The sequence below is a fragment of the Aptenodytes patagonicus genome, chromosome 1, assembly GCF_965638725.1.
Source record: "Aptenodytes patagonicus chromosome 1, bAptPat1.pri.cur, whole genome shotgun sequence".
In the NCBI taxonomy this organism is placed as follows: Eukaryota; Metazoa; Chordata; class Aves; order Sphenisciformes; family Spheniscidae; genus Aptenodytes; species Aptenodytes patagonicus.
The window spans coordinates 55,526,714-55,815,071 of NC_134949.1; the positions used below are offsets into that span (position 1 = coordinate 55,526,714).

Here is a 288,358-nt window from a genome sequence, read left to right on the forward strand (position 1 = left end):
CAGGTTATCACAGCCTGGTATCAGAGGTGGAAAGAGGATGTACAAAAGGACACATCTAATTGCTCTGGGAGAGCAGCCTCACAGCTCAAGCAAACACCGCTTTCTGGGCATGTGTCATCTTGCAGTCAAACAAGGCCTACCTTCACTAGAAAATGTTTAACACTATCACTAGCAAAGCAAATGCGCTAATGTAAACAATATCAGTGTTGGCTAGATCAACTACACAGCACACGGCTGCACTGAGCTGGGCAGAGCACCTTTGCCATGCCTGGGCTGCTGAGTTCATCCACACTTATGAATGGGCTACAGCAGGCAGTTCCCCTGGGCAGGGCTCAAGTAAGAAAATCTGCACAGCAGCCCTTCAGTCAGGCACTAAAACAAGGATTGTGCAGTAACTTTTTGGTACTTCTGGGACAGACGTTTTCCTCCACATTGTTAATTAGAGAATATATCTGCAAAGAATAGGTATCATCTCACAGAATAATCTTTTGCTGATTGCATCTCCTGAGCTCAGACATATCCAAATGCATACATAGTGCTGAGTACACGGCTGATTACGGAATAAAGAGCAGCATTCAGATAGCTGGTGCAAGGAACACTATGCGGTAATAAGCAGCCAGTCTTTGGGAGGTTTGGATGGTTCAGGGTGTTTTCAATATATGGATGTGCAATCTTTCTTTTACATTTTTTAGCAGGATATTATTGCATACAGCCCTATATAGTACATTGCACAATCACACAATAATTTAAGCAAAGTGAATTACAGCTTTTGTTGCTGGAACAATGCAAAAGATAAAAAGAGGAATATAAATATGCACGCATACATGTATATAAAGGAGCCACAAGATATTTAAAAAAAAAAGAAGTTGGTGGTTTGAAGCCATAGTGGGGAAAAAATAAAAAATCCAGCCATACCCATTCAAAATTACAGGTAGAATTTTTAGATAAGGAGAAATTAATTATACAAGCTGGAACTGGGCCAGGACACTGTCCTTTTCTATACTACACAACGTTATCATGTTTGAACATGCTTGTAGCTAATTGAGTCAGGGGGCACAATGCTGAGCACAACTCTCCTCTGAGAGCAGGAGCAAGCCAGCACAGCCCCCTCCAGGTCACTCTGGTCCTATTGTCATGGGACATCATGCTTTTGAATGCAATTTTTCTAGGGCCCTGCTGACCACTAAATCAGTCAAGATCCAGTCTCTGACTGAACACAACCATACTCAAGCACAAGGCACCGCTGTCCTTTATGCTCTTGCAGACCTTTGTGTTAATGTTACACCATCTGAGAAGATGGCTCACCAGGATTTAGATATGGAAAACACCCCTGTGCAGCTGACACTGCTGAGCAATGCACAGGGACCTGTAAGCCCTCTACTTGTACAGTGCTTTATTTATATCTCATGTGGTAGAAAATGGGGGAAAGGGAGGGGAAACACAACATCACAGCTGTCTGCCAAGCCTCATTCAGCTTTTTCAGTCCTGACTCAAAGCAATGAGTACTTCTTACACCAACTGATCTTCCTGCAGAATCCTAGTTTCCCTCTCCTATTAAGACTTTATCCTATGCAAGGCACCACAGCAATGACTTTTGCTTTACAGTCCTCTAATAAGCCATCCTAATTTGAGAATAATGAAGACTGAAGGGTTCACATCCCACAGGCCAGTCAAGGAAGAGGGCAGCCCAGGATAGTAGAGGTTGGGGAGGACACTAATATGTTTTCATTGCTTGCTAAACTTTTGCTTGTTCTCCTGGGACAGAAAGGGGCCCTCTTGCTCCGTGAATTTCACTGGCGGCACAGGATTGAGTGGTTTTATTCCCCCGCATCCCGCACAGGAGAACGTGACATCTGGCACGGGACCTTTACTGGAGCAACCAGATTTCTGCATACCTTGGGGTTAATGTTGAAAAGATCTGAGTAGATAGCGCATATGGAGGGCAACGCACCCAGTCACACTGAGAGAAGCAGTCGGGAAACCTGCCCAGTCCTGGTGGGTTGAGTCCATTTGCCAGTGTTTTCTGAGGTGCACCCCCTAAGAGGTGGTGCACCGAGCAGGGGAGAGCTGGTCCCCAAGGCAGGTGCAGGAGCAAAGCCCTTTCTCAGCTACAGCTGCACTGACAGTGCTGCGGGGAGTGCCAGGGATTAGATCCTGAAAGATGGCAGAGTGTCTGTGTTTTGGGAGAGATGTGCAGGGATCTCCTTGCTGTATTGAAGGCAATGTCAGCCACTGCACTCAGAAGTACCTTTGATTCCAGCTACATTTTTTCCCCAAACACACACATTATTTTCTTACTTCTTTTGCTGCTTATTGATCTGCCATTGAGTACAGGCTGCCAAGAGATGCCTCAGACAGTAGAGCTCATTACACTTCATTCTGCTCCCATTTTACATCACTCAGCCCTCCCCTCCTCTGTGCCTGACATTTTCGGCTACCCCGCAGCAGAGAACTTGGCCCAGAAGGGAATCCCAATCCCACCTCTGTCCTCAGGGCCTGGCACTCAGTGCAACTCACCTGTAAGGGAGGCATTTATTCCCACATCACCCCTGCCATCTTAACTTAAACACAAACAGTAGGCTTTGGTTGACCTACCCTTAGCTGTCTTCCAGTGAAGATGTCCATGGGTCCAGACTCCCAGCAGAGACCTGCCCAGGCAATGAGTTTGATGGGAGATTTGTCTGAGCCAAAAGAGTTATCTATTTGGAGATGATGTAAATCCTTCTCTAGACTCCATTGACTGGACTGAGTCTAGATGCCAATTGGTTTCAGTGAAAACCTAAGCATATAGCTGAGATTTCAACCCCTAAAGCTTAGGTGAGCCCCTACACATGCACAGATGTGCATGCTCACACACACACACACGTACACACACACCAGTGCCAATCATCTGGGCAATTATCAAGATAAATGGTCATCCAACGGCAGTTGTGCCCCAGACACTGTCTTTAGGCCAGCACAGATTATGTTTGAGAAATGCCTCCTGCTGTGCCATGACCAAGGAAAGATGCTTGGAGATGTCCCCTGTTAGACACCTAATGTTAGGGAGGTGCATCCCCACTTACATGGCAAGGGTAGCAGACCCTGGATGGACCAGTGAATAGCTCTTTTCTATCACTGTCTTCCTGTGCTGTGTTTAAAAGCTTTTCTGTAAGCCTTGGCTCTTCAAAGACCCAAAGGGGTCAGTAAGTGCTGATAACATCAGAATAAACTTATACTTGTCAAACTTGAGTATCATAAGGCTAGTGATAATGTGGTTATTCCCCCCCATATTTTTACCCATTTTTTCATAGCTAGTCCTGGGCCACCAGATTCTGGCTGAGGTGAAAGTAAAAAGAAAAAAAATCTACAGAGGAAAACTAATCAATTTCTTTCCAGTTCCAGCCCATTGTTGTGCATCTGGGAGATTCAGAGAGAGAACCTGATTTTTCGGTTGCTATCTCATTCGCTGATAGCATCTCCAGACTTCTTAAAAATCATTTGCTTCAGCTAAAGCACTGTCAGTTGAGCCATTTGAAAAGTTCTGGTTGGATTTTATTTCACTGAAATTTACAGAAATAAAATCCTCCTGAGAAATATTTTTCTACTGTTTGAATATTTTTTTCAATCTCTTTTGATGATTATCTTTGCTTTTCACTCACATACTCCATTTAGTTTCCTGTTTGGATTGATTTTACTCTATTAGCAATTTTTAAGTGCGCAGCTTGGCCAAAAGATGAATATTTTCAAACCTGAAACTAAATAGGCAGATATTTGTTTTTTCAAAACAGAACTTGTCAATTAACACTTTCAGTAACAAAAAAAGGAGAAAATGCTACAAACAGTATTGAAGAGGTGGAAAATCTTCCTGTTTGAAAAGGTAAAAGCATGAAACTCCTTGAAACTTTCAAACTGTCCACATTTCCCCTGCACCTCCAGCTAAGACTTAGTTCTGGCTAGCAAGTGAAATCTAGTGAAATACCCCCCTTTCTTTGGCAGATAAACCTAGGGCAAGAGCTAAAGTTTGAATGACCTATACAATATTTCAGCTATGTGTTGGAAGTTAGCCAGTTTTGATGACAGTGTCCTGCATTTGAGTGGGAATTAATGCAACTCTGTCCCAGACCTGAAAAAGAGATTTTTGTTTTCTTAACAAAAAATATCAAGTTCTGTTGGAATTGGCCCAAAACTATCACATTTCATTTTTGCACTAAGCCACTGTCAAAAGAAAAATTTGATTCCCCATCAAAATGGTGCTGTTTTGAACTCAGAAATACAAGGGTGAGCACCTCTGCCTTAGTAGCTAAAGCACATGGGTTGAGACTGAAAAACAAAACCCCAATATTCACCTTTTTTTTTTTTTTGCCTTCTGGTATCACAAAGATCAATATTGCACTGGTGGATTTTGAGGATGGGAAGAACCACTGTCACAAGACCATCCTCACGAGCAGCTGAGTCATTTCACTGCAGCAAGCCCAGTGACTTACCGCTGATAAGAGCACAGGGCAGGTACCGCAAGGGAGGCAGAGCAGTGACAGTGGAGGCCTGGAGCTGAGGCCCCCCGCTGCTCCCCTCAGAAAGGCGCTCAGTTGGGTCTTAGATAATGTCCCACTTCCTTTGGTGATGGACAGCAGTGCTGACATTACCCACTGTCTCTCCAGCTTCATATCAAAACTGAGTATTGAGCCTTTCAGTCTCTCCTGTGCTATTATTGACTTACTTTTCACAGTTAGTACTTAACATCTATTTTTAGGATTCTCAATAAGCACGTATTTATGTGTTTATGTATATATAATCCTCTTTACCTTTACATCTACTAGCCAGAGATTTTCTTTCCCTGGCTCATAATTTTGCTCCCCTTATCAATTATCTGCATTTACTGATGTTTAATTTCTGTCAGCTGTTACGAGCTTCCCTGGCTGAACACTGCTTTTCCTGTTCTGAATCTGGCTTCCTGCATCTGAGTGTTTCTGCTGTGTTCCACCCTTTTAATTGCACCCCACAGGTAGTCTAGCATCCTCTGACTAGCTCAGCTAGTCCATTTTCTTTATTTTTAGCTACCTTAAAAATAGCTGACTGCCCTCTCACCATTAAAGGTGACCCACTGCTCTGTGTTTCCAAAACCTGCCACTTCTTAGCACTTCCTTATAAATAACCTCTTTGGCCTTTACTGTTGGTTGGACCAGGGTAACCTCTGCAAAGATCCACTCTTACTTCTTCCCCCAACTTCCCTGTAGTCTTGGGGGTCATGATTAATGGTTGGTGCCAAGATGAACTGACATCATTGGAGAATTCCCTACCATCTTTGCCACCCTGTCCTCCTCTATAGCCCCAACCTGGGCTTTGTTTTATGAAGACAATGTGCCAATGTCTCGTCACTTGCTGGCCTGACAGGAGGGGTTCAGGAGAGCTCCAGAATCCTACAGGTTGTTTAGCAGTGTTAGCAGCAGCTTCATGGTGGCCTTCAGCATGCAGCCCCCAGCCAGTTTCCAGGCGGTGTAAAGGGAGATTCAACCCATGGAGACAGTCTCCCGTCCATGCCTCTGCCTCAACATGTGTTTGTGCTTCTTGAGTGTGAAAGGTGTTAGAAGCTATTCCTTCACCCACTCTCACCAGGTAACCCCAAGACACCAGGCTCAACACACAGCTACTAGTGAACGCCAGGGGGAGAGCCCCACTCAAATGACATTGTATTCCTAATTTCAACTCATACCAATTTCAGGCTTTTAAAACATCACAGATACTGCAAAATTCCAAGGCATTCTCCAAGTTAAGAACAAAATTAACAAAGACAACCAAGAAAATGTTCTGATTATGGGTTCTGATTTTTTTTTAACCCTGATATTCTGTGGTAGGTTTCTTTATTTTTGAATATAAAGTGACAGAAATAATTTGTTGTTAGAAAAGAGAAAGTATTTTTGACTATTTACAGGTTTTGTACATCACAAAGATTTTCATGGGTTTTGTTGATTTTTCTTCTTTTTTTTTTTTTTTTTTTTCCTCCACATCCTTTAAACAATGCTGAACTGGAAATCTCAACAGTTCACAAAAACCCTCTTTCCCAAAAAACAAACCCCAATGAGAAACAAGAGAAATCAAAGGGGAAAAAAATCAACTCCTTTCATAGTTCTCCAGGAAATCCATTTGCTTAAATATATATATTTATATATTTATATATATTATTTTTTTCAAGTTCGAACACCAAAATTCAAGAGAGAAAGGAAAAAAACAAAACAAGTGTCTTCCCCGCCCCCCTCCAGAATCTGTTGATCCCTGCTTGTCCAAAATCAGAAAGAGTTATTTACAGAAAGAAGAACCAGAGGGGGGGTGAGGGTGTAGGGAAGAGGAGGATGAGGTGGTGACTGGTAGAGGAAAGATAGTAGGATTAGGGCCTCGGAGAGATGAGGCAAGCCTGAGTTCGACCGCGCTTTCCCTTAGGAAGACGCTACACTGGGGAAGTATCCACAGTGTCCCCTTGCCCCCATGTTCAGTGCAAGGGTGCTGTCTTTCTGGGTCCCCGTCTCAGCCCCACACCAGGTGCTTGGTGGTCATCGCTGCCCTTCTCCCCGCACCCTCCACTGGTACTTCCCATGGCAGCTAGCCAGCCCTGAACATCCCCACCCAAAGGTACTATGGAGAGCAGAGTGGAACCCCTCGAGGGTTTCCGCTATACCCAGCTGAGCCCCTTCATGAGGATCAGTGCCAAGGTAACCAGGCCATGACTGGCAGCAATGTTTGCTGGCCCTTTCCCTCCCACTGGCTCCTTTTGCTGCTCACCCATTTCACTCCAAGCCTGAAGTCACTGAGCACGCACCTGAACTGCGTGTTCACAGGAGCCTGACCCCAGGGCCACAGCACTACATGAAACTCATCCTGTTGCCAGCTATCCTTGGCATCCTCTTCTTCTGTTTCATGACTGTGGGGTATCGGCAAGTAACAGGTGCTAAGGAAAGACTTCTCTACAGAAAATCCACCTTTGATCCCTGTTCCTCCTTCCCTCCCTGCCATATCCTGACTCCAACTGCAACCTGCTGGAAAAGCTGTGCCAGACAAGTCAAATATTGCATTACATAAGATTAAGTTTATGTTGCAGATGTGAGCCTGCAATTTACACGATTTGTGTGTATTATAATGTATTAATCAGGAAACACTATGTAAATGTGTGTAAATGCAAACCACGATCTTAAATCAGTTTTGCATAATACAAGTAAACAAATTAATCTCCCAATGCACTTGTAAATGTTAATAAAAACTTGACATTAACCAGTAAGTTTAGATAATGTTACTGGATGAGAAAACAGTGTTGTATGTCACATGTGCCCTTGAAATGCAAATGAGTAAAATTTACATGTCCAAGACATACATGTTCTTGAGAACTCAAATTGCTGTTTGCTGCAAGTCATGTAAGCACTACTTTTTTAGTTAGCAATTTCTTTTTAAAATACTGCCTCCTCCTGGAGAGAGTAAACCATCCAAAATTAAATGTAAGGAACCCTTGAATATTTGAAGAGTGGCAGTGATTTTGTAATTTAAAGGGGTACTGGCAAGACAGACCTAAAATTTTGGAGCAATTATGAGGCTGGAACTTGAACTAAGCTGAACTGTAACCCTAGGAATACTGGTTTTATCATCCTAGCCTTTTGAAGACAAAAGGAAGCTAGGTCAGCTTCTGTCCTGTTGCATGTTTGTTTGCACTTCAAAGCATCCTGCAAGGTTTGGAAGCAAAGCCCAAGAAGAAGCTGGCTAGGAAGTTCAGTCACTATTCAAACAGACCAGGATGTCTTGGACAAACTTCATCAAGAGATGCCAAGTTGGATGAACACTTTGCATGGTACAAAGAGATTCTTGATGAAGCCTCTCTGATGTGACAGCCTGAGGTGTTACTGCACACTAGTGGAACTGAAAAAGGACATTATTTTATGTACAATGTTTTGACAGCCTCCCTGTAAAAGGTGAAAGTTTGTAGCAGCCTGACAAAAGCAGCAGAGGGATGTTCAAGACTACTTATGAGGAGTAGACTAAGACCTTGATGTGCAAGTTTCCAAGGAAGGGAAATGACTTGTATTTTGAATCCTAGTAGAACCTCCATGATCAGCTCAGAGAAGTCAGGTCAGGGTGACAGCTGAGGCTGAGCCCCATGCGCTGCATCCTGAGCCTGTACAGCCCAGCACCTCTCTGGATCAGGCCCATACATGCACTTCCTCATGCTACCTGTAAAAGTAGAGCTAATTAAAAATGCACGGAGAAAACTACCACAATTTGTGGTTCAGGTTCTCTTTGTCCAAGGCTGGGATGAGGTGCAGCATCCTCAAGGTTCTGCCCAATGGAAGAAGTGAAATGAAGCTGGAAAACCAGAGTACTGTCGGAATAGCAAGATTTCTCACCAAACTCACCTGAAGCAGAAGCTGATTGCCCTGGGCATGGCTTTGCATATAGCTGTCATCCCTTCATGACCTCCAGAGGGGTAAGAGAAAGAAGAAGAAGACATCCTGCCAGGTACTGATGTGGTGATAGGCAAGTCTGGGGTCTGGTGGCCTGCTCCTGTACGGATCAGACTCGCCTCCTCACTGTTCCCCTGCCTGTGTAGGAAATTCTCATGCCCTTACGGGGTGGGGGGAGCTCAACTGGGTGATGTTTGCACAGTGCTGCAAAGAGGGGAGTGTTTCTTTCTCAAATCTCAAAAAAATAACAAGCTGAGACCCTGACTGGCCCTTCAAGTTGAAGTCCCAACATCCCAAACCATGTGTTGCAGCACAAGCTTCCTGCACTGCTTCTGACCACATCCCAGAGAGATTCCTGCACTGCTTTCTCTGAACAGCAACCATGAACACAATATTTTTGTGCATGAAAATGGCAGATGTCCTTTTCCTCTGCCCCTTGGCTTTACCACAGTTCATACAACAAGCTGCATCAAGTCACCTAGCTTATCATATGTCTGGATGCCTCAATTATTTCCCCTATAAAGTGTGCGTCTCATTTAATCTCAAGAAAATTAGATGCAAATGCATGCAAGATTTCAGGATATTTGCATAATATATGTAAACTATGACAGGTGTCAATTTACTTGTTAATGTAAATGCTAATATTAATGTATTTCACTTTAGCATCAAAATTGCTAACTCTTTGAAGTAAGGACTATGGCAGTGCGAAGCATCAAATGGACAAATCTTGTTTGAAAACAGGACCTAAATGGTTTTGATCAATTTTATGTCAGGGTTTCACCCTGCTGGCAAAGGATTTCACTTTACTTGCTGCTTCCCAGATTAATGACTAATACTAACACTGTCCAACTCCGCAGCGATAGTGGCATTGTTAGGAGAGATGGAGTCATTTTGACCAACACAAAATTACCCCTGAAGCCACCAGTCACTGCTTGTATTCAATGTGCATCCCCAAGCGTACCTTTCTGATGAAATCCTGCCCAATGTGCTACCTGCCTTGCCCTCTGTGGCAGGTGCTATCGAAGAGGGAGCTCCTGCACCCTCTGAAGGTAGCTTCACATCCTCAGCTTGACCCAGGGCATCCTCCAGGAGTAGTTGCTAGCTGAGATGACTGTCACAATATTTGAGGCTCAGGAGAGTTGAACTAGTTTACCTCACTATTAAATACTCCAGGCCCTTCATAAAGAGATTTTTAAAAAGAATAAATATTCTTAGCTTTTGTAGTGGAAATTTCTAAAAGCACCTGAGCAACTAAGCACTATTGGTTTTCAATGAGATGGGTTTTTTTTTAATAAATGTCTCAGGTGCTTTTAAAAATCCTTCCCTACTTTATGCAAACATGGCACAAGCATTAACTAATTATTTCTTCCCAATACTCAGTGCTGCTGGCCCCCAGGCACCCCCAGCTATCCAGGATGTATAGTAGGGTGACTTGAACAGAGCCATGCAAGCATCAAGTGCCTGAGACTCTGGACTCATGGCTCATCCCTTGAGACCAAGGTGGCAGAGAAAGTGGTCCTGCCCTTTGTAGCTATTCCTTCAGCAAAAGGATGTAGAAACACACCCAGAGCTTGCATCTGGGCACCAGCCAAAGATCTGTCTTATTCTACCACTGCAAAACAATACTCTACACAGAGAGACAATAGCCTGAGTTTCAAGTGAGGGAAGAACCTTCCCTTTCCCCTTTTTCAGGAAATTTTCCCTTGGGGAAATAGACAAGGAGAAAACCACCCCCTTCTTTTCTGCTTAGAGGCCAGTCTACATACCAATCTTGAAAGAGTGGCGAGTGCATGGTGTAAGTCACTTAGCATTCCAGTATGTGTCCCTTCTGCTAACAGTGCAGCAGCAACCCCCAGCTGAAGGACGATCGCTTACCCAAAGCTTAACCTTGCGGCTGGCAGGCCTCAGTGTCTTGCCTCCTCAGCGAGGATAACTAATCAGAGAGCCACAGAGACAGGTCCAAAACGTCATGCTTCTCCAATTTTAATCTAACGCCTCAGATAAAGCAGCCATGAAGCCCTTACTCTCTGCATATAAAGAAGGGGAAGGTCAGCAGGGACAGCAAACCAGGCTGCCACTGCATCACAGAGAGCGCCCTGAAGCAGCTTGGCGAGGAAGGAGAACATCTGAACAGTTAGTCCCTAAGCAATATGAAGCTGCAAAGCTAGGAGAAGTGGCTGGTTCATTACAACTAGCTCTCTTTGGTCCCAAATGGGATGTTTTCACCTGTAACTTAACACAGCAAGGTTCAGCTCCCAGAGCTGTAAAAGGGGCATCTGTGTGCAGAAAAGGGCCACCAGAGCCAGTGGAAGTGCCTTTATCATTTGGAAAAGCCCCTACATGTGGGAAGCCAAAGAGGAGCCCTGAAATTGTTTGCTCTAAGAAATGAAGAACATCAGCTAATATCCCCCAGGTATGGGATATGCATCTTTGCAGATGCCTTTTCTGTAACTACAATTCTAGTCCCTTGTTCAAATGTCAAAAAGCCACATTGAATAGCTCTTCTTCACTGACAGAATCTTGGCTTCCTGATGGACCATGCAAATCATCTGTGAGGGCAAACAAACCCAGCAGTGCTCACGTTAACAAAGACACAGAGATGTTTCAAGGAGAGCATCTAGGGCTCGTGCTCAAAAGCTCCAAACTCCTGTCCTTGCTGTACATGTGTACTGGAAGGACTTCTGCCCTCCCTCTGGCCTGGTTGAATGTCTACCTCAAAAGACCTGAGATCTGAGCAGTGAGGTGCAGAGACAAGGTAGGCAAAATGCAAGCTGTTTCACTTCATCATTAGGCCCTCTCGGTCTAAGGGAAGAGATGAGCTTGCCGCTTAACTCCAGGGAAGGGAAGGTGAGCGAATGCAGAGGCTAGAGTAGAAGAATGGCCCCTGGCTGAACTTCCAGCTAGCATAACGCATGGCCAAAGCCCTGGTTCCAGGCTCTGAGACATTATGCTTGGAAATCTGAATTTTCAGAGCATTTGCCAAGTTTCTGCTTTAGCTCTGTTCCCCTCTACTTCGAGAGAGTTACTTTCAAAATGTATTCCACCCAGACCCATATTTCCAAGCCATGTTTTTCCTCCTCCTAACACCCTGTGCAGCAAAGTTATCTGTTCTTCTCCACTATACTCATTCCTCTGCAGACATTTCCTGAAGACAGGCAAAGCCCCCAGAGCTGAGGTTTTCATTGTGACTTTTCCTTGCCTGCTGCCGGAGGCAGCACTTGTGCTGTCAGGTCAGCAGCCTGGGCTCTGATGTGCACCATGCACTTTCAGCACTGAAGCTGAGGTCCCTGCAGGTGCTCAGTCCCTTGCCCTTTCCCTTGCCTCATATCCTCCATGGGGCATCCTCTGCCCAGGGAAGAGAAAGAGAGATCACCCCTCAGATGGAGGAGACAAGAAGATCTGGGGGTCATAAAGTCACAGTGCTGCTCTCGCTCCATGCCACATTCTCTAGCTGGTGAGCACACACCATGCACCAGCACAGCATTACATGGTCACTCACACATCACCTTCTCCCTGATTCCCCTTTTCCTACCCTTTTCTGCTACCACTGCCTTGATCCCTGACTCTGCTAAGGGGACATGTATAAATAAGAGGCTGCTGGTAGAGCACCAGTCACAGGGTGATTGTCCAGGCTAAAGATAAGAGGCTCTTTGTGATTCTCCTTATTGTCTTTGAGGGAGCAAATGCCAGCCAATAACACAAACACAGAGCTAGTCCACAATGGTCACAGATATAAGATACCATATTCTTTGTAAGGAGGGCAACTGGAATATCCAATTCACAGGAGGAAAGTAAGGTAAGCAATACCCCTAAGCTGTGTGTAATGACTTCTCAGCCCTCGTGGTTCATTGAAGGACATGGAACAGTGCTAGCTTCCTCCCGTAAGGGAGCAAGAGCCCCTCTTCTTAACATGAAAGGACAGGAGGCCACAGAGTCATACTGTTCCTCACAGCAAGACAATCTTGCTGGCAAGATTTAATGGCGAGAGGACGGGACTAGGAGACAGAACAAGTGAGAAAAAGGGTAATTAGCCAGATACTCACTGGAGGAACAACCTAGATTTATAACTAATAATAACAAAAGCTTCACAAGGCAGAGGAAAGTCACTCTCTTCTTCCCTGTACGAGTCAAAAAGCAAAACCAGATAGTGCATGGGATAGGGATTGGCAACAGGCAGAGACAGGCTAACTGAGACCTAGATAAGCCAAGAAGTTGCTTCAGGATTTGGTCTCTCTTATGCTAAAAGGATTCTCCCTCTCTTTCCTCCACCAAGAGGTAATGTTTCCATGGATCCTCTTTCACACCTGTATCCGGGGCTCAGAATTCAAGAACCCACCAGTCAAGCTGGTCTGCACCACCACTCCCTCCAGGTCCTCCCTGTCCACTCCACCCAAGTCTATTTGACTTGAGCAGAAGACAAGATTTTGACCCAGGGTTCTTTTTCTGCACACTGCCAGAGGAGTAGTCTAGGCTGACCTTGAGTCTTTACTGATTTTCATTCTTCTCAGTCAGTGCTGAACCCATATTTTAAGCTACATGGTGTGTTACCTGCCTCCTCCCTTTCAGCCTACGATGTAGAAGACGCTCAGACAGCAAGGACAGGAGCAACAGAGAAGGTCCCCTGCTAGCTGATGGGGCAGTGTTTTAATGACTGCGTGGGAGATGAGAGCATGAGGAAGGGAAGATGAAATTCGTATGCAGGAGGTCTGATTCACTCAGGCACAAGTAATATTTTCAAGACAGAATGGCCAGAGCAACCTACCAACTTCCTTGGCACAGTCCGGAAACCAGCATATCCTGTCCTCTGACAATTCAAAGGAGCGACACTTTGACCCACAACAGGGTGGGATGGGTGCTACCACCTCCTCAAAGGCAATCTAGTGCTCCAGCACCTAGCGTCAGAGCCCCCAAAGGATGCAAAGAGCACTGATACCCCACGTCCTTCAGGGGTGCAGGGAATTGCCACCATCATTTCTAAAAGGGACAGGAGTGCTGAGTCAACATACTGTTTTGTCTGGAATTGGGAGAGGCAGTCCACTTCCTTTAAGATATCTGTAATTTTTTTTTTTTTTTAAAGGAATGAAGAGTGATGCCAATATATCCTGCAAAAGGACACTACCTTGTTCCTTTACCCAGGAGGAAATGTGAAGAGACCCTGGTTTAATTCCTGTGCCTCACATAACAAAAAACAGAACTTTGTCAGCCCTTCATTAATGTCTTACCTCCTTCACACCTGCCTCCCCAGAACCACAACCTCAACTACTCAAAAGTCATAAATCAAGAAGAAAAAATTAATCATCACTGTTAACGCTCAAAAGCAATTCATAGCCATTTTCAACTTGCCTTTTGTTTTTTGAGTCTTTGGGATTCGTTCTGTTCTTATTTTCAAGATTTTCTCCATAGCAATCAGACATAAAAATATATTTTCATATAAAATATGAGTTGTGGGTTTTTCTTTTTTTTTTTTACATAATCACAAGACTCCAGTTACCAAGATTGAAGAAAAACATCAGGTATTGTGAAATTCACAGTAAAAGCCATGGCAGTAGCATCCTTCTCTCATACACCACTGCTTCTCTCTCCCTTCTTTTCCCTCAACAACTAAACAAAAACACCCTCTGCACAGCTTTTATTCTTGATCATTTTATTTTGGTGGTTTTCATGCTACATAAAAATTAGTTTTTATATCAAAAAATTATTCACAATATTTCCAAAATAGTTCAAGGTTTTTTTTTTCTTTTTTGTGTTTTTTAAATATTTTTAACGTATTTTTATTTCTTTTTTTTTTTTTACTGCAGCTAGGGTTACAAAACATCCCATTTCCTCTCACCACCACCAATTTGCTGTCAGTTCCCTTTTACATTTGCATATGTAAAAAAAAAAAAGAAAGAAAAAGAACAAAACCTTTTTATCATTTACTTGAGAAATAAAAAGTTATTTGGCACTCATGTCTCTGTGGCTCTGATTTTCACCAGTGTAGTAGTGGCTGGAGGTGGGCACGTGTGTGTGTGTGTGCGCGCGTGCGTGCATGCGCACACGCATGTGCGTGCATAAAGGGGATGAAGAGGAGGCAAAATTTAGGCAAAGATGGTCTCAGAAGTGGATAGGATATATCTGCTGTGTGCAACAGCCTGATGGGTGGCCAGGTTCACCACAAGATACCAACAGCTCAAGAGAAGAGGAGGTAGCAGTGTTGGGCAGTAGAAGACTTAGACTAGAGGTGAGTATTTCTTTTTCTTTTGGTTGATAGACTGAGCTCATCAAACGTGCTCTCCAAAGTAAATGTACATTAGTTAGAAAGCAAATACAGCTGAAGCTGACCTGTGCCAGCTCTAGAGACGCTACCTGCCCCAACCCTAGTAGACAAAACAGTCCTCCACTACTGCTCTCAGCCACTTCCAAGTGCAAAGGATGAAGATGCTGGGCTTTCCCTTAGGTGTCATGACACTGAGAGCTGGCCAGATACCCATGCACCACTTTTTAACTCCTACTTCATGGTCTGTGAGAGTCTGCTCAGCCTTGAATGACGTTGTCCGAGTCAAGGGTCAGCTCTACCCACTTGCAAATAGCTCAGGAGAGGCGAGGCTGAACCCCTCTGGCCCGTTTAGGGTCATTCATTTGTTCCTGTTGCAGACCTACGTGCCCCGCTCCTGCTCCTGCATGGGAAGGGCTGTGCAGGTGTCAGTGAGCTATCTTCCCCTGCCTGCCCTCCAGCCTGACCCACGACCCGCACAAGCCAGAGGATGATCTCCTGTGGATGCTCGTTCCCTTTGGGTCAGGCCCCTCAGCAGGCACAGGGCCCTTGTCCCAGGAATGGCCGTGGAAACTGCCAAAAAGGGCCTTTCTCCCTCCTCACTCAGGCAATCCCGCATGGCTTCAGGAGGGCAGGACCCGGGAGTCAGACACCCTCCCTGCCTGGTACCCGCCTCGCAGCATCCTTTGGGGCAATGGCCAAAGCTTGCTGGAGAAACATTTTTTTTTTTTTAAGGGGAAAAAGAGAAAAAGAAAAAAAGGAAGGAAAAGAGAGGGAGTACCAAAAAAAAAAAAACCCCAACCCCAAAGACCACCTGTGCAACGGTTAAATAGCTTGCCTTCTGTGACTCTGCAGGGAAGTCAGTGAAAAGCTACTTCCCGAAAGGCTGCTGCCTCCTCTATATACCAGCACTCACCTCCAATTACAGATGGTGCTTTGGTCACTGGCAAAGAGACGTTTCAAGATAGCCCTGCCATTCAGGAAAAACACGTACAAAGGAAAGACCCCAAACACAGCTGAACCATACAAACAGTAACTGCACAGAACTGAGGTCTCGGAAAGTTGTATTGCTGAAAACACCTCCCTGCTCCCACTGAAAGGACTGCATAAACAAACAAACAAATGAACAAAAGAAATCAACAGCTAATCAACAAACTTTTTTTTTCCCCCACATTAGAAATTTTGAAAATGCAAAGCTAAAAAGAGCAGTTTGCTGCATTTCTGACCACATGTGAGAGAGAGCCTGCTCCAAAGAGAAGAAAAGCAACCAGATAGGCAAAGAGGCCTCCAAAGCTAGCAGCTTTCTGTGCTAACCTCCACACTAACCGCTGTCTAGTGGGAAGGTCATTTCCTACAGCACCTCTTGAAGGCTCCAGCTTGCTAGGAGCTTTTAGGTGTATAGCATGTTGATAATAGTAATAATACTTAAAATACACACACGTGTACACGCACTCACACACATATATCTTCTCTTCCGTAAAAGACAAGCCTGGCAGAGTACAGGATACTTTTTGATGGAGAGGAAAGAGCTGCTGAACATGGAAGAAAGCAGAGGAGGAGGATGGATGTGGTCTGATAGAAGGAGTCACTGGAGGCCACAGATTAGTCTGTTAAATTTTGTATATATTATAATAAAAAGAAACCATCAAAGAGGCCCAGTGACACCAGCACTAAAGGGCTGGTTAAGCAGACTTAAGATAGTGTAGATGATGAGGGCCCTAGCCCCTAAGTGTTGCTCCTTCCTTATCTGACTAGTGATGGCATCTCTTCATCAGGTCCTGATTGTCTTTTCTGGCTGCTGACAGAGGACGGCAGTGTCTTGTTCAGCAGTTTGGACAGATAAAGTGCTGTGCTGGTTGGCACTGTAGGGCCCTCCCAGCAGGTCATCCTCTCTGGTGCTAGTGGTGTAGCGATCTCTCCTGGAAATGAATGGGATGGAGAATAGCTGCAGAAAGTTCACTCCCTCCCACCCTCCCTATTTACTGTCCCCTCTGAAGAAACTGAACCCCTCCAGAGCTTGGGATTTGCAAGCTCCCTACTCAGCTCCAAGCAGCAATGGTGAGATTCTTCAAAATAGCGGGAATAGGCGATCAATACACCACAGCTCAGCTTTTGCCTGTGTCTCTCTGACACAGGAGCAAGAAAGGACAGGCTAGTGCTTGCTTGCAAGTGGAATTTCAGTGCTTGCATTGCCCTAGGAGGCAGCAAAAAGAATAGCAAGGGAGCCTCTTGTTTCGGTCGCAGGACAGATTGACCAGACCTCTCCCAAAAGACCTTACCGGTCAGTGATTGTCTTTCTGCTCCACCTACCAGTTAAGGCCAAAGTAGGTAATGAGTGTGGCACAATAGTTTGAAAATGTGGCACAGCGGATTCAGCACAGAAGTGAATGAACACATGGAATGGTTTCTGGTGCTGTATTCAAACCATCTCCAGGAGGAGTCTGTGTCCTAGCCTTGTCACTGACTCAGAGCTAGTCCCCCAAACTCCAAACAAAGCAGCCGCGCCAGGGCCTACCAGGTAAGCAAGAGCGACAACAGGGTTGCCAAGGTACCTACGGGTACTCATTACCTGGCTTTAGCAGCATACGGCTTCAAACACTTTTCTCTCAGCTCAAACACATGCATACAAACACCTAAGCACACATACAGACTGTGGCACCACACATACAAATGTGCGCAGGCTGCATAAATACACATACCAATATGAACCCACCCCTGCCCCCCCACAAGTAGACACATGCAAGAAATACAGACAAGTAGCAACAGGCATGCAACATACACATGGTGATCCCAAGCAGAGGGCACCCCTCTAAGCTATGTTCAAGCACAGTGAGTTCCTGGGAGATGAATCCTGGCAAAATGCATTGCAGGAAGAGGCCCGCACAAGCAAGAGAATCCACAAAAGGCATTCCAGGCATCTAAACCCCTAAGTAACTGTTCCAAAAGCTCCTTGAATTTCACAGGAGTTTAGCTGCCTGTGCCGATGGATCTGGTTCCAAGGCCTGGAAGGAAAGCAGAGGGAGAAAGCACAAAACTTTCATCTTATTCCCTTGACTGATTTTTGCCTGTTCAGGGGCAGGTGTAATCTTTCTCCAGCTGACATGGGACTTAGCAGCCAGTGCCCATGGGCCTAGATAGAAGCCTCGTGATAGATGCATTCTCTCTGGACGCCTTGCAAATGTTGCAGGTGTGTCATGCTTATGGCACATTGAATAAGCAAAGGAAACACAGCAAGGGGCCTGGTGATGCTCAGAAAGGTAACTCTCTATTTCGGCCAAAAGCTAATCTATAGGATGTACTCCCAAGGATATGCCTGCCATACAGACACACATTGGTGGGGTAGCACCAAATGGGCCAGCGGTTTCCAACTTTACTTATGTTTAGAGTTCTGCCAGGAGTCACTTAAATGCACAAACATACGTTTCCTCCCAGACTGACAGGTATTTGCAGCCATGTATTCACAAGTGCACAGGCCACTGTGGACCATGCTGGGACAGCCATGCCAAGGCCATAGCAAGGGTACATGAGAGGGATGTCTACCCTGCTCATGCCTTTGAGCAGAGCTCCATTCCCATGTGGCTGTAGTGGTTTCTCCCACCCAGAAATCAGAGATGCAGGCCTGCAATGGCAGGTTGAGCAAGAGTTAGCCGCAGCTGGGAGAAGACTGCTGTTCTGGATAACCTCTGGTCATGCTGACCCTTTCCATTGCTCCCTGCACTGCCCATATGCTTTCATACAGTACAACTCAAACCCTCAGAGACTGTGGCACATGGCAACACACATGCACACACGGAGAGGCTGACTGGCCCTTTCTCAGACTGTGACCAGCAGACCCAGGTGTCTTCAGGGATGAGCAGCCAGTGCCATGGCTGCAGAGGGTGGTGGGTTGATGTACGTTCATTAAGGAACAATGCAAGTTGTCCAAAAGGGAAGGAGGGAGTTCTCTTGGCATCTGCCTAGAGCCCCTACCAGTTTCGCATTGGCTCTGTCTCTGCTTATTCACCACGTCACACCCTGTCACTCTCTTCCCTTACTGGCATGACACTAGACCACAAACCCTAGGCAGCTAGTGCCAAGCAGCAGCTCATATTGACTTGTCAGACAGAAAGGGACCAAATACTACCAGACATTCACTCTCAGGTTTGCAACACAGCAGAACATCATGTAGGTGTTTACAAGCCAATGGCCTCTGGGCAATAAAGGAAGGTAGCCCTGTGCTTCTAAAAGATAGCATACTTCTCTCCAGCAGCCTTGCTTTATTCATATAGAGTAAAAGCAAAGAAACCCTACGGACCCTGATGTGGGTCAACCTGGAGTGGATAAAAACTGTATCTGCCCCTGCTCTAAATTCACCAGTCAGCCACGAAGGACGGAAATTATGTTCTTTCTCTTGGCTTTCTCAGAAAAGACAATTTCACTGCTTCCTTGCACTGGCTAATTTGCCAGACTGACCATTTCTTATTTCTTGAATGGGCAAGAGCAGAACACCACCTCAGTGAAAGTGAGAGAGAAGTCAAAAATAGCTACCAAATATCTAAAAAGCTGGTCAGGGCTAGAATTTTCCAGGAGAGGAGAAGTAGAGGCCTGCCCTTCACTCATCTTCTGCACAGCATTGCACAGTCTGATGAAGACAACAGAGCAACAAGACAGTAATAAGAGGAGCAGAATGGGCAAACAGCCAGCATAAGTCATTCTGAGGGAAGAGGCGTAGAGATGAAATTGAAGAATCAGTGTGAGTAAGATGAGAAATAAGTAGATAAGAGGCCAGAGAGATGAGGCAGTAAACTGCTGGAGAGATCAAAACACCTGAAAATGAGGTTCTGCTTAGAGGAAGGACAGAGAGAGTCTAAAGGAGAGGAAGCAAAGTGGACAAGAATGGCACAGAGGGTCTGAGACCACGCCACCTCCCCTCCCACTGGTACCGGGAAGGCCACAAAAAGAGGAAGATGGAAGAGTTGGTCAGGAGATGAAGGCCCAGAGAGAGATCCCTGTAATCCACAGTAACAAACGTACTCTGCTGATGTCCCAGGGAGAAGACAATGGGGACCAGGGAAGAGAAAGCAATCAAAGAGCAAAGCACATAGAGAAGGAAACAGCCCTGTGCCTCACACAAACAGTCCCTAGCAATCAACACGGCTTTTATTACAGGAAATTATTAACACCCTCTGCTACCCACCACCCCTCACCAATCCCAAACCTCCCCTGTTTGGGGACCCTTTCTTGGCACACACATATAACATCCAGATAAACTTTCCGAACCAGCAAAAGCAACCACTGAAACAACTTCAAACACCACAGACCAATAAAACCACAATTTAGAAGTTAACTTTCCCAACCCCCCCATGCCATTATTTAATAAGGAAATACTGTACAGATATAAAACCCACCCTTTTCCCAACCTGAATATAATTGCTTGAGTTAGTTTCTGTACATATATACACACATATTTACACAGTAATGCTGCAGTCAAGAAAGCAGATGATGTAAAAGTCACAAAGTGAATACATAAATCAAATAACTACCAGCAGAACATTAGGAAAGGTCACGTTATGCCTACTTGGCAAAAATGCATTGTGGGACAGAGTCATTAAGCATTCTGCAATGTACCGTGCATGTGTCTGTGTGTGTGTGCGCATACAGGCACGCAAGCCTCACAGCTTCCTGCTGTGTCAGGTTTGTTCATGTGTGTTTCACTTCCCCAGTATGTCTCATAAGTGTGCGCATGCCCAGAGGAACCCCTGTCCCACAGCGTGGAATTTTTTTCTGACCTGTTGGAGTGTATACCGGTGCTTGCTGTGAACCTTTAATGGCAGGAGGCCAGCAGGTTAAGAGATCTGTAACTACTAACATATCACAGAGATTGTCCTTTACCTCAGCACCCAGGGGACTGTACCCTTGGCGTCGGCACACATGAGTCCTGCTCTCTGCGATACGGTTTCACTGGCTTTTTCTATACACAAGCAGATTCATGCTATATCAGTTTTGTTGTCAGCAATGACAGAAGGGTGCCAGAATTCACTCAAATGGCATGGCTAGGAGAGGAATTTGGGAATGCTCAAGAGATGAAGAAAGAACTCAAAGCCAATTGCAAAGTGGTTTTTGTTGTTGTCGTTGTTGCCGTTCTAATGGCAGACACCCAGGTCTGCCTGCAGTCAGCCCCAGGGAGGTCCAGAGAGCCCGTGATGAAGATGAAGCAATAGTATTCGTATTGCCAGTGAGACAGTCAGCGCCCCAGTTTGCCTTTGAGGGGGGAGGAGGGAGGGAGGGAGCCACAGGGAAGTGTAGGTGGGTGAATGCAGCGAGGGTCTATGGCTTGGAAATCTATTTGGCTGCAAATTGAAAATAAGCCCTTGTGGGGACAACAATCGGGTCCCACTAGTTACTATCTCAATGTGCCCTGCAGCATCCAGCAGCATGGAGGTGTGTTCCAGGTGGACACGCCAGGTGTGTTCAGCAGCAGAAAAGCACTTATGGGAAAGAGTGGGTGCAGACGGGGATCGTGGCTTGGAGCCCGTCCCCATTTGTTGCCAGCAATCCAGTTCCTTTCTCACACACGGCTCCCAGGGGCTCCTGTGGTGAGCCGGGCATATGCCACGGAGAGGCAGCATAATTGGACCCTACCCTTTGCCAGCTTGGATTGAGCAAGAAGGGTGAAGTGTAATTCCTTAGAGCAATGGTGCAGAGAGTCAGCACAAAGTCCCTTCATCAACACTCCTCATCTTTATCCCCTCCCCTTTTTCTTTTCTTTGTGGCAATCAAAAATATGTGGGGAAGTGCAACCTCCCACCCTTCTCCATGGGAAGGGCTCATCAAAGGTTGCTTGACTGGAGTGGAGGATGTGTGAAAGGCCTAAGTCTGATCATTGGCTGTGTTCCCAGGCTTGCTTCCATCTGTTGATAAGCAATGGAGGTGGGAGGATATGCCACATTTGATAGAAAGCTCTAAAGCAAAGACTTGCCTATAAAGATCCCTGAGGTATCTCTGATCACTCTAACCTGTCACCACCATCATATTCATTCTCTGTCTCCCCCTCTCTCTTTTGTTGGCAATGAGGAACAGCCCTGACTTGAAGGTATAAAGGGGCTTTATTCAAGATGGATGCTAGTGTCTTCTTGGAGTGAAGAGCTCAATGTCAGCATGCATTGCTGAAAACGTCGGAAGCAGAGGCCCATCCTGGCAACTCTTAACTCCTCCACCAAATCCTTCAGGACATCACAAAGGAACCTTCCTCCCGCCATGTGCTGGAAATTGAAATATCAATTCCCTACAGGCAAAGTTCATACTTGCATATTGCTGAGCATTTTGAACCCACTGGGGTTCTCACCTGGAGAGTTCTGATGACACATGCTGGATTTCAGAGAGAACAGGATGGGTTTTTGCTGAGGAGGTGGGGCCGGTGTGCTTCATTGTCTCAACTGACAACAAGTCCTGACTGCAGCTTTTCTTTCCTACTTATGATGTGACACGGCAAGTTCTGATATTGCCCTCACTGGGAGGCGTGATGGGAGACAGAGAACTACCACACCAGCCTGTGCTGTGTTGCGCTACAGTAAAAAGCTGGTGTGAATACTCCAAGAAGGTTTATGATGGGGAGATCCATGGCTGCAAGTTCTACCTGCCAGCTGCTTTTCACTGTGCATGGCACATTTCTGGTTTTTTTTTATATTTCCTCCGCCTCCTTCATACACATCCTCCTTCAGCTGGGTACATACACTCCAGTACAACTTCAGAAGAACATGGCTCATGAAAATACCTCTCAGAGAGCCATGCCTGGGGCTAGAGTGAGGAGGCAAATGCCAGAAACATTGCCAAAGGTGCCTAATCTTTCCCAGGAGGCTGGCTGCAAATATACAGTAGAGGTCACCAAACTGTAGAGGACACAATGGTTTTTGCTCAGTATTCTTGTGTGCAGAAACTTTCAGAGAGGGGAAATGTTCCCAGCCACTGCCCCAGAAAATACTGGTGTTTCTACAGGAGAGGAAAATGGGAAGGGAGGGGATGTGGAGTTTTGTCAGGCTCTGGTATGAAATCCCATTCTTTTCTGGACAGGTAATAAACAGCACATGGGTGGTTTTCTAGTATAGACAACACCTGCTGCTAATATTACCTGATTGATTCACTTGAATACTTAGAATGAAAATACACCAAATCTAAAATTCTAAATATATAATCAGAGTTTAATAACATCATCGATTTATTTTCTGGATTATGAATTACACCCTCCCCCCTCCCAATCCCCCCCCTTCATCTCTGTCCCAAAACTTGTTGACCTGTCAGAACTAAAATAAACAAAGCAACCAGAAAAGATCGCTTATAGGAGAAAGGATTAACCTGATGGACACGTGGCCTAATCTATTATGGGAGAAGGCAAAATACCAGGCTCCTGTGGTTAGACCAGTGGTTCAGTCCGGAATTTTCAGTTCTTCTTTTCTGGTTGCCCTAGAGCATTCATTTGAGTGGTTTGTGGCACAGTTAATATTTGCAGAGCACTCAGAGTGTTAACAGTGCTACAACAGTATCAACACTAGATAATGATTTTGGCAAACTATCATTTGCCGATCAGTGGAACAAGGGACAGACCAGTTCGGAGAAAATACGAACCAACTTTCACCCCGGAACACAAAAATCAGAACCTTTAAGAAGAGATTTGAAAAAAGTTCCATTAACTTCTTTTTGGTTTGTTTTCGGCTTAATTTCCCTGCAGAGCCACCCTCCAGGTTTTCTTGTTCCAGGTGGGGAGGGACGGAAAAGTACCAAGATAACCGCCAAAGAGATTAGCTGCCCTTGCCAGCTGTCAAGCTCCCCCCCAAGCCCTTAGGAAATACCAGAAATTATCACAAGCTTTCCCAGGTCCAAGATTTCTAAACCAAAGTAGCATTGGAGAAGTCTCATAATGTCAAAGTGATGGTCCAACCTGAGCGGCCAACTTGATGGTTCACCCCACCACTATCAAGACAGCGTAGTGCCTTGAGGCCCAAACTCCACAGAGAGATGCTGGTACAGAGAGTTTATATGCAAAAAGGAATTAGGGGTGTTCCCATCAAAACATGAAACCCTGCTGGCAAAGCTTGAAGTGACGTTCCGGCGTCTTCCATTCATGAAGATAAAGGTGACAGGGCGATACTGGGGGCCTCGGGGGAGCACAACACACATGGGTTTCTCTCTCTTTCTCTCTCTCTCTTTTTTTTTTTCCTCATTCATACGGCCTCGACCCGCGTAAACCGCTTCCAAAAACGCAGCCTGAAAAGTCGTAAAAAACAAACAGAACGGAAACAAACTTCCCCTCCCTCCCACCCCACGACCTGAATATTCACGAGAAGAGAAACACCAATTTATACAAAAACGCAATAAAAAAGAAATATTTACAAATGAAAGGAACGCCTTCTCGGTGGCCACTGTCAGAGGCTTCTGACAAGCTGCCGTGTGTTCTGGATTGCAGATCGCTCTGTTAATTTGTTTGGTTTCTTTTTTTTTGTTTCTTTTCCTTTTTGTCCTTGTAATGAGAGAAGAGGGAAAGAATAAGAAGTTCCCTTACAAAGACTCTCCCCCCCTTCCCTCCTTAATTTCCTCAGTGAAATATAAGAAAATATTCCCCTCACCAACCCTGCCCACCCTCTCCTCACACTCTTTGACTTTACAGGCAAATCCCACCCTCCTCCCGCCCCAGCTTTAAAAAATAAATAAAATAAATAGGTAAATAAATAAAAGGCCTTCTGTTGGCTTAAAAAGAGAAAGATAAGATAAAATCAACCAGGGTGCGGTGAGGAATGTGAGAGAGGTGGCTTTCAGCTCCAAGAAATGTGGCTCATAAAGACAGGGCTGCCATCTCCTTTCAGAGTCAGTCCCCAGCAGTGTCCCCATGCCCTCAGCACAGGGCTCTCTCAACCCTTCCCCTGGTGAGCCACGGTCATCGAGACACTGGGACAGACCCAGGATAAGCAGGAGAGGCTTTGCCATATCTCTCAGGACAGGAGAGGTCGGTCCACACCCTCACCTCAGGAGAAAGAAGACATATGAAAGGGGAGTTCAGCTTCTCACTCCTACCATTGCTCCCTTTCCTTTAGTTTAACTTGCATCTAAAATGATACAATGGAAAGAAAAAAACACTCTTATCGATACTAGGTGCACCAGGAAAGCTGTCACTACAACTGCAGGGATGGGAAACCCTAGGCTATTCCAGCTTTGCACCTGTGCTAGTATCTCTCTCTCTCGCACACAGAGGCACACGTACATGTACACACACATCTCAGCCTTGCACGTCTTGTCTTCAGCCCTTGGCACAAGTTTCTGTGCTCTCTGGCATTTATTCAAGCACACCCCATCCCAGGAAGACAAGCCGTGTACTTCCCCTGTACATTCAATAGTAAATATACATATGTATTTCCAATGGGTGCACACACCCTCCTCCCATTTCCACATGTGCAAGGAGGCATTGAAACAGTCCACCAGCACTACCGCCACCACACACACCCTTTCATGGCATTTTTTTTTTCTCTCCAGCACCACGCCAGCATTGGCAGAGGGCACCCTATTCTTTTTGTTCCAACCTGCTGGCCAGGGGTAGGGAGGGCAGAAGGATGAAAACCCTTTTTTCCTTGCCCTCCTCACTGAAAGGATGTGCCAAAACAGGCTTGTTGTACCCTGAAGTGACACTGACAAAACTCCCCACCTTTCCCTACTCTTTAGCTCTGTTCCACTGTGTTTGTTATCCGGACACCTTATAGGATCGTGGGTTTATTTTGCTTTCTCCACAGACATTTCAAGTATAAAGTTATTGTATATACTCACGTATAGGCTAACCCATACTATACACTGCTCCCACCCTTGAAGTATGTCACAACTAGTGAGCAATTCACAGCTAATGAACCGACCCTGCGCCCCTCCCCCCAAACTCCTCTCCTTTCAGTGCAAACCAGCATTGTCTATCAGAGATCCCAGCAGCCTCCCTGACTCCAGGGTTGCTTTCCCAAACTCAGACCCCACTTCCTTTCCATCTCTCCCACTGCTCTGCCACAGATTCAACGGCTGTAATAGCCATAGTGAAACCACTAGCCAGACCTGCAGACAAGCCTTCTCTTCCTCCCCCCACACCCCCCAGCAGACAATTCAAAATTTTAGCGTAAAATTTCTCAGCATGTACGCAAATATATATATATTTCAGCCCTAAACCCCCATAGTCTTCACAAAATAATGTAACGAGAACCTCAGTATAGCTAACATATAAGTGCATCATCAGGTTAGTCGTGTTATTCCCCCTTCACTTTCTCCACATCTTCAAACACTGCTCTTTTCTAGGCAGTTTTAGGAAGAGTTGCTTGAGCAAGCGTATTTTCCTGCATGTCCATTACACTGCTTCTGCTGTCTCCTGCCACACACACGTGTGTGTGCACATGCCTTTCTCTGCCAGGAGCCAGCAAAAGTGAAACGCTAGAGTCACTGCCGCTCCCCCTCAGCCCACCCCTTCCCTGCCTTTTTCTCCGCTTCCTGAAATCACGAGCGAGGATATCCAACTCCGACGTCACTGTAAAGTGCAATGGCCAGGAATGGAGGAGAATGGGAGGAGCGAGAACATGGAAAAAGAGATAAAAGGGGAGGGGTAGGAAAGAGGAGGAGGAAGAGGGGAAACCAAAGAGGTGGCACTTGTCACCAGTGCTGCACTACTCAGAACTCCAGTATCCCACAAACTAAGGATGACCCAGGAGAGTAGCCAGTGGGATTGATCCCACCCCACCCTCCCAGGCTCCACATACACCCCCAGTCCCTCCCCGCGCTCTTCTCCTCTCACTCAAACATCAGACTCAATACTGGAGAGTTTCTCATAAACATGCCCGTTGCTGGAGCCATTGAAAGCCCTGGGGTTTTTGTTGTTAGGCACACAGGGGTTGGACTGGTTCCCTATACAGATGTCCTTCTGGAAACGGGCTGGCACAGCCCCATGAAGGGCTGAGACCACCGGCTTGTTGGTGGTGACGATGGCTCGGAAGTCTGGCCTGGCTTTGGGCCCTCCTGCCACCACAGGCTGCCTGAAGAAATAAGATTTGCTGCCGTGGAGCAAGCATTGGTCATCCCCAAAAGTGGGGATGAAAGGGTTTTGGGTGACCCGGTCGGGGTAGAGCGACTTGCTGAGCATGTAGCCCCCGCTGCTGCCGGGGTTGTTGTGGTGGTGGTAGCTGGTGGCGGGCACTGAGGACTTGTTGTTGGCAAAGGTGGTCTCACTGGCTGGCATCTCAAACATGTGGGCGTAGGGGCTCCCCTCCAAAAAGCGGCCCTTGTCCTTGAGGCTGACGCTGCGGGGGGCCAGGGCCGAGTCATCCTTCTGCAGGTCCACAAAGGTGTCGTAGGAGTGCTGCCGGCGGAGCTTGTTGCGGTTCTTCTTCTGCACCTTGGAGGCAGAATTGGAAGGGCTCTGGGGATATTTGGAGGAGGAGGTGGCGCTGGTGGCCACGGGCACAGGGGCAGGCGGCTGGTCCAGCTCTTGGAGAGAGTTGTCCTCACTGATGTCGTACAGGTTGCCCGCTTTCTTGCAGGCCTCGCAGCGGATGCAGGCCTGGCGGGTGGAGTTCTGCCCCACCACTGATGGCGTGTAGTTGTGCAGCTTAGAAGGGCAACCGCGGCAGAAATTAGCCCCGGGCCGGTCCTCCCAGTCTAGGTTGGTCAGGTTCTTCTCCCATGGCGCCGGGACCCCGCTCACAACGCCATGCTTGTGCTCGTTGCCCCCGCCAAACTCGCCTGAGCCGTGCTTGTGGTGGGCCCTGTTGGTGCAGGATCCACCCCCTCCTCCTCCCGTGTCGCGCTTAAACTCATCTCCCCGCTCTTTGTAGATATCCGTCAGGTCCACGTGTTCCCAGTGCGGTGAGTTCTCCTTGGCCCGAAACTGGTCCAGGTAGAAGTCCCGTAGTCCTTCCTTGTCCCTGAAGTAGCGCTTGTGGTCAGGCGAGCGGGGCGGGCGCCGGCGGTAGGCCAGCTCTATCTCGTCAAACTCCCGCCGGGACTTGGCGGAGGCCGGGCGCTTCTTCAGGCTGTCCTTGTACTGCTGCTTCCGCCGCTTGGCTGCGTTGCCCTCGATATTGCCGTAGGTGACCGTGTGAGTGGAAATGTCAGAGACATCTGAGCGGATCAGGTCGTCATGGGCCCCGCTGCCCCCATAGCGGTCACTCTTGAAGGAGAACTTGCCATAAAGGTCACCCAGCTGGCTGTGCTTGGCAGGAGGTAACCCCAGGTCCAAGGGCTTCTTCCCGATGGACCGCGACTGGGCATTGAAGGGCGGGTTGTCACAGTCATAGAGCCCGTCGATGGAGCTGGTACTGCCAATGCTGTGGGGGCGGTGGTGGTGGTGGTAGTGGTCCTGATACACATTGCTGTCCTTCAGCTGGAGGTTGCCAAAGGTCCTTTCCACCTCACTAATATAGTCACTAAAGAGGTTCTCCTCGCAGGGGGGGTTGTTGTAGGACTTGCAGTCTGAGTGGGTGAAGCTGCGGCGGTGCTCGGAGATATCGTAGACCGATGACTCGCGGCGGATAAAGTCCAGGGCACTCTGCGGTGAGCCATTGACCCCTGACAGGTTGGCCATGTTCTTGGCTGTCCGAAGCAGGCGGAGGATGTTGGAATGGGTGTTGTTCATAGTCGCCGTGGGGGAGTTCATTGCTGACTGGCGTTCCTCGATGGCCACGCCATGGATGCAACTGTAGATACCCTGAAATGAGAGAAAGCAGGAAGGTGAGTGGTCCTGCAAAGAATACACCAGAGGGGACCTGGACTGGGACGCACCCTATGCAGCAGCAGCATGTTCCTGTAGGACAGCAAGGCCTGTCAGCCTTCCATCATGAAGCACAATCAAATCAAATTAAATCAGACCTACTCTACCAACTCTTGCTGTTCTGCCTCTTTTTCTTGCCCCTAACATTTTTTCCTTCCCCTCCATTCCTCTTCCTCTGGTTTGCTTCATGTCATATCTGTAGGATGCAGGAATACCTGCTTGCATCTGTAAGAGTTACTCAAATCTAGTAGGCGTAACACGGAATTGCAAATGGGGAAAATAATATCCTTGGGAATAAAACCATCAAGACAAATGATTCTGTGTGGATGAGAGGAAGAAAGTCTGTTTTGGCCCTTGAAATTCATCTGGACATCAGTGAATCAATGAGACAGAAGCTATCTTAAAAAGGGAACAGCTTCATTTGTCATAAACTTAGCTACATTAATCACCAGTACAGATTAGAAAAGGAAACAGAAAGAGCAGGACTGCCAAATAGGTATCTAGGTCTTTTGCATCTGGTTGAGTGAGGTACAGTAGAATTTTTAATTGCATTCTGTTAAATTTAACAGTGATAACAGGCTCCAAATTGACATCCCTGAAAGCGAAAGTCCTCTATTCAACCTCAAATCGGGCAGCAGAAGTGCCTGATTCCTTCGCATTCCCCACTAGCTCATTTCATGCATGACACAGACTGTTTGCAAGGGCTACCCACCCCTAGGAGCAGAAGAAAAGGGGCTCATTTATTCCCTGGTCTGCCAAATGGCACCTTCTGATTAACGTAAATTGTGAAATGGACACCATCACATCATGTTACCATGGTTTCTCAGCAGCTAGCAGATGATTAACTCTTTTCAGACTTTTCACCAACCTGGCCCAGGTCTAACAGATAACCCCAAAATGAAAGAATCTGTACTTAGCTAAGGATCACCAAACACAATCCCCCATCTCATCTCTAGACTAAACCAAGTTAGAAACTAACAATATAGAAGAGAGGCTGTGCCCCTGCATTCAAAAGGCTTTGTCATTTTTCCTCAACAATATGTATGTAGCAATTATATACTCCTTGCACAATCAAAGTTAATTCTGTTACATTGGGCACTGAAGTCAAAAAAGCTGAGATTTGACCTCACTTCAGAATGGATCAGGAGAAGGGGCCAGTGGCTTGAAAGAAGAAATAAAAGCTCCAAATGGGACACTGCTAGCTACACTAATAGCAGAAAGATGACTCAGAAATTACTAGAATCTGCTTTAAATGCAAATATTAAACCCTAAGACAGATTTGCATAAAGCAATTGCTAGGTTCATGTAGTCATCCTTTCTGGAAGGATTTCTGCATGGTTTAGGGCATGGCTTTTGCTTAGGGACCTCTCACTGTCCATGATAACACACTTCTAGTTAACATAAGGTCAGCTGAACAGCTGTAATATAAAGGACAATGAAAAACTCCTGAATTTCTAATCAAGTTATCCACCATTACTTGACTTATTATCCCCAAATTTGGCCTCCTCACAACTCACTTCGGAGGAGCAGACAGTTACAGTTAACTTCTTTTTATGCTGCATTTTCATTTCCATGTGAAATTTCCATTTCTATGACCATAATCCAGCAAAGGACCAGAGATGTTGCAGAAAAACATTAGATGCTCTTGCAACATTAACGGTGAAAAGACGCCAGCCTTTATCCTGCAGACCACCACGCTATGCCACCTGTGTGTTAGACTGTCTTGGTGGATTTCTCCATCTCCAGTACCTAGGACTGTCTGAATAAATCTTCTGTTCCTCCCCACTAGCTAATGACACTCACCCTGCTGATGGAGAAGACCACACCGGGCTTGCCAGAGCAGACGCCCATGAAGCAGTGGCGGAATTGCCAGTAGAAGAGATGCTCACAGATGAAGGTGATCAGACTGAGGGCCATGGCTGCTCCCAGCATGTAGAAGACACCTGCCATGTTATCTATATCCAGCTGGCTGCTCATAACCTCGTTCTTCTCATTGTGACAAATGCCAGTGAGCCACAGCGCTTCCAGCTCCTCCATCTCCCCTAGAAAGACAGAGAGAAGGAAAGAAACAGGTTAGCCAGCCCTGCAATGGCTAAAGAGCTCAAGCTGGGGCAAACTGAAAGCAAGAAGCTGATCTAAGGTCATTTCCAGTGCCCATGCTTTTTTCCCACATCTATTACATCCATGAAATATCCTGACTGCCCTTCTGATATGGGCAGGTGGAATTTGTGACAGGGAAGGCAACAGAATTTTTCCACAGCCAGATATTAGCCACAAAAAGCTGTACCACAGGGCACAGCTACCACACTTTGCCAAATGTCTACAGTGAGATCCTGAAAAAGTTGTTGTCGTGGTTTAACCTCAGTCAGCAACTGAGCACCACGCAGCTGCTCGCTCACCGCCCCCCCCCACCCCCGTGGGATGGGGGAGAGAATTGGAAGAGTAGAAGTGAGAAAACTTGTGGGTTGAGATAAAAACAGTTTAATAATTGAAATAAAATAATAACAACAATAATAATAATAATGTAATAATAATAATATACAAAGCAAGTGATGCACAATGCAATTGCTCACCACCCGCCGACCGATGCCCAGCCAGTCCCCGAGCAGCGGTCCCCCCGGCCAGCTTTCCCCAGTTTATGTACTGAGCATGACGTCACATGGTATGGAATGTCCCTTTGGCCAGTTTGGGTCAGCTGTCCTGGCTGTGCCCCCTCCCAGCTTCTTGTGCACCTCCAGCCTTCTCAGTCGGTAGAGCATGGGAAGCTGAAAAGTCCTTGACTAGTGTAAGCGCTACTTAGCAACAACTAAAACATCGGTGTGTTATCAACATTATTCTCATACTAAATCCAAAAGACAGCACTGTACCAGCTACTAGGAAGAAAACTAACTCTATCCCTGCCGAAACCAGGACAGTTGTCCACCAGATGACTGAAGACCTGGCCTCACAAACTTCCACTTTCATATTAGGTCAATGAAGGGAAAAATCAGTGACTGATACTGGTAGATAAAAGTGAGTCACTTCTAAATGAAAACATTGTACTTTTCCAGCTCAAAATTCGAAATGTTGATTTTTTTAAATCAAAATGTCTGATTTTGAATTTGTTTCCATCATATCCATAGCTCATTAAAACTAGGTGCAATGTTCCCAAAAATATTTGTGTATTTTTACCTGTTTTTCTTCCCTTCAATTTTGTCCAAATTCAACACTTCCAAGCCCTTTGACCAATCAAAAATATTACTAATTTATATCAGCTAGGAACAAATGTTCTGTAGTCTAATTTCATACCCCACTTACTCCCATTATGGTATTTTCATGAGGGGAGAGAGAGAAATAAACACTCATACACATACTGAGACATTCAGAAACAAACTAATTTTGCAGGTTGGCAATTCTTTTCATGCTGTTAGAAAATTTAGTTTTTCACATTTTCAACCTCAGTCCAGTGACAGGGGGAAAAAATCCGTATATTTATGTGGTGCCATAGCACAGTCTTCAAAGCTTTATGAAGAACTTATGTCTTTTTCTGAAATAATACATATTAGGCTGTTCAGGAGACAGAACACCCTATCCGTCAGGTGGCCAATTTTCTGCTGAAGTATATCAGAGCTTTGTTCTTTCCATATTTATTATACCATATGTTATTTTCAGATTTCAGAAAAAAAGAAATACTTATAAATAAAATAACCTGTGAATTTTAGTTATTCAAAGAAAGGACACAGCAAGATGTAACATGGAATGGAAAGGGAAAGCCAGGAAAATATTTTCTAAGAAGGAATTCCTCATCCCACGAATAATTTTTTTTAATAATAGCAATTTCTCTGTAAAGGATGAGATGAACTAGGTAACTAGTTCTGATTAAAAACTCGCTCCAGAATATGCTTCTGAGTCTCAAGTCCTTCCTTGGTTTTTTTTTAAGTTTTGGAAAATCTGAGTTAACTCTTTCATCCAGAAATATTTATCCTTTAATTTTGTAAACTCTGCATGGCTTGACCCTGTCTTGAACTATAAAGCATGGGATGACCACGGAAACTCCAGTATAATTAGTGGGTTTGGTCATGGCAAAACTTCAAAGGTAGTGAAAAGTTCACAACAGAAGTCTTGTTTTTACAAGACATTCTTCACACCAGATATTTTTCAAACGTACATCTGAGCTGGTTCTATGAAACCTTTAGTGCTTTTGACATCGCTTTTGATGATACTGCTACCCTGCATCAGTAACATAAAACAAGTGACATCCTCACATTTTTGGTGCAATGGCTCTAACCTAACCCTTGTTAATAAGTTCTTGTTCTCAATGCAAATCTGAAGCACCAGAGCTAGGAACTTCTATTTCTTACATGCAAGACTTAGTATTTCTTAGGAAAACTCCAACTCCTCTTTTTCTTGTCACTTACCATCTCCAAAAAGCTGTAGAATGGCAAGATCAACCTGGCGCTTCCAGCCTGAGTCCTTTTGGATGGCAATGCCATAGCCGGTGGAGGCAAACACTTTCCCACTCCCAATCGTCACCAGCTTGCAGCCTTCATCTCTGCCAGCCATGTAGTTTAGCACTGCTGCATCATAAATGAAAGCGTCCAACTTCCTGCACAGGTGCAAGAAACAAGAGCGGTATAGTACAGAAAAGATAGAATCTGTATGAGTTCAAAGGTGTTCTCAGGTAATTAAGGCAGAAACGAACCTCTTTCAGATAGACTACAATAGGCTGCATCTTCACCTTCATCAGAGTTAACTAAAATCTGAGCCTAGAACCTGTTTATAGGTGAAGCTAGATTATAAATAAGGACTGTCTATTTCTTCCTGACTCTTAGATAATCATCATTTCTGATCTGAAAGAAAATTTGGAATACAAACATACTGCAAGATAAAGATGAATGAAGAGCAAGTCAAGGGGATCTATAGTCCTAAGAATAGCTTATATTTCTGTACTGCCTTTCATCTCAAAGGAATCTAAAATGCTTTATAAAATGTATCAATATTAGATAGCAAAGTAGGGGCTGGAGTAAGGAAAATATTATCTCCGATTCAAACTGATGGCATGACTTAGCTGAGCAAAATGTAATTTTTTCAAATTAAATATAGTCAGGGCATCATGTTTAACTCCTCTATTACTGTGAAAAGCACTACTGGATCTTTACCAGTGTCAAGTGGCCATGATAGCAGCTTCATGGTTTACCATGCTGAGTAGCTCTTTGGTAAAGAGTGCTTAGCTGAAAACCACATGAAAAATTGTTTCAACACAAAGAAATCCCCATTATGGGCTGCGATGGGTAGGGATGGGTAGACAGCACAACAGACTGATGAAAGCCTTCCTCTCACTGCAACAAATTGATCTGGGTGTGGGGGCAGTCTCAGGGGGCTCCATCTTCCACATAACCAAAGACAGCCGATGAGTAAATCCTCCCACTAGACCTGAAATGAAGCACTTTCCGATAAAAGACCAAAGACCTTCCACCTTGCACATTCTCACACCCACGCTATCTTTTCGATCCACCTCCTGCACATATATTTCCAGTATGGTGATTATCTCAGTTCAGCTGCGTATCTGTGAGGAAGTCTGTCCAAGGGTGGATATGAAGCCAGGATGACATCTACTGCAAGTGATGAGCTCTATTTCATCCATATATTTCCAGGACAGAGCACATTTATTTCCTGGATGATGACTATCCTGGCAAATGTACCTTCCCAGGATGGCATCCAACAATGGTACAATCATTTATAATGGGCCGTGTGCCTGTGAACCTGGCAAACAGGTTTAGGAATATTCAGTCAATCTAGTAATTAAATTGGCTGAACATCTTTATTCGTGCTTTGGAATGAACTTTCTCATAAGAGTGCAACACGGGTGTAAGCAAGAATGGTTTTTTTCACTGGGGCTGGGCTCTGACAACCAGAATGGTCAGGTCTGGGAGGACGTCTTTAATTATAAAGGACAAAGGCTTGCAAAATGGGGTTTTAAGCTAGCTCCTTTACAGATTCACTGTTATTAAAATAGGATGAGCTGTTCAAACATACTTTTTGCTAATTATTTTTCCCACATTTCCCAAATTACCCAAGGAAATGCTCCCATTTTATATACTTCCTTATTAGTCAAACAACATTTTCTTCAGCCCTTGATACTAAAATATTCCAGAGAGAAGGGCTACTTCCAAAATATTTGCTTCAAGCACAGCTTCCATTACGCTATATTAGCTAGTGATACACTGGGGTGGGATTAGTCTGACAAGGATTGTTTCAGCTTCCTGATGAACATAATCTTTTATACACAGAAGGAGGGAAAACAAAGGAATTTCCAGATGACAATATAAATGCTCTGAAAAAAACTTTGTCCACAGAGGTCTGTGAGCTTTTCCTGTGTACACATAAGGACCCATCAGCATGAAACATCTTGACAAAGCAAGGTCTTCAGGACTAATATACACAAGGCTAACATACACAAGGGTACAGAAGATCCTCTTTTTTTTTTTTTTTCCAAATAGTCTTATAAACACAGCAAAACCAGAAGCTCTTACACAGATGTCAATAGAAAAACCTGGATAAGAGAATCACAAAATTATTCTTCTGTGTTGTGTGTGGTCTTGCTATACTTTTACTTATGGAATGATAATGGAGGCTTATTTTCCAAATCCCACAAAAAAAATTCCAGAGAAGCATGCAAGGAAGTCAGGTTTCTGTGGTGAGTAAGCATGGAAGAAGAAAGCCTCACCCAGTCTTCAGCGAGAACAGTGCATCATCCACCCCCCTCTGATTGAACTTCACCATGTAGCTGTGCATTTCAGGGTAGTTGTTGCGAATGTTCCTTTCTGTGCTGCCATTGGGAACCGTCCCGAAGCGGAAAGGGGGCGAAAAGTCATTGGGTTTCTGGAACTGGAGAGACAGAAAAAGAATATTTCTCACAATCTTTCAGCAAGAAGCAGTCATCTGAATGGGAGAACACACTCTCCTCAGGAGGTAGTTCTGATTTTATTTTACTATCAGGTGGAAAACATTATCAAAAAGATATTATATTTCACTGTTTTCAAACACAAACATCTCCTGTTAGTGCCTAAGAACCAAGAAGTGAATCTGAGCAAGCTGGTCTTTTTGTCCACTCTGGATTAAGTGCATAACATAGACAGTGATCAAAGATTAAAAGGAGGTTAGACAAAAGAAGGTTAGATAAAAGGAAAAAGGAAAGGGAAAAGGTTACAGCGGCTTTAGAACACAGTCAAGGAAAGATTTTCAGTAAAATCTATGTGCATTTTATCCACAGTGTCATTTATTTTCTAAGTATCTTTTTCAGCTCTGTAGATGCCTTTGCACTTCCTGATTCTGACTGAAGTAGAAAAGTAATTAATGAGGAGAGATGCCTCTCAGAACATCTCACACCCACTTCACCAAACGAATGATCAGCTTTCAAAATTTTGGGCAAATGTCCCAAATGAAATGCTATTAGTGGTTGCAACTCACTAGTAACATTTGATGCCCAGAACCAAGCTGGCAGAATACTCCAAACCTTTTGCTTCTCCCAAGAAATACATTCATCATAACATTCCCCTACGGCTGCAAGGCTGTGAGATTTTATATGCCACTTGCTTAACTCAAGTCATAATCAATGCTCTCTGGGGTTTTATGAGCAGTAAAATTCAGACTGTCAATTATCAAGACTGCTTAAAACCCCTAGAACCAGCAGACGGGAAGGAGCACAGAATTGTAAGCCAGGAACTGAATAAGCAGTAAAGAAAAACATGCAAAGGTGGGTTAGATGGAGGGAAGCCCCCTATTCTCTTGATATATCAAGCAGTAGCTTGCCTGGTGCTAATTCTTGACTCCCAGCTGTGACTGTATATTTGGATGATCCTGAGAAGCAAGCTAAGAACATGTTAACGGTCAGACCAAACCCATTTAACAGCAACAGTTCACCTGGTACATGAATATATGCAGTCATGTACTGCCACCTTCTATAGTGGAAATGTGGCTACAGTCTATAGCTATAGCTTAAAAAACATGCAGATGAACCTTGTTCTTGAGTTCTGCTCAAAGCCAGTTTGGAACCTGGTCAACTCAGCTGAGGAGGCCAAAGCCACTAAAGCAGCGTATCTCATTCACAACATCTCAGCAATAAGGCCAACCAGGAGCTGTGTCTGTGGGTAAGTGAACGCACCATTCACATCACCTGTTTCTGTGTACCAGTCAACTCATCTGGCTGTGCAAGGGAATAATCTCTCCAGTTTGGAAGATAAGATGGGCTGGCTTATATGTGCACACATGAGCGTGTGAGAGAGAACACACGTCCTACTACTTTAAGCCAATAGAAGACATCAGGGCTGTTTTCTGAAACACAGGTTGGCACATCACCAAAAAAAGAGGTTTCACACAGCATAAAACAGGCAGTAATGTGGCTCTTAGAACCTTGTCACACCCCCTAGGGATGAAGACAAACTCATAGCTATCAAAACCTGTAATGAAAGCAAACTTTGATGGGAGAAAAATCACTGCAGCGTGCTAAAATTATTCTTTTTTACCAAGCTGATTATAGCAGCTGCTTAGGGGACCCATCACAAGAAGGGCATTGCCATACCAGGCACAAAGGAACACAGTGTTTCCCCTGACATGCTAAAACAGGAGTTTGCAAAGCGGGCAGCTTGCTTCCCCAGAGACTGCGGAACCCAGCCTAGAGGGCAGATGGGGCACCCCCCATCCCCATAGAGCCCTCCAACAGAGTCAAGTCAGCAGGGCAAGCAGCAGGCAGGCCCGAACAACATTGGTGAGACCTCAGCTTCAGCATGCCCTTTGAGAGCCTCTCTCTGGGCCCAAAGAGTGTTAAGACAAAAAGAGGTCCCATCCAATGTCCATTTTATACCTCCACCCTCCATTCCCAGTGATACAATCTCTAGTTTTGTCTGCTTCCATCCCTGTGTCTATGAACTGGAGTAAGAAGGATTATAGAGTCAGGCAGGGCTGTGGTAAGAGAAACGATCCCACCACTGAACTATCCTTTGTCCCCCCTGTGTTCCAGGGCCCATCTTAGCAGCCAGAGGTGAAAGGCTCCATATTTAATTTTTAACCTCCTGGGCAATCGGTATATAAACTAAAACATTCCTCTTGAAGGAAATGACTGTTTTTGGCAACTGGAAAAGCATGTTTCTAGAGAAGGAAGCCAGGCTGATGGCTTCTACAAAACCACATACTGTGCATTCACTCACCATCCCTTACCCCCTGCTCATTCTTCAGTCAGAACACATCTGCAAATGCAAATTATTCTCCACACACCCACATGCACACACACTTCAACCATAGCCTGGTGGACGACAAGAGAGGAAACAGTCTGAAACAATCCATATGGGACTCACACCAGAGAACTTTAGTAGGTGGGCACAGCTCAGTCCAGGGATGGAGGGATCTCCAAGGAGCTCTCCAGAGCCAAAAACTGCTGCATCTTTCTGAGCTCACTTCTGCCCCACACAGCTCATACTGAAGGAGCAAGAAGACATACAAACCTTCCTAGAAAACACATAGGACAGATGGGGAAGGAGTGTGTCCTCTCCTGGCAACACAGTGGAGGAACTTGTGTGGAGGAACTGGAGAAGATCCATAAGGAGGAAAGTCAATTGACACTGTTGTCAAAGAGTTCAGTAAGGAAAGCCACTTGTTTGGCTTCTCCCAAGGGCTTGGGAGAGTGGGCCTGGATCAGAAGTGTCAGCCCCATGGAAGCAGGGCACTTTGGCAGGCTGGTCTAGAAGGAGTCTGAGAGACATGAGACAGGAGCTGAGACACGATGCAGGGGCCATTACATGGAGGCAGCCTGTGCAGAGGTAATCTCAATGCCTCAGTAAATATCGACAAAGGAATTAACAGCAGATATTGACAGAAAGGGTCAGAATTTAGATTAATGAGAGAGAGCTCTCCCATCATTTAATGTAAATGTTTCTCCTGCCAGAGCCCTAAGTCACAACTACTCTACCGCAGGCATTTGCAAAGAGGAGCCCTGTGAGGCTCTGGCAAAAAAATGTGGTGATAACAGGGGAGGGGAAGATAAGAAACTGCACCGGTTGCTGAGCAAACCCAGCTGCAGAGAGTCACAGGGAGCGGCAAACAGGGCTGTACAAGGTCGGCACTTGTAGGACCCCCCCTCACACTTCCCTACAGCAGGAGCCTTGTCCCACTGCCCACAGCTCTACCTGCCTCGAGGGATGACTGCCTGGGAGGGAACCTGCAGGGCTCGGCTGCAGCCCTGCACCCAAAGAGCCCTGGGCGGAGGCGTACCCCGCCTGCAGCCTCCCGCTCACTCACCATGGGGCCTCGGTCGCGAGATGCTCCCCTTGTACCCAAGGTGATGTGATACGCTCTTGCCCATGAGAGAAATCCCTTACGGAGCGGGCTTCACATGAAATGTGGGTGGGAGGTGGATGCTAGAGATGGGGGTGGGAAGCAGACACCAATCATAGAATCATAGAATCATTAAGGCTGGAAAAGACCTCTAAGATCATCGAGTCCAACCGTCAACCCAACACCACCATGCCTACTAAACCATGTCCCTGAGCACCTCATCTACTCGTCTTTTAAATACTTCCAGGGATGGTGACTCAACCACTTCCCTGGGCAGCCTGTTCCAATGTTTCACCACTCTTCCAGTAAAGAAATTTCTCCTTACGTCCAATCTAAACCTCCCCTGGTGCAACTTGAGGCCATTTCCTCTCGTCCTATCGCTTGTTACTGGGGAGAAGAGACCAACACCCACCTCGCTACAACCTCCTTTCAGGTAGTTGTAGAGAGCGATGAGGTCTCCCCTCAGCCTCCTTTTCTCCAGGCTAAACAAGCCCAGTTCCCTCAGCCGCTCCTCATAAGACTTGTTCTCCAGACCCCTCACCAGCCTCGTTGCCCTTCTCTGGACACGCTCCAGCACCTCAACGTCCTTCTTGTAGTGGGGGGCCCAAAACTGAACACAGTATTCAAGGTGTGGCCTCACCAGTGCTGAGTACAGGGGCACGATCACTTCCCTACTCCTGCTGGCCACACTACTTCTGATACAGAAATACATACCAAGTACACCTGAAGGGCTGGGGTGGCTTTGGGACATGAGATGCCTGTGCTCAGAGCCCAGTGGCTGTCCACCTCTTCAATCCCTCACTCCACAAATTGAAATCAAGAAGCATTAAGTCCAAATAAGACCACAGCTTTGGGAAAGTAACCTCTCAGAGTCAGAGAGCAGAAATCTTCCTGCTCTGGAGAGCGATAAACACACAGGCTGGGGGCTATTAGCACATTCAGAGTGGAGAGCCCCTTTCCTGCTCCCCCCCGCAACTCGCCATGAGAGCTGTCGGCAGCAGCAGCGAGAACGGGTTTAAGTGACTTGTCTGGCAGAGCTGTTTCATTAGCAATTTGGAGCCGTGCAGTGCAGAAAGCAGCATTGTTCTCAGATGTTTGAATATCAATCTGCATAATGAAACAGGTGATAGGCGCTCTTCCTATTCAGGCAGCCACGATTGGAGCGGATTCAGGGATGAGGGGAAGGGGTTATTTCTAATTGGCCACAATTAATTTGATGAGAATTTTTTTTTCAATATATTGTCTATCACCAAATGGTTCCTACAGAAAAGCGCATCTGCACTTATTTATCTGCCTGATGTAGGCCCTGTTTACACTGTAAAGTGTTTGCCAATAGCATTGAAAGCAGTTTCCCAAACTCAGCAAGCTCTCACAACAAAAGGCTTTTTTATCAGTCGATCTACTTTTACATTGCTTTAAAAAAAAAAAATCCCCTGCTGGATAACATAATGAGCTGGCAAAACTTGGTGTGAGTGTGCGTGCGTGTACATGTGTAGTACCTTACCTTTACACAGCTTCTCTGGGAGAGCTCCTTTCACTTTGTAAGGCCCAGACCCTCAGTTTAAATTTTCTACCACAGCTCTGACCTGCCAAAATAAGGTCCTCAGGTTCAGTTCCTCTGTTAGCTGCAAGTCCAAAAGAGCTTGAGCCCATGTTAGATACTCTAGGTTCAGTTCATTTGCCCAAGAGTTAAGTGCCAAGTTGAGATGCCCCAGGGAATTTCACCCTGGGAGCAGGTCTCTCACAGCCCCTGTGTCAGATTTGCCAGCCACCTGATGGTATTTTGGATACTCTGGTGCACCTAAATTGGCTCTAAACATCTACATTTGCACAACTGAATCTAGCCACTGGATCATTTGGCCCTCAGGACATCTTCTCCCACCAAAAGTACAGGGAGCCAGCTGCTGTGGGTAGCAGACAGCCCAAAGTGCCCACCACTCTCTTGAACTTGCCCATCAGGGCATCAGTCACAACCTTTTGTGCAGGCACCTATAAGCAGCACTCTGCTTGCTCTTTTGGCAGCCGTACAACAAGCAGATATCTGTTGTGGCACAGGCCAAATATCTCTAAAAAAGATGGCATTTATTAGTGAGCTGCAACGTAAGATTTAATGACATCAGGCTAGAAAAGCAAAGTCCGTGCTCGAGTGCATAATTTTAGCACAACTTCTCTGCATTGCCCAAACATCCTTGATTGTCTCCTCTTGCTCTTGTTCAGCTGCATGTCACTGCAGTCAGCTTGCACCTTTCCTCATTGCCTGAGAATCCAGTCAGGCTGTTTGCGCAGGAGCTTCATGCAGAACTTGTTAAAAATTAAAGGGTGGGTCAGTGGTTTTCAGGTCTAACTCCGAGGTAGCTTTATGCCTACATTTAAGTCTTGATAGACTACACATGTTAACAGCAACATGTCTTGCCCTAGCTGCCTTGCTTCTGTATCCTCTGTTTCAGCCAGGAAATGAACTCCTTCACAGCTAATGGATGACTCTCAAAGAGAGGAGGCGTGTCCTTTTCATACCCCCAAAATATGTCATTTTTGTCCCCCAAGCTGCACCATGAACAATACCACAGAATCACAAACCTGGATCTGGCCCTGAGAAGATGTCTGCTCTGCCCCTCTCTCTCCGGTGGGTCTCTCCTAAACATCACCATTCTTTACAGCTCTTCATTCAGCCTGCTGTGGAAGATGGCTGGTGCTAGAGACTCCCTCATTCCCTGGACAACCCACACCAGGGCTTTACTATTAGAAAGTTCTTCCAAGTGTCTAAACTAAAGCCTTCCTGCTGCAATCCAACTGCAGTATTTTCTGTTATCTTCACCATGGGCAGGGAAATCAGAATAGTCTCTTCTCTGAAGATGCATTTTATGTTTTTGAAGACCGTTGAGCTGTTTCTTCGCCATGTTCTTGCATTGGGGCTAAAGAGGCCCAGTTTCCTCAGTCTTTCTTTGCAAGCTGTATTATCTAGACCTCCAACCATTCTTGCTGCTGTCCTTTGGCTGTATCCAGTAAGTCTTTCCTTGACTTGCCTTTGGTTGGTGGACATGCTCTCCACCTCCACTGTACCAAGAACAATCTGATCATGACCCCAAGATGCTGAGAGAACATTAAACTAAAAAAGCTCGCAGCAAGATAATAAAAGCATTGCTAGTGAGAGTTAATGCTCGTTATTACTCTCCTCAGTGCCTCTCTATGTTATATCCTTTTCCCTCTGTCCTTTAGTCTTGTCATCTGCAGCTTGCAAGTTCTTCAAAGCTGTAACTCTGTCCTGATTTGCATTCAGGTGGTGACCAGTTTGTTTCTGGAACGTCAATCATCGCTGCCCGAACCATCTTCAGGGCTTTTACTGTATTCTTTTCTTTATCCAGCTTGATCATGCACATAGGCACATCCACACAACTGTGCCCCATCACCTGTCCTGGTAGAGGAAGTGCTCTACAGATTCCCAGCGTGGAGCCTGCTCTGTTGGTATGTTGGTGCAGGGCACTTTTACATTGCTGCAATAGCATCCCAGCTAGGAATGTGCCAGCCCAACAACGTAGGGAGAAAATCATACTGCAATCCTAAATCATAGCACTGGTACAATAATCTGTGAGGAGAGCAGACTAAAGAGACTGTGCTGCTCATTCCTCTGTTACTCATGAATCTCTTGTACAGATACTTCTCAAGCTTCATTCCTAAAGCATCCCTCTCCCCTCTGCACAGTCACCTAGCTTTGACATTACAGACATTTTTTACTCCCAAGGTGGAACTCACAGCCATTTCCAAGTGACTACAAGTTTTCAGATCCGCCTTTTACCCTAGCTCTGATTTCCTCTCTTCTTCTGCATTCCCTCACAGATATCATCCTCCACCTCCTCAGCAGCGGTTGGGACTCCTCACAGCTCAGAATCCAGTCACCACATCAACTCTTCCTGATTGTTGGACCCAGTCGCAGAAATCAGCCCTAAGATTGCAGTGGCAAAAACCCAGTTTCTTGTCTTCACCAGTCAAACAACACATGCCTTGATTTATAAACAACAGCAACCAAAAAAAAAAGGAATTAACAGCATCAAATTCAATATAAGTCAGTTTTGGGAGGGCATAAAAATACCTTGTGCTCCCTCAGACTTTGACTTTGTGGTTTATCTTATTATTCAATACCCGGTGATGTTTCAAATTCTCTGGTCTTGCTTTGCATAGTGCTTTCACCCATGAATTCCTCTAGATAAGTCTGAGAAAGGAGTTATCAGTTAGTGCAGCTGACTGCAGCAAAGTTGGCAAAGAATTAGATTAAAGTCACTTTTAAAGGAAGATGTAGGGTGGGTCAGACCCACAAACAAGAAGAAAAGTATCTATGAATGTCTGGTGGTGAAACAGGGACACGTGTGGGTCAAGGAAGGGAACAGAGCAACCTAGGGACAATGCAGAGGTGAGGGGGGGCAGGTGAAAGCAAAAGAAAGGAGTTCAAATATAGCAACTTTAAAAATAGTTGTCCTTGTAAAATAACTGAGATGAAAGCAGAGATCCAATTGGTGGAAGAAGCCGCCATCACATGCAGTTATTGCCAGAGCAATGCACACAGTAGGATTGTGCAGCCTCTTTGCAAGCTGGATTGCTATGTGCAGACCTGCTCTGTGCCGCTTCTGCACAGAGCAGAAGACTGCAAACCTTGGGCAGCGCAGTGTCACCCCAAACAGATGGCATTTCAGGGGTCCCACATCTTCCATAGCCAGACCTACATGCGCATGCTGGGACCACACTGCCTTTCTGCTGACCCAGGCGTTACGGATACACCAGGCCTGTGGGGCCATTCCAGAATCAGACCATCACATGTGGACAGAGTCCACCCACCACCAACAAACCAGGTGTCTTCTGGGTCTGTCAAGTGTGTGAGCACTATGCAGACTTTGTGCAGCTTCTCCACCCAAAAGGTAACACTAAGGCTTTAAAACTTCCTCAGGACACATTTGGCAGGCTAGAGGCTTCAAGTCAGTCACACTGTTAGGTGTCCCTCAAGCTTGACCAGAGAACAACATCTGTAGTGGAATCACTGAGCTTCACCAGTGAGAGACGAGTGAGTAGTAGCTTCACCAGTCAGAGGCTCCTTGCACAGCCCTAATATTAGTAGGTGTGGTTCAGACGAGCACAGTCTGTGCTGTGTGTTGCAATTAAGTGGGCTATGGGATCTTAGGTACAGTACACTTAACTTTCGCTTGCATGCATGTAGAGGATGGAGATCATCTGTTTATCCCAGCATCAAATCATGCCATGTATTCCATTCTTGGAAGTCAGCTTCCTTGGAAGCTAAACACAATGGGGCAAAAGGCACCTACTGAATAATCCCAGGCAAGCACAAAACAGATAGTGAGGCAGAAAGATGCTGGTTAGTACACTCAATTAGTCAATATCATTAGAAGTGTAGATGTTCATTCAGAGGGAGAAAATTAACTGATGAAAAAGTCCTTGAGAGGAGCGGTGGCAGGTAAGTACAGAGGAGTTTGAAATCTGCTTTGTTTGCACATGAGACAGCTGGTTAACAAATTATGAAACACTGAGAAATTCAGGGGATGTAGTTTGGTGGGAGAGCAATTCCATTTTTCATCCATTTTTCACTAAGAAAGGCAGATCGGAGCTTCCTATCTTCTGAGCACTAATAGCCAACCTGCTTCAGCACTTTGTATATGGGTACCAACCACTGAGCAGTAGGGTGAAACCCTGCACAAGTCTGGCAAACCTCCCAAAGACTTCACTGGGGCCAGAATTTTCATCCAAGTAATTAGAAAAGCCTAGTCATCACATTAATGCAATTTCTTAAGCACCTCTGTAGGCAGGGAGGCAAAGCAAAAAGCAGGGCACTCGAGGCAGGGCAGCTGGGGCATCCCAGCACCATCCCAGAGGTGTGAGAGAATGCCTTCCTTTAGACTTCCACAGAAAGCTGCCTCCCATCTGCAAGCAGATGACAGCAGAGGAATGAAAACTGTATCACTCCCTTGTGACTCCTGGGGCACTGGAGCAGGTACACCTGATGCAAGCAAGCCTGCTGGGCCACCAAGACTCAGTGGAAGTTTGACCTTGAATAGCCAAATGCCTGGGAGAAGCAGGGCTCCTTTCCACCAGGTGAAGTCAAAATGCCTGGGAAGATACAACCTGCCAAATATTTATCAAGTATATGTATGTACATATAACTTCAAAGATCATGGTCACTAGCCATAAGCAATGAAAGGGGGGGGGCTGTTGTATGTTTTTTTAATCCTGTAGATCTCATCCTCCCATCCCCTCCCCACCAGTAATTCAGCCCTGATCATTCAGATGAAGGAGGCCAGCTCTCATCATTCAGGCTGCCAAATCCTGGTGGCAGGGCCATTGTCTTTTATTTGACTGCAGAGTGCCAAGTACATTTGTGGCACTGTATAAATAATAAATAAAAATATTCATTGCTTCCCTCTCCGCTGACATATACTGACGCGAGAAGCAGGACAATCCTTTGCTCCCTCGCTCCCTCCTCCCCTTACATAACTCTCCGAAGATGGCTTTTTCCAGACTGCCAAAAAATTAGCACAGAAGCGACCAAATTTGCCCAGAGCCTCCAAAGGGTTAGGTCCAAGAGCCAGTTAAAAGGAAGATGAAAAGGAAGAGTCAGTGGTGGCTGAGGCCTGGGAAAGGCCAGGACAGCATGGTGGGGGGAATGCAAAAGCTGCAAGCTAAGGACCATGCCGTGGCCCCATTGCCAACATCCCTTATCCAGCAACTCCCACCCGTGCCACCAGCAAAGCTCAAGGGGTTGCGTTTCTCCCTTTCCAGCAAGGATGAATTAAGCCTATGGTCTGACTCTGAGTATCCCCTCCCCTTGTATCTTACCTGCTTAAGTTCCCAACTAAACTGCATTTTAACTGGCACTAATCCTGAAGAGTCCCATTACAAGTTTTTACTGCCATTAAATCCCTCCAGATCAACAGAAAAGAGAGAATCCTGAGAGACTGAGTCAAGGCTAAAGCATATCGCAGCCTCCTCACCACTCTGCACTACTCAGCGCTGAGCTTAAAAAAAGAGGGAGAATGACAAAGAAAATAGGACTGAAGTGGGGGGAGAAAAAGCATGCTTGAAAACCTACTGCCTTTAAACATTTATAGCTATAATACTACTGAATCACTTTTTAGCACACAGGCACAGAGGTTTATTCCAAGGATCTCAGAAAGCTTAAAAATTGTGCCAATCCAAAGGGTGCAGAATGACTAAATCTACGATAAATGTACCCATCTACAACTGTAAAAAATTATCTGAGATCATATTTATGTACACAGTAAATGTAAGTCAGCAGTTAGAAAGATCTATTACTAACATACGATACGCTGTAGCTATTTTAATAGCTATTTATTAATATGAAGACTTTAGCATAATACGTAATTACACAGATATATACTGCACTATATAGTATTTGTAAATAGTTCATACTATAGTAACTGATGATTTACAAAGAGGTGCAGAGATATCATCAGAATTTAAGGCATAAAATTTCAGACTATCAGAGCTCTGAGTTTTCCACACTTCACTATGAACCAATGTTTGTTATATTAAGCACTAGTCAGTACCACTAACGTTATATATAAAGGTCATATTTAAGCAAAAGACTGAACACAGTTCAACTTATTTACAGGAAGATGTCCCCCCCAGAGAAGCACTGTGGAAAGAAATTCAACTCTACCCCATGACATAAGGTTTGGGGGTTTGGGACTTCTTTATTTTTTTGTGTTTTGGTCAAGTAAGGTGCATCGGACTCTACACATTTTAAAAAAGGTTCTGATTTATCACAAGAGGACAGAGTTGGAAGTGGCATGGTCTTACTTCTGTCTAGCTAACTCATATCTCCACAAAGGTCTCCTGACAATAAAAATCATACTGATGTTGAAAGGACTGCATATTTTCTGCATTTGGACACCGCCACATAAAACTTTCTTTGTATCGTGCAGAAATGTGTGAAAGTACCACAAATGTCTGTTGACAGTAAATGCGCAATCCCCTGGAAGATTTGTACTGCCTCCAACCCATCCGGTTAGACAATCTTCCCCTTAAAGACCTTACAAGGTACAAGACTGACCCCCACTTTTGGTCCCCTTGGAAAATTTCTAGCTGACAGATATACCCACTCTGCGTTTTTCCTAGACTTCTCCAGAACAGGTATTTGTTGTACAAAAGCTGCAAGCTCAGAAAAGCATTTAACTTCAATCATGTGAATAATAGCCCATTGACTTTAATGTTGCCACTCATAAGCGCAAAGTTAAGCACATGCTTAAGTGTTCTGCATATCTGGGATCCTTGTATAATTTAGATTTAATGTGCCACAGAGTACAATGTAGGAAATAATTCATTTTTCAGTTTCATGGCCAAGCATCTATTACTGCAGAAATACAGCAGATCCTTTTTTGCAGGTTTTTCAGTGAGACTTTTGCTTTGTATCAACCTGAAATGTTTCATTCACCTCATAATAAAGTGTTGTTTTGTCTTCCCATTATCTCCTTCTGTCCCTTTCCTTTGTTATAGAAAAATATCTTTATTTTCCTTTTTTTTTTAAATGTAGGTCAATTTTATGAGTACTACCTTTAGAAAATGACAAGTCAAAAATACATGTCAGAAATATCAAAGTATTTTGTTTCAACTACACTAAAATGAGCTACTTTGGCAAATATCAGTTTCCCTCTGCCTTCTTACGCTCTCCCCAGATTTTTTTTCAGTAAAAACATTGGCCAGTTTTAACTCCAAAACTGTTTTTTTTTTAAAAAAGCATATCTATTGAAAAAAATAGCTGACCTATGCTGCACAGAAACAGGCTCTTTGTCTCAACATTTCATTAACATCTTAAAAAGCAAATAAGTCAAATATGTGTGAAATTTCAGCAATCTATATTAATTTGCAGGCATGCAGAAATCCATTTCTCTCCCTTTTATGTCAATTACAAAATTACCATTTTGATACTTTATTAGCTTCTTTGGCATTTCCAACTAATTTATAGGCATGGATACTATTTTTATTATTATTATTAACCTACTGCATTCTAAATTATTTTATTTAAATGCCCTGTTGGTTGTCCACATTTGCTTTTATTCTATTACTACTGTATATGAATGGAAATTACATATAGCTATTAGATTATTTCACACATTAGTTCATTTTATATAATCTTTCCTGTATTTATTGCCTTCGTTAGACTGAAATACCGCAGGCACTTGTTTCTCTAATGTGTCTGAAGCTCTCCCGTTATTGGAAATTGGGTTATATCTCCTGATTACAGTCAGATGAAATCCAGACCCGGGAGCTGACTGCAGTATTCTGCGACAGGCCATCTTACCAGCAGGGCTTTCGCAGGGGGTCAGGGCCATAGCAGCCCCCCACATGGACCCCAGACGGATGCAGCCCAGCGGCACATGCAAGGATGCTCTGGCTGGGCTCGCCGGCACTGCTGCCGAGGGGCAAAGCTCCGGCCGAGGAGCTGACCTGGCCAGCACGGCTCTACACTTGCCAGGACCACATCCAGCCGCTCCACTGCATGAGATGGACCGGCGGAGGCAGCGAGCGCTGGTTTGGCATCTATGCAGGAAGAGCGGTTCGGCACACCACAAGCACAGGGAGCTGGAACGGAGATGCTGTCAGAGCAGCTCTTTGCCTGCAGGACTCACGAGGCCAGTGCTGCTCTCAGGGAGGAGCGGGTTCCTCCTCCCTCAAACTGCCCGCGGCTGCACCGGCATTAGGAGCCACAGCTTGACATATGATTTAGCAGCTGCAAGGGTTAACATGGGGGAATTAACAGCCATTGTGAGGTGGGTTCCTGGGTCAGCTCTGGCACCAGTTTTGGGCCAGCTGAGCACAAAGGGGTGGCATTCAGCAGGGTGAGCATCACCTGGACCAGAAAGAGAGCGGCAGATGTCACTAAGCTCAGTACAGGGAGCCTCCAGCCACGCTCAGTCCAACGTACTACCCTGGCACAGAGGTATCTGCTCCAGCCCAGCTCAGACGGGCCTGCTCAAGCATCCACACAGCACAGCAGGGACATGACGTTAGTCACTGTCTTGCATGTCATTAGGAAGTAAATGCTGGGGCACAGCCAAGACACCATCCAAGTCTTTAGACAGCTGGAGCATTTCGGCCCACTTTTCTGGGGAAGCGGCAGGTCGGCAGCCATAGGCACCTCTCAGAGTGGCTCTTCCCAGGCAAGGCCCAAGGAAGAGGGTCCAAGGGGACCCTCAGGGTGGCTGTTGCAGGGTATAGCCAGCCTGACCTTGACAAGCATTCCTCAGCCAGGCACAGTAATGAATTTTGTGAGTGCATGTGGCATTTTGGCTGCTGTACAGTGCCAGTGGGACACCTTCCCCAGGTACTGTCATGCTACAAAATCATTTGCAAGCAGATCTGGGTCTAGGCAAGTAGAAACAATATCCCTTAAAATAACTAGCCCTTTGCCTGTTGGCTTGGATTACATCCTCTGCTGACTCCTTGTGCTGGACACAGCTGCCCTTGCTAGCTGATGTAGCAGGCCAGGAGGTTCATCTCCCTCACTTCTGCTGTGGACACCAGATCACACACTGGAGATAAAAGAGACCAGAAGCTACAGTTGTTCCTCTTGGCCACCTGGCATTGGTCAGTGACTGCCTCCTTTGAAAGTCTGAACCAGCTAATTTAAGGAGGCAGGAAAAGACACCTCCATCTCCCCTGCACGTGGCTGCACCCTGCATCCTGGCCAAGCAGTGCATTGAGGGGGTTAGCAAATTACAAGCAGTATGCGGGCTTTGGAAGAGGGAAAAGAGGAAATTCAGAAGAATGAATTCCTCCCAAACCAGGGCATCTTGAAGCAGTGTGACAGATGCCTGGATGGCTTCTCTCAAATTCTGCAGGGCCCTCTGCATGTCCAGAGAGTGGAAAACTGAGTGGAAAACCATAAGCCCAGTAGATCAAGCTCATTCACTCACATCTTTCGCATGGACATATTTCCACCTGTATTCTCCAGAGGCAGCAGTTGGCCTTCAGTTTTTACTAGCCAATTTTCATCTGATTCCAGATGCTCTGGTAGATCGTAATTTTATCCAAATGTTGCACTTGCACTAGCAGCTGTGTTTGAGGCATACCACAACAATCTGAATATGTACTGTGGCCTTTCTCTTCCCCAAGGAACAAAGCACATATGCTTTAGAATAGCAAAAGCAAATACAGGTAACATAGGCAAAGAAAAGTAGAGGAAAATGACCTCAATCCAATACACCCAGGAGGCCCTACAGTGAAATCAACTAAAATACGCCCAGAGACCTGTATCCAAAGGCTCTGTGAAGCTCCAGGAGTTACCGCTTTCAACTGATATTTCATGCACGTATCTCTGCAGGTATGAAGAATATCTTGAAAAACATGAGAATGAAAGCGTGGGTCTCTCCATGAGCCTAGGCACAGCCTGAAACAATAGATCACAGGTATGAACTATCCCATTTAGCTCAAACAGTTGAAAATCTAATGATGACAAACTAATGTTAACGCTGATAGGGCTGGCTGATTTTGAACAGTGCCTTTCAGCGTGAGGGAGTCCACAGCTTCTAAGGAGTCTCCGCAACAACCTCCACCTGGCAGAAAAGCATCCTGCCCCCCCACCCCCTCCTCAACACAGCACACTGCAAATGTGGAGACAGCATGAAACAAATTGAGGTTGAAATTAAAACAAATAACAGGAGCACTTCTGCACGGATTGTATTATTATGTGCCATATTTCATTCCAGGAAAAAACAACAAAAGGAAAAAAAAAAACTCTTAAAAGTTAATCCACCACAGAATTTCCAGCCTGCTGCACAGGACACTGTATAGACAGGGGGTCTGGCCACAATTAATTTCTAGACTGTCATGGGGGACACAAGAGACAGTAACTATAACCAGTCTAGCAGTAACAAACCGACACTTCCAGTCCTCTTGCCGCTATCCCTGGTAGCAGTGTGTGCAACCTATTGCTATTTGGTTGCCCTACAATGGCATGACCCCTTAAACAGCCCCAGTGACTGAGTAACAAATTCAGCATGGGCAATCGAGCCTCACAACACTCAATTCCTTGTGAGTAACCTCGCCACAAAGCAAAAAAAAAAACAGTGTGCAAAGCTTCAGACCCTCATAAACCAAACAGTGCTACCCTGCATGCACGAGCAGTCTCCTCAAAATCCTCAGTGTGCAGAGCCCAGCAAAAGCAAATGCTCTGCGAGGACAAAATGCAGTGCATGTAAACAAGGCAGCGAAACACACTCTGAACAGGAAACCATTTCTTGTGCTAAGCTTCCAAAGGCCTCAAAAAAATGACAGTATAACTTCAAATGCAAGCAATAGTAAATAATCAAAGCCACACTGATTTACCCCCATGGGCAGAACTTGTCCCCAGAATAAACTAACAGATCCTATTTGCTAGCCTAATGGCCAGCATTCCCGCACAGACAAATTATTTCAACCTGAAAAAAACAGGTTACAGCCATTACACACATCATCTCCAAAGCTCCATTAATTCATTTCTTGCTGACAATCAAGGCGTGGTTTGGGATCATGCAAGCAAGCACAGTTCAGTTCTGTTTCTAATTCATTCCTGAAGTGCTTAAAACATGTAAAAATGCAACTGAATACCAACGAAGAACAGTTGTGCTATTTAAACTAGGGACTAAAGCTATGATGTGACTCTGAAAAAACTGAACTCTTTCCCAGTAAAAGCAAAGAAAAAAGGGTAGAGCAGCCTCTTCTGTGGAAAAGGCTGCTTTGGGGGTTTGGGTGGATCCATTACCTTTTTGTCGCTCAAGCCAGACACCTGGTCCACGTATTCCTCTTGGATCATGAAGGCAGCCAGGTTGGCAGTGTAGCTGGCCAGAAATATGACAGCGAAGAAGGCCCACACCGACACCATGATCTTGCTAGTGGTACCCTTGGGATTCTGCACTGGCACAGAGTTGTTGAACACCAGCCCCCACAGCAACCAGATAGCTTTGCCAATGGTGAAAGAGGGACCTCCTGGCTCTAGAGTGATTGAGAAACATGATTCCACAGTGAGCATCTCAGAGTAAGTGGTCTGCATTCTATTCATATACACATCTTGACTTCAGAGTTAAGAGCAGTATCTATTCACACATGAAATGAATGTCCGCAGCTGTGCTCCCCTATGTTCATGACACCATGTCTCAGAAAAGTGCGACCCTGAAGAATTACTTTTTTAAAACATCCTCAGGCTTCCATATTTATTCTGTCTCAAAGATTTCCGCTGAAGCCTTATACAAGGCCTTTTTTTGTATCTGATTGGAGTATCTAAAAGCCCAAACGTTCCATTTTGGTTCAAGTGTTGTCACCAGAAACAGAGTTTGCTCAGAAAAACTCTATCCTCTTTGCTAGATACTCAGCAATGATGTTGTCCTTGAACTTCCAGTATACGCCTGTGCAGAACACGGCCTTCACTGTACTTGTACAGGTGCAAGGAAGAGCACCATCTGAAATAACAGGTCTCTACAAATACCTCTGCAAGAGGGTTTCATTACCCAGCCTGTTGAAGACACACAAGCCAGAGAAGAACACAGCTCCCTCTCCCATGTTCTGTGTCTAAGGTACATAACAGTGACATATACTCTGGTCTATTGCAGGAAAATCAGCAGCTCTGCCCCAGACAGTTCAGAAGCAGATCCAGTGTTTTAAGAGCTGCTATTTTCCCTATTCACTTTTCAGCGTGGAGGCTCAGTTATACCCCAAAAGCCATGTGTGCTCATGAAGCACTAGGCCTGAAAACTTGTGAAATCCTGCCGGTCTCCCAGCAGCCTCAGATCCCCAGCATATGCTGGTTCCATTAGCGGGAACCCAAACCAAAATTTGCTCAACTTGAGCACAAGAGGAGCTGTCAGGGAGACTGCAGATGCAATTACTCCAAGGATCCTGCTTCAGACACTGAGAAGACCCTCTTAGGATGAGAGCCCTCTGGCACAGTTCAAGGGTCTGTCACTTTTCCAGTAGTGCCAACCTGGCTCTGCAACCTTTTGGATTAGCATCCCATGTTTTATCTCCTCCCTTGGGTAGGCTGACTGGTGCCTAGTCCTGCTGCCTCTGGTTAAGGTTAGCTCCAGCAGAGGGACAAAAGGGAAGAAAGTTTTGACACTCCAAACCCCTAAGCAGGGAATAGCATAGATCATCTGAAAGCACTGTGTTACTCTAAATACAACTGAAAGGTGCAAGGGCCTCATTTTGCACCCTGAGAACTGCACACCAAATTCAAAGCAGAATCATCACCTGGCAAAACTGGAGCATCTAGATGTCAGGGAGACAAAGTTGCTGTAAGAAACATGGTTTGGCAGTCCTTGTCTTTTTACATGCTGGATTGGTAGCGTTATATCCCTCCCTACCTAATGAGCCCTAAGACACACAGGTGTAAGGCCTGCAAATCATCAGTGGGAACTGTAAGGTGTAAGAAAATCTTGAGAATTTCCCTCCTAAAGCCTTTCTCTCTCCACTGATCACTCTATGTGCTTTCACAGTTACTTTGTCAGCCACAAACCAAGGCAGCAATGGGAGCCTCCGATCCAAACCAGGGACACGGAATCCTTCTGAGCTCTCCAACTTTGAATGCCCCAACAACAACCGAACATCATTTAGGGGTTAGATCAGGACATGCCCACCTGACCCTGGAGAGAAAATCTTGGTGTCCGTAAAGAGAAAATGCAGGTGTGGGAGGCAGGGGTATACTGTCATAGACTAGTTTGAATGCAGTCAAAGTAACATTAGACAGAGTGTTCATTACCAAACAAGCACTGCAGTCTCTGCAGCTGATTTCTAGACCTTCAAGTTACAACTGTCAGGCATAATATCTGCCTGATCATGCAGTACTGTTCATAATTGCTCAGAAATATTGATACTTGCAGCTGCAGTTCAGCTAACTTAATAACTGCATGACTGCACACCTGTACTAAGAACTGCTTCCAGTCCCACATCTGTATTAATATGTCTCAGGAGACTCACAGGTTTAACGGTATTTACTTGTGTCCACAGATCCATGTGGTTATAATCAGTTGCCATAAAGGCCCTCCATAGCTCCATGTTAAGAGAGAAGTTCTCCACTTCCCCATATATGTGGTTCTGCCTGCATTCTCATTTACACTTTTTTTTTTCACTCCTCTCTAATTTGATGGCATAAATTCACTCAAATCACTAGACTGAGTAGCAAATGAGTGCATTTTCCAGTAACTGTCTCTCTCCCACTGTTCTGAGTGGACCAATAAACCCAGAAAGGTTTGAAGGGCTAATTCATTGGGGGGTGAAGATTATGGAGATGACAGAAGGCTCAACCTGCTAACTTCATGCCAATAAGGCAAAAAAGGCTGTCTCTTAAGCTGTCTGTCCATCCTCTCTTTAACTCATCAGGCTGTCTTCTGAAGATCAGAACCACAGAGATAGGTCACTCACTTGTTCCCATCTTTCCTGCTGCCCTTGCAAAATAATCCATCACCCACTCCCAGGAAAATGAGCTTCCCACTTTCTCAGTTGATCTTAGCAAGCCAGAGAGCCAAGTAGGGGAGGGACATGCCCAGGTGACAGATGTGGAGTCTGGAGGACATAGCACTATGCTGGGAGGCTGGCAGAGCAGCTTGCTCTCCAGGGAGACGTAGCACTGAAGGATGGATTGAAAGCACTGAGCCCTCTGATTGCCTCAGAGAGGGCAGCACCATAGGCACTGCCAGCACCAGCTACTAGGACCTGTTTCCCCTCAATGAGAAATGAGCTGAAGCTGGTGCGTGCTTTAGAGATGAAAGGCGACACAGCTCCGTCTCCTGAGCCAAGCAAATTATCCATTATACACATCTGCTCTCTTCAGAGCCTTTTTTCCACCTCCATCCCTGCCCTCTTTAGTCCGAATGCACAGCTCAGAGCGGGCTAGATCCATATTATGTTCAAGGCAAAGGAAACGCCCTGACAAAGGAGCCGGGATTGGAAGTGAGAGAGGATCATAGCAAGGAGGGACTCCCCTTACCTCTGCCATCAGCAAGGCACCGATTATAGCCCACAGGGCTGAAGTACTCAAAGACGAAGACAGCCACCGCAGAGATGATAAGCAGCATCACAAACATCATCACCCATACGTCAGCACTGAAAGGCTCTGGAAAGGAAGAGAAAACCATGGTGAAAGACCTGATACACCACCTCACCCCTCTCTCACCTCCTTTGCTCTCCAGAGCACCCCAGTGAGAGTGTGGGGCAAACTGGGCTGCGGAAAAACAGAAGGTACAACAAAGCCTTCGACCCGAGTCTGAAAAACTTCTTGAACTGGGAGAAGTGAAGTTTCTGTCTCCGTAATGACTGCATTCCTTCTTACTGTTACATTTGTGACACATGGCTCCATCTGGAACTACAAGCAGCCATTGTGGCATGCATTGATAAAATAAAATGCATCGATAAAAGATTGTTCCCAGGAAGTCCTCCAGCACCATCTGGAGAGAGTGGGGAAAATCAAGCAGAACTGGCAGAGTTTCAGACAAGCATCCAACTTTCAAGATGCTATTGAGCCAAAGAGCATCTCCAAATTTCTGAGGTTCAGCCATAATAATAGTAGGTTTTCAGCTATTCCATTCCTGTAGCAATGGGAACACTGGCTCATTCTAGAAACGTTAGTGTTCATATTCTGCAAGTGTTTGATCTCTGCCAGGTTTTCTCCTTCTCCGAGCCTGAACAGATAAAGATGGGACTGAACCAGATCAAATAAACTTAGAACTTTGCTCCAGACTATAGCCAATATTGCAACCTCAGTTAAATTGCAATTTAAAATTTTGGAGTTAACTATCGTTGCTTTTACATACCCCAGCAATATTGGTGGGCTTGGCTAAAGGCAAAAACTCCTGAAGAGTGAATAGTCATGAAGCTCCTACTTAAAAGAGGTTTGGAAAAATTTCTTTACCCATATAAAGTTATTTCTGTTTGTAATGTTCTCAGGTTGCTGGCAGAGAGCAGACAGTAATTATATAACTCATATACTGTGTTTGCTGCATTATAAGCATTTTATAAAGCCAAATAGTAGATAGTAGGAAGGCATGGATGTCTTGGGGAAATGCAGTAACATTTCTGCATTCTCTGATCATCCTCCACCACCAAAGGACATTAGAAATCACTTTATTGGAAGACACAGTGTCAGCACAGAACTGATGGCTCAGCTCTTCTTGAAAAGCTCTATTAGATCTCCAACTTCTACCAGTTGCTTTGACAAGGGAGGGTCAAGTTAATACCTTTTTTACAAATAAAGTCTCTTAAAGTGCAACAATTTATTGCTAGTTGTTATCACTAAGTACTATGGCATACTAGCTATAAGGTTTGAATCAATTTTCTTCTGGTTTACACTCCTTGAACATGCTATTAGTTGAGTCACTGGGAAACCACATGCTGCAGAGTAGGTGACCACTCTGAGTGAGCCCATTCTTTGCTGGGATTAGGCATACAACTGCTGAGAAATGCCTTGGAACTCCTAGGCAGTACCTGTTTGCATTTGCCTGGATTTTGCTTGCTTGGGATTTAGAACTAAAACATCACAGTTTATTTTTATAGACCTGTCCCACAGGTACTCCCAAAAAGGGACTTTCAGGCTAAGAATCACAAGCAACCTTCACCTAATTTTCAATGAACACGGGGTGAAGTTTTAATTTTAGATTAAAATGATACCTAAGAAGGCAGAAGGTGAGACAGTTCCATTGCTACGTGACACCATGACGCTGATTCCCGTCTCAATGAAGGGCACAGAGAAATCCACCACTTCTGAACGCTCCTCATTAATGGTGAGGGATCCCACAGCCATATAGGCCCGTTTAGTGACGACCTGGAGGAAGGAAAGGAAGAGATCACATACAGAGCCGAGGCACCTCTCAAGCACCACAACCAAGCCCCTTCTCACCTTCCTGCCTTTCCACACAGTCCTTTTACTCCTGTAATCCCCTTCCCTATATTGTTTCTATCATCTCTCCTTTCTAATCTTTCATCAGGACACCTTCTTCTTTCAGGAAATCTATAGACATTAATCTTACCCTCAAAGCCGGTATGTGTATAAAAAATAAATCCGCAGAGGTCTTAGGATAAACATATCAGCCACTGAGAAAACATCTTATCTCATTTTTCTGTCCTTGCTTTCTCCTCCCTCTAACACTGCAAAGTCTTATTTCATTCTTTATGCACCTTATATACAATCTAAGCGTAATCTAGGTTGCAGCCTCTCTGGTGCATGGATATCACCCTCTTTCTTTGACTGTGAAGGCCAAATTTGTGACACTATAGAGAATAATAAGTAATCGTCAAACAGGAAAGGTAGTCATGGTCAGAGTGTCAGAGCAGATTAATTCACCCAGTGCCCAGAAAGGATCCAGGCCAATCATTTCTATAGAGTCACCTCTGTCCCTTCCCCAGAAGGGGATCCAATAATGATGGGAGACCAGACCTGACCCATGTCACCCAGCCCAGGGGTGAAGCCCACCATGCCCTCCCTTTGCTGCTGACCTCTCCAATCATTCCATTCCACGTCCCATTGATCTTTTTCCCATGCTTGCCGTTAGTCACCAAGTAGAGGTCATAGGTGAACTTGACAGACTTTGAAATTTTCTTGAGGATGTCAATGCAGAACCCCTTGCAACATTTCTTCATGTAATCTGGCTCCTCATCGGTTTTGTTCCTGAACCGTCACAACAATAATGGGTTAAAAGACTGGGGAAAACTCCCTTAATTCCCTTCTGTTTTCAGTATGCACTCCCCCTCCCACATGTGGAAAATTTCACTTGTGCTATCTGTGCTGGAGGGTGAAGGGACACACTATGATGATTTGCCCAGTGGGGCCAGTCATGAATGGACACAGGCCAGGCTGGGCAAACAGAGGTGACTTTTCTAAAAAGGATTATCAGGGTATGACGTATTGGCCCAACAGACTCTCTACATTCTGCTGAGAAGGGAGACCCCAATAGGAGGAGAAAAACCCAGGGTGCATACTCGGTCACTATGCGTTTTTGGCAAGGGACCGTGTTCCTCATGCAGGTGCCACTTAGGGGGTCCACATTCTCCACAATGACAAACGGTGCCTCTTCCAAGGTCACGATACTCAGGTGATCATCCTCACGTTCCTCAGAGTCGGGATACAGCTCAAAGCGGGGCCACACGTAATACTTCATCTGCAACTTTTTTTCCTTCCATTTCCCCACCTGTGGAGACACAAACCACAAAAGATAGGCTTCTAGCTGCCCCATCCCTCTACATCAACCATAGCTCCTGCAGGCCTGGACAGGAGAACAACTCTGGAGTACCCAAGCTCACAGCTCATGTAAGATGAGGACATTTCTGGGGAGAAGGCTCTGAGTAAGTGGGTTCAAACCAGGGGAAAGTGGAGAACAAGAAAGATGTCTGGGTTGTCTCATCTCTCTGATGGTCTCACCCTCTGGGACAGTGAGTGGATGACCGGGGGGATACCATCACCATGGTCAAACAGACATGATGTCTTTCAACCTTCTCAGCTAAACAACAGCAACAGGGCTTGTTGTCTCCTGAAATGTTGAGTTCCGCCTACTAGCCACAATAAAAATGGGGGGTTTTCCTGCTAAAAAAGATAAGTATATAAAAATGCTGAAATAAAATGTCATTTTGAAACAGAGAAATTTAAATACTTCACTTGAAAAAGTCAAAACAGCACTTCTTTATTTTTTTCAGAATTTTTTCTTCATTTGTTTTCAGTGAAATTCACCAAATAAATAGATTCATTTTAAGCAAAGTTGATTTTGTCCAGAAATAACAACTTCTTCTGGAAAAAGGTTGCCCATTCCCAGTCAGGACTGAGTTCTTCCAAGAGATAGGCAACTGAAGAGGGAGACGTTCTGCATTTTCAGGAGTGTCTAAACAGGATAAGAACATAGACAGAGATGCTTGCTAACAGTAGTGCTCATTATCCCCTGCTAAGGGCTTACTGAAATAGCTGCTTTTGTCCTTTCACAGTGACTTGGTTACATACCTTAGCCGGAAACAAGGAATTGCTGTGTTTCTGACACAGGAAAAATAAAACCAAAGAGCATCTATGATTTTTTAATCTTGCTATTTTTCCATAAGGATATATTGCAATTTTATATCTTTTCATTTTCCTTTTCTTAAGCGAACAGAGATCATATCTTCAGCGGTCAGAAAAGGGGGGTGGAACTCAGTTGCCTTATACCTACTGCCACAAGTAAGAGTTGTTTTGAAGCCATTCCAGTCCCTGAAGAGACGATACGTGTAGCACACCCACTGCCCATGGTAGACCATTCCTTGCAAAAATTCCAGGAAAAGAAAAAACCTGAACATCAACTACGCTTTCAACTATCAAAGTCTCGCCTTTGTTCTCAATTCTCCGCATCACAGTTGACACTAATTAGCACCTTGGCTGGCAGCTGAAGCTGAGAGGGCAAGAAACTCACTGGGCTTTAGAAGGAACTTTCCTGCACGATCCTCAAAGAAAGCCCTACAGGACAGGGCTGAGACACGTTGACTTGATGGCAGAGGCAGTGTGCGTGTGTGGGAAGCTTGCACGACTGCTCTTAGCGGTGTACCTGCTTGGTGGGTAAACAGAAAAGCTTCATTCCACTGCAATCCAACACCACCTCCCACCACCCCCAAATTTCAGTCATTTATTTATTTAAATGACAGGATGGGAGGGAGAAGCACTTATTAGAGGCTCATTAGGTGTCAGCGGTTATTCTGTGAAACTCAAAGCCCAGCTGGGGTTTGGCATTTGAGAGCAGCTAGAATTCACATAAAATGCTTGTCACCTTGAAAACAAACAAACAACCGCTTCATCTGACCATGAAAGAAAAATCCACTCTAGGGGCTTGTGGAGGGAGAAGAAAGGCAGAAGAAATCACCCAGAGACAGCAGCCTCCCCATCCATCCTAGCAGCATGAGCCCAGAACCCCAGTGAGGGCAAGGCAGTAGGTTTTGTAAGAAGGGGGGGAAGTGGCCAGGCAGCTGGTCTTACCTTCCCAAGGGCCCTTATGACCAGCAGTTGGCAAAAAATGCCAAGGAGAGCTTGCCTCTAATGTTCCCTCTACCTCTGGAGTCATGCTGCTCAGACCAGCAAGCAGGGTACACAGCTATTTTTCTTCTTTTTCTCTCTCTTTTTTTTTTTTTTTTTGTTACTTGAGTGGGCAAAGGGGAGTTGTTTTAATTTTTAAATACACTTTGAGCAGCAGGTGAAAGCTGGCAGACTGGGAGCCTCAGGAACTGGTAGTCCCTTTTGTTCACAAAAGACAGGTAGTGATGTCTAGGGCAGCAGATGGTCTGTACTCATGCTAATATCTAAGCCTGGATGTGGAGAGCGCATTTCTGAGGGAATAAAGGGCATATACTCACACGCTCACCCAGGGTCTGCTCAGCCCTGGACTTCCCAGTCACTGACCAAGCAGGTCAATTTATCATCATCTGAGCCAGAGATTTCTGCAGTGCAACTTTAGCCCTCAAGTAACTGAGCCCAAATCCCCAAAACCAGTTCAGTGAAGCCACCAGACAAGCAGAATGCACACACGGGGCTCAGTAGGGACCAGTGATTAAGATGCTGCACAGAACAGCCCAGACTTCAGCTCAGTAACATTAACTTATCATAGAAATAAGTGGTTGATGAAAGAGACATCTTGCAGTATCTCAGCAGCACTTAGATATCAACAGTAACAGGCATGATATAAACCCCTAAGTGATAAATTAGATCAGATAGACAAACCCAACTCGTAATTACCCAGAAGTTCTCTGGGACGGAAAGGGGAGCTCATAAGGCTGTGTGCCAGGCACGTTTCACAGTGTTGTACTACACAGAAAACTTTATGAAATTAGGATAACAATGACAGTCTTGCCACAGCCTCCTGCATGCTGAAGCACCTAATCCTAACCTGCAAATACAGTAGTTCACATCCTTTCCTTGTTATCCCAATAAAATCATTCTAAATTGTCCAAAAAGGAGGAAAAACAGGATGTAAGGGAATGTTCTGACCTAAATTTTCCAATTAACTATGGAGTGTCTCAACAATACATGCAAATATTATGTTTCACTGCTAACCTGAACAATCAGGCATGCCATATACCTGCAGACATGTACAGATATGAATAAGCCAAGTCAGAAAAGCTTTGTGAATTAAGAGGGGGCAGACTTCTTTACATGCTCATGCATGCAAGGGTGAAATGTGTATGCATGTAGTTGGAAGAGCGGGCTTAAGCAACATGTGGGCAAGGACAGTAAGGATAATAAGAAACACCACATGTGCAGAGGATGGAGACAATGCAAGAGAAAGAAAATACAAATGTGCATCATATGCTAGATAATCTGCCATGAGAGGGAAGGAGCAATTCACTGTGGGGACAGAGGTTAGCCTCAACAGAATTAAATGTCACAGATTTGTCCAGGTAATGATGCCTACGCTTAAAGAATATAACCTGCCAAGCTGTGCAGAGCAGAGCAAGGCACTTCTGAAGTCTCAGGGTATTTGGTATTAACAGCTTGTGAACTGTTATTACTTAGGTTTTGCTCAGTGCTTGCCTCAGCAAAAAGAGGAAAAATAAACCATCCCAGGCATCCTACATATTTGTCACCCTGCAGTTTCAAGATCCACTGGGCATTCTCCAATCACAGTCTAGTCATCCAAACTACCACCAGGAGCCCTGGAACGTCACAGAATCAGCAAAAGTAAGGATGCTAGGGATCTTTAAAACCCGCTTTCTAATCATATTCTCCAATCCCTAGGTATGTTCCTGTATGCCAGGGCAGGGCTCCTAAGAGCCAGAATTTCACCTTATCTTCCCCTTGCTCTGTCTGTACTACATCTGACCTTATCAAGAAAGGAAAGCCACTTTGGTTTGGGGATGAATTTGGAGGTGTTGAGGGAGGGGAGCAGCTAACTTTTACTTTAAATATAAGATCCTACTCTGGATAACAAGCTGTTTGGAAGTAGAAGACCAGTACATTTGCAAAGAAAGAAAGTGAGAGCTGTTGTAGAACAAAAAGTCAATCATATATGCTATTGGTTTGCCTAAGTATATAAGCTATCCCATGCAGACAAAAGTTAAGATTGCCTATGCAAGGGGAAAATAAGTGAGAGCCTTCCAAAAGCCTTCCAGCAGGCTGGCAAATTGCCTTAACCGCGGTATAATGCAGCCAGAATAAAAGTGTTCTGCAGAATGTTAATGCGCATCTTTAATGAAAAGTGTATCATATTAGTTCCCTGAAACTAATTCTTAACAGAGGCTTTTCTCTCCTCCTAAGGGAAGCTAAGGCTTGTAACAGCCATTTGTGGCAGATGTTTGTCTAACCTGTCCTTACGCTGACAAAGAGCCCACGGTCTCCGTGGGCAGTCTATTCCAGTGCTTAAATATCCTTCCCATTAAAAAGGGTTTTTTTCCTGATGTATAACCTAAATCTTCTTGCTGCAATTTATACCAGAAGAGTATATTTCCTTATTCTTCTACATGTGCTCTTTTCAGTGTTATCAGGTCAGTAAGTTATTTATAACACAGAGGATCTGGTAGTCTCATTCAGTGGATATCTTATCTCATTGGCAAAAGCAACCACCTGTTCAAATGACCAGCACCCAGTCTCACCATTTACAAAATCCTTACCCAGATGGGTAGTACGGACAAGTACAAGCTACTCCCATGAACTTCCAAAATTGTTCTAGCCAGGGCAAAGCCAATCTCTGAGCTCCTCCTAGTATGCCAAGGCAGGACTTCAAAACACAAGAGCATCTGGAGAAACCTCTAACTAATGTCAACAGATGGAAAAACAAAACCTCCTAGAAATTTGGCTTTCAAGGACTAGGCAGCAGAATACAATTCTGGATAAAACCAGAAATGTTCAGATATGTTTTTTAGGCAAGATGCTCAGAGGCATTGCATTTGTATTTGGGGCGAAGGTTCAAGGGAAAGCCTGAACCTTCAAGCACTTGTTCTTCAACAGGCTGCAGGAGAACTATGTCTGGGCAAAATGTTTTGATAGTTTTTATTTCATTCAGGCTCCCATTTGCACCATGCCTTGCACCACTCTCTTTTCATTTAAAATCTCTCACTTCCTGCCACTCCTGGTATAGAAGAAATACAAAATGAACAAAAGGGATTTGGTTTCATTTACAGAATAAAAGAAAGACCATTCCAAACTCACTTAGAACTTGTACTGCTTTCTGCATTTCCCCAAAAGTTCAATGTTTCCTCCCTTATTATGTTTTTTTTTCCAGGAGCTGAGGGGTTTGTTCGTTCCAGTGAGGAAGCACTAAGGCAACAACACAGAGCATGGTTTAGAAGGCAGAAATTCCCTGTTCCACCAAGGACCTTTGGAACCTGATCTGCACCCTTGTGCCTCCATTCCACATTGTGTAAAATGGAGATAATGGTGTGTTTTCACGTCTGGGGTTCACTGGGTAGATAAATACAGAAAAGGTCATGAGGCTCACAAATAGTATGCAAACAAGGAGACACACACACACACTTGTCTAGAGCTAGATGAGGGAACACATTCAGCATGTATCTGTAAATGGTGTAAATGTGAAAACTTCCTGCCTTTTATTTTTGCTGTCACATAGTTAACTGGAAAAAGCTTATGTAACTTTTACACCTGATTTTAAAACATGGAAAACGGAAGATCAAATATAGAAAAGGTAAATGTAGGATGTTGGGCAGCGGGCAGAAAAGAGTAGCGTTATTGGTAATACAGCTGATGGAAAAGCATACCTAACCCCTCTGGGAAGCAGGGAGAGTCCAAGGACAAATAAAAGTCTTGTCAGTACAATTCATACAGATCCTGAATGAGGACATGGGAAAACCAGAACAAGTGGGCAGGACCTGAAAAGGGCTACTGTAGGAATAACAGAAACACCATAGAAATAGCAAGTATAACTGGGACACTGCCAATGGAAGTATGGACTGCTCAGGGTACATAAAAGTAAAGGTAAACCTGGGGGATGCTGTTGTAACCTTAATGCTGCAGTAGACTGTGAAGAAATAAATCATGCATAAAAAGTGGAATCATTTGGGATTGAGACAGTTTTTGGAAGGCTGGTGCAAGATATTCCACCAGGTCTGAACTACAGAAATCTACTGTAGCTCCACAGGCTTGGCTTTCAGTCTGGGTAGAGATGTCATTACTGTTATTAAAGAGAAATTCTATCAGGAACTAAGTCATTATGGGAGACTTTAGCTTCGTAGAGATAAGGTGAAGAACAAATGCAAATTTTAACAGCAGCACCCTGATGTCTTTTTCTCTTGATCTGATAGTTGACACATTTCTTCACCCCAAAATTACTCAACAGGCAATAGGTCATGCTGTTTTACACTTGGTTTGGGCAAAGCAGCGAGGAACCTTACAGAAAAGCTAGTTATCAGCAATAACCTTGGATTGAGCGATTAGGGGAACAGAGAGCCTGCCTTAAAGGAGGAGATTAAAAAGCTTGTTTAACCTAGATAAATGAAAGCCAAGAGGGGATATGACTTCTCTGTATAAATAAAGGGTGGACAGATACACAAGGGAGGAAGAAAAGGGGGGGTTAAGCAAAAAAACATCGTTGGTACAAGAACAACTGGTTGTGAGGAAATTTGCCTTGAAAATAAGATGGATTTTAACCATCAGTGGAGGGAAGGTCTGGAACAGCTGCCCGAAAGGAGCTGTGAAAACAACTAAAATGGGGTCGAGAAGAAGCACAACTGGTTTGTATAGGGCTATACGATGTTGCTGCCCAGAGCAGCAGGGATGGGACCAGATGAGCTTTTCCAGTCCAGGGGCCTTAAGTAAGCAGAAGCAAGAGGAGGAATTCCTCTGTGGAAAAGAGGAATTCTGCAGAATTTCAGTCTGCAGATGTCAAAACTCAGTCTTAATCATTATATCTCTGTCCCCCAACTAAACCACATGAACACAAAGACTCTTGTTATTGATATAGCCACCTCCTGTGCCCATACTTCCCTCATTCAGCAGCGAAACCTTCTTCAGTGCCCTGAGAATGGAACATTCCTCTTAGCCTCCACCCAAGCTGGTTAAGTCATGACTCACACTTACAATGCTGACATCACAGGCATTACCAAATGTATAATTCCTGTGATGCCACAGGTCTGTATCCTCACATAGGCTGGTCTACAGCAGGTGGAGAAGAGATGCCACAGAGAGCAAAAATCTCCTGTTTACAGACACTTAAGGTGATTAATTAGCCACATCAGCCAAAGCAGACAAGAAATGGTTGTGAATGCTCCACATGCAAAATTAATTAACACAGAAACAACACTCCTTCCTGAACCTCAAGTTCACCTTCCACAACCACCTGGGGAAGGCTGCTTTCTTCACTGCACCTGCAGAAGCAGGAATTGCTTCTAATAGCCTTTCAATTAAACATGTAGGCTGCAGGCGATGGTGGAATTTTCTTCCCTCTATATTTATACAGCACCTATCATATGCCAGAGAGAGGTTCTGCTTAGAATACAGACACAGTTAAGTACTAGCTCTTGCCTTACAACTCATTCTGGGAATAAAAGCTCTTTGCAGAAACACAGTCCCCCAGCTCACTGAGGTCTGGCATTTACACAGCTCTTGCCATTTTTGCCGAAACATTTCTTTCCGGGTGCATTTATATGCTTTTTGCAGTTGCTAAGGTCCTGTCCCCTGCCATGATTAGCCTGAGAAGGTTAATGAGATATGCTTTGAGCACTTCTGACTTCTGCAAATTCAGTGAACCATGGAGCTCCACTGGTGTCACAGAAAGGTCAGGGCTGTGAAAATGCCAAAGTGTTTGCCTTGGTAAATCATTCCTCCAAACCAGAAAGTACCAAGAGAGCACTACAGGTATAAAACCAGCCAGGATCACCTGATAGCTCCCTCTGGGAGATGGTGTTGTTCTTGGCGGTAGTGTTAACTTGGTAGCCCAGGAAGTGGTTCATCCAGGCAAGGCTGGCTCATGCAGGAGCAGCAAGTTTTCCAGGGGGACACATTTGTTCAAATGCCTCAGTGCTACCTGATGTACACATAACCATGATTTATGAAAATGCAGACTGCAATCAACACAGGAATAATTAGGAGACATGAGGGGAGAGGCTTGAGGAAGCTGTTCATGGTAGTGGGGACTGTGATCTGAGTAGGCTGGAGCACGTAACTCAGGAAAGCCACAGCTTCTAGGCGGGGCAAATCAGGTGTTAGGATTTTGGAAGAATTAGAAAAAAATTTGTATCTTAACAAATGCTGCAGACCAACTGTACCATGCAACATAACCCACCTCCAGCTAACAGGCAGTGACAGCACCTGACTTAGACTCCTACTTCAATAATGTTGCATCCTTAGAGCCATCATGCCCTTCTGAAATGACTGTGTGTGAGGAGAGGGGAGCTTGATACAATGTTCTAAACTCCAGCAACATCAGTCTATACTGATGCTGGTCTGGGAAATAAAATCTAAAGCCAGGGAGCTTATACTGCCTCTATTCTTGCTCATCTAAGGTGAAAGGAGGTTTCACCTTGAGCATCTCTACTGTTCTCTGCAGAACCATGAGGCAGGGGAAAATGTAGCAGGGATACTGGTAAGATTGCATGTTTTGTGTCACAGGGGGTTCGGGAGTCACAAAGGTTTAAAGAAAAATGTATTTTTATGTGCATGTATAGACATCTAAATGCTTTATGAAAGCATTTCGCAGTCTCTAGGAGTGCATCCGCATTGTGCAGGTATGTGTGTCTGCATCCAGTACGTGTATAAAGGCATATAATGCCCTATCTAATGATTTTTCCCCTTGGTTTTCCCTGTTGAGTGCTGGGCTTGGATTTGCATTTTGCTGAGCTTTCATTTCTTCCACTCAGGCTTTTTTTCCCCCTAAAACATGTTACACAGAGGGAGGGATGGGCTTGCCAATTCACACCACAGTCCGAGAGATGGTTTAGCGCTTCTGCTGGTAAGTGGGCCCTGCACAGTGGTGTACAAAACCCCGATGTGTGTTCCCCTGTGCAATGACACCTACTCTTTACACAGAGCGAATCTCTCTCCCAGCATCTCTTGGGACCTGAGGCTGAAGGAATGTTTAAAAATGCAGATCCAGAGGAAGGCCAAAAATGTCTCCTTGTGCTAAGAAAAGCTAAATGTTGAAGCAGGCCCCAGCAGGGGTAGGAAAGGAGGCAACACGAAGAGAGAGGGGGTGGGTTGCCTAAACCTCACTGTTTTCTGAGCTGTGCAAGCAAGACTGAAGGCGCAGCTTTGAAAAGCATCTCCAAGAATATCAGAGAGATCCTTTAACTTTCACCGGGGGATGTCACAGCGGGTGAAACACCTCCCCATCCTGAATACACCAGCCAGAGCCCCTGCCCTCCACACAGCAGCCCCGCATTGCCCCTTTGCAGGGATGTACACCCACCAAGAGAGGCACAGGCAGGCACGGCCATATGCATGCCTCTCTGCAGAGACGCAGCATGCTCAGCTCTTCTCTCGCTGGTGAAAAGGGGAGGAACATGCCTCCTCCGGAGGAATTACTGCACATGTTGGGAGCAAGATTTCACAGAAGGCAGTTACAGAGCTGCATGCCCCTATTCCTTTCCTCTCCCACCACTGAGAGCTCTGGGCAGGTGATTGCAAATGCTGTCCCCGCCTGCTGCACACCCTTTGTCCAGATCCTGGCCCTGGATTCACACTGGCATAGCCACAGCCAGCCCCACCACCTCCACACCTTCAGGGTGCATGTCTGCATGCCCCCCCAGCCTGGCACATGGTGGGGGGCCTCAAGCACTGCACCAGAGCCATCCCAAGAGGTAGCCAACCGAGACACTGCTCCAAATTGTCACTGGATCTGAGTAGAAACACCAGCTCTGCTCTGTATCCTGGTTCTCTGCCAGGTCTCTTCACTTGGCTTTGCAAAGGGGACAGATGGGAAGCAAAGCTCTGGGATAGGGGCAACCAGGGACACCCTTGCTGCTTTCCCTCTACCCTGTGTTTGGTTAAGGGGGCTGCTCTCTGGCATCCTTGCACCTTTTCTTATCCACAGTCTCCCTTGCCTGTCTCTATGGAGAAGGCATGGAGATAACCTCATGCCCTGACTCAGTTCTTCCCTTCCTCCTTCTTTCTTTTATTCACTCAGGTGCTCCTCAATAAACACAGGGGATGGGGGTGGGGGGAAGCAGAGGCAGCAGACAGCCCCCACCTCACCTTTGTGAGGAGAAGGAGACAGTGGTTCCTCATGCCCTGGCTCATCAGCACCCCACCTCTCACCCACCCACGGTCCTGCCCCCACCGCCACTGGTGTGCACCTATGGACATGATCCCCACTGCACAGATCTGTCTCCTCACCGCTGCCTCCATCATGTCTTCAGTCTGCTGCCCTGCTGCGCCCATGCCAGGACCGGCCGCAGGAGTGAGACCAGTGCAAGCGGTGGAGAAACCCACAGGGATGGAGGAGTAACTCATGGTGTGATTTCCCCCCCATCTCAGCTCTCACTGACTTAGAGCTGGGCTGGTTTGTCCCCATCCCAACAGTGCCCGAATGATAGCCTCACCTCTGTCCTGAAATGAAGTGCTGTCCCAAACCACAGCAGTGTCAGTGCGGTGCGTCTCTGCCAGCAGTGAGCATTACCGGGGTACTTCTGTCCATGCTGCTGCAGACCAACCCGGCATACAGAAGAGGCTGCCAAGGCCAGCCGGGGGCTCCCAGGAGCTGGTGTGGGCTGTACTCCCCAGCTGGAGACTCCTGCCTTAGGAGCTCATGTTCAACTGCTCTGGTGGATGACAGCTCCAGAAAGAAAGCCCACGAGCTGCAGGACCCCCACCTGACCCACTGCTACAGCCAAGCACTGGGCTTTGTTTGAAAACCATGGCACTCTGCCGTGTTTGGGCAGATCATTAGACAAGACCTGCCAGCTCTACGTACACCCTACAGAGAAGACTCGACCCTTGGATGGAGCCCACCAGCGGGACAGCTGGTTCACTGCACATGTGTGCATTACTGCCACGCTGGCTGGAGCCGGAGAGCACTCTGTGAGCGGCAAGGAGCGGTTCTGCCAAAGATTTTGCTCCTTTCCTGCCCCATACACAGGTGCAGACACACACACACGCACACACACAGGTACCCCCAGCAGCAGTTATCCTAAGCTGATCTGGGCTTGGAGTCCAGGCAGAACTGCCAAAGGCCCAGCTGAGGCCATCTGGGCTGCAAGTCATCTCTGTGCAAAAGGAGTACAATCAGACCAGAATATGGATAGACAGAGGGGTAACCTTGAAATCAGCAATTTGGGAAGGAGAGAGGAAGCTATGTATTTGCCAACCCCAGCTAGCAAAGAAGGGTTAAGCCAAGGACTGCTTTCTTGGGAGCATGGCCTTAGGGAGATAAAATCCTCCCCTTCTCTCAGCCCTGATGGACCTCAGGCGCACCTATTTTTCAAAGATTTGTCTGTCATTTTGTGCCCAAACATGTCAACACAAAGCAGATCTTGTGCCATTCCCTTTCTGCAGCCTAAAAGTAGGAGAACAGGCATGACAGAGGAAGTTTTGGAAACATAAGATGAAGCTAAGGCTCTCAGCAGGTTGCAAAAGTTCTTTTGTGGCACATCTAAGTCCACACGTGGAATTACTTCTTGCAGTCTGGAATTAGCTGGATGACTTCGTGTGTGTATTTAAATGTGTGTGTACTGTGTAGTTACCTCTATTATAAGGGGAGTTAGTAGTAAGCCTGTAATTAGGTTCTCTGACACTTTCCATTACAAGAGTCTTCAGGCTGGTTCCCCGAGAAAAGCCAACATCTCCATGTTTTGCAACAGGCATTTGAAAGTCAGCAGGGAAAAAACCCTGAGGCTAAGGACATGATTTTTACTTTGGCCCATCAAATTTCATTCACTCTTAACTGCATTATAAACTGTAAAATAATCATCATTTCTTTTCTGTCACTTTCTTGCAGAAATCCTGGCAGACAGCCCAAATGGCATCTGAGCATAAACGTTTTAAGAGCTAAGCCCATCAACCCAGTAAATCAGTGGGGACATCCCCACAAGTACCACGGCCAGTACAAGGAACACCTCAGCTTTAGCAGAGCAAAGCAAAGGCAAAAGCCCGATCAGGCTGCCTACAAAATGTGGACAAACCATCCAGGTTCTCCTCTATCTTTTAAATGCGCCCCACTGTGAAAAGGTCACTTGCACTCCACCATTTAGGATGCAGAAGAAAGGCAAACCAGTTTGAGCTGTCATTACTGTCTGTGGAACAAGTACAGGTTAGTCACTGGGTTGAGCAATCAGACTCAGTGCTGAAGGCTCAGCATGCATGAGAATGAACAATACATTTCTACAGAAAAGATTTTGGGTTTTCCCCTCAAAAACAAAACAAAACACACACAGAAAAAAAAACATAAAGCAAACTACACTAAAGGAACTTTATTTAGGTTGAAATATTAGGAAATGGCAGGTTTATGGTTTCTTTTTCAGCCTTCCTTCCATCCCACTTGTGTGTGGACATTTTGATTCAAGTTTTAATTAATGAGTGCATGCAACTGTCTCCATGGGGTCCTTGCCTCAATCCTTGTACTGCAAAGAAACTTGGAGGAGCAGAATTAAGGTGGCCTGGGAAACAAGACTGGCATTTCCTAGCTTGACTTCACAAGCTAAAAATGAAATCACTGTTCTTTTATTTTCTGTATGTAATTGCTTATACAGCTTGAATGTGCACGAGCTCTTACAAAACCAATAAATGGGCCAAGAAGGTATCAGTGAAGATGGAGAAAGAGCTATCCATGAATCACCAAGCACTGGCAGAGGAGACAGGAATAAAGAAATGGCGATGGACAGCAAACCAATCAACCAATGTAGAGATTATGCAACCCCATTTTATGACGAAAGAAGCAGTACTGACCTTGCCAAGGGGTTGAACAGGGCAAAGAAAGTAGAAGCCAAATTGGAAGGGAGCACTGGAGAGACGTGGAAGAGGGTGAAGCTGGCAGGTCCCTCATGGTCGTGGTGCCCAGAAGGTGAGACGAAAGGAAGGCACTAATCAGGTAGATTATGCTGCAGGCAGGTTTCTCACATTGCAGCAATATGCTTGTAACAGGCTAAGGGAGAGAGAGGGCTGGTCTGCATGGGAGGTATGGACAGGACCAAGCTGGCCTGGTCTGTGTAACCTTAGAGTAGAAGCACGGGGGTGGGGGTAGATGGCATGGGGACACCAAGCCAGTTATGGTCCAGATGCCATCTAGCCACGTCAGCCCAGCAGGGCTAAGCTGAGAGCTGAGGCAGCTTGCCAGGCTCACACAGCTGCCTTGCACCACGCAGTGCTGCTGAGTCCCTGTGTCGCTGCTCTGCACAGCATGGATTTACCATCACAAGCCTATGCCAGCACAGGCAACGTATAGCCGGGTTTCACAGGGCAAACTTGCCTTAAGCGGCTGCAGCAGCTGTGCAGAGCGCAGATGCTTTCTTCCCAAATGCCCAAGAGTGAAGGGACCCAAGTGCTGGCTGTAATCTTGTCCTGTGCTTATTCTGTGACCTTAAGCAAGCCACTGAAGCTTTCTGAAGCTCAGTTTTCCCCTCTATAAAAGGCTCTTAATAATCCATCCCACGTTGCAAAGGGGATGAACAGGGACGTAACAGCTGAGAGCAATGACAAAAGTCAGTAGAGTAAGGAGATGCCTCAGCTCATCCACCCCAGAGGAAACTGTGCAGCTCAGGGCTGCACCTACAACACTCTCACACCCCACATCAGAGGAAGGAGCTTTGCCATAGAAGGGTGCCGGTTACTGCAGAGCGGCCATGCGCTCCGGCAGTCAGCAGTGGAAATCATGCTGATTAATGACAGAGCGGCAGTACAGCAGGTCAGGCATGTGGATCGACAGCTGTAAAAGGAACAGCGGGATTTTATACGGTACTCGCTAAGAACTAGTTTGGGATCAGGAGATTAACTAAAGCTCGAGAGCACATTCTTGGGTTCTCTCCAGCTGCTCTGGAAGCTGAAGTGGCACAAGTGACCAGGCAGCTGTCTTTCCTGGCTCTCTGAAGATATCTTTCCTGGAAGAGGGAGCACAGCGACACTTGAGCTGGCACAGCAGTGCTCAGCCTTGCCCCTGTCAGCCTCTAGGAAGCAAGTCCATCTCACTTCCCATGCTCAACGTAAGGCTCAACCAGCTAATGCCCTGGGCCACAGCTCTCCCTCGTGGCTCTGAAGCAGCCTCTCTGCCACCCCAAGACCCCATGCAGCAGGTCACCTCACACAGAGGTGAGATGTGGGTGGGAGGGAGACTGCAACCTCCTCAGAGGGCAGGATCACTTCTGCTGTCCTGCCCTCCTCGGAGCCCTCCTCCAAGGATGCTCCCCAGCTGCAGCCGAGAGCTGTGGCTCACCAACACGGTGCTGTCTTGCACAAAGAAATGGAGGGAGCCTCCAAGACCTGGGCAGGAGAAACAGCCTTGGAGACGGACCAGCTGATCAGCATTCCTCAGTGACGAGACAGGCACTGTGGTGGGGTGGCCTGCCAGGTGCAGAGCAGCCCCACGGCCAGCCCAAGGCACGTACAAGTGCAAATTTGCCTCAGTGCCAACTTTAGCCCTGCCTTCTTTTCTGCTGTGCCAAGAATATCCAGTAAGCCAGGCCTTACCCCTCTTACGACAGAAAAGATCATGCTTACGACTGAACATTTATCCCTTCCAGTCTGCTGATTATTTCACCAGGCAACCTTAACGTTCCACTAATATCAGTCTTTGTGGAGCTAAATATATACACTAAGCACATATACAAATACATATAAATACGTCTCTATCTAGCAGAGAATCCAATTAAGTGAATATGTTACGCCTAAGCAATTAATGAATTCAATAAGCTGAGCTGCCTCTTGCATATGATTAAAGTTCAAGCAATATCAGTCACAACAGCAAAAAGATTCCAGATTTTTCTACATGCTATCTACAAAGGATTGTTAACACTTAAATCAATGGGCAAATTCAAGTGTGTTTGCAAACCTCGGGAAACTCATCTTCCCAATGACATATAGTCTGTCCTTCAACTCATCATAGCCTGTTCTTGCATGCAGCATCTCAGACCATTCCTGCCTTCTTATATATCTTTCTGCAGCATTTTCTGGATGGCAGGTGTATAAAAATGCTGGTGTCCAATGGGTCAAAAGAAAGCAAATTCCATGACTGAACAGAGCTGGCTCTCTAATCACTTGACGGGTGCAAATGCTTTCTTTCTCTTTCTGTACAGTTGCCAACTTTTTGTTTGTGTTTTTGTGTGTGTAAGTGTGTGTTTGTGTGCACACATGTGCGTGGGTTCTTTTGTACGTTAATCTTTTTCCAGGACAAGGCGTTTTTGTGCAGTTTCTGCCTCTCAGCAATAGACAATGTCGAGCCCTCTAAGGACTGTTCATTCCCTCCTTCTTTCACAATACCCCTCCTCTGCATTCATAAGACATTCCCCAGGGGCAAGTTCTACATAAATAAATATTTAAGTAGCCACTAAACCACAGAAGATGCAGAAAAGCATGTGAGGGACTTGGCTGCAGCATTCAGGGCACAGAGGGGAAAGAACAGAGGCATGGCTTGGAGGGTTGGGAGAAGACAAATGATGATGAGAGTTTGAACTGGAAACACAACCATCCCCTTCTCTTCTCTGAAACAGCCAGCACAGCAGGCCGGTTTTCACCCTGAGACCAGAGCTGATATAATACAGGTCTGTGTTAGTACAGCTGCAAAAATCCAAAACGCAAGAATGTGCCTTATTGGGAATCTAAAGAGCCTTTAACTGAGACACCAAAGACACAGCTAAATAACTGTACTTCTAATGCTGAGTCTTTTTTATTTTAGCTGCTCCGTTGTTCTCCTAGTTTGTTCTCACACTCCAGGAAGAGGCCTCGAATGCCCAGGAGCAGGTTGGAGGCTACTTTCTGGGGACCGGTTGGGTCTGTTGCAGACAGAGGCCAGGCCTGAGCCCCAGTCCTGGTTGCTCCTTTGCCCCCCAAGCTGGGTACCAAGAGGGATAGCTGGCCACCCTCCAAAACCCTGCAGCCACTCGCCCACCCTCACCCCTGCTATGCGGCTTGGCAGAGGCCGTTATTGTATCGACAGCTCCTTCCAGGCTCACCAGCTTGTGGATTCTATACCTGTGCAGAATTATTTGTGTCTATGCCCACAGCACTACAGATTTCACAAGTCTCTATGAGATATAAAAGCATAAAGCTTGGATCTTTTCTAGACTACTTGAGAAACACTGGTTTGAAAGTGGGTATTATAGGGAATAGGGTATAAAATTGGCCACTTATGTCACCCATGTATGATAGTAGTTTGAGGGGTAATAGCCATATAAAACATGCCATACCCCAGGAAACCACACACTATTTGTATGCTTCCCAATGTATCCAGAAGAGCTAAAAAGCCCTCAGAAAATCCAGTCAAGAGCCAGTTTCTTGCAGAGCTGTGGGAGCACACTCTGGCATACACACAGAACCCACAGTGGGCACTGGCAGACTTGAAGGACCACTTGTATGGTCAGAGTAGGACATTTTTTGTGCACTGACATGCAGCTGTCAGAGGGTGACGCTTCAGAGAGATTTGGAGATCTTTCCTTCAGGAGTATGTCCCAGATTTTTCACTTCCCCAGAGAGCTGAAAAGGTCAAGGAAGGCCCCCTTTCGGGTTCACTAGCTTTATTTTCTCCTCTAGGTACAAAGATGCTGGCTACTATTCGAGTTGCGGTAGGAAGCAAGCCATCAACGAGAGCTTTGGGTCCAAAGTGAATGCAACCAGGCAAAGCCACTTCTTCCCTCTGTTTCAGCAATTTCTGCAGGTTTTCTTCTGCCTCAGCAGGGTGTTTTTATCATCATTTTACTGTGCTCCACATCAGTGTCCTTTGGGGAAGGGAGACACTTTGGGGAAAAAGCTTCTTATTGATAATGAGGAAATAACTTACCCACTTTGTACATAGACATCAAAAAACCCAGCCTTTGCACATATGCAAACAAGTGTGCTCAACAGGAATGAGAGAGAGGATGGTTTACTAGCTGAACTCTGTGCAATGAGTATAAAGAAATGTACCTCCTCCCCTAGGCAGCTTTCTTGCATTACAGGGAGAAGCGCCCCATCCTCAGAAATTTGAAGAGTGAGAAGAGCGAGCAGTATCCACCAGAGCAGTAGATGGAGGTGCCCTGTCAGTGTGGTGTGTACCACTGAACATGAGAGACAGGCCCATTCCTTCCATCCATTTCCACTTCTCTGTAAGCGGAGTGGAAAATGAAAACACCCTTCCCACAAATAGTCATCCAGATGTCAAAGCATAACTGCATTTGCACAGTTTGGATCCCTTGGGATTTTCACCCCACACAGCCATCACAGCTGATGATTCCCCAAAGTGGCTGCTGCATTGTCGGGCTCCTTGCAGTTTGCTTTCTCTGTGGCATCAAGCCCTTTCCACCCATCACCTTCTCCCTGTCTGTGACTACCACTGCCTGTCAGCACTGCAGTAAATATGTGTAGGTTTCCGGGTCTCTCATTTCTCACTTTACAGAACTCTCTATCCTAAAAACACAGACTTTCCCATCAGAGCAGACACTAATACAGAGAACAAACAGCAATTTTTGACAGGCTCACCTGCTCCACTCACTATGCATGAAATTATCTGCATCTAAGAAGTTTTTTCTGCTTCCTGCAGGAGGTTATTGCACTTCTGCAACTGTGACGTTGTAAAGCTGCTGTCATAGGTGCCCATGATCTTATAGGTAAAGAAAAAGTCAGGTCTCATATGAGACCTGGACAAGATATCTCCAAAAAACAGAAGTCCAATGACATATAGGAAGCAGCGCAGTGGGACTGAGTGAAGGAGAGCTCTGTGCTCCAACTCCACGGTGCAGGAAAGCAAACCATGCTGCTGGACAGACTGGCTTTATGGAGGGGAACGCAGCCAGGGTCCTGACTCCACTTTGTCGTCAACAATGCAGGTCTGAGATATGCGATTAGGATCCAGGTCTGTTGACCTTCACAGACTATCATGGTCCTGCTCTGTCCCTTACTCTTTTCACTTTGGCCGTGACAAACGCCTCTCAGCCCTCCACCCCCTGCACACCCATTCAAAAGGCTGTTTAAGAGATCATTTGCCTAGATATAATTTTTCCCCTTTCTTTTCAGTCTTCCTTTGCCTCCCTTCTCAGCTGCATCAAGTGCCTCTTTTCCAAGCCACTTGATACCTCTAATCCCTCAGTCAGTATCAAGATGTGAACGCCGACCTGCTCCACTTTCTTCAGTAGCATTTCAGAGACCCATGTAGCTTTCTTCAATTTTGGTCTTCTTCTTGAGGGAGGTCCCACGAATACCAGTGAAGTTATATAATTGCATTTCTTCATATCCTGCCCTAAGTCTCTCTTTTGCCCAGATAGCTGCAGGTAATTTACAACAGTCAGGCTGCTGATATGCTAAGCTTATAGTCCACAAAATTTACAAATACTCATCCATTTTCCCCTCGTATTCCCCTAGCAGATCAATGCAAAAATGTTCACTGCCATCAGTGGATAAAATATGCCACCTCTTTACAGACTCTCCCTAAAGTATGCACAGCAAGGATATTTACTACTGTTCTTAACTTGCCTGTGTTCCCTGTGCATTGACCCTCTCATCTTTCTACATGACCATGTTTTCTCAGCTGATACTTACACAGTAAGTGGTTAGTGGCTATGGCCATCATCTCGGTCTCTCTGTGCAGCTCCCAGCGCAATGGGGCACTGGTTAATGGCAGGCCTTTTCAGAAACTACAGTAATACAAATAATCAAAATAACCATAAGCTTGTTCTGCACAGTTCATGAATCAAACTAACCAGGGCTGCTTTTCTGCAAGACAGAGAATGACAGCCATATTGCAACCTGAGTGCTATTCATTACGGTCTTTGTCTCTCTAATTACCCCTCCATTTTCACCTGTTTCCTAAACTGCCGGTTAGAATGGCTTTGCACTGAGGAACAGCTGCTGCATCTCATCCCAAGGAGGTACGGCTGCATCTCTACAGAGGGCAAACTGATCTCTGCGAGCAGAGCTCATTCACAGAGAGCTCAGGGACCCCCTAGGCTAAGAGAAAATAGGAGATCTGCAGTGTCACAGATTTGCCTCTGCCTTACCATCGCAAGAGATGTGCAAAGTCTGTCCTGGATTTATACAAGTCATTTATATATATTTAGTCGCAAATGAAAAAATGGCAGAAACTCAAGAAACGGATTTCTATTTTCTTCCATTCATACCTCAAAAGCCTCTTTCCCAATCCCTCCTTCCCCCTGTCCCAGCACAAAACACACCCTTTAAGACACTATCTGCTCACTCCATGCATTTGACAGACTCTGATTAAACTCCCAGATAATAACCTTGCAAGGCAGCGCCAAACTTGCAGCAGTACAGGGTGTTCTCATCATTGGCTCCCAAAAATAGTTTCTTGCCAATAAGAGTCAATCAGTTCAGGATTTGCCAACCTGCACTTCTACTGTCCCCGTCTCCATCCCAGGGGCTGCTGACATGACTTGTCCCCTCCAGAAGGGCTGTGAGGCTCTAAATACAGCTAAGAGTTGTGTATTGGTTGCTGAAAATACCTCAGGTTTGTAATATTAATGTAAACCAGGCTTCCACAGGTCCTCCCTGTCTCCACTCCCTGGTATAAGGGAGATATGGGAGTCCTGGACTGCAATAGCTGTGAGTCACCATTTGTGGGCTTTGGCCTACAACATCTTCCACAACCTCCAAAGACCTGGTGGCAATGATCATCCTGGGATAGCTATTTTAGCTTTGTCTCAACACCACCTGCTGCAAGGACTCAGCACAACTGGCTGCAAAGAGGGAGCAGAGGGTGGGGAACATGCAGCTTAAGGGAGTGTGTGATTGCAGACAAGCAGATCTAAAGGAATTTGGAAGACAACAGGGAGGAGAAAAGAAGGTCCCATGACAGAAGCAAACAGAAAAGGGGGCTCTTAATATGCAAGGGTAGAGTGCAGCACTGTCAGCAAGCCAAATCAAGCCCAAGAATGGGTCATTTTCGGGACAGAAACCACTCCATTATGCCTTAGTACTGTTCATTTTGATATCTACTTTGCAAAAATTTACTGCTGACGTCAAGCAGTGAACCTACTTTGAAGTCAACAGAATTGCAGCCACTTATGCCAGAGGTGAATTTGGCTCCCAAAGGACTTTACTATGCAATGATTTAGATAATGACCCTTCAGAGCTTATGTTGGGGCCATAGCGTGACAGTGGGAGAAAAAGGGCCAAAAAAGGCTGCAACAGAATAGCCATCTGTTATACTCAAGTCTAGAGCTCAGCTAACCCAGGACGGCATATAATAAGGGCAAGAAATGCTGGAAGTTAATGAGCACCCCTGGAGGAAATCTTACCCCCATCAGTATGAAACAGTACAGATGTGTTAATACAGGCGCCTTCGTGCAAACTGCATCCCAGAATATTTTGCAAAGTTAAATACAAGACAGCAAATGGCATGAGGCATAAAGAATAGCTGGTGCACTGAGCAATCAAGAGGCAGTACAAATGCCCATATAATTTTGCCTTTTAAAAGCAACTGCATAAAAGCTCATTCATCCATAAAAATGCTGCATTTCTGTTTTCTGCCTTCCTAGGAGCTTTCTTGCCTGCCCCCTTCATCGCCAAATACAGACTTCAGATCTTCTCAAAAGAGTAATAACAAACACGTGTCCTTCCATGCCCAAATATTGCCTCCACATTTCAAGGCTGTTTTATATAGCCCCTAAGTATTACCAGACAGGGCTAGTCAAAGAGTTCACAGGGCCTCAGACTCATAATATATTTCAAAAGTACTGCACATGACAACAGGCTATGAATATACCCAACAAAAAAATGTGGATGTCAAGGCATTATGTGGTGAATACATTTGGAATTTGAAAATTAGGAACGAATGGGATACAGTTTCAGGTATGGAAGGATAAATTTGTTTCCCAGTTCCTTTGAGGAGGCAGAATCTGGCACTCTGGCATCCAATGAAATCTAGACATCATTTTAAACACCATGAGATTCAGCCTTCAAACTCTCTTCAGCCATGATGTCTGCAAGAATTGCCAGCCCAGCTTAAAACAGCTAGTCAGACAGCAAGTTACAAGCACCATTCATTATGCTATAATACAGGTATTTGGCTTCCTCATTGCCCTCAAGATCTCCCACTCTCTCCATATGCATGTTTAGTTTATCTATTTGTAATGTGCAACATCTCCTTTAAACACTTCGAGAGACTGACCTCTGGAAGGTGTTTCTGCGGTGCCTAATACAAGACACCGTAATACTAATGTGGAAGATGAGAGAGCTGAGATCTGGAAGTCCAAGGGAATTAAAGTAGCCCAGATGGAAGAGGATGGAAGACATGTACAAGAAGTCCAGAAGAGTGGAAGTTGGGGCAGTATCACAGACAGACAAGCTAAATCACTGTGGATGTACAGTGGTGATAGATAGGCAGATAGATAAACAGACAGATATATACATACAGAAGATGCAGATGAAAGAAAAAGGCAAGGTCAGTGATAAGACCAAGTAAGGCAATAAAGAACAAAACCTGGCTTAAAGAAAGAAATGGAAGAGATAATATGAAGCCTTTATCCCTCTTCCAGAGTTACAGACGCTGTGCAGAAAATGACCCGCCATCCTTTCACCCTCACTTTGAAGACCTCGGCTGGTATGCAGCACACATTGTGAGTGGCTCTAACAACTCTTGGGCCCAAGCGGCCTCTTGGCCTAGGTGCGCCCACTTGTTCCAAGTGGGAGAGGTTCCTCATGAGCCTTGCTCACTTGCCCTGTTCCCCCTTCTTTCCTGTGACAGCTTCCAGTGCCATTGTGTTGACCATGGTCCAAAGGAACTGTTCAAACAGACAGGAACCACCTGAATTTCCAACCACAAAAACCTCATCATAGAAACATTTCCTCCATCACGGACCAGGTAAGAGCGCTGACACCGTCACTAATACTGTCACTTAGTGCTGTCAAAGGGATTGCTGCAAATGGGGAAGCTCTGAGATTCAGATTTCATTGCCTGTTGTCCAGTATCTCCCCACTCTCTCCCCAGTCCCTTCAATTTACAACTAAACAATCCCAATTCATTAAATCACTGCTTGTATGTCTTATTTTCTACGCCGCTGATTATTCTCACTGCTTCCCCCAGACTTGTTCCAATTTGTCCAGATCTTTCTTGAAGTGCTATCCACAGAACTGCACAGAGTTTTTCAGCCTTACCATCACCCAGCAGAGCACAGAGATTACATCATGCGCCTTGCAGGCTAAACTCCTATTTATACATCCAAGCACAGCATTTGCCTCTTTCTCAACAACACACGATCATGTTCAGCTTGTGATCCTCTTTTATCCTTCCCCCAATCCTTCTCTGCAAAACTGTGATCTAGTTGATCTTTCTCTGCACTGTATTTATATAGTCCATTATTCCTGCCAAGGTACAATAGTTTGCGCTTGTCTCTATTGAATTACATCCCACTTTTTCAGAGCGTATCTCCAATTTGCCAAGATCATTATGAATTCTAACCCTGTTCTCCAACAAATTCACAGTCCCCCCAGCTTGCTGTCATCTTCAAATTTGATATGCAAATTCTCCATCTATCGCCAAGGCTGTTAAAGAAAACATTGAACTGAACTGAGTGCAGGACAGACCCTCACAGAATCCCAGTCCATGCTCCCTTTCTTATTCATTTTGCATGCATTTGTTATTAGCTCTCCTCGAGACCATGCTCCTCTAGATTGCTAACAAAGTGTGATGAGAGAGATGGTAAAAACCTTACTGGAGTCAAAGCAGATGACACCTTCAGTTTCACCTCTATCCACAGTGCTTGTTACCCTGTCACAGAAAGAGATTAGATTGGTCTGGCCTGACTTGTTCTCAACAAATTCTGGTGGATTTTTACACATCTCCCTGCTATTGTTCAGGTGCTGACAAGGAGTTTGGTTGATAATTAATTTCATATTTTTTTCTGAGGATCAGGGTGAAGCAACAGTGATTCCATAAATCTGCAATTCCCAAGCTCCTTTCCCCTCTGCCCGTGACCCCCGGCCCCCCCCGCCCCCCAGGCCCTGCTCTTTTTTAAAGACAGGCATTCATGTTTCTCCAGTATCTGGCAGATACTACCTGGGTCACAGGTACAGGTCCAATGCAGTGCGCTCACAGAACACCCTTTCTGTAAATTTCCTTTGTAAAAAGGGGCACGTTGGGTATGTAATGTGTTGCTGCAACAGGAGAAAGGAGGTGGTTACCTTGTCTTGGGAAACACTCACCCTTGCCCTTGCGCAAGTCTCCCTTGTCACGTTGACAGCAGAATAGAGACTGGTATTAACATGCACCAGACCTCCTGTCCCACAGTCCTGGCCTGTGGCACATCCTGCCATTTCAGCCCTTGACAGCAATAAACAGTTCAGCCTTAGACCCCACCTGTGGCACCTCAACTATTTTAGTGCTTCCTCCCACTCCACACTTAGTTTTGTCAATGTGCCTGTGTCCAGCTCAGCAGCATCCCCAGCTACTTAGGCCTGCTTACTCTATCCCACCTGTGTGCTCAGCAGGGACTGATGTTAATTAAGCTGATGACCTGCACCTTCCCTGACATGACAGTTCTCACCCACTCTTCCTCCTCCTCCTTCTCCAGCTCCTCTGAGACATTTCAACCCTGACTTCCCGCTCCCTCCTGCACCCACAGCTGTGTCAGTGCATCTTCCATGCCAATGAAGAGCAGTTAATCCCAGGCAGGCAACGAGTTGTGCAGTGTTTCAGGATGATAATCTGGGCCATGGAAACCCAGGAGCTGACCTAAGGCCTGCTGCACTTGTTTCACTTGTAGCAAAGGACAGGCTAGACAGCAGTGGTCAGGAAGCAACCCGCTGTAGGAAGGAGGAGTCTGAACTGTGCTCTGGTGTACCACGTAGAAGTCAACAGCCATGTGCTGGGAGCAGGCACAAGCTCTAGACTTGGAAGCAGTCAAGCAGCTGAGACCATCAGAGGAAGGAAGTTCCTCTGTAAGTACTGATAGAACAATTAACTGGTATCCTGGGGAAATGGTGCTGTTCCAGGGATGAGCTCTGATGGGCAAAATAGCATTTTCATGTACTAAATACCATGTGCACTCCTCAGTGCAGACAAGGACCCAGGTGCTCATCAATTATTGAGGTTGCTTGAAAAGGCATTTAGGAGAGTGCACAAGAGGCCAGTCTGCAGCTCTACCTCAGTCCCAGCTGGGCTGCTCTTAGAAACCCAGCCAGTGAGAAGGGAAAAGAAAGGGGGGGGGGGGAAGTAAATAGCGATGGAGAGAAAGAGAAAAGGGAAGAATCTAGTAGAGCCTTCCCCTTGCCAAAGGAAATCATGCACGGTACAGGAAAGGCCTCCTTGCTGCCTTGTAGTATCATTCCTGTAGTATCACCGCCTTCCTTCCTACTTTCTGGGATGAAAACAGCATCTCCTTTTTTCCTCAGGATGCAGCCCACACCCTCTGAGGCCAGCTCCTAGACTGCAGATAAGACCTTGGATTGGAGTCAGGTCAAGGCAAGAACACACTGTCATCCCAGCAGCACTGTTACCACATCCCAACCACTCTACTGCCCCAGACCTCAATGGACTTTACAGCTTTCTTAAGAGCTGCCATGTTTACCTAGTTCAATGGACTATGAAACATCCTAGGCTCTTCTGTGACAACTCGAATTTAGGGAAAAAGACAGCTCTTACCCCAAATCAGCTGCCAACATTCAAACTCCCACCATCAACACACATCTTCACATGGATCTGCAATGGAAGACTGTCTCCTGAACAGAACAAGCCCATGCATTCGCTGCCATTCACCATGTGTGTTGGCCATAGCCAGCATTTAATCTTCATTATTGCTCTGGAAACGAAGCACAACTCTCCAGAAAGTCAAATGTCTAGGTGCAGCTCTCTCAGGAGATCCACAGCTGATGTGCATTCAAAATGAGAAAATGAGAAGAAATCTCAAGGAACAGCTGCAATCTCAAGGAACATTCACTCACAATCACTCAGAACTTTTCTATTTGTGATCTAGATTTCCTCAGATGTAAAAAGTCACTTATGCCATTGAACAACCATGAAGCTAAAATTTGACTAACCATAGAATTATCCTAGCACTAAAAAGTGTGTCTTTTTATTAAAAAGAGGTAGGTTTTTTCTTCACAATAATATAACTTGAAAAATACTTAGTAAGGTCAAATTCTAAGTGCTTTTTTGTTTGAGATTTTTGTTATAATTTTGAGCTTTTGAAGAAACTTTGGGTCAACCACATACCAAAATAAGAGTATTTTGGATTATCATGATCCCTAAAAGGCAGAGCTTTCTAAACTACAAGCTTGTGGAGGACTAGATAGAAGATGTCTGGAGAGTCAAACTGCTTATAATCCAGGAAAGAAAGAAAGTCAGTCTTATTTTTTTAATCCAGAGCCTTTAAAAAGTAGCTAAAGTTTCTTTTTTTCATTAGTGTCTTTCATTTAGGGTCATACGTACACACCTGTGGGACCTAGGAAATACTTTTCCACACACTGGAGCATCAGGTTATGGAACTTGCTGTCATAGTGCCACAGTGGGGGACATGGTTTGATGCCAATGAGAAAAATCCTGAGAAAATTCCCAGGATCAGGAACCATTCCCAAAGTTGCAATGGCAATGATTAAAAAGAAGCAAAGACAAAGAAGCTTGGAGTTAATGGGAGTGGTAAAAACTCTTGTGATACGGGTTATAAATCAAGACTGAAAGAAGTGAAGGTGGCGTTAGGCAGTGCACACACATGCATAGAGAAAGAGGCACTGCTCCACACACGCTGCAAGGACCAGTGTCTCTAACTCACACATAGAAATACATGCAGGACGAGTACACTTCCACATGTACCCTGTTAAGCAGAAGTACCCATATGCACATCTTCAGCTTTCTGCAGACACCAAATACTACTCACCTGTCCCCCCTCACAGAATAACATGCAAAGCTTTGTCTGCCCTGCAGGTACCTCACTGAAGTGTGCATCTCCTGGAAACACTGGGGAAACGGGTCTAGATTCTCACCCAGTACCAACCACTGCCTGTTCACAGCCACCTTGACGTTTGTTTCTGGGATCACATTTGGTGTACTGGGTGCAGCAGCAGGCAAAAGCCAGAGGCTAGCCTGGATGGTGAGAAGTGTCGAGTAGGACACAAGATTGCTGCATTGGACCTTCACACCTGGCATTTTGGCTGCCTGAGATCTTTGGCCATTGAACAGAAGTCCCAGACAGCAGCCAAAACAAGACGGTAAAGAGGATGGAAAAAAACATCACCCCAAAACTAAAAACTTGCGCTATTTTCCCTAAAGACATAATACTGATGGGGAGGCTAGCCCATATAATTATGTTTAAGCCATTCCGCAAGTAAATCTGCCTCTGCTGACTGTCCTGGCCTAAGGGAAACTCTGAAAGAACAGAACTTTCAACACAAAATTCTGCCAGAAAAGTGCTTGTCTCTAGCACAAAGTTTTCTTTCTTTTCCTGGGCCTCAGGGGACCACACACTCAAAATATCCCAGGGACCAGGCCTTGTCCTCTGAGTCCAAATCACTGGACACTTAAATAACTCCACCAGCATTTTTAACTGTTCTCAGCATCTGTGGAGGAGCCTGGAATGACAGCCTGGAGATCAAATTCACTTTGCTCTCCAGAGAGCATAAGCAAAAGCAGTCCTACGTTGTTACTGAGAAAATGGGACATTATGTCTTGAACCGCTCTGAAGTCTCCCACAACATTTACTGCCAATATTAAAACACAATGAACTCATAACCTGCTGTGGAGATGCTACACTCCTAGCCATGGACAGAAAAGCCTGTAGCATAGAGCAGAGGTTTCTTAGCAGCTGCAGAAAAACAACACTATTTCTGATCACCAGTGAAAGCCCCCTGATCTGTGTTCACCATGAAGTTAAGTGGCAGAGACACTGGACTGAAGGACATCTTTATGATTCAACATGTTCTTTCAAAAAGTACTTCTATCACCCCTTTCTCCTGCCACAGTTTAATTTCAGCTGCCATTTCTCCAAGTGCCTCTTTCTCAGCAGCCAGGAAAGCTGGCTTCTGGGCCCTGTGTGAAGGGGAGGGAAGGGAAATTGTCACAAGGACAGCTCCACCTCTCCTCCCTCAGCTTCTCATGGGGAGTTTGTGCACAGTTTAAAGGTGAAGGAGGAGTGAATTGGTCTATACCACATGCCACCCATCACGGATTGCAGGGGTACTACCAGAAGGACCTAGAGCAATCGAGCATCACCTTTGCAGAGGCAGCTGCACCTTACAATGTTGTATTAAATACTGCTGCCGTAAAACACGTAATAAGCAAAGGACACTTGCCCAAAGCCACAAGTCAGAAGATCATTGATACTCAGCATGGCGTCAGGACAGAGAATTACAAAATGTCAAGACTTTCCTTTTCTTAAGTAAGTAAATTTGCTGGGAATGGGGGTACGGAGGAAATTTTCATTCTTGAACAATAAATCTTGAACTGATTTATCCCAGAAATATGCCCCTTTGTAAACTATATTGTCAAAAGACCGAGGATGGAAATCAAAGTTAATAAAATTTTGTCTCCTTCAGGTGGATTTAGAAAAGGGATCATCAAAGAAAGTTTTAGTGAACTGCATTGAAACAGTTTAGGGATTTAGTCTGGATGTGGCAAACTGCAAGAGGTAAGGGACATCGTTGTGAGCTTTGGTCTGAACTCTCCTTCCATAGCTATGGCTACACAACTGCAAGTATCTCCAGATGACCGTGGTATAAACAGGAAGGAAATGTTGTCTCCACAACACAAAGCACGCCTTTCAACAACAAGTGCTGATAAAAGCAGTCTGTGTAGATCAGTCCATCCACAAGCCAGAAGGTTTCTCTTTCTGTAGCACACCAGCAGAAAGATGAAACTTGACCTCATGCACTGCTGTAGCACAAGGGCTTGAAGAGCTCCCTAGGCTGCTGTGCTGCTCCTCCCTTATCAATCAAGTCCCATTTCCTGGGACTTCTCCTGGAACAAGCTGTCCACAAACCATCAGTCATCTTGCTAAGGAAAGTAGAAGCATTGTCCTAACACAGATGAAGGCCACTTTTTCTGATTGATCCCCCCTCTTTTGACTCCTTGATTAACAAAGGAGTCAACAAATCCCTCCACTTCAACCTGTCACTTTGTACATTCCACATTTCACTGTTTCCTACCTCCCTGCATCCCCTCCAGTCGAAGTGTGTCTCCCCTGTTCACTGCCCTGCCCCCCATTCCTTAGCATCTCTGGTGCTCACTGTGTGTAAGAGAGAGATCCTGTGAGAACACTTTCTCCAGAAGAGAAGCCAGAGAAAGAAGGACAAATAGTTTATTAGCCAACAAGGAGGCTCCAGGCACCACAGACGTAAGATTTGCCAAACCTCATAAGATCATTGGTTTTATTTATTTCCCATTCCAAATTGTGTATTATTTCAATCTCTCCAAGTGCAATAGCAATAAAATTGAAAAACATCCATGGAAACACTTCCAATTAACACAAGGTCAGAAAATGACATTAGAGACCTCCAGAGCCCATAAAGAAGAAATAGACCCAACACTTCCCTATACTACCATTCTCCTCAGAAACAGCCTCAGCAAACAGTCAGGCAGTGCAACTTGTCTTAAAGGTCAGCAGCCTTCGTCTGCATTTTACCAAGGGCATGGAAGAAAGTATCAGTATCTAGCACCCTGTGCCAAGATCACACCACTGGTAAGCTACATGTACAAATCTACAGATTTTTAGCTCAATTAACCTAGCTAATTTCAATCCAGGCTGAAGCATAAAGCTACAAAATACTCAGGATGCAAAGTCACAGAGAGCTCTGGAGAACAAATTCAGTACCTTCAGCTGCACCAGAAACACAAAAGAAGGTAGGCCCACCACTAAAAAAGAGATGTACTGTAGGGTCAGTGCATGAGCATTATTCAAGAAATGGCTTAACCTCACTATGATTTCAGCACAAGCTCCCGTACAGTGCTCTGTGGCACCCAGTAGCAAGAGAGAGAATGACTGCAGCAAGAAGGGCACAAAACACAACAAGTAAAATCAAAACAAAGATGTTTTGAAACAGCTAGGCTCCTATTTCTTGTCCACATGTCCAACACAAAATAGATGGGACACCCTGCTACCTGGAGGTCAGCCATCCAGGCTCCTTTCATAGGCAAATTGGAACATTGTCTAGTGCTTTTCTGAGCCCTTGTGGCCTCTTCCAGCCAAGCCTCAGCCTCCAAAACTACCAAAAAGATGCCACTCACACTCACATGGAGGTCTTATCCCCCAGACCAAGAGTCCTTGTGTAGATAAGCAATTACCTCAAACTACCCTGTAGCTGAAGGGAGCAGAACAGAGGTGTTAATAGAAGGTGTGTGTCTGACTCAGCAACTGAATCCTGGTTATTACAACCTTCACAGCTTCCATGTTCCCAAACCTAGGCTGAAACACGTGAAGAAAAGCAGAGGTCTTCAGATCTGCTTCTGCACAGGCAACTCAGCAACCACCTTCCCCTGCAATGAAGCCCTCTGGAAGGCAGGCAGATAAAGGGAGAGCTCACCTACTTTGAAAGATAGCTGTTTGCAGTATCTCTTAGAGTTGCTCACAGAAGGCTGGTAACCTGTCTCCTCCTCTTTCTACAGAGGTCAGGGTGATGTCAGAAAATTCTTGAAGCCAGTTCCAGCTTCCAGTGCTGTCAAGATTATGCTGCAGGTAGATAGTTGACTATCTTGGCAGTATTCGGTTCACTGCTCTGCAAAGTGCTGCAGAAATGGATGACCAGTAACAGCAAAACTTTAAGCAGAAATAACCTTGGTTTCATCTCTCCCCCAAAATACAAGTTTGTAATCAAGGATGCAGTCAATCTGCTTTCAACACAGATCTCATGAGAGTTATTTATTTTAACCCTTCCCCTTGCAGTCCCTCCTCCCTTTTCTTGGCTATCTTCATGTTCTGGCTTTGCTGAGCTTTGCACCACTATCCTGTCCAGCACTGTCTGGAGGGACAGTGTTGGGAGAGCACAAAAATACTTCCTGGGCATGCACACCTCACATGAAAAACCAGGCAAGGACTGCCATCCCAATCCACCAGAGGACAAAGATGGTGCTCGGGCCCCAGAAGGAGGGGCTGGGTCAGGAACTGCAATACCAATTTTACAATATCAGTGTAATTCAGAATAATCTGGTTTGCAATAACAGAGCAGCTTCTGGAGTAAGGAAGTGGGAGAGGGAGAGGGTGCAAGGCAGCAAGGAAAAGACACAAGCTTTTGCATGAGACTATAGAGGATGCTGTCTAGGTGGCCTGTGAGAGAGGCCTTTCAAGAACAGAACACCTCTTTTTTGCTTTAATTTTTAGAAACCATCTTGCAAAGTTGTGATATTGTCCAAATAATTATCATTCATTCTTATACCCCATTCCAATAATTTCTATGTTTTTTGTGCCACATAGCTGTGCCCATGCTTACCACACCCTTCATAAGCCCTCAATAGGGAAAGAGATCGCAGCTTCAGATTTGTCCAGGACCTCGACCTTGAACTGGTATCCATCCCTAGCTGTTTCCTCAGAGATCAACATTTGGTTATTCCCTCAGGATCTTGCACAACTTTGCATTTATCATTGCAGAACCTTTTGGAGCAGAGAGAGATGGTAATTTCCTCTGAAGGAGGTACACTGGCTAAGAGTATGTTCTTTTTTTAATACCAGAATCATCTGGTTCGTGTTTCTGGCTTCCTGAAACACACAGAAATATCCATTTGAATATAAATGAGAAGAGGTCCCTGACATTGCTTCTTTTGCTGAAAATTTCAAAATAGTATTCAAAAATTTGAGAACAAAAAAAATAAAATCAATTTGTACCTGTTTGTAGCAATAAAAGACTCTGGAGAGTCTCTTTTCAAACTTCTCAGCCTTCTCACAAAAAGTTGGAGCATCTCAAGGAAAACAAGCACCTCATATGAATGAAATACTATTTTTCCACCAAAAAAACCTTTCAGAGTATTTTCTGCAAGTTAACTCAAAACAAGTTGCTTTTGGGCAGTCACTCAAATAGATATGTTTGTATATCTAGGCCTCTTTCCCAAGGACTACACTTAAGTATTCTAACACATCAGCATCAACAGCTCTTCAGATTGCATATCACTGAGACAAGCCCTGATGAGCATGATAGACAAATGAGTCTTAAACAGTGCTTCTTCCAGGATAACAGTCACACTTTCATAATACGGGTATCTTCATTATATCCCTTTTGGTGCATTTCTCTAAATGAAATGATACTAAGAGCTTGCCTTCAGGGGACAATTTACCAGTAGAAGCTATACCAATTGACAAGTCCTCAGCTTGAAGTCTCTTGCTGATCTTCCATCATCCCTTTAGAAAAATGCCTTTCACTTCAGCCCTGCACAGATGTAATTGTCTTGGAGATGGCAACTGAGGTGGGACACAGCACCCAGCACAAGGGCAGAAAGGTAGCATGCAACATCTCAGGGGCTTCATCTTCACCTTGCATCCTTGTCTATCCACTGCGACCCTGGCTGCACTGCAGGCCAAATCAAACAGCAATCCCCCATAACATCCTTCTCCTGCTGTTGGGCTCTACAGAAAGGTTCAATAGTCCCCAAGGCTCTCTCTCCAGGGTCCCTCCACCCTGATGCTAGAATCGACATCTAATGTCCCCAAATCCTATTTTTGCCCACTGCTCCCCAGTTCTGCCCTCCATGGTTCTCACTGTGCCCCTTCACATGTGCCACTTAGTCTCTGAGGGCTTCTCCTAAACCATGTTCTGACCTCCACATGGGTCCTCCTACTTGGCCCTTGAGCTTCTTCTTAAGGCCCCCCTGCGGTGCTCTAAGGGAATGTGCTCACTTCCTGGGAGACAGGTCATCACTGCAGCTGGCTCTGTGCTGTCAGGAGGAGTCTTGGCTGTGGACACACACAGCCTACACAGGACCTCTGGACTGCAGTGCCAACAGAGCGAAACACTCCTGAAGCAGAGAGGAGACCTTGCTGGGATCCAGGCTTGTCCTCACTTGAGCCTGCTGAGGTTGGTCTTTGCAGGCTCCCTCTGTATCAGAGGAAGCAAAGGTGCTTTTGAGCAGGGGTCTGACTTTTAGCCACTCTGAATTGCCTCCTGGAGCAGTCAGTCTCGCCACCAGTCACAGGTCCAACATTATAAATTTCACCTCCCTTTCCCCTGTGGTCCCAAGCTCTGAGCCTGCTCAGCAGAAGTGGGGCCAAGCAGCACCCCAGCTGCCAGTGAGGCTTTGTGCTAAGCTCCCCCTGTCCCGTGAGTCTGTACTCAGAGGTCCTGCCTTTTTCAGCTTCCCTCATCATTCTCCACATCCTCCTTCTCCTCCCATAGCCAATGCACAAAAAAGGCAAAGGTCCCCCTTTCTGGAGCAGGACATGAAAACATCTAATCCTCCACTCACATTTCCTTCATTTCAGATCCTAACTGAAATCACAGGGGACTTTTCTTCTCCCTTACCTACCCCTCTCACTGCCCTCCGTCAGAACTATTCAGCTCTCTGAAGCATTACCAGATACACTATGTAGGAAAGACATGGCAGAAGAAATTAAATAGTATTGTTAGGTATCTATAATTACCCCAAGTCATTTTTTCCACAGTGCAGCAATTTCAAATCTCTCACAGCACTCTCTTTGGAAACCAGATGTTGACTATGTCAGCTGTGTGCTAAGAATGCATTTTCATGAGTTGCGTTTCTTGGAGTTTGCAAAGCGATGGTGGTGGCGGAGGGGGATGCTCCTGGAAAATTCCACCCGCGCAGGCACAGGGCGGGCAGCACAGAGCCCCACTGGGCTCCTCAGGGTGCAGGGGGCTACTCAACCCCCTCCCTCTGTCATGGCACAAACTGGGCCCCCTCCCCTCAAGCAGAAGGCAAGGGAAATTTCTTCCACTCATAGGAGGGCAGACAGGGCAGCTGGGGGGAGAGTGTATGTGGAAGAGGGAGGATTTCCCCCGGGGGTGCTGTGCTGCTCGCTCTCCAGAGCAACACACAGACAGACATGGAACAATGAAAATAAAAAATTTGGTGGATGTCTCTCCGGTCAGTTCCTCTCTACCTCCCTCCCATTTGGTCTTTCCTGTCCCATAGTCAACAGCCACAGCAACCAGGCTCCCAGCATGTTCATCAGACAACTGTTTTGCACCTTCTAAAAGAACCCACTGATCCCTGATATTCAATCTAAATGCACTTTTGCTCTACCTCCTGCCTCCCCATTACTCTTTAATTACACTCACTTGGATTGTCCTAAAGAAGTCCTTCCTTTCCTTATTGATTATTCCCTTCAAACACTTGCAGAAAATTATCATACTCCCTATCTGGCAAAAATATATACTTGGGAAAAATCTATCCTCAGCAACCAGGCAAGGGTCCAGTAAGACAGAGGCTACCCAGAGAAAGCAGGTTTTAACTACAGTTCAAGTAACATTGAACAGTAAACCCTGGGAATACTTCAGAGTGTTTATTTGAGACAGGGGACTTCTTAATGGAGAAAGTCCTTAGTGCAGATTTCACTAGACTGTACTCTTTTAATCTTTATTTGTAAGACAGTGTCTCCATTAGTCCCAGGCTGGAGCAAGGTGTCTGGGCAATGAGCAGGAAAATATATACACACACAGGACTTATTCTGGGACCAAACACAGGAGACAGAGCACGGATGAGAACAACTGTTCAAATACAGACACACACAGCTCTCTATAGGTCTGTTCCGCAGCCATCCTGAAAGCCGAGACCTCAAATAGCAGCCATCTGTAAGAAAAGGGACAAGGCATGAAGCTGGTGGAAACTACAAATGCAGTCTGATCTATACACAGGAGAAGCAGCTGTCCACAGATAGCCCCTGTCAGAGGCAGAAAAGCTACAGAAATGAGATGCTGCCATAATCCCAGCAGTCTTTACAAAGCAAACATAATTAAATGCAGCGATACAAAGAACTCTGGCCTCAGTGAAAATGAGCACACATCTAAGAAGGAAAGCAAATAGCTCCCACTTCTAAAAAAGAACAAAAGTAAAGCACTGGCCTGAAAGAAGTGACCTGAGCAATCCTGAATTTTTAAAACACCCAGATGATGCTTGGAGCAAACAGTTAAACTTGGCATGCAGGAGCTGATCTCAGGCAGCAGACTGCAGAAGAAGGGACTTTTTCCATTACTCCCAGATCTTTCAGCTTGGATGGTGAGACTGTTGTATGACACTGCTTAGACTGGGAAACTTGCAGCACGCCTCTGCTGTCCAGTGCTGCACCCAATGTGAGTTGAGTTACCAACAAACACTATTTCTTCTCAAAAACCACAGGATTACATAATACCAGGGTGGATCTACTGGGAGAGCAAAAGGATCTGCAGCACCTATTAGGATTAACATTGCAGTGTGCACCCTGTGTTATGTGGTGGGTGGCAAGCTGCCCTGCTGCATAGTTTCCCCAGTCTCCTAAGGGCTGGCCCTGCATGCTCCAACACTGAACAAAATGGTCTTCTGATTAAGCTGCACAAAAAATGATTTTTCAAAGCAAGGTCTTAACAATACAGAAAAAAAAAAATTAAAGGTGTTGCTTCAGTCTAAACCCAGCTTTGTTTGCTTTTTTGAATTTTCCACTAATCAGACTTGTCCATTCAACACACACACAAAAACCATGTTCTTTATCAGACATGATTAATAAAAGTGATGGAAGTCTGGATCCAAACAAACATCTGCAAAGACACTTTGAGTACTCACTGGCAAAGGAGTTTCAATTAAAAAATAAATAAATAAATAAATAAATAAATAAATCCCAGTCCCAAGGGCTAGACCCCTCTCCTGAGAGGTGACGGAGACCGCAGTTTAAACCTCCATTCTGAGTCAGGCAGAAGGGATTTGAAAGCAGTTTTGCCATTGCTAGGAGTCTGTCCTCACCGTCTGGCTAACGAGGCTCTGGGATCTGGGGGAAGATGCTGCCATTTCCTCCTCCACGTCACCTCTGTGAATGGTATCTAAAGGCTTTTGCAAGTCTACATGAAAACACTGAAATGTCAGGTTTCATTTACAGCAATAAAACTTCCAAAATAAATCCTCCATATCTGACCAAAATTAATGAATATTTTTGTTGATCCCAAACTATGTGTTTTCACAGACTTGTTTGTTCCTCCCACCATATATCTGAGGCTTGGCCATTATCATCTGGAAAGGAAAGGACACAGGCCTTATAACTCCTCGTCTTTAATGATCCATGTCATTGTCCCCAAAAACAGACTTTGGGGACAAAATTGGCCAGAGTCCAATTAAAAATTCCTTGCCTCCTTCCGTTTGAGAGTCCTCTTTCTTACCCTACATGGCTGTGCAGTGCTGTTTTGCATCATTAAACAGCCTAACCCCATTCCACCACACAAGCGGCTGAACGTTACTCATAGTGAAATGTTGCCTGTATGTTAATTTTGCAAAGTGCTCAGGATCCTTCTCGAAGGAAGGAACAATAGAAATGTAAGTCATTACTATGTACAGGAACCGAGGAAATAAACCTAAGGGAAACAAGCACCAGAAACTGTCACACAAAATGCAGACCAAGTCGAAAGCTTAAACAGGAACAAGAAAAAGGCTGTCAAACAATCTTCCAGGCTTGGCATGGTGGGAGACATTGCAGAATGCAGCTAGCCCAGCAGAAGGAAATTAAATAAGCCTAGCAAACTGCTGACTCAGCAGAAGACAGCACAACCCCCAGCACATTTTAGAAATAAACCCAGGTCAGTAAATGCCAGAGCCTTTCACAAGGAAGAAAGGCCAAAGGATAGTGACAGGAACTCAGACACCACTACGAGGCAATGAAAGAGTGAGTGCCGGGATCTAACGTTACCAAAGGCAGTCTGAAAAAATTACAGACTCAGGGAAAACACAGTTCAGGCAGAGGGAAAACAAACGACGCTGAACATATTGTATGCTCAAATCAATGACACTAAACGCATGCCAGAGTTCATGAGCAGCGAGAGTAACTCAAGCACACAGTAGCTCCAGTGATAACCACAGTTTTAACACCGAGATACCTTCGAAAAGCAGCAAAGTTAACACATAACAGCGCAGAAAAAACCACAGGGGAAAAGACTGTCCTGGCCTAGTAAAAAATACTGCCAAGATGCAGGTCAGCATCAAGCCAAGTCAACCACACACAATCAGGATTCAAACCCAAAGCAAGGAGCGTGTGAGAACCGAGCACAGAAACACTGGCCAGAACCAACACCAGAGGAAAGAAACCAAGCCAAAGACACAACAAACAAGCTATTGCTTACTGAACAGAAGTCTAAGCAATTTCATATTAAGAAAAATTTATTTCAAATGCATTCAGAAGCAATGTGGCCACACTTCTACTCCAGGAAAAGCAAACTGCCAAAACCCTAGCAAAAAAAAATGGGGGAGAGGAGGAGGAACAGAAAGAAAAACAAAACCAAAAGAAAAAGGCAGAAGAAAGAAAAACATAGGGTCCTATGAATATGCAGTGAGGGCACAGCAGCATCTCCCTTCTCTCAGGCCCCATGGAAGGAAGACAGAGCCTCCAGTTAACAACATTCAGGAAATGTAAAAATAGAAAAAGCAAAGGATTCACAGGCCAAACAAAGACATCATCGACATGAGACAGAGTCTTGAGCAAATGCAACCAAACAGATGAAAACACACCCTCAGGCACCGGGGGCACATTCACTCACTGTGAGCCTCCTTCAGCAGAAGCTATGCTAGCACTTTCTCCAGACTCAGTTTGGTTGGCTGCTTCCTCTCTGCCCTCATGTCTTCACAAATTTCAAATCTTAAAGTTGCCAAAATTCCCATGCTTTCCTCAGCTGTATTTTCGTTGCATTGTCTGGCCACCAAAAGCAACAGGAAATAAACTGCCTCTTCCAATGGCACTAGGGCAACCTGTGTGGTTTCTGGCTGCTACAGACTCCCTGAAGTGATTTCCAGTACGTGGCTGAGGACAAAGCAGGGGAAAGTGAAGTTTGCTGTGCTGTGTATCCGTCCAGTGTTGTAGGACACACAACCCGCCCATGTCACTCCTGAGCGGAGTACAGCTGGAGCAATTACTGTTGGGCTGATAGTCAGTTCACTCGTAAATGGATTTTGGGGAAAAAGTCATTCTTGTGCTTAGATTGAAATTATAGAAGAGTTTTGGCCTGAAGAGAGGGCAAGGGAGGGAATTCTTAGAATGTCAGCATATATCACTTAGACTTTTCACAATGACATGCTTTGCTTAAAAATTTCAATGCATAAAATGAAAGCTTTAGAAAATTTCATTTTCACGTGACATTTTTCTGTCAAAACTGGTCTATGTTACAAAATGTTTTTACTATGTTTAAATGACCTGATTTTTTTTTTTTTTTTCAGGTCAGAAAAACATTTTGTGTGGACTCAAAAAGAAATATGAATTTGTTTTCATTCACCAAAAAATACAAAACAACAGCTATGTTTCTTTCTTTCATTTCTAACCAAATCAAACCTCCCTTCCTGTTTTTTTGAGGATGTTGCGGACTGATCAGGGATGATAGGATGGATCCTTGATACTGCATTGTGATAGGAATATTTAATTACTGTACCCATGCTTGAAAGCTCATCTTCCCGCAGCAGCTCAGCTATTACCTGAATTAAGATATGGAGGTTTATTGTCAACATGCTGGGATAACACACTCCTACAATCAATTGAATGCTCACGATGAAAGGGACACAGATACCAGCAGCATCTGACATGCCACGGAAACCTCCAAGCTGGTGGCAAGCAGGAGGGTTTTTGACAACAAGCAATGTGGCTCTGGCACTCGTGCACCAGCCCTGCACTGAGAGGTGGTGCTGCATCACAAGACGTAGCCTTACCACAGGTTTTTTTGGTTCTCTGTAAAGTTAGGATTATCCCCTCGGATGTTAAGATGACTGGAAATTTTCCAGCAGCACTGGGTATTTTTGAGTTGTTGCATCTTCTCAGCCGCAGCTCTCCAAGCATGCAAAATCACCTTTACTGCTTTTTCCCATCTGCCCTTCACACTCTCAATGAGGCCCCCATAAGCCTGCACAAAGCTGGTTATAATTCTCCACTGCCTATCAAAGCCTTCACAAGAGTTAGGCAGTTGGTGTGTAAAGCCTGCTGCCTACCATGCTGACTAATGTTGTCTGATTGTTCCCTTGTACTCCCCCGTTGGTCCATCTGTACCCATCTGCTGCCTTTTGTCTTCTAATTAAAGTGTAACCACTTTGGGGTAGGAGCCACCTTTCTGGTTAGCATTCACACAGCTCCCTGCAAAGCAGAGTCCCAAGTCCATAACTGGGTGCTGGGGACAGCAATGATGACGCGCGAGAGGTGACTGCATGTAGATGCGGCAAGGGGGAACAGTGACCCCCCTCGCTGTGTGGCATGGGCAAGTCAGCTGGAAGAAAGCCCCAGACTAGAGCTCTCATCCAGAACGCAACCAAGGCAAGAGCAGTCTTCTCCCGTGGCTGGATGGCTTTACCACATTAGTACACTGGGCACAGTCCTCAGGGTTGCCCTGTCTAAGGAGTCAGGTTGGGAACCCCAGTAAAGGTCAGATGGCTACTATCACCCTCATCAGCTACACCATCACGGAAATGGTAGGAGGCATTCTAACTACGGCCTGGGCTTAATAAAGATCTCCAGATTTTCCAATATCTGATTTGCATTAGAGGACAACGTCTCTCCAAGAAGCTGTCATTGTTTCAGTGTAAGAATTCCCTCTGGTAGCCAAGGAGTAGGGCCTGGTGGAGAAGAGCCAGAATATTTTTCTGCAGGCTCATGAATCATACAAATACACTCCAAAATTCAAGCAAACAAAGTCAGGAACTGCTTCAGCAAGAGGCAAAGAGAGCAAACAACTTACACTGACATAATATCCAGTGCTTAGGAGGAGAGACCCAGCTAGTGTCCTCTTTGGTCAAAGAGATGGACTAGCTCATTATTGCAGGATGCAGTAATCTAATCCTATGGTCTGATACAATCAGTCAGCAAAGATACTATTTGATCAGCATGTCCACAAGATTTACGTAGGAGGCTTTTTCAGAAAGATTGTTCCATTTATCACCTGATAAGGAAAGCTTTGTGCGGCACTTGCATCTGCCCTTCTTCTTAGGAGTCAGCGTAAGATTAACATGGCCATAACTAGCCAAAAATACATACAGTTAAATCCTGTACAACTGTGAGAAGCCAGGCCAAATCCTGACAGTGGGTGCAGCATAGGTGCACAAATAAAGCCATCTGGTTGTCTGATTGAATCAGGGTCATCAACAGAGCCATCAGATGTGACCTAGATCAGGTATCTAAGGGACACTCACTTGGGAGTGGGGTATCCATAAAATATGTATTCTTTGATGCAAGTCTGCTGTCTAATGAGAAGCAAGGGACTCAGGAAATTACGGTCTCTTAGAGAAATGTCCAGAAAGAACACCTTACAAATAAGGGGGGACATGCATTTACAGACTCCCATTCTAATTTCAGCCATATGTGCTTAAATTCAGAACAGTTCATCTGCCCTAAGTGAAGCTATATCCTCCTAAAAACTGGTTCTATGGGAACAAAATCAGTCACTAACTCTGAGTAGGTTTAAACAAACTCCTATGCCATTTCTCCTCAGGGACAATGAGTCATAAATCCCCATGTACACAGGGAAATTAGCAAAACAAGACTGATTGGCAACAACAATCCAATCTTGTCTCACCATAAAAGGAGTCGGTGGGATAAAAAACATTTCCTCTCCGAAGTCCCTGGACATGCTGTCAAGGTGCCAAAACTCCACATACAGAGCAGAACCTGACCAAAGGCAGTAACTTCTACCCCAGGGAGGCAAGCACACCTGTGCATGCATGTGCAAGTGATCAGAAAGGTTTGCTCAGGTGGGCACCAGACAACACAAGGAGGAAACTGTCTCAAACAATCTAGTCATCTTTCCAAAGGCAGGGGAGGGCCTTCAGAGAAGATGCTTGGATTTGTACAGCCGCAGTTTTCACCTCACAATCCTACATTCTTGTTCCTCTCTTATTTTTAAAGAGCCTTCTTCAGAAAATGAAATTAAAAAATCTAAATCCTTCCTTCTGCTAGGCAATGTAACAGGTACATGATTCATATTGGTTCTTCAGGGAGCGGCCAGTACGACACAGACCCTTACTAAAAGCCAAGAATACTGATCAGATTTTCAGTCCTCTTCCCCCCTCCCCTGTTATTTCTGCCACTGGGACACTGAAGCACACAAAGAAATGACAGTGAATATTTCTTTTAATGCACAGAAAGACTTGAGACCAGGCCTGAAGGCTGCATCATCATCAAAAGCTACAGCCTCTTCAGCATCTCTGTGGGGTTCATCAGCCCTCCAAAGCTGCAGACTGCAGGAGGTGACAAGTGCCTCCATAAGGGCTTTTGTTTGCAGCCATCCACAATAGCCTTCATGCGCCAACTGCCTGCTCATACAGAAGGTACATGGTAGAAGCTTGCAGAAATTATGTCCTCACTGGACGAGGCTTGAAGTTTTTGCTGATCAGCTTGTCCATAACCCAGTTTTTCTTTCCTATCAAATAAGTGGTCTCTTGTGAGACACTGTCCAGGTTCATCTTGTTCATCTAATCACAGAAATGTAGGCTGGCAGAGAACCACAAGAGATCACTTACTGCATCCACCAGCACTGAGGCAGGACAAGATAGATTTAGACCCCATGCTGCTGGATATTTTTCCATGTGTCCTCCAGCAAATGAGCCTCACCAGCAAATGAGCCTCACCATGTCTCACCATGCTAACAATTAGACAGATCCCTACATATCTAACTGAAATATTTCTGCTTGAAAATTTAGCAAGATGTCTTCTTTCTGCTTACTGTGGACATGAAAAGCAACTGACCATAATGTCCTTTTTTCGACAATGTTTTAAATGGCCAAAGACTTATCTTGTTCCCCTTACTCTTTTTTTAGATAGAACAAACCTTATTTTTCCATTTTTATTTTCTAAATCCTTCTTTCCTTTCTGTAGCTCCCTCTCACATCCCGAAGGAACCCTTCCCAAGCATGGATGGGCATAACACTGCTCTGTCCCAAGCAGGGGACAGGGAACTCACCTTATGTGGACTACAATCCAGGCTGAACATATCTCTGGAAAGCCCATGTGGCAGCAAGTAGTGGGACCATTTTTCACCCTATTGAAGCATTAGGAAGCACTGGAAGTCTACAGTCACTGAGGCAGCTGACAGCATGTCACAGCAAATGGCCCCATTTCCAGGCAGCACTAATGTGTGCAACAGTGTAGGGGAACACGCTAAGAGCAGCCTGTCCGTGAATTTGCAATCATGGCCACACCGACGGCTAGAGGAAACAGAACAGATGCTGCTAATTGATTTTCAAAAGTTCAGAAGTCAAACACTGATAATTATAGGAGCAGCGGGCAAGCATCTTATCTGCTGAGGGGGGTGAGGGTTGATAGGGGCAGAGAATTAGCACATGCAGCAGGGAGAATGAATCTTTCAGCGTAAGTTTCCCGTCTGTCCTCCTCCAAGATGGCTTGTAGTGGCACCCTGACCAAACCCATCACCTGGGGCTTTGCTTGTCCAGCCAGGAGTAGGAGTTATTGGAGGGTGCATGGTAAGAGATGCCCCAGGGAGCCTGCAAATCAAAAGGCTCTGTGGGGTGGCACAAGAGGTTGCTGTCATGAGCCACATGGAAAGGTGCTCTGAATCCCCAGTGACACACCTAAGGGAAAAGGCAGAGAAGCATCAGCAAAAGGGAGAGGCTGAGAACAACCTAGTGATAGAAGTGATGCAAAACTCACTAGAAATTAAAGTAGAGAAAGAATCCCAAAGAGGGCCTCAGAGATAATAAAATCCTCAGGTTTGCTGGGGGAAAGTGAGGCAGCAGGCAGGAGGAGCTGGGAGCTAATGGGACAGGACTGCTGTGCCCTGCCTCAGCAGAGAAGGTGGATGTGAGCAAGAGCTGGACAGCAGCACTTGCCAGCTCTCATGAAGGGATCATGAACACAGAAATGTCCTCATCATATATGGGATTATAGAAAAGCAGAGGAGAAAGGCAACCAGTAAAGTAAAGAAAAAGCCTGGGTGAAAACTCTTCCCACACAAAACATCACAACCCACAGACAGAAAACCTAGTGTAGTACCGAGCTTCTGGCTTACCTTGCCCCCCTCACCTTCTGGCCCCAGCTCATTGCTGCACTGAGGCAGGGCCCTTCAGGGGGCATAAGGGTGGACCTCCTTCACCACCTCCATCTGCATACCTGCCCCTCTATGATAAATACAACAGGGGCATCTAGGCACCAAAAACACACCTAGACTGTCTGGCCAGTGAAGCAAAGAGCTCTACTAACTAGCTAATTAAAAGGTAGTGAGGGAAGGCATGCAGCATTCTGCCCCTAAGGAGCAGAGAACAGAGAAGTGAATGACATGCAGCACATTTGCTTATCACAAGAGGAATTATTACTCATGGCTACAAGAGCAGAAGAGCTCAGGCTATGCCTCTTTCCAGAAAGTGGTTGCTCTACGTGTTCCTTCATGATTGTCAGTCCTACAAGGCTTCAGTCTGTCTGAAGGATGCAGGAGGAGATTTATCATCATTAGAGTCTGGGGACAGCTGTAGCTCTTCTGGAAAATGAATTCCTGTTCTGAAATAACTGGTGAGATTTTGAAGATATTTCTTCCCAAATTGGGATGAAAATCAAAATCTCAAAAAAATTCACAGACCTGAAATCCCGAAACAGTTCAGTCACTGTCTGCACCTTTGCTGCTCAGAAAATGGAAGGCTTCGCACCTGTTTTAAAACATTTCTTTTTATATATATATACCCCATGAGACGTACTCCTCACAATCTATTTGCCATCTTTCAAAAATCAACTGCACCAAGCTGTACAGAGCAGCAAACTGTGTCACTAAATCCAGAGGAGACTAATAAAAATGGTCAGGAGACTAGAAAACATGACCTACCAGGAGAGACTGAACAAATTCTTGTTTAATCTACAGCAGAGATGACTGGGAGACAACATGATAGAAGCCTTCAAACATACATAGGGAAGATAAAAAGAGGAAGAGAATAAACAATTCTCTGTGTCCAATAGGCAGATGCCAAGTAGTAATGGGCTTAAACTGCAGTCAGGGAAATCTAGGTTAGACATTAGAAAAACTTTCCAGGATAAGGAGAAAGAAGACATGGAAGAGATTGCCTCAGGATTTCATGGAGTTTCTAGCATCAAAGGACTCCCAGAACAGGTGAGACAAACATCTGTCAGGAATAATTTCAGCCTAGTTGATCCCTCCCTTGGGCATAGGGAGGGACTAAATGACCTCTTGATATTCCTTTCAGGCACAGCATCTGATTATGGATAAAAGTGTGCAGCAATGTAATTAAAGACTTAGCTATAGTGAACACACACAAGTGGACTGAATCAGTGTTTCCCATGCAGCCTTTCATCTCTCGTCTCCTACTGCCTGAGTGTTTGACTTGGAAACTCTTCTGTGCTTTGCGCAGTTTCTTCTATATATTGCCTGGAAGTTGCCAGGACAAAGCACCTTGCTAATTTAGCAAAAATTTGTGAGAGTTTGGATGATTTTACACTGCAAAGCAATGCACTTACAAAGGTATTGGGATTGTGTGCTAATAATATATGAATAATTTATGGATTGTATTGTGGCATTGCCTGGGAGCTGCTGTTAAGGGCCAGCACTCTGCTTTGCCTGACTCTCTGCAAACACGGAACAAAATGATGATCTTTGCCACAAAGAGCTCTGTTTCACCCTTATATTTTAATGTTTGCATTTCCACTGAATGGAGAAAATTAAGAAAAAGAGTATGAGGTTCCAGGTATGAAAGGTATTTGTCTGTGATCAGAGCATGGTGGAGATGACTTCTGCATTTTCCAGGAAGAACCTGTCAGTGTAAAATTCAAAGAGCTCAGAGTTTGATTATAATAATCTGATCTTCCCACTAAGCGAGACACCCACTTCGAGGTAAAACATTTGTGTTCAGGAAGCATTATGGGCTTTTCATACCACTAATATCATAGTTCATCATAGCTTCATTTCAATCCAGCCCCAGCGCCTATGAAATGAAGAACTGTTCTGGTTTAATGGATGCCAAGAGGTCCCCACAGACAGCAAGGCTCAGGCAGGTCCCAGGTCTAACCCCAAAACTCCAGCTCACCAGCATCCCTTCCACTAATTGTCTGGTTCATCTGAGAGACCACGGATATGCTCTCAGAGACTGAACGAACCCTCTTTCCACTAATGGAAGCCCCTGAGCCCTCACTGAGGGTGTAACAGGGTAATGTGTGTGAGAAGCAGGATAAAAACAGGACTGCGTTTAGCTGTGCCTCCCCAGAGCCTGCAGAGCATGCCTGCAACAGATTCCCCACAGCTGGCCCTGCTAATAATCCCTAGCAGGATTCATGCTGCTACTGCCTCGTTTTCCTGCTCTGACAATTGAGTTTTCCTCTGTGAGAACAAATTTGGTGCCAGCTAGGAACAAATTCTCCTGGACTTTGCCTGGTGGACTTTAGTGAAGCTGTGTGATGGACAGAGCTTGACGTGAGGTCTCTGCAGCCCGATCCTTGCCTGCTCACCCCGTGAGCAGCCAGCCTGCCTCCAAACACATCTAAGGGTTGTCCACACGTGCTGATGCCATGACATACATTTTCTCATGCTCCTGTCCCACTGAGACCTCTGCTGACTCTCCCAGACCATCTGGTCTGCACAGTGCCAAGAGCATGAGGTAGACGGGTCTTCCTGGAAACCAGGCACAAGCTAGGGCCTTTCACCCTCCTCCCAAACTCCTGCAACTACTGAGACCTTAGGGCCTGCCAGGCACTAATGCAATGGCTTTTCTGCCACCTTCAAAAATTGTTCCTCCAGCCCTCTTCTGAATGCACTTCTCCAGACAGCCCCCTATTTCATTCTCATTTCCCCATGAATTTCTTCCTGGCTTTGGCCACGCAGGCCACCTGCAAGTCCATGTAGGGAACAAGCAGCCAAGGAGAGAAGGCTTTCTCTGCCTGGTGGGGCAAAGGGACATTTTTCTAAGCCATACACATGATCACATCCAGATCGAGCTCTGCTTCATATCCATTGAGTGCTCTGCTGAATTCTCCTCGCTTTTGCTCTGACTTCTCACCCCCATCACTTTTTTATATCTTATTTTCGCAGCCCTCAAACTACCCCCTCTACTTCAATTCAAACCCTTTGGGAGTGCTTGTTCTGAGCCTGGACCACTGACATTTATGTGGGAGGTGAAATGAACCAAAGCTTTGCACTAACACAGAAATCCACACCATTTCTAAAACGGTGCTTTGGGTTACATGCAAATTATTCAGAAATATGCAAATTTGGATCTTTGAACAACTTGATGTGATCTCACATATACATCTTACTTAATGTACCATCCCATTGCAAATGACAGTGGCCAGATATATCAAACACAGTTAACACTGGCATATATTACTAACTGTGGCTGTAGCTCAATCACAGTCATTTAGCATACAGAACTTCACTGCCTCCAAGCCATGCAGAGAAATATTTTCTGTCTCTGTCATTGAAACCCATGGCACAGAAGAGGTCTCTTCTCTGAAAGGCAGGTAAACTTATGTTCAGAGGTTACAGAAAGGGAGCTGATGAATTTTTTATGCATGCTGATGGAAGAATGTAATGGCATCCTGCATGGAGAAGACAGCAGCCTGGATATTGGAGATACCAGTGGTCCAGGATGCAAGGAGGAGATTGCTAGCCCTTGATAAGAAGTACAGAAAGGTGGGGGGGATTATTCGCCTGGAGCCTTCCCCCATCCTCCTTCTCCCTGACACAGTTTGAGAATTACCAAACATGTCCTACCCTCTCCCACTTCCTCTCCTTGGTCAGAAGGATGATCACCAGCTTGGGATGCATCTGGTATCCGTCCTCACTGAATGACAAATTCCTGCCTTCAAAGGTGACATTGATCAGGTACCTGCAGGAGAGAAAAAAGAGCAAGGAGAACGTTAACACTTTCAGGAACCAAACCTGAAACGAGAACCTGCCCCCCCGCCCTGTAGCTTACACCAGGATGGTAGGAGCACAGTGCAAACAGTGTTATGAAGCTGGGGACAGCAAAGGAAAATCTAAGAGGAAAGGGGTGGGAGAAGCATGACAATTACTCCAGGAACTTGGACAATCAGGCAAGGCAAGGCAATTGCCCCCATTTTGTGACTGGGATAGGGAAGCGATGTCCCACGTTGGCTCTCAATGAATTCCTGAAAGTACAACTAAGAGTCACGTGCACACATGTGTTCCCATGGTCCTTGATTTCCCCTTACCCCAAAGGGCAGAGGGATCCATAGCAATTATCTGTGTAAACATGCTCCACAGCCTATACTTTGCTCACTTTCCAAAGGGGGTTTCACATTTCAATTGAGGACAGCAATAGCCTACAGGTGAAGCAGTGGAGACAGCCTCTTCCCAGCCCAAACATCAAGGCAATGATAAGGGAAGCTGCAGGGAGCAGAGGAAGGAGCAGCACACCTGCGAGAAGATCCATCCCTATCAGAGCCAGCACGCCTCGCAGGGCCCAAAGCAATCCTCTGAAGCAGCTTAGGAATAGGGACAGTGGATGTTGAGATAGTCCAGTGAAAGTCCTTTTCCCTAGGGACAGAGCCATGCCTTATATCCAGCAAGATCAAACTAAAGGGTGATCAGCCCCGCAAATCCCTGCAGCCAACATTAATGATTCTCTTTGTCTGGAAAGGCCCCGTCACTTCTGCACAAGGCACTCCCCTTTGGGGCATCTCCTGTCAGCTGTACAAATGGACTATTAAACAGTCCGGGCTTCAATCTTATTTATCCTAAGGCCTCTTCACTCAGCTCTGGCAGTGGGAAAGACCTTTAAGTGGACCAAGATTACAGCTACACTCATTTTGAGGCCTTGCTGCATCGTGAAAGCATGTTAAAGTAGTGTTGCTGTAAATGAGAATCAAGTCTATTGTTTTCTTAACTGTCATGCCATCCAGAATGACACTGTGGGGAAGAGGAGGAGGCAAATACACATTTCACAGTTCAGTGGCTTATATGACATCTCCGTGGCACTCTGACAGTTTCCCCTGTTCATATATTTCACTTCAATTCACAATCCTGTTGCATGAAGTAGATTTTGCCTTTATACACCTGCTCGGGCACCAGTAGCATCATGTCACTGTGAGAGGCTGAGGTGACCAAGCTGCCTGCGGGGCTAGCCCCAGGACTCTGCCCTCCCGTGCTTTGCCCAGTTCTATAAATTACACAAGCAACATTTCCATTACAGATGTGAGAGATTCTTCTGCTGTATTACACCATGACACCAGGAAACATTTCCTGATATTCGGCTTCAGTTTGTCCCTTCTGAACTCAATTTGAACCAATTTCAAGAAAAAAAAGAAAAAAAAAAATCTGTTCTTTCAGTGGATTCACACTTTCCCACTATCTGCACACAGAGAACTCCCTGCTAATTTAATGAAAGCACTGGTAACAGGGAAACTTCTTCAAACAAATAAAAAAGCAGGTCATGATTTTAGCTTCTTCCTTTTCACAAACTTTTTTGTCCTAACTCCATTAATCAACCAAACTCATCCACTAATTTCCCATTACAAAGTGCAATCAGCAATTATGTTCACTTCTAAAGGAAATTCCATACTTGCTCCATGTTGTGACCTTTAGGGGACATGCACAGCATAGGAAACACAGCCATAAGGGAGCCCAGCGTGAAACATTTGCAACAGGACAATTTTCAAAGGCAGACTATTGGTTACTTTCCAAAGCCAGACCCATTCAGCACCCAAACACTAAGAGAACCCCAAAACATCAGCCGCGTGGAAAATCTTAGCCATGCAATTGTTTGCAGTGGTGTAAAAGATCCCATGTCAGGACCACACATGCTCTTTTTCTGGCGTTTCTTTCCCAGCTGTTTGCATTGCTCTGGTACTGAGGAATGCCAGGCACAGACCATCGCCAGGTACGTGCAGCCTACCAGACCTATGTAAGGTTCTGGTGGTGGGAAAGACTTTCCAGTGGACCAAGATTACAGTTGTACCCATTTCATGACTTCTCTGCACTGGCCATCAGAGTCAAGACAAAGCAAGGCTCCAAGAAGATGAGGATGCTGTTAGCCTGATGGGAGTTGCAGCTTTATATGTCAGTAGTTAGAAAGCACTGCCAATACCTAATTAAACAAACAGCAGTATTAAACAGTTCTCAGCCCTCTTTCCCCTCCCACATGAGAATTATGCCACTATGGGAATCTCCCTTGCACAGCCTGACAAGAAGAGTTCACAGAAATCAGCAACAGATATGACACAAGAAGGTGCCATTTCTGTTCATTTTCCGCCAGAAAGATTAGAACCACTAATAATAATCAAAGAGGGATCATCAGCGACTCCAATCCTTGGAGCTGCCTTGAGATTTACACTTAAAGCGGCACTAAAATCCCTCGCTTCGCACCTTAATGACTGAAATTAGTCTCCAAATTTGTCACAATAACTCTTCAGAGGGTTTTCTCTCGAACCCATTAGCAACATGTTTACCAAAGTTTGCAGGAGGAGTGCAGAAGCAGCAGCTGCCCCCCAGCTTTCCCTGCACTACTGCGGCTTGCTGGATACCGTTGCCTACACAGGGATGCAGGGCAAAAGTGGCACCCTGGGCGCTGTGGGGCTTGCTCAGGCGTGCTGGGCAAGGGGACACCTGCATGACAAAGCGTCAGGTCTTGAAGGACTCCCTGGCAGGCCAAGTCAGCAGCCTGCTGCAAGGCAGCCACACTTGAGTGGCTCTTCCCTCCATCACTACTGCAGCGAGAGTCATCCCCTTTGGCAGCAGCGCTGCCCTGGTACACCAGCACTACTGCTGCCTGCTCTGGCCAGGGGGATTTGTTTCCTTCCTACAGCCTACACACGCTCCAGTCCCCAAACAGGCAACCAGGGGGCTGGGAGACTCTCTGGCATGTCTGCACTGAGCCACCAGCTGCAACAGGGGCACAACAGGGCAGCAGGCTGTGCATGCAGGTGAGGTAACCCAAGATGAAACTGTGCCTGCAAAGGGCTCAATCCATGATTCCCTGGATGTTTTGGACTCCAAGATGGAGAGAGAAAGAGAAAGGGGGCTGGGGCAGACACAGGCAATTTAATTTAATTTGCTAGAAACACCTTTCAGCAAAGAATTTTGCTTATGTGGGCATTTCTGGAGCTGCTCGGTGCAAGCACAGAAGGGTCAAGCCCTTCCCCAGCCCAGTGGAGATGCAGCAGCCGCAATGCCCAAGCTCAGCCACGTGGGAGCAAAACACACACGACACTGTGGAAACAGGCTAACATTGTGAGCCCCGTGGTACGGACAAGGAGGCAGGAACAAAGAAGGAAGTGACATGACCTTGGGCACAAAGCAAGTCAGACTTGGGGGGACCCGACTCCCCATCCTGTGCTCTGACCATTAGGTAACATCAACCGCCCTAGATGTGAGGCTGACAGCCCTGCAAGCTAATGGAGAGTGTTTCCAGGCCTGGTTGGCATAGGAAATAGAGCATTAAAACCACATCAGATGGCCAATTTAGGACCAGCAGAGAGATGATGACATTTTAAATGGTTTCAGCTAGTGATGGGGAAAGCCTGGAGAGGCAAATGTGGCAGGCAGAGGGGACTTGGGGGGAGACAGGGAAGGCGTTAACCAAATTTATCTCTGCCCCAGAGACAGCTCTGAAGGAGGTGCATTTGAAATCAGCACTAACCACTCCTACTTCTGCCTCCAGTGCCTTGCTGGGAATCAGCTCCTCCTGAAGCTGCTGACTGGGTAGGCAAATTTGGACAATGCCCCGGTTCAGTCCATCTCACTCCCTGCCTCACATGTGTGCACACACACACACACACTCCCCTGCACCCTGTCAGTGCTTGTTACTCTCCAATGTGACAAGCGGTCTGTCTGAAATAGTGTGATTATCCTAACATCGACTGCTTCCCTGAATAAGATAGGCCATATAAATAAAACAGCCTCTCCACCATCAGCACTGGGGAGTCCTCTCAGCAGTCCAGCGCACAAGGGAAAAACAGGGTGTTAGGTGGAGGGTGGGGAAGGAAAGGCTATGGGGTACCTCAACCGGAGAGGATTTGCAAGGTAAAAGGCAAGCGGAGTTCGATGCAGAATAAGGGGATGGGGATGCAGACTACCATCAAACTCTTTGGAAATTCACTGTAGCATGAAATACTGAGGCCGGTGCAGCAGCATAACAGCAGTGAGGTGAAGGCAGTGCAAGGCCTTTACCCCGCAGAATCTGCATAGTGAAATAGCCTTTTTCTTTCCCCTAGAGACAGCATTAAAACCCCACCAGCCAGAGGTACCAGGGACAGGCGTAGCTGCCTGCCCAGACCCACTTCATGCCCAGGAGAGAGCAAAGACGAGCGTGTTACTGCATCTCAGCACAAGTGCCCACAGCTCCAAATCACGTTCTCTTGCCCAGCCCCAGGAAGATCTGCCCAGCCTGGGCTGATGCAAACAGCCTTCGCAGAGTGCATCAGTCCTGCCCTGCAGCAGGTCCTGCCTGCCCCACACGCCTGCTCCTGGATGAGGATGGACAGACAGAAACGTGGGTGGACTCAAAGGACAGGGAAAAGTGAGTTTAGGACCAGTGTATTTATCTACAAATGGGAATTCTGACCTTCAAGTGGCAAGTGATTGACAAATGAAGGTTTAACCAGCACTAACTATGCTGTTAATAGCTTCTGCTCTCATCTGAGAGACTGAAATAGTATAGATTTTTTTAATGAGAAAACTGCAGCTGATCCCTTCGACTTCTGATTTAAACCTCCATTCTCCAAACCCATGGGAAGCTTAAAATAATACAGATATTTTTTCTCCATACCATTGCTTGACATTTCCATGGCTGCCTCTGCCTCAGAGGACAGCCTATACATGCACAACAGCCATCCAGACCCAGCTGCGAGTGCACGAGGTCTCTCGAGATAAGGCAGTCTCCATGAGATATCAAACCCCATTCCTCACCCCCAAAAAGGTGAGAACGGGCTCCGCCTGGGCCTTTCATCAAACTTCCCCATGGCTGGTACTGACCCTGGCTGAGCCTTTCAGAGGCTTTCCCATCCCTCACTGCTCTGCGCTGCCCCAGCCTCCTGCGCTGCCTCCTGCTGCTGCGGTGCCAGTGGCTTGTGGAGTTGTGAAAGGCAGGCACATCTGGCTGTGTCTGTGTAACATCTGTCCAGTGTCATGTACAATTTACAGTGAGAGGATTCCACGCAAAGGGCACAAGTGCAGCTGATTTTACTTAACAAGGGGCACGGACTCTGTTCTTTCTGCTATCATGAAGAACAAAAACAAAACAAGATAAGAAAAAAATAGAAGCAACAATTGACTAGGAAAATTAAACCTTAAAGGAACAGTATCTCGCTCTTCTTCATTTGCTCCTTTCTCTCTCACTGTCAGTGTTACCACTGAATCTGGGGAGATGCACTGCAAGAAAGAAAGCAAGTGTTGAAAAGAGACCAACAAAATTCCAAATTGTGCAGGCATCCTGCACCAGAAAATCTGTCCAGGCTACAGCCATTTTATACTACTGGGAACCAGCCTGACCAGCAGGCTTAGATAAACGCATAGAGCTCAAGATTGTTTTCATTAAGCAAGGAGGTTAGGAGAGCATCTAGATTAGGAAATATCCCTCAGGCTACAAGATAACAGAGATATAAGAGATTAATTTGGTTTCTCCCTGCTGTCCACACCTTTTTAAAAGACAAGAGGGCAGATACTGGGCTGGAATAAATCAGTGATATTCAGCTATCATCTACGGATGATACTGTTTGATCTGCTGAGATTCTGGCCCCTCACCTCTAGGAAGATGAATTTTCTTGGTGTTTGATCCTGACCTGTGAAATACCCATTTCTGGTGGAAGACAAATTTCTACTGATCTGTCCTTGCTGTTTCTCCATCATATTCAGCAAAGTTGTTTTGAAAACAATGTACATGTGTGCTGAGACTTCCAAGTGACAGCTCCTATATACAGTGGAAGGATGAATCTTTTCCATCACTCCCTCTCTTAATCATAAAAAAATGGTACTTCCACTTTATTCCCCATTTCTTCTATTTATCTACCATGAATTTATCATTTCAGAAAGACTCATGAGCTGACAGTTCCTGGGGACTGAGGATATATCTATCCTTAGAGTACGTAGGGAGCCAGAGCAATGGCAGGGCCACTTCCCTACATTCATTGCTTGATCCTAATGAGACGGGACCATTCCTGAGAACGAGAAGTGAAGCTCACTTTCCACAGCCTGTGCAGTCCCCACCCTCCCTCCCGAAAATGTAAAAGGAAACTCAAGCACCGCAGCACAGGGTTTTGCAGCACGGACAGATGTCTGTCAGGAAGCGGACAGAGAGGGGACTCGTTGCACAGGGTCACCGAATTACCCCTTGACAGGGAACATGGGGTCAGCTCCAACCTGGGGCAGAAATGACAGTAATGACACCTAGGTGAAAGGCTGCTCAGTGAGTTTCAGAGTTTCCACAATAACTTTTTCTTCCATGTACCTAATACCATCTAGGACCTGATCTTCCCTTTGCTCTTGGTCCTATGCAGTCTTTGCCTTTGACAGAAAGGGGGAAAGAGGTGCTACCATTCATGACCAGTGGCATTTTACACTCCCTTTGCCAGGCTGCCGCTCACAGTACCGAAGCCAGACTGTGAGAGCTAGGTCACTTGTAGGAAACGTAGGTATAAATTTGGATGAGGTGACCTGTTTATGGGAAAAAGAGACAGATAAATATTCATTTTGCCCCATCTGCTGTCGGTCACAGCAATATCTTGAAAACCCAACCAAAGCCAAACTCTTCTCACACACATCCTGACTGACCTATTTTCACAAATGCCAGAGCCAGGAAAAATTACCTATCAAAACCACTTTTTAAAAGGGAAAGGGGGATAAGAACTTGGCAACAACATTTTCTCATGAGGAGGTCAACATTTTGTCAGAAAGAAAGAGAGCCATAAGATCTGAAAACTGTAATGACATTGGACAGAAAATGAAGCTTCTGGCATTGTCATGCTCCCGTACAGTCTGGTCTGTTGCATGACACCTCCTGCCCTTTCTTTTATGGACAAAAGCCCCAGTTAAAATACATCTGTAATGTGCCACCCCAAGAGTTCTACACAAGGAACAGCATCACCTCAACAGGGGAAGGGATATCACTGGAGATTTAGTCTGTGCAATTTTCATGAAGGAGAAACAGGAATATAAAATTCCCATGCTCCTAACCACAAGAGACAGCAAATAGGATTTCCGTGTCAAAATATTCCATTTTAAACTCAAAATATTTGATTTACAACTTTTCTTCCAAAATTATATTTTTTGCTGGGAAATTGACACAGCCCTAACTAGCTTGAGAATATACCTCTACACCTTCTGGCCTCACTGGAGATAAAACAGAAACAAGGAAAAGTGTTTTAAGAGCATAGTCTGGTTAAAGCTGGAAATATCTATAAATCTCATAGGAAATCAGTCTATTCTCAGAAAGTATTTTTTTATCCAAAAAGCTTTGATAAAAACAAATATACTTCTGAACTGACTCACCAAACCTTTAAGTAAAAGAAAATAACTAATAGAAAAAAAGCTTTAAGGTCAAAATTGTTACAGTGACTGGTTAAAATAAAAACTAAATGTTCAGTCCAAAATTGGATCAAGCTGCAAAGCTTTACTGAGTTAATAAATCCCTGACAATTACTTTTTTAAAGTATTATTTTTTATTTCTACGTTTTTCCATCCTTTCTTATTCATTAGGAAAAGATAACACATCACTTTTCTCCAAAGTAAAACTAGTCTTCAAGGTATTTCTCCCACTTGAAAGGACTAAAAATCTGCTTACATGGGTTAGTAAAAGCACAGAAAATTACATTTGTCAGAACAGCTGACAATGGGTCATAATTATGCCTTGGCACCCACCTAACAGGTCACTGATGGAAGCCATACCACTAGAAACAGGCAAATACTGAAAGGTTAAGCGATGTCCTTCAGATCTGTTTATCCATCTTAGGGCACAGTCATACAAACATTGATAGGACAAGCAGTCACAGAACAGAAGTCAGATGAGGCTCTTCATACTGATTTTTCACCCAGGATGATGTTTTTCAAGCTCTGTCAACTGTCCCCATACAGTGAATTTAATCCCACTGACAACAGCCTTACTTTTCTTAATCATTTTTGCACATCCCTTAGAAATCTCCCATGGACCCACACGGCTGGAGACCACAGCTTAAAACAACTGGTTGAGTAGATGTGCATGTCAACAGCCCCTTTGGTCTTCTGAAGGTGGCTGGTGTGCTGTGAGTCAACCATCAGGACATCCTGGTATTTAGCCAGAGCTCATTCCAGTTTCTGTCCTGGGACTCAAGACCAGCAAACAGGTGAGCACAGCAATTTTCCTCTAGAGCTTTCAGGAATTTCTTGCTTGCAGAAAACCACTCAAATCTGCCAGAGAAGTCCCTCTCACAGCTGCCAGAAGCCAGACAAGGCTAAACTAGCTGGAGAGATTGAAATAAATCCCTTTGCTACATTCTCTGAAACAGCAGACTAACTTAACTTTTTCAATGCACCAAGAAACCCCAAGTGATTTGGGGGTTATTCAACGTCTATTAAGTGTTGAAAGCATGCACGCATTTGCAAGGGCAGCAAATTCACAGTGCTCACACAAGCAGAGCCATTGCCTGCAAGGAGACTCGGTCCAAAAAGTGTGACTGGATTTTCCTGGGTCTGTAGCGGTTCGGCCAAGATGGCACCCTATCACTTTCTTCTCTTCCCTATCGCATCTCCATGGGGAGATCAAGTAAAACAAACAAACAAATAATCACTCCCATCGGTAACTGTGTGGGGGTCTGGAGGCTGCTCCTCCTTTGCCAGAGGAGCTGCTCTCTCTCTGCGCTGCTGCTCCCTCTCCCTTCTCCCTTTTTCTCTCCCTCCGTGGGTTGATGTTTCCATGGAAACGTGTTTTTTAGTGCCGCTGAAATTACAGTGCATTTAAAGCATTAACCCTTCCTTGGGCTGAGGAAGGTCTCAGAACAATTAGGGTTCTTTTTTTTTTTTTTTTTTGTTCCCCCTCCCCTTTAAACTTTCTTGTGATTTTTTTCCTTGCAGCATTAGGAAAACCTCGTTCTTCCCGAGAAGACCTCCCAGCTAGCATTTGTCTGTCAAGGGGCACAGGATGCATCACCAGTGGGGTAGTGTCTAATTTAAGATTTCTTTTTCTTTTTTTTTTCTGCATGAAACCATTAACGCATTTCTTTCCACACTACATGCAAACAGGGAAAATGTTGCAGCAGCAAAGAAAGTGAAGAGTGAGATAGAAAGAGAAGCAAGCAAGCCACAAGCTGGCACATGTGGAGAACACAGCTTCAGTTAATACCAGAGCTTGTAGCCCCACACTGAGCAGCAGCTTCTTCATTGCAAAGTGCCATAATCGCAGACCTCACCACTCCTCCTTGAGCCTGCCTCCTCTTCCTCATCATGTCTGTAATTAGCCACCCTTGTCTTCACTTGTAGTTAGCACTCCAAACACTACTGTAACACTTGCTGCAATCAGTACCCTCCTCACCACCAGCACCCTTCCCTGTGCCACTGCTTCTCCACCCAAACTACCATCTCTGCCATCCTTCCCGTTGGCTTTCTATTGCCAGCCATCATCTTCATCAGCACTTCCAATGCAGCCATTGCTGGGGCACTGCTGCCTTCATCACTGCCAGCTCAACCACACAACCACTGGCATTTTCTGTGCTCCCACTATGGGCCAACAAGGCTCTGAAAGCCAAGATGTCCCCATCCAGGTGCTCCCTGGACCCCACGTCCCAACTCAAAAATTACTCTGCAAATCCTCAGCCCCCAGCCTTTGCTTATCCCCACCCCAGTCACAGTCATAACCCCGCTGTGCTCTTCTTCCACTGACATCATCCCTTTTTCAAACACTGGGAAAATATAAAAGGGAGATAAATACCAAGAATCTCCTTCCAGTCTTTCGCCTGGGTCCCTACATTCAGGCATGCCTCCTTTCTGCCCCTAAGTCCCATGACTCAACAGCTTGCAAACCCCTTTCATTACCTCCACCTGCGTAGCAAGGGTCCATATTCCCCTGCACCATCTATTTTGGGTTTCCCAACACACACTGAATGCTTCAAGCATATCTCACCGTTCTCAACTCTTGCCCCAAAAGTCAGAGCGTGAAGCCTCCTGCTTTGAGCTGGGTGCATATGTAGTGCCGTGAGGATGGATCAGTGTGGGAGGAAGATGCTATTCTGAAATGAATGATAAATATGGATAATAAACTCAACCTAAGTCTTTTCTGCCTGTCTCTAGTGGGTTCCCAATATGGGAGATAGAAATATCATGGGTACATTTTGAACGCGGCTGGGAACACTGCCAAAGTCCTACTCAGAGTTCACACATTTACATCACTTATATCACATCCGACTTGTGCCTTGTATTATTAACTTTGTAGAGTGTTTTGTGATGTAGTTTGTAGTCCCAGCTCTGTTAAATAAAGTTACACGCCCTCTCTCTCTTCTTTTTGGTAAAAGAGAGAGCGATGTCTGGGGCTACACAAGGTCTTGCTAAGCCGAAGGAGGGCGACTGTGTCTGCTGATAGGGTCAGTGCACTCCTACGTTCTCACACAGTGCTCTGGAAAACCTTTTGGGATCCATCCCTGGGGCCTGAAACGTGCAAAAAGAAAGGAAATATTTGCCTTCTGGTCAACAGTTCAACTCCTAGCCCAGATCGGTAGTGACTGAAGATTTTTTTCTCCGCTGCTGCAGGTTCAGGAGCCCCCGTGAAACATACAGATGGGGGTCCACCTGACAGGTGCCCAACATGGCACTGCAACTACTCAGGCTTCTTCCTCAGCAGTGTCGGGAAAGAGGTTGAAGACAGAAGGAGACAAATAACCCAGGGCATGGGATGGAAGAAATTACGTTCATCTAGAACAGAGTAAAGGTATATCGACAAGGAAAGAGGTAGAGCATTGCTGACAGATCAGGCTTTTGGCTTTCTGTAGGACAGACCACAGTCTGTGGCAGCTGAAAATCCACCACCTTCCAGGAATTCATGCAAAAGAAGAGGAGCTACAATGACCCAGCACTGTGACTTTATGGTTTTGTAAATCGATATTTTTTCCAACAGCCTGAAAAGACTCCAGGTTATATTCTTCATCACTTACTCCACATGCCCAATTTAGACTCTGCGACTATTACTGCATCTGAGGCCAGGCGAGCAGCAAGTGACTCAGATGCCTGGTACACACAGACAATGGGGAGAGGTAACCACAATGCGTAGGCTAGGTGTCTGCAGCGGGCCGCCTGAATGTAGTTGTCTATACAAAAAAGAAACAAAACGTGCATCCTTAATGTTTCCTGAACAAGAAAAGAGAGAGAAAGAGTCAACTGCACCCTGTGTTGCTGCATCTCCAGCGAAGTAAATGTGCCATTTTACTCTAGAGCTGCATTTGATCTTGAATTACTCCTCTGCTTCTTCTCCAGGAAAAGGTCAGTTTAAAGAAGCCTCAGGTGTGATGCTAACATCGTGTCCAATAAAAGACTCTCAGGAGGTCTGTACAATAAGTACAATAAGAAATAAGGTCCAAATTTGGGATATATTATCTGATTCCTTTCCCTTCTCCCTCCTGAACAGTCAGAATGGGAAATCTCCCAAGAATATTTCTTTGCTCAGGAGACTTCCAGGACTCCTTGGACCTAGAAATACTGTGAATAAGGTTTTCCAACATGCATCTGAGGATCCCAGGCCACAGTGCCCACTGTGGGAAGCCTGAACACAGTACAGATGGAAACAGCAAGTGTGCTGGGAGTGAGACCAGAACATTTACATGGAGAGTGCAGCAAAGGGTCAATTCCCACATCTATTACCATACCACAGGTCCCTCCAGTTCAACCAGCTCTGCTACTCAGAGCAGCAAAGCTATCAGAGTACCCCAGTGCTTCTCAGAGATATCTAGGTGAGTTTATTTAATTTGAGCAGAAACTTAACTGATTTCACTTTTAATTGGTGTTTAAGCTAACAAACTAAAACATAACCCACAAACCTCACACACAGGCCCTGACAGTGTGGACATATACCCTGAGAGCTTGGGAATTAGCATGAGGATGAGGTGGGATAATGTGGGCTCTAGTTCTGGTCTCATTCACTACCTTTGGCTGCATCATTTCCACAACTCTTGCTGTACACATATTGTGGCAGCGTATGAGTTGTCTGCACCCTTTTCTGTTGGCAGCAGTCACTATGATCACTTCAGAAAAAGCAGCCTCCAGAGGAGGCATCCTTCAGAAATCTCTCACTCCTTCTTTTTCTCCAACATGTCTTAGGCTCTTAAACGTCATTGATTCAGACTCCAGACTCCAAACAACACGGTCCCTTCAAAAAAACAGTCATAACCTCCAGTGTCACGTAAGCACTTCTCAAAGCCATAACCCTGCCGGGGTTCCCATCAGCTGGAGCTCCCCTCTGCAGCTTCCCACCACCCTTGCTCCAGGAGAACCTACGAGTCCGAGACAGAGACTTCCCTCTTGCCCAGGGACAAGGTTTCGAAGAGGCAGATGGAGCCTCCCCTACCCACACATTAAACTGAAAAGCAAACTTTTAACACCAAAAAAAAAAAAACAAACCACGATGGGTGTGGGGGGGTCTGAAATTCTGTAGATTATGACTTTTCCATGGCAACAGGCTTGAGAAACAGGAGGGCTGGGAAGGGGGGCGAGGAGAGGGAGAGGGAGAGGGAGGGAAAGGAAGGCAGAGTGCCGAGGAGGGAGTGAGCAGCACTGGTACATTGCCATGGAAACCCTCTTGCATCGGCAACCAACTGCCAAAGTCAGTCAGGAACCCAGAAATGGGCTTGGAGGGGGGCCCAGGAGGGGCTGGGGGGTGGGAGCCATCACCTGGCCAGCCCCAAGGGTACCCCATCCCCGCGAACCCCAGCCCTGCTCCTCTCCTCCTTCCCCACCAGCCATGACACTCCTGATACCCTCACCTCCACCAGACAGAGCCAAATTTGGCCCAGCTGAAGAGTGGGAGGAAATACGGATCGGCAAATGAAACAACCGGGGCAGGCAGGAAGGATCGAGGCAGAGAGGGATAATTTTTCTGATAGCCGTTGGTTTGCTTTCCACCTTTCTGGATCAATTTGGACCACGCAGATGTATTTGTTTTCACACCCCAGATGGCTGTAGAAAGAGGATGTCACTCCTAATCACTGAAATCGAGATGGAAATGTTGCTTCCCTGCAAACTTAGCTACTGAGGCAAGAAGAAGGGCTATGTCTGACTAAAAGTTGCCGGGTCCACATTTGCACAGGGCCACGTCCCTTTTGACTGTGTCTATCCCACTCAGTAGAGCAAATGTCCCAATCTATCTCTAGGACATGACAGATGCCACCACGTTGCGGCCAAGTGAAAAATTACAGGAAATTCTGCTAATGGAAATGAAGCACACTGTGAAAATGAGTTAATACTCCCTTCTAACCGTCTTCTGCAACACTTAGAGGGCAGGCAGCTCGGTGAAAGGAATGATCAGCCATTCACACCCCTTTGCACGCTGTATTTCATCAGAAGCTTTTTGCTGCCATACGAAGCAGTCAAAGACAGATTTTGGAGAAAGAACTTAAAAAGGGCTGGCAACTTCTGTGAACCCTTGCTAGTATTTATAGTTGTACCCCTAGGATGGTAAGGGATGGATGAGTCGTTTCAGGCTGCAGACGGCTGCAGACGGCAGGAAGGAATTGACTCCTACTCCAACCACACAACTGGCTAAGCAAATTGTGGAGGAAGATTCCCTTCTCCTGAAGCATCTGTTATCACCCATCTGATTGCACAATGAATCAGTAGTATGAGGACAGGCTGCTGTGAGGGTGGGGGAAGAGGGAGACAAAGATTGCAAATCAGACAGTTATAAAGCAAGGAGATGCCAGTTTCCACTTTGCCACAGGAAAGGACATGGACCAAACAGAAAGGGTCTGGTTTGTATACTTTTAAGCTATGTGTTTGGATTACTACTGACAGTATAGCACCAATGAAGTAGCTTAACTTTTAATGCCCCAGTAGCTTGGCTTTTGGGATCCCAAAGTGCTCTGCACTCGGACCATTCATCTCTCTAAATCACCTGCACTGATGAAATAAAGCAGACAGCCTGCACTGAAATGCTACAGCAGAAGAAAAATCCTTACCCCTGTGCTCCATGCACAGAGCCCAACCACAGCTCTGCTGGACCACCAAGTGATTCATCTGCACTGCTCTGCTTATTACTGAGATTGGAGCCCAAGCGCAGATGAGCAGACCAGTTCTAAGATACTCTCACCACTAGTCATGCTACCTGCGATAAAGGGAATGAGCATGGACGGTGGCAGAATTTTTCCCAACTTTCCTGATGAAGGAAGAGCAGCTGACTGACTCTTCTGAGCTCCGTAACTTCCTACTTGTCTGATACAAAGCTACCACAATGATGCCTTCATGAGCTCAGCATCAGGATGAAAATTGTCAATATTGGCCCAGGCTCCTACCTGGACTGTTGGTGGGACCCGAAACCAGTATGCATTTTGGAGGAAGAAAAAGGAAATTATAATAATGACCTGTTATGGACTTAAGTAGTAAACTGGTCAATGTGAAAAAGAGTCAGCACGGGATTAGTTTTTTCACATGGACTGAGCTTGGGCAGCAACCAATAAATCAAGTCCAACTCAGTGATGATTTCCAAATCTATATTGAGAAGATCCTGGTAAGCCTGTTCAGTTGGGACCAGCTTCAAACAGGTGAGCTCACAAGGGTTGTTCCTATTCAGGCTGGGCCCATTTAAAAGCTTGAAAGTAAGGTGATGGGTGTCGTTCTGTAGATCGATATGAGGGATGATACTGGGGCAATGTAGTAGGCCCATATGAGTTCAAGTTTGGGTCATAGCTAGCTGTGAGATGTGGTCTGATTCGGAGCCTGGACAAGGTACCATGCCCTATGGGCAGGAGAAAGCTGTGAGGGCTCCCCCTCTGCCCTAATTCTGACCCACTAGCTGAGACAACACTGTGATCCCTACCCAAGGGACACAAGTTCCCTTCTCCAGCAAAGCTGCATCTTCAACTTCATCAAAGATGAGGGCAGTACCCAGAGGACACTGCTCTCCTGAGAGGACATTCTCAGCCCGAAGCACTTCACTGTGCATACAACAACTAACCACGCACCAACAGAAGGAGCCAATCCCAAATATTTTCTTCCTGACCTCACCATCACAATTACTCTTCAGGAGTACTCTGCAACACAGGATGCAAGAGTCAAAAGGGGAAAGAACAAATTCTTGTGGCCCAAAGTCTGGTTCCAGAGACCTTCTACTTCTGAGCTCAGTGGGGGCTCCCAGCCAGCCCACCCCCAGTTATTTACTGGTCAGAGACAGTACCAAACAGGAGTCTGCCCCTGGAAGCTGGACTCCTATGGGCTACTTTGTGCCTGGCACTGAAGTTTTCTTATCCCTGTATCCCCTGTGCCTGCATCTGCCTTCACAGAAATTGATAGGCTATTAAATATGGACTTGTATCACTTAGAAGAGCATTACTGGCCCATCTGTGAAATTGCTCTCTGTCTCTTGAAGGCGTGCACAAGAGACATTCTCTTCCCCCCCTCCTCATCTTCCATTGACGGATCGGGTCTGTCAGCTTGTCAGCTCTCATTGGGCACTGTTTGACATCAGTCCACATCGGGGCAGTGAAAATCTGTTTGCAGTCAGCTCTTCCAATAGCTCCTGAGGAAGAGGGGAGGCTGACCCACTCCAAACTATGCTGCCTCAGCTGGCTACAAAACAGCCATGGATGATAGTGGTGTTAGAAAACAGCTTGAGCCAGGGTGGCGACGCTACATATTTCTTTAGGGTCTGTTGGGCAGGGCAGGGGGAAGGCTGAGAGCTGAGATGGGGACCTCGTGGCTCCTGGATCCCATGCACAGACATTGCCACCAAGACCAGTAGCTGGTGACTGAAGAAGAGGAAGTTTGCATGGTGGAGGTTGTGCAGGGATGCAGCTTGGTGGCCCTGGAATAATGTTCTGAGCATCCCTGGCCTCTCAAGTTGCAAATGTCATCTGTCAATCCCAGGCTCAGTCCTTCCAGAGCAGTTCTGACAGGGGTAGCTGAGAAGGGACATTAGAGGCTAGCTAGGCCTGCAGTGCCTCCAGAGGATCAATTGCCATGGTACATCAAGTAGCCAGTCATTCAAAATAGGGTTTCTTGGCCCTGCTTTCTTAATGTCTAAAAAAATTACATTGTTTGATATCCCTGAAAATCCTTCTCAGAGTCTTTATAGAAAGCCAGCATCAAGGCTATTGTGGCTATCACAGTGTCTTGGAAGGAAAATATTAAATGATTAGGAACATTGAAGTTGCCATCATGACCCCTCCTCTCCAATTCATTTTATTCTGACATGGGAAAAACCATGCGAGAATAGCTGGGTTTCTAGGAAGGAGCTGAGGTGCTATGATGGGCAGTTCAGAGACTAAGACGACCGAGTGCAGCCCGCAGAGATTCTCAAAGGGAACCATTCTGACAGGGAAAGAGGGAACTATGCTGAAAAATTCACATATGGGTCCAGTTTCAGCCTTGCAGTTCCAATTCCAGCTGCAAGCCCTCATTTAGCAAACACTCACTCTGAAAACGTAAAGACTTTGACCCCATTTGGCATTGCAGCCCTTGATTGGCAAAGCACTTCTACAGATGAGCTCTTCAAATTGTAATTTTGTGCTCTCCTGCAAAGTAAGATTTGTTTAGGCCATGAAAGGAGAAACACTTGATTGGATTTCTGTGCCTAGACAAGATTCCAGATTTCCGTGCCTAGACAACAAGATTCCAGATACTGTCCAGTCCCACCACTCTATGCATGGTGAGAAAAGCAAATAAAAACACACCTCAGGACGAAAATATCACTACAGCAAACAAGATTTTTAGAGTTATAGAGAAATTCAGGTTAGAAAGGACCTCTGGAGTCAACCTGGTACAGCCCTCCGCTCAAAGGAGGGCCAGCTTAGGTAATTTTTTCACATCCATTTTCCAATGAAATAGCCAAACATCGAACTATGATCATTAACTTACTTGTCACCTATTGTTTCATGTCACAGTCACCCATTCTTACACACCTGCACAACACACACACACAGAGTTTTTTAGCCCCACCTTCAAACAAGTGTGAATAGAAGCAATAGGTCTTTCCATTTACTCTAACAAATAGCATAATAAAAAACAACTAAACAAACAAAAACACTAAATCACCCTGCAGTCAGGTATGATGTGTAAAGAATAGGAAGGAGGCTGGACCAAGAAAGGAACAAGTGAAGGGCAAAAAATAGAAAAGTGAAGGGCAAACACTTTGGGGTGTTTGGATGGAGAGGCAGAGTGTTGTGGCAAGGGGAACTTCTGGATCTCTTTTAGCAGTAGTAAGAAACATTAAAAACCTCACAAGCAAGGTTTAGTTTTTGTGAGTTTCTAGCCCAGCACTTCAGAGCCAAGGCGTATGGATGGTTGAGCTAAGTAGCAATGTTTTAGATACTGAAGGGAGCCTCCTTGCTTTTGGAGTCTCCTTCCCACAGAGCCTCAGTGGGTGCCAGCTGCCCGTTGGGGTCCCTGCCCACAGTATCTGCTCTCCCACCACTTCAGTCAGGAGTTACCCTAGGTGTAGGCAGAGGGACCCATGGCAGAAATGGCTCAGATGCACAGTAATAAGGGTGAAAGCAAGCTGATGATGACATTGGAGAGGGAGCTGCAGCTCCCTTCCTTGCACCAGGACACACAGTAGAAAACAAAGAGGGATGAGAGTCCCAAAGTGAGCGGTGAGCATATGGACAGGCTGAGTCACTTAAAGATGAGCCTGTTCTCCACCTCGCAGCCCTGCCCTGTGCATCAGTTTCATCATTATCCATGACAATGGTGGCAGAGGATTCCCACCCTGGAACAGAGGGTGCATCTGCAACTCCCTCCCATCACTACCCAAATGAACTTCTTCCTGTCTCTGCAGAATTGATGCATGAGCCTTTATTGCTCCGATCAAGGCCTGTGTAATAGCTGGGGCTAGTCCTATTCAGAAAGCTGGCTAATCCATTCTGGTATCTTTTTAAGCTATTTGCCATAATATTCCCTTACAGCAGCTATTTCCATACTTTAATTAGACACTGTATTTTTAAGTCTTCTTCTTTTAGCCTTTTCCCTTTCACGCATTTTACATTTGCTGTATCTTAACCCCAGGAAATACTATTTGTTCTTAGACTATTGAAGAAGGTATGGGAGGTTCAAGCAAGGAAGTCTCAAGAAATTAGTACTGAGATGGAAGAAATACAAGCAAACTCTCTCAAAGATAAAGGTGGAGGCGGCTGAAGGACTGGGAAATACATGTGAAAGAAATGCCTTGAGAGCACCCTGCAAAAGGCATCATCATGGGGTGGGGGGGAAATAGGTGAGAGAAAGGATGCATCTCTTGCTGCGTGCTCTGGTCAGTGCCACTTGACAGGGAGACATTTTCCCACTGTGAAGTCTACTTCACAGAGGTGTATCCTTGCCAATTCCCTTTAATAACAGGGCTCTCTTACCCATGAATTTTTGGGAGGTTCTTCTAGAATCATCAGTATGGCAGCTGACTACCTGAAGGAACTTACTATAAACCACAAACCTGGAGAGTTTGCTTTCTACTCCTACCTCCCAGTCATTGATGATGATGTTGAATAAAAGGGGGTGGGGTGGGAGAGGGCTGTAAGCCCCCATGCACAATGCAGGGTACCCCAGCTCTGACTGGATCTTCAGGGGTGTGCAGCAAGCCTGAAGAGGCAGCTTGCTATTTTGGACGAGAGCTTCAGGCAACAGTAAGCCCTGCAGCAAAGGGCTCGGCACTCACTTGGGACTAAAAACAGAGCACTTCTTATTAAGGAGGCTGATGTAAAGCCCAGAGCAGGGAGGCGGGGGGATGATGCGCGAAGGGAGGACATGTGATATTCATTCAGTAAAAGAAAACCAACAGCTAAAGAATGCGCAAGGTTAATATCAGCTGCTTTTCCTGCCTTAGAGCCTCTTGGTGCTTTGAAGCCCAGTTGTCTGGGGTGTTTTCTTCACATACACACACACACCAGAAACATGCACCACGCACCCCATCAGTCTCAGCCTCCCACAGTTGGAAAGAGGAGCAGATATCCAAACCATAGACTAAAGAGAAGAGCTCTGCAGGAAGGAGTGCTTAACTCAGGGCAGGACTGGTCCTAGCCCAGAAATCATCACCCCCTTCAGCTCCAGGGCTGGGGGCAGCTTTCCTGATGCCAGCCATCTCCACCCCCCGAGCAAGCACGCAGACACTCACTGCAAACTGGAGAGGAGCCACAGTCTCTGTGGGAAGCACATGCAGGGTGGGAACACCCACATCTTCCCCTTATCCATCTCTCTTCGTTACTCCCCCTCTAACCTTCCAGCTTTCCCATTCTCTCTCGGTGCTAGAGGCTCTACCACTACAACCACCTCAGTGATTCAAGAGGCTGAGGGTGGCACAGCCTCTAGCTCCCATGCTCCAGAACAGCAAGCTCACCCATGGCAAGGGTGAAAAGGAGAACCCTCTCCAGGTCAGGACAGCTGCTAATCCCCAGCCTCCACCCTGTGTAGCTCTGGGTCTGGTCGCTGCTGGTCCTTTGGCTCCAGCATGCATGCTCAGAGCTATCCCCACTGCTCTCTGTCTGGTTTATACCCCGGTTTCCAGATGCTTCTCATCATAAATTGGTCCTGCTCTGCCTTCCCCTCTCCCCAAGGCACAGTGCAGCTTCTTTGCACGGTGGTACCTGGCCCAGAATCCAGGATCACTGCTAACCACATTTGAAAGGGAGAATCAATGGGGGTAACAAGAAAGTCCATTTTAGCTTCAAGTGACAGCCAGGGAGAGCTAACGAAGACAAAGCAGCAACGGTGGCAAAGTAAGACAGATGGACAGACAAGGAAGATGGCACAAAATTTATATTTTCTATTACCCAGATGTAAATGGATTTGTTGCCCTGCAGCAATTTACAATAGCTGGAAACTGGTCCACAAAGCCCCGGAGGGAATTAGGATGCTGTAGAGTCCCAGAGAGCTGAAAAGGTGGATTCAGTGCTGATCTATTGCTCACTAGGAGTCCTTCTAGATTCACAGCCCAATCAAGATACTGGTCTCAGTATTTTCTTCACACCATGACCAGAAGGACAGAAGAAATCTGCTCCACTGACCACCTTCCTCCCCCCACCTGACTTAGCCACATGCATAACGAGCTAATAATTCAGTCATGCATATTCACCACACTCTCACTGCAGCCCACATGCTCACCCACCTGCTGCTAGAATAGGCCCCCCCCCCCCCCATTGCCAGAGTCGGTCAGGCATGTTTCTTCTCCCACTCACACAGTCCCACTCAGCTCCATCCACACCGCGACTCTGTCTGCCTTTAACAATTATCTCCAGCTCCGGGAAGGAGCACTGAAGATTTGCATCCCAGCCTTCCCTCTAACTGCTCATTCGTTGCATCACAGAACATGCCCTGAGCTGGAATGAAATTTTGCCCTTTGCATATTTTTACTTATTTACACTTGCTGCCCATGCTGGTTGCCTAAGGGATGGGAAGGAAGCAGGAGGGTATTAACAAGCTCCTTAACGTGATACCTCTTAGAAATAGAATAGCTGTGGCTATCTGCATCACTATCTTTTGCCTGAGTGAAAATCAGGCAATGGACCCATTCAGGACTCCAGTCCTGGCTAGTTTTCTATGCCCACGTGGTGCTATATGGCACACCAGGAACTGGGGCTCAGCTGCTGGCCCTTCATTTCTAAAAGCTAGTGCTCACACACTAGGCCCAAGTTTTACAAGGTGTGAGATGGAAAGTGGCTTCAGACACTCTTCAAAGCTCAAGAGAAGGTGATGCTCTTGTGGAGACAGAGCCTTTTACAATTCACGTCCATTCTTCCACATCATTATTCACAGGCCTTCGGATGCACGTCCTCTGCTCTCTCCACTGCCTTTCTCAAGTCAGTCACCAAGATCTTCCTTTCCCCTCCAAAGAGCCCACTAGTTAAACGCAGTAGTTAAAGCACAGGAACCTCAAGTCCTAAATGCCTGACTGTTCAGATAAGGATGTCAACCAAGGTCTCCCTGGGAAGGACCCCTAAATTTGAAGTTGTCACATATACTGATAGAAGAATTTCTCTAAATCCATTCTTCTGAAGTAATTTTATATCATAGAAAATACTTAGATCTTCTTTGAAGCCTCAGTCTGTGGTATACAAGCAGAGTACCCTCACAGTGGGGTATAGTGCCAGCCCCAGCCTGGCTAAGGATAGATGTAACCGTACTGATAATGAAATACTTGTGCCACCCCTACAGTGGTTGCTCCTTGAGGTCACAGAAGTACCAAGTAGGATTTCTTCCCTAATCCAAGCATTTGTGTGCATAAATGATACCAGTCAGTGTGACCAAATCAATCTTTTCTCCCACAAGCTCTTCCATCCTTCTCCACTGGTATGTAGCCCAGGCCACTCAGGAATGTGAGGGGGAAAAAAAAAAAGCTCCAACTGTTTTTCCCTGGATGCTGGTTCATGACTGTCATGCTGAGGAACCAGAGCTACATCCTTTTATTTATGCCAGCTCACTGAGTTCCTCTCTTCACTGCTAAAGCCATAGAGCCAGATTTTATGTAGCTATGCAGATAAACTGCCATGACTCCACTTAGTTTTCCTCTGCTGCCCAGTTCTTCTGCGGCACTCAGTCTTCCTCATTTTGGACACTCTGGTGTTACAGATTTATACCACGATAATTAAGGGTAGAGCCTGAGTTTGTCTCCACTAAGGCAGGTTTGCTGTAAAAGTGTACAGGGAATTGTACTTCACGGGGCAAATAGATTCTGTGTCCCTAAAGGATCCCACCTGAGACAGAAACTGTGCTTCCAATTCATCTGATTGCTATAGTTAAATGTTCATACCACTCCATTACACACATCTTAATTAATCCGCTGATTGTTCCCATACTCTCCCAGATTAGGATACCCTCTCCTAGAAGACATTAGCTTATTAACCCCAGTCACTCCTCCTAAAGTAGTCCCAGAACAGAACATTGCCTACCCACTAAATGCCAAGGTATTCATAATGTTCTGATTTACAAGAGGCATTGCAAAATCTCTCAGAAGTATTTGAGTGGAGGAATAACACACAGGCTCTTTCAGAAGCATCATTAAAACCAGACAAACCTTTCAATCCATTTAGCAAAGTGCCTGAAGGTTGCCTTTTCAGAGAGGGGAAGCAGAAGTAAATACAGCACGCTGAAATTGAATGCATGCAGTGCCACAGGCACCAGCCCTCTTGCACATCATTTGAGATGCTGATGTTTTTTCCTGTTTCCTCTTTTTCTTCAGTCTATACTCAGTACATTTCAGGCTCGTGTGAGGAGGCATCATAATAGCCCTGGCAATTTTTATTTATCCCTGAGAAAGGTATAAAGTGGGCAGCAGCTGGGGAAGTTCCCTCCGCTGTCTGCTGAATGCCAGCCGGAAAGGATCACTTACCTGCCAGGAGAAGGCAGCTCATAATTCAGTCCCACTCAAGCGCCTGCTCTTTCTGCTGCGGATGACTCACGGGAACTATCTGAGAAGGGGACTGGCTTAGGAGAGGGATAATGTCAGCTCTGAACCGGATTGAGATACCTTGTTCACCTCACAAGTCCCACCACATTGCTATTAGTAGGCAGGAACAGTCAATGCTAGTGGTGAGGTTCAAGGCTGTGCTATCCATTCCCCAGAGCCACAGAGCTTCTGTTTCCGAAATCCTCTCCCAGACCAGATAATGCCTGTCCCAGAGTCCACAGAAGTGATGCTTTCCACTGGGCTTTCTCCAAGGAGCAGCCAAGGGAGGATGCATCAAGCATCAGAAGATGCTTGGCTGTTGAAACAAATTGCCAAATCTTTCTCAGCATCTTGACCCCATCCCCTCTTCCAGTCTCCCACACTGTGTAGCACATAGCCAGAGCTCTCAGCTGGAGCCTGTAACCTCACTGTGCCACTGATCTCCTATAAATTTTGTACAAAAAGTGAGGAAAAAACATAACTCCAGCATTGTTTTCTTCTCGTCGAGGCTTCCCATGTTTGGGACGATTCATGAGCTGCATGGGTTAATGCGCTTTGGTGAAGGCAGGACTGCAAAATACAGCCCCACAGCTGAACACCCATGGCTGAAGCAAGGAGGGAGGGAGAGGAGGAGGAGAAAGAGAAAGACGGCCTGTGGGGGATTGGATTTTTTCCACTCTTTCGCTTGTTTGTTCTAACTGCTTGGCTGGTTGGTTTTAGTTCCACACTGGGGACTGGCACCGATTTTCTTTCATTGTGTGACATGCATTTTTAAATGAGTATTAAAGGTGCTGAAAGCCTGGGGTAGGCACTTTTTTTTTTTTTAAGAAACCTTGTTTTTAATTCAAACTGAAATGAAACAAATAATTTCTCTGCTTGCTGACTGAGCCCCAGGTTTAAGCCCCTACAAGAACATGTTCAGCCAGTGAGCAGACCTTCCTTGACCTCCTAAAAATGCTCCAGGAAGCCCACAGACAGAGATGAAATCTGCATTGCTGGGGCTGGTACCACTGTCTCTTCAGGCTGCCCTCTACTTCCTACCATAAAGCCTTCCTTATAGATTCCTCTAGCCAAATTTTATCTTTCAGATTGACATTTCCATATCAGATGCTTATCCCAGGTTTGATATTTGAGGAAAACTGAAGAAAAAGTGGTCCATCCATTTCCAAAAACAGGCTAGAGGAAAGAAGCTATTTTACCAATGTTAAGAAAAAAACAGTGAGCTTTTTAAAAAGCTCCAGCAAGTTCTCTGCTTTCAAGGGACTTAAATTTTGATGAGAGGGGAAAGAAAAGGTTCCTTTCATGTCACATGCTGATTTTTGCCATACTTGTGAAAACCTAGACAGGTCATAAGCCTTTGGAAAAACTGCAATTTACACTTGCTCAACAGAGACTTCATAGAGCTTAAAAAAAAAAAAACAAAAAAAAAAAAAAAAAACTTTTCTAAAATCCTCTCCTCACTGGGCCTTCTGTAGTCTAAGGGACTTTCTCTACACATGAGCTCAAGGAAGGTCTACCTCTGGACTGGAGAAGCAAGAGAAGGAGGACTGCACCTCTTGGGTTTGCTTCTCCCCTGATCCTGCCAGCTCCCCGCACACAGGGATCGCTGGAAGAGGAGGCTGGCTAATTCCAAAGTAGTGGGAAAGAGCCAGGAAGGTAATAAGGACACATTGACTTGGGACACTGGGAGAAGTATGGGGCTGAAATGCTGCATGGGAGAAGAAAACTGGGAGGTGTGACACCTGGACCATTTGGGCAAAGAGACTGGGACTTGCTGGGACTGAAAGGAGGGGAAGACAGATGGGACAAGGAACCAGAATGTGAGATAAGTGGAAATGGATGAAAACAAGGAGCACAGAGTCTAGAAGTGGAAGTTGGATTTTTCTAGATCCAGGGTCTAGAGCTTAGATAAGACATCTGTTAGGCAGATCCTAGCTTTGCTAGGTAAGAACCGGACTGGGACAAGGAGCCAGAAGGGCAGAATAGACAAGGCAAGGTGGAGAAGACAAGACAAAAGAGATTAGTGGTGGAGAGAAAAGCTGAAAAGTCTGTGGTTTCTAAACCATGCACTTTGTATAATGAATAAGCACAGACCTTGGCAAAGTCAAGCACTGCCAAATGGGGAAACATCAGCATTACAGTTGTTCAAGCAACCTGAATGGCAGCCCTTTTTGCATAGCCACTATGAATCAGTACTGAATGACATAACCAATGACAATTTTTCTTGCAGGACCACTGTCTCATTCAGTGCACCAGGTGGACTGAACTGGGAATTATACTTAGCTGTTTGGCAAGTGGGCGGTAATCAAGGGAGAGGCAGAGAATGGCTGGGATAAGCAAGACAATCACATGGCTAAGCCAACTGAAAGCTGTACTGCAAGGCTGGATTCGTCCTTACCTCTGCACAAGGGTCATGGTGATGCCAGTAAAATCTCTTAAACCAGATTCTTTGCAAGCAGTCACTAAATCTGTGCGCCTCATTTTCTGGATGCTTGACAAAAGCTGAACAAACCTTCTGTCTCCCTTTTTGGTGTGTTGGCAATTCCAAACAAAAATAAGTACTGTATTGAGAGTCCCATTTTGGCAAATCAGTAAAGTATAAAGTTTTGATTTTGTTCAAACAAAACATATAGTTCAGCCCACCCTCTTTTGAACCTGAACATTTTCAAACATCTTTTTTCGAATAAAAGGAAGAGATGTATTGAAATGATAAACTAATCTGAACAAGAAATTAAATGTTTCTTCTAAAATATATCGAAAGAAATAAATCAAATTAAATTAAAAAAGGGAAACAGTTTGGAGACTGTTTTGTTTTTCTCCTGGGTTCAAGATGATTTCTGCAAAACAAACAATTAAACAGGATAAAAACAAACAGCCTATATGACTTGCATGTCACCAAATCTCCATTTTTGCATTAAAAAATCAATGAAAAATGGTGTCAAGTCCTACTTAAGATTTGGCGGAGGGCAATTCGAGGAATTGCTGAGTTGAAGTCAAAGAGAAATTTGCTTTGAACACAGAAAGCATTCTGTAATGATCAGTACTTCGAATAATGAGATTCTAGGTGTCTCAGATGGGCCATGAAAAATTAATAGACATTTTTGACCTTAATCTTGCTGCACTTCAGTTCTCCGCCTATACAATGGATTTACATAAAGCAGCTTGCCCTCTCATGTCACAGGAGTAGGGTGAAAATCCATGAACTTCATGATGTACTGTGATACTTCCCTAAGGTGTGACACAGATAACACCTTGAGAGGAAGAATCATCTCTTCTCAGCAGCCTGTGAAAGCAGGCACAATACAAAGCTTATGGCTACACATTAAACAAGGTGAAGAAAACAAAACACCGAATCACTGCTCAGTCAAGAAACGTCACCCATCCTGCATATGGAAGCATGCAGGGGTCCTGTGTTGAAAGATAGTATGCAGTCTTGAAACCACTGCTCTATAGTGCATAGACACAAGAGTGCCAAATAAAGACTGCAGCCTTAATTCTGGCATTTTCTTCCGTTTGAAGTGCTTGCCTTTGCAACCTAAATAATATTCATCTGACACAGTTGTATGTACGTAATGTATGAAAGGCTCTCAGCTCGGGGGCCTTGGACTTCACAGAACATTGCAGCAGTCCCCCTGAGTTTTCCTCCCCGGTTATTTTGCTTCCAGCTCATACCAGTTTTGCAGCACTGTATTAGAGCCTGTCTTTTCCTGTCTCCCTCCTTTACCACATGCCCTTCCTCAGACCTGCTTTCTCACCTCCAGCCACCCACCCAGCCAGCTGCCCTGCGCTGACTTTCATTGCTGCATTGTTAATTATTTGCTTGGGCAATCATGATCGTAGAACTCCAAGCACAGACAGAGGTCTCGCTACGTTAGATATAAAGCAGCAAATACAATAGTTAGAGTTTTCATATTTTCAGGGCAGAATTGCAATAGTGTGAGCATTGCCTTTCCGCATCATTCCCGGATCTGGTCCATGCTGCAGAAGTCCCTGCCTCCATCGCTTGCTCCTTTGCGACCCTCCACCCAGTAACTGTACTGGTGGGAGGCAGAAAGAAAATCCTTGACTCATCACACCTGTCTCCACTTGCAGTTCTCAGGCTCCTTCTAGCACTAGATTTCCTAACATTTTCACTGCTATCCAGCTTCTGTGCCCTTGTAGTCTTTACCTATATCTCTTTAGCTGAACAGAAGCTGAACCATCCCCTACTTCTCACCTGAAGAAGACAAAAACTCTGGAAACTCCTGCTGGGGTAAAATCCCCTTCAGAGAACTTCTGGTATGGTTTTGTTCATCCTACAGAATGTGCCCAAAGCCTTATTTAAAGGCAAGGCAGGCCACATGTTTGAATCAAATGAAACAAAGGCACCATATTAGGGTGGGAGCAGGGATTGGTGTTTAAAAAAATTCTATGCACAGGGAAAAATAATTTGGAAATTGCCAAAAAGGAACTACTTTAAAAAAAAAAAAGTTTAGGGCTTCTTTAATTTTGAACTTTTTTTTTCTACTAAGAATATGTTTCAGAAGTTGAAAAGATCAAAACAATACAAAAGGACCAACCCAGTACAAAACATGGATAATCCTCTTCTCCCTGGCATCATGACACCAGTCAGTGCAAAATTCCTCCTTCACTGACATCCCTTATCCTGTCCTGCTGTAAATTACTTTCCTCCTCCTTTTTCTTATTCCCTCTCTCCCTTCCTCCCTCTCTCCTGGCTCTCTCCTCTGGCTCTCCCTGGTGAACAGTGAGCCGCAAGAAGCATTCCTGGGCTAGAAATTAACATATTAATGAAGAAAGAGCCTTGAAGAAGGGTTGAGAGATGGGGAGAAAACAGAACGATGAGGCAGGCAGAACAAAATAACAAAGGGAGGATATAATGAAGAAGGGACACAGAGCCAAAGCACAAAGGGAGAAAAAAACGCCTTTCTCAGGAACTTGTGCTACTTCAAACACTTCCATGGGAAGAAAAGATGAAAGAGAGGAAAGAAAGGGGGTGGGGAAAATGGGGTGATTCTTCTGTTTTAAACCAAGATTTAATATTTCTATAGAAAATAATCACCTATTGAGGGAAGGATGAGAAAGTCAGAGGATGGGAGCAAGGGAAGGACACAGAGACACACAAACGAGATATGACTGGTAACAAGAGCAGTGGGTTCATCCCTGGCTGTTTGCAAATCACCATGAGCATGGAGGCATGGATATGTCAGTGCAATCTTAGGGCTTTCCCTATGGGTTATTACCTCCCCTGCAACACTCCTATTCTCTCCTTCCACAATGTACTCCTGCAAGCCTGCCCCAAAATTATGTTGAAAAAGGAGAAAATGTCAATTAGCAAAGACTACTGTTGATCTGGCAAGCTCACAAGAGTCGCACTCCCAACCGCTCTCAGCACTCTCTTAGGCAAACAGTGGGAAACCCATTAGGATCAGTGGGTTGAGGACGAAGTCAAAAAATTGCTAGTTCAAACATCTAAGCACTTGTTCAATCATCTGTTCCTCTACTTGACTACCTACCATTTACATTCTTGGTTAGATGCACTGCAGAAGAACATATTCTGAATACTGCAGAAGAATATATTCTAAATTTGCTTTTGCACCCACTGGCCAGAACAAGCCCACCACTCCCATGCCTGCTAACAAGACAAGAGGGCAAAAAAAGGATTCCTGGCCTGAAGAAGGAACATAAAGAAACAGAATCTTTAGCAGTGAAATACACAGCAGACATTGCAAAACCAAGAGACGTAAGGACTTGACTAGGAAAACAAGCTTTTTGGTATAGGTCTACAGCCACAAAGGTGTGAGCTGTTACCAGAGAGCCGTTCCTGTAAAACAGACCTCCCTCAGTTTATCACCATCTTTCACAGTCCTACCAGCATGTGCCACCACGGAAGAACTTGTTCCACAGCTTCCTGGTGGTACCAAACTGGTTCCTTAGCACCTCACCAGAGCACTGCTATACTGAGAGTACCCTCAACATGCTGAGGGCTGAGGGCTCATGGTCTTCTGCAGCACCCTCCTGGAGGCATAACGATTAAGTAAATAGCCACAAGCACAACAGCGGTTGTCCCCTTGACCAGCCCCACATCTCCTTTCTTCTATAATGGTGAGGGGAGAAGAACCAAGGACCGTTTCTCACTCAGCCATCTCCAAATGAGACCCCTAGATGCTACCACACAGCTTTCTTTTCTGAGGCTTAAAAAAACTTCCAGCAGGAGCCTCTGTCACAAATATGATAAATTTATATGACTGCTTTCCCTTGACTTCTCAGGTGACAACAAAAGGCGGGCATTCACTGGCATAGGAGTCCCCACTGCCTGGCTTCAGCAGAATGGCCACGGCCAAGCTCACAGCATCCGCGCAGCTCTCTGGCTTTCAGCGCTGCTGCTCTGACCTGTGGCAACTGAAAAGGTAAGCTACGAACCACACAGAGGAATAAAGGTCAGTGCCACCCACAGCCCTCCCACTTGGGTAACCAGCTGTGTGCCGAGCTTGGCTGTAGCCTGCATGCCCTTCACAGCGAGTACCATGAAACCAAGCCCAGTGGTGCTTTATATTTCCCCAAGTGCTCCTCCTTCTGCACCGCATCCCCACACTCCTTTGCTGCCTTTCTGTCAGTGCCCTTCTCTGGGGACCTGCTTCCACGCTGCCGACTGATGGCTGCGACGAAGGTTTCACAGCTGCCGCAGTTGAGCACCGAGATGTAGGATCCCTTCTCCAGGCTTTGTGAGGATGCAGAAGTGGGTAGCAAAAAGGGAGGCAACCAGCAAGAGCGCAAACCAGCCTGATCCCCAATGGAAGGTGGTGGATGCCTCTCACCTGAGAAGCTCTCCACTGCCTTGTGGCTAATCCTACCCCTGAATGACTACACACCCTCCATACCGGCTTACATGGTACTTCCAGTGCCACCCACTGTTGGGAGCACCATGCTCTTCTCATTTGGCTCCCTCGCTCTGCCAAACTTTCTTGTTAAGCAATTTCATGGAACTATAATAAACTATCCCAAATCAATTTCACAGCATTGCTAAGCTTGTGCCTTCATCAATTCAAACTTGAGCTTTCCATGAAAAATTGCTTGGAGAAAAAAAATACAAATCAGTAAATTAAGTAAACTTCTCACTCCAGCCAGTCAAACTGTGGCCTTTCCCAGAACTAGCATCTTTCCACTGCCACCAGAGAAACTGTGACTTGGCACCATCTCCAAGGTACTTGTTTCATCTGACCAGTAGTCTCACACTGGCAAAAAGCAAGACCTCCTCCTCCTCACAGCTACATTAAAACCAAAATAGATCTGCAAGTAGAGCTCCGCCAGTATCTTAACTACATGCCTGCAAGGAAAGAGAAGGAAAAGGAAACTGAGATGAGGGCAGCAGAACATGCAGAACCCTGGTAGATCAGTTCTGCTGCACCTTCTGGATCTGGGCAAGTCAAATGCCGGAAAGCCCAGCATCCCACGCTCCCCCCCCAGAACAGCTATTTGACATGAATACATACTAGGCATTCTGAAGAGCAGTTGCTAGATGTTCAGATTTATTCAGAGGCTGTAAGTGTCTGTACTTTGCACCTCAAAGTCTTCACAGTACCTCGGTGATGCTGGAGAGCATTTCGTCATGGCTTAAGCACCAGTTCTTCTAAGCTCTCACTATGCCACACGCCACCACTCAGATGCAGAAGGGCAGCGTCAGCATCTTTGAGAAGAGGGTGGAAAGCATTTCTTGCAGCAGTCTGTGTTTGAGGTACCTCATGTCACTCACAGGGCTTAATCTGCTAGTGACTCATTATTTTAAAGGGGAAGAAAGCGACAAAAACCATCCTTTTGGAGGGACCATCTTTTATTTATAGCATCTATTACCTATGTGGCTGCATCCTCCCAGAGCTTCATTGCAGTCGACCCTTTTGCTCCCCATCCAGTTCTGGTTATCACTTGTCTATACCCAGCGGCAGGTACACAGCAGCCTTGTTGGATGTCTCCCTCTGCCCAGGGCTGAGTTTCCAGGGGAAATAAGCAGATAATCAGTGTAGACTCTAGGTACACCTGCCCAAAAGATGTCACGGTCTGGTGATGAAGGAGGTCTCTGAAAGCAGGTATCATCTGCTGGTGAAGTCTGCACGCTGGAAAAGCTGCCAACCTCTTTCCTGAAACCACTTCTGGAACTGCTGGCTGCCTGCTTCACACAGGCACACAAGAGGCATGTGTGGCACTGCTGCAAAATCTCTCGCACTTATTAAACAGCCCCAATGTCTTGGCAAAAATCCACCTCTAGCAATTTCATTCTGCCAGCTAAAATTCCTCGTGCAGCTCCAGTGAGGTGCGGTATTCATCTCCGCTTCATACTATGTGCTTCGTACTTCGTACTATGTGCTTCGTACTTCGTACTATGTTAAACAGTTGCTCTATTTCACCCCAGAGATGGCTGAATTTTAGCGGTGAATTAAGCCATCCCTTTCTACTTTGCAAAGTGCTTTGAAATTGCAGATAAAAGATACTACAGCCTGTCATAAATAAATGTAAGATGCTGACACTGCTACTGGAGGTAGCCATCTTGCTGAAAAATGATTTCATTTGTGACACTAATAATACAGGGAAGAACGCTGGGCAAGACACTGAAAACTCATTTCCATCTCGTTTTAATACAGCTTCAAAAACCAGAAAAAAAAGTCAGTGTCGAGTCAGCATTTGTGGGTTTTTAACCACTGTCAGGCCACAGAGATTCATGGGTTTTCAGTCCAGTGTGGCAGCTCTCTTCCACCCTGGCCACGCCATCAGTGAACTCTTCATCCACTTACCTGCCGTCTTGCCAGAGACCAACCCTAAGTTCACAAAATCTGTTTTTCAAGCATTTCTCATGGTGCGTTACTGCAGAGGGGAGCTTTAATCACCTTACAATCTTTACTCAGTCAAGACAGGTGCGGAGACCTGGTCAGTGTGATATAGCAAGCTCAGAAATCTCTCCACAGGGGTGGAAAAGAGCTTTCTTTGTAAGAAGCTGGCAGCATTCAGTCTGACTGATCATTTCAAGGGCACTATGGTTAGATTTTAATATTCATTTTATATTAAGGTGCTTGCAGGCTTGAGTAGGGACATTTTTGTTACTTAAATCAGGAGAGAATACGCTGCGGGAAAGATAGAGCAGGTAGTGGACTGGACAAGCTGACAGGTCTCTGCCATTTCTATTTTCTTTGCTACTATTTCACTCACATTTAAGCATTTTAAATATCACATTTCTAGATTATCTTTCATTCAAATACTTCAAGAAATATAGTGCACAGTGCATGTACAATACAAAAAAAAAATTACACTAAGGTAACATATACCACCTTCAAATGTTCATATTTAATTCAAGATCAAATTTTCTAACCTTAACAAAGCAGGAATCCCTTGTCTAACACTGCAAACTGATTTTTGAAGTTTGAAGCGAAGCTAGCTTTGAGTTATTTCTCCATACCAACAGAAACCCCACTGCTGGATAATTATTTGAAAGCAGAACAAATGCATTCATTTCACACTCTCATAATTCAAAATTGGATGAATAGGGGTTTTTTGCTCAGAGTTTTCTAAAATGTTCACCTTTGGACTGAGAATGAAGATCAAATTTGCAACATGAAACAAAACGTACTTTAAAAATTATAGCTACTTGAAAACAGACCAGTGGAGAGGTCTGTGAGCTGCAGAGGGAGGTCTGGATTCTGCACAGGTAACAGGTGTTCAAAGCCACAGTTCGGTTTGGTCCCTTTGAGATAAGTATTCAGCTGCCCCACAGATATGCAGATCCACATTTTCCCAAAATTTGGATGCAAGACTCGAGTTCACCCTTAAAGCAATGATTTTGAGAGGAATTTCATGAGCAGTATCTAGTCAGGAGTGTTCTAAGCCTCGATTCAGCAAAGCACTTAACCGTGAGCTTAGCTTGAAACGTGCACGATTTCTTAGATGAAGCATATACAGCAAAGACTGCTGAACAGCAGGTGCCTCTGGAGGGGAACAGACCAGCTGTTTAACAGGGCTCAGCTCCATCACAAAGGGTGTAGGACAGAAAGGGGAAAAGAATATCCCATTGAAAGTTAAACCACAGGAATGTTGTTAAGACTGCAGAATGTAACAAATAAATCTCGTCCTGAACATGACAGGGTTAATGCCTCAACTGTCTGACAAGAAAGGCCATCTGATTTTTTTGTTTGTTTGTTTTCATGAATTTCTGTCAACGGTGAACACTGTCACGGTCCCATGTGTTGTTCCGTCCCCCCCCCCCCCCGGGGACGGAGCCACTAGGCGGCTAGCTCGGCTGGTGTCTTGTCAAACCACAAGCCCAAATTACATCAAAGAGAAGAGAAAGCTGCGCCAGAGTTGCACAGGGAGCCATAGCAACGCAGCAGTTCCTATTTTTAAAAACTTGAAAGATAGTAAGAACATTAAGTCTGAGGGGAGGGATAAAAAAACAACCCACGTTTCTATCAGAAAGAAAAAAAAATGCAGGTGTTCCTTACAGGCTCTAGTGATGAAACCGCATATGGCTAACCATTGATTTGCAGATGTGCAAGTCAGAAAATATCCACAGCCCCATCAAGACAGCCCCTGAAGGAAAGAGACTATTTCCCACCTTCCCTTCGCTGATCTGCTAAAGCAAGTTTTCAAATTCCCTGGGGCACTTTAAAACCCACAGGACCGCAACTGCATTTTGTGACTGGGGGAAGATGCCACTGTAGCTGACACTAAATGTAGCCAGAGCTGGGTTTGCGGTTTCACACCGCTTCCTTCAGCTCCACCACAGAGGAAGGATTTTGATTCTCTTTTCATGAAAAGCGGAGAGAGCCTGAATGCACAAGTCAAAGCATATTGTCACCAGCAAGTGAAGTTGCCACGGTATTAGCACTAATTGGACTTGGCTGCGGAGCAGGAGATGTCTCCGAGGGCTGGAAGCAGAACATGGACATTTTCCCATCTGGAAACTGATGGCGCATACCAAAATTCATTCCCAGCTGGTGGATTTTGGAGGCCTTTATGAAAGGGTCTATCCTCTAATCAAAAGATAACCCTTGCCAAAAACCCATCACTTCACTTGAACCCTCCCATCCTATTTTAATTGCAAAGAGGATGAAAAATCCAGCTGTCCACACAGAACAAGTGCCTCCTCGCCCCGTCAGACAAAGCCCTGCTCTGCAGGACCGAGGCATCCTGTGGCGCCTGCTGAGGAACAAACATTTTTGCTGTCTCCCCATCACATACTCCCTTTGAGAAGCCAGGGGTCTGCAGTATCCTACCGGCGTGCCAAGTTGGTTTGATGTTAGACCTTCCCCTGCAAGACAGCCGTGCCTCTCACTGCCCAAGCAGCACTGCTTAAGGGCTGGGCAAAGCAAGAAGGACAGCCAGGCACAGACCATGCCCTTCTGCATCAGGCACCTTTAGCAGCCCATCCGTATGGGGGAGGCTTGGGTCAAGAGCATGTTACAAAGCTGCCCTCCACATCCCCCTTCAAGGGACAGAAAAAAAACGAGTGAGAGGAAGCCAACACTGTCCCTGAGGTGTGGTGGCACATGGATAAATGCTCCTCCCACCAACTGCTCACCTCCTGGGCGAGCGGTGTGACTAACCCAGGGTAACAAACCCCGTGCCTTTCACCAGCACTGAACCATCACGACAGGGAGCAAGGCACGTAGGGCAAATGAAATGCAACAGGAAATGTAAGGCAGGGAGGGGAAAAAAAGAAAGTGATGGCAGTATGCAAGCAGCAGAGAGTGAGGTGAGGTACAACAAGGGATGCGGGGAGGCAAAGAGACCCCGACAGAGGCGGGAGGCGCGGGTCAGTCCCAGCCTCCAGCTGCTGCTGGAGCGGTGACAGGAGCAAGCAGATTTCAGCAGCAGGGATCTCTAATCCATCAGCAGCACTCATGCCACGTGCTGCCAGCTAGCACCAGCCCGACGGCAGCCGGACACACCAACCAGCAGGAACATAATGAGCTGCTAACAAGACATTGGCTTAAAGGCTCCGAAAGGTCAAAAGTTACATATGCTCACTCACCCTCCAAGTTTCCGAAAAGGGCAATTTCTGCATCTGTGGGAACATGCCATTTATACCTTCTCTCCCCTCCTCCCTGGAGTTAAGAAGCAAGTCCCAGCACCGTGCCTCCCACCGCTGGAGCAGTGCTGGTTTTAAGGGCTGGAGCAGGGCTCCCCAGCCAGCTGCCAAGCAGGTAGATGTGGCCCCACCGAAGCCAGTGAGACCTCAGTGCCGGCCAGTGCTCCTGTCTCTTAGCACGAGGTTAACTCCACAGTCCTACCAATGGAGAAAGGGCAACACAAATGGTCCTTTCTCCATTCCTGCTCTCAACTCCCTTGCTGCGCTATGTGAAGGTGTGTGGCTCACTTGGATGGGAGACAACACAGAGTGGCTCCATGGTAGTACCTGCAAATGACATATGATGATCCCTGTGTCCAACGTGGCAGGCGATAGCTGCCGTGACTGGAGAGGAAAGGGCAGGAGGGTGGTTTGGGAGAGGCCCGGAAAACAAGGGGAGGTGTTGCCTGGGCAGTGTTCTTGGCACTGACCTGGGGAAAGTAGGTCCAGGATGCTATGGGCATGGTGCTGCTCCCAGGTATCAGGGTGGCACAACACACTGAAAGGGCACTGCACCTTTCCAGGGATACGTATAGCCCCTATGACCTTGAGTCTCCAGGGAACCAATATATTTGTACAATCCTATTGCAAGTACTTTCTCTGCTCACTGACTCCCTGTTCAGCTGTCTAAGCCCCAGCAATTCCTAGTTTCCACTAGGGGAATGTGGTGGCCATGTGAGAACACAGCTTGCCCTGGGTGTTCCAGGGAAAACAGTTTCCAACCATTCATCAAGGGCTCTTTTGCATTTCTTAACTGATTGGCATGGAAATCTCCAGATGAAAGTTAGTATTTCCCTCAAAGTGGAAGTATCATGTCCAAATAATGAACCGAGCTAGTTTGCCAGCTGTTTTCATATTTGAGGAATCCGAAGTGCAGAATTGAACCTGCCTTTGTTCCCCTCTTAATGTATTTCTTTGCAAAGGCAGTATAATTCCACATTTGTATTTTCATTCCAAAGCAAATGCTTCACTGCACTTTTTATTAAAATGAAATCTGGTGTGTGCAGCCTGGTGTTAAATGAGAGACTATTAAAGCCAATCAGTGGAGAACTCATTAGTAACCCTACAACAACAAACTAGTAGTTATGGCCCAGCATTCACAAGCAGCCATGACAACCAGTTGGAATAACCCAGGTCTCATTGAAGGCTATAATAAAAACACAGCTTATGTAGCCCAACGACTGTGAATATCCATACAAAACAGCTGAGCTTCTATTCCTCAAATATGTGCCAGAAATCATATTCTTTTCTCATGACTCATCCCTGAATTCCACTCCCAAGAATGCTCCTGTCATTTAGTTATTTCTTCCCATTTCTAAAATGTAATGAGAAGCACCAATCCTGAGCTCAAGGAAATCTGTCCCATCAATTAAAATAACGAAATAAGCAGAAGGCTGTCTATAAACACATCCACCTCTGCCCACTCCCTCCTCAGCAGCCACGGTGAAGGGAGAATAGATGAGCTTTGCAGAATGCCTAGAAGGTTAGCAACTATCCTTGGAAGGGCCAGGAGGGAAGAACCCCACATCTGAGCATCTCTCCAGAGGAAAACCCTGTTAGAAAATCCTTCCCAACCTCTGTAATCTTCTCATCCAGTAGAAGGGAGCAGAGAGCACAGTGGTTTGCTGGATGCCCAGGAGAAAACCGGCCATTGAGATAACTATAAACTTGGTAGACTGGAATATTGCAACCAGATTTCTTTCTGGGACAATGAAGGAATAAATGAACAGGTAATTATTACAAACAAAACAAAGAATTAAAGAATGTAATTGAGCTGAAAAACAGCATTTGGATATTTGGACTCCAAATGATCACCTAAGCCTATTATCAGCATAAATTGAGATAAATCCATCAATAGAGGAAAACTTCCTCAAGAATCATTCAAAAAGAAAACTAACAATTCTTGTAGAACAAACCTTTCTTAAAGTATCATTTTCCTACTAGTTAGTGGAGTTACCTCACCAGAGGGCTCATTTCTAGGACAAAATCTGCAATGTTCAATGGTCATGATCATACTTCTGCAGTTCCAGCATAACATAAAGGAGAATCAGTTTCAAGACAGACAAGAAACAGTTGCTATGAGACCATTATTAATACAAGAAGATGCAGACCAAACACCTACATTGGCAAGAAATGGCATTTAGATAACAGTCCATCTTGTTTCTTTTTGTGCTTGCAGCCATACTTCAAACAAAACTTTGTTTGCACAAGCACTTGCAAAAATGAACAAGAGTGTCAACGTAAGAAGGGGAAAAGACATACAGAAACTGAGCTTTCTTTCTAAAACTGAGCAACATTCAGTTCATTTCCTCCTTACTCCCTTATATACCCAGATCAACCACCGAGACCACACTGAGCAAGAACATTTGATTCAGAACTACTGCACTTTCAGAAAGGAAAAAAAAAAGTAAGAAATGGTCAGAGTTCAAAGGCAGATCTTGGGAAATGACTAATTCACAGTCTTAGTGTATAATGTGCCCCAGCTGAACTAAATTACACATTTTTTAGTTGGATGTGTCACTCTCCGAAGAATAAAATGGGAAAATTCCTTTATCGCACTGCCTCCCAGCTATGGATTTGAAGCAAATTGGACCACTTTGGATTAGCTTCAAGAGTTTCTGAAACACCATCTACATGGTGATGTATTATCTGAGGTCACACACACTTTGCAGTCTCCCCAGACATCAAGCCCACATACATACACTTCTCTATTCTATGTAGGCATGCGGAGGGGGAACTGTAACTTACAGATGGCTGAATATAGTATTGCCAGGTCTGGGGCAGGACTAAAATTAGTTTTCCAGAACCTTCAGTCCAGTCCAAAGAGAGCCAGACCGTGTCCCAGACTTGCAGGTATTGCTCCTGCCTGCTGTGCACAATGCACAAGTGCTGTGGGATCTTAGTAGGTGGAAGGGGTTAGGGAAGGTATGAAGCAGCCAGGTCCGCAGAATCTGTAATACCCCAGATAGACAAAGCATTTCAGGAGAGATTTAAAGACCTCAGATGGACAAAGTATATCAGGAGAGGTTTAAAGTTTAACACATAGTAAATTCCAGAGAGTTCAATGGGACTTGAAGGTATGAACACAGATTACAGCCATTAATCTCTGTGGGCTTTGGTTCACTGAAGTGAACTCATATCTTCATGTCTGCTTCTTTCCACTTCTTCTCCCTCTCCTCTACCTTTCCTCCTGCCCAGACTCCAGGCTGTGAGGCTGAGCTTGAAGCTATCACATTTCTATTGAAACTTTGGATTTGTAAAAGCAATGGCTTATTTTGGACACCACTAGCTTTTATACATCAAAAGGTGCCCAAAAGTAGTTTCACTTAAACAGAAAACCAAGCACCCAACTCACTGAAGTCTCACTTTTTAACCACCTCACTCAGAAGTACAGACAGGATGGAAACATTTGGGGGGGTCAGAACCCCAGACTGGCAGAGCACAGGCCAGCGCTGTGTGAGGCAAAGTGAATACTTGTGCTTGCGGTCGCAGAAGCAAGTGCAACACAGTGTAATTATTTCTGAGCTAGCTCAGGTGCCTGCAGCAATCTAGGCAGTGGCAGAACGGAGCTTGGCATGGACTAATTGACTCTGCTTCTCAGCGAGACTGATGTTGGTACCCAAACTAAGCTGGGTATATCTACATGTATCTGCAGTCATTCCTGTGAATACTGTACCCAAAGCAGACAAGGGAGAAGGAACAGCATGATTTGGGCCATGAAGGTGAAAAGAAAGCTAATATCTTCAAAAGTGAAGTGACAAGAACTGCTTCCATGTGGGGTGCCCAGGCTTCAGGGCGTATCTACACTGCACAACAGTACTGTCATATCTAGAAACTCAAGAGTCTCTGACCTGGCAACTTCTATACAATGCAAAGAAGTGCTATGCAGAGAGATTACGTCAGGTCCTCAAAGCAGCGTAGCTATATGGGTATGATGTTATGCACAGGCTAATACAGTGTCAACAGAACTAATTAGCAGAAGGTCTGTGCAGAACACTACATCACATAGCAGGGGACAATGTTTTGTTTTCTAGATAACTGCTGAAAAGACACAATACAGCTCCCCCCCCAAAATCCCTGTTCATTTGGAAAGGTAGAACAGCAGCCTGCCTTGGTGCTACTTCTGATAACTTTGTATATATCAAATATCTTTTCCCCACTTAAGCATTCCAAGGATGACTCAAAAGAGCAGCAGAAAACACTCCTTACCCCTAAGTCTAGCTAGGAAGGAAACTGATAAAAGCTTTGGGCACCTTTGGTGGTTCCAAGGCTTGCAGACACCAAAAAGCCAGTATGAGGAAGATGAAGTAAAGGCAATAAGACCTGGTAATAAGTCAATGGATCATAGAGACAAAGAACAAATAGCAGATAGCATTATGGACAATATAATGGGTCAAAGAATAGACTTTTCTTTCAGTGCCCGACTTTCAGGCAAAGCAAAATCTGCTTTCTTGTCCACCAGTCCCTCTATCTGCCTAGTACAGTTGACAGTGAGGGGTCACAGCATGCAAACCAATCCCTCACATTTACACTGTTCCATGATTCATCATGACAAATGAACAAAGATGTTGAGCTCTGTGTGGCCACCCCTCCTGATGGCTACTGCCTGGATTCCCCTTGTCCTACCACAAAGGGACCAACCTGTCCAAGGATTTTATATGTAAAACATTGGAGAATGACAGCTGAGCAGGTCAGGGGGCATCTGGCTAATTGCAGATACCACCTCCCCCAGCTATTCCTGTGTCTAATTATCTGGGTTGCTTAGAGACACACTGAAACTCCAGCTGGGACAAAAAGGGAGATCTAGGAATCAGAGTGCTGTTCTAGAGGTTGTTCCACCACAGGCTTCCTCTATGACCTTAAACAGGCATCTTAGCACTGTTTCTTAAGAAAATCTGAATCTGGATCAAAAGAAGATGTTTACTCAAATAGGTTTTCCCTATTTTTAAATGCCTTTTTCCATCTAGAAAAACTTGCCATTCTGATGGAGGTGCCTAGGCTCTCTGCATAATGTGCACAAGAGAGAATGGGACCCAAAACACCCAGCAGACAATGGCCAACAAGGTGCCAATGAGCAGGGTGATAGCACAAGTCCTCCTCTTTGAGGTAAACTGGACCTTTAAGACACCCAAGGGCTTTAAAGGCTTCCAGTATAAAGCAGGAGCTGAGCAGAGTTGTTGACTCTAACTCTTTTTGCAGCTCTAGATCTCCAGATCTCACTGCACTTCATTCTCTCCTGTAATTCAGGGCTAACGGACAGCAGAAGGATACTTGGTCCTCACACAACAGGTGCCATGAAACTATTCCAGGTGGGTTACACAACCATCACCTATAAAGGACACCCGTTCACATACTGCTGGTTCCTGGAACAGAACCTGGAGCCTTCTAGATTTCAATACAAACATCCCCACTGCTTGCAGCAAGAACCCACCTGAGAGTTACAGACCCATTCATGCAAAGACACTCCAAGAAGTTCAGCACTGTTATAAAAGCAAAATAGTGTGCATCAAGGGGCATGCTCAAATTTTTGCACTATGCCTTCATTGTTCCTTTTCCTCATGCTGGCTTGCCCCCTGTGTTGTATGGAGGCTTTCTAAGGGGGTGACAGTAGTGACACTCATGACACACAGCAACGCAGGTCCCACCATCAGCACGCTTCACTTTGCCCGGGTTCTAGCCAACACCGCCTGCTGCCCGGAAGCACCATGTGCCCTAGCAGAATTATTCTGGTCTCAGAGGTTCTCTCTGACCCCTCTTTTGTAAGGCTGGCTCAGCCCCTTCCCTTACCTGTTGAGCATGTTGGACTGGTAAATCCTTTTCTCCTGGGTGTTGTAACAGCTGCTCTTGGGCTCAGGGATGAAGCTGTGTTCAGACAGCATATCAGAAGCAGCCGTAGTGATTATGGCTATTCCATCCCTCACTCTGGCAGGAAGACCGTAGTCCCATTCATCATATGAGACAGAGATGAGCCCGGTGGGGAACTCGGATGGCACTGTGTCTGTATCCCCTGCCACCAGGCTGGGCACAATCCACGTGTAACCATAGCCTGTCAGACCCACAGAGTTGGCCACCTCAAAAATGTAGGTGGCCTCTTCCTTTGTGCAGTAGAGGAGGATAACAGGGCTTTGGAGCTTCTTGAGCTGGTTCTGGATCTTTGAGTCCCCATCGTCCAGGGACATGTCCAACAGGAGGACCTCCTCCAGTTCCCAACCCACAAAGCTGTGCTCAATGGTACTGCGGATCTTGTTCACAAAGTCCTGGTAACCAGGGAAGTAAGTAGTGACAATGGAGAAGATGTACCAGTCATATTCTTCCATGATGTTGAGCATGACAGAGGCTTGCTGTTCTATTGATGGGCCAAACTGGAAGAACATGGATGACTCATCCTAGAATAGGAAGTCAAAGAGAGGAAGAGAGAGAAAAAGAAAATAAGAATAGGTCAAAGGAAATAAACAGCATTCCTAGTCAACCCATTGAGCATGGACGGGGAGGCACACAGTCAGAATCTTACACTTCATGTCTTGGTCAGAGCTTAAGGATTTTTAACTTTTAAAAATTTAAAATTTAAGTGAAGCAAGTGGGAAGGAAGTAAAAGCCTTTTTATGACCAGCTGTCCTTACTTTATTTTTAAAGGCAGGTTGCCGAAATTACTTAAAGGTTTCAAATGTTAGGCATGATTCTAACAGACAGGGAACAAGTGGTACACAAGTGAGGACAGAAAAAGCAAATATGTACAAAATATTCCATGGCTGTAGAAATTAAAAGCTTTAATCCCGGGATTATAATAACCTTATATGTAGTATAAACAGGATACACAGCAGCTTTGATACTGATTTAGTTTGGGACAGTCACTCTAGCTTGAGTATCCAGACTGAAGTACAACTAGAGTAGGCAAAACCGTTGGACACAAATAGCTCTGAGAACCTCCACTGCAAGCTCCTCTCAAAGCAAGCAGTAGCACAGAGTGCTACAACTGTGAAGGCTCAGTCTCAGAACAACATAAAACATATTAAAGTGGAAAAAATAAAATTCTAAACTATCATGGGTTTTGTTTATACCATGTTTTAGAGAAATGTCAGCTCAATATTTCTTTTGGTATTGCTTTCATATCCTTCTACCATACCAAGTTCATCTTTGCAAGAATCAGAACTTGTACCATTTTATAACCTCCAAGACTCCAAGGGAGTTTTGTATAGATCTCAGCTCTCCAATGGCATAGTGTAAGCCTTTTTCGTCCTGGGATTTCACAAGATACCAGGCTTTCAGTTTGTGACAGATCCAGTAAAATCCAAATCCCTGCTTTTGCCCAATTCATGATAGAAAGGAATGGAAAAAGCATTTGCCAATATGCTCTCTTATGGATTGATCTTCTGTCTTTTAAAATCAACTGCAAACTCCCAGTGACTTCTGCAGAGTAGGATTAGATCACAAACAAACAAACAAAAAAAAGGCAGAATTAAATGATATCTCTCTGCAGAGATTCCCATTACAATAAGAAAGTTCTCCAAATCCAATCACCAATTTTAGGACTGAGATAGCAGCCCCACCTTCTTTCAATAAGCCAGAAGAGCTGAACCAGAGATCCAAAAGGAGGTAGTCAGGAGTTTTAGACCTGGGGAAACTCACTGTGCAAATGCCTCAAGACATTACCTCAAGATATTCACATTTAGAACAGCTCTCTACCAAATTCATTCTCCTACAGCCTGGCAGGCAAAGCTGTTTTTCAGCAGAGATGCCAGTTAATCATCCATCCATCCATCCATCCATCCATCCATCCATCCCTTCTTTAGTCATGGTTTTGACTACCTATAGCCATTTTCTCTATTGGCAAAATATGCCATAGCTCAGCAACTCCAGAAAAAAAAGCTCTGATCCTGCATCCAGCCTTAAGCTGTTTGTTTCTCTTTTCTGAACTCCCTATGGGTCACATCCTATACAAAAGAGTCCTTGCTCCCAGATCCCCATGCCTCTTCTATGAGGTTTGGTGATTAAACTCTGTTCACTTCCTCCACACAGCTCACCACCCACTTATGAAAGTACTCTTAGGGCTGCTCTTTGCTCACTGGAAAAATAAATGCACACAAAAAGAAAAAGGAAAAGAAGACAGCAACAAATTGGAGACAAAAAACACAGGAGCAGCAACTGAGCCTCTCAATCTGTGGCAAATAGCTCATACTTTCTATCACTGGAATTCACCCTCTTCTCCCAGAACTGTGCTCAGGAAAATAACTTACTCTTCCAATAAAAAGATACTTTTTATCTTTGAAGCTTACGGAGAAAATCAGGAAAGCCAGAGGAAAGATTAAACTATTGCCACAGCATCTGCCAGAGTTTGAAGAAAGCCTGAACAAGCATCTCCAATACCCTTTATTGCACTGTGCCTTTGAAAGCCACTTGTAGCAAATTGAATGCTAGAGTGCGAAGACTCAGCCTTATTGTAACATGAAAAGGCAAGACAGCTACATTGATTACTAGTATTTATTTTTATATTAACTTCAACAAAAGCTTTTCTATACTTATGCATAAGAACCTCTGAATTGACTGTGAATTTCCACAGTTTCTAGCAGATAGTCTAAGATCTGAAGGACCTGGCTATTGAATTATGAGAACATTTGACACACAGTGTCTTGAAGTCTTGTCTGAAAAAATACTGGGTGCTTTCCTCACCTGTCAGTGACAAGTAGGGGATGGGAGATGGTAAATCCACTAGTATTTCAAGGCTGCATACACACACACATGCAGGAGTTAGTAGGCATGATAGCGAGGTCAGAGAGGTACTGCCCTCCCGTGACTTTAAATAGGGTCAGATGCTCCAGCTAAAGTGCCCACTGACAGTTCGTTCCACACCGGTGCACAGCCCAACTGTTGAAGGGAATTCAACCCCAAAGACTCAGGGAGAAAATTCGGGGCTCCTCACTAACCAGAGTGTATCAGAACATCAAAAATCAACAAACCAAATAGATAGCTTTACCGCAACCCAGCTAAACAATTCCTCTCCACCGAGAAATGTAAGCACCCCTCCTTAAATCAAACAGCACAGACCACTTGGCTATGCATGTAATAATTGCTCTTGAGCAACTGCTTGCATTTTTATTATAGAAGCAGCAAGAAGAGGCAACTTCTATTCAAAATGAGAGCATTAAGGAGGTGCAAGCTAGTCCAGCTTTTGGCTTGCCAAGATGTCTCTTGGCATTTGACCACCCCAATACTTGGGCTAGCCAAATTTTCTTCATTCCCTAACCAACTCAGCACTCAAAAAAGAGAGGGGTGAGGAAGGAAGAACAGACAACAGTGTAGAAGAAAGTGTCCCTCTCATAATAAATCAGGAGAATTGCTGATAGAGCTGGACAGGAATCTCAGTAAGTGCCTTTTGGGGGACAAAAAGCAAACTAAGAAAAAGGCCTGAGAGCCACAATTTCCTTCCTCTCCGTATTTTTGAACACACCTGATGGTAAGTCAGGGAGAAAGAGAAGGAGATGAACTGACAGAGAACCACAGGGCTATCAGAGCAGGAATTTGACCTCACTGTGGTGTTGCAGTGAAAGCTTTTAAACTAGAGGCAGATCTAAGGAGGTTTTACCATTTTTACACACATATACCCCACAGAATCATTATTGCTTTATTACAGTCTAAAACCAAAAAGGAATATTTTACCCCTCTGGACATTAAAGGTTTTTACAGAACACTACAAGCTCCTATTTTTCTCCTGTAGAAATTTCACACTCTCCACCTCCCTTTTTCACCTTGGAACAGCAGAAACATGGTTCAGCATTGCCACTGGGAGACAGATTTAAGTTTGGGATAGGGATAAGTTGGGTTCAAAGTAGAAGTCCCTTACATTGTACATCATCCACGTGAAATACAATACAAAAGCTTGTCTTTCTCCTGCAGCCCTTTCACCTGCAAGCCCAGGATCCCCATAGCTAACTGCTGCAAGAGACAACAAGATGCTGCAGGGTGTCCCTCACCCAGTCTGAAAGAGTAGAGGCTCCATTACAGGATCTCAATGCCTCCAGAGATCCTAGTACTCCCCCGCTGTCACCCTGCAAGGTCAGGGATCTGTAGTTTGCAGAGCTGAGCTGGAGGTGGAGCTGATCAATTGACACAGCACCACTCCCCAGCTGACAGATGGCTTCCCACAGAAAATCTGCTCTGAGTTTATGGCTGCTGGGACAAGCATTGCCTCCCCCTCCTGCACATTTAACCCCTCAGATAAGGAGGATGGATTGCACATGGTGAAGGTGCAAAAGCACTCACCATGAAGCCTCCTCTTGGAGACTGTGGCTGGCAAGTTCCTAGGTGGATGGAAGGGCGTTTGCGGAGGTGGCACAAGGTTTAGAGAGCGACCAAGTGTCATTGCCACCAATTCTAAATTGCCCAGTGCCTTCTGTCCCTCAAGGGCAGGCCCATGCAGATACTGCATGAAGGCCATGTCTGAGCCCCCCCACCCAGGATGCAGGCCCTTGGCAAGGCTGCAGGTGACTCCCTGAGGAGCCCTCCTGCAGCTGCACCAGTTGAAACCAATCACTGCCATTTAACAAACCATTTAACTCAGATGTGGCAGGAGAGGTCCCTGGGGTGCTTTTCTCACAAGTTCCTTCCTAACAGCCTCTCTGCATTCCCCAGGCAACCAAAAACAATTATTGCCTTACAAACAACATCTTACTATCCAGAGCAAAACTGCTTCTCAGCATGGGGCAGACTCGAGAACATACCTAAAGCAGAGGAACGCACGATCCCCAAAAATGGTTGCAGTGGGCCAGTCATCTTGAAGAACTAGAGAGCCTTCCACTGAGCCATAGTATAACTGCTGACTTGAAAAGTGAGATCAGTAGGTTATATTTCCTCCATGCAACCTACCTGAATGCAATCTGGTTCTGTGCACCATCCTCCCGTTGCTGGGCCCTGAACAGATTTTTGCTACTGGTAGCAAGTTCCTTTAGCTCCAGTCCAAGTGCCAGACCCCACAAGGACCAGATGTGTCAAGTTATGCACAAGGAATTTGAGTGAGGAACAAGTCAAGAGCATATGTTTACTTCTCAGATTTGGAGAAATAAACCATGTTTTTGCAAAATACCCTAGGTTGCTATCTCTGCACAGGTGCAGGAGAAATACAATTTGTGCTGCTCTGGGAGTAGCCCCTTTTTATTAGGCTTTTGGGAACATCAGTATATCTAACCCCATTTGCTGCTGCATTAAGCTTCATGTGCAGCCATAATTTAACAACTGGGGTCTGCCCTTCCCTTTCTTTCCAGTTTGCAAAGGGGATCCTCTAAGATCCTAACGACTCAAGCCACTATCACTTTCCAAAGCCCTCTTCTCATTTTCTTGATTTAGAAGAAAAGCTGTTCGTGTGTCTTCAGTACAGTCTTGATTTGCAAAATTCCTCTGTGACCTACAGACAAATCACACTGGGCTGCCTCTTGTTTAGACTTCAGCCCTGCCTACCACACATTTTGTGGAGGCAAAAAGGAGTGAGCAAGCACCAAATAACTTCTGGGAAAACACAGACCTTAATTTCCCTACCTATGCATTTCTTTTCTTCAAAATTGAGACACCATTGTGTACCTATTTGTCACAGTCCTGGTGGGATACCTGATTCACTGGGAGTTTTATTGTTCGTGATGGAAAATGCCACAACAGTTCAAAGTCTTATAATTAAATTTTCTATATTTCTGAGTCCCGTTTGTTATAACAGATCTGACAGGAAATCAGGATCTTTGTTGCTTAAGTGTTCATTTACTCCTGTTTATTCTTACCACAAATGCATCACTGCCTCAGGCTAGCCTGCAGTCAGGATCTTCCACCTGTTTGTTTTTTCTCCCCACATTTAATTTTTTTATTTAGTTTTCAACGACTCAATACAAGAAAACTCTGGTTTTAATATTACATGCTGCATCATCCTGTACGAGTCCTTTCCTTGAGTGCTTGCAGTAGGGACTATGAGAACATGGTGACACTACAGCCCTAGCACAACGTCCCTGTCGTGGGACTGGCATCTAGAACAGCATCTCTGCATCTCTCACAAACATACATGCTCACATTTCCACAAATACACATATTCACAGCAAAACCTACTTGAAGTAAGGTTGGAGCATGTTGGACTGTGTCATTTCTTAATGACTCTCTGCCTAGTTGATACTATTTAGTAGGATTTCAAAACTTTCTTGTCTTACTGGAACAGGTTCCCTGGGTTATTGCTGATTTTGGCTTGCACAGCAGATGGAGCAGATGACCTCCTGCAATCCTTTCCCAGTGCTCTGATTCACTGATGAGTAGATCTTTCTTGGTGAAAATCCTGAGAGTTGCTCTGGGAACGTGCCGTCAGTGGGAAGTTCAAATTCATTAGATGCAGAAATGTGGTTTACATAACCATGTAATTTATCAGTTCCGTCCCTTGTTCTCATAATAACTACTGAACGCACTGGCTGTATTTGACAGAAGGATACATAGCTCAGAGGTGATGGTTACAGAGAAGTGATTACAGAAATTGGTGGATGAGTGAAAGGGAGAGAACCTGGTTTGGTGTCCCCACTGATGGAAAGGCAGGCAGGATATACTGTGACAAATTAGGGCAGGGCTGTAAGAGTCCTCTCTTACAGGAGAGCGTGTTGCTGTCCTTCTGGTCCCTGCTAGGCAGGGCATACAAGTGGCCAGGAAAGAAGGTCTGTGGCAAATAGGAGAATGGCTGTTGACTCTCTAAGTCTTCTCTGGAAGCCACAATCCCTAGTGACTACTGAGAATAATTGTGATAAGGAATCTAGAGTTGCTAGTGTAGCTCGGCTTTGTTACCCTGGTAAACGGTAACAAATGTACCAACATTCACATGTATAATGACATTAACTATACACATAAGTATCATCATGTACACAGATCCCAGTCATGGCTTGGACATTCATCTCTCTGTAGCAGTGGAAACAGATCTGCTGCAGAGCCCTAGCCCAGGGGCAACTGTGCAAGTGCTCCAGCACCAAGGAGTTCCTGAGAGCTGCAATAAAAAGGTCTCTGATTAAAGATGACTCAAAGGCTGAAAACAGCTAAGTGATTTCCACTTTCCACTTAAGGGTCTACAGAAGTCATTCATTCTAAGCATTTTGCAACAGAGGAAACGCAATATACCCTAGATTCTGTAATCTTGATCTTGGGATTGTTTCACTCCATAGCACATGCAGTTAATAAAAAAGATGAAAAAGAGTCAAACACACCAGGGCCATTGTCTGACGTATACAATTCAGAGAAAAACCCCAAAAGTTGTTCAGCTAAGGAGAGGGTGCACCATTTATGAATTTTATACACAATCACTGGTCAGAGCAGGCTAGTATGTGATGGTATGCAATACCAGCTTCTCAGAGCATCACATATGGATGCCAGCACTTTTCCACAGAGGGGAAATAGCAGTTAGCAAGCTGCCAGGATAAACAGTTTTCACACCAGGCTTGTTGCATTTCCATTTTCACCTCCGTATGCCTGTGTTTCCTTGTTTGATAAGGTTACATGGATGGATTAAACCACTGGTCACTCTGGGTAGATTCTGCCCACCAGGTGCCATGTTATACCATGCTGGCAATCTGGACAGCCCAGGCCTAGCTCCCCTGTCCCAGCTCAGACAAGCCCACTAGGATGGCTTAATATCCTGACATTGACAGCCCAAAACAGTTAGAGGAAAGTCAGACTGCTCCATTACTCATCCATCCAATTACATCATGGTGTTTGCCTGGGGATTCTTTTCTGGCTCTCTTACCCTCCAGACTAGGGACTGAATTTTGACTGTAAGCTGAATGGGATGTCATTGGTATAGCCATATTAATCAACAGCAGCCATAAAACTATCCGGCACTCTTTAAAAAAGTCCAGTCACAGTATTTGGCAAGATGTCATTGAATAAATTTCTCAAATCAACTATCCAGGGTGAAATACTATTTCTTTTTATCAATTCTAAATTAACTGCTCTTCCATTTCATCAAGTATGCCTTTGGTCTCTTATTATGAGCAAACCTTATTATGAGCTGAACCTCCAAAGGTTCACAGAGTCTATTTAGACAAGCCCTGGAAGTTCAGCATTGCATCCAATGCCCTCTGAGCCTCTCAGGACCTGAAGATCTCCCCTCACTGTGGCCCAGCTGTGGACAGGCAAGAGTGTGTCTGTGAGGGCCTCTATTCCCCTTCTGTCTCATGAAGTAGTGATACCCCCTTTCGCTCAAATTCTGCATTGCTTATTTAAGCATTAACCTTCTGCGGGCAAGGCTGTTAGTTCCTCTACGTCCTAACACGTGGCACCTGCAGTCCTGGTGATGCCAAAGTCTACTCAGCCTTTATGGACAGAGTGAAGTTGGCTGTGCCCATGCTCTGAGCTGGCCAGACCACAGCCAAAGCAAAGTAGCCAACTTAAGGTAATGTTGTGCCAGGACTTAGTCTTTTCTTAGAGGCTGGCCTTATTAACGAGTTTAGATCATTTTCAACGCATTGATATAGCTTACATACCCTTTGGATCAGAGCTGCCTTACCTCAGAGTGCAAGTGAGCAAGCAGCTGAAGGCAAAGCCTGTGTAGATGTGTCCACTTTCCTTAAGGCAAGGAGCAGTAAAAGGCTTCAGCCTCATCCAGTTTCCCAGCAGTAAATAGGCAACGCTCTTACTCGAAAAAAAACTAAAATAACCCACAGAAAAAACCCACTTAAAATGGGAGAACTCTCTAGCAAGGGGACAAAACCAAGAGCTGAGATCTGACTAGATTACAGAGGCTCCACATTTCCCACTGCCCTGTACCTGGCTGCCTCTTCTCTAAGAGGGTCATAATTGATGCTCTGAGTACGAAAAGAAAAGGTCAGGCCCCCACCGCTTTGGTCCCAGTTCAGCAGCGGAGTTTCCCTGGCAACCACGCACACGTAATACAGCCCTGGCCGTAAGCTCCTTACAGCCGGTGCTGGCAGCCAGCAGGGACGGCTCCGCATCGCTCCCCGCATCCCATCACTCCCCGCAGCGCCGCACAGGGTACGGCACGGCCCGCCGGTGTCGGGGCTGGGCATCGCTACCTTCACCCCAAAGAGGGACTCATCCCCCGGCAGCCTGCTGGGACTGCAGAGATGCTGGAGAAGAGGAGGGAGGGCTGACGGACCACCTGCCTGGACCTCTTGTGCCAGATAACTAGGGGCAGGCAGGAGTCAAGTCAAGATTTCCCTCACCCTGCCCACCCAGGCCTCCTTCTCCAGGGCTGGTTTCTGACTGCCTCCTTGGCACTGTTTTGCTCTGTGGTGTGAAGGGAAGGTGTGGAGCATATGTGCTGCTGTCTTTGCTTCCCTGCGTTCACGCACCGCTCTTACCTGGGGATTCAGTCCCACAAATACAGCCAGGTTTATTTGGTTAGCCCAGGTCACTGGCTTCCTGCCGTGAGGTGGACCCAAAATTCAGAAAGAAGTGATCCTACCATTTCTCCTCCTGAGCTTGGGAGTAAGCATTCAGCCATTTCATACTCACAGCTTTCTGAGACTGAGGATCCACGCTACCCTTCACTGCACCCTCCAAATCAGATCCTATCACTTTGGAAAGGAGGTGCTGCTTGCTCAGAGTACACCTCCTCCCTGCCCTGAGCTCTCCCAAACCTGACTCACCCCAGCTCACTCCAACCTGTGTTTTACAGCATGGGCTGGGACAGGAGCAATGTCGAACCCTCGCTGTGCACCAGGTGAGAAGGCAGCTCCGTGTGGTGCGTTTTAAGAGGTGTTTTTCCACCTTCCTTATGCTGCCATGATAGTACAAAAGAGCCCAGGTGTAAAATGAAGAAACAGTACCCTGGTCCACTTCTGCTTGGACATGCTGCTGGCAAGCAGCTGTTTCATTAGCACATAATGTGTATGCCTGCACCAGGCAACAGGAGGCACAGAAATCGTGAGCTGGCCCTAAGGCATCCATGCATTAGCACTGTATGCAAACTCCAGCTCAGGTCCAGTAGAGCTGCCATGTCAGGAGAGTGAACCAGTTCAAATCCTGGCCTGCACTGCCATGGTGACACTCCTTCTGATTTCAGATCTAGCTGGGGACTCTCTAAGCCTAAGGAGAAGAACCGGAGGTGGATTCCTGAACCATTGGACCTGGACTCTGGATTCAGCCCCTGCTTTGGAAAGCAACTGTATCACCGTGTTACGAGAGTCCTTGGCTGGAACACGTAATAAGGATTTCAATATGCGGCCTCATTTGTCATGCTTGAAGGCCTGATCCCCATCAGAGCTGGCTTTGGCCATAGCTAGTTACCTCTCGTGCTCCAGGATGGATGAAAGCATGGTAGCGCCTACCTTCCCTCTACCCAGCTCTCCTTCCTAATCAACCAGTGAGCAGTGCCTCTGTCAGGAAGCTGCTGTCATGCCTGTCTTGCTCATCTAATTGATTCACAAAGTTTTAAACGATTATTGATTCTCCTCTTCCCCACTGTGGAGACTGAGACCAATAAAGCACATGGAGTTATTTACACAGATATTAGAAAGGAAAGAAGCTCCCTCCTCAAATATTCTTCTTGAGCTCCCATCTATTAAGTCTCAGAAACTCAATAGGAAGTTTCCTACAGCTTTACAGACAAAAACACAAACATATGAAGTCCCCTGCATGCACATATGCCCATCCAAACATTTGCAGGATGTTCTGCCAAATCCACACCTGCTGAATTATTGCTTCCTATTATTTTGTATTGGGATCATAGCTCTTTAGTTCCTTTTCTTTGCCCTGATGATTAACAGCCATTTGCCATACCCCTTGCTGCTATGAGACTGAAGCAGAAATTGTGTCAAACCCCCTATTCAAGGAAAAGCCATTTCTGAACTCCAATGAACTGGAAGTTGTTCTTGGTAAAAGACTGGACCATAGGAGACTTGCAGGGCTAGAGTTTGCAATCTCCCCACAGTTCCAGAAACAATTCACATTCATGATTGCTACAGTGACTGGTGCTGTAAGGACCATTATATCCATCTCCACGATCTACACACATGAACATTTACATTCCTCAGGGTTTGATGAAGAGGATTTGGGAGAGGGAATCAGTCCATCTGACTTTGCAATAAAGGTGCTATGAGGTTCAGTTCTGTACTTCTTTTTGCTTAGGCTATGAAAGTCAATGAGCCCATCTCTAGTCAGCTTAACTTTGTGCCAGAGCACACATAATTGAATTCACTGTTTTTTCTGTACTTACCCGCACATTAATAGAAGGTGCCATCTATATATTCAATATGCCCTTGATATAACTTAAAAGCAGCAGCATAATAAATAAGATGCTCTTTTTGTACTTGAATTCAAATTTTTCTATCTATATTAGGCTTTGTACTTTTTTAAACAAAAAACAAGTCTGGGACTGAACTGCCATATCTTTTTCAAGATCATACACACAAATGAGGCACTGAGATTTCTGTCGAGGATTGCACAGCAGAGAAAGGGATTGATGGAGCAGCAAAAGAATTTGCCTCTACTGGCCGTTAATAATAAAAGTAACAAAAGCATCTGAGAGAATAAAAGCCAGGGTGAACCATGTAAGGTATAGAAATAGCTCTTTGACTGACTCAAAGGCAAAGCTGATGCATCTTGTTTTCCTCCATCTCCCGTTGTCTGTCCTCTTTCTTAACCACACACTCCAGCACGACGGGGGAGTGGGAAGTAGATGGAAGCATCAGCAGGAGCTACAGCAAGCCAGAGAGAAACGAGCTATTCAGTCTGAACATTGCCTGGCCACGGCCCATGACAAAGATGAACAAATAAGAATATCAGAGGGGAAAGAAAAAGCCATGTCCAGGACTGCATCTCCTGCAAGGGAAGAGCCGTTGGCTGTGATGCTTTGTCTTTCCCTTCCACTTTGTATCACTCTGTCTCATTATTTCTTGTCTTCTTGTACACAGCTGCCTCGAGGTTCTTCAGTGCATGCAGGTGTATATATATATACACACATGCAGGATGGCTCAAAATAGGCAAATTGCCTCATCTCCAGTATGCCAGTTCCACTCCAACTCAGGCTGGCAGCACCTGAAATGGATTAGCATCTGACAATGATCCCTGCGAAATAAGGTGATGGTGCAGTCCAGCCTACTGAAGATTAGTGTCTACATCACCACGTATGCATTCAGAGCTATTAGGCCTCTGGTTAGTGCTCTCAAAGAGAAGCCAAGGATTACAATGGCTGCTTCACTACACAGCCCTGGCCACAGCCCAGAGGAAGAGAGCTTGCATGCCTTCAAATTGTGGGTGAAAGCATTGGAGACATGGTTTTAACAGACTTTATTCTTCCTGACAAAGCACAGTCCTTCAGGACTCATCTTTCATGGAGGCAAGCAGTCATCTAATTAATATACACCAAGATGATCTGGGTTAAAAAAAAAAAAAAAAACAAACCAAAACTATCTTTCCTTTAAGCAGGTCAGAAGAAGCAATACTTGTGGGAAGGCAATAGCCACAGAAAGGTTTATTGGCAGGGTGCAGCTAAGCAATTCTGGAAGCTGAGACAAAGTCATCGCTCTGGTCATATAGCTTCAGGATACTTTTTTTGGCTAGTAGGAAGAAGTGCCTCTTCCCCTTTTCATGTAAAACCTCTGAATATCTGCCTCCTGAAAAGTACTGAGCTGAAAAACCTTTCCTTCAAGTCTGGTGGCTAGTGCAAGAAGCTCGACCTTTTCATTAGCTCAGTGGATGCAGGATGTGTACCTTCCTACACTATGCATCCGTCTGCACTGCGTAGGAGCCTGCAGCAGTCGCTGTGCACCCTTTATCTCAGAGGATGTTCTCCTCTTCTCTGTGCTACGAGTAGAAGAAACAGAGTTTAAGAACTATGTACGTTCATCACCTTGGCATCAGTGCTATTCAAGGCATGCAGCCTTGCAGAGTGGGCATGCTTGGTGAATGAAGCACACTGCGTGGGAGATACCAACCCAGTGCTCTACAGCTCATCTGGTGTCCAGCTGCTCTTGTTATGTTACCTAGTAATTTCTAAGGGCTGATAGTAGATCTTTTTCTCCTTTCACTCATCAGGCTAACTGCACTAACTTCAAAGTCACACCACACTCTCTAGGTGGAAGTGAGAACGTGGTCAGGCTCCTTGCGCATTCAGCAGTAGGCTATGGACACAACCTCTCTATTCATCAGTGGGAAAACACAGCCTTTACAGATATACCTCACTGGCCTTCCTTCCCATGGAATCTCTCTTTATAATGTAGCTCTACGATATCCAAGGGAGGAAAAAGTATGCAATATTTTTACATATTTGCATGTTTTAAAATGTACATACTCCATCCATACATAAAGGGCTGAGGATCGTAAATCCTCTTTTTTACAGGGAGCTTTCTGACGGCCACGAGTTCCCCTTCAGCTGTCTGCTGGGGGGGGACTTTGCACAGCCCATTGATAATTCCCCTATTTCATTGCTATGCAACAAGCAAATTGTTGGGTCCCCAGAAGATTTTCACTTCGCTCCATAAGCACCAGCATGTCTGTTTCAGCAAAGATTAATCATACAAGCCCTCCCGGCCTTGGACTCAACCCTTCCCAGGGCTCCCCTAAACAAGGCAGTTTACTTCCTTACACATGGTCAATTGTGTGTCTTGGACTTCGACGAAGGAAGCCCTCAGTCCTCTGGGCACACTGACAGCAACGTTTTAACAGCGTACAGTGATGCTGGCCAATGGTTTACAGTCTAAATTAAAGATGAACAGCATTTCAGATAGAAGCTGCAGGAGGACTTAAGCAAGCTGGTCATAATCCCTCCTGCTGGGATGTGGTCAGTAGACATAAACTGGTCCCGTTCCTGGTGAGTCTTGGTGGGGGATTTTTCAGGACTGTAAGGGAGCAACACTTTCCATCCTACAGCTTGCACCAAACCACCTCCTCAGAGCTAAACAGCAACTTGCAGTCTTTATGGTCTCAGAAGGGAGATTACTGCCTCTTGAAGTGCCAAGAGCTTTTGCTACAGCTTCTAGGTTTTCCCTGAAGTGCTCCCCTCCAGGTATTGAATGGGCTAGGTATTACAACTGAAAAGATTTTCATTTAGCAAATTTTTCTTCTCAGCTGATGTACTCAATGCAGAGGAAATACAATAGATGAGATCTCTTTGCTCACCCATATCTGCATAAGCTTGTTTTAAGCACATTGTATGATTGCTTCAACTTCCTAACAACAGCCTCCTCACATCTCCAGGCCTCTCAAAACCATGCCTGGATTGTGTAATGCCACAGCCTCACGTCAGAGATGCCAGAGTTAACCTGGACAACCTAGTAGCCCACAAGGCACAGAACACCTTGCAGAAGTATTGGCATTGGCTTGGATCACTGAAGCTGAAGAGTGGCTTCAGTACAGTCCCTGAGCTAAATTTGTGATGACATGATTGTACCACCCCTGGAGCTAGCCTGCTGGGTGCTACCTAAAGGTCTACAAACCGTGCCATGCAGCTATGACCTTCCCAAGACTCACTCCCTTCCTGCAGTACCTGGGCACCCCAGTATCTCAGGGTGCTTCCTACCGCTGCTGCCATGGCAGACTTACCCTTGCTGCCTGCTCCTTGGGCTCCCTTTGCCCCCACCGCCTCAGCAGAGGTTGTTCTCCACTCCCCAGGGCACAGGGAATATCTTAAACCTTTTCTCTCAGGCCCACCTCGGACCCTTCTCCTGCACCCCCCAGCCCCACAGTGTTCCTCCGCATCAGCTCCCCTCCCACCCGCTGGGCACGGGGTGGCCATGACCGTGTGGCTGGGACTGGGGCAGCAGGAGGTGAGACCAAAAGGACAGGAGACGTGGATTCACGTCCACATAGAAGCGCATCCCGATTAAGGATCCAGCTTTGTTTCCATGGCAACATGCAGAGCCGCGGCAGCACGGTCCCTTCCTGCGCGGCGGTGGCGGCCGCGCTCTGCACCGCTAAATCCTCCTGCCGCTCCCAGCCGCTGCCGGGGCCTGCCGGCAGTGAACCCTTACGCGCTCTCCAAAGCCTGGCAGACCTCCTGCTCGTGGTGTGCCGTCCAGAAACAGGCAAATAAGGATGCGCCGACTAATAGCAGTAACAGAAATAACAGCACCCATCGCAACTGAGCTGTAAACCCCTTAGAACAGCATTACAGAGAAACGCGTTTTCTTTCCTGGAAGCTGGCAATGATAATCAACGGAGTGCAGTTCAGGGAATTAAAAGATGATATTTTTTCCTACGCGCAGGTAGCTTCTTAGCACCCAGCCAAGCAGCCAGCACTCCCCTGGATCTACTGCCAAAGCCAACCCCACCTTTCAGGATAGGTTGTCCCACACAGCCCACCTTCCCGTGGGACCGTACTAATACTCCTCCCAAATAAGGATAAGCCCAGGCTGTTCAGCCGCTCCGCTCAGCCCCTGCGGTAGGGAGGTGAAACACAAGAGGACAGCCGAAACACCGGGTCTGGGAGCTCGCACCTTTCTTAGCACCTCTCCAGGGAGAGGCACATTAGACATGGCCAGATGTTTCTTCAGGCCTTCTGCAGTCAGAAAATCTGCTTGCCAGCTTAGAACTGAATCACAAGCAGGACTGAAGTGATCATGATTTCTTGGCCATTTCTACTACATGTCTTAAGGGTTGTCTGCTGAGGAACGATTGGGAAAATTAATCCAAATTAACTGAAGTTGTGAGTTTAGCATGAATTCATTAAATCACATTAGCCTTGAATGGACACAGTTCTTCCAAATTAAAGCAACCCTTAGAAGAAAATTGAACTAAACTGAATTAAGGTCCTTTTAATTCTGAAGAACAGAGTGCCTACATGGGGTTTGATGTAATTAAGGAACAGCAGTCTGGAAGGGATGTCCCAGCCCCGGTCTCCCAGACAGCCTCTCCATATAAGTCTTTTCAGGAACCTACCATGCTCTCACTGAAGAGGGGTTAGGTTTCTTGCTTTCCCTATGCAGTTTGAAAGTTGGGGCAGAACCTCGCTGTACCGATGACTTTCTGCCAAAGCCTGTTCCTGGGCAGTTAATACCTAGTTGCTGTCTACCTTGAAGAGCTCTCTTACTGCCCGGGTATTTTCACCTCACTCTTGTTTTAATGGAGGACAGCCTTTTATATTCTTTCAGCCTGCATTTTGCCAGGTTAGATAAGCTACACTGCCTTAGTCTCCTCTTGTAAAACATGTTCTCCGCTCTCTCTACCAACTAGATACTTTTCTAACTCCGTTTTGCTTTAATTGGGATAACTGGAATTATACGCAGAATTGTACACAGAGGAAATTACAGTAGAGCCTTTTACAATGATACTGATACTTCCCTGCCTTGGCAGGAAATATCCTGCCTGGCACCTAGGAACATAATTGCCTTTTATGCTGATGTCTCATATCAAAGGCTCAGTCATCACATCAGTAAATAATACTCCCACTTTTTTTCTTTTTCATTTGCTTCTAACTGATGATAATCCCATTGTTTTTAGGATCAATTAGTAGGAGTAACAAGGAATCTTCCCATACAGGCCAGCAGACTGTGCAAAGTCACCCAGACCAGCTAGAAGAAACAGAAATATGTTAGTGCTGCACCCTCCAAACAATTTCTGCTGCTCAAGTCCTTCAGATATAGTGTGGGTTCTACCACATGGCTCCAAACCAGGCACTGTAGACCTGTCTATCTGCATGTCCCTGGACTTCACACCGGTGCATTTCACCCTCTTTCTATACTGTAGTCCTCAAGACTGTCCAGTTCTTCCTGCTTGTTCCCTATCCCACTCTGTGTTGATCACCCTACTCCCAGGTGTGCACAAATGTCCTCATGAACATGATCCCTCACACTCCTACACCATAAGCCAGAGACAGACATTTGGAAACATTTACAATTCTGTGGTTTAGAAAGTTTCAGATTAGCCACACTACACTGCATCTCATTTCTGATGTGGGAGGAGGGAGCGAGGGAGACAGGTTAGACATGGATAACTAATGGAAGTGAGACAATCGGGTCTCCCATTCAGACAAGCACTACCCATTGCAGGACACAAGCACATTTACAGTGAGCGTCACACAAATACAGCCAGCTAAAAAAGAAGAAAACAGTCTTCATAAAATATATGTCCAAGCTGGGGACTATATTACTACAGGAAATCATTGTACTGAGCAGCAGAAAGAGGCAAAGAGGTAAATTATTAGGTTCTGATTCAACACGCCATTATCGCCATTCAAGATGCCATTTACCAAGGACCAGGTTACTTCGCTGTAAAATTAGACTTTTGTCCTGGTAATTGAGGCCCTTTAAAAATACTCATTCACATATTTTATGCAAAATTGCTTAGACCTGGCTTGTCTGTGTTTGTTTGCTGTCAATGCTCCTGTATAGCAGTTTTATCTGCATATTCATGTATGGAAATGTGCAAAAACTTGCAGAAGTGTACATCTTCCATGTTCATATGCAAGTATTCAAGCCAGAAGTGCTTGTGTACTCATTCAACAAGGGAATAGAAACAATACCAAATAGATCTCTCTGACCAACCATAATTAAGTAATGCAGCCTGTATCAATCCATAGAGTAAATATTTTCCAAGAAGTTCACTGAATAAATTCAAATAAATTTGAGGAAATTATGATCTGCACAATTGATATTCCATGAGCAGAAAAAGAAGCTAAATTCACTGAATAAATTATGTGTTGTGAATTAGTCCCCCAGCTCTAGCAATTACTATGGCTGGATTATTAAAATGGATGGATAATTTAGCATCAATAGTACTATTTTTTGTTCTGGGTACTCAGATAATAATACTTAGGTTTTCTATAGCACTGCTCAAAATAAATTGACAGTGTCCCCTTTTTTTTCCACAGAGGAGGAAAATAAAGTAGAGAAACAACCTTCCTGGTGTCGGTGTGGACCAAACTTCCCGGTATGTACCAATTCAGCAGACTGGAGGAAATACAACCCACGTCCCTGAACAGCCAGCTAGATCCTCCCTCCAACAACAGCACAAGAACTAGTTAGGATGTGATCCCTCATGCACATCCCTCGTCCGTCTGTACGAGAAGATGGCTGCATTTGGGATGCAGGAAGAGTAGGGATCCTATTAACCTAAAGCAACAGGCAATAGTTAGTGTTTGAAAGTGTCTCACCACATTTAATGGGCTAGTGAGCACTAGATTTGCCCTTTTAGAACAGGTCCTTTGGGAAAATCCATTATTAATTGTGATCTCCTCTGTAGTGTCACCAAACTATGACGTTCAGCAAACCATACTCCAGTCTGAGGAGTAAATTAGTTATTTGGAGAGCTAGAAATGAGATTGAAATCAGCCTATTGCCATAAAACAATATGGGAAGTAATCTGCAGGATCTTTGCCTAGCTCCCTATTGATCCTTCTGAAACACCTCCTTCAGCATGACATGCACAACTGCTAACCTGTTGCAGGAAGGCGAGGGGTGGAGGAGGTCTGAGCTGCCCACTGCCTCCCAGGGGGGCTTTGCTGGAGCAGGGGCAAGAGGCTGGCCCAAACCAGGGGAAATGGGAGGGCGGCTGCAGGGCAGCCTTCCCTCGTGCTGTACCTGGGATGGCAGCTAAGAAAAGAATTTTGTGCTGCAAAAATCATCAGTTTGGCACCTTGCACCAACCTCAGAGCTATTCTGGTTAAAAGAAACAAGGTAATTTCCTGATTATTTCACTCAAAAGAAAATCCTGAGCCCTCCGGCCCTCACGTAAAGCCATGGGTTAGTGCTTGTCCATTCCTCCCTTCCCCAGGTGCTGTGCTGCTGCCACACGCGAGATTAACAAGGAGGTTATATTTAAACTTCCAAGAGGAGCTGCTGTGCGATTATCGGTCTATTTAAAAATCCTCCGGGCAGCTGCAGTACATAATAACAAGTCAGCGGGAGGGAGAGAGGGGAAGGAGGAGAGGGAAAGGAGGGGGTTCGGGAACGTCACAGATTGTCTCCGAAAAATTGATTGCCAGAAGATGGCAGGGGGTGCAGTCAAGTTAAAGATGCCCCCCACGGGGAGTGAAAGGGAGAGGGGGGACGTGCGAGAGAGGTGCCAGCACCAAAGGAGCACGCTGACACGGAGGGATTGGAGAGGCCGATGTGGAAAGCTGCCAGACCTGAAACCTCACTGCCTCAGGCGAGGACGTCATTCCCTTAAACCCACTCCACTAGCTCCGGAGGGCTCTGCCACACGCCACTGGGTGCCTGTCCAGGCTTCCTCAGATCACAGGCGTTTGAATGAGTAAATAGCTATTATTAGACTGTCCTCTCCAGCCTGCCCACACACACACACCTCACCCTTAGGCCAGCGCAAAACTACCCCCAAGAAAACACCCCCACCCAGGGCTTTACTCAGTCCTAAACTTCACTATATCCCTTGGGAATCTGTTCTCCTGTCTAAATTGTGACTAAAGAAGAAGGGTTTCCTCACGAGACCGGAGCAGGGACCCAGCTCTTCCTGCCTCACCATAAATCACATTTTCTGGGTTTTTTCCCAACCCTCTCACCAGCTGCCTCCACCATCCTCTGTCACCAGGGAAGGGACAAGATGGGCTGAGGCCCCCTAGGTGCTCACTGACAAACATTCTCAGCTCACTGTGACATCAGAGCTCAGTGACATCATGTCTGGCGAGGTCTCGCAGGCGGCCCTAGGGCAGGTGAGGCAGCAGCAGCACTGGCTGGGCAGATGGCGGAGAGCCGGGTGCCAGCACTGCAGGAGGCTGTGCTGGAGGTACCAGCTCTGGCTGAGCTGAGGAACAGGGTCCTCAGCACTCCACAACACTGAAGGATGAAGGCTAATTCATTTTTAATTGCAGGAGTGAAACCTTTCAGCCACAGGTGTGTTTCAGATAAGTCCCACCCCATCACACAGGCTCTCATCTAATGATTTCCTTTTGGTGGTGTTATAGCCTCCTGCCTGCCTGCCCTCTCCTAAACAGTCAAATTTCCATGTCCTTTCAAAGACTTGCTGCAATCCAGCCAAGATGACTGCATTTCAGTGCTGACTGGAGCCTTTGCGATGCAGTCTATAAAACACTTTGGGAGCTTTCCAGAGGAAAGATGCTCGAGAAACATCAGTCATAGCAGTCCACACACCTTCTCTGATACTGTCCTTTGTGACCCTTTCCTACTCCTCTCTTCTGTCTACCCCATCCTCCCATCCCTACACAAGCATTTTCAGTACTGGAGAGTGGTGCTACCAGGCAGGGAAGGAGTGTCTCTCCAGAATGAGATTTGCCTCAATTTCCATCAGCAACAGAGAAGAGAGGAAAAAAATGTCCAAATTAAGCTGCTTGATTACTGAAATTAATCTTGTCACTTAGCATCCCTGTTCCACAGAACTGGGCCTTTGATTAGCCTCCTTGTTTCAGACTATTACAAGCAGACGTTTATTAAGCAGAAGGCAATTCCTCCGCAGGGGGAGAGGGGCAGCTGATTCCCAAGGGAAGGCTGCTCTCAGGATAAGAGGTGGCCCCAGCTTCGCCCACATCCCTGGCAAGCAAGGGGGTGCCACTCTGACAACACAGCCAGGGCCCCCCAAGGATTCTCCAAGATCCTCCCCCCAACATATGACTAAGGCCCATCCTGTTGTTACTGTCATAGGCTTGGTATTTATAAGGCTGACAGCTCTTGCAGCAAGTTATCGCTTATTATTACCGTCATCCTCACAGCCCTCAAAGGTTGTGAGGTGCTATGTCCCCACTGTCTGTCTCTCTCTGAGCATTAAGGAAACGCAGCCGGATGGGGAGCACTCCCCAAGGTGACTGGTGGACCAGAGGACCTGCATATGGGACCTTCGGCACCCGCACTTCCCTCCCCGCTTCCTCTCCAGCTCTGCACAGCATCACAAACTGCACGGCTGTGACTTTGCACGTCCATGCCATCACAGGCAGCTATGTGCTTTTCCACTCCATAGGGCACACGCTCAGAAACCGGTGCCTCACCATAGGCATGGACTGCACTCACTGACCCGTTGCGGTGTGCCATACTTGCTGGCATGTGGTGGTGGTGGGATGCCCCAGGGATGCTCTCGCAGCACCCAGGGAATTTCAAAGCCCACCTTCGCTTAGGAGGTGCCATCCAGGAGCTCCAGAGCCCAAAACTGGCACTGCTGGTACAAAAGTAGGACAAAAGAGGGTAGAAGGTTGCCTCCTATGGCTTCTTCTGACTCTGGCCCCCCCAGCCAAAGGGTGCTTTGACATGGTTACTGGCATAGGGACATATTCACCACCATCCCAGGCAAATCACAGGCAAATTTTAAGTAGGCTAAACTGGTTGCTGGGTTTCAAGCTACACTGGTCAAAGTCAGCCAGCACTGAGAGGTTGTAAAATCAAAGATCGACCTTTACACTATCTTCCTTTTCCTTCCTATGCAAGGGATGTTTTTGGTACTGCAGGCCTAATGCTCCCAGTATTACTACTAAAACAACTGTATTCCAATCTCTGTGTGCTACCACATCACAGTGCCAGTGCTCCATCCTGCAGGAGAAATGCAGATCAGAGGGAACATGAGGGTGAGGCCTGTATAAGCTTTAAGTACAACTTCTTACAGGCTGTTGATCTGGAAGCTGGCAAAATTTGGCAGTTTTCTAACCACTTTCATCGGAGGGCCTCAAACTACTTTCCAAACATTAACTAAGTTTCACAGTAGCCCAAATACTCTAAGTACTTGCTTGCACTCACAGGTGAAGTCAAACTTTCCCAGTCTATGGGGCGGTATCATTATCATTTCTGTTCTACAGATGGGGAAATTGAGGCATGGGGAACCCAAGTGATTCAGAGGTCATGCAGATGAGCCAAGAGCAGAAGAGAGCTCTTCTTGCTTTGGGTCTTCCTTAGGCCTCTGCATCCCCACTCTTCGCAATACAATCACTCAGCTTCCAGACTGCATTCAGCAGCCCACATATAACAGCAGATCAAATATCCTAGAGCTGATCAAACTTATTTGAACCTCTAAAACTATTCTGAGGGGCCAAGATGGAGGCAGGGACACAGGTGTGTAACAAGCTCTAATTTTAGCTGATTTGGGCTTGCTCGTCCTTTCCTCCCCCAGGGTGGCAGGCAGGGCATACAGGCTGAATGAGAAACCGTGCTTTTATGAGGCACCTACAGTTTTGGTGCGGTTTTGTTTGTGGGTTTGTTGTTTCTTGGGTACCAGGGCTGCATGAAGCATTGAAATTCCACCCTGAGCAGCAGTGAGCGGCAGAACCTGGTTTCCATAGCACTGCCATGGAAACCGCACTCTGCGAATCTGTGCCTTCGGGCCCCTCTGCGGCTGAAACATCTCTCTGCTCCTCCCCAGCACCCACCTCCACACTACAAGCCCCCAGAACTCCTTGTATGCCTCGGATGATTAAAGGGTGCGGTACATAGGAAAAGCAGGACCCTGTTTAGCTCCTCCCTGGATCATAACGTGTAAAAGTGTCCTTTGAAGAAAAATACTAATAGCATACTTCCTTCTCCCCCCCGCCCCTTCCATACATAAAGTAGAAAAACCTACAGTTAAAATTCCTCAACTTGAAATTGCACAAGTAAAATTTTGCCTGGTAATATATTAAGGTGCAAACCCAATAATCTCATGCAATGGGTTCTTTTATCTCCCTTTGTCTGCCTGGAACACCAGCTTCCAAAAGTGAAGGATTTAACTAACTGTTAGAATGTAGAACAGGATCCCCTTAATCTTCTCTTCTGGTTTTGATTTTCTTTTTTGCTTCCCATCCCATGGCTCATACTAAAAAAAACCTCATGGCAAGGGCTCCATAAAATGGAGGGAGAAGTCAGACAATGGGTGTGTGCAAGATCTGTATTATTTCCTCCCTGCATCCACTGACTGCTTGGGGAAATGCACGCTACAATGCATGTGGAGCTGGCATTTTAACATCTCAAAAAGATACAGCCAATGAGCATTAGCAAGCCATCTCCACTGGCTGGGAGGCCACGGGTCCGCCCAGCAGCTTGATAGGTCAGTCCATAACAGCCTTTGTCATCATGAGGAGTTTGAGTTGTAGTGCTTAGACCCTCTACCCCAGAAACGGGACAGGAAAATGAAGGTCTAAATTTCAGAGGGACAGCGCCAGAGAAGCAAGCGAGAGTCAAGACCTAACTGGCAGGGAGAAAAAAGCAAAAGCTGTTTCTTACGACCCTCCACCATGGGTCTTGAGGGAAGAACCATATCCAGAGTGAGAGAGAAATCTAGTCTCTCTGCTTTACCAACACCCTGGTCTCTGGTACGATTATGGAAAAGGATATTGTGTTACCAGGATAGGCCAGAAAATTTTGTTCCAAGTGGGTTGGAAATCACCCACAGCCAATGATACAGAGCTGCTTTATGTACTGTCAAAAATGGCAGCTCTCATCTGACATGCATAGAGCAAAGTGAGCCCCTGGATGGGAGAGGGACCAGTTCTAACTGGCTTAGGTCAGAGTCCATCAAGGGCACAGACCCTCACTTCTTCCTTTCTCAAGCAAGTGTCAGAATAACAGCAATCAACAAATATCAACATAATACCAAATTTTGCATATTTATAACCTGTCTACTGCCTACTCAAACAAGCACATTGCGTTAGTCTCTGAGGTGACCTGCTGTCACATGAACCAGCTCTTCTCCATGTGCGGAGCAGTGTTGAGTCTGACAGTCACGTCGTGACCAGGGCCACATCTCTCTCACCTGATGTGGCTGTAACTCATCTGAAGCCTTGCTGAGCAAAATGACTGATTCGTTCCACTCCCTTATGGAGCATGAAGAAGATCACCTGTCTTCCATAATATGTGTCCACCTGACCTGACAGCCTCCTACAACAACAGAGTATTTTCCTGTGTCGCCAGGCCCACTTCTAGCTTCTCTTCTCTAACGTGTATGTGCATAATATCATTTCATGAAGAAAGGAAGCTTCTCAGATGCCAAATGCTTTGAGCTTTTTGTTTTGCCTTACTTGTCCCTTCATATAACTAATGACAAATCCCAAGTGACTTTGACCCCAGTTCTGGACTCCAGTTTTCTGTTGAACAAAAAGCCTGCAGGAGGCAACTCTCACTCCATTGATGCCATGCTGTGATTTAGAAGAGCTTAATACAGATGAAACTATAACCCCTATCCTTTTCACTGTGTTCTTTATTATTTTAATGAGGTTTTCAACCCATCTGTTAAATCACGGATGAAGAAAACCAGCAGTTACATGTCAAAATCCATGCAAACTACTTAAAATTCATGCCTACTAAACTGGCCTATCATCAGATGTTACTAAGTCAGGTGTGCTGTGTCTGGAAAAACAAATTTGGTATGCATGTTCACCTACTTAGCTGGAGTGTCTTCTAATAAGGCTAACTCAAGGAAGAGAGAATAATAGCTTAGGACAAGTACATACTGAATTGTTTTATTTTTGTGTTGTTTTTTTTTTTTTCCAGGCAGCAAGAAAAGATCAGTGGCTACTTTGCTGCAAGGGGCCATTTTTCCTTTTACCACTAACTCTTTCACTTGATATGGCCTACATTTTGGTATGTGTGTGAAAAGCTTTGACAGCCTCTTCAACATCACTGCTCTTCTAAGCTCAGGATAAAGCCTGTTTGGCCCCTCTCAAGTTTCTTTTAAATCCCTAAATTACCTTCATATAATCTTCAGTCTCTCATCTCGTATTCACTGGACATCTTTGCACAGAAGTGCTGTCAAGACCAGGGCTGCTGAAACTAAATGAGCCACTGATTTTTCTTACAAAGATCATGGTACTTTTTCCTTGTCTGTGGGGCAGTATTGGTGATACTGTGATCTACCTGCATTAATAAATCTTCAAAGTATGTCATTTACACTACATTGGTACTGGTTCCTCACAAAGCTTCTCAGATCATCTGATAATAGCTTTATGGAGTTTTAATGCAGCTCAGAATCTCTACTATCTAAACATTCATGCCCCTGATATCAGAATTCCTCCCCGTGCAGTAGCAGGAACTGATCTATTTTTAAACATTTATTTACTCTTTTAGATCCTACGTGTCCAGCTTTACACACTTCATCACCTGATGATTTCCAGAGGAATAAACTCTTTGATTTACTCTAATCTCCACTTACAACCAAAAGGGAATTTTCTAGGGTCATGAATCACGGGCTGACTTGACTCCTACCACTCTACTCTATAGCCAGGCAGCTTCCCTCACCCCAGGAAAATATCCTCAAATGGTACCTTGAGGAGACCTCGGCTTAGCTGATTTTGAACCTTACAATGATAGTATTACAGATCATTCCTTCTCAAGTTTGTTGGGCTTTTAGCCATACTTTTAATTCAGCCACTTCCCTGCAAAAGACCAACTCACCCCCATACATCCTGAATTTCCCTACTTTATCACTTCCTTCCATTAGTTTTTCCTTCAAGGCTAATGTCACTTTTTCTGGCATTGGACTAACACAATCCTATGCAATTTCACTTCAAGAAGTATCCCACTTGCTTTGACGTTGACAACAAAATCATCTGCTATTGCAAAACTGTCCTTTGCAGCTACAAAGAGCTGCCCAGTTTTAATGATGATGTTGGCATCTTCTTTAACTATATTGGGAATGCATTTGCAAAGTAAAGCACAGCACTGCAGTTCTTACACCCTTTTCTCAAATGTCGGCACTGTGTTGGTTATTGATGTTTGCTGCAACATCAGTAGTTCCCTGTGTCATTCTTGGTGGACACTGACTTTGAAGCAGGAAGGTGGCCAGAACACTTTTTGCAGATTTCTCCTTTTGCAGCATATCAGATTCCTCACCAAATCCAGGCTCTCTCTGGACTCATTGATTCCTCCTCTCGGGAAATTCAGAGTACTCTTCCGAGGTTTACCATGGAAAATCTTGTGCTCATGTTCTCTCTCCGGTCACCCTCGCTCAGTTTTGTCCCCTCCTACCACCATCCAGCCTTTTATCAGGGACTGGTTTAACCTCTCAGAAGTGCCAGATGGGGTCTTCATCCTTTCCACTTTCACAAGCCCTCTCGAGTTTTTTGTGTTCTTTTTAATACTCTGGTTCAAAACCACAGGTTGAATTTGCACTGACTGCAGGATCACTCCATTTATATGCTCCCATTCCAAACGAAACCTCATATGGCCGAAATTCCCTGAGAACAGCCCATACTCCCAGCTACCCACGCTTTTCATTTTGCTTGCAGGTTTAGCGTCGGTTACCGTGAAAGTGTTCCCTTGCATCACCTGCAATTCCAGAGAGACTCAGCTCTGGCACAGCTTTTGTCTGCTCTGTTCTTCTACTCAGCATGTTTTCTTAGCTCATTTTACTCCTGGTGCCATGTGCTTTCCAGCAGTCGGTCAGAGCCAAGGAGCCAGCTTCATTCAGCATCCATTCACAGGCTTCTCCACAGGACTAAGGGGAGCATCCCTGTAACGCAACAGCTGGCTACAGCTGGCTCCTGCCAAAGCATCTTAAAGTTGCATGTCCCCACAATCCCTGGAGAATGTGTCCTCTGTGCAAGGGCTTGCTCAGGCAGCTCAGAAATGACTAGTCTAAAGCCACTCAAAATGAAGCACACATTACAAATTAACATTACCCTTATGTGCGGGATTTGCCCACGCACAGCCTGTTTTGGAATACATTTCTGGTGATGGCCGAGCCTTTCTTGGAAAGGCCTGTTGATCACTCCATTTTCCAAGGGCTTCTGGTCATGCAGAAACACAAGCAGATGCTATTGGTGAGTGATTGGCCATCCTCATTACAAACTTTGGAAGCAGATTCAGTCACCCATGCACAGCTGCAGAACAGACTCCATTTAACAGGCACGTCTGGCTCAGTTATTTTATGAGCCATGCCCCTCACAGAGCTGTCATTTCTGCACCCCCATATTCCCTGGATATTATCCATAGCAATGTAGTTTGGACTGACATTGCTTTGCAGGATGACCAAGAAGATCCGCAAAGGTCACCCTGCTCACAGTCACACAATGCGTCAAATTGCAGATAAGTCCAATTGCAGAAGGTAAAATTATAAGCATCCTGGACAATCACCACACAGAGTCCAAGCAAAGCACCTCTCCTACCCACCGTGCTACTCATCAGGACTTGGAGAGAAGAACACAGACCTACATGGGAAAAGGATATAACTCTTTCATAGGTGTGGTTTAAATATACTAGGCCCAGGCAGCAGCATGTTGTAGCAAAGTCAAAAAGCATCCTTTTTTTATCTAGACTGTCCCAAAGATATATTTGCAGACACAAGTATGCAGACATCTTGGACCCACACAAGCTCCCACTGAACACAGCAGAATAAAATGTTACACAAGACATCAGCACTGAGCACAGCCTCTCTCCGACATACCATGCGCGTGTCCTCAGAATGGAAATCTCTTGCTTCTCTGCCCATCCTGCCCCCCCATCCCATCTGCCTTCCCCAGATCTCTGACAGCTTCAGCTCAATGCCCCCTCACTGCTCCTAGCAAACACAGCCTCTGTCTCCCCAGTATCGCTGCCACAGACTGTATCGTCCTGCACTTACAAATCCCCACTGCCACATCTCCTCCACTCTCTCCCCCCTACAAGCCCCACAGGCCACCACTGCCCCTCAGAAGAAGGGATATGGGTCCTCAGACCAAAGGGGGGACTCCCAGCAGAGAAAGAACCACCAGGAGAACCATATTTAGTAATTTTCTGCCACTCTCCTCTACCCCCCATGCTTTCTGTAGGTAGCCAGCTCTTCCCCTTTGCCCCATTCCACCCTATACCCTGCACCGAAATATGTCCTCAGGATGGGGAAGCATCTGTGCAGTGGGTGGTGATGGGAGAGGTGAGGCCGAAAAGGCTGCAGACTACCAGGATTGAGAGAGAGTTTCGATAGCGATGGGCCCTGCGTGTTTTGGGCTTCTGCTGATGAGAAAGGCACCAGAGCAGCTTGAGGGGCATTCCAGCAGTGGATTTTGTCTGAAGGGGCACATGCGGGTAATTGCACTGCATTTCTTGAGCTGGCAAGAAAACAAATTGCTGTTTTGCTTGTAGTCGGAGGACAAAAAGTTCTCCCATTATCATGTACGAAAAGTCAAATATTTGACTTTATAATAATTTAATAATTTACAAAAGAGAAATACCTGAAAAACTCCATTTTGGGACATCACAAAAAGATATTTTTTTTTTTTAGCCTGTCATCTACTCAGCTGGCAGGCGAGGGATCTGGAAGAGCCGCACGGCCTCTCTGCAGACCAACCAACCTGCCTCATTTCCATCTACAGCTGTGACAGGCCTGACACGTTCCCAGGGGACTTCTCAATACTGTAGAAACAACATTTTCCAGCAGAAAATTGTTCCACTGGAAAACCTTTCAGGCAGCTCTACTATACATTTAGAAACGTTTCTTTTATACCAGTATGCTGAGCATATATTCATACACTATTTACATTCTATAATCTTAAGTGCCTGTCCCCAAAGAAAGAACAAAGTAGAATATGCCCCTTAAAATGCAGATTGCAGTTAAAATGACAAATGATCAGCATGAGCTTTTGCAAAAGGAACTCGTAAGTGGACGCCAATTTTCATTCTTTCCCTTCATCTCCATCCAAAGGCTCTGGTTGCCTCCTCGGTTTTGGTTAGCAGCATTTAGCTGCTTTGGGCTCTGATCCCACTACTGACTGCATAGCAGTTTCTGCCATGCCTGTAAAGAGCCTCACTGGAGTCCATGAGGATCTGCCAAGGAGCTGGAGACACACGCGTTTTATCAGCACGCAGAATCCAAGTATGCCATCACTGTACGTTTTCTGTCGCACAGAAGTGTGTTGATATTGCACACGCGTACTGGATTGCAGTCTCAACTTCATCTTTTTTTGAAAGCTCTCCTCATCCCCACGAGCTCTCTCTTGTGGGACTTCATGGCTGGGAAAATTAAATTTTGTTTCCTTCAAATGCTACGTGTCTGTTTTTCCTGGAGGCGGCTACAATTCTTTCTCTGTGATCTGAAATTGCAGCAATAATTATATTTCCTATTTTGTTCACTGTAGTTGACTGTTTTGGCAGTCATCCTGTAGCAGTAATCCACACATAAAGAGTCATCTTGCATTTTTCAATCCAATTTAAATGGAATTGTTTCTCAAGGAAAGTAAGGGGGTGAAAATGTTCCCCTCTGGCAAAAACTTCAAGTACTTGGGTATTACGTGCAAGAATTTTACCTACCTGTCTTATTCATCATTGCATTTTACAAGCACTGATTTAAATTCTTTGCACTTCTAGGGAGGCCTGAGAGTTTCTTCATGTTGCTTTTCCCTCAGTCCTCCCTCAATTCTCCCAGCCACTCAGAGAGAGAACTTCAGTTCCCTCTTTCCAGATGATGCTCAGAGCACCAAGTGCTTTTGTTTTGTTCTTGTTTTGTTCTGGGGCTATTTGTTTGTTCTAGACCAGGGGAAAGGATGCAGTGGAAATTAAGGCAGGGATGCAGTAGGAGGCAAGGGAATAATTATTCATTCTCGCCATCAGCTCATTCTCTTTGTTTCATTTACACAAGTTGCCCCAAAGTTTTCCTTCTAATTATTTTCACTGAAATACCCAGAAGCCTTTAATAATGGCATTTACATGTATAATGTAGCATTATTAATGTTAAACAAAGCCTTTGAAATCCCCTCCATTCTGCAAGCCCCATACCCTTTCAGAACAAATTATTTTCACAGTAACCTCTCCCAGACACACGCACCCCCCACCGCTATTTTGTTAAGTCCAGATACTTTTTCCTGTTCCCCATTCATTTTCAATCTTAATATTCTCTAAGTCATGAAGATACAAGAGCAGCACAACAATGAAGATGCTGGGGCCAGAAACAGTTAGGGTCAGGGCAGACATAAAATAAGGTGACTAGAAATTCAGCCTTTAAATCCTGCACATTCCAACTGCTGAAGCTATCTCTGCATTCCAGACAGGGCAAGCACCTGAAATAACGGCATTACAAGAAAGACAAGCTTCAGGATATCTCAGGAACAACTAGAAGCAGAAAGTACTGAAAGTTTAGGAAACAGAATTGGTGTTTGGGAAGCATCCCACCTCCACATCCCAGCACATCTAAGTTTTCATCTTTCCAGCTTGCACCACCAAAACCTGCTCATCACCTGAGGAAGCTTCAGGCACATCTGTTGCAATTACAGGAAGTCTTAGGAGCTTTGCTCTGCTCTTTTTAATTGTTGTTTTAATTGGCTTTTCCCTCTCCCAGGCATGCAATGATTCAGGTGTCAGTTGTTTCTACAAGACCTCTGCTGCATCCCCCCCGTGACCCAGCTGCTGCTCTGCTCAGCAAACCAAGCTCGCTCCAAGCCATGCCCCACGCCTTGCTCTCTGCTAGCAGGGGCCTGCTCAAACGTCCCCGTACAGCTGGGCAGGCAGCACTGGTGTGCCACAGGCAGGAGGCTGATGGTAACATCAGGACACTTCTACAGCAGCTATTCAGCACGTTGCAGCTTCCCAGGGATACAGGATCCGCTCCTGGGTCAGAGAGTGCTAAACACTCGCCTGCTTAGTGTCGCAGCCCAAAAGCTTGCAGTGTGCTTGCTAGAGGGACACAGCAAAGGGACAAAAACCTAATAGATCAGTGTCAATATAAACTGAAAACGCAGGGAAAAAAAGAGTCACAAAGAGTTTTTGTACCATAAGGGCAATTCTAGAAAGTTTCTGCACCTCAGACTCATGTATCACTTCTGGGCCATCTTAACGCCACTTCATGGCATCACAGAAACACTGGCAGGATGGGGCCTTGAAGGCTCCCCTCACAATGAGACCATCACCAACATTAGATCCGATCAGCTGTGGCTGACCTCGGGGCCCTTGTTCCAGCACTGCACTACCCTCTTACTGAAAAATTTTTTCCTGATGTCCAAGGAGCGACTATGGCCTCTCATTACACTGTCTGGCACTACCAAGAACAGTTTGGCTCCATCGTCTTTGTAACTGCCCTTCAGTGATGGGCACCTACACCTCTTAACCCACATCTCAGAGGGCAGAGCCAAAAACAATCCCTTAGGACAGCACAGGGCATGTTGTATCTGTGTCAGGGCCAGCTCAGTTAGACACTGCAAGTAATACTCACGGTCTACAGATCTTCCTTGTTTCCACTGGAGAGTCTCTGTTGAATTCCTCTCCCAAAGGGATGCAGAAGAGGCAAAAAAGGTATGAGGATGGATGACACAACGGGAAAGGTCTTCCTGAGAATCAACTAAATAAATTACAGTTCTTCTGCAGAAAAGTGACAGCTAGGGGGGAATATGGTAAGGACTTCTAAGATCAGGGGCTGGATAGGGAAGGTGAAGAGGGAATAACTGTTAGTTACTTTTTTCCAGTAAAAGAATGAGGGGATATCAAACAAGAATGCCGAGTGGCAAGTTTCCAACAAAGAAGAACTTTGTCACCCCATGAGCAGTTAAGTGGTGAAACTCCTTGTCTCTTGGATGCTAAAAACGTGCATGGGTTCACAAATGCCAGGAATTTGCATGTGGGTAAGTGTATGGAAGAAAAACCTATCCAGAGCTACTAAATACAAAGATATACTGACTAGCTTAGAAACTCCCAAGCCATAACTCATGGGATACTTGGAGAATATTCTAAGGAAGTATCACTAATTGATCCTCTATCAGTTGGTGTTGGATGCAGAATACTGGGCTAAATCAGCTTTTGATCTAAACCAGTTCACACATCATTACAAAAAGGTTTCTAAATCAACATTTACTGGACAACTTTAAGTCTGCTGGGACAGTATAGCAAAGTCCCTACCACTATGGGTCAAACCAATTTACAAGTCCGCCTACCTCTTTTTATTTGAACGCTGCATCATTAAACAGAATCAAGACTTGGCTTCCTGGAGAAAAGGAGTGTGCCTGATCACCCCATCAGTCCAGTGGGACATTACTGCCGTCCCCCGGCAGCCAAAGGTGCAGAGCACCTGGGATTGAGCCCAAGGACTTCAGCCATGGCACATCACTCTGCTACGCTCTTCACTTCACAGCCAACTGCCCCCAGCTCCAGAGCATCTTTTATGAAAAACAGCAACGCCATACCATGGCCAGGACAGAACAGGCTTTGAGGCCAATCATCTTCTCAACCGAAATTTACACCTTCATCTCCACTCCAAATATTCACAATCCGTTATTTTGCCCTCCCCTGATTTTCTGCCCTCTACTATACATGAAAGTCCCAAAATATACCACAAGGTTAAAAACTGTTCTTGGGGTAGTAGCCCATTTGGCCAGGGGAAGAATGAGGAAGAAAACCTCACCACATGACATCACCTTTTCATTTCTGCCCTGATGGGTAGAAAACATTGGACCGTACTGCTCTGCCACCCATCACCTCACACTGTCGTGATGACACTCCTCTGGGACAGCGGATCTGCTCCCAGCCGCTGACATTACTCAGCCACCCAGACCTGCCCACTACGGGCATGCCTCCATTTCTGCGAGTTTCTAGTGCTGCCTGTGCCAACTCCTTTCTCTTCCTACTCCCTTGGGTCAGAGGCATAGCCCAGGGAAGACAGTTTGGCTGGGGGTATCCCTGTGTCAGACTAATCCCAGCTGCCACAGAGGCCCTGGGAGTCTGTTGGCAGCCAGAATAAACTGAGGTGGGTCTGACTCACGCCAAATCCCAAGCCAGCAAGGGGAATATACAGGTGCAGAAGTGCTGTAAAGCCACTTGTCTGCTTCAGCGCACTGACACGTACCAGGCACAGCTCAGCGTATCCAGGGGAAAAGGCCCAGCAGCACAACGCCCCAAAGAGACACAGGACTTCTATGGTCTCGCTGCAGGTGCCTGCCCCATAGAGGATGGGACCTTGGGGAGCCAAGGCTGTCTGACAGATTTGTGCATGCCAGCACATTTATGTTCACCCCAGGTTTATTCCACTAGCTTTTCTAGTCCTAAGATATATTTTAAGCTAAGCAGCTCTCACCCCGGCACCCAGCTCCAGACAGCCCTGGCAGCACCCAGGCAGAGATGAGGAAATGGTGTACCGAGCAGGGAATAAGCACGCCACAGTCACACACCGCCGTCCCCCGCTAACCTCACCACCTTTACACCTCTCCTACCCCTCCTCGCCCTGATCCTGCAGTGGATTCGTTGAGGAGCGCAAAGTTGGTCCTTGAAGAGCTAGCACACACAAAGCTGGCACGGGCTTCAGAGGAATTAATTCAGACGGGCAAAGTCTGATCGCTTTCAAGGAGCATGCAAGAGAGGAGGCAACGCTCAGCACTTCAGACATCAAGGGAGAGTAAGAGAAAAAGAGATGAGAGAAAACCTCGCATAGAAAAGGCAGCAGGAAAAATGTCCTGATTTGGAGAGACAGGCCTCATTGCCATGGCAACCCAGAATCGTTCCAGAGCAGCCAGATCCGACTTTGTGTGTGGTGTTAAACGATTCAACCATTAAGGGAAAATACTAAGGGAAAAAAATAATGGGGCTGTGGAAGGGAAAGTATTTGGCAACAAAGAGTTTTCCTCTGGAGGTACTCGGGCAACTAAAGTGAACCTTTTGAGTCTTAAGTTGTATTTTTTTCCCCATCTTTAGGTGCAGACACATTTTTGTGCATTTGCTTCATTTCTGGAGAATGTCTGGAGAATGAGTCACTCCTTCCTCACTGCACTGCCTTCCCTCCCCAGCCTGGTGCTCACCAGCAGTGGGGCCAGATCCTGCCTCCTGGGCAACAGGGGGAGAAAAGGCAACTGGAGCCCCCGTTCCTTTCTTTAAAGCCCCCTATGAAGACCTCCCAGGGCAAGGAAGAAACTGGGAACACATGGCAAACCACATGGGGACAGTGCAGGGTGGCAGCATGTCACCAAGGAGGTGGCAACACAATACAGGGTGACAGTAGCCACCAGCAGCTGCAGCCTCTGGTCCATAGTCTTGAGAAGGCACAAATAGGATGTTTGCATGAGGGCTGAGGGCTGCTGAGCACATCTGGCCATGGGGTAAGTGAGAGAAGCAGCGGGAGAGATATGCTCACTAGAAGTCACACAATGCACATATTGCTGGCTGAGAGAGGAAGATGCATCCCTGCAGTCATTAATTAATTATCTGATCTCACCCTGAGACCTTTCTGCCTGCCTTAGTCTATGAATTACTCTGAACATCATGTCAAACCTCCTCTTCCTACACCCACGCCTCCTTCTACCCTCACTCTTGGGGTACCCTAAGCCCTTCCCCCGCAATGCTGCCTCTTGTCAAACACCCCCATTCAGCAGGTCTCCTCACCCTTTTCTTACCCCTGGCACAGTTCTGCCACCTTTTCTCAGCCCCCACAAGAAGTCCCACCCATTCTGCAGGGGCTACCCCTCAAAGGGTGCTAGCACATGGAGGTGGACCAGTACGAAGAATAATAAGGCCAGGTGAGCAGCAAGGAAGGAATATCAGAATACGACTTTATCCTCTGGACTTTCCCTCCTCGTAACTGAAGAAACAAATCCTAGGGGATGAGTTCCCAGAGGACCATCCCCTACAGATTCCGAAGTGCAAAGAGGCAAATTGATTGTCACAAAAAGATCCCTGTCACCTCGTGTCTAACCTGCTCGTGTCAGTTCATTTCCCTACCCAATTTATTCATCAAACGGCAGCAAAATGTTTGGCCAAAAGGATTCCTTGATAGCAGGGATGCATGCAGCGTGGAAGAGGACAGGACATGCTTCTGCACGGGCATGGTTACACAGAGACACAGCCACACGTCTTCCACATGCTGTTACCTGTTCCCATACAAAACCACTTCTCCCTTGCCACAGAAACCCAAACATGCCAAGCAAGAAAATCCTTTTCCTAGTATTGCAGTCTAGACTAGACCAGGAGAGGAGGAAATGGAAAAACTAAACTCACTCCTCTACTACCAAACAAAAAAGTCATCAGTGTATGATTCAAGAAATTTGTGTATTTTATAGCAGCAGCATGGCAGGAGCTGCTGGCTGGCTACTGGCACTCTGGAAGCACGAAATGCTTCCCCACAGCTTGTATTGTATATTACTGAGTATTATTACAGGCAAGTCTCAAGACATAGAGCAACACACTGCTGGACCAGTACAGTGACGAGTGAGCGACACTGTCGGACAGAAATGTGGCCCTAAGCACAGCAGGAGACAAGTACCACTCGCAAGCTCTGTTTCTCCTCCCAGTGGTCAGTATCACAGCATGTTTTTGCCAGCCCATTTTGCCTCTGGTAAGAAAGCTGCCATCCACGGCTTCAGTTTATAACAATTAAGCAGATGAAACTTAAAATCCACATGTGCACATAAAATCTTCCAAGGGAGCTCAGGCAAGGGCAGAGGGATCAGACAGAGAGAACGGCTGGGACAAGCCCTGGTGAAGATGAGCCCCATGGCCTCATGCCAGGACATGGAGACAGTGAAGGTTAACGGCAGCATGGCTCATTGAGGGAGAATGGACCATGGGCACAAGGAATGGCGCAGCCCAGTGAGGTCTCCAGCCATTCCCTAAATGAAGCTGTTTCACCATCTGCAGGCAAGCACACTTTGGCATTAAACATTTTGCATGAAGGCCTAATTAATGGAGCACAAAGTGACTTATTAAATCTAAATTAAGGAACAAACTGACTAGCAAAAAAAATTATATCTCTGACCAGGTAATGGCTGTATGAAACATTTGGATGTGCCCAAAGCCCAGCAAAACTCACCTGGCAGATTCCAAATAAGCAAAAGTTTACCAAAAGATAATCCGAGTCTTTCAAAACAAAAGAGAGGAGGCCACGTGAGTTTGGGGAGTCCGTCAGATGACCAAAACTAGCAGAAATAGAAGGCTCGCTCGTTCATCCTCTGTCCAGTTCCTCCCTATCTCCTTCCACCTCAGCAGTGCTGTCTCCTGCAGGCATGCACATACTCCAAAACTTTGTCAGTCCCATTATAAATGATTTTGATGTTCAGACTGCAACTGCAGGAGATTAGCCCATAGAGCCAAGGGGGACTCGCTGCTCAGAGACATGTCCAAAGTTTGCTGTGCACTTCCCTGCCCCGCATTTCATCTCATTACGCCTTTCAGACCTTCCCGTCTGTCCCCTTCCCAGGGGTTCAGCCCTTTCAGCACACCCCCTTCTCTAGATCAAGGCATACATACTCCCTTATTTTCACCTTCAGGCTGGCTCCTCCTCATCCCACCCAAGGCACCCGCTGGTTAGAGCATGTCCTGGTCTCCTTCAGTGCCACTTGAGGAACCCAAACCACCACAGTTTTGCTGTAGCCTTGCCACAAGGCTAAGAATAAGGCTAGACGGAAAGCTCAGCCAGCCCAAAGGCAGAAAAAAGTGGGGCACAAAACAGATGCCTGCTTGTCAGTTATGAAGAAAACCAAGGTGCAATTCACATTTTAAGTGCAATTTTTAAGTCTCTGCATTGAAAATATAGTTAAAGGCATGTGCCCTCCTCTTGCACAGAAGATACTAACGGAATAATCCAATTACTGCTGCTGTCATCAGGCTAATTTCTTTTCTCAAAAGGTCTGGTTTTGGATAGAAATATTAAAATCTCCAAGCCTTGTGCCATGTTCTCCTTCAAAAGCTAACCAATAGGAGCACACGACACTGAGCAAGTGCCTGTTCATGACTATGTCTCATTTGCTGCTGCGATCCAAGCCACTACAGTGCAGTAGCGTGAGTCACAGAGCGCACACATGTGCGCTGAGCACAAGTGTGAACTGAATGTCCAACCCTGAGAGACAGCGCCGCTCGCATTACATGCTCGTCTATGCGAATCACAGAGCAGGACCGCACTGGGGTGAATCAGAGTGAGTCACCATGGGAGCACATGGCAGGGAGGGCGAGCACGCTGCAAGCGTGTTTGGGACATGCTGTGCATGGGTCACTTGTGCAGAAATCACAGCTCCCGAGACACTCTGACGCAGGTCTTTGCCCGCCTTCTGTGTGCATTTTTAGCTTGTTTTCTTTAGGAAACGAAGCTCTTGCAAACCTGGTGTGTGTGTGTGTTTGTGCGTACATGAGTCAGGCTTCCCAGTAACTCTTGAACCTGCTGGCCAATTTCTACCTGATTTGACAAAGGGGCAGAGGACTCAAGGAGAATTAAATTCTTACAGTGCGTACAAAATACAGCCCGCAACAGCATGCAGTCCCAAAGCCTTTGTCTGGCCCCACAGCAGTCTGTATGATTCACCCGCTCACAGTCAAAGGCTCACTGGGCAATCAAATAAACTTCATCCTGACCTGGCAGCATGCCTGTAGTGGGCAGCCCCTGTACACACAGCCCCCAGAACACCACAGTACATCTCTCTTTTGCCCAGCCAGCAGGTATAAAAGATACAGCAGAAACTGGGAGAAAAGCAATAGGAGACCTGGGGGAAATGGGATTATTGTAGGGAGGAGGTGTAGCCAGCTCCTGAAAAATTGAAGCTGCTATGGGCACACCCACTTACTTGGACTGGACATCTTCTAGTTGAAATAGGGCGGTGGGTGGAAAAATTAGATCCTTTTAATAACCCCAGTCCTCACCACTGCGGGAAGGATGAGTTCAGCTCTTCTGAAATCTCTTCACCCAGCTCAGGTTCTCTCCTGTGTGGACTCTCTGGTGTCTACTAAGGGCTGAGCTCACATTACAATTCTAGTATATAATTCAGTTAAAGAGTCAATTAACCATGAGATGAGAATCCACTGAAAACAGGATTCATTCATTCGGGAGCTGACAAAATTACTTGTTCCATCGCCCTTCCACGCACTCTGTCTTCTCAACAAGCTGTTCCAATGTCAGGTCATAAAATTCACTTTCAAGTGTGCCAGATTGGAGGGGGGGGGGAAGGAAAAAAGAAAAGCCTCTAGTGTGGATTTGCAAAAGCAATGAGGGACTCTGGGTGTCCATTCAGAGATACAACATGAAAGGCCCAACTTTCAGAAGGTGGAGATGCCCAGCATTTTTTCAAATTTGGGCTGCCTTAACCTGTCTCATGTTGGATGTCAGAAAAAAAAAAGGCACCTACAGTCACTGTTCACAGTCAAAACACTTTAGCCTACTTCTTCAATTGCCATCGCTTCCTGGGAGGTGGGCAGAGCCCATCCATTTACAAGGTGTCCTGCGCCTGGCAGCTTGGCAGGCAGTGCCACATGGAAAAGGCACTCCACTCCACCAGCCCTGATGCCACCTGTTCCCAACCCTCCTGCCACCCACCCAGCTCTGCCGTGCCGAGGAACAAGCTGAGCCTGGCCCACAGCCCGGGCCATGAAGGAGCCCAAATGGAGCCAGGCAACTTGGAGGTATGGAAGGCAGGCACTTCTGAGAGATGCTCTCTCCATACACCGTTATCTGACAAATGCACCATTATCCAACAAGAGCCTCTCTCTCCACTTCCCGAGTGACTGTATCATTTGTTAAGAATCCATTGACCCCTCCTTTTTATCTACAGTACCTTCAGAACAGGATCGTCTTCCTTACGTTTCTCCTGAGCTCACTAGGTGGTTTGTGGGGTTTTCTTTAACTGTCTCTAATAGATAACTAAAAGGTACCGGTAACCATCGGCTCAGTGCGTCCCCTGAAAGAAAGCGTGTACTCTCCTCTCTCAACCTCCTTCAATACTGCACCAGCAATGGGAGACTCCCTGCTCCCCACAAGCTTTCATGAACTGGAAGTGATGGAAACACTGTATTTCCAATGGGGGAAGTCTCAGCAAGAGGAGGCCATCCCCTTCAGAGGGAAAACTCATTTATTTCAAGAGGGTCAGAGCTCCATGCGGCCACTTGCAAGGAAGAACATTTCTGGGGATAGCAATTTTACCTCGCACTCAGCCCCATGCAGGGCATGTGAACCCTATGATTTGGTAGGCTTAAATAGAAGTTAAGACAATAAACCCCTCCCAGATCTCTGACCTTCGATAAATGTGAAGAGCTGGTTAATGCAACACACCGAACATTGAAACTTCAGCTCAAGTAGGTTTGTGTTGGAGGGAGCCCCCATCAGCTGGGAGCCATGAACCCTCACCACACATCCTCACGGGCAGCTCTTCCCCAGCTGAGGTGGCACTTCACGTTGCCCCTGGCCAGGTCCTCACAGGCTCAGCAGCCTCGTCCCTTAGCCCGGGGGGAGTAACCAGCAATGTGCAAGGCTGTCACAAACCTTTCCCCAAGCTTCTCCTCCCCTTACCCACTTGTCCGTGACGTGGTATAGACAACGCTAGATTGTGTTCGGCTGCAGTGAGAGGATCACCAGCTTGACAAGCTGGTGATGCAGAGAACAGTATTAACTGAGTAATTAAATAATTTCTGTAATTACTCTCACACAGCTATAAATAATGTAAGCCCACACATTCTCTCTGGAAGCCACAATAGTGAGAGAAGAGAGTGTGAGGGATGCAAATGAAAAAGGAAAAATAATAATAATAATAAAAACACAACATTTATACAGAACACTGCATTTTCAAAGCACAGCACAAACAATAATTAAGAAATGGGTAGAATGACAGACAGGAGAGGGTGAGAGGAAGGGAAGTGGGAGAAGTGAGAGGAGGGGAAGGGGGGCAGGCATGGGGCAAGATTTGAGACCCAGCAAGGCTGGCAGCCAGGTGGACACGCTACCCAGCCCCATAGCAGTGCCACACCATGTGGCTCTTCAGCCCACACCTCCGTACTGCTGCAGCAAGCCGGGGGGTAAGGACGCAGCTCTGCCTCTGCAGAAAACAAGCAGCAAAGCGAGTGCCCGAGCAGGAGCCAGGACAAAGCACAACACTGCACGAGCACACACCTGGAGGAGCCGGCAGCTCCATCACAGAGCATCCTCCTAACAGCTTTTGTCTGTCCTCTCCAGTGCAGAGGCTTGGCAGTGGCCATGCTGGCCCCGAGCCAGGCAGCTGGCAGCCAGTGAGGGCTGCAGGGGGCTCGCCCCTCCTCCCAGGAGCTTTTCCCTGTCCCCACCAAGCCTGAGGCCCCAGTACAGGGCATGCTGGCTAAGGGGGTACATGGCTGAACCAGTCCCAGGCACGCTTTGGGAGATCTGCTGGCCTTTCCCCAGGGGACGGCACTGATGCCAGTGTCCCCGTCCCCCCCGGCAAGGAGCCATTTCTGACTCCCTTCGTGGCTCAGTGCAGAGCAGGGAGGGGGGCAGCGCTCACAGGGAAAGCATCACTGCCCAATCCCACTGCCCTGTGCCCTGCCTCAGCCCAGGCCCACTCTCCTCACCCAGTTTCCACCTGACAGCTTTCTACCCCCGTTTCACACCCCATGTCCTGTTTGCACAGTGGTTCTGCCACCCCCCACTCACCAGCTCTTGCTCCCGTGGCAAGACAGGCAGCATCACCTGGGCAGGCACATCTCCTCCTCTTTCCTCTCTTTCTCTGCCTTTTCCTATTCCCCATCTCCTGCTTCCCACCTTTTTCCAGCCTCCCTCCCCCTCTCCTTCTTTCAGGATCTCTTCCAGATGCTCCTCCTCTGCATTGACTCATCACACCCTCCGTGCCCCCACACCTCACCCATGCTCCAGCCCAGATCCCCTGCTGCACAGTGCATTTCTCCCAGTTGGATGCCACTGGGAGCCCATAGAAGAGCCCTGGCCCCAGCATGGCCTGTGCAGCCCCCAGGTCCAAGTGCAGTTTTGAAGCACAGCTTACAAGGACAAGATCTCTTTGAGAGATACGTGGCAAACTTCTAAAAAGACTCTGCTGTATATATGTAGTTTCTCATGTTTATAACAAGGCCAAACTTGGGGCAACCTATGCAGTGGTAGCAAAAGCACATTTCTGGTTAATAGTCCTCCCCTGCAAGACACCCTCTCCAGACCTGGGCCCTTGCTCTGAGGACCACTGGTGGTCAAGCAGAACCTTCAGAGGAAAATGTGCCAGTACGTGCAACACGGGTAAATCATGTATCTTCCTGTGCCACATTTTCAGAGAGCGCTGTTTTATTTTCCAAATAAAGAGTGAAATAAATCAATCAGCTTGAGGCATACACCTGGCATAGGAAACTTTGCTCAAACAGTCATAGTCTGGCAAAGTTACAGGAAACCCCCAAGAGGACCTTATAATGGGGAATGCTGGGCAAGCTTACAATAGACAGTACTATCAGCCCTGCATACAATAAGCTCTCCTGCATGCCGCAGCTATTCAACCACTTCTAATGGGGGTTACAGCTTCTCCTCCTGGAGTCCAGATTTTCATATCAAGCATTGTATTTACTTCAGCTAGAAAAATCCATTAATTACTCCCTAGCAATTAGGTAGCTTTTGCCTTTTGTAGAGCTCAAAAGTACTTTACAAAAACATTGTTACGGTGGTCTTGCAAAGGGCAAACTGCTGCAGACAGAAGTTGAGCAACTGTCTTAAAGTCATGTTTTAGAGCAGAGCTGCAATGAGGACTCTGGTCTACCAGACCTGCTTGATTCTGCTGGCACCCTGTAGATCAGTCCTCCTCACTGTGTGTGCCTGCCTTTACTGCTTTTTTCATGCCTACCTTTAGACTCTCTGTCTCCTTCATTCCTTCTTTCCCCTTTCCTCTGAAACATATGTTTATTGTTATTATCAGGAACCTCATAAATACACAGCTAGAAGCTATTGCCAAAGCACAGAGAAAAATTGCCTTGACAGAGTCTTTAGGGTATTTTTTTTCCAGTCACTCTCAGAACTTACTTCAATCAAACCCTCTCTTCCCCCCCCCCCCCCCGCCTTTTTTTTGTCCACAATCCTAGATTCAGGAGAAGTTTTCCTGTCTCTCATCTTGTTTATCCCCTTTCTCCTCCACTCTAGCTATATAACACATTCTCCAGTGTTTAGTTCAGTCCTGCCTGAAAACAGCTGAAGCAACGTGGTTTCCACGCTCTTCCCTAAGGAGACTTGAGCACATCTTAATAAAACTCAGTGTCTGAACTTTTTTCTTAATACACATAGATATCATTTAATTTTATCATTTAACATATCATAATTTATCATTTAATATCTTTTCTCAACTTCATCCTGTTGCTCCTACTTCTACTTCTGGCAGCTACACCAAGCATTATTTTCTCTAATCTTAGTCTACCTCTATCCACTGCGTATATAAATCATACCCTGACTCATTGTTCAGCCAATCTAAAATACGCATGTACAGCTGTTTCAGTCTTTGTTCATATATCAGTTCCTCCAGACCCTTAAAAGAGTCACAGACTACAATTATATCTTTTCCTGTACCCTGTTTTTTTCCAGCCTGTGTATATGTAATTCCCTTAACTTCCTTCTGTGCTGGTTTTGGCTGGGGTAGAGCTAATTTTCTTCACAGTAGCTAGTATGGGGCTGTGTTTTGGATTTGTGCTGAAAACAGTGTTGATAATACAGGGATGTTTTCGTTACTGCTGAGCAGTGCTCACACAGAGTCAAGGCCTTTTCTGCCTCTCACGCCACCCCACCAGCGAGTAGGCTGGGGGGGGCACATGAAGTTGGGAGGGAACACAGCTGGGACAGCTGACCCCAGCTAGCCAAAGGGATATTCCATACCATATGTCGTCATGCTCAGCATATAAAGCTGGGGGAAGAAGAAGGAAGGGGGGGACGTTCCTTGGATGGGGGGGGGGGAGGGGGAACACGACAACACACACGTTCACTGGGACGGAGTGATGGCATTTGTCTTCCCAAGTAACCGTTACACGTGATGGAGCCCTGCTTTCCTGGAGATGGCTGAACACCTGCCTGCCGATGGGAAGTAGGGAATGAATTCCTTGTTTTGCTTTGCTTGCATGCATGCGCGGCTTTTGCTTTAGCTATTAAACTGCCTTTCTGTCAACCCATGAGTTTTCTCACATTTACCCTTCCAATTCTCTCCCCTGTCCCACCGGCGGGGAATGGGTGAGCAGCCGTGTGGTGCTTAGTTGCCAGCTGGGGTTAAACCACGATACCTTCATAATCCATCCCCTCCAAACTTGGTTAATGAGGCACATAAAAGGCAAAGAGAATAAGAGATTCCCTGGAAAGAATTGTTTCTCTCTGTCCCGCGGTTACTGGGGAATAACACGCGGATTTAAAGCAGCAGCATCGGGCAATTTCACACTCCACGTTTTCAATTTCATTTTGAGGCCAGTTTAGGGTAGAGACAAATTTGAGTGTAATTAATTTAGATTTTGTGAGACAAGTAACCGCTTGGGGTTGTAATAAAGGACTGCCTGCTACAGAATGAAGAAACTAATCTCCTTGTCCGGCTGGGGATGGCACAAATTGATTTAATACTTTTGTGTTGGGTTTTTTGTTTTGAAGAAAGGGGTTATAATAATGATTATAAATAACTATGGGTCAGATCTCATCAAGCTCCCAGATTTTCTTTAGATAAGTGCTCGCAGATTTGGAGATCTACCTAAACATCATCAGTGTGAAACTGAAGGTTAGAATCTAGCAAGAACGAACTTTTTCGCAAAAGCCCCATTACTTGCCAGGTCCAAGCTGGGTGGAAATCAACCTTTTCCTCACATAATTTCAACACTTCTATTTCCAATGGCAACACCACATTTAAACATTAGTAGGAAAGAGGTTAATTCAGCTTCTCTTTCCCTCAGGTAGGTTGCAGGGGTTGCTTTCAGAGCTAGGCAAGGAAAGGTCGTCTGTCACTCAAAAGAAAACTTCACTATAACAGAAGAAAACTAATACTCAGTACTCCTGGAATAAGAATTCTATGACCCAAAATAAAGCAGTTTATAAATAGCTACAAAAGGCTGATGTAAAGGAATGAGACTTCAATTTCACTCGGCATTTGTTGTCTGGGACAACTTCTGCTGAGGGAAGGCATCCACACCTCCGTATAGCCTGCTGCTTCTTCCGCATCCTACCCCTGCCCCAGCACTGCCACTGCATAAAAGCACCCCGGGGCACCTTGGCAGGGTGTGAGCCTCACCAGGGTCCCTCCAGGTTTTCCCCAACCCTGTGACACTCAAGCAAAGATGGTGCCTTCAGGCGTCTAAGGCTCTGCATTTCCAAGGCTCAGGGCAGATGTGAAGTTCATCCAGTAGAAATTATTAGGGGGGGAAAAGTGATGGGGATATTTCAAGGAAAGTTACATTTCCATAAGATTTTTTTTTTTTTTTTTTAAAAAAAGGTGAGTTCTTGTTGCCTTTTTTTTTTTTGACGAGGGGGGGAGGGGGAATCAAACTCTCTTTTTTTCTTGAAAACAATAAACACAAAAAAGTGAAGGCCTTGAAATGGAGTTCCTCCCAAGCAAATGGGAGATAAAGTAGAGGGAAATGTTAAAAATTTAAAAAGCAGACTATTTTAATAGGATATTTAATAAAAGAAACCATTCTTTGAAAAGTCTTTTTTTTCATTGAAATAGTATTGACAAGAGTACTTGAGCTCTTGTTCAGAAAATGAGAGCCAAAGTTGAAGGATTTAATGGCCCTGGGGAGAGGTTAAAGCTCTTAAAAGGTCATTTCCAGGTTTCCCAGTATCTGAGTGATTTTAAGTGCTGTAATTTATTTGTAAAGTAATAAAAATTGTTCTAGGGAAATTCTCAGATGTTAATTAAACTCCACAGAAATACGCTACCTATATTCCCTTCCTTTATACGAAAAAATCTAATTTTGTATGGACAGATTAGACACAGATGTAAACATAAATTACGGCTCCACCTGGCCTGTTATTACACGTGTATACTCAAGGGAAAAACAACATTGGCATACAATAGTGGCTTTTATTCTCTATATCTCTGTGACCTACCTTTCTTCTCCCTCCCCAACTTTTGCAGCAGACTTGTAGTTTGAGGACACCTGATATTTAGTTCATCGTTTGTGAGCTACACAGAGCTTTTGTTTGGCAGCAAAAAGGAAACTAAGTATGAAAAGCAAAAGCGTATTAATCATGTCCTCAATAAAATTATTAAAAGCTTGAAGGGAAACTGCTGGGGGTTTTTTATTTTATCTTTTAAAATCAAACTCATCTTTGCTGATCACTAGATTAGTCTAAGAAACATTTAAACTATTACTATCACCAAATGCAGTTTCAGAGAAATGAAAATGCTTTGTAAAGTTACATGAACTGCATATAATTTTGCTTTGGAGGGAAAAAAGGGGATAGAAATCTACTAACAACATTGAAACATACTCTTTCAACGTTTGCAGATCAAAATGTGTCTTTTTTTTTCCCCCTTCTAAGCAGCATTTTGTTTGGAATTTATTTCACTTCAGTTCATCAATTCCATTCAAAGGGAACTTTTTTTTTTTGTTTTTTTTAACTGAATTTCCTTCACACAAGGGCTCTAAAAATTTCAGATGTCATCCCTAATGGAAATGAAACAAATTTACATCCAAAAAAATGAGGTTTGCATTCCCCATGCATCTCTATTATTTAACCTTTGGAAACCTGAGAGTGAAAGTGCTTTCCTTTTAATTACAGATGTTCTGCTTTTAGCAGCACTGTCCCAGTGTCTTTGACTTTGTCCTGGTTTCAGTGTGTATCTAGGTGCTCAGCTTATCCAACTAGTTTTGGCTTCCCTCTACCTGCAGCATCATTTTGCTCCCCTCTGACCGGCAGCTAGTTTTCTTCCCTGGTGCTTCACACCTATTGTCCAAGTTTGCACTTGCTGCCCACCAAAATACCAAACACCACCATTGCTGCACCAGCATGTCCCAGGCATGGAGCAATCACAGCAACCTTCAGCATTGAAAGAGAAAGAGACAACATGTCTTGGAAACCTTGACAGAAAACAAAAAGAAATGGGACAGGGATTTATGAAGTGGGGATGGAAAGGTGGAGGAGAAATTTCAGTTTTGGTGTGAGTGGGGAAAAAAAGAGCAGGTAGTGGAGGGAACAGCAGAAAAGTCAGGTTTATGCTGTGTGAGAAAAGGAAGGAGAATCTGGCCTAGAAAGAATCACGGATTTTAGATTTCAGGTTTTCAGTTTTATGCAGCTTTTATACAGATTTTATTATGGGTGCATCCCAATTTAATAGATCATTCTTTCCTACAATTTTATTTCCATCGTTATGGCTACCCTGCGCAGGCAAGCCCTGGAGAAAATACCAAGGGATGCAGAGACGGAGGAGAATGATTTTCAGCTGGGAAAACATAATCATCCTCTTCTTCCAATATTTTTCCTGGGTGCTGCCTGTGCACCACTGTGTTACTCTAAAGCCGCACAGGACAAGAAGCTTTGGCAAAATAATGTGACTGTGGAGAAATAGCAAGGGACAGTTCCACCAAAAATGATGGTCACCAGCTGTGCTATAAAAGAACCCAAGGCATTTTCTGCTCTTACCTTTTCTGCTTTCATTATCACCAAGTTGACTTTTTCTGTTATTTTAAAAAAAAAAAAAAAAAAATAGTCTATCATTACAAAACAGACCAGTCAGCCAAATGGTGTCATTTTTTAGGCAAGAAGCTAAATCTTCTCCAACACAGTAAGTGTCCTAAATCCGAACAACAATTCCCTCTGCTCTTAAGATACCTATAAATGTACGTGGTTATTGTTTTTTCCTTTTCTGTGACTGCTCCTTTACCTCCTAGTTCTGGACAGAATTAATAGTAGGTAACATTGAAAGTATATCGAAGAAGAGCCCAGCCCAGATTTCCAGTCTCAGATCTGCAAACACAAGATATTGGTTTGTGTGCTTATCTGAACTGAAGCTTGGTTTGCAGCCTTGAAGGTTTCCTTCCACCATCAGCATCCTAACACAGAGCATCCTCATCCGTCAGCTATTTCCACACTGTGATAGGATTGAATTTCTGCTTTCAAAACAACTGGGGAGAAAGGAGAAATTATTTTAAACATTGGAATGGGAGCAGATGTGCTCACCGGTCACAAGTGCATTGCAGTCCTCTGGACAATGCAAACTAATGCTTAAGATCAGGCAACACAAAGCTATAAAAAGAAAGGTCAGTGCGGCAACTTCAGGCAAACTGAAGAGACCAGCAGGCTTCAACAGGCAGAGTTCTTGGATCACAAGAACCTAGCATTGGTGGTGGTGCACGTTTCTCTCCTCTCCATCTCATCTATTCCAGATTAAACACAGATCATCAGTGATCCGTGCTATTCCCTTTCTCATCAGGGGTCCAGGTGAGATGATGCTATACTCCTAGTCTCTTTTCAAGGTGTCAGCACCAAAACAAGGACCAGATGCTTCCTTGTAGGGCTGAAACAGTGCAGCCACTCTTCTACCCTGCCCCACAGCTGCAGGGCTTGCTCCTCCAAGAGGAGCTAACACAGGGGCTATTGGACCCCCTCAGCCATTGCTCCCAGGCCACCCAGCCCCAACCAAATGACTGCTGCAGTTCCCGCTGTTTGGCGTCACTACTGGCACGCTTGTCAGAGACTAAGGGGACTGAACTGGCTATGACAAGATTCTCCCTCGGCAAAGTGGTCCCTCCAGAGCTCGAGTGAGGCACATCATGTGTCTGTGCTTCACCGTTTTCCTGGAACCAAACCCAGATCGCAGTGTGCACACAGATCATTTGGTCATTTTCTTCTGATGCCAAATTAGGCAGAGATTAAGTGTAACACTTACTTTAACAGCTAAACAGGTGGGATTAGAGACATGAGCACTGAGGAGAGAAACAGCAAACACATATGCAAATGATGATACTTATTTTTCAGAGGAAAAAGGCAAAACACTGGAAAAACAAGAAGATATAAACATTGTCTACAAAATCTGATCAAATGCAATATTAAAGAGCATGAGTTTGAACAAAAAAAAAAAAAAATCAGGAAATCCAGATGTTACATTTTCAGCAGCATACCTCCACCTGCTATATTACACCTAGGGCAGGATTCATGGCATTTAACTTGAGGCATCACAAGCAAGTCGGGGTACAGCCTTCTTCAGTAATCAGTGGGGAGACACAGGACTATCCCATGAACATTTCACTACACTCTGATGTGGCTGTGGTGAATTGTCCTCAGGTAGTGCCTCCTTCCCCACTGATTGTAATGATGCCTAGACCTCCAGCCAGCAGGTAGCAAACTTCCAGATGCATGTTAACTGAGATGAAGCCAGCCTATGGTGCACATTTCTGTCTACATATACAGGGGAGAAAGAAAACTGAGGCTTGAAATCCTCTTTTTTTCTTTTTTTTTTGCCTGCCCTTTCGTGTCTCAATTTACCAGCTTCACAGTATATTACAAAGCCCTTTTTACACATGGGCCCAAATTTCCTCCCAGACACACTTATTAAACCCTCATTGAAGGTGAAACAGAATTTCACATGCTACTCCAGGGAGGATTTTTTTGGCATTAACCTCCAGAGAAGAGAGGCTTATCTGTCACACCAAGGCGTTAGTGGTTTGTAGTGTTCTTGAGGTTTGCATTGGCACTACTGATCACAAACACACAGGGAGCATAACAAAGCTATAAGTGCAGGTCTGAACCCGTGAAATGCTGAACAAGTTCAATCACAGCTGACTGCTGTGGGTGTTGAGGGGATGCTGAAAGAAGCAATCCATGCTTGCAGGATCAAACCCCAGCCACACAGCTCATCTGCAAAGAACATGACTAAGAGTCACTAAAAGCAAAGCCTCTGTCAAGGACCTCTGTGGAAAATAGATTGTTTAAGGACTTACCAGGCTGACCAGTATTTTTAGTAGAATATCCATGTATATACTCTCTACCATATTTTAATTCAATTCATCAAATAAATATTATTCATTAAAGATTACACACCTGTGAATCAGAAGCTGTAAAGGTCAGCCTTTTTCAATTTGTTAAAAAAAAAAAAATCTTGTCCTTTCCTAAAACTGCAGATCTTCGTATCTTCGACCTGCTTCTCCTGTCTGCAAAACTACAAAAAAAGGAGTTTGATAAAACAGAGGTCTCCATTCATAAAGCTTCCACCTTTGAGCTCCCTGTGGGCTGCCTGCCCACCAGAACACTCTTTAAAAGCAAGCCAGTGGGGTACACAGGGCAGTCATGGGAGATGCTGCTTTCCCAAGGAGAGACTAGAGATAGGTAGAAAGAAAAATCTTCACAAAGTTCAATAGGCCAAGTTCCTCTTTGAATTACAACAGCATAAATCTGATCTAATCCTGCCAAAGGCAATGGGGCTATGCTGGATTTACACTGCGGGAATCTGAAAACAGAATTTGGCCTGCCATGTTCAAAGTCTCAAGGACCTTTTCCCAGTGCTTCGGAGGTCTGGCATCAGTAACACTTACACTTGTTCAAAGAGAATGTAAAATGCCACCGTAAGTGTGAAATGCAGCACTCAAGTAATGCTTCGGACCTGTTTTACACAGGCATCGATAACCATACAACACAGCAGGCAGGAGAGCATCGAGATGCAGCATTGCTGCCTGACTATCCTCCAAGACAGAAAAGCTTCATTGTGGGTGGAATGAGGCAGAATGACTTTATCACATGTGCAACTATTCAAGTAGAGAGAGAAAAAAATGCCTGTGATTATTTTATTCAAAGACTACTTTAGTTCAAAGGCTGATATGAGAAAAATAACGCTGCATATTAACTGTATGTTATTTGGCAACTGAACGGTTGGTCAAAAAGTGAGAAAATAATTTGTGATTAATTTATTCCTATTTACTCACCTACGATAACCTGCACTGAATTATTTATTTATAAGGTAAATATAGCAGAAAGTGCCTGGATTTCTTAGCCCAGTAGATCTCTTTCTGAGGAAAAGCTGCCACAGTGGCTGGCTTAATTGTCCCCCTTCATTCAGTTAGACCCAATTCTGCCTAGTTAAATGTCTCTGATTCGCTTAAGAGTGACCTGTAAAAGAAAAAGACTGTCGGCTTGTGTCCCTGTTTACTTCTTTGCGATGCACAAAGTGCAGTTAAGAGGGTCTTCTCAGTAAAGGGGTTGGCCCCAACTCTCTCTGGCACCGAGCCTACAGGGAAAAGGGCAGCCCACTTCTCTCGGATATTTCCACTGGCCCACAGCAGCCCAGAGGCCACTGTTAGCCACACTGGCTAGCCAAATGCACACTCAGGTGTGAATTGCTGGGCCCCCTGTTCCTCCCAGGGGGAAGACTTGTATCAGGTCCAGCTGCACCCCATGGAGGCTCCCTTAAGCTGAGAGTTATCAGCTGGCCAAAGATGCTGCTCTTTCTGCACCTTGCCCTGTTCATAAGCAGTGGTGGGAAGGCTTGTTTGTGTAGTAATTCCCCAGAAGATTGTCTGCAGCCTGGGAAAACAGCGAAATGTCAGTGATATGAAGGAGTAAAGTAGCGCAGGGGAAACAAGGACTTAGCTGGACTGGTTCAGACTGGCTAGTTGCTTTAGCTAACACCTATTTAACTTCAGGAGCTAATGAACACTTCTGAGAGAGGATGGCTTTATTAAAGATTCAATTATTTTCCAATTAAGATGTAAGAGCTGTATTAAATGTCCCTGAAAATACCACAGTGTCCTCCAGCTGCATGCAGGAAAAACCCAAGCTAGCATCCTTGGCTCTTCTAAGGTAAAACACAGGCAAAAATAAAACCTTTAAAAAAAAAAAAAATCACAATTGTCAGGGGCTGTTTACCCTGCCTAAGGAAGAAGAAAAGGGCCGATTCTTTTGCAGCTCTCTTCTACCTGCTCCTTTCCCTCCTCGGTTTTTCCCTGTTGCAGATAATTCCACATGATTAATAGGGTCTTCTCAGCAGTGCTACACACAGTTAGCTCTTTTAATCTCTCTTTGAATCTGAGACTCTCTAATGCCCCAACGCTTCAGCCCCATGAGACTACACCTGAGGATTACAGAATAAGATATTTCTTTCTGGTTTAAGTTTCAATCTGCAGGTCTGCGATAGAAGGAAGCTCAAATTTACCTTATCTGCCATGATCATAGAGGAGCCTCCGTGGATGCCCAGGATGGGAGTGAGGGTCTGGGCAGAGATGAAGTCCAGGATCTGGGCAATGGCTTCCTGGTCTGTGTCATCAGCAAATACCACCCCTTGAATCTTCCGGTCTGACATGAGGTCACAGATGCGGGTGATGATGCTCTTGGGATCTGTCTCATTCATGGCCACCAGCTCCACCCGAGGCACCACTGAGAGGTGGTGGAAGTCATCTTTCTCGTGGGCATCTTTGATGGCCACTTCGTCTGAGGTCCCCACCAGGATGACCGCAATGCCAATGCTCGGGTGGCTTTTCTGGGCATGGGCCCCGCTCCCTGTTGTTGCGAGGACTGCCAGCACCAGCCAAAACCTTGGAGAGTAGCACTCCACCCTGGGCCTCATCTTCGGCTCTTACACTCCCTGAGCGAGGAAGAAAAAAAAAGGAAAGGGGAAAAGTAAGAGAAAGGGAAAGTGATTAATTGACAAGTCAATCATGCACTCAGCCTTCAAGGCAGCTCCACTGATATTCCTCAGGGTTAGTACCCTCCTCCCACCAGTCCTTCTTGCCTGATGCCCAGCCCTTTGACTACATTCAGGGCTCTGTTAAAGTTGGGGGGCTCAGACCAGTCCAGCCTCTACTTCAGAGTTTGGAGTCACTTCAGAGAACAGCTGTCAGCAGAAGATGGGATCATGTCATCTCTCAGGTCCCATGTCACTCTGAGACCTGAGTCAAAAGTGATAGAGAATTGTCCTTTGACAGCTGATCAGCTGTCTTTGTGGAACTAATTGGTTCTGTCAAGCCCATGTCTAAGTGCTCACCCTCAACACAAAAGAATTACTGGTGCTTGTAATCAGTTTGGCCTTCTGCTGGAGGTATAGGCAGGGAGGCTGAAGGGACCAGGCAGATAAGGACTCCCTTTTACTTTCTCAGCACAGCCCCTCCAGAATAAAGTGAGGACAAATGGGCAAGGCCATTGGATGTATATGTATGTGTGTATCCATTGCAGACAACCTTCCTACCACCAGGACACACACAGCTCCAGTCTGTAGTACAGTCAGCCATATGGCTTTCACCCATACAAGGTTCATTTCTTTTTAAAAAGCCAGGAATACAAAATTTCCCGGTGATCGTGGCCAAAACTGGATCAGTGTAGTGTAGAGAAGACATTCCCTGCAAGCCCATATGACAGCTATTTTTGCCCAGAAGCAGAAAGCCCCACAGAGCTTACAAAGGTTCACCCTCAGCTACTACAGCCAGAGGTGTTACACTGATCTTTTCCCTGAACATGTCCACTTTATATTGTAATCATAACAGTAGAAATGGAAAAACCCGATGAGGTCATCTCTCCATCCCCTGTCTGAGCAGGACTGTTCCCTGTGGGATTGTTCCTAGCTCTTTCTTTATTCAGTCTCATTTTAATAATAGTTCACATTTCCACAGCACTTTTCATCCTCAAGGCACTTTACAAACACTAACAAATTAATCCCTGCAGCACCTATGCAGCGTAAATATCAGAACCCACCCCTGGTCTGGGGACAAAAACAGAGCAGCATCCCCCTGGCCACCCACCAACCCTGTACAGGGAGGCAGCACTGCTCAGTGTGCCCACCCAGGGCCGTGCTGCTGTCCCAAGGAAATTTCAGGCATTTCAAACTAAAGACGACTCTCCCTCAGTGCAAGAGGTCCTGCTCAGCCATTCATGCCCATAACTCTGTTCTTCAGCAGCCAGGCACACTTGGAATAAATACATCAGCCCTGCGCTGCTTTGCACTATACCTCTGGTCTTGGGGGTCCAGAAACCGGACCTAACATTCACTGCTGCACATACCTCTATCAAATGAACAGAAAGCCACGGCAGCAGGAACAAGACTGGCAAGACTTTGGGTAAACTAGAATTCTGTCCAACAGCCCTACCTAGCACCAGCCACCCCTCATCTTGCCCTGCCCAGGAGAACATGTAGGCTCAGCACCTGCTCCCTCATTGCCATGCTAAGCAGAGAGAACATATCCTGCATTGATATTGCCAGATAAATAAGCAGATAATAAAATAGATAATAAATATGCACCGGAGGAACCAAATCCACTTAGGAGGCTGAAAGGGACCGCAGGTGTGAAGCGCCAATCGATTCTAAACTCTCTGACGGATCCACTTTCTGAGAGATGCTCACAAGGAGAACCAAGAGACTTTGAGAGTTTGGCAAAATGAACAGCTAACTTCATTCTGGCAGGACTGTTATCCTCCAATTACGAGTCACTAAATTAGATTCCTTCACAGTGAAATGCAGTCCCCACTCCTGCAATGCTTTATTAACTTTAATGCACTCTATACGCTCTCTGTCTCTCACTCGCTTGCTCACTCACTTTAATGCTATATTTGTTCTCTTTAAAATATGTCTCCTGCAATCCTTCTGCATAGTCTCACACAGTATATTACACTTGGTTAGGCAATGGCTAGCTGTGATGCCCAAGGAGCACAGTGTAGGTTTTTTCCCAACCTCTCTCCCACTAGGAATACTTTACAGGGCCTTCCAACCCAGGGCTCAGATAGCAGCGATGCAGGAGCTATGCAGGCAATCGTGGCAGCTGTCTGTCTTCATGCCAAAACACAGACTTCTCCCACTGGGAAAATGCCAGCCAAGAAACCCATTCCCTTCTCTTCACCTGCATGAAAGCCAATAAGTCTCTAGCATCTACCGCCAAGCAGCAGCAAAGAGCCCAGATCCTGAAGAGCACTTAGGTGCCAATCTGCTGGGTGTTTAGCTCATGAGATGTGCCCCCGAGGGAGATTTTTCCATTCAACGCAAGATGGAGTTCCTGAGCAGTGCCAGATCCTCAAGCTTTGGCCAGATATGCAGGGAGGAGCTGGGGCTAGGAAGAGGCTAACGCAAAGAGGAGGTCATCAGTGCCTCCACAGCCAACCTGACACCTCCAATTTGGATCCTCAGCCATGAGCTGGTTCAGGCAGAGCAATGCTTAGGTAGCCTATGTTGTACCCAGGAATGTCATAAGGCAGGGGAACTCAAATAAATCATACCTGACCCAGGGCTGGTGGCACCCCATTAGGTGAGGGGTGGCCTCCGCCATTCAGCCCCAGCACACTCCCACAAGGCAGCAGCAGGTTCATAGCTCAGAGTTGAGCTGCTCGAAGACTGCAACAGGGGTGCTCATGGTGCTACAATCCCTTCCCTACCCTCCTTGGGGATGATTTCTGTTCACAAGCAGTAGCCACTATCCATACTTCTGCTCACATGCAAGTGCCGGCTGTTTGAGAAAGGGACAGACGTCCCAGCACCAACCCCACCTCTCTTTCCTCCTCTAGTCTGGCTCACTACAAACCCCTTTTGAATGTGTGCTAGTAGGAGAGGCAGGGGTGAACCAGCACAGACTTCTTATCAGATTAAGGTGACCCCAGAACTATTGTGAAAGTGTGTTTTTGCATACACAGCAGCAAGTTTTATCTATTAATTTCTACACTGTTCAAATGCAGAAGTTTGAGGCACCCAATCAAGGAAGCACTAGAGGCAGCAAGCGGACCTCCTCCTGAGTGGTGTTCTTGTTTCCAGTGAATCTTTGCAAATACACATGGAGAAATTCACAAGCACCTGACAAGGCTGCAGTTGTAAAACAAGGCATTTGCCCTCAGTTGTTTCAAGTAACTTTAACACTGCTAAAGTCTAATTTCACCAGTCAAGAATGATTTAAAAAACGTGCCAGTATATTTTAGGACAAAGTATTTTACACGAGCAGGTTTTTCCCTTGGTGGTGGTGTGGGGCAACACAGCGTTTGGAGTCTTTTCTGTGATTTTGCCAGTCCAAAACAATTTAGCAAATCCCAAACTCCAGTCTGGCAAGTAAAATCCTTTATACATTATTCCACACTATTATATTGTCCCTTACTCCCTGGAAAATAACATATGACAGGGCCATTAGACAAAGTGGTTTTACAGACATATCTATATTTAGGTATAAACATGCCTGTAAAACCATTATATCTCTATAATCTCATTTTACTTACCAATAAAACATATCCACCATTGTAGAGGAATGCAGCATCTACTTAGTGCTGCACAGCAATGTTACACAATCACTGTTAAAATGGGAAGGGAAAGCTAACTCCTCCAACTGAAAATGCAAGAGGAATGTAGGTAGTCAGACAGTAATTATTCAGATTGGAATTCGGCCAGGACCAAAGGTTAGATTGCTTAAAAATGTCATGAGAACCTTATTTGACACTGCATTTTTTACATGGATCAGGTCTAAGATAAGTATTAATAGAAAACTATTAGGCTGCACAGGCAAAATACAGCTCAGCGTTTAGAGATATTTCTGGACGATATTTCAAAATACAGAAAGTACACAAATAGGTCACTGTGCATTCAACCAGTCTAACTGTAAATAAAGTACTACTCGGGCAGTGTACAGCAAAACTAAGCAATCTTCAGGTCAGATAAAGAAACTGAGGCAGAACATGGGCTGGTCCCAGGAGTTTGGTGGCAGTTCTGTCATGTGCCAATAATGGTACCTCCTTCTGCTGCAATTGTGCCAGCTGGGCAGCCTTGCACAATAGCCCCTTGGGAGGGTATTTGCAGGCCCCCCAAAACCCGATTTCCAAGCTCAAGACAGCAAGAGTAAAGGAAGTCCTGTAATACTGCAGTCCCAGACAAAAAGCTGTCTTGAAGGCAACTTTCCTAATTAGGAGGAAGACAATGCTTGGGACAGGAGGCTGAACAGCGTGCACTAGCCACCAGCAAAGGGAACTTTGCAGGGACGTTGGCTCTATAGTGGAGGAAGAAGAGCATCACCTACCTCCAGCCTCCCTCTCCTGTACTTCCCTGGAGGGCCATGGGGAAGTTAATATCCCAGTGCTTTCTGGGCTCTGCTCACTGGGAGCTCTGATGACGTCCCAGCGCTGGTTAGAGGACTTCAAGCCACAGAATCTGAATTCAGCAGCTAATTTTGCATCTGCACCAACTGCAATGCTAATTCCCAGCCCTACTCTCATCCCTGATCACTAGCCCAATTCCAGGACTCACCACCACCCTCAGTCCCACTACTACCTAAAGACAGATGTCCTGCCAGCCCCAGTGTTAGCCATCAGTGTTACTGTACCCTTCAGTATTTGCTCTTCTTTGTCAGCATCTTAATTCACACTGGCTTAATTTCTCAGACAGTTTGAGCAGTATCAGACAATGAATCAAAAAAGCAATCCTTGTGTTTCAGGCCCTAGTTGGGGGTAGGAAGAAATCCATCTCACCTGTGAGATACTCGACAAATCTGGAAGGTGCTTTGAGCCTGGTATCCGACACACCACCAGGGAATAACAAGTGCACTGGAAGAAGCTGTAGGGAAGCTAACATTGCACTAGACATGCTACTGGGCTGTCTGGCAAGGAAATACCTGTATGTCCACACCAAAGAACAACACTATTTCTGTATTTACCAACTGCAGAAGACTAGTGCATATTTAATCTTTTTGTCTACTACACCTGCCTTACAGGTAAACTGCAGGAGCTAAGATGACCCGTGCAAAGAAAGGGGCAGGACTGATTGCAACGCCATAAACTGTTACTCCTAAGAGCTGGGGCTTAAAGCTATGAATGACGCCATAATTTACACCTAAGTTTCTTCAACTCCCTGACTTTTGGCAACACAATTTCAGCTTAGGACAACCTCCCATTCTCATGGTTACTGCCATCTCCCCAATCCAGACACACTGTGTATTGTATACCTCTGAAGAAGCATTCCTCATGTTCTAACACTACTTTAACCATTGTCCTACTGCACCTTCAGCCCAGGTTATTTGTACACTGACAACTCTTGCATTGCCGTTCCCCATATTACTGCTTACCAGGTAGGTGACATAAGTGCCCATAAATCTTCTTCTGGCTCACAGCCCTGTTGTTCCAGGAATTTTGTAAACAGAGACAAAGAAGAAGGGGATGGATCTGGGGCACGATGGATGTGTCTCGGAAGCACCTGCACACACACACATGCTGATAAACAGAATGAATGATGCTGCAAGAAAATCTCCATACTTTCAGAGTAGGAAGATGGCAGAGACTAGAGACATCGGAAAGTGCCATTCACAGAGCAATCCAGCAGCTGGACCAAAATGGTTCATTATGGTGACTCTGAGTAAACACACACACACACACAGGGCATTTCAGTAGTTTTAGATGAAAACTGGTGCAGTTTAGTTTATCTTAACTAGCTTTGAACATCACTTACATTCTTATTCTGATATATATATGTTCCTATGACAGCAGTAGAAACATTTCTCCAAGGCCTTTTGGGCAGGTCTTCTTTCTGTTCTTCACAACTACTCCCTCTCCAACGTGTACCTTTGTCCATGCCTGTAATGCCCCACAGACTCATTTCTATCTAACTTACAAAATGCTGTTTCTTTTTCCTTATTTCTTCCAAGTCAGCCTTTTTCTTTTGGGGTATACATCACACACCCCTAACCAAAGCCTTCAAAGCCCTTGGAGCTCTCTCATTACCTCGCTGTTAGCTTTCCTTCTATGGGTACTGGGAGGAAAGCAGCACATATGTTTAATTCTATTCTCTATTTATTTTCTTTCAAGCTGTTCTTTCTTTATTAAACCAGGTACAAACTCCTCCCTGGCTTGGGTAGCATCAGATTCATCCTATATATCACATATTCATTCCTCCCCATCTCTGATGGCTTTTTTGGTTTGCCTGTGTCTATCTAACAGGTCTGTCCAAGGATAAGGTGGAAAAAGTGCTTCCCCTTTTTCTGCCCCACGCAAAGGAGAAGAGCAATTCTCTCCCTATACTTAAGGCAGTACAAAGAATGCTTTGATCATCAATTAGACCCATATCATTCCCAACGGATGAAGAACCATGTCTCATTATTGTAAGCTTGCCCAAGGGTAAGTTCCCAGTGTCCTTCCCACTTCCTCCCACCCACATATTTTACATATCACGGGCAATAGCTGATACAGCCATAGACTGCAAGCTTCTGTTGAGACCAACACCAAGTGATTCATGGAAATTACAAATTAAAATCCTCTGCTTAATAGTCTTGCCCCTCCCCCAGACACTTCAGGATTGCTGTCTACAGCATCTGCTTTAGCACACTACCTGCTCTGAAATGACTCAAACAATAGGATTACCACTGCTAGAAGATGGCTCCAAGGCTCACATTTAAAAACGTTTCCCTAAACTCAGCCTAAATTTTCGCTTTGCTCAGCTATCCTGTTACTTTAATAATATCTCCTTCATTCAGCCTAAACAATTTCTCCCTCTCGACTCACCGTTTCCACCCTGAAAATGCTTGTAGATGGTTATCTGATCACCCCTTGGGACTTTCCTCTGCTGCAGCAGAAGTTCAGCTGTGTTCATCCCTCCTTGTAAGTTGAGTCCCCTTGGGTCTTCGGCAGGATGAGTGAGGGAGGATGAAGGTAACGACTGGGCAAGGGAAAGCAGAAGCGAGTCTGACCTGCTTTACCCAGGCTGGCACACACGTGCAGAGCTGTGGGAGTCAGTGTCACACACACAAAAGCCATTAAGCAAGACAGCAGGTCAGTCTGGCATTGCCCAGTGCCAACTTCTAAATGCCAGGGCATAGAGGCTTGGCACGGCCATCACTCTCTGCGAGCCTGGCTTGCAGAGCCGGGCCGAAGCCACCATTCCCCTGCCAGCATCTCACCCCCACCCAGCATACCACTTGGACAAGTTTAGAGGGATGAGACAGGCCCTCCCTGCCAGAGACTGAAATATCCTCACCACCTGGAGGGTTCAGTTGCCACAGCTGTCGCTCCGTGCATGCTCCATTTGAAACAAGGGTTTCAAAGCTTACGAGACGTGCACCATTTCCCACTTCTGACTGTCATCTGCCCCATCTCAGAACTGGATCCAGGCTCAGAGGGAAATCATCCAAAGCAAGGGATGTGTTACTGTGTGCACGTGGCCCCTCTAAAGGGATTTCAGCATGGTTGAAAGCAGCTTTGCCTCCTGAAGTGCATGGCTAGGTTTAACAGGCAGCAGAACGCTGCACCAGAGCAACACCAGTTTTGCCAGTTAAATCAAACTGGAACAATGTGGTAATCCATGCTGTAATCCCTTCCTTCCTTTCTTAATTCTCCACTTCCAGATTTCACTTCCAAGCAAGAATGACCAGCACATTAATAACATGAGGACTTTAAAGACTGATTTCCAAAAGCTAGGGATTTAAATACCTCTGATCCATTAATATCCATGAGAAACGCATGTTTAACTTCAGTTGGATGGTTTGGAGAAGCACATCCCCTGCATTTCTCATTATTTGCTGTACTAATTTGAGGTTTTCTATTCAACCTTAATCAACTCTGCATTTTGTGCATTGGCAGATTGTTATATTGAATTTCAAAATTTTAAAAAAATGAGAATTTTTACTTCCAAGGGTGGAAGGGCTTTCCCATTCCCCAGACTCTCTCATGCACCTCACTCAGTACCTGTTCGTTCCCTGCATCATTTCCTTAAAGGGAAAACACAGAGCAGGCATACAGAGACTGCGCTGTCTCCTGAAGGCAGCTGCCAAATGCCACGCCAGTGTTGAAATCCCATGGGTTACTCAAACCCTCACATCAAGAGGGTGCCTTAAGTTCTTTGGATGCCAGATGTAAACGCTAGAAAAGCCAAATCACAAAGGTTTCTTAAAACATACCATAAGTGGGCAAGAAAATATGATTTTTCTTTTTTTAGCAGAAATTGAGTGATTCCTTCTTCTACGATACTGAGAATCCCAAAAAGGGCATCTGAACGAAAGGGAGACAGCTTTAAACTACATCTGCACTTTGGATACAGCCATCCAGTTTGCTGCCAGTCTCCTCAGATATAATGTATGACACGGGATAAAGCTTTAAAACATAAACCTGCCTGGCCCTTAGGAAGATCTTCATGGGTGCATTTCAGTCTTGCAGCCCATGTAGCAAGGGCAAGCTGGAAGAAACTCACTGAGCCTCTGCTCATTGTGGCACCGTTATAGCAAATCTTGAACAGCCCTAAGCACTGTGCCAGAGTTCACCAGACCTGATCAAGCCCTCATAAAGGTGTTACAGGCAGCAGAAACAGCAGAGAAGGCAGCGCAATGCCCGAAACACCAAGATGTGAGAGGGGCAAAGGAGCCACTAAGTAGAGGCAGCGGGGGGGGGAGAGAGAGAGAGAGAGAGAGAGAGAGATGCATCCTATGATCTGGTCCAGGGCAAAGCTGCAGTGCTACGGACACTGATGGGCCACGGTTCGCAAACTGCCAGCATCCCTCAGGAGCCTCGTGACCTTTTGATTTCCACTGGTATGCAGCATTTAGGAAAATGGGGTTTAGTCACCAAGGGACCCCATGAGAAGACCAGCCTCGCTCGTGAAATGAGACAGGGAATTAATCTGGAAGTGAGAGGGAGCAAGAGGTGTTTTTAGCATGGGCAAAAAGGCATGCCACAGCCATCGGAGCCAAGAGGGGTCAAAAGCTGGCTCTGGCCAGGCCACTAGAAAGGATGGATGAGTACCAAGAAAACCTTGTTGTGAGTCTTCTTCCTTGTAATTGCCTGTCCCTTGTCCCTTCCCTTTTCCCCACTCTGATCCTCGGTAAAGGACTTTTACGTTCCAGTTATCACTACTTATAGAAAAACAAAACAAAATCTGCCTAGAAGAAGTAACAAGGGAAACCCAACGTGTGACACCAAAAAGAGTGCCAATCAAGAAGTCTGGAGTTGTACACTCCCAATCCAGAAGCACCCCAAAAAACACTCATCCCTTCAGAAAAACTTGATGTTCACAATAAATTCTCCCTTCATCCTGGCTTTAGTATTGACAACTGCAAATCAGGAATTTTTTTTTGGTGGTCTCATTTTTCTTCTCCTTTCCCTCTTTACTCTCCCCACCCAACACTCTCCCTAACTTTCATTCCCTGAGTTCAATTACCAGTAAGGCACCAGCCATCAAGCCGCTGGATACAATATGCTTTCACAGTACATTAGTGCTGTGCACCAGACCATGCTGTGCCTGCGATTGTATGACAGGTCAGGACCGATTCATCTTACCGAGACCTTCAATCAATAGCATCCAGAAAGCTTTCCCAGCTGGAGAGACCCAGCCCAGCAGCCACTGACCTCTCCTTCCACTCAACACTCAATCACATTTATAGAGTTGCAATGACAGAAACATATACAGGCAAAGCCACATCTGGACCACAGCTAGTCACTGGCTGTTGATGCTTTAGGGACAGGGACAGGAAGACCCAATCCAGCGCAAGCAAACAGATTAGATTTGGCTCAGCTGAATGCCATTTCCATGCATTTTTTCCTCTGCTCTCTGTTTTCTCCAGCCTCTCAAATTCATTCATGCTGGCTGCTTCAGCCACCTTTCCCGGTAGCTCACCTAGCTGTTCATTCCTCCATGTGTTGGCCAATGCATATGAGGACATACGAGCCCATGCCTCCTGCCAGCCCAGATCCACTACTGGCTTCCTCAGGGTGCAGCTCAGTCCCCTTGGGCCACATCTCATTTACACAAAAGTCACTATAGCTTACATTTGCAGCAGAGAAAATAAAGCATTAGTAGCAAGAGTAAGAAAGAACAACCACCAAAACCAGACAATTGTCACAATAAAGAATACCCTACCAGTAAATAAAAATCAATACTATGGACAAAGTATAGCCATGAGTTACTTAGGCTTTAAAGTCAGTTTACATTTTTAAAACAGCATAAGAGGGCTTAGTGTAAAAGAAAATCCAGAATTTCAATATTCCACATGAACTTCCTTCAAGCTACAATATATGCCCTAATCTACCGCCCTTCTCAGCTTTCTCCATCCATTACTTATCTCTAATCCACTTTTTTTCCTCCATGGCTCCCACAGTCATTCCATTCCTCACTTTAAGCACTGCTATACTTTTGGTCTATCCTTGGTACCTCTTAGCTCACTTGTATTCACACTTAGGCATCTGGTTTTAAGTCTTGAAAGCATGGAGGCAATGAACCACAAAAGTGAAGTCTTGTTCTAATCCCTTATACCACCATCTAAAAAAATCAATAAGCATTTGTTGAAAGCGTAAACACCATTGTTTTCTTCCTCACCCTTTGCCTTATTCTCCTCATCAGAAAGACGGAGATGCATCTTCTCTGCTTCCTAGAGTTAGAAGGTTTAATTATTTATGGTATTTAAAGTACTTTTGGCTCCCAAGTGATAGAAGCTACAGGAGCTGAGATTATTATTATTGCCTTCCATTGCACTTCCCCGAAGGCAGCAATGTCTTCTTGTGAGATCATACCCAACATTACTCACAGGATCCCAAGAGAGTATATTAAAACCTGTATGTCCAAGATCTTCAGGACAATAAATCCTAGTTTACCTACGAGCAGAGAGAAAGAAATTGCTGTAATACCATAAATCGTTGTCGGTTTCCAAGCAAAACCCCTGATATTCAATATCAACTTTGCCATATTGACTCAAACTGCAAAATACTGCTGATCAGTAGTTTCTGATGAAACAACATGTTGTCAGCAAATGCTGGTTTGTTAAGCTTATTCTCATGAAAATATCTCAACTTGCAACACATTTTCATCTACTTCAAAGCAGCTTCCTTGCTGGCAAGGAAGAGCAAAAGCAATGCAGAGCTTTGGAGAGTGAGGCAGAGCTGCAGCAGGCAACCAGCTTCCAGGGTCTGGGCTGGAGGTGCAGCTCTTCTGAGCACCAGGCCCCATCCATCCAGCAATTTTAATCCAGACCTGGAAATCTCCTGTTTCATCAAGAGATCCATCCTGTGGGTCTGTCATGGATCCAGGGAGTCTCGTTCCAGCAGCTCCTGGACAGTGGAAACGTAAAGTCCAGCTCCATCTTAATCCACTTGCAGAAACTCAAACTACAAGATCTCCTTGCTGTGGGTCTCAGCAGTAGAGACTCTCGGACCCTGGGTTTACACAGGTCTGGGGAAGGTTGCCAGACCAGGCTTTTACAGCATGGCCAGAAAGTCCTGGGAGCTCTAGTTACCTCCTAAAAAAAAAAATCCTGGTCTAACACCAGGGAGCCTGGAGATCCTGAGAGTCCTGGCTGGGGCTACAGTGTCAGAGATGCCAGAAATCTGGGATTCATTAAGAAGTCCTCAGATGCAATTCTGAGGGCCCACGGCCACAGGCCAGGCCATTAGTGAAAGTGCCCCACAGCTGCAAACCCTACAAGACCTGGAAGCCAGGGAGGAAACTAATAGCTTTGACAGTTTCACCACAGTTGCCTTTTATTGGTTCCTCTGAACTTGTAGTTTCCCAATATTTGCAGGGAGAGGGAGGGAATTTTGCCATTAAGTTCAGAGTAAAACTAAGTTTCTACCTCTGAACATTCCCTTGCCTGGAAAACCTGCTTGCAGCCTGTTGCCCTGTGATTCTGTCGGACTTCACAAACTACGCTGCACTGCACCTGCTGAGCACCTAAGTGAGACCTGTGGAGAAACACAAGGGGTTTCGAGGGGTGCTGGCAGCCACAGGCCATCTGTTGTCATTGAAGAGTTTATAGAGAACAACTGCTCTGCTTTGGGGGATTTTTTTCTTGACCAGAGACAGTCAGTAAAGACTGGAGTAGTCCTGGAGTCAAGAGAAAAGATGTTGTAGTCCACCCCAACCCAAATTCTTCTTCCAGTTCCCATCATTTCCTGGGTTACACTGCCATAGAGCAATGTTGAAAGACTAGTGTGTCCCCACTCCAGAATTAAGTATAAAGTGAAATGAGGGTGTGTATATTTTTTTAATATATATACACACTATATATGTATATTTATTTGTATATAAATATGTAGGTATTTATTATTGCTGTTTATTTATATATAAAATTAGTATATATGCACTCCATCCCATCTTGGGCCAGCAGACAGGGCTGTGTTTCTTTGAACAAGGAAATCAGGTGGGAGAAGGAGCTCTTTGCAGGATGGCCAGTTACCTCTTTCCTGCCAGACCTGAAATGCCACCAGTTCCTAAAGGCACTAATCCCTGCATTCCTGACAGGAAAACTCAAAAACAGCTGGGGGTGGGGGGGATCAAGAAAGGGGGGGGGGGGGGGGGAGGTGGAGACAACATTCAAGTTGCATCCCTTTTACATCCAGGCTGGTCCTTGTAGGAAATCAGCTTCCGAGACAGAAACCCAAACCTTGCTGCCACGCCAGGGGTCAGCCCCTGGCACAGAGCAGCTGCTCTCCATCCTGAGAGTTGTTTCTGGGGTGGAGGCAGAGGCACCACTTAGCCAGGAGGTGGGGGTTTAATGGATATGGTGTCATGGCTGTTTCACACTGCCCATCCTGGAGTGCTAGAGTAGCACTGAGATGCCAGTCCTGTTTTGTGGCAGGCTTTTGTACGATCCTGAGGGTTATAGCACCATATAACCATCCAGTTAAAGCATTCAGTTAGCAACAGGCTGCTGTCTTTAGTTATGTCTCACCCTTGTTTGTATATGACAGTACCAATATTGACATCCTGAACAGCCAAAGATTATATGCTGCAAATATCATCCAGCCCCTAAAATGAAGTCGAGAAAGCAAACCAAGTTGCCTATATGAACTGCCTCTCTAAACTTTGCCTTGAGCATACCACTCGTCCCCCTGGAGCTTCCTGGGGCTACGCTCACTTTGGGGTTTCCTTGCTTCTCCTTCTCATCGCAGCTTTGACACTTCTCCAGGCCGGGTCCAGGCCATAGGGCTGAACCGCAGACCCACATGGTCACCAGTTTCAATTAAAAAAAAAAAAAAAAAAAAAAAAAAAATCAGCCCTTAGATGCCATGTTGGCTTCCTGCAAAGCCTCTCTGACACAGCTCTTGCTTTGCTGTCCTGTCAGGATGACACTGTGACAGGACCTGTTTCCAAGCCAGGAGGCATTTTTGCATGCAGCTGCATTGATTGTTACATATATGAAGATGCCCAAGTACAGTAAAGTTCCCGGAGGCCTTTGCACTATGAATTTCCACTACCCCTGTGCCAGAGGGGTGTAAAGCCCCTCTGATCTGATGTAGCAGCATTTTAAACCCCTTTTGCACAGGTGTTAACATCTTTGTGAGGCACTGGATGCCACGGGAGGGGGCTCATGATCTACAAACACAGCACACATCCAGAGGCAAGCCTCTTGCCACCTCCTCATGATATTTGTCTGAGGGGAGAGAGGAAAAAGCTGGAACAAACAAGCCATGTATGCATTATCACCTGACTACATTGCTCCGGTGTTGCTCTGGGATCCCCTTCCTCTTGTTTGTACTTTATCTTTTGAGCCTGCAAAGCTTCAGGGACCCTAAACCACCTCCCTGACCTAGCACAGCCCTGTCACCGCCCCATCCAGAGGCCAGGGATACTTCAGCAAGACTAAAAGCAATACCCATTTATCACTCCTCCTTTCCTAATTAAAGGGATCAGAGGACATACCAGACCACAGCTGAGCTCCTGGCCCTGGAGCTGAGGTGAGTTGGTGGGCAAGCTGTGCAGCCCCTCCGGCTGACTCATTTACCCAGGCTGGCCTGGCATGCAGCAAAGGGACCGTCCTCTCCCGATCCATCTGCCTTACAGCTTCCCCCACTGCTAAAATTTTAATTTATTTATAAAAAGCAATTGCCTAAAAGTATACATACAGGGAAAAAAAAAATCCCTGACATTAGGGAAAGAAAAAGCACTCAGAAAGTGCACAAATTCCCCAAGGGAGGTGCTCAGGCCTGAGTTACTGCCAAGATGACATCTGTAGGGAAATAAGCCACCAGATGCAGGGGAATGGACTGGAGGGGCCCAGAGCAATGAAGGGGGCGGGGAGGGAGAGAAATAAAGCAAGAAATTAAGCAGGCTGGTTTGCCCATCACTAGTTATCATGCTTTACAGAATTTACAGGTGTCTTTCACTCCTTATCTCTGCTGAAGCAGCTTCCTAAATGTCCCAGTACCTGCTTCAAACCATCTGGCCTGCCATACCCCATCCCAGCAGACTCCCAGCCAAAAAGGCTTCAGTGCCTACTGCTGCCGAGCAAACAAAGAGCCATCTTCTCTAGCCACTGTGACCTGACTCTCCCCTCCACCTGAAGGGCCCCCACTTCTCTCATAAGCAAAAATAATCTCATGCACAAGCACACACATCCCAGCTTTCAAAGCAATGCACCTCCCCAGCCATCCCTTTGGCAGCTGCCATGAGGAGACAGTCTCGTCACCCTCACGTCCTCAAGCCCGCACTGGTGCAACAGCAGTGGTGGTGTGAACAGAGGATATGTCCCACTCCAACAGAAACGTGAAATGAAGAGGATGATGTTTCACCAGATGGCTTCGGACTTGACACAGCAGGGAGAGAAACCCGCTTGGAAAACTTGGCCCTGGCACTAATCACCATCTCCTGGACTGGTAGTACAGGACTGCTGGAGCAGCTGGGGCTGAGTACGAGATGTGAGACAACAGGAATGTGGAGCAGCAATCACACAGGGTGAACACGGAGGCAGTGAGAACCACAAGCTTCCTCTGGGACTGCAACGATATGTTCAGGCAGGCAGCACAATTGGAGCAAGAGCAGGGGAAAATATGCACATACCAAACAGTCAAGGGAGCAGGGTAATGAAGAGTCAAACCATCTGACCACAGCTTATAATGAACAGCATCAAATCATTGCAAGCAATGGGTAAAAGGAGAAGAGCAAGCTCTAGAGAAGGCTCTGCAGCATAAAACACGCAGTGCACCAGCCCACCTACAGAGCTCACTAGCCCAGGAGACTTTACCCTCCCCAACCTAGTATCAGCCCAGAACCACTGCTAGTGCTAGCGATCATTCTTGTTTCACACAGCCCCTGTAAAGGGCCACCTCCTTAGACATCATGTCTGAAAACTCAGATGATCACCAGACAACTGTACTTTGTACAAGTGAAATCTGCTGTTGTCCAGCACACTAAAGGAAGAGGAGGAATGTCCTTGCCTCTTCTGCACTGCTTGCTGTGTCCCAGGAGACAGCCCTCTGCCAGTACAGAAAATACCATCACATATTGAAACCTGGCCTAGAGGTACACCTTTTTTTTTTCCCCCACGTTCATTGGATTTTTGTTTTTGATGGGCCTCATCCCAGCACTGGGGGTATCAGCCAGTTGTGTGAGCACAGCTGACATGGAAGTCTGCTGCAAGCCCACAGTTGGTGGGACAAGGGGACCCCATGGGGATGGATGTGACCATGCTTCCAGTTGGATGACTGAGCCCACGCATTCTTCTCCAGAAAAGGTTTCAGCCAGAAAAGAACTAAAAGGAAAAAGACTGCCCCATAGTCACAGTCCCAGAGCAGCTGTTGCATGTGCCAAGAGCAAGACAGATAGTGCTTGCAGGCGGATGAGCTGCATCGTGAAGAGGAATGATAGACATGCTTTTCCTTTACTTGTCCTCAGGGCACTTCCCTGAGTCAAGGGGGCCCCACTCCCCAAAGAGGACATCAGCCTGTGCCCTCCTCTAGTTGTGTGTGCTTTTCTGAGGAGGTAGGAATGCTCAGCTAGATGCAGACAGTGCCTCCACTCCTCCATCACAGGCTGACGTCCATTCCAGGTGCAATGTACACAACCACACACCGGTGAACACAGATCAGAGAAAGAGGGGAAAAAGCTAAGGGGAAGGAAACAGCAGGGTAGAGAAAGTGAGGACAAAAACAAAAGTGAAAAGTGAAAGAGACAGTGAAAAGAGGAGATAAGGATGGGAGAGAGAGTGGAGAGGGAGTTACTTTGCAAGCTGTAGCTAAAAATCTCCCAACGTTTATGGCAAATGATGCATGAAATACACTGTCAGGAATGTGATGCCCAGAACCTATTGCTGCTAAATATTTAATCTGATTGGCAGGGAGCCATTAAAACCTCAGTGTCTGGATCTCAGGCTTCTACAGAGCAACAGGTAAAGTAAATACATCAACATGTAGTGATTCACCTGGGGTGCCATCAGCCTTTCCAACCTGCAGCATTCCGCAGGAAAAAAGTTGTCAATGGATATTAACAACAGCAGAAACGGGCTACAGGAAAGACACAGCTTATATACCTTGGCTCCCACTGCAAGCTAGAGAGAAGTGGAAGGTGGATATGCTGAGAGTCTTCTTCAGAAATGACAGCACACTGCTGCAAGGATCTCATACAATGTAGTTCATGCCTCTCAAGCACTATAAAGTCACACAGAACTGTGGTACATTGAGGCTGCAGCTCTAATGGCCCACACTTCCCTGCACGTAATCCCTGAAGCCAATCTGCGAGCAGACCAAAGGCTGCCTCCAGCAATCAGCTTCTACCGTCTGTCGAGCATGAAGCAGGTCAGGATGTCCTATATATGTGCCTCCTAATGCCAGCACACGAGAGCACAGCAGGGCTGGCTGGGTGCGTGCAGGTATGCAGCTCTTTGGGGTAGGAAACTTCATTAGCTGGTACTGCAGCATAGCGAGGGGACAATAGGACAGCCAGCTGCTAGCAGGGGCATATACATGCATACATTTGCACATCCAGTGCAGGCTCCCACTTTGCTGACTGTACCCACACAACCTTCAGAGCGGCTGCTGTCTGTGTCAGCTCTGGTATCCCTAAGCCGGCATCTGAGACGAGTCTGTGCTCCCAAACAGCCACTTCTTAGAGCTTTGCAAAGGAGAAGGATTATGTTTGGGCAAAGCTTTTGCAATTTTAAACTACAACTCCATTCTGACTTGGAGGCAAACCCAGCCACTCAGAGATACTCTGGGGAAAGAAACAGACTTTCTTCTTAATCGTTTTGCATTGTTCAAACCAACTCATTTCTAGAATGAAGGTGTTTGGGGGTTTTATTTATTTAGGTATAATGTAACGTTTTAAATTTTCCAAAGCTAACTTCAAGGTAGAAATATTCTGTTCTGCTGTAGAGAGCTCCAGACCAAGTTCCTCACCATCATCCAATACACCAGCAACAGCAGTGCAGTTCTCCCTAAAGACTCTACAGGTCCAGGGCATGGGGTTGACTCGCTGCACTGGCAAGTCATAAACTGCATGAGCCCATTGTCTGCCTTCCAAAAAATGAATAAATAGAAAGATAAATAAATACATAGGAAGTGGAAAGTCATGACAGAAATGCAGGGCAAAGCAACATGCCCCATACGTGTTTCAATGAGGACATGGGATTTGACTGTATCAAAAAATCCCATATCATGCAGAACATCTGCAAATCCAGCACTGGCTGCAGAGCCTTAGAAGTCTGGGATGAGGGCTTTGCAGGTAACACAGAACTGAGCAGCGAGATCTTCTCTAGACATAGATCTTGCAGGACTGGGGCCCAATCATAGACTGGTATTCACCAGCATAAATCTCTCATCATATTCCCCTTTCTGTATTTCTGGCTGCTTCCCTGTCCCTGTCGCAGCTGTTCAAGGAGCTGACTACATCAGAATATGCTTTGTGAAGTGCTTTTCTGCTCTGTACGATGCTTTTGCTTTACTTCTTTCAGTAAGTGCCAAACCACTGAAGAATGCCAAGGGTAGAGCTCTGAAAGTCAAGACCAAGTAAAGAGTAAGTATTTTTCTACAGCATAATCAGCTGAAAAGTCTCAGGGCACCTCACAAACACAAAAGAAAGTGTGACTTTTGAGTACAGCTGTATGGTGCGCGTGTCCATCATCCCAGCTCACAGATGAACAGGTATGCTGAGCGACTTGCTCATGGGCTCTGACAAACCCTACTACTGTTTAAGGCTTGGCCAACCCCAGCTTGCCATGCTCACGAGAAGGTACTGCCTGTAGGCAGCAAGGCAGGACACATGTGCCTGCATTTTAGTGACCCCAGTCAGCCTGACACGTTATCCTCAACCAGCAATGAAGGTGGGTTCGCCAGACCAGTGAACTGCTGCAGGAACAAACTGGTGGGGCAGGGAAGGGAAACGACTTTATTGACCACAGCTGTTCATCACCTGAATAAGAGCCAATGCATGGAAAAGTCAGATATGGGACCCTGCTGACCTGCCTCCTATCTTTACCACAAGACAGCCCAGGACAGCACAGCCCCACTTGCCTGCAGTGCTTCAGCCTTTGCCTTAAAAGGTGTTCCGAGTTTACAGCAAGAACCTGTTTCTCTGATCCTGGGCTCCTGTCACTTTTTGAACTCCCTCTTAAAATTGCCCAGGAGCTAGCTGTGTCACTGAGACACAGTCACTGTCATACAGGGAACTAAGCTGAAGCATTTATTTTACAAACAGCCCTCCAAACAGGTATCACAAAAGAATAGATTTAGAATGCTCTTCACATCAGGCTTGACAGAGCCATTCACCTAGAAAGACTGGAGCCACCAGCTGAGATACTGCACAGGTGCATAGCTCTGTTTCTTATCCTCACCTCTTCATTTCACATGGAAATGTGCTCAGTCTTAAAAGCAGATCAGGAAATTAATATTTGCAGATACAGAATATCCTCCTAGCATCTGAAAATGGACTTTATATGAAAAGTGTGCAGGATTTCTTAAGTACAACTGGATGAGAAACACTGTGATAAGAGCTCTTGCTTCATGATATTTTCCTGTGCCTGTCAAAGCGAGGAGATATAGTACTGCACAGAGACTTTTTTTTTTTTAAAGCTAATTAAGTTATTTCATACCTCAGAAAACATTCACACCGAAGGGGCCAAAAAAAAAACCAGCTAATCCACACTCTGCTGGAACGAGCTCCTCATTACTTTTTTTTTTTTTTTTTATAAGAAGTGTGCATTTCATCCGTAGTCCCTCCATTGCAAAAGGCAGCATTCAAACAGATCCATAGCCAAAGAAGAAAACATAATTAAACAGAAACATTAAACAAACATGTCCCGAACAAATAACCTGCAAGGAAAAAGCACCACAGCACTGGCTCATTTACAAACTCAACAGCCTTTTAAAGGCTATGAAATCATGCAAAATCTTGCGAAACAAGATCGGTTTCCTGATGCCTGTGTCGTCTCCTGATAAGTGGGTGTCTAATGTCATCCCTGGGTATCTATACTTACGGCAATTCCCCCACCCCCTCCTAGCCTCCTTGTCACCCGACACTTAGGCTTCTCCTTCATACGGATCCCAATTTTCCCAGCTTCAGCTAAGGGCCCACTTTCTTCCAGATCTGCCCTTAGTCACTAAAGTGAATAATTGGCCCCTGTTCTCTCTTTATAACAGTCCTTTACAGATTTGCAGACAGTTAGGTTTCCACCCACAGTTACCTTTCCTCTAGACTGAACATGCCTGGCTTTCTTAGCATTTCTTACAGGACTTAGTGTCTACTGTCACCTACCCCTATCCCCTTGCTTACTCCCCCTGCAAACCAGCCTGCAAACTGTCTTTTTAAAAAACACCACACCCCGACATGGGTGCAACACTACACAACCACAGCCAAAAGGACGAGGGAGAAATGATCTACAGGTCCTGCAAATTGGAGGGGGAGGACTCCTGCGGGAACACCGCATCCTTTCCCTCCTCTCCTGGAGAATTTTGGACACTCCTTGTAGTAAAGCTCCCAGAGCTACTTTTGTTCAGAGGCTGTCATCGCTTCCCTGGGAACGGTACTTTAGCCTCTGCTACACTTCACAGCAGGAACTGTGCTGTCTATTCAGCACTTCCTTTTGTTCGGTTTGCTGCGATTGTTTGGTTACAGCTACTTCTCCTTCGGTTCTGGTTAGGCTCCTACACAATTCCCCTAGCAGTGCAGACCAGGCATCTAACCAACCACCGCTCCAACAGCGCTAAACAATTCCTCACTCTTCTCTCTCTCTCCTCGGTGTTTACATTCTTAAGCACACACTTTAAGGCAGTCATCACGTCTCTCTTTTAATTGTCATTTGGCCAAGCTAAATGTAATTAGTTACTTTAATCTTCCCTCTTAGATCAATCCTTCCAGCATCTTAATCATTTTTGTTCCTCCACTGAATTTGTTCTAATTTGCTGCCATCTTTGGGGCACCGAGTTCTCCAGAAATGAACTCAACAGCCTAGGTACACTCAGACCAGGCACATCATGAAAACATGACTAGAAACACGTAGAAAACATTTCCTTGCTCCGAGACGCAATAGTACTGTTTATGCAATCCAGAAATCACATCAGCTTCTTCACTGCCGCATCATATTGCGAGCCCGTATCTCATTTGCTAACCAGTGTAACCCCAGTGTCATGTCTGACATTACTGCTTTCCAGGGGTGTACCTCTCATCTCTGCTTTATTTCCAAGTGCAGCCTCATTTTAACTCCTACTATTCAATTTATTATCCACTCTGCTAATCCCCAAATCCTATTCTGAGGTATGACTGCTTAGCCAGCTATGTATCTCAAATCTCTTTGATTTCCAATGGAAATACTCTCACAAAGCAAAAGGCACAGGGTTTGTCATCAGAGTAAAGTCAAGGCATATCCCTAAATTCACAAGACAATATGGATTTTTGACACGCCTGTCCCCAGCATCAGTCCCTCACCAAGAACTGCCAAAGGGCTTCTTCAGAGCCTTTCTGTGAGACATCACATTGGTGCAAAGCACCCCAGCTGCTGCCCAAGCACGAGGCAGTCACAGATGCAGGACCTTGGTACAAAGAAGGTTTTTTAGGATTCAGAAGAAAAAACCCTCCCCCTCCTCCAAACCTTGTCCCTCTGAAATGTCCTCCAAAACTCTTCCCTGCTCCCCCACCCCTCCCCCCCCCGGCTCCCCTACAGTCACCAGAGCCTCCAACAGCTCCCAAACTAGTTCAAAGGTACTGAGACGGGATGGCTTTGCCCCCCAGCCACACCCATTGCCTGAAGGGCTGCCCCGACCCTGAGCTGGGGGTGATGGCATGAAATCCAAGTGGGCTTGTCCAGCCTGGAGGAGGTGGGGAAGAGGATGGAGGAGCAAGAGGAAGGTGGGGTGCCACAGGGTCGGGGGTGGATTGAGAGCTAGCCCTGGGCAGCGTTGATGCATCGCCTCCGCAGTTGTTCAGCTCTGGGGGGGAGATGGTGCTCAGCCCAGTCCTGCTTCTGCTAGCCACAAGGCAGCTGCGGCTCAGCAGTGCCTAAATGAAGTGGGTCGGGGGTCCTTGCCACTGTGCCTCTGGCTGTGCCTGCTCCCCCTCTGCTCTGGGCCTCAGGTGAAGGGGGGCACATCTACCCACACCCAGCAGGCTGTAGCACCAGTTTCCCTCTCCTCAGAAAACAGGGGAAAATAAAGCACCAGCTACTCCCTCCCACCCTCTCCCTTGCATGTGTACTGCCAGTGCGGGTAAATTTATGAGTCAGCTCTCAGACCCTCAGGGTCCAGGCTTTCCCAAGACTGGAATGCAATTTACTGCCAGTGAAAGTCCAACAAGGTGTATAAATCTGCCCTTCTGCCACCACCTATTCTCATGATCTGTGTCAGCCCAATTCCCCCTCACCAGCAGCAAGAGGTCTTCTGCTTAACTTTCCAGTCTCATGTGCCAACAGAAAGACGTGAGGGAAGAGACTTAGCACAATTCAAGTCACTTGAAAAGCCGCAATGTGTGTGAATTGCCTGGATTTATGATGGTGTTTAGTGCCACCACAAAGATCCTCACTACAAGTAACAGGATCAGTTTGAGCAGAGGGAAAACAAAGCAGACTGAATAAAAATACAATACTGCGGAGTACCCATCCTTTGGATGTTCTGAAAACATGACGTGGTGCAGATGCACATGTACACCTCTCCCACCACTACACTTTGCGCTTACTTGAAGCCCATGGGTCCTTCTTGCAGGAGGCTAGTCCAAGATGACCTTGGGATGCTTTTAGCCTGAAAAGAAAAACCAGACCTATGCATACATGTAGAGTAGAGGAACTCCAACCAGACCACCTGACCGTATCTCCTGGCACAGACCAAGGATGGGCATTTTCTGCCAAATGTTGATCAGCATATACTAGACCAGCTCAGCCAGGATGGAGAAGGTCAGCTTGGCTTCAGCCAACTGGGAGCTGACTATTGCCAAGAAAAATCTTAGTGTGGCTCTCACCATCTTGCTCTAGCAAGCAATGAGACAATTCTCAATTACATCTTCTCCAAGCCCTCCAGTTTTGCACCAAGGGACACCACCCATTCAGTGCACTGCAAGTGGTGCTCAAGGTTGTATGGCTTGTTCTTCTATTTACTGGTGTGAATGTATAGTGTTTCATTTCCAGTTATATTAAGAGGTACAGCTTAACCTGCTGCTTCTAAGTGAAATTTGCCTTCTCTTTACATTGCTATACTGATCTTCCATTGAACGGACTATCTCTGGATGTTTTTATCCAAGTTCTGTATTTCTTTAGCTGGTGTAATAAATGTGGCATTTCAGTAAAGCCAAGGTTCATGTTAAGTCTTTTGCACACGAACTTCTCTAAACCCCAGGCTTCACCTAAAGAATGTGTAGATTTGTCATATCCAGGAGAGGCATTGGACCAACACTGTCTTTCTGCCATCTCCTTTAAGTGCACTAAATATTTAGACATCCTATAATAAAGAAAATTAGGAGTTTTAAAGGGAATTTAGGTCTTTAACTTTTTCTTTTTTCTCTCCCTCTGGATCTCTGACAGTAAAATCAAGTTCTCTGATTTTCCATCAAGTTTTGTGCTGCAACTTTTAAACCATTGTTTTATATTACTCTTTCAAAGTCATTCAGATTATGAGAAAATACCGTTAAGTTGCTTTAAAGGTCTCAAATTCTGTTCAAATGGAAATTTCAGCTATGCCAAATACAGTCCTTTTAAGCAGTTCTTACCAGAGAGTCATTGATTTTTCTCCTCCAGGCACAGTCCATGAGGATTTGGAGGAGGAAACTCGACACAACTTAATCTGATCCCAAAACTGAATGTCAACCAGATTCTATACTTATTGCTGTTTTATACTGCAGGAAAAGCAATATATTAGGTGATCAAGAAAACATCTGAAAACTTACACAGCAGAAGAAATGTTGATGAATCTGTTGGTATCCTTAAAATCACATCATTTAATGCTTGAAAAAACAAGGAAATCATCAAATACAAAGACAAAAAATTACACCCATTGTATGCAGCTAACATCAAGGATTTATACAGCGTTCATTGCAGGCATCAAAATAGCAACCTAGACAGTACCTCAATAACTCTTTAAGATGTTCTTCAGATGACAAAAGTGGACAAGTTTATAAACAATAATACTTTGAAATGAAGCTGATTCAAAGAAATATTGCAAGCCCTTCTGTCTCGTACCACAGAGCAGACATCCAAAGTCGATCCAATCCTCACCACAGCCAATGCCAAGATTCTGCCCGACTTCAAAGGGACGACAGGCTGCAGCTGAACCCTTGTGTAGGTACACATCGCAATTTGTCCTGCCACAGTTGCCGAACTACAGTTATCACAGAAGACTGTCATGTCAAAGAAGATACATAGATTTCTGTATTACCCTGTGCACTTCAAAGGACACGGTTAGACTGCCGGGGCAAGCCTCTCTAATTTTCTGTTCTGTTCGATTTTTATGCTTCATCATGCAAGCAATATTTTCTTATGAAACAACTTCCTTGGTGGAAATGGGCAGTGCTTCTAAATGCATGCAGGCAAATATGTACAAAGACCTATAATTAAATGTCATCCTTACACCAGCTCCCCTCCTGGGACACAGTGGTTATAGAAGAAGCAAGCCTTGGCCATCTCTCCTTAGCCTTCCTGCAGCATCCTGAGGGACAGTTCTCTGTGGCGTGCCAAGGACCAGCCCTATGATACCTGGTCATGTCAAGGGACCTCTTGTGCCAACTTACCACTCTCTGGCTTGAAATTAAGCTGTCCATCAGCTATATGGACATTGCTGCTTCTTGCAAATTCAAATCACGTTCAGGAACCATTTACATCAGATCCAGACTGAGGGATCTCCAGGCCTTCATGTTCAAAAAGAGATGGACTATCGGGTAGCCAGTTTTCTTACAGTGGAAAAATACAAGACAGAGGACCAGGGATCAGGAGACTTTGGATTCCTCCTGGATCGTGACTGTTTTCCAAACTGGGTGGTGAAAGAGGGATAATTTAATACAACTCCTGTCTCGTCCGGCCCCAAATCCTGTACATCCTTAACATGCATACACACAGAACAAAAGAGAGACTTAAAAGCCTTCAGGAAGCTCACCTACGTAGGCTGCCTTTGTAGTCAATAGGGATTAGCTTCTCCAGAGGGCAAGCTGGAGCACATCCATTGGGCTCCTGCTCTACACTGCCCTTTGAAGACCCTCTCTTTCTCCGCTGACTCCCTGGAGATCCTCTGGAAACAAGTCTCCCACAGCTAGCGTTAGCTTCTGGAAACACTCCCCTTTCCATATAAAAGTCAAACATCTCACCAAGCTTATAAAAGCAAATGTATAATGAACAACGAGAAGGGATATACTGAGGGATACGAACTGCAGGAATGAAAATCCCAAGTGATTTTAAAGATCTGGAGACAACTTTAAAGAGCTACCTGCACATTTTAGGAAGTTATAAAAATTTTCATTGACGCAATAACTCTAGTTCCCTGTCACAAAGTCTCTGTAGTTCTCATCCCTCATCCTTTGTTTAGGAGCATTTGCTTGAGGATCAGGTCTTTGTTCCCTGGGAATTCACCTCCTCCTGTCACTTTTTCCTCCCACCTGGGGTCAGCACTGGAGCCGGATGCTAAATGAAACATTTTGTTGTCAACGGGAAATACAAATGCATCCAGAGCAGAACAAGAACAAACCCGCACTGCCTAGTTTGGAGGGAGAATTAGCTCCCATGTCTCCCATATCTCAGAGGACTCCACAGCCTCTGGGCTATGGAGCCTGCTTCTCCATTTCTTTCATACTGAAGTTATTTCCCTTTATATAAGTAATTACTTTATACTGGGCCAAAGAAACAAACTACCACCTCAGCCCAGTCATTAGAACACTCCCTCTCCAGCACAATGAATAGGCATTTATATAAAGTAGAACAGCTCCAACTGGAAAAGCTCCAACTGAGAAAGCATTACTGCAGAGGACCCAGTAGTCTGGGCCTTCAAGTTGGCTAGGACAGCCTCGGGGACAAGTCCCCACTCCAAAGTATGCAGAATAGGAATGCGTCACCCAAAACCTAGTTACTTTTCTGCTTACCAGGCTGCTAGCTATTCTGGGCTTTTCTCTGCTTTTTCATGAAAACACATCAAACGCTCTAATTAAATTTCAGTGCAGAACTAGCAAAATCTATGAAATTAATGGGGTTTTTTTGTGGGGCAGTAAATTCATCTCCTGCCACGTTCCCTCTGTTACAAACCTTTCCTGTCAAAAACCTTAATCACCATCTCTAACATCAAAAGCTGAAGTCAGGGATCTCTCTGACAAGCTGTGAACAAGGAACATGATTTCACCTCAGTGTCCTAACAAAAAAAAAAAGTATAAGAATATTAAGGCGAGGTATGTTCTTAACCAACAATCATCTCCTATTGTGCGTCTCCTGGTTTCTGAAAGTTATTCCTCCCTCCAGTAAAAAAAACCATTGCACAGAAAGGGTTGCTCACGTAAGATACCCACTGTGGGCATCCAGCTTCTGCTTCAAGGAGTGCAGAGGCACAGGCACTTAGCTCCTGCAAAGTTCTCTGAACTCTGAAGTTCAGAGATCCTTTTAGCCCTTTTGCTGCCCATTGAAATGGTGCAAGTTAAAAGCGGATAAAGTATGATCCTTACAGCTCTCTCCAAATCCCTGGTTTGAAAGTTTGCAAACTTTCAAACCAGGGATTCAAAACAGAGCTTTCTGTAAAAGTCACTATATCTTTCAAGGCAGCCATCCCACAGCTATCCTATTTTTCTAAGCTACTTAGTTTTTATCTCCTCCTGTTCAGAGTACAGGCCCCCCATCATGTAATGAAATGATTGCAGTGTCTGTTCTGAGATTCCGTTTATGCTTTTGTGGCATTTACTTTTGTTACTTCCAGATGGAGCCTTAAAAGCTTCCTCTCAGAATACTCAAATACGTGGTACCTCAGACCACATCCAAGCTGCTTTTATAGTTTGACTTTCAATGTTTCAGGACACTATCTTTGCAATTTTAATTATATATAATATTCACTTTTTCAGCAATAAATTATAGGGTAATTTTAAGTTGCACCAAAAACGTGGAAAGCTGAAGAGGAGAGACTGCAAGAACAGATTATGTCATTCTGTCGCTTTCATTAGACTCTCCCTTGGGGACTGTCAGCCTCTGATGTTTCAGCTTGCCTCTGCTGAAACATGTCTGACACAAGGGAATCTCCCCCAAGATGCTTAGGCCACTGACTACAGCAGCCAGCAATACCAGAGAATTATAGAGGAGGAGAGAGGGGTGCAGAGATATGCAGATCCCTCCTGTGTGTTTTCCACACAAGCGTATGCCTACGTGCGAGTAGCCACAAGCTAGTGCCTTTTTGTGCATTCCCTCTGCCATAATGCACTTCAAATGCATTTCTCAGCAGAGTCCTGTGACAGAAATTCCCCGGCAATCCAGTCACATGCAATTAATTAACATCCCATTTTACCTGGCACAACGAGATTCACAGCAGCGACCCTTTCTCCATCCTCCTCCTGGAGTGGCTGGCAGCATCTCTACACCTTTCCATGAAGCAGTGGAGCCATTCTTCTTACTGCATAGCCTTCAAAACCACCTGCCCCCAGATGCTGTGAAGATTTAGGATTGCCCTTGGAATCAGAGCCAGCTTTAGGCTCCTAGCAGATCTGCAATTCATTTCCAGGAAGTATTCATTTAGAGCCTTCGCCTTTCACATTCCAAACGTCCACTGTGTATCCCCAGGACCTCATTTCCAGCTGGGGATGCTGGAGTAGCAGATGTCCCGAGGCAGAGGAAAACCACAATCCCTTGTTATGACAGACTACAACCTCTCACCTATCCATATCCCCCTGTGCCCTGTTCATGGCCCACAGCTGGAGGCAACGCACAGCCACTGCTGTCTTCAGCTATCATTAGGCTATTATGCCTATCACCTGAAAACAATTTTCTGTTCATTAGGCAATCAGCTGTGATGTAGGACATGGCATTTGTGCTAGTAAATTATCAGTGGGTTCATGACACCAAATTTTATCTCTCTCGGCTGGCTCCTAGTAACCATCTCAACTTCTAGTCTGTTTTGAAATAGTGAACTTAATAAGTTTTACATTTGTCTCCTTTTGCAAAATCCTCCAAATTCTTCAGAGGTCATACATGTAAGAAACAATACATCCACAAGGAAGGAGTTGTGTATATTAGCTCTTCAACAGTGCATGGTAACCCTAACAAAGAGATTAGGAGAAGAGGTGAAATAAAAATGTTCAATCCAAGTATAATGAAAAAAGAGAGCTTAACATGTCATTTCCTCCATTTGAGTTCGAGTTTGTCCTGGACAGCTGTATAGAAAATTCCTGGTTCTTATGAAAAACACCAGAGGTCAAGATTACACGCTTGTTGCTCTGCTAAAAAAAAGTGTAATCCACCACCAAGGTTGCACCACAGTCCCCCCTTCTGCTGATGCACAGGAGGATATAAACTGGCATAGTTCATACACACAGTAAGTTCCCAATGCTGGCCAAACTCACAGTCTCAAAATGGCACTTTTCAGCCCTCTCAGCTACGGACAGGGGAATCTGTACTGACTCACAGTAGGGAGACCTCTCTCTGAACCCATTAATAAAGCCACCTATCCAACCCACAACCATGCACAGGAAGCTCCTCCAACTCAGGGCACAGAGAGGTCCAACCGTGAAGGCTGGCTAGTGAAGCGATGATTCTCAGAAACCACGATGCTCCTGGCTCCCCAAATCCCATTTTATCTTCTGGAAGCTGCAAAGGTGAGTAAACATAACGCACCTTTAAACTGTAGCTCATCTTGCAAGACAAAAGAATGACATCATGAAACAGCAAGGCATGTATTTTCACGTCGTTCAGTATGTGATGATATACATCACCTCCCCTTGCAGTATCAGGTTTTGGCACACTAGCTATTCAGATGCTGTGCCAGTGCAAAACCTTGAAAGCGATGGCTACAGACAGGTGAAGCTTCCTGAGGAAAGGGACATGGTCTCAATGTAGAACAGCCCAGCTTATCCCAGGATTCAAGGACTGCGCCTGCAAATGCTAAAGCATCGTTCGCATGGGACAGGTTTGTCAGTCTCTTCTGCAGATTTCTATACTGAAGCTCTAGCCATCCCCCAGGACGGGATGCGCTGTCACAACATACCAGAGGTTTTGAAAACCGGACATCTTTGGGGATCTCCCGATATGCTCAAGCTGTGGCACCAGTCAACACCATCATGTTGACTCCTACATGTACCATATGAGATTTGGAGCACAGGGCCAGTGCCAAACCCACTCAGGTGGGGAGGGTTTCCTCCAATGGGACAGTCTCTCCCTCCTGCACACAGAACAGATTGACCTCAATATCTTTCTTCCAAAGTTGTTTGGTTAGGCATGCAAATATCATGATCTATGGTTCACTGGAGACAGACTTTATTAGATGCAAAAACCTGATAGTTCAGCACCTACATCTAGCTTTAAATATCTTCAGTCACAGCCGTTCCACCACGTTTATCAGCATCTTCTACTGTCACTAAACCATTATTGCAGTAAACATTTAGTTTGATGTTTAATCTGTATTCTCTCTGCTTCATCTTACACTCATTTATTTCCTGATCTGTCCTCGGTAACTAATGAAAATAATTGGCCCCTGTGCTCTTTCTGTAACGGTCTTTTATGTATTTGCAGACAGTTAGGTATCCACCCACAGCTGCCTTTTCTCCAGACTGAGCTTGCCTGGCTCTCCTAACCTTTCTTTACAGGTCTTGTTTTCTCCGATCTGTGATCATTGTCTTTGTTCACTCCCCCACACTCTCCCCAGTCCTTCCCTCTCTTGGAATGGCAGCCCCCAAACAGAATGCAGTTATCTGAGCAGGGTTTAACCACATCTGTAAATAGGTGTTAGAGATATCATTTCACCATTTTGAGCAAACGAGGACTGCATACGGAGCTCACACATGGGCTGGACAGCAGGTCCAGTAGAGGATGGCGGTAGCTAGAGTGATTCATTTGTTGATCGGTGGTTCAAATCTAGACTAGGAGTGCAGTAAGTGAGAACTGTACCCATCTCACAACTAGATAGCTACACACAGACCAAGTAATGTAGGCTGACTGCTACCTTGAGAGGTAACTTACGAGTTTGTCACATGGAGAGTTAACTGGAGGTGAGCTCCTATGTGCCTAGCATGCCAGGGGTGAGTAGGGGCAACAGAACAATGTCCCATGGATTATTCAGGTCAGATAAACTGGTGGCCCCACACCTGTTTTGGTGGATGAGCAATCAGCAGAGAAAAGCCACCAAACAGACCATGAAGACCAAATCCCCATTTTTCCCCTAAAAGTGTTTCTTCCCTATAAATGTTTCAGCACAGCCATGCACACCAATATTAATGACACTGTATGTGCTCTGGGAATACAGAAACATCTTCAGTATTCAGAGCTGGCAACCTAACACTTTACCTGAGCCACTTTCAGTGACCCTTTTCAGTTTTGAACCCTCCTTGTGGATGGGGTTAGAGGTATAGGGAGTGAACGCTACAGAGGTCTCAGCTTAGTATCCCTTTCACTTTGAGCCAGTAACCACATTCTCATTCGTAAGTTCTGTTTTTCCCCAGATGCTTAATCAATCCATCTGTATTGGTGGCTCTAAAACATGGTCTTTGATTGCTTGTGTTAGAAAGGGAAGAGAGCTGCCCAGCATACTTTACAGTCTGCAAATACCCTCTGTATTAGGAAGTATCAGCTGACAGTGAGTCTCAGAACACATACCCTTTCCCTCTCCCCATTTTTAGTGGCCCTGAGTACAGAAAAAGCAGTATGTTTATTCCCCTCACATTAAGCATATTCAGCATATGCGTAAAAATTAAAGAAAGATAAACCAGTCCCTCCTCCTGCCCAGAACCAGCATTCTCTCCTGCTTCTAAGAAAACCAAAACACTAAATAAAAAGCAGCCTTGCCTTGAGAGGTCCAAATTAGCCATGGTTTGAATTGACTTCATCGCAGCACAGTTTGCACACTGCCTAGTGCCACGCATTTGTTTCTGAGTGGATAGAGAAGATTTTTTCTCTGCAGTTGACCTCAGGCACATGGAGGTATGCTGCCTCGTTTGCACAGATCACCACCGTGCACTTGGTTGACTTTTACACACACCAGTTCACACACCGATGCACAATTCTAGCTGGCAGCTGGTGGTTTGCGGCTTAAGGAAGCCATGAGCTCTTGAACTATAAAGGGTGGGTTCATTTGGATTTTTTTCTCCCACCACGAAAGGGTAGCTTTGACATTTAACCTGGCTGGGTCGGTCTCCTGATTCCCAGGCAATTAGCACCATGCCACTAATTTTGCTAGAGCAAGCGCCAGTCCATACCTGCCAGGAACCTCCTCTCCTGTCTTCAGATGAACAGACAAGCAAGACGGGTAAGTCAGAGGGATGGTGGAGAAATGGTCTTCATGGCTGGAGAAATGGTCTTTTTAGTTCCCGTTATGACGCACTCAGCTGAAGCAGAAACACAAGGCTCAGAAGAGGGGACAAGGCAATTGTAGCAGGAGGGCCATGCTTAGCTTTAAATATCTTATTTTCCTCTGGTTCCCCTTCCACATATTTCAGTGCTGTGATCTTCAAACTGCCATTTCATCTTATGCAGTGAGGCACCCAGAGCAGTAGCTAGTCCGTCTCACTGCGGTGAAGCAACAAAATTAATAAGTTGATTCACTGTGGTCTAGAATTCTTGTGGATGGGTGGGTGGACGATGGATCAGGGTAATAGCAGATAACTTATCAGCCATGTTTCTCCCAACCACTCCCTGCTTTTCTATCAAGTATAAATATATCTCCAAGAAGGTTAATCACAGTATCACAAAAGAGTCAGGCAGTCCTAGAGCCCCGATGTCAGGCAGAGCAGATACCACCAGTATCCCATTGTAGATTAGGCAATCACAGTGCATGGAGCCATCTCAAAAAGATCATCTCGTCCATCTCTCCTATTAACTAATCCATTTCTTTGTGATAAATTGCAGCTTACACAAAGAAAAGAGAAAAAAAATTTAAAAAACCCTCTGCATATTCTCCAGCTGCAAGATAACTCTCTTTCCCCACTGCCCACCAAGCCATGCTGAGTAGAGTACAGGCAGAGTAGAGCTGTGGCCTCCCTAAAGGCCAAGCAGATTAAACGTCTAGGGACCAGCTCTCAGTCTGGACTATCTCACAGGCAGCTTTTGCGCATCCTAAGGAGCAAAAGATGGGAGCGGGGAACGGAGCCCAGTGCAGAGACAAGCAGTGCTGTCTGTACAGCACTCCCATCCTCTGCCAGCTTGGGGGAATGAGAAAACAGCACTGGGAATCAAATCCAGACCTCCCACATGGTACTGCAGAGACACCGATTCCCGGTGCCAGCCCAGGCAATTCAAGTCCGGCGTGGGAATGTGAGTGCAGCTCCATGCGCTAGCACAGAATGGCTCTGGCACCGAAGCCAGGGTCCACCTGCCCTCTTCCAAATCAAGCACAAGGAACAGACCCAGCTGAGCTCCAACAGCAGATGAAACGCAGAAGTTAATGCCGCCACCTTTTCCCCCTGTAGGCAAGGGTTTGGGGATGAAGTTCTGGTTCGTATGTTGATAGGGGTTTTATACAGGAGCAGTTAGTAATCCAAAATGAGGACAAAACAAATCAAAGCCTAAATGATTAGATGGGGATAGGAAATTGGGATTTTTGCCCCTGTTCTGTATTTTCCACCTCATGAACTCTTCGTGCTCTTGCGTGCACAGCTACAATGTAAAACTCAGCCATCAAGGCAGGTATCCTGAGAACCCTGCCCAGCCCAGGATGGCTGGGGGCTGCTCCTGACACCTTCCTTTGCCCAGTTATGGTCTCACTGACAAAGGGATCACAAGAGGCACCAGGACTGGCGCAGGCTGAGACAGGCTGGTGTGGCAGGTGTGTGTCACCAGGCCAGAGCCCAGGGTCCCCGGGAAGAGGTGTAGCGGGTTTGACCATGCTTCTTTCCTTTTCCATGCTGAGATCTGCCTCTGCGTATGAAAGGCAGAGCCAAGGGGAAGCTGAAGGAGGTCTCGTCACCCCCAGGCTGTTTCCCCACTCTGCCCTCAACTTGCTCCATCCTGTCCCAACCCTCTGAGACCCCCACCCAGGACTGGCAGACAAGCTGGTGTGGTGGGGCACCAGAGAAAACCAGGATATGCGGAGGCGACACGAGCTGCTCCTTTGGGGCGGCATGGGTGAGCACTTGAAAATCACCCATACCCACACCTCCCCCCTTACAGAGCACCCTGCACCCACATGTGTACTGCCCGTCTCCCCAGAGCTGCCGTTGGGGCACACCAGGTCACCCCACATCCTGGGGTGCCGTGTCCCGGCTCTGCTCCCCAACGGCTTGTGCAGTGGGGTAGCACCGAGGGCCCCATAAGCTGGGGGTGCTGCATACTCAGCCCTCCCTGCCTGCCCAAGGGGCAGCTCAGGGGGGGACCAGCTGCCCCCCCTGCACTGCTTGCAAGGCCTGAGGTGGCTGTGCTTGATGGTGGGGGGCAATATTAGAGGGAACCTCCTTTTGCCCTTGCTGGAACTGGCAGGAAAGGTGAGGAAAAGTCCCAGGTAAAGGTAGCAGCAAAAGACACTGGGTGGTAGAGGTGGGATGAGGATGTGGGCCCACGGTCCCTGCCCCCACGACTGAGCATCAAAGCTGCAAGACCCCTCCCCAACTCCCATCCACCCTGCTCTACCTCTGCCCAAACCTGGCCCGGGTCACGGCTGGGAAGGGCCATGGCAGGGATGCGGCACCCGCTTGGGCCCGGTGCCCTGAGGGCAGGGCTGGCGTCTGTGACGGGCACTGGGCAGGCAGTGCTGGGCACGGCTCTCCAGGGGAGCACACAGCCCAGCCCGGCTGCCGGGGGCTGCCGCCCTTGCCGGACACCCCAGGCAACTTCCCCCCCTTCCCTCCGATCTGCCTGCAAAACCCGGGGCGGGAGGCAGAGGGGCAGGGGCTGAGCCGGGCTCGCCCAGCATCTGCCCCCCTCTCCCCTTGCCCTGCTCCTTGAGGGCGTGCATCCCACCCGGCCCTGCTAGCACTCCCCCCTCCCCCGGGGCTTGTGCTTTTAGGGGCTCTCACCGGGAAATGAGACCCGAGGGAGGGGGCTACAACCCCCGACCCTGGGCGGTGCTGGGGTCCCTGGTGGATCCGGCAGCAGCCGGGAGCTGCGAGGCCTGAGAAATTCCTCCCGAAAACGGGAGAAAGGCTCCCACACGCCCTCTTCTCCGCACAGGTAAACTTTCTACTCCCACTTGCGGAGGGAGCGGGAGGGAGGGAGCGCTCTGGCAGGGAGGATCCAGGCGCGGATAAACCCTGGGAAGCCTTAGATATTTATAGAAGCACAGCTAGAATATGGCAGGAAAGGTGGCTCTCAACCCCTCGACGGGGAACCGCTCCTGGTTTTTAACAATAGCCCGACAAGCCCCCCTCAGAAATGTGGGAAGGAGCCACTGAAAGGACCAAGGCGAGGGAGGGGATGGCAGAGGCGCGCCCCCGCCGCAGGATGCTCCGCGTGCCTCAAGGGCTCGGGACCCCCGCGACCGCCCCGGCCCCCCGGCTCGCCCGACGGCAGGGCTGGGGGCCTGCCCCCCCCCTCCTCCTCCTCTTCCTCCTCCTCCAGCTGTGGGGTGCGCCCACTGCTATGTATTGCCTCCCCCCGCCCACTGCCAGGCCTCCGGTCTGCTGTAGGGACGAGAGGCAGGGGGAGGCGGGTCGGGGGGAGCCCAGGCGGGGGCTGACGGCTTGTTGCCGTAAGGGTAAGGGGGGGGATGGTCCGCCCCGGGGGGGCTGGGGGTTGCAGCAGCTCGCCCCTGCCCCCCTGCCTCTCTCTCGGCGTGGGGGCGCGCAGACCCACGCGTGCCGGGCGAAGCCGCGCGGCGGGCACGGGCTGAGGCTTAAAATAACCCCGACACGTTCAACACCTTGTGCCCGGCGCTCCCGGCGGGGCGCGGCGGCCGCCGGCTCCCGCACCCCCCGGCGCTCCGCTCCCTTTGTCTTGCCACCATCTTACGGAAAGACTCACATGTCACGTTACGGTCCGGATGCACCGGTGTCTCTCGCGCATCTACAGCCGAGCGGCGCGATAGCCATTTTGCATCCCTCCCAAGTGGGCTGGGGAAGGGGCTGCCTGCGTGGGGACGCGGGGTGCAAGGCGCGGGGTGGGGGGGGTGGGAGGCTGGCGGCGGAGAGGGACCACGGTGCCGGCTGACAGCACCAGGGGGACGGGGATAAATTAAAACCCGTGAAGTTGCCTGAATAGAGCGCCTCGTAGGTTCAGGTTAAGTCTCTTGACGTGCTTGGACTTAAAATAGCCCTTCACCTCCACGCAAGCAGGCGCACTCGCCCCGGCGCTGGGCGGGCTCCTGCCGCGGTGCCAGGGGCGGCCCCGGCCCCCCCGGCCCCGGCCCCGGCCCCCGCGTTAGGCCGCTCACGATCGAGAGGACGGCGTGGGTTTTAAGTAACGCACCACCCTCCTCGGCAACAAGCAGGTTTCTACGTACTGTTATTCCTAATGAGCTCTATTTTCACATCGAAGCGTGACAAGGAGCCGCTGGACCAGTGAAAAGGAAGAGGCAATTTGTGGGTGGATGGATGGATGGATGGATGGACGGACGGACGGACGGATGGGAATTATCTTCGTTTTCACCCCTTTCCAAAGCCGTGTTCCTTGTCCCGTGTCTCCCCCGACCCCACCTGCCCACCCCCAAAAAAAATCACAAGGGACTTTCCCCCGATTCACGACACGGTATGTAACTCAAAGCATCCCTCTTGCCTTCTCTTTATGTCCTATTTGATGAACCAAGAGGGAATCAACATGTCTGGTGAATGTCTCCTCCTTTTTTTTTGCTGTATCTGCTTCTAAGAGCAGCATCCCTAAGCCTTTTGTTCTACCATGAGTGGTCTTCCCTGGGCAAACCCGTGTACCAAAATGAGCTGCCAGCAAAAACACAGAAACAGGAATTTCCCTACCTTGGTTTGTAGAAGCAGAACCTCTAGACGGACAGATCAAGGGAGAGAGCATGTTGGGAATGTCCAGTCTCCTCTTCTTGCTTGCATATCCACATAAGAAGAATAAGGGTCGCGGGGCAAATGTGGGGGAATGAGTTAAAAAAAAATCCTATTTGGCTGTAAAAAAAATAGAGGATTCTTTGTGGCAATCTTGCGTCTTGAAGCGGTGCAAATTCAAAAGCCAGAGAGAATCATTTCAGAGGATATGCAGCACGAGTGGTGAGGATCGTCAAATGCAGGTTCCAGAGTAAGCATTCCTTTCGCCTTTTTAATGATTATTCTTATAATATTTTTTTTTCCTGGAGCCCTAGTGGAGGAGGTTGTGTTTAAAGCAACTGGAGGTCGGTGCCGTTCTTCTGTGAAGCATGATTATCCTCAAAGCGTCCCCTTCCTGAAGGGAAAAATAAGCATCAATTTTCTATTAGAGGGGTCTGAAGGGGATAAAAACCGCTCCCCAGCAAAGACATTAATATGTTGAGAAGAAAGGGAGGCAAAACGCATTTCCCAACAGTGCACACAAGCGGAATAAAAAAAAAAAAATTTAAAAAAAAAACCAGCTGGCACGAGTCTATAAATAATTCAGATACGGGCTGACTACACCATTCCCGGGATAGGCATGCATACGAGACGGGAAAGCGGGCGCGATGTGAATCGCGGAGAGAAAGCGAGCCCCCCCCCCCCCTCGCGGCCCCCTCCCCACGCACGCACAGCATTTCGCCCACCCCCGGGCCCAGCCCCCGGAGGGCTGGCGAGGGCCGTGCCCACCCCTCTGCAGTGCTGCCGGCACCGCTGCCCGCCGCGCTGGGCTCAATGGGCAGCGTGGGGCGCGCTCCGCGCAGCCGGGCGCACACACACGCACATGCACTGGCACGGGGGGGGCTGTTTCACCTGCGACGTGGCCGTGGTTTGCACTACGCGTGTCCCCCCCCCCCGCCCGCCATCGCCCCCGGGAACACAGCCCTTGGCTCCCTGGGGTTTGGGTTGGGCTCGGGTTTTTTTTTTTTTCCTAGGGGTGGGTTGATGGCCGGGGGTGTCCCCCCACCACCACCTCCAGCACACGCGGACAGGGTTTGCAGCTATGCAGGCATTTATTTAATGAACTCGCAGGTATTTTTTCCTTTCCCCTCCCATCTCGCACGGAAAACAATTCACACTTACAGCTGTCATAAAATGCAGACCCACATACATACCAGCAAATCCTGCTTCAAGCACTCGGGCTGCTCTGAGCAGCTACTGCCCCCCTCTCTCCCTGCAAGGCTGATCCACCTCAGACATGCTCAACTTCTTCAGTCTCTTCTCTGATACTGCCAGGGTAGGAGACACGGGGCGGGGAGGGGGAAGTGTTCAGAGCATCACACTAAAAATACATTTAAAAAAAAATCCTCTGCAATATAAAAGCTCCGAGAACGCTTCCCGGAGGTGGAGAAAGCACAGGAAAGTGAACTAATAAAGCAGCTTAGTGATTATTAATAATAAAATATATACGCGGAAAATGGTGGGGAGGGGGCAAAATCAAGGCTCGGGCGGGGGCTGCGCGAGTGAGCAGTGGGGGAAGCGGGGGAAGAGGAGGAGGAGAGACCGTGCAGGGCACGGGAGATCAACCCCTCCCCGCCGCCGGAGGCGGCAGGTCTCAGCCTCCGACGCCCGCCGGGGGCGAAGGGGGAGCCCGTGCCCGGGCGCCGAGCCGCGGGCGGCACCGGTGCCTCTGCCGGGCCGGGCCCGAGCCGCAGCCGCAGCCGCCCGGGCCGGCGCCGTGCAGCTCCGCGGCGAGCGCCCGGGGCTCCGTGGGTCCGCGACCCGCGTGGTTGGAAGTGACCGAGAGAAGGAATGCGTTAAAAAAAAAAAGAAACGAACAATAACCATAAAATAGTAATAATATGAAGAAAGGAATAGGCGCCCAGCCAGCAGGCAGGCAGCAGAATTGGATCTGAACGAAAAGAAAGGAGTGAGAGCGGAGATAACGCTAATATCCAAATTGAATACTCCACAATTAAGCCCGATGCTTTAATTGCTATTCTCAGAGCCCCGTGGAAGCTAGGCAACACGAAATCAGTCTGAACAGAAAGCAACGCGCATTTGCACGCTCCTCCCTGCCCACACTGCCCTGCCCGCGGGTGTCTGCGCCCTTGCTACCCAGGGTGCTCTCAGCCTCGCCCCTGCAGTGCAATCCGCTCTGTGGTCACGGATCCATCCCTGTCCCCTCCCGTGCCTGGGTTTAGCTCTGGGTGGCCTGAGCAGAGCAGAGCACGTGCATTTGCCCTCCACAGCACTGCGAAGCAGCCCTAGGGGAAGCCTGCCCCAAACCAGGGCAAGCCATAGAGGATAACAAGGCAGAGCCCCTCCAAGTGGACATGCCAAGTGCACTCTTCAGGACATGTAGTCACTCTAGGGTTGCAAATGCCCACCCAAGACCCACTGGCTGGATCTTGTTAGGAGGTTTGGAAGGGCTCAGTGGGGCCTTGGTGACTCCCAGCTACACTTGCCCTGCAGGAAATCAGACGCCAGGCCCAACACCATGTGCTCTGCTTCGGTGCTGATGCAGGCTGCATTGTCTGGCCTTTGCATCCACCCCACTGAAAGCACCCTCCAAGGAAAACACAGTAGCCTCTACCTTCCTAGGTGTGCTCTGTGTCCAGGAGCGGTGAGGCAGGTACCCCTCAAAAGACGGGCAAGGAGGGCTGGATCCCACATGCCGAAGAGCTGTGCTCCAGCAAGCAGCCAAGCACTTTCCGACTCGGTGCCGGCCCTTTGTTGCAGGTATGTATCTGCAGGGCAAAACATGGATAAGGCAAATGTCCACGCTAGCATGGCCGAAGTTCCTGTGGCAGAAAAGCCTCCTGAAAGCACCACAGCAGGCTCAATCCCTGGGTCCTGCCAGTTTGTACTTCAGCGTCCATCCACATGGTTCAAACAGGGTTTGCAGGTCTGTAAGGGGAGGTTATGGATGGCAATGTGGCTGTAGAATCGCGTGCATTTATCAACATGCCACCTGGAGCTTGAATGAGTTGCTGTGTTCATGTACATTGGGTGTACAGTGGTATTTTTCTTGTAGCTGCAGTGACCACAAGCAATACGAATCTGTGCTTGAGCTCCTTGCCAAAAGCAGACACCAATATTTTAATTTCGACAGCCAGGATCTTCCTGAGGGTGCTGGTAAGGTCTGTTCTGTTAGAAAGATTTTCCTAACATTTTTAGGCATGCTTAAAAAAAGTGACTATGATCTTTTTCATTCTAATTTCAGTAAAAATGGAAGACATATTAGCCAAAGCCTGAAGTAATCTGAAATTATCTCAGAACAGTTGGAGGAAAGAAATGTAGAGTGATTCTTACATACAGAAGTTGCTAATAGCTGAAGAGATTAGTCATTTTACTTTCCCATTCCTTTCACTGATAATAGTGATACAAGAATAGCAGATAGGATTTGGCCAAGGGATGTTTTTCCTTTCTGTATGGCAAGAAGGGATAAACTAGGACTGTGCAGGTCCTCCTGCATTCTTCTGGATGAAACAAGTGGAGAAGGAGCTTGACAAAAAAGAGAGGGAATAGTTTTCATCCAGCATATTACTTAGAAACACAAAATGGAGGGTTAAGAAGTATCTTAGGAACAATTTCTGAAAAGGGGCCTATCAATCAGAAGATAACAGCTGCAATTATTTTAAGCAAGTCAGCAATATTTAAGATTATCATTTTCTGTGACCTTAAGGCGAAGGAATTCATCAACCACAAGTTTTCTTTCTAAAACTACACAACTCCACGGTTACATGGTACATGGCAGCCTATGTTACTGCTCGCTTTTAAGGATAAGGCTAGTTCCCTTTCTACTTAAGAGATGTATATGTACATCTTATATAAACATTATACATATGTATATGTATAATTCTCTCTTAAATAAATCATAAGGACCAAGTTCCCGATGGTGATTAGGGGCCTGAGTGTCCAGGGGCCTGAGTGTCCGATTTGATACTTTTTTCAGAGAAAGTGGGTCCATTCCCCCTGACCAAAGAAATCGGGCTCACTTAGAAGTTTGAAATTGGGCACACAAAAATGCCGCTTGCTTCAGAATTATCTTCTTCTCGAGATTCTGCACAGTGTCTAACCCCCAAATTACTTTTACATTAAGATGTAATATTTATTGTAAATAATGGGTGTGGAGGCAGGCTCCAAATAAAAATTGTTACAAAATCTCCAGCAGCATAGTACTATGACAGAGTTTACTCTCACTAGCTGGGGTTGGCTTTTATTTTTTCTCCAATCAACTAAGATGAATGAACTGCATAAAATGAAACAAATAGCATCTCTGACAGGAAATCGGTTTTTCAAACATCTCTTCAATTCAAAAACACTTAAATGTTATTTGTAAGATAAATTGAGGAATTTATTTTAAATGTGTCCATGCTTCCTATAAATTAAGGGCCATACTGTTCTTGTCCTGCCTAAGATAAAAGAATGTGGATGAAAGTTCTTATATCAAAAGCAGCCAGGGCTGGATGTGGCAGTGACAGTGTTGGGAAGGAGGCGGAGCAGCAGAGCCATTCTACCACCACAGAACAGCATCTGCGAGCACTGACAGGGACAGAAGGCCCTACAGTAACTTTAACCCTTAGTAAATACCCCGCTGACTTCATAAAATCTGAGCCCACTTTCAGTACAGTATGTCCCTAGATAAATGGGGTCTGCAGCAAAGGGAGAAGACTGGCAATTCATGGGTCATCTGCACAAGCACAGATGCAGTTGCATCAGTGTAAGAAAAGCCATGTCTGTGAAGAGCAATTCCTTATAATCAATGAAACGGATCATTTGCTCTGGATAATTCACACCATAAAAAGGTTTTTCGGAATAGCATTCCTTTGGGTGTTTGCATATGGGCTGCAAAGCATGGTAACCAAGTCTCCAGCTGCTTTTATACAGTGCTCTGTGCCCTGCTCCACTCAGCCAATCTGATTATAAAGTGGCCAGATACCTCTATGCCCATGTCCCAGGTCTGTCTGAGACACTGTGGGAAGTCCTGGTGTTCAGGTACTAGGCCTATGACGTTTTTGGAAGATCACCATAACATTGGCCACACAGGTCCACAAGCAAGGATGCCATGTCATGCTGCATAAAGAACAGCATGAAGAAATTTTATCGGATAATTAAAGGGAAAGCAAACAGAGAAACAAGCACACAAACCTGACAGTGTCACAACCACCTGGCTGAAGGACTTAGCTGAATTTTGGCATGAAACATTTTATCCTTTATTTTGCACATGGCTCAGGACCAAGAGGTGCTAGAGCAGGACTGAGCCAGAAGCCACTGGAGGGGGTTCTAGTCAGTCCCTTGCAAAGACACCTGGGCACAAGCAGACCACTCGCTTTGTTTGCTATCTCAGAGGACACTCATCCTGCCAGCAGCCCTGCAGAAGAGAATCGTGAACACTGTTGTATTTGCTTTGAAATTACATACATGTTCTCTCAGCCGTCATACCAGGACACTTAGCTGAGGTCTCATCATTTTACATCGCGATAATTGCAGCATCCCCTGCTGTCTCTGCTGTGGTCAATCTGTCCCCAGAAATCCTGAACAACTAACAGACTGGTTTTTTGTCATGCAGAATCAAAAGAAGTGTGAAGTAGATTAAAGGAGAAATAGCTTTTTCTGTGTCTTTATAGACTTGTTTTATTCTTTTGAGTATGGAACACCAGGCTCACTGAAATTGGTTTTCCTGGATGGTCATTTATATGTGAAATACATACACATTAAACTAAGAAACTGTGGAGTTCTTTCTTTCAAATGGAAATGTGTTATTTTTAAACTGCAAAAGCACAGACAAGATTTCAAACTGACACTGTCACTTTTTTAAGATGATATACGGCTCCTCTACCTATAGCACACCCAGACTGAAGAACCTATCTGTCAAAAGCCACCGCATCTAATAATAAACAGCAATTATCATCAGATGCTATATTGTATATCATCAAAGCACGATACAAACATTAGTCATATGTGCCATCCCTTTTCACGTGCCATTCAGAAGCATGAAGTAAAGGTCAAAGGACTGCCTCGCACCACTCTGAGAAAGAAGCCTTTCTCCTCCACCTCTGGGGTGCAAAGATCATTCCAGTGGCTGGAGATTTTGTCCCACCCCGCCGGTCTTAACGAGACACAGTTTCCTGACACATTTGAACGAATGGGAAACCATAGCCCTCCAGGCAGTCATCTCCACCCTGTTCCAACCCTAACAAGACAAACAGATTATCTGGGTTTTTTCTAAAATCAGCTTTCTGCTTGATGAAAACCTTATTGGTTCTCTCCAGATTTAAGTGATGACACTCTTTCTTCTCTTTATTGGAGGAGCTGCAAAATGGATTAGGCAGATTGCCTTCATGGTTTAAAGGAAACTGGAAAACCGCTTTCAGTAAGAGATAAGGTGTAGCTTTTGCCAGCTTATCGTGATGAAAAGCTAAAAAAGAGTCTCTCCGAAGAAAGTGCCTGCATTCACCTATTCTCCGTACAGGGCATACAGCAGCCAGGAAAATCACCCTTATGTCTGAACGCCGTCTTCAATGTTCTAGCAGAGGATCCATCAGAGCATTCAAAACTAAATTAAAATCCCAAGGAGGAATAGGGGATTTAATTCTAGGATTAAGCTTTGAAGTTGCTCCCAGGAAATAAATTATTATTGGATGAGAACCAACACACCAATTATCTAGTTTACCGCTCATGCTACTGAGAGCTGCTGCACACACCCTGAGGGATCAGATACCACGGCTCTACCTAGCCAGTCCCATCTTTAACACAATATCCACATAAAGGCGAAAGCTCAGCTAGTCACATTCCAAGAAACTTAGCTTCCCAGCTCCCAATATTAACAGGGAAACTGTCCGCTACAAAAATATAGGGCAATAAGATTCAGTCACTTAAACTCCCTGCTTTTCACCTTTTATCTTGCTTTGTTGTAGATAATAGAATAGTTAATAACATGCCACTTCTTTGCTCTGTATGTTATAGTCAGGTCAAAGTACTACAGTATCGGTGCTACCATAAATAAGCACATTTATTTTTCTTACACAGAAGGCTACATGCTAGTTAAGTAGCAGGCAAGCCCTACTCCATTCATGGCGTCTAGACGAAGCAGTGGGACATATCCCGCTTTTCACTTGCTATTCCACAGATTTCTTCAGGCTACCCAGAATACCTCACCTTCACTTAGGCAGCCTCAAATCCTTAACGCTTGTTCAATGGAACATTGCTACAACATGAACCACCTCCTGTGGAAGGAATAAGTAAAGTTAAATAGCTCCAAGACTGATAAAAGTGTCTGGAGCAAAAAGGAGTACAGACATCAGAGCTGATATTTCACTCAAACTAAATGCTACCAGTTAATCAGTGCTATTATAAACTCTCTCAGAACATTAAGTTACTGCGGGTAAAAAATAAATCCTTCCCTCTGAAAAATATACGTGTCACCACTGAGGCAAAAGCTGGCAGCAGCAGTGTACACAAATATTTGGTTTTCTCCCAAAGAATGTATTTTTTGTTTAAATACCTTATGACCTAAAAATACTGCCACCAAAGCATCACTACTTTTTTCCTCCCAAACACATGGTTCATACCTTTTCTCCATGGATTCCTTTCAGTCCTTAACACAGGGAAACGATGTATGCAAAGCAAAGATGAAATTCCACCCACCTCTCATGTCCTCCTTCACCTGCAAGCGCTGTCAGAACTTTTGATACCATTTAATACACACACGTACATATGGAGTGGGGCATATCCAGTGAGTGGATTCACTTTAATGGCAACATGGCAAAGCAGAGGCACTGATTAGTGTCACCAGCCGGGCTCCCTGCTGGTGCAGCAGTTCTGACAAGCCCCGTCGTTCACGACCTCGTAACAGACCCAGCTTTTTTCAGAAAAGTTCGGGGTCGATAACAGCACTGAGTCTCTCTCTGTTCCTCTCACTCCTCCTTCAGGTGAAGCAGATGGTATTGCAAATAACTTGCCGAGCGGGTGCAAGGGGAGAAATGGTAGTGACGGAAAATACTATTCGTACTGACAAGGATTCTGAACAAGGAGCTGCATGACGTTAGAAAAGCAGATCACTTTTCTAACACAAAGATGTGGGTCTGAAAGCATTCTTCAAAACAGAAGTAAGAATGATTTCACCAGCGAGCCAAGAGCCTGTGAGCTGGGGATGTTCCACAGGGTTTGGGTCAGGTGCTCACTCCAGCATTTATTGTATGTTTGTATTGACCATCTAATTTAAAACAAATGTTTTCTGTAGACACATTTTAAAGTGAAAAATTATCTCGGTTAGCATGCAGCTGTGGTCCCTGAGATAGCTCCTTGCCCAGGGGCAAACAGAAGAGAGATGTTAATGAGCTTAAAAATAGCTCTGAAAACCAGTGTCCATGGTCAGTTGAGAGCCAGCAGGATCAGGGTCACCTGCTCCTGTGCCTGTTTATTTAGTAGTCTCATTAATTGAAAAGGTGGAAAAGCATGTGCTAAACCTGAATATTCACATAGCAGGGAGAGAATATCTATTCCCAGCAACTGAGGTTATCATGCTGCCCCATCACCACCACACCTTCCTGAAAAAAGATACCTACCCTTAGCAAATTACTTTATGCAGATAGGGATAGATTTCCTTTGCCTGAGCTGTTTGCAAGTGAGCCAGCTGACTCAATAGTTGGAAGAAGTATTAAGATTTCTGTCAGATTGCTCTATATTCTAAAGAAAACTGCCACCTTCTTCTCTCCTTTACTTAGACGTCCCCTTACTTAGACATCTAGGAAGAGGCAATAAGCAAAATACCTCTGGTACACCTCAGCTGCCTCTTTCAATCTACCATCAAATTGAAATGGAGGACATTCACCTCAACTGCTTTGAAGCCCAGCAGCCCATTTTTGCTCTCATGTTAGGTCTGACTCAAACTCAAGCCTCAGCATCTTGATTGCATGCACTACCCACAGACTGTCTCATGCTCTGGCTTTTTTTTTTTTTACCATATATCAGCTGTAAACCTGATCCCAAGACCAGGCCTTATTGAAATATGAGTTCTCTTTCACCTCCACAGTGATTATGAACTCAACAGAGCAAGGTCTGGCTTCAGCTCCATCAGCTTCTGGTCAGCCTCCATTCTCCAGCAAGCCTGCAAGTTTGCCCTCTCCCCCACATGTTACTGGCAGGACCCAAGTGCCGATTGTGTTTCTATGGCCTGGCAGTGGGAAAATGGAAAGTATGAACCCCTCCCATGTGTGGGGTATGCCTTTTCCTCATCCCTTACCAAGCACTGAATTCAGAAAAGCACACGCTGTTCTGTCACTCTTCCCTCATCATCTTCAGAAAATGTCCACCTAGAGCTTTGGCCACACTCTGGCAACTTTCCCAGTCCAAGGACAGAGACCGGACATTAGAGCAAGGCAACATTTATTTGGAAGGACAGCTCAAAACAGCTCACAGTGAAAATTGTGGCTTCCTCTGGCCCACATAAACAGGTTTGCCTGAGAAGGGGGAAATCTATGATTACATTCTGTGCTCTTTTCACGCCATTCCCCTGTATTTATACTGCTGTGTTGTTTGGTTTTATGACAAGGCCATTTGTCCTTTGTTGTGCCCTTTAGACACAAGTACATAAAGCTCCTGTGGAGCTGTGGCTTGTTCCCCTGGCAAAAGAGCAGCTGGGCATCTCTGCTCCAGCCCCTATGTCGGTCAAGAGTCGGTACTCTGGGCTTGCCATGCTATCAGGCTTTCTCGTGCTGACAAAGAGCGAGCCTGCAGGCTGTTGTGTCCTTGCTGGTCATGTCCTTATTCTAGGTCAAGGATGCCCATGTGTTTTCATGCTACCTGAAGGAATTGTACATTTTTTCTCAAAAACTGATCTGTGTCTCTTGCGTGACGCAACTTCCACAGGCTCCCATCTTCTTGCCTTTGCCAGCTAACAGCTTTGTCAGATTGGAGCACAACCTCATGCAGAGGACACTGTCTCAGTGGCACAGATGGCACAAGGGACAGTCCATGACCTAATGAAGGAAAAGCATGGGGGAAAGGGGATATCACTGATGCCACTTTTCTCACATATTTTTATCTTCAGAACCATCAGAGGAGGTCTGTGTCTCGGTTATATTGTTCCCTGGTGGCACCTCAAGGGATGCAGAGAAAGGAAGAGAGGTGTGGGGAGAGGGTAATGAGAGTGGTAGGAGGGAGCAGCATTTGGCAAAGCCATGAACTGTGAATTATGTTATTCTATTCCTTTCTGCCATGGACACATATATTATCGAGGGGCCTTTCCCTACCAGGAGTCACCCAATGCTGGTGGCTCTGTTGGGCTAAGCAAAGGCAGATTTGACTCCAGCAAATCGAGTGTTGATGGAATTTCTCCTTGTTGGCCTCGCTGTCTTGTGTTATCCATGGAGTGGGTCAAACATCCTACTCAGCCATCCATCAGTCCCTACATTATGTTATAGGACCCCTTTTTATTCATTTGGTGAGCCATCACCTCAGGTTGACAGTTTGTAGAGCCACAGCTCCAGCAGCTGGAGATCCCATTTTGAATAAAACTGCTAGTGTTCCCTCTGGGACACTACAAGGTGTGCAGTGCCATGGGGCACATCATGAAGGGATAAAAAGTGTACACCATGTCAGTGCCTACTACTCCTATGACTTCAGTGATGAACTTTGCCTCAAACTAGTCTGCTACCCATTGACAGAAGCTGATAGCTGTCCCTCTGCACCCTTGGCCTTAAAGGCTGTATGCTGACAGTCTGAGATGTGTGCAAGCTCACAGCACAGCATGTCAGAAGATCTTCATATGTATACATGTCCCCTGTACCTGCTGCTGCTCACCTTCCCAGAGGCGGAGAACAGCATGGTCCTATGGAGTGTTGGTCCCTGTCTCCCAGAAATTATGCTCTACAGCAGAGAGGCAGGGATCAGCCAGTCAGTTGCAGTTAGGCAAAAATCTAAATAGCTCCCCAAAAACAATGGAGCCAGAACTGTTTTTTCTCTGTTTCCAGATATACTGGGTCCCAGAGTTGAGGATGGATATGACTCTGGAAAAGGCCTTGCTCCTGATCCAGGTCCTCACCAGAAGAAAAGCCAGCACACACATAGGATCCCTGACAAAAAGCATGCAAGAGGAGAAGATGGGGGTCATACAAGGCCTGGGTGCAGGCACCAGGCAATGCAAAGTTAGCGGATGGGTTCAAGCTCTTCTCTGTTCCTCAGGTGATTCCCACTGTCTCCCTCCACCTTTAACCCCCAAAAATGCAAACTGAGCTTTATTTCCCCTCACCAAGCATACTAAGGAAAGACTAAGGGACCATAACTGCCACAGAGAAAGATTGGCTTCAGCTACCATTGTTCCAAACACATCTCCAAAGAAAGAGTTAGGAGGACTGCACAAGCGACTGCAGGAATCCTCATCTGAAATGGCCATATTTGGCACAAAGGACTAGACCCAAGTGGGCCATTCTGATCACCAGGAGCTGGAGGCAGACTGGTGTTGAGTAGGTCTCCACTACACATGATACCACCACTTTGCAACCCAGTGCTCTGAAAGGACAGCACTTCTGAGAGGCATTGGTACACTTGAACACGACACCAACATGGAACAGAATTAGGTATCTTCTGGCTTCAGGGCTGACTGGTAAGGCAGCCATAGAAATTGTGAGCAAGGAAACCGACTATTATCATCTGTCTCCACAGTACTCAGGGAAACAGGTCCTTAGGTACACCAGCTGTAAATAAATGGGCTCACACAAAATATACACTGAGACGTAAAAGCAGTTTCTTTGCTTAGTGGAAACAGCCTGGCAAGACCACTCATACTTCTTGGGCCACAGTACAGCAATACCCCAGGCAGATGACAGCCCCATCCCCCCCCGAACAGTCACCAGGATCTGCATTACTCTCCTGTGCAACTACCAGCAGCCGTAGCTCAGCTGAATAGAATTGAAATAACTAATCACTCAATCTCAGGTAATAATGGTAGGCCTCAAGCTCTATGATTGCAAGCATCTAGCATATGTACAGATGATAAATGTCCCCGGGAGTTACTGCTCAAAAGACCAATTTCAGAGTTTTCATCAGAAAGGACTGGCTCCTTAAACATCTTGTTCTTTTGAAGTGCGACAGAGGTCAGAACTGCTTGGTGTCTTGGTGTGGTGCAATGAAAGGAGTGTAATCTCCTTCGAGGGGGTGAATAGGAACAGTTGGCTTCATTATTAACTGCATATCTGACTGTCATTGCATCTGTGACATTTTTGTTTTCAAACTTCTCTTAATGGCCGCAAGGGTTGGAAACTGCAGAGGTGTTGTATTGACCTGAAGTTCTTGGCTCTGTGGATGTCTTACAGTGCAGTGACAGAGAAACAGCAATCCCATGACTTCCTCACCATCAGGAAGTCACAGGATCATAGGATAATTCAGGTTGGGAGGGACCCCAGAAGGCTCTAGTCCAACCTCCTGCTCAAAACAGGGTCAGCTGTGAGATCAGATCAGGTTGCTCAGGGCTTTAGCCAGTTGGGTCTTGAAAATATCCTAGGATGGAGACTGCACAGCCTCTCTGGGCAACCTGTCCCATTGCTTTCCTGTCCTCAGTCAAGTCCTGCACAAGTACAGAAGTATGCTCTGCAGGGTCTTTGAGCCAGAATTTCTGAGAAAGACCATGTTGGCTGGACAGACTACAGCCCCCATGTTTACCAGCATGCCTTCACAAGGTCATGGGGAGGCATGCTCCAGGGTCCCCACACCCTCACACCCCATATATCTCTTCAAAACCCAGGTCAGTATCAAGACAGGGTGCCCGGCCTCCTCGTCAACTGCTCTGCCCACACCCCTGTACAGCATCAAGATGCTCACCAGCTCCCTATCCCCACCAAACCTGTGAGGGACTACACACACAGCCATAACTAGACCCAGTACTTGCTCCACCACACAGCCCTGAGCAAAGCACAATCAGTGGGGACCACCGTGGTTATTGTACTTACCCTCCTCCCCTAGCTCCCCTTTCCCTTCCCAACAGCAGTGTCCTCCAAAGTGCCCCCTCCTCCCGATATCGCCAGCTGAACCGTGACAACAGGGTTGCCAAGCAACATGAATCCTCCAAGTAACCAACCACGTCAGATCGCAGCAACCCACTGCAGATCAACTGGAAAGCTGGTGGGCCTGCCACCATTTTGTCTCTCAGCAACTCTTCTATCCAGCCATAGCTAGGATCTACTCAAGTCCATCCTCTTCTCTTCCCTCATCGACCAAGAGCACCGGCCCTGGCATTCATGCCATTGCCAAGCAGCCAATATGCCCACAACTAATCAACACATACTCATAGCGCACACAAGCACAGAGGCCAAGGAAGTCCAACCAGGAATGGCCTTCATACAGGCACCAAGCACTTCCCTGTCTTTCATGGATCACCAGTCTTCTGTCTTACCCCTTGCCTCTTCCCCCTAGCCTTGGTGATCACACACTGCAGGTGGTCAGGACACTGCTCCACATCATCCACACAGCGCTGTCCCATCTCCAGAGAGCACGCTGACCAGCCTGGTCTGCACGCATGCAGGATACCAATGAGGGCAATTTGGGGTAGCAGCCATATCTGCAACACAGGCCTTACATTTACACACCCACCCCTACTTCCACCTACCCCCCATTCGCTCCCTGGCCTCTCTGCATTCTGACAGCTGCCGCAGGCTGTCCTCCTGTATCTCCAGAGCCAGGGCTGAGACCCGAGGGAGAAGCTTAGCACTGCTCTCAGTCTAGCCCTGTCCCTCTGCCCTTCCCATAATCATGCTACATACCAAGGGTCAGCTCCCCCACATCAAACCAAGACAAATGATCCACAAGCATCCACCACCTGCCTCATGTTTTCCTTCCCCTCAACAGGGCTGTTGCAATACACAGAGTATTTCCTCCAGCCTCACCTCAATCCTTCAAAAAGAAGCAAAATGTTTTTCTCTGCCTTTGGAAACACACCTGGTCCTTGCAGACCCTCAGCAGATGCAATGGCATGATCATCTTGTAGAGGAGGGTGGTTCAAACAGACACCACAGCCACAGGGTAGGCAGACCCCAGTTTCTCTTGGGCGTTTTTGGAAGGAGCTCCCCAGGGGATGTAAGCCACAACAGCAGGAGACCACAAAGCAGCAAGATCCACAAGCGACTATTTGCTGTAGCCCCTCCCTGCTCTTTCTTCCGTCTCTTCTGCTTTTCTTAAGGAGGCATTCACAGCACCTCCTGGGACCAGCACTAGTGACTCCCAAACACCAAATCCCTTGTCTCACTGTCACTTAGCTTCCTATACAAAAGAGCCAGAGACAGAAAGTCCTGCCTGTGCTTCACCATCCTGGAGTTTTTAAGCAAACACCATGAGCAAGTAGGAGGCAGTAAACTCTTGGAGGGCATTGATGGCACTCAGCAGAAACTGAAGGCTTGGCCCTGCTGCCTGCAATCAGCTGAGTTCAAAGGAGGTAGAAAACTCAGGGTGAGCCGAGTGCTGTCTGTACGCAGCACAGCCTGAGAAAGAGGCTCCCCAGGCTGCCTTAGGCAATCTCAGAAACTACCCCAGGAGAAGACTGAGCTCAGGGACTCACATGCTAGAACCATTTGTCTGGTATGGGTGGCACCCAAGGGCAGCCCAGATAGCTAAAAGACCCTTTAGACACACTGTTTTTACCAGGTGTATCACCATTAGGGGCTGGGATCACCCCCATGATTTCCTCCAACTTGACTATATAAGCATAGAAGGCCTTAAAGGAAGGCTCTGTCTCGTTCAAGGCCACAAGCTCTGAGCACCAGGCACAGTTTTAAAAGGAGCTTTTCAGAAGGGCCATGGCAGAACCATCTTCTCTTGGAGTTATTTGTGTTTTCCTTCATGTCACATCACACACAGCCCAAATCTCAGGCCCCACCAGGAAGACAATGATCTCCCTGTCATGGGCATTGAGTGGCATCTGCACAACCAGGGAGGGCAATGAGGAAACGAGGTTGCAAAAAGACCCGTTCTTTGCCCAGAGATATGAGTAATGAAAGCAAAGGTGTTTCAACCTAATCAAGGGGTTGCTTCTTTCCAATGCATGTTGCCTTGTGTCCTGAGGGACTTGGGGAAGGGCCTTGGTCCCCAAATTGAGTGATAGGCTTGACAGGACTTGTCTACACTGCTCTATGATATAGTACACTGACATTAAAAAAGTCCTAATTGAGACATATGATGATGCTAATGTGGCATTGCCCTGCCATTAATCAGCCCAGGTGCAGTAGCCTGCTGGTATGAATTCTGGATTTGGTCTGTCCAGACCTAGCTTACGTATATCCACCTCCATCTCCATTGGCTGTGCAGACATCCCCTTGTACAGATTCATTTTAACCGAAGCAGACTGAAAGGGTTCAGATTAAGTAAATCAAGTCTTCCACATAGAGGGGCTGCATAGACTTAATTAAATTGTTATCTGGGCCAACCTGGATTAAACTGGTGCAAATTTGTGTGTAGACACAGCTTTCTTTCTTATTAAAATCATTAACTAATCCAAGTTTTGATTGGCATTAACTGCCTAGTAACAAATGTGAATCCTCAGTCCAGTCTTCTAGTGTCCATGTCTCCATCTAGCCTCAAATACGACACACGTAAGAGCTGGGCACACTCCTGATCCTGCCCTCAGAATTCATATTTAGTGAGTTCTTACCTTGAAACCCAAAGGACCCAGTAAGATTGATGCTTTTTCCATAAAAATAACTTTATGGAAGCACCTATACAACCATTCCTCACGGAGGAATTTGGGCAAGGCTCACTCTTACAGAGAAGCTATAATTTCTGAAGCAGCAGCAGTTAACCAGATCATTCTGTTCCAGCATCTCATCTATGGGCCCTGTATAGGGATGATGGTATTATCCTATTTTTGCTTCTCAGCTAGTTAATAGGAAATCCCCTTTCAAAGGCAATTTCCATTTTAAATCACCCACATTAAGAGAGACATGTTTAATACCAATAAATCCGCTTTCTTAAAAGAGACAGAGAAGCCAGGCTCATGAGCTGACTAAATCCTCTCCCCCACCCCCATTCCTGCCTTGCAATCTGTAGATCTTGCAGAAGGGCTATCTAAGACAGCTGTAGTTAGCTAGCTACACTTCTAAGCACTAAGCTGCTCCTCGCTTTGTATTCACTCCGTGCCAAACCAAGGTCACAGGGACATGAGGAGCTAAAAGACTTTTCTCACTGTAAGGGAGTGGGAGTCCCAGCCAGAGATACTCCGAGGCTGGGTTTCCACACACCTCCCCTGGGAGCCTCTCCCTACACAAGTCTTCCAGTGTAAGTCAGTGTGGGGTGAATGCTATCTAAGGGCTCTGCAGGTGAAATGACTTTCTCTCCTCAAAGCTTTTTATAGCACACCTAGGAGAACTGGCCACTGACTCCCAGAGGGATCCCTGTACCCAAAACACATGCCCTGACGGCTGCTCCTCTGCTGTGGGGACCCTACTCCATCCTCACCATCACAGCTTCCCCTCTCTAGAGGGATTTCTAGCCTCACGGTTCTTGCAGACAGTTTTACCACGCCTTTGGCAGAGAAGCAGGTGGCAGCCTTTCCAAGACTCTCTTGTGTGCCTAAAGAAGCAGCCAGCAGTGTGGGCAATGCTAAGGCAACGCTCCATCAGAAGCCAGAGGAGGGTGACCTCGAAGAATCCCCCAAGGTCGGGACTGCACCAGCACCGGGGAGGTGGTACTGGTACCTCCCTCGTCTGACAGGAAGAGACACAGCTGACTAAGGGGGGAGGATGGGGAGCTCTGAAACCTGAATAAACTCCCTCCTGCTTCCTACTGCGTGACAAGGGTCAGGAGCAAAAACTACAGACAAAGTAACATCAGGCTTAGGAAAAAAAGAAAAAAAAAACACAAAGTACAGCAGAAAACCTTGGCCTGGCTGCCCTTGGTGCTGCCAAGAACAGACCCAAAGTCACCCATGTGATATTCCCCTGCCTCATCATGCAGCTCTAGTAGCCAGACCTTCTGCTGGCAAGCACAGTGTTGTGTTGCTGCAGTGGTCTCTCCTGGGAGAGAACAGCCAGCTTCCTTCATTGAGCTGAGATCGTGACACAGGGGTAAGAATCCTGAAAATTACTTTGAAGTCTTCTGTCTGAAGCACATGTTGGAGATAATGGAGTATAATTTATCGTATGTTTTTCCAGTTGAAAGTCTGAACACCTTATTTGGCAAAACAATTTTTTGTTGTTGTTTTGTCAGCAAATGGGTCCATTTGCTCTGGACACATCACTGTTTCCCCACCACGTATGCAGGCTCCAGCTCTGCTAGCACCCCTATAGGTAAGTATAGTTATGCATATGCATGCCAGAAACAGCGTGACCATCAGCAAGTACCTACCTGTGTACCTGTATAAGGTAGAGCCTGTCAGAGTAGGGGACTGAGCCCACTGACCTGGAATGTCCCTTCAATGGTGTCCCAACCCTGCAGCAGGACCCATCCAAGCAGATCCTTCCCTTCCAGGAGCACTTCTCAGACAAAGCCTGTTGACAGAGGAACATTTCAAAAGCAGCTTCTTTCTTTAAGGAGCATAAAGGTAAAAACACAGGACTCTTATTAGATACCTATTTTTTGCTTTATTGTTTAAAGAACCTTGGCCTCATTTTGCTCCACGACTCCATGGCTGACTGGGCGCCACTCAGCAGCAAGGACAGCTCTTCCACTGTGGGAAACTGCCCTGTCTTTACTGGAGCAGGAAGCCATCCTCCTCCTCCCTCGCAGCACTCTTTCCAGTCTAGATAGCATGGATAATTATATCTGTTTCCATGCTCTGCTTAGCCAAAGTGGTATTTCTTAAACAATTCCATAAACACAGACAAGAACACTTCTCTTTCAATCTTGCACTTATTTTGCACCTGATATTAAGATCTGTTTCTTAATTTGAGAGTGAATAATCCTTAAAAAAATAATTATAATCCTGTAGTCAATGGGGAGAAAGAGGAAAGGGAAAAATATGAGCTGGGGGAGCTTCGTGGCTTATTGCTCTGCAAATTGTCATAATAGGTCATAGCAGTTAGGTTACATTACTACACAAGATAAGTATGATAAGTAGATCAGGGTAAAGCATACAAAGATTAATATAAAATTTATACAACAACTTGTTCTAAATACTGCTGCTACAAAAAAAAAAAAACAAGTTAAGGGATATAACATGGGGAGGGAGAGCACAGTCCTCATTTTGTGTTATTCCAAGATCTTTTTAACCTGTTCAGTGGACAAAACATCTTACTTGACCAAAATCTTTTTGCTTTAAAAAGAAAAGATTAATTAGTACCCTAAGTAACTTTTGCCATGCCCCAGGGTGGAGTTAGGTGCATGCTAGAATGTTCCTATCTGTCTGTATCTGCACTGAACTGTTAAGCAGATGCTCACTGAGGAGAAAATAGACTGCAATAAACTGGCACTGACACAGATCTGAATCGCTGGAACTGCCATAGAGATAAAATTCATTTAAGAAATGTGGTTTCCATTTCCATTTCCTTTTAATAAAAAGCTATTGAAACATTAAAAATACCTACTATTTCAAACACCACACTATGCACATAAGTAAGACGGAACAGAGACTTAATTTTATTGATGTAAAATCTGAATACATCACAGTACTGGACCTCATGGAAGAACCAAATTAAAGTCCCTTTTCATAGAAGGAACAGATCCTGTCCTCATGTACACAGCTGACCAGCACCCAAGGTCTGGTCCATTTTAGAAGCCGTAGTCAATGTATGAGACCCCCATGGACCCCAATAGGAGAACCACACATGGGAAAGAAGAGCATACAGTGCAACACACCTAAGTGGAGATCTCTACACTATGCTGATAGTAAACTGCCCTTCCCTCCCTCAATGAATCTGCGCTCTGGTCTTACTCCCAGCACTCTACCCCAGCCTCTATGCAATGTGAGCCAATATATTCTAGCCACTTTATCACTGCTCTTCCCAGAGTGGGGCAAGACCCTAAAGTAGTCTATTCTTCAACCCTGGTGCAAATCCCTCCAAGTTCTGCCCAGGCTGCTTCAACAGCATGTAATGAGCTCCTGTCCTGTGCAATGAGTAGTCATGACAAAACCCCAAAATTACATATATAAATTGCTTTCTCCTCTCATGATCCTGAGAAGAGCTCAAGCAATTACTCTGTGAAATTAACCTGCCTCCAAATCAAGCCTTTGGTCCTGCACCCTAGGAAGATTTAAGAGCATGAATTTGAAGTACCCTTAGTACTTGGATGAGATCAGAAGCAGGAGTGGAAAGCTATAATGGAGAGCTATATGCCCCTGCATCCTCTCCAATAACCTCTGTAAGCCAGGCTGACAGCTCCAGAGCTGGTGGTTAGTTGTCACACAAGCCTTCTAGAGATATGTAAAGACTGGACAGATCCAGCACCCTAAATGCCTGCCATTATGTACCGAAGAGAAAAATTGCCATGCTAGCCTAATTGGTGATCAGGTCTTCTTTAACAATGTGAATGAAGATCACCATGGATACTATAAGTCACTGCATACTTTCAACTCTAAAGTAAAACAAGAAAAATCTGAAAAGAGTTTTAAATTCCATTTTTCCTAGCTATGATCCCCCACACACTCTGCCTTGCATATTTCTTCTGGAAACATTCAGCATCAGTGTCCCAAGTACCATCTCTTCATGCTCCCTTGTACTCACTGTCACAGGGTGAGTGAGATGCCTTGCACCACCCTGTTGTGGAAGAAACATGGTTCAAGGTGGAATCTTATCCATGTTGCTGCAGAAAGTTTTCAGGTCACTAGCATAAAAGGACAGCAATCCAGAATTAGCAAGAACATGAAGATTACCAGAAAAATAGTAGGAGGCTTATAGCTATACTGAATTTTTTATTTCCAGGAAGAAGCTAAGCAGCCTTTTCCATGTAGCCACATTTTCATACATGAACATATTTGCACTGGCTTAAGGAAAGCCAAAGAAGTACCAGAGCTGCTTCCAATAATGCCTAGAAAAGTACCTGTGATGAAGAAAAGGAAATTTCAGCATTTTAGGGAGATTCCTGAGACAAGACCCAAGCATGTCCCAAGGCCCCTACTTTTCTTCAGGCTCTCAGGGAGCAGAAGGTGCAGGCTGCTTCACAAGGAAAACCAAGAGAGGATGGGGACTGCAGGACTATGCTGTCACCAACACAGGCACAGCCCCACAGCACCTGAGCAAGGCCAGTACGGCAATCATCCAACAACCACAAATTAAGTCCAAGGTCACTCCAGGAAGCCCTACCAGATGCATTAAAGCTGAGAGCAGACCTGCTCACTACATAGCTCAGAGCAAGGCTGAGGCTATATAGCGCTCCCAGGCCAAGGAGCAGAGTGGGTGCATGGGTGGGGGTCCCAGGCGAGGGTGGTCAGGGCAATTACAGCCCATCAGGGCAGTCAGGGCTGGACAGCGGCTCGCTTTGGGCACTAAGCACTATTTAGTGTCTCCATTTCCCATGTATAGGCCATGAGTCAGCTTCCATGGCTGCCAGTCTGAGTTTTTCACCTAGCAACAAGAGAGAGGGATGGATGGGGGCTGTTAGGAGACACGTTGAAGCAAAATGAGATGAGAAAGACAGAAACTAAATTGTCAGGGAGAATAAGGGATGGGTGTGGTGCCTGAAGCTACTTGAGTTTCCAAAGGACAAAGACTAGTTTGCAGATAGCAGAGTCCCTTCTGCACTTTAGCCTTCCTGAGAAACCATGACCAACTCTCATGGGGTCAGGGACACATCCAGCTCTCCCCTGAGCCACACTGTAGATCAGTGGGCTTTGACCTGCGTGTCAGAAGCTCTGCAGCGGCTCAGCTGTGACCAAAAAGCTTTGCCATTTGCTGTGCGTGAGCTCACCCCGAGCCTGCCTCTTACCAGGCAGCACAAAGTGCTCTGTCAAAACGTAGCCACGAGGCAGTCCTCACCATGCTCACTGAGGTACAGCAAGTGGTGGCTGGCTCAGGACCAGGAGGAACAGCCAGGCTGCCCCACCACCTCTTCCCAGAGGAGAAGATGCTCTCAGAGACTCGGGGGTCAGCACTGGGGAAGGCTGTGCCTCCTCAAGCTCTAAAAAAAGGACTTTGCTGCCGCTCAGCATTTTTTTTCCCATCTGGGCTAAATCCACTCTTAGAAAGAGATAACTCTATCTCCAGGGAAACAGGCTCTCTGCACTTGCAGGGACTCAGCCAGCTCCCCCTCTCCGTTTGCCGTGGGGTCACTCAGCAGCGAGGCTGAGGCACGCAGTCGCCGTGGGGTGTTGGGCTCATGGGGCCACCCCAGGCCAGCAGCACTGCAAGCACAGGATGCTCTGAGGCAACATGTTGGTCTCCACGCTGGAGCCAGGACCACCACAGGACCTTTGTGAGCCTGCCCAGCCCTGGAGAGCTCACACAGGAGTGATTACAGAGATCGACCGTGCTCAGAAGTCTCTCATTACCGAGACTGACTCGTGCAGTCTGCTTTGAATCTTCTTCTTTTCTGCCCAAAATAGCTCCATGTTCTCAGCACCAGTTTCCTTCGCAAACTTGCTCACTGCCCTCCCTCCCACCACAGAGAGCCAGACATGTCCTGCTCACAGAAGTCCTCCCCAGCTGCGCTACAACACCCCCGTCCCTCACACACAATCTCCCTCCATCCTCTCCCCAGCTGGGCACTGCAAGTCCATGGGATGCTTTGGGCAAGCTGGGGGGCCAAAACAGCTCAGGAGGAGAGGGGGTGACATGACAACAGGCTGAGCTCATTGCAGAGCCCCACAGGCCCCTTTTCCAGCTTGCTCGGGACAGTTATCACCACCTCTCCCACATGCCTGACCTCTGGGGAAATGATTCATGTCATGGTAGAGGAAAGTTTCACCCAGCAGTTTCTGTATTTCCCATCTCTAGGATCAATCCTCAAATCTGAGCCCCAAGGAAATTCGCACAGCAGCTACATTTTGGGGTGGTTCTTTATTCTCACAAGCCAAACTTCATTTGAGAGAGCTGCTCTGCATTATCATCTGAGCTGGAAAGGAAACAAGCCTGCAAGGGTCTTCTGGGCTAGAGTCCCTCACCCATGGATGGCCACGAGACCTCTCTTATCGACACCATCACAGGTAACCCAGCCTTTTCCTGCTTTGGGGACCAACTCCCAAACCTGTGACTGCTGCTCCTGGATGCCTCTTCCTTGCTCAGAGGCAGAGACATCCAATGCGCCCCACATCATGTTGCAGGAGAGTTATACCCAGGTTTCCACGCAGCCCTGCCAGCAGGTCTGCCCTGCTGGGAGCCCAGTCAAAGAAAAGCACACATCAGCAGTGGACACGCACCTCTCACTGCCTGCCTGTGCCCCAGACTTCCAGGCATGGCACGATGCAGAAGCCCAGCCCTGACACAATGCCCGCACAGGGTTCGTTGCAGGATCCGTGCCTTATCTCGCCTCAGCATCTGAAAGCAGACTTTGGCTAAGTCCTACACGCTGCTATTTAAAGTAAGCCAATTTGTATTCATTCTGCTTGCTACATTCACCAGTTGTTCTGAATTGTGTTTGAAGCTGAAGGGAAGAGGAAATGTACAACAAGAAAAAATTATACACTGGTAAATTTTGTTCTGATCCCTTCTCCTCCCATTATTGCTTCCCCTTTTTTGGGTTTCTTTTTTGTTTTCTGTGTTTTATGTATTATTAGCTTTAGCATAATTTTGACTGAGAAAATATGTAGCTGATAGGATGGACTAATTACACTACCTAGAAGAATTAATTACACCATCTGTGACTGACAGTGGAGCCTGACTCGTTGCTTCCTGGTAGATGGAGCTACACCACCAGCTGCCCCGAATCTTTCCCTGTAGAAGGCAAAAGAAGAATTACTGTAGGAAACATTGTTTAAAAGCCATTATTTCTCTTTTTGAGCAATTTAACATCATCAGGTGACCTACCCTGACTGGCCGAGTCAGGGACGAGGCTCATCTGCCTTCCCTTGTGATCTAGAAAGGAAATATTTCCACACCTATCCTGGCCCTCTGCTGCTAGTGATCAGCTGGTTCAGTCAATCCTAGGAGCTAAAATGGGCCAGCACCCATTTGCAAGGCAAGTGGCCCAGTATGGCTCATGTCCCTCGTGACTCCTCTTCTACTCCTTCACACCTCCTGGGACCAGTCCCTGGACAAAGCCATCCCTGAGTGGGAGCCAGGCTTTGTCTGTGAGTTGGCACAAGCTAAATCTTTGCGAGGGGCTACACCAACAATGTGATGGTCAGGATGATCCCAGGACAGCCAGTGCCCTGGCCCTGCCCAGTCTACTCACAGAGACTCCCAAGATCAGCATTTGCTGTTGTTCCCCAAGTCCAGCAGAGTCGGGAGGGCAGGCTGCTCTCCCAGCACTCACCATGGATGGATGAGAAATCACAACACTTTGGGGGAAGCAGGGAGGTTGGAGGCACTGAGGTTTTGCCTTGCTGGAAAGACTGCATCTCTTATAGGTTCACCCGCCGAGCCCCGTCAGCCTGCTGCTGGCCTGTTGTCATCAACGGGCTCTGGCTGCAGCCCTGGAGGGATGGTGGCAGTTTTGGTCTCTGCAGCCGGCTGAAAATCTGTCCTAGTTTCTGTCCTGGCTTACAATGGACCTGATGAAGATTGTCATGGCTGAATGTGGGTGATGGAAGATCTGTTCAGATGCACAGCCTTGAACATGTGTTTTCAGCTAAGGGAGGGGAGTGGTGCCCACATGGGTCAGGAAACTTTAAATAGTCATGCTTTAAGGTAGCTGTTCCTGCCCTTTTTGCCTCCAGCTCTGCTGCAGTTCTTTTCCTCCCACTCCTCTTGTAAGCCCACTCAACTTACACAGGATAAGCTGTTGTAGTTATGATGTTAGAGCAAACCTCTTGACTGCATAAACACATCCCTAACTAAAATTCAGGACCCCAAGCATACAGTTGTATGTATACCCCCTTGCTATTTTTCGTCAGGTACACATTACATGGACGAAAAAAACCGGACTCCTCAGCCCTTGATCCCTAGTTTGGAGCAAGGATCTGGTTTCTCTCAATGCTGAACAACCCAATGCAGTCATCCTTAACCTGAGAAACCTGAATCCTTCTCTAGGTAACCAAGGAAATGCTCAAGACATCCACTGAGACCTGATGTTTGCCTGACTCAGTTTTTGCCCCAGGTCTTGAACAGCATCCAAACTATATTTTGGTTAAGCCTCTAGGAAACAGACACTAGCTGGACACAGACAGATCCTGGGGAATTCCCAGGCGTTCACAGGGTAGGCAAGCTTTATTTTGGACTGGGTGTTGGGAAAGGTCCAGGATGGTGACAAGGGACTGTCAATGCACAAAGATGCTCTGGCCTCATCCTGTAGGCAGGGTGCCGAGAGCAGCCCACGACTCTCTAAAGGGCTTTTTTTACATCATGAAATTCTTTGGCGGGGACTGAAGTACCAAAATACTAGTCCTGCACTGCCAGAGCAAGGACTCATGTCTGGCTCATAGCAAATATTTGCAAAGATGCATTTCACATGGGAGAAACTTCCTGAAATCCTCCTCTTCTGGAAAGGAGAGGAACTACGGAGAGCAACAAAATTTGGTGGTTTTTCTTTCCTCCTCCCCAGGTAATCCTTGTGCCTCTCATTCTCATCAAAAGGAATTCTCCACCTCCAACTTGGGAAGTGCTTTTCACTGCAGCCTGTGGCTGCTCCCAGCTCCAAGGATACACCATCAGTTTCACTTGGAATGACCATTTTTTCCAGCTTGCCAGGTTCTGTATATGTGGGTGAAGGGTGGAAGAAGAGCGGGCTGGAGGAGAGTCAAAGAGCAGAAAGGAGACGTGGCAGTGAAGGAAGAGGAACAAGAAGCCAGAAGGGCTCTAAGGGAAGTGTGTCTATATGAATTAAAAGGACATCTGATGAAGGGGAACAGAGTCGCTGGGGAACAACAGGAAAAATTTGGGGAACAACAACAGAGGTGCAATGAGTGAGCAAAATGAGAGGGGAAAAGAGGAGCAGATGCACAGAGAAACAGCCAGTCTGCTGTTTGCAATACTGGAAACAGTGATGGGGTGAAGGATTTGGATCTGGTACATGATATTCATGCACACATTTTTCAAGAAGCTGTTCCTGCATTTTCAGCTGGGTATTTCTGCGACCTTGAAATGTCACTTCATTTCTTTATACCATAGCTTACTTACCTGTCACTTGGAGGTAGTGATAATATTTCCATCACAAGAGCATGGGTATGCTTAAACAAAAAGCTTCAAGATCACAGGCGGAAGTGCAAAGTATTGTCACATTTAGTCGGATTTCACATATACACACATACAGACATGCTCAGATGACCACATATATCGGTAACTACACAAATGTAGATATAAATATATTACGAAGATACATATCCCTTTTTTATTTATTTAGGCCAAGCTGACATTTCATGGTTGCTTAGTTACCAGGGAACAATAATGAGAATCTGTTTAGTATATATTGCATGAAGAAGGGAAGGGAGAGGGCAGCTGGGTATCATGTCAGACACAACCACTTGTCGGGCAGATTAGCCCTTTCGGTGGGAAACATGGAGAAAGGCAAAAGAGATCAAAGCTGAAAGGAGTTCAGACAGGGAGGCAATGAGCTGGGGCGTGTGGTGCGTGTAGTTCTTGGTGTTCCCATGGCACCTCCATGAGCGTGAATCAAAGCTCAGGTCATCAGGAGTCATGAAGTGTTCGTTACTTCAGTGACATATGCCAGCTCTTAAATTAAACAGCCATTAGGAACATCGTAAGTGGTTACAAAATCTGCCTCTCTTTATACCGGACCTCTACTCTCCTGCTCCCCATCCACACCAACACTGGCACCCTTGCTTCAAAACAAATGCCTTTGCTAACTGTAAGGAAGAAGGAGGTTTTGCTGATCAGAGCAAAAAGCACCACAGTAATCAAAAGCACCAAAAAAGCACATTACTCCCTCCCAACTGCATTCATTCTCCTTAAGATTTGCCTCCACTGCAGCTCCCAAACATTTCAAAATTTGCTTGGCTTGATTTTGTAAACTCGTGGAAGAGCCTTACGGTTCAGGAACTCATCTCACTGTTTCACTTCATGCTAAAGGTAGTCTGGGTAAATTTTGTTAATGGAAAACAGCTTTTCCAGATTGACATCTTGTGTTGCCAGCTCTCACACAAGCCCAGAAAGCTTAATGAGGGAGCTTGAATTTGTCCCAGGACACCATGAGACTGGTTTATGGTTCAACATCCCCTTGGGAATAGAGCTCTGGAGTTCAACCTTCCCTAAAGGCACTTATAACAGCAGACAAGGAGGTTAAGATAAAATTAAAGATATAGTGTATTTGCTACAATTCCTATATTAAAAATAGAATTACTAAGCTTAGAGACAGGCATACAGCAATTAAAGAAAACCAGATTTTTGCTATAGTTGAGCTGCCAGAAGTTCACTCTCTGCTTTATCCAGTTAAAAAGATGCGAGAACACAGTCCTCATATCAGGGATCCAAATTTCAGGCAAGACCCTTGTCCTGTTGCTCAGACACATACTGGATACGTTACTTATCTTAAATACATAGTTCCCTCACAGGGTTCCCCTGAGAGTTAAGCTCCTATTCTCCCCAGTCTCCAAGAACTCCCTATGACTCATAACATTAATATTTAATCAAGGTATGTTAACATTTCTTTCAAATTATTATTGACTGTCATAACTTTAGAGATGCTGTTGTTGTCCCTTGATCATATCTAGGAACAAGTCCCGACAAGATAGTGAAAAAAACTCTCTGCTGATGAAGTTAAACACCAATGTTTAACCTGACTCCAAACAAGCTGTTTGCATGTTCTTGTCCTGGTTTCAGCTGGGATAGAGTTAATTTTCTTCCTAGTAGCTGGTACAGTGCTGTGTTTCGGATTTAGGATGAGAATAATGTTGATAACGCACCGATGTTTTAGTTGTTGCTAAGCAGTGTTTATACTAAGTTAAGGACTTTTCAGCTTCCCATGCTCTGCCAGTGAGGAGGTGCACAAGAAGCTGGGAGGGAGCGTGGCCAGGACAGCTGACCCAAACTGGCCAAAGGGACATTCCATACCATATGACATCATGCTCAGTATATAAGCTGGGGGCAGTTGGCCAGGGGGGTGGTGATCACTGCTCAGGGACTGACTGGACATGGGTTGTCAGGTGGTGAGCGGTCGGATCATTTGGTGTCCCCCCCCAGCTCCGGGTTTTTTTTCTCTTTCTCTCTCTCTCTCTCTTTCTTTCTCTGTCGTTGTTTTACTTTCCATTACCATTATTATTATTATTTTTATTATTTTATTATTTCAAGGATTAAACTGTTCTTGACCCACAAGTTTTCTTACTTTTGCTCTTCCAATTCCCTCCCCCATCCCACCGGGGCAGGGGGAGGGAGAGCGAGCGGCTGTCTGGTACTTAGTTGCTGACTGGGGTTAAACCACGACAGTCCTTAAAGAAATATTGCTAAGACTGTCAGAGCATATGCCAGGTACTGGACCCAAAGGTCCACCCAGCCCAGTGCTCTGACTGCAACAGGAAACAGCAAAGGCTTAGGCAAAGACAGCGCAAATATACAGTGATCCTTCTCCCACTGTTTTCTCCCAGCAGCCAGCTATCCGTGGCTGAGAGATTTCCTGAGCCAAAGATCACATCTGCCTCAATGTGTTTAGTAGATCTTAATGGCCTTTTTTTTTTCCATAAATATGTCAAGATGCTTTTAGAACTTTTTATAATTTTACCCTCCATACCATCCGGTGAATTCCACAGTTTAAGCATGCACAAGATGAAAGAAGTGCCTCTTTTCGGTTTTGACTGATAAATTTACTGGGGATTCCTACTTTTCATATTAAGAGAAAACAGCTATTTCCTAACCCCCCTCTGTGATCCTCCTAGACCTCTGTCATGTCCTACACAGACATCTCTTTTCCAAGCTGAAAAGTCCTAACACCGTACCAAATAAAAGGGAGAGTTCAAATCTTGCTGCCTTTTGAGCTGAAACATTGAAAAGTGCGCAGAAGTGTAAAAACATTATAGATGTAGTAGTAAGTAGGTATACATTATACAAACATATTAATGAAAATAGCATGTGCAGTCCATTACCAGCTCTTGATGAAGACTGGATAGGATAACAACCAACCAACCTTGGGGAGAACAGCGTGCTTGGGACAAACCACGCCTGCCCCGCTACTGAAGGATGTTGTTACATCACAGCAGTAAAAGCAAACATTTGTTCATAACTCAAACTAGTTTCAGCTCAGCTAAACTGATCCCAGAATCAGCTGCGCTGCCACAGAGATCAGATGTCTACTATATTTCTATCAAGCACATTACAAAGCCTGTTCCACATGAGGCTCAAACCCATTCAGCAAAAGTGGCTGTGGCTGCCTGAAATCTGATCTATGTCACAGCTCCAGCAAGTCTTAGATCAAGCTTAATTGAGCAGGTTTTTAAACTACCTTGAATTTTGGAGGCATATTCTCCAAGTTTGGAGTTTGTTTTTTTCTGTAATCCTGCACCCAGATAAGTACAAAATACTGCTTTTTTAATCCCCTCTGCAGGACATAAGTCCTCTTACTGCCTCACCAACCTTTCTTCTGGGCTGTGCCATAAATCATGCTGGGCGCAAAGTGTATGACATACAGGAGATAAAGAAACCACAACAGAAAGACAAAGACCTGAAAACATCCGCCAGCAAATTACAACTCAACTTTATTCTGCAGCCTATACCCTCAAAGATTGTGGCACCTAAAGCCAGATGCTTGTGAGAGATATTGAAGTCACCCTTGACTATTACATTGCCTACCTACTTAGCAAGACTTACTTCATGTTCATCATGCAATCTGAAATCATCCAATAATAACTATTCTAAAAAAGTCAACCATGTTTTCATCTTTGATGTACATACTGTAGCTAAATAAAACCACTTTCGAGGGGTAAATAATTGCAGAGGAAGAGAAAAATTCAAGAGCGTATACTACGAAGATGCACTTTCAGCTGAAATGTTTTAAAAAGCGATTAGTTGAGGCAGAAAAGCAGGAAAGCTGTTCTTATACGGCTAAATCAACACTAGAGGAAGGTTTCACACTAACTGTGGTAGATAAGTAGAAGAAAGCAAGGTGATACACATGAAGGAAGGGGTGGGAAGCGCGTTGTGGTCTAGGAGATATAATAGACAAGAGCAAGGAACCTGAATCAGAAAGTTGCCTCACCCTGGGTCTAGGGGCAAATCCCTTAATCTCCTCTGTCTAACGGCTTTTCCATTTGTATTGGGGGATGGATCTTACAAATAGGGCATTGTGAGGATTAATAGTGTGAAGCGGTTTAGGAATATAAGTCCAGTACAGCCAGCCTCAAGGAGTGAAAAAACTAGGAGCTGGACTCCAGAAAAGTCATTACAAGGTCTTCATATTTTTTCCCTCTGGAAATCCCGCTGTGTTTGAACTGCCTTTGGAGCACCCTATTCCCAGCTCCCCATCATGTAACATTCACAGTGTCATCAGCACTCCCAAAAGCAGATGGTGACTTTGGATCATCTCTGCAGTGACTCTGTCTGGACACTCAGTGATGCAGAAAATCCAGCTCTTCCCCACAAGTGTCAGTGATTTCTGCCCCCATGCATCTCCCCATCTGCAAGACCATCCCACCTCTCCTGTCGTTGTACTGGCTCATAGAAGTTATCCCCATTTCTCCCCCTTACTCCTTGGCACACCTCTGCTGAGGTTCTTCTTTACTCTCCTAAACCTACTGCAACCTACTGCATGGGTTGCAGTGAAACAAGGTGGGAGAGGAGAGGAGAGGAGAGGAGAGGAGAGGAGAGGAGAGGAGAGGAGAGGAGAGGAGAGGAGAGGAGAGGAGAGGAGAGGAGAGGAGAGGAGAGGAGAGGAGAGGAGAGGAGAGGAGAGGAGAGGAGAGGAGAGGAGAGGAGAGGAGAGGAGAGGAGAGGAGAGGAGAGGAGAGGAGAGGAGAGGAGAGGAGAGGAGAGGAGAGGAGAGGAGAGGAGAGGAGAGGAGAGGAGAGGAGAGGAGAGGAGAGGAGAGGAGAGGAGAGAAGAGAAGAGAAGAGAAGAGAAGAGAAGAGAAGAGAAGAGAAGAGAAGAGAAGAGAAGAGAAGAGAAGAGAAGAGAAGAGAAGAGAAGAGAAGAGAAGAGAAGAGAAGAGAAGAGAAGAGAAGAGAAGAGAAGAGAAGAGAAGAGAAGAGAAGAGAAGAGAAGAGAAGAGAAGAGAAGAGAAGAGAAGAGAAGAGAAGAGAAGAGAAGAGAAGAGAAGAGAAGAGAAGAGAAGAGAAGAGAAGAGAAGAGAAGAGAGAAGAGAAGAGAAGAGAAGAGAAGAGAAGAGAAGAGAAGAGAAGAGAAGAGAAGAGAAGAGAAGAGAAGAGAAGAGAAGAGAAGAGAAGAGAAGAGAAGAGAAGAGAAGAGAAGAGAAGAGAAGAGAAGAGAATATTTTCAGTTGGAAGGGACTTACAGTGATCATCTACTCCAGCTGCCTGACCACTTCAAGGCTGACCAAAAGTTAAAGCATGTTATTAAGGGCATTAAGGTCCAAATGCCTCTTAAACACTGACAGGCTTGGGGATGGGATAAAACAACACAGCCACAGGAGCATTCAAGCCTTCCTGCTTCTTTCTTGCCCAGGGGAGAAAAGAGTTTGGAATCTCACTTTTTCTCTTTTCCAAGCCTGGTACTACAAAGCTAAAAGCGAGTGGAGCAAAACAAAGTCAACCCATTTTCCCCGAAAGGTGACAAGGGAGGAGCACCGCACAGAACATCTGCTCCCTCCACTGTCCGCTGACAGGAGATCCACTGACCTTTTTCCCAGGTTAAAACCACAACCAGAATCTACAAAAAACAGTAGCCATCTGCTCAATGAAACAAGGGTCACGATTGAGAGCCATGACCTGGCCAGAGATGTAAGGCAGCACAGGCCCAGACCACAGAGAAATAGCATGAGGTGATGAGGGGACCTTTTCCAAACAGACCTGCCAGGTGGGCAGGCTAGGCACCAGCAGGAAAGGGTGTGAAATAAGGAGAGCAGGCAAAAATCAGCTCCTGAATCACATGGGAATTGCTCCATTGGAGGGAATGGGAGAGCAAACCTGGATAAAGGTGTTGCAATGGACAAAGAGGATCTGAAGTAAAAATAAGGGCTTTTCTGGAGGTAGAATTGAGACAACTGGCATACACAGGTCACACACGTTACCCTTCCTGTAATGACACCACCTCAGGGTTTGTCCCCACAGAAATAGCCCCGCCTAGATTTGGCCAGCAGTGGGACGAGCAGCATGAGGAGACGAAGCAGGAGCTGTGTTGGTGGCTCTGCAGACAGCTCTCTGCCACTGGAGACAGCTTTGGATGAGCACCTCCCTGAAAGACTGTCGATGAAGATGCTGTCTGCCAGCTGGCCCCAAATTCTTCCCAAAGCTTTGGAGTTTGTCGTGATTTCCTCCTTTTCTAGGGCTATGATGTCCTGCCTCATGCAAAATGAGGCTTCGTCTGCTTTAAGCACTAGTGAGGCAGATGGCTCAGAGAGCTCTCAGCATGGGAGACTGCCGTTTCTCTCCAGCATTCGCAGGTAGCAGTAACACTGCTCACACCAAAGGCAGCTACCACACAATGTTGTTTCCAGTGGGGATGAAGTATGTCTCCCCAGGTAGTAAGAAATTTCCCAGATATCCTGTGGGTAGCAGGCTGGGTCAGGAAAACATTCTGTTCAGGAAAAGAGACTAGAAAGCAAGTGGTTTGTAAAGCCAAAGCAGACTAGGACCATGTCTGATTTCAGGTGAGAGGGCCATCACCAAAGCAACATGATGTGCAGGGGACCAGAAGTGGCAAAAAGGAAGAAGAGGAGGAGATCAAGTGGAAAAAGGAGGATGCTGCGGGGCAGAAAACCTGGCAGATGAGATGGAAGAACACAAGCTGGATAAACGCTATTCTATCCCCCCTCCTTACTGAGCAAAAGCACTTTGGAAATAAGTCATTATTATTATGAACATAAAGAAATAATCCCAGTTTTGCTCCATCATCTGTCCGTTTGGTTGAGAAATGTCAGATGCTCAGGGAGGGGAGGAGGAAAGGTTGACATCAGACAACATCCATTTGTAAAATTGTATCTGCCAGTTTCCCAGCAGCTGTGATCTCCAGTTAATATCAGGAGTGAATGTGAGAGGCTAGAGAGAGGGGAGCTGGGGGTGGAGGAATTATGATTTTCAGTTCTCCCAAGCAGTACTTGGCACTAGAGCCAGCACTTGATAACGAATTGACTCAGTCACTAACTCGCACAGGCTCCCTCTCTAGTAATGGACTCCTCTCTCATTAGCAAATACAATTGACAGTAAAAATAAACACACTTGCACCCTCCCCCTCTTGTGCTGCTGAAACAGCCCTGATTGACGGATCTCACAAGTACATCAATGAAAGGAGAGGACAGTTGCTGTTATCAGCTGGCTTGAAAATGGGATGGAGCTAATAATAATATCTTACGTTTACACAGTGTCTTTCTGTCACGATCCAAAGCACCATAGAGCACAGAGAGCGGTCTAGCAGGCTCTGAATGGTTTGCAGTAAGTAAATTTGAGAAAGGGCTCTCATTCTAAACTTCTCTGTTCAGTTGCTCAGAGGAGCCATATTTTAAGTTTATTCATTTTCTGTTAGCGCTGACAGTGAACAATACCCAGAGTTAACAGCCTAGAAAAGAGAACAATAGAAAGCGGCCAGGCTTTGTTTTGTTTGCAAAGTGAACAAAGTCCCAAACAGTTCCTTTGGTTCTGAAGCATGACTGCAGATACCTGTGCCTCGTCCCAGTGATGAAGTATTCTGGCAAGCCTCAGGAAAAAACTGCAAAGATGTTATGCCTGAGTTATCTGAGAAGGAGGGGGGAGGAGAGAGGAAGAAAGCATATTTGCTGCCTTTAAACGAATAATTAATCAGAACTTTTTGCACTGAAGTGTAAGTAGTTGAGATTAACACTTCGGTGAGGAATTGTCATCACACCAGATCATAATGAAGGAAAAATCTTCATCATTTCAGAAGTCTATCTAGGCAGTAGCAACGTACACATGCAGTAACACCAGAACATTATGCACAGAACATGCCCAGCAGTCTGCAGTGGCAGATGCAGTTTTGTGCAGAAGCAAAGCCTCTACTTCCCATCAAAGATTATACATTACAAAAACTTCAGCAAAGAGCCATTATGCACATACTCCACAGTCTATGTCTGAAGACACTATTTTGAGCAAGAGCCGTATGTAAGTCTTCCAGCACACAGTGTTCTGCATGCATTATCCCACTTCACGTTACTCACTGCACGTATCCTCCTGCCTGAACTGTCAGCTGCAATCTCACCGAAAAGGGCAACAGAGTTGAACCCATTCCCCTCGTGTTTAATATCATGGAGTCCATCTGCTTTTCTGGGATTCAGTTTCTCTCCTGGGTGGGAGGGTTTCTGGCAAGGCCCCACATTTTCCACAGCAGCAGAATTTCCTATGGAATACATTTTATGCCAGAGTATTTCTTCTTAAACTGCAGGACTGCATTCTTCAGAGAATAACATTCTACTTTAAGGTTGTAAAGAAACCTTAAAATACCAACCAGATGTAATCTGATGCCACGCTGTCCTCCTGAATCCATGGCCAGCATGGAGGCATCCTCTTCCATTCTCTTCCAGGGAGGTTTTATGCCTGAGTCAGCTCTGTGGCACTTCAGCACTTGTGAGAAAGGCATAAAAACTTCCCTTTTCCTTACTGGCATCTAATCCTCATTAAAACAAAAATATTAGCTCTATTAGGTTCATCTTAATGGAGAAAACAGCTAAATGAACCTGGGGTTCCTTAGCCCCAGCACAGGCAGTGGCTGACCCCAAGTTACCATCACTTCTCTTATTGCCTTCCCCATCAGCTGGTTCAACAGTGAACTGCAACCAGTGCAAAAACTCATTCCATGTTGAAAACAGAGATGCTATGCAAAATAAATTCAATGCAACCTCAATATTGTTAATGAAAAGGACACAATATTAACCAGAACATTATCATTTTATATGTAAATACATGATTATTTTCTTTAGAATTCCTCTACAAATTGCACATGCTGTGGAAGGTAGCGAGTTTTCCAGCAGCATTAAGACCCAGTCAATGGAAAAACATGAGTTTTGCTTCTAGCAGCTGAGTGGCAAGGCCATCTCAGACCTGGTTCCTGCAAAGAATCCAGGCTGGCCAGTTCTTCCCAGTCACTTCCTCTCTCTTCTTCTTACCCAGTACACCCCATCTACTGGCATATGTTCTTCACCAATGCTTCTAGACAGGAGTTTGTGGACATCAGCTTGTGGACTTGAAGAAAAGGGCATCGAACTCAGATCAGCTAAACTGGCAGTAGTGAGTAGCGTTAGAGGCTGGAGGCTGCCAAAATCTCAGTCCCTTGGAGGCTGGAGATAGGATTTTCTGCATGGACGAAGGTCCTAGAGGAAGTAGAGAAAAAGTGAAAAAGTTTCTTTAGGAAGGAGGGAGAAGAGGAAGGAGATACAAGCCGATCCCCACCTTTCCATTCAAACCATCAAGAACACATCTATTCCTCCTGAATGCTCTGAGGTTGAGATGGAAAGCCGTCATTTTTCCTTCTCAGTCTAACTGTGGTGCCATGTTTTGCACAAAAACCCATCTGTTGTTGACGTTCAGTGTGCTCGACAGTTCTCTGTTCCCCTCCACCACAAGCTGTTGCTGTAGGGTTCAGTTCTTCTCATCCCAAATCTCATTCGCTTTCTGCAGCCAACAAGCTGCAGCTCTGAATGACTCCTAAAGAGAACAGAAGACATGCAGCTTCTGATCTTGCTGATGGAAGTATTTGCTTTGTCACCTTTATCTCTTTCTGCTAGCATACAGGAATTCCTCTGTGTACAAAGACCCCTTTATTTTTGTACCCACCTGCCCCAGATTTTTGCTCCTCCAACCTCCTGCATTGCATTCAGCACATCCTGCCTCCTGGGCCAGACCCTTCTGATAACATCAGGTGAATAGAATAGGAGCAGCTCTATAATAGCAAATTATGTTTGTTTTAAATCTATATTTGTCATGCCAGTGTGCAACAGAGAAGATTTAATTAGCCAGTGAAGCTTGTCTTTGGTATGTTTTCATGAATACAGTAAGAGTTTTGATGCATGACTTCAGGCTACTACAACAAACAAAGAAAACACACCATGAAATTAAGAAACATAATAATATACAAGAGAAGACACTTGGCTGATGTTACACATTTTGCTGAAAAATGGGCCACCATCAAACCTGGATCAAGCTGCCTAAATCTAGGGACATTTTTTAATTCAGATCCAAATTTTGCATTACAGTCTCAGTTAAATGCTGGAAAGAAGTTAATTGCACATGAGATGACTGCACAGGACTCTGTGCAGAAATGAGGAGAGAGAAGAAAGCATGGGTGGCTAAATGAATGGCCCTGATGTGACACATTAACAAAACCCCAGGGTTGTTTTGCATTGTTTTGACGGCAAGGGCTGCAAAAAGACTGCTCTGCCAACCAGGACACCACCAGACCACAGCATGACCCTGTCTGTATTTCTGCCATGCTCCCTGTTATGGGTCTGTACAACTCTGAAGTGGACCCACCTAGCTACACCGGTGCTCACACAGGTCTTCAGAGCAGAGGTATGTTCTGCTGGTGTCAGTCATGTAGTGCAGATGAGTAGTATTAAGAGTCAGCATCAAGAATCAAAGCTGGACTTTCCATTGACCTCTTCTAAGCAGCTGCAAAATGGCATCCTTGGGGTAGCCAGACCATGTCTTAGTGAAGGAGGTCTTCAGGTCTGCCCAGGTATACCTTTGATCCAAGGGTATTCCCTAACTCTGTCACACGTCTTGCCTGACCTTCTCTTATGAGCAGAAGTTAAATGATACATTTGACTTTGCAGGTATGTCATAAGGATTTATTATTTAACATTTACACTTCCCTACACGCACTGCTGTGTGATGCCATTTATTATCGTTCAGTCCTCCATTCATGTTAAGAGAAGAAATCAAACACAAAAAAACAGTTTCAGACCACCAAGAGGAAAACTATCCAGCCCCAATTTCTAGCAACTGCTTTCAATTTTATCTACCATGATTTCTAGCTGATAGACTTTCTCTCCCAGGTTTCAGAAATGCTGGTAACCTGCAACCTGAAGGAGACACACTACATCATCAAGCTTCACCAGGTATGGTTCTGCTGGCAAATTCCTTACAGCTTTACTGTGCTGGCAGCACCCATTAATGCATATCTGTCTTTGCCGCTACTATTTCCACATAACACAGGGTGAGAAAGAAAATAGCGCCTGCAAGCAGACACCTGGGGTTTGCATTCAGGTGTGAGCAGCTGGGGCTTTTTCATATGACTCAGGTTATGAGGAAGCCACGCTTGGAGCGCACAGATGAGGAGCGGTGTGGGAAGGTCTTACCAAAACTGGCTCTGTCGCTCCAGGGCTGAAGAGAAGATTTCATTCTCCAAGAGCTGCCAATCTAGTACTTTTTTGCTAGTGATAATATTTTCTAAGTTTAAAAATAAACTTAGTGAAGTATGTGCTACCTAACAATGTATATCTCTTCAGTCTCAGGAAAAAAAAAAAAAAAAAGAAAAAACAGACTGAATATCAAGCACTGCAAACCAGTATCAGGTATAACCAAATTATAGTTTAATATGTTTCAGGTATCCCATTTAGAGCTTCTGATCTTTCAAGGAAATAGGTTTTCCCCACTGAGAAATGTATATGTAGTGAAATTAAAGCAACTTTAGCCCCATGTGAACCAAAAGTAGGTTGGATATCTATTTTAAATAATCACCCAAATGTTAATTTTTCATGATGGAAGAAAGACCTGAGAGGAGAGGAACACTCCCCACTTCTAACCCTCCAAACTACTGTCATGGCTACTCAAGCCTGGGGTGTAATACAGCACACAGTTAAACACGTAAAACCCTGCTTTCTTTGCTATTTGCCATCTTTACAGACAGGGCAGGGCACCAGTGGCCTGGAGAGCCCTCTTTGAATATTTGGGGCACCATCCAAGTGCCATCTAGCATGAGAGGAGAGGAAGATGCCAGGGTGAGGGGGAGACTCTCAGCGTATGTCCAAGCATTGATGCCCAAACCCTTCTTCCATCTGACGTCCGTCCTCCCTCTCCCCTTCCTCGCTTGGGAGGCAGATCCCGCGGGAGCGCTGGCAGCCCGGGTGGCCGTGGGGCAGTGAGCTGGGCCCCGGCTGCGTGTGGGGTTCCTCCGGCTCCCCCCACACTGCCCCTCCACACACAAGAGGGAAAAAAAATCCGCAGGCAAAGGAGGAAGGCAAGTGCTGCTAAGTGGCTCATTGGTTTCTATGGCAACTGTCTCCGCTCTACTCCAGCTGCTTACCCCACAGTCCCTCTGTCACCCTATTTTTAGCTGAAGAATCAAAGAAAGAGGAAAAGTCGTGGGGGTTTGGGGAGGAGAGAGTTGGGAGACCTTCTTGGTTTTTGCGGAGAGGAGGTTAATGTGGATGCAACCTTGTCTTGCTTTCAATCACAAGTTAAATCCTCGCTGCAGAGGCTTCCTATGGGATTCCTCGGACTTGATGCACAGTCAGGTCCCATATTTGCCAAGCCCATGAAGCAGCGTGCGAGCAAGGCAGCCCAGCCATCCCCCTGTGCAGCTGGGCTGTGAATTTGACCTTGGCATCAAAACTGGAAAGAGCAAGAAGGCTTTTCCATACTTGAGGGAAAAAAAGTCTCCCCTCCCACAACCCAACACAATGTCAGCTCACCAACATTTTTTTAACTCTTTGGTCTGAAAAGTTATTTCCTTTTTAAAAAAAAAGTTGAGTCTGTCCATGATCTCTCTGTCCTGCATGGTGCACAAAAATCCTCAAAATGGATGCAACATGTTTCACTCAAATATCTCATCAATGGAAGACCAAGAACCAAATTTACCTGGGCTGTAACGAGGCTATACTTTAGTTAATGGATTTTGGTATTGGGGACTTTGGTTGTTGAGCTGCAATATATCTGCTGGTAAATCTAGAGCCAAGATATCGCAGCCTGCAGTTTTAGTATGCATAGGAGTGTGTGTTCACAAAAGCATGGGTCCCTTAGTCTCTTCTGACTGACTACCTGCCTTTCTGAAATGGATGTACCCAAACACTGTGAGATACAGCTATTTTGACAGATATTTCTAGCTTCATTCCCCTCCCTCTCCCCAGAAATTCTAGAAATTTTATAATAAAATGTTGCAACTATCCTCAAAATAATCTTTAAACTCCAAACCAAGGCAGATTGATGTCATAAACATCTATATGCACTTTTTTCATTTCAACTGCCATGACATTTGATGCTTGCCTCCAACCTGTTCCTGCTAACAGGGTTGTGGAAGTCTACCTTTGTACCACTCATTTTCATTTGCTGCCATGAGAAGGGATATTGATCTGTGTATCTTTGCTCACACAGCAAGGCTTCCCATTTTGGAGCTGTGATATTGTCAGACTAAGAGGACAAGGAAAAGATCAATGATTTCTAACAATGATCACTTTTAAGAGGAAGTGCATTGGTAAAATGACTTACTAGTCCAAGTATCGCATTTGCAGTCTCCGCGACCAGTTCTATATCCTGGCAGGCATTAACACTCTTGCTGTAGATAAAACCAGTATATTGGGACGGAATCACTTTTAAAATGTTATTGGCTATGGCATGTGATGGTATAGACTGTACACGGGTTAAGAGAAACCACACAAATGGAGCAGGACGCAGCCAACAGAGTCTAGCAGTGCCCACACGAAACAGTGTAAGAAGTGTCAAGGCACCAGCAGGGCTCAGGGCTCCCCAGGGACATCCCACCACTTCAGCCAGGAAGCAGGGCGGCTGGAGGGCACCAGGAGCAGCCCCAGCCCTGGGCATCGCGTAACTCCCTGGTGCAGCAGGGCCCGTGGCCGGTCAGGGCAGGGCTGTGGGGAGCTGGGGAGCAGACCTGCTGCAGTGTTGCTGGGGCAGGGACTGATGGCCCTGCAGGTCTGAAATGGGGTCCTGGGACCTCGGCAGGGTGGAAGGAGCCCCATGAGGTGCTGGACAGGGACAGTCAGGGCTGGTGGTGCCTTCAGAGCCCTGAAAAGAAGTTGCAGAAGGAGGCTCAAGAAACATTCTAATTTCTAGGAATTTGGAAACTAGCTCACTCTGTAGAGCCACTGGGATTTTTTACTTTAGTTTGTGGCCTCCAGAACACCCAGTGGCAATATGCCTCATGGTTTAATTACCACTGTGTGAAGTACTTGAGTACTGTATTTGCCAATTTTTCCCTGAATGGCCCTTTGTTCGTTTCTGGAGAGACACAAAGACAAGGTGTTCCTGGCAGACCTCTTCTGATGCACGTTACTTTAGACACTTTGATCAAGTCCCTTCTGACTAAATTTCATTTCTTGAAGCCACTACCAAGCCCATCCTCCCAGGGAACCTTGTAAAACCTGTTATCAAAATCTGCTCTGGCAGGAAACAACACACCCACCTTATAACCCTCCTGCATCCTGCATCTCTGCACAGTCTGGGGGACTGTTAGGATGAAAACCCTCACAAGAAAGCAGAGAGAGGACTCAGAACTACAAATCTTCTTCTGACAGCCCTGGAAGATGAGAGATCCCTGATAAAAGGACAAGGACAGTAGGAGAGGTACACAATACCCAAGCACACAGTCAGGCCTGCTCTGCAAGGAAACTTGCTGCAGGAGGCCTCTGGCCAGCCCAGAAGAGATGCAGGGGAGAAGAGATCCTTTGCAGTGAGGGGCACCTAAGGCAGAAGCAGAGGTGACCTGAAGGGAAGCAGCTCTGTGACTACCAGACAAGTGACTTTACTGAGGAACTGTGTCCCATTTGCAAAACTGGAGGCTATGATCCTGACCTTCCTTGTAGAGCATTTTCATATCTACAGATGGAAATCACCAGCTCTAGCTGGTGATTCTGATCATTATTTATTCTGCTTTCTGACAAGAGGAGTGTACGAGCACTTCCAGATGAAGTGTGTGTGCACATTTAATATTAATTTATGGCAAGTAGTCATGTGCAGCCTTGACATTTGTTTTCCATGTATACTAGCAACAGGAAACTTGAGCCTTTGAATGTTTATGAGAAATGAGCACACATGCAAACAATGCTGACAGAAGATGATCTTCTTTAAAACCTGCCTATTTTCACTTCTTTTGCATTTCTCATTTGTCCTTATTCAGCACATTTTAACCTGCAAACGTTATCCTCAAAAGGTCATAGGAAATAGATTGTCAAATAAAGCTGAGGCACCGCAAAGATGGTACTTAGTAACACATACCGACTGAGACTGATAGAGATACATGGAGAGAAATATTAAAGAGGTCTGACCATAGTGTAAGGACAGATAAAAGAATCCTCCACTCATCGGTGGGGACCCTCAGCTCTCTCTCCACCATAAACTAGAAGACCAAGTTAAAAAGAGAAAGCCATAACAATTATCAAATGCATACCAGCCCCATGGAACAGACTCTTGTATCTGTACCTCCAGATAGTCCATGGCAGCAAGGTGATACAAAACTCTTCAGTCTGGGTGACACAGCCTAAAACTCAGGACTGACTCCTTCACTGAAGTACCAGGGTTATCAACAAACACATGTAGAGCAGCTACAAGGCATCAAAGTCTCTTTGTTCTGCAGAGCTCTTGGATAAATCCCTCCTGACAGTGGTCCTCAGGATGACAAAGCTGGTGGGGACCAGTGACCTTTATCTCTCTAATGATCTCAAATCCCTCAGCCTCAGGGGGAAGCAAGACAAATCTAAAACACAGAGAGAAGGAGTCTCACTCCTGGAGAGAGAAATAAGCATAAGAATGGAGTGTCCCATCCAGCAGTTCTTGTTCATGGGAGATACTCAAGGGAAGAAAGGAGAAAGTCAGATGAACGCCTTTTGCTCCTTCTTTGTAAGGACTGCTAAGCTATTTTGCATTAGAGAGATGTTCCTTTGTCAAGAATAACTCCATGGCCGTCAGATCTCTTTTAGCAATGTTATACATGGACATTTATCACCTGCTGTGTTAGACCTTGTCTGAGTTTGATCCCCTTAACATCAAGCAAGAGTGACTTGTAGCGTCTAGTCCGGGTGTTATGCCATTTGTGTGCTCTGGGTTCTGGGCACAGAAACATAGAGGAACTGAATCTCGAGGCTGTTTGTTTCCTCATCAGTTGTTTTAATGAAGCAGAATAATTCCATTACTCTCTACAGAGAGGACAGGCAGTCTATCTTGTCCTTCTGAGGTCTGTTTGCTTGTTCATAATTTGCAGTGGTGATCTTGAAAAAGCTGGTATAGTTTACAACAAGGCACTCTTTGGAAAGGAGATACATCACTGCGAATTACTTGCTTAAGCAGACCACTCTCCCCATCACCCAGTGCAAAAGGCCTGTAAGCTAATTTCCACTCTACCTGGTGTCCTAAGTCCATGTCAGTCTGCTGTTTGCAGTAAAGGAGCTCATTCAGTTTATTCGCGTCCTTAAAATGCCAGCTACACCTTGGTGTCCAGTGACCCTGGTTGCCTTGGCTGCAAAGAGATGGCAGGGGCATTTCAGGATCTTGTGCCAGCAAAAGAAGCAGCATTAGAATGAAACAGGGAGGAGGATGCTGTGTTATACAAGACATCCAGGAAAGAAATTATGCAGGACACTAGCAACATCCTGCAAGACAAGCAGACTTCTAAGCATTGTTTCAGATGCTGGCAGTGTCTGAAACATCACAGGAGGATGATGCTGTGACTGCTTTTGTGCTTCAGCATCTCCACCAGGAGACAGCTCACAAGATGCTTACACTGAAAAGCAGGAAACAGCTGGCTGGAAGTTAGGATTTCACAGCAGAAATGGTCCATAGGAGTGATCCAACCACCAGGCACAAGTGTGCACTGGAAGAGTTTGAAACACGTCTTACGAGCAACTGCGGCTCACCCTTTAAAATAGCCTTTCAATTGGATCAATGAAGACTCAGTTCAGAGAAGCGATGGGGTAACATACATCCTGCTGAGTTTGTCAGACGCTAGACTTCTTTGAGGATATTGCTGCTCCCTGGTCTGTCTCTCCTGCCCCATCCTGCACAGGCACATCTTTTTCTCCCTAAAGCCTATGTTGATGGATCTTCAAGGACTTTTCTCTCTGGTGTACTACTTTGAGACACCTTTGCAGCAAATCACATGGCATCATTCAGCAAGAGACAAAGGTCAAACAACCAGCTTGGGAGTGTGCTAGTAACATCATACTGCATGATTCCTAAAAAGGGCTCTAATAATTGGGATAATGTAAGGGACTGCCATAATAGCAAGCTGACAATTTAGTGTTGCTATGCAACTTGAGTTGTGAACAGACTTTCGCAGTTGCTTCTTGTTTGTCCGTTGAATGCTCAGTGACAGCGTCTGGCAACCTTCCCCCCTCATCACTTTACCTAAAGCAGCAAGAATTCATGTGCAAGTTTTGTGCCAAGGTGCCCTCTTCCAGCCACTAGTCTGAGCAAACTGTGATGCAGACACCTACAATACTTTTTCCAATCTGAATGAGATTCCTGTTGTGCCACACACACAGATAAACAGCGACATACATGCACACACATTTCTCCTTTCCTCTGATTCGTTGCACATCTTCCCCTTTTTCCTCCTTGACTACCCTAAGGTCATCAGATTGTCAAAGAAGAGCACTGTCTTTGAAAGCTTTTACCTTGCCATGTCCCAGCTCTTGTCATGCCAGCTCACGCTCTTTTCTAACTTTGTACATGAGGTTCCTTCAGACCTTTTTATCTTTCTCCTAACTGTTTTCTCAGACTCACACAAAGTGGGGACAGATATGGCTATTCGCTCCATCTTGTTTTATTGACCTGTCCTGATACTGCCTTGTCCTGTCTTGAAACTTTGACCAGTTTTAAAACCCTCAAGCAGTGATGCCTGCAGCCCTTTCCTTGGGACTCTGACAGTCTGACAAAACTCAGTAGTTAGGGAAGCTGACCTGCTCTTCTCCCTGGCTGAAACCTGACTACTCTTAGTGACATGTCTTTGTGCCAACCTCAAAAGTTCTCCCTTGCATGCTGGTGTCACATGAATATCAAGGTGATGGCTATTCTGCATCACTATTAACCACTACTCATTCCCTACAATCCTTTGATATCACTTCCCAGACAACCCTTGCAGTCCTCACTCAATTTGTTGCTTTTCTCTGAATTCCTTTGCTTTCCACAGTCTGTTTCATGGTGTTGCTTGTGTGATGTTTAATAGTCGCAGCTCAGAGTTGGCTGCATTTCAGTGGTAGGAGGGGGAACACAGTGAACTGTGAACTGAAACTCCATATAATGTTGTTAGAGATGAGAACAAGTAAAGGAGGGCTTGCTATGCATGCTATCTCCAGAAAAACATCTTTGCAAATGTGTATCTGTGCAGGCATTGTTGAGATAGGGATTACGTTATGCAGAAAGGAAGAGGAGCTGACTGACAGTAGAGATTTGCAGTCCATATTGATGTTTCACAATTGTACATCTGTCTGCAGAACAGCCATGGAGCTCTCGAAGTCATTGCACTAAAAAAAAAATAAGGAAAGATAAATCAATAACTTCACTTACCCTTTTACCACAGCTCAGAGGGTGGAGGAGGAGAGTGTCATAACAGCTCACACTAGTGAGAAAATTTTAATTGAAACAGTCTTCAGCCAGAAAATACTATTTTGATAAAATCAACATTTTTCACAAAATCATAACAAAAAATCCCTATGGAAAAGGAGGCTCAAACAACATTTTCTGTACTGGAAAGATTGCCTTAGGGAAAAAAATGCCAGATTTTCTTTCAAATTAAAATACTAATTTTGAAAGCAACCTTATATTTTCTTATCATATTCTACTGCTTGTATTGTTTTTACATTCTTCAGTTAATAATGGGAGACACTGATATGTTCAATATCCTGCCATTAGCCTGGAATCAGGTTTCTAGGATATTAAAAACAATTGGTCCCTAACTAGTACCCAGCACATTTCTTCTTCAGAGTGTAAAAATTTAAATTGTTTTATTCAGCACAGACTAATAAAGCTGGTACTGCTTTTGATAGAAAACTCATTACTTGGTAGAAAAATCACTTGTTTTGGAAATAAAATATCACCTGTACTAAATTATATAACAGAATATTAATTATGATATTCATGGTATGCTATGTTACTGGTAGGACTGCATAACATGCCCTCTTATGAGACCTGATTTGGCATAACCTAACTGTGCATTACAACTGACAGGTGAAACGGTACCAAAATTTAACTAATTTTCAAAACAAAACATCAGTTATTTTTCTAAAAGTATCTAATTGAAATGTTCATAATTTCCAGTTCTTAGGAATACACTGAAAACAGTATTTTTATCACTAAGAGTAACAAGAAGCTTTGAAATCATAAACTTTGAAATTTCTCTCAAAATGAACATTTCAAGTTTCATCTGGCTCTCAGTTAACCTGTGATTCATTCTTTGTACTAACTCTAAATCTCCCTATTTGGAATAGTTTTAAGATTGGAGGCCTTGTCGAAAGCAATCGTCATAAATACAGCATGCACTTCATCTTAGCTGGTTCTACCAGCCTTTGTTGCTAGATAAATCAGCTCATCAGTACTCACTTTCATTTCAATTTTAATACTTTTTATATGCATTCATGGGAATCTCAAAATTATCCCCATCAGGATATATAAATGAGGATAAAATAAATCAGGATAAATTAAATCAATCTTGCAACCCGACCACACCCAAGAACTAGGAAGGCTTCAACACTCTCACCGCAGCCCTGCTCACAAAATCCTGTTGCAGGGAGGACCTGGGATGGGACAGACACTTCTCCTCCATTCCTCTGCTCATCCCATTCTGCACCTGGAGAGCTTGGACTTTCCTTTCTAGCATGTGAGAGCAGCAAGAAAAGAAGATCTCCCTTCTGAAAGCACAAGTCCTCTGCTCTTTCCGCCTTCAGCGACTGCGGTGAAACCGAAGCCCAAGGCCTCCACCTAGTGTCTGCTGGCAAGCTCGGCACACCACCCCGGTTGAAAATGTGAGATGCCAGTGGGTGCCCTGAAGCTTACAGATAAAGAGCAAAGGCTTGGTTTATTTTCGAGATGGGAATATTTTCCTTACAATACAAAAACGAGTCTCAGCTCACTATGAACCACGCAAGCCTTGTATGCCATCACCTAGAACTCAAACACTAGATTCTGGTTTACGTGTGGAGAATAAGATTATCTTTTTTTTCCCCCCATCATACAGACCATGCTAAAATCCAAGGCATTAGGAGGATGCAACACAAAAGAGGAGAAGAGAAACTTGTTGGATTAGGTAGGACTGCTCTCCCATGCCTAAGGATATCTTCTTAAGCTTTCTCCGTGATGCTGCCTTCACTCCATGGTCAGCCCCTAAGAAAACTGAAGGACTTGCTAATACTTCAATCCCTACTAATTGAGAGACACTTAATAATTAGGCCTGGCCTCTAGAACAGATAAGTGATATATAGGCGCTTTCTTTCCACTTGTGTTTGACTCCCTGCTCCACCTTCATTACACAGATTTGGTGGGACTTTTGGCAGAAAAAAGAATCAAGGACCCTATCACCAATTGTTTCTGCCTATCCCTTTCTCCATCCCAAGAAAAGACAGCGTGTTTGCTGTTGGGGTTTTATTTCCTCAAGGGCAGCTAAAGCAGTACGATCTTGGCAGCTGTCAAAGCAGCACCCTTTCTGTTCATTGTCACCCTCATATACTGGCCCTTATGAAACTGTCCTCTACCTTCTCTGGTAAGTCCAGGTTTTAAAAATTTCTAGTGCAGGTGTTTCCAAGACCTTTCGCAAAAGGCTGTTCCTTCCCAGTTTTAAAATGCCTCTCTGGATCTCTTTGCTTCAGCTACCTTGGAGCGAGACTCCTTGCACTCCCCTGTGCTTTGGTTTATGGAGGCTAGAGGCCATGTTCTCCCTCCAACACCTGTTATTAGTCATTTGGGCAAGTGGGTGTGTATATGTAGATCCATACATTCACCCATTCACAAGAAAACTGTTAAAAGGAGCTCAGAGACTACAACGTGGCCCCAGAGCTTTTTAGAATATGGAGTCACGCTTGGAAACTGGAGTCACTGAAAGCCATAAAAACTCTCCAAGTCATGAAACCTAATCCAGCAGCCCCAGTGTCCCACTACCCCACTTCTCCTGCCTACAAAAGCCCATTTTCCTTCAGCTTCCCAGCTGCCTATTCTTTTGACATGTACATGAAATTCAGGATATGTTCTATGGGGTTTAAAGCCCATTCTAGCTGAATCTGTCTGTGTGCAATGTAAAGGTAAAAGGGAAAGAAGAAGCCACTGATGGAAGAAATGGTTGGAGGAGATGCGCACACATCACCCCTTGGGGATGATGAAGGCATTGTGCAATACAGACACTTCAGTATCCTGCTAGCATAAGACCACCAGACTCCTCTGTGGGAGTTCCACCACTGTACTGGTAGAAGCTATAGGGTAAAGACAGAGAGTATATTTTATTGATGTCACTAGCCAGCATTACTTAGAAGAGGGCTAATCACAGTTGCAAAAAGAACTGCCTCCAAGCTATTCTATTTATATTCCTACCAGAGCTACCATTGGTACAGTCATCCTGCTGCTGAAATCCTGACCCTGTCGTTGCCAGTGTAGCCACAGACCTGAGAAGATCATTTCGGATCATTTCAGAATTTGGCATGTCTTAATACCAGCAAAAGCAGCATTGGCAGGGGGTGGAGTGTGCTATTTGCACAGGACCTGCGTCAGGATTGGCATTCAGTGGATAGCAAGACATATGAAGGCATTTTATCCCAATATAGAGAATAACGCATCTTCCTCTGCGTTGCTGGTGGTAACTTTGGCAGTCCAAGGAACAATGGTAATTGCTTGTTACTGTGGAAACAAGACCTCCAGAAATAACACTAATGAGCCAGCAGGGTCGTGGGAGAAACACAAGCATACTGTCTCCTGCAAACACACGTGATTTGGCTGCACACAAGAGATGCGGCTCTGGGGAGAGGATCAATGTATTTGAACACAACAGGCACCCAGCATCTCTGCTCATCCCCCATGCCAGTCTGAGCCTGCAAACAATTTAAGTGACTTGAAAAAAAGTTCAGATAACTTTGGAAATCATTGCTTTTCATCTCCCTGCCTGCCTTAAATTTTGGGGGAGTTGACTGGGAGATGCTCCCTTTGGAGGGAGCCATTTTGTGGTTTGTATAATACACCTGATAGGAAGGTGTCTCCAAAAATCTCGAGGGGGGGGAAAGACACATTGTTACAAATTTCCCTACCCAGTTCTGCAGATGCAAGGGATATGGGTAATCTGGGAGACATGTCTATAAGCGTCTGAATGGCAAGGTCCTTTTCCTAATAATAGTCTGTTGGTGATCCACCACTCCACTCAAAACAAGATGAAAGGAGGGAAGCGTACAGCAGAAAAGGGGAAAGGGGGTAGGAGACACCAGAAAGCTTACTGAAGCCTCAGCACACCATGTCTTTTTCCCCTTTCATGCTGTGTTGCCCTTGACAAAGAGAGGAGAACATGGTGTAAAGGAAGCGAGATGGTGGATGGCAACCTGTGAACGCGGGTATTTCATGCTCCACATTCTTCTACCTTGTAAAGTCCAAAAAATGCTGCTTTCTGCCCCCAGGCCCTACTGGCGCAGCAGCGTGGTGGTTGGCTGCATATTTATAGTCAGCTCAGCCTCATGTGCTAGGTGCCAGGAAGTGGACCTAGCGTTCAAACTGCCCTGAAGGAAACTTCCCTCTGCCTGCCAATGGCTCTGAGGCCTTTAAACTTTTTGCCAAGCTCTATAAGAGAAATGTTTTGCCCTTGAGAAGAGCAGGTAGGAGCTGGCAGCAGAAAACAGTACATGTGCCACCTAATGTTATAGCCTCACTGCTGCATTTGGGGTGGCCTTCCAGTAGCCCCACTGCTCACTCAACACTCCTTGCCAGCTCAAAAGGAGCCAAATTATGTTCATCAACAGCCCTCTTCAGCAGTTATTTCATCTATGTCAGGTGGGTCATGGGGCAAAACACAAGCTAAAAACCATTGAGAAAGGAATTGCTCGTGTATGCAAGCCTCCTCTCAGGGCTTTACCCCTATTAGGAAGCCACGTTCAGACATACTTCCAGTGTACTCAAATATACGCACTAACTGAGAGCTGATAGGGCCTTAACAGAAAGTATAAAACAGCTGCTTGGTTGTTTTCTAAAAAAAAATCTACTTATGAGTGAGATTGTAGCACAGGTCAGCTCCTTGGAGTAACTACTGATGCACAAGCTCTTTCCCCAGGATGAATCCAAGGTGGTTTTGCTTTTCTTAGTTAAGGGTGAAGTACTTCAGATTAGCAGACAGCTACCAAGGAGCAAAGATAGGCACAGAAGCCAGAGCTGGCCCAGGCCAGACAACACTTGAAATCACACCCCGCCTTAATATGAAGGAATGTTTTTGATTGCCTCCACCCTACAGGGGAAAGAAAAGAAGGTGTAAATGACAGTCACAGGGAGAAGAAAGAAGTGGGTGTACTCAGATGACAGCGGTTTATTTACTGATAGCTCCTGTGGTGGGCCAGGAGATTCTCAAAAAGCAAACAGACAGGTAGGGTCACCACTTTGCTTATTGCACTCCCTCGAATCGTTTTTATTTAGTATTTATTTATTAGCTACACCAAGAAGCTTCAGATAAAATCAAGGCACTACTGCACAGATTAAGAACATCCCTGACACCAGTGCTTGCCACACTGTATACCCACACAAAAAGCAAAAGGACGAGAAGAAAGACTGTGTGTTGTCTACAGACTGGGACCTCAAGCAGAAAGACATGCAATGACTCAACCGTGGTTATCTCAGGAGTTAGTGGCAGAGCCAGTAGTTCACTAATAGCAACTTCAGTCTACTCAGCCTTTGTCCAGAGCTTTAATCATAAACTCCTCCTTTTTCCTGTAACCTAAAAGCCAGAAAGAGAACATGGGCAAGCAGTGGGAAGTAGTTTAACACATAAAATGGGAAATAAAAATCAGAAGTTAAATGATCAAGATGGTGACGTCCTTCAAATAATATTGCATTGACACAATATTGTGGGGGAGGGTTCTCTAGGGCTTTAATAATTTTATTTTCAGAAGGCTTAATGCACATTTGTGTCGGGTTTTTTCCCTTCAAAAATACAAAAAAAACCACTCAACCAAAAAAACAACCTGTTTAAGGCCCAAGTCACTCTTACAGATGTACATCAAATAAAACAAAATAGAACTATGTGTATATTGAAGCCAGTAAATGAACAGCATACTCTCCAACGCTGAGCTGCTGGGACCCCACTTCAGCATTTCTGTTTCCCCAGCAACAGCGGGTGACGCTGCAGGCACCAGAGCAGAGTGCGGTCCAGCAGCTCCCGAAGAGCTGAGCTGGCTTGGAGCTGCAGCTGGGGAAGGATGGAGCCAGTAGAACAAGGGAGGAAATTGCCCCAAATGCTGCTCCTTTCAAAGAAAGAAAACAGGAGTTTAAATGTGTATGGCCTCCCTCTGATCTGGTTACATGAGCCGCTGCCCAGTGTGTAAGAACCTCATAGATGTTAAAGAAAGAGAGAAGAAATGAAACCCAATTTGGATAACAATTTCTGAGGTTGCGGCCACATATTTGCCTAGAGCACCCCACCCCTCCAAATCCAGAAGGTTACCATGGTGACAAATTTCAGCTGTAGGTGAGAAGAAAATGTTTCTGTATGAAAGCCATTTTGTAGAAACATAAAAACCAAAGATTAAGCCCCATCGCACCGTTTATAATCTTTGTTGCCATATATTCACAACTAGATGAGCTTTCTTGTCTCAGGAATGGTTAATCACAATGCAAATAAGCTGCTTTTGTTTTAATTCATATGTTCTGCTAATGGAGTTCATCTCCATACAGTAAAATAACACTCTCAAAATTTACCAAAAAATGGGGGTATTCATTTGCTTCCAAACTGTGTCTAAGGGAGTTATTAATACTTCTGATTCTCAGAAGATAGATCTATTCCATTGCCTGACCGTGAATTAGAAGAAAATTACCTTAAATCATGTTTGGATCCAATTCATAGCACCTTAAGCACAGAGAGTCCTGGGTGCAGCCCACATCACGAAGGCACAGCAAGGAGCGGAGCGTGGCTCATATTATAGACTTCCTCTCAGTAACTCAGGGGAACGTTACAGCCCAATGCTCACGCATTCACCGGGCCCAAATCATATATCAGCTCATGAAAGCCACCACAGTAAACTTCCTCTGCTCCCATCCTGGGATCCCCAGGTAATCGGCGTGTATTGAGCTGCCATTTCCTCAGTTGTCCCAGGCTGAGCAGCTCTGCTCCTGCTGGTTTAATTTCTCTCAGACTTAGCACAGGAGCAGGCATAGGCAGTCACACAGCCTTGGACTATACCATATCATCACCTGGGAGCTGGGGGCAGAGTGCCAGCTGCTAGAAGCTCCTGTAAGATTACCGACCTTAACACCAGCGAGGATCTGGCTTTGTGGCATTCAGCGATGCCTTTCTCTGCAAACTCTTCCTCGCCTGCTGAGTCTCACATAGACACCAACGTGCCTGTGGCTGTAAAACCGTTCCTCACAGCCACAAGCACAGTTAAGTCACACTCTAGCTTTAGTAGGGTCAAATAAGCAGCAAGACGGCGCTCATGCTATGGAATAAAACCATGCTTTAAGCAACATATCCCTTTTATGGGAATTGAAAAAAAAAAAAAATGGTATGGAGTTGTCACTCCCCAGCACTGAGCACAGGTCCATGATGTGATTGGCAATGCATTCCCACCTCCTTTGTCTTTGGCACAGGAATAAAGGCTTGATCTTTCCTTCTCCCCATGAGCCCATGCAGCCATGTACTGCCTGACCATCCCCTGTCAGCACACACAGCCACATCACAAACATTACAGAGCACTGCAGGTATTCTCTTTTTGCCTCAAATCCTTCCAAAAGACCTACAATCTGAAATCTAAACATCCTGCTTTATTTAGTCTTCAAATTGCCTTTCAGTAGTCACTGAAATGTAGTGATTATAAACCATTTCTTGTGTAAGGATTTACAGTGAACTATGCCACAGTGAATTGTGCCAGGTTAATTGTGCACTGAGCTCCACAAATACACAACCAAAGTTCAGCCCTTGCCCAGCTAAGACAGGCTCTCTCTGGATAATTTATTATGTCCTCTAGCCATGGGAGCAGAAGAGGGGGCAATCACTAGCCAGTAAAGCCAGCAGCAGTTTTGGGTCTTTATTACAAAGTAGCAAATGTGCCCCTGTGGTTTGTGATGGGGTGAAGATCCCTGCTGCTCACCTTTCTTCCTCAGATTGTCATAGGACTGTGAGTAATGTTTGTACCAGAGATTCCAAGTTAAGCAAAGGTCCGGTCTGGCCAGAGTTCAGATGGGAGCAGGACTGTAAGCAGTCATTTCATCCACTTCGGTAGGACCAGGTGTTAAAACCTGCCTCCAGACATCTCCGCTCCCTGCATCCTCAGCCAGGACCAGCACCGGCTGTGCTCAGCTCAGCCACCAGCCCTCCCACTGTCTGACCAGGCTCAAGCCCAGAAGTCTCTGCCCCACACAAATCTGCCCCGCTTCCAGAACTGATGGGTATTATCCTGGCAGCCCAAGATAGCAATTCTCCACGGGAAAATCACGTGGGAGAAGGAGGGACATTCTCTTGGGAATCCAACTTTTTGTGGTGCTGGCAGTTGCCTTCTTTCTGGATGAAATAAAAAGCGAAGGTTCTTCCTGCTAATAGTCATTAAATAACTTTTCTCTTTTTTTTTCCTAGTACCATTTCAGTATTTTGATCAAGTTCCAGCTTGGTTTAATTACATACTTTCTATCTGAATTCCTGCCCAAGCTTCATTTAGAGAAATTATTCATTTCCCATCTTCAACATTATTATTATTGTGCTTATTTGCACGATGTGCTTAGCATTCATTGTACACATCTTCAGTGCTCTGATGGGCTCATCAGAGTGGTGCCGATGGGATGGAACAAAAGAGCACTCCTCATCTGCCACCCTGAAAAATCAGCCCTCCTCCCCATCACATACAGGCAATTTTTCACTGCTGCAGATTAGGGAATGCTCACATCACAAAAATATTACCAATTCCTCTTCAGGACATGCCTGAATGGTGAACAGTAATGTTATCTAGAAACAAAAATCTTTATCTGACTGCAAATAACAAGTCAAAGGGAAAAATGTTAATTTCAGACTATCATGTTTTCCAGGACACACTTTCCCAACAGTGAAGAAGACAAGGCAAAGTTGGGTGGGACTGGCAGAAACACATGCCCTGGGAACACTTTTCATGTTTCCTTGCAAGGATAAAAGATTTGAGCAGTCGTCATCTCACATGACCATCTTGTGTGAACCTCATGCAGCATGTGGTTTTCTGTCACATGGTAATGGAAGCGTAAAGAGAATTTCAGTTTATGAAACTTAGTCATGTTGAAAGTGATGTTTTCCTTGCCCCAGTGATTTGTTTTCTACCCAGCTGTTTTCACCAGCTTTTAGAATTCACTTCTCAATATCTCTCCTGTAGCCCCATGAGTTTCACCATACAGGATCAGAGAAGAGCACTTTTTCCTTCTTCCCATCTCAGCCAGGGACTTAGTTTGAAAATCCCAGGAGACTGGCAGAGAGACCAGCATGACAGCCATTTTGCTGGCTCACTGACAGAAGGGCAGGAGCAGGACCGCCAGAATGGAGGTGTGCATAACCCCACACATGCACACACACAGCTGTGATCATTCCCAGCACAAGGTGAGACAAGCATTATTTAAAATTATAATTAATATAAAATGGATGAACTAACACCAACTGTATTACATACTTTTGTTGGGTAATAATATTCCCATGACAAGAGAGAGCCTTGCATAAATGTCAGAAATGGAGCAAACACCCAGACAGCCTATCTTAACACATCAACTGCACTCCAGCTCTTGGGGTTTGTTTGCTTTTTGATGTGGATTAGGATCTGATTCCAAACACAGGGCATCAAAACCAAAGCAGCAGCAGCATTCGGAGAGGGAGCCCTGTCTGAGACAGCTCCATCTTGTATCTAATTGTGGATAGGCACAGAGCAGTGATAGAGCAGAAGATGACATATCGCTATCCAGTTGGAAATCAGCCTCCTTCCCAATGCTGAGAAAAAACCCAAAACAGTTTCAGTGGCTCAGCCTCAGTCTCAAGGGCAAACAAATTTCAGTGAGGTGACACCTGATCCTCTGCTTCTCACGCACACTCCTTCCTGTGCTACAGGTTACTGCAATCTCTCTTGACAAAGCAGAAAGCCCCTTAGAGGCAGGAACTTTCAGTGTCTGTAATATCAAGCCATGTTACCAGCACCTTTTCAGCCTTGCCTTGGGTTAGACACACGTTTATTCTACAGAGAACTGGAAGTGATTTAAGACATTAGCATTCCTCAGGTGCATGTCACCTGCAATCTCCTCACTCCTATCAGTCGGATCCTCACTCCCACTGCCAGGAGGACAGAATGTGCAAGCGTTCCTCAGCCACTGTCGTTCAGAGCCCATTATCTGAGCTTAAACTGCTGGGGAGGGTGATCTGACACTGTACTGTAGCACCCTTGCTCCCTTCCCATCGTCCCAGCTTGGCTGGGGAGGCAGGAGTCTCCAGCACTGAGGGAAGCTGAACAATTGGGGATGGGAACATCTTAAACTACCTTACCTAGACCCAGAAAAGAAAGCCTGTCCACATCCTTAAATATCTTGCACATCTTCTACACTCACTCAAGATTTATCTTCTCAACACATGTGAACATGTATATGCCCCACCCTGGCATTCAAATCTTCACGGCACACAGGTGTGAATCTCCGCAGTTACACAATCCTGAATAGTCACACCCAGCACAATTCTTGTGATACCTGATGGCTTTGTGAGCATTGCAGAGGCTATAATCAGGTAACTACCCTAGAGTCTGAGATTTAATTTTTTTTCAGCACATTTCTAGCTTTCATGACAATGTGGCAAACTTGCAAGCAGACAATGAATGTTCCAACACCAGACGGCAAATAAAGAGAATCCAAAATGTATTGCTTTAGATTGTTGTTGGTGGTGGTTTAATCTTGTAATTTTAAAGGCAATCTCATTTTGGAGAGAAGGCTTGGCACATGATTTCTGTATGTTTGGGTTGGCAGCATTGTTTCCAATAAGCAAACATTCTGCCATACTAAATATGTACATGTTCAGGGACCTCCTTGTTACCGGTATGTTCATGCGACGTATTTCTGGTAGTCACAAGCTCATGCCGGCCCATAATACACCATGTAGACATGCCCTGTGATTCCCTGAGGAAAGAGGTCTTTGCTTCACTCTCTTTGCTTGCTACTGCAGAGACTGTCCCAGCTTTCGGTACAGTTTGAGAACTGACTTGTCTGCGTTTTGTTCTGAACATGCTTGTTATTAAAGAGTCACTCTTCCCCCAAGCCATTTGCTACTAGGGCCATCCCCTTTCCTGCCTCACATGACTGCAGGGTTGTAGGAAGCTAAGTCAATGACATTTTAAAACAAAAACTACACTTTGTTTTTCCAGTAGATTCTTTCCTCTGTCAATAGGTTGTTAAGACTGAAGAATCTACCTCTTTTCTTAACTCTCAGTGCAGTTACCTTTAGTTTGCCAGAGCCATGATGCTGCCCGTATCCTGCTTAACTTTCTAGTTCCCTAAACAAGGTCCTATCTAGTTTGGAGCTCATTATGGCTGTGGTTATATTGGGCATCCTATGTACAAGCAGTGAATACTCCCTGCACTGACAGCAGTTCCTTTCCCTTTGTGTAGCCTCATCTTTGCCATCACGGAGGTTTCCCATTTAGAAATGAGGGAAATCTTGTGTAAGCTGACATAACACAGCTATGTCAGCAGGATTTCACAGCCCAGACATAGCATCGCTCAATGCTCTTGTGTAGAAATTCCAACTTGGCCTGGGGATGTTTAGACTATGTACCTTTTTCTTTTTTTAATGTTACATATTTGCTTTATGTAATTGAAGGCCTTATTCAATCCTATTAATATTGGCTTTATCAAGCATTCCCCCCCCCCTTTTTTTTTTTTAAGCCCAAAGCCTACATTTGTCCCCTATGCAAAAGGCAGCTATGCTCTGCTAAGGCTGTAGTAACATGTTGGTCAAAACCAAGGAGACTCCAAGTGGAGATGCAAAAAGGAGTACTAGTAAGTAGCATGGTCACCATCAAAATTTTCATTCAAACAAAGAAACTATATGACTGAAATACAGACCTCACAAAGAAGACCCAGATTTACTCCAGACAGAAAAAGAGAAAAAGGAAGAAGATGATACGTTAAAGAAGACTGTGCAGATAATTACAGTTTAAAAAGTGACCAACCACTACCCCAACCATAACCCCTGAAACAGAAAGAAACTCCTTCTTTATGGGAAGCTGAAACTCAGTTTCTGGAGGGCTCCAAAAAGTGGTGGAAGAATATCTCATTATTTCGGGGAGGGGGGGCCCAGATCAAAAGTCAGCAAAAGGTATGCTCTGAATGCTGGAGGGGGAAATCACACTGTGTTCTTCAAATGGGACCAGGTATTTTCCAAAGCAGGAAAAGGATGAGGCACACAGAAAAAAGAGTAGCAGGAGAAACGGATGTTTAAAAACTAAAAATGGGATTCATGTGATACATGTAATTGCTAAAAATCTCAGTGCAGAGGAGATAGAATGCCTGTGGAGGGGAAGGAAGCCCAGGGACTAGAAACGCAGTTGAATCAAATCCTGCAGAGGGAGGGGCAGGGCTTGGTGATCAGCAAAGGAGGTGAACTGGCACTTCTAGGAAAGGGAAGACAATTACAAGACACAGAGCTGAAACACAGTTGCTTTTTACAAAGAGAATAGCTAATGGGTAAGAGGAGCCAGGTAAAATGCTGCTGCAGAGAGGTCACTATCAGTTCACATAGCTTGTTGCAAACACTGCATGCCCTTCCTCAGTATAAAAGCAGCAAAGAGATTGAAAGTCGATAATGCAACCAGGTGAGAAAGGAAAAATAAGTTTGGTTGGTAAATTCTGCAGAGATACCTGCAAAGATCAGCTGAGGAGCTGGATGGGAGCTTCAGTGAAAAGCCATCCTAAAACAAAAGGAAATAAGGGAGAGCACCTGGGAGCTGCTGTTTGAAAGCAGCAGCAAGCAGAAAAGGAATAAAAAGCTACCAGGATTCCCTCTAGAGCTCCCTAGAAAGCTCATCCATTTTATTAACCCACAAGATCTCATGAAACCAAAGCAGCCTTGGCTCTAGTTGCTGTTTTACACCCCTCCCCCTTTCTCTACTCTCCTTGCTCTCTTGGAAACAAACCAGCCAAAGAAAAAAGTGTTTCATTTCTGAAGAGTCCTTAATCAATACCACCATTACCCTGTTCCCAAAGCATGGTGATGCAGAAGCCACGAGGCCACTGGGACCTGCTGAGTAAGAAGCGCTAACATACACAGGGGCGGCAGCGTACAGCCAGATACCAGTGTAGGGTCACAGAAAGACACAGGATGCTACTCTGCGGCAGATTTCAGGACGACAGGACACCCAGGGCTACAGCATGTGCATTCAGAGAATCAGGGTGAGACACATCTGTTGACCACTACTTTAGCCTGTACAAATGCAAATGTTAGCCACGGCTTCAGACATATTACCCTAATGCCCATCCCAGTCTTTGAAAACTCCACCTCTTGTCCAAATGCAAGTGGCCCACTTCTCATTTCCCCAGCAAACTTCAGCTTCTCAAAAGCTTTGTTTTTCAGGTGTCTTTATAAACATACACCATCTCTCCTCCACTGCTGCTCCTCCCATTCCAAAATAAATGTGTGTAGCAGCAGGATTTCATTTGGGGAAGAACAGAAAAGCAATTTCAAACAAAACACATCTTTAAAATAATTCTCAGATCTGATTGCCAAGCCTCTGGCAACCAGCACAGTTGTCTAGGGCTCTGATATTAGGCCATAAATTACCTAGCCAAGAGCACCACAAGCAGAAAGAGTCAAAGAAAAATAGTAATAAAAAAATGAATGTGAAAATAAAAACAGTTGTCTTCCCCCACTACTAAAATGCCAGAGTAGCAAAGTTACAGAATGACATTACAGTGGGATTTTCTAAGGGGACAGATGTTAAATTGTGTTACAGATCCAAATATTTCTGAGTCGCCAGTTCTGTTCCAGTTCAGATCAGTATTCTGTAATGCATAACTTCTGAGTGGTATTGGAAATCTCAGACCAGTTCTCATGAAAACAGCATCCTCATTGGAAATGTACTACCTCATATTGTAAGGTTGAAAGGAAAACCAGAAATCCAAATGAAAACTTGCATTTTCTTATCACTAATTTTGATATTTTAAAAGGATTTTAAAAAGCATTTGTGGAAACAGCTAGACTGGCATAATTGTCTTTACGTACCAAATGCAGTTGCCAAGACAGTAACTATAATCACACCAGCTT

The 288,358-nt window shown here is 45.8% G+C and overlaps 1 protein-coding gene across 2 annotated transcripts; it reads right to left on the reverse strand.

Annotated features, from left to right (window-relative positions):
* Positions 1-26,434: 26,434 nt before the first annotated feature.
* Positions 26,435-232,193, reverse strand: GRIN2B (glutamate ionotropic receptor NMDA type subunit 2B). 2 transcript variants are annotated; one of them, XM_076336352.1, is made up of 14 exons: positions 232,097-232,193; positions 230,868-231,297; positions 194,919-195,347; positions 144,194-144,792; positions 103,524-103,638; positions 57,698-57,906; positions 57,215-57,386; positions 56,390-56,543; positions 54,714-54,839; positions 51,498-51,727; positions 35,136-35,296; positions 32,827-33,014; positions 30,233-30,471; positions 26,435-28,366 (listed from the first exon to the last, which is right to left on the reverse strand). In XM_076336352.1, the coding sequence occupies exons 3-14, from the start codon at positions 195,327-195,329 to the stop codon at positions 26,459-26,461; spliced, it is 4,512 nt and encodes a 1,503-aa protein (XP_076192467.1). In that variant the 5' UTR covers positions 195,330-195,347; positions 230,868-231,297; positions 232,097-232,193; the 3' UTR covers positions 26,435-26,458. The 2 variants fall into 2 exon arrangements, with proteins under 2 accessions (XP_076192467.1, XP_076192477.1); XM_076336362.1 differs by lacking the exons at positions 230,868-231,297; positions 232,097-232,193 and adding an exon at positions 229,921-229,982.
* Between the last annotated feature and the right edge of the window lie 56,165 nt (positions 232,194-288,358).

Coding starts and splice junctions, on each gene's coding strand:
- GRIN2B (XM_076336352.1), bottom strand. CDS start 195,329: ATGAGGCCCAGGGTGGAGTGCTACTCTCCAAGGTTTTGGCTGGTGCTG. Junction 103,639..144,193: donor CAGTCCAACATGCTCAACAG/GTAAGGGAAGGG, acceptor TCTCTCCTGCAG/GTACCTGATCAATGTCACCT. Junction 30,472..32,826: donor TCTACAGCTTTTTGGAGATG/GTAAGTGACAAG, acceptor CTGTCTTTCTAG/GGGAGATGGAGGAGCTGGAA.